At 35.2% G+C, this 288,358-nt stretch overlaps 1 protein-coding gene across 1 annotated transcript; it reads left to right on the plus strand.

Moving 5' to 3' along the window:
- The first annotated feature begins 194,411 nt into the window (after positions 1–194,411).
- Positions 194,412–195,861, plus strand: POU3F4 (POU class 3 homeobox 4). Its single transcript, XM_045847485.1, has one exon. The coding sequence runs from the start codon at positions 194,422–194,424 to the stop codon at positions 195,505–195,507; it is 1,086 nt and encodes a 361-aa protein (XP_045703441.1). The 5' UTR covers positions 194,412–194,421; the 3' UTR covers positions 195,508–195,861.
- Positions 195,862–288,358: the final 92,497 nt, after the last annotated feature.

Consider the following 288,358-nt stretch of genomic DNA (forward strand, 5'->3'; position numbering starts at 1 on the left):
CAAAGCCTGTCTGTGAGCCTACAATTCTAACGAGGCAGTTTTCTCATACTGATCTCAAAATTCTATTTGGCATTCTCTTTCAGCTACATCTGAGAAACTTTAAGAGGAATGGGACTGATGAAAATCAGAAGCTATAACTAAAAATAATCTCACATGCTTTCTAGTGCTGGCAATTAAAAATTATACAACTGGAGTTTAGTTATGTACACAAACTAGTATTAGAATTCAGACAAAGTAACATTTACATCCACAGAAGTACCAGAATCATTTTCAGATTTACAAAGAGGCATAATAATGTGTAACCAGCTGTTTGAAAAATTTATAATGGAAAAGAATACAAAATCTTTATGAACATAATGTTAACATGTGACAAATTATACCAATTAAACAAGCAGCTCAAATTTGTAAGGGTAAATAACAAATATCCCCATATTTCTAAGCATTATCTCAGTGTCAACTTGGTTTCACCTAAAAGTTATGCTATTAGTGGAAAAATTTTAAATGTTATTCCTCTTCCAATACATCATCTTACTTACAGAGATGGAAGGAAAACAATTCAATTTCTCTATCACTTTTACCCATATTCATGAATCTGATATTAGTTTTATTGCAGTATTTAGGCTAAAGTAGGTGTTCTAAAGGATCAAATTAATTGAATTTTCTTGGACCCAGAATATTGCTGGATTGTACAGTAAACCTGTTTGTCAGAAAGCAATGTCTCTGGTTGAAACACTTTTTGAATCAACAATTAAGAAGTAAAGATCAGCTGCCAATAAAGACAGATTATTGCCTAATTATTTGATCATAGTTTGATTATTTTATTGTTGTTCAAGTACAATTGTGTACATATTCACCCCACCATGCTCCCCCCACCTCACCCATCCCCACCTCCCACCCTCAAAATGACCTTTTATATCAAATTAAAATTTCTCAGGGAATAGGACAAGGTCTTACTCATTTTCTCTAACCTCTCTAGCACCTACTTAAGTTTTGTGGACATGAGTACCATTTGGTGGATGATATCTGGAAAAAGCCTATCCCTGTCTCAGAGAAAACACTAACATATCACATGGCACACTTGATCTCCTATAACAATTTATAGAATTCCCAAATTTTACATTATGATAGATAGTATCCATGTTAATAATTGTTTATATGTTAGGACTAAAATATTTCATTTAAAATACAGTTCCATTTACATTTTTTGAATTTGTTATTCTCTTATTTTTGAGATTTTGGACCTACATTTGTAGGTTTTTTTTCTTTGTTAAACTGTCTTTGTTTTTGGTATCAGGAAAGTATTTCCTTCATAAACGAGGTACCAAGGCTTTTCTACCTGTCTGTTTTACATAAGAAACTGGGTAGAAATAGTGATTTTTTTCCTTTAACTGTTTGGTGGAAAGAGACATTAAAGCCATATGGGACTGAAAAACAGTTGGAAGTGTTAAACTATATATTCAATTTGTTAAAGTATTTTATTGATTATGCTATTACAGTTTTCCCAATTTCCCCGCTTTATAAAGCCCCTCTCCATCCTGGCCCCCCAACCCCCCAGCATTCCTCCCCTCAGTTCATGTCCATGGGTTGCACATATAAGTTCTTTGAATCCTCTGTTTCCCATACCATTTTTTACCTCTCCCCATCTATTTTTGTGCCTACTAATTATGCTTCTTCTTCCCTGTACCTTTGCCCCCATATTCCTCCCCTCCCCCTCCCCACTGAACTCCCTCTGTGTGATGTCCATTTCTCTGATTCTGTTCCTGTTCTAGTTGCTTGCTTAGTTTTTGTTTTTGTTGTTTTTCTTGTCTTTTAGGTTCATTTGTTGATAGTTGTGAGTTTGTTGTCATTTTACTGTTCATATTTTTGATCTTCTTTTTCTTAGGTAAGTCTGTTTAACATTTCATATAATAAGGGCTTGGTGATGATGAACTCCTTTAACTTGACCTTATCTGGGAAGCACTTGATCTGCCCTTCCATTCTAAATGAAAGCTTTGCTGGATAGAGTCATCTTGGATGTAGGTGCTTGCCTTTCATGACTTCAAATACTTCTTTCTGGTCCCTTCTTGCCTGCAAGGTTTCTTTTGAGAAATCAGCTCATAGCCTTATGGGCACTCCTTTGTAGGTAACTCTCTCCTTTCCTTTTGCTTCTTTTAGGATTCTCTTTTTATCTTTAACCTTGGATAACTTACTGATGATGTGACTTGGTGTGTTCTTCTTTGGATCCAACTTCTTTGGGACTCTCTGGGCTTCCTAGACTTCCTGGAAGTCTATTTCCTTCACCACATTGGGAAAATTTTCCATTATTTGTTCCAATAAGTTTTCAATTTCTTGCTGTTGTTCTTCTCCTTCTAGCACCCCTATATTTGGATATTGGAACATTTCAGGTTGTCCCAGATGTTTGTAAGATTCTGTTCACTTTTTTTGCATTTTGTTCTGGTTGGATGTTTATTTTTCCCTTTTGTTCCAAATCATTGGTTTGAGTCCTGGTGTCCTTCTTCTCACTGTTGGTTCCCAGAATATTTTGCTTGATTTCATTTTGGGTATCTTTCATTTGTTTTTTTTTTTTTTTTTCATTTTTCGACTAAGCTCAATCAGATCTGTGAGCATTTTGAGTACCAGAGCTTTAAATTCTCCATCAGATAGGTTGGCCATCTCCTCATCACTTAGTTGTCTTTCTGAAGTTTTGCTGTTTTTTCCTTTGGGCAATATTTCTTTGTCTCAGGGCACCAGATAAGTTACAACTGTAAGGCAGTGAAGCCTTAGGTATTCACCTGGGCAGGGCAACCCTCTTTGCTGTGCTGTGGTGCTGCCTGTGGGGGTGGGGCCAGAGAGGGAACAGTGTAGCTCACCTGCTGCCTCTAGCCCACTTTCTGATGTGTGTAACTGGGAGTTTCTCCCACCACAGGAGCCACCATAGCTCACAGCCGCCTCTGAGTCTATTTAGCCTTCAGTCAGTCCCACATGCACAGTCTGCTGCCTTACTGGTCTGGTTGTTCTGACTGACATTTTCTTTAATTACTTGGTTGTCAGAGTTCCATTCAGTTTGGTTTTCTCGTGCTTTTGGTTGTTTATTGATTTTAGATTGGTTGTTATCATCCTTTTGGTTGTGTGGAGAAGCAAAGGGTTTCTACCTTCACCTCCATCTTGGCCAGAACTCCAAAATGCAGTTCAATTTTTAAACCACTGACATGATGTGAAGCATAAGGAACTCACAAAAGGAAGTAATCTTTAAAATACTGAACTCTATTCAACACAATTAACCCCAAGTATAAAGTAAGTAAATTTAGAGCCCTAAGCTGGCAGAAATACTACTGTCTTGATATTAAAATTATTGATATTTAACTCTTATTATCTATATAGGAGTTAAAAATACTTCTAGCAAAATAAAAGGAATGATTATCATTTAAAATTTTGTATGTTTCATCAAGTAGCAGTACTTTTTTCTATCAGTGCAAATATAATTGGTTTCATTGATTGGTCAGGAAAAAGTAAAAATGTATAATCTGTCCAAACCAACTCCTTGTGCAGGGACATGTGAGGCTCTAATTTTTTTCTTAATATGTACTTATTACTCCATTAGGCAGTGTGTGAAATTACTGAAATATCAAGTTCAATTGTAGAGAGGCATAACCATGTTGAAAATGGCTGTTTCCTGCTATAGTTGTCTTACACAAAGGGTTTTTATAAAATAGAAAGTAAGGTTAGAAATGGTCAAGAAGAGAGCTCAGAAATAAACTCAAGTATCTATGGTCAATTAATATTTTACAAAGGGATAAGAAGTATAAAATGGAGTAAAAATAGCCTCTTCAACAAATGGTTTTGGGAGATCTGGACAGCTACAGGCAAAAAAATGAAACTTGACCACCAACTTACACCATACACAAAAATAAATTCAAGGTGGATAAAAGATTTAAATATAAGTCATGACATCATAAAAGTCCCAGAAGAAAACATCAGCAGGAAAATCTCAGATATTCCATGCAGCAATGTCTTCACAGATGTGCCTTAAAGCAAGGGACATAAAGGAAGGAATACGCAAATGGGACTTCATCAAATTAAAAAGCTTCTGCACAGCTAAGGAAAGCAGCATTAAAATGAAAAGAGAACCAACAAATATTTGACCTCCAAAATATATAAAGAAGGGACATGACTCCACTCCAGGAAGACACACACACACACACACACACACACACACACAATTAAAAAGTGAGCAAAAGACTTAAACAGACACTTCTCCAAGGAGGACATACAGAGGGCCCATGACATATGAAAAGATGCTCAGCATCACAAGCCATTAGGGAGATGCAAATTCAAACCACAATGAGACACCACTTCACAATGGTCAGAATGGCCATCGTAAACAAATCAACAAACAAGTGCTGGAGAGGTTGTGGAGAAAAGGGAACCCTAGTGCACTGTTGGTGGGATTGTAGACTGGTACAGCCACTGTAGAAAACAGTATGGAATTTCCTCAGAAAACTAAAAATGGATCTGCCTTTTGACCCAGCAGTTTTGCTGTTGGGATTATATCCTAAGAACCCTGAAACACCAATTCTAAAAAGCCTATGCACCCCAATGTTTATAGTAGAACAATTTACAATAGCCAAGTGCTAGAAGCAACCTCAGTGCCCATCAGTAAATGAATCAATAAAAAATCTATGGTACATTTACACAATGCAATTCTACACAGCAGGAAGAAAGAAGGAGCTCCTACCCTTCATGACAGCAAGGATGGAACTGGAGAGCATTTTGCTAAGTGAAAGAAGCCAGGCGGTGAAAGACAAATACCATATGATCTCACCTTTAACTGGAACCTAATCAACAAAACAAACAAGCATGTAAAATAGAACCAGAGACATTGAAATTAAGAACAATCTGAGAGTAACCAGAGGGGAGGTGGGACGGGATCATAGTGGGGAAGGGGAGGTGAGTTTTCAGGAACAACTATAAAGGACACATGGACAAAACCAAGGGGGGATGGAAGCAGGGGAAGGAGGTGGGGATGGTTGGGGTGGGGGGAATGGTGGGGGGTAAATACAGACAACTGTACTTGAACAATAAAATAATTTAAAAGAAAAAAGAAATGGTCAAGAAATTACTAATTTAAATAAATATGGAATCATCAGTTTTATTAAGGGTAGAGCAGAGCTTCAGATGAAAAACCCAGGATTCAGACAGTTTTCATGAAGAGGCTAAGTTTTGAAAATAGTGTATCATAATACTTACATATAAAGGTTTCCCTCTTACAAGGGTGAAAAAAACAAAAATCAAAAAGTTTTGTGTAGTTAAGGGTTATTAATAAGGAGTAACTAAAGTACATAATTTAAATTATAGGAAAGCTGGCTTGTCACAAGAAATGTAAGATTACTACTACACATAGGTAGCTAATCATTATGCCAATGATTAAACATACATTTAGCAGTAGTTGACTTTACTAGCCTGGTTCCAGATCTTGAAATAGGACTTCTGCTTCAAGTGCCATTGCTTTTCTCTGAAGTGATTTTCTGCCTGAGATAGCTTTAACTTGAGGTCCCCTATAGGCAGACATGTACAGTCAGGTGAAGGAAGTGCTAGTGTAGGAAGCTTCTTAAATGAGAAACATATCTATGAGTCAATACCTTTTAACTCTGAGGCACAGGAATTAGTTAACAATACATGGTATGGCCCCTTTCAGCAAGGCTGCAGGGGAGGAGACCTTGTGGAAATGACCCTTCTAACAAACCATCTTCAGGTCATGATGTTTGATGATTTTGTCTTTCAGGAGCACACTATGAAAATATTTCTCTACAGGCTCTAAGTTAACTTCAAGAGATTTATAAGTTCTTTGCAGTAAGCCAGAATTTCTCCTTCATAAGGCAGGTTTATTCATTTCTCAAAACATTACAGAGAGATTTGCTTATTTTAGTTGTCTATTTAATCATTCACTTAGAGAGATCAAAAACAATTATAGAAAGTTAAATGATTAGAAGCATAATTTATTTTTCAATATTAAGAAGGTTTAATTTACTTAAGCAATCAAAAACTTGATGATATAGAATACAAGAATAATTTTAAATAAACGTACATGTTTGTTATTTCCTTTATAATTTCCTATGAAAAGCACACCAATAGTACAGAAAAACTTGTCCTTTTTAATGGAGAGAGAGAGACCCTCATTTCATTTATGTATTTCTTAAATAAATTAATTTCTATCTTTATATAAATCAATTCCAAACTTGTTTATTTGACCATACATTAGATTATTTTTTTCAAGATTTCCCTTCTACAAACCTTCTACAAATTTCACAACCTCTCTAAAACTGTCATAAACCTTTCAGGGTTTTCTTTATTATTCAAAAAAATCTGGAACAAATGAGGCTTGATTTTAATCTATGCTAAATGACTATCATTTTCTTAAACAAAATGTATTTTTTTCATTCCTCATACCTTCTTTTACCAAGCACACATGTCATTTTCCATTTATAATCACTTTAAATCAACATATCATCCTAATCAGGCTTTTTTCACAAGTGGGTGGATCTCAGTCTGAGGTATCATTTGCCTTTTTAGCCTTGTAAAATAGCACACTAAGGCTTCCAAACTTATTACCCTGGTTTTTCATCTGGTGCTAGCCCCAAAGATAGTGAAGCAATGGAAAACATGTCCTTTTAAATTAAATTAACAACTTTAAACTAGTTTTTATCCACTGGAGATTAATCCTAGATTAAGTGCACTTGAAAATCAATTAGGTTGGATTCTATTATTTATCTAATTTATATAGGTACTAATTTGTTTTAAGTGAATACATTCCTTTAGAACCCAATTCCGAAATTAGAATTCAATCTTGGCAATACTGCCAGCAGTAGAAATACATACTTTATAATATATATACCTGGAGAGACATAAACATAAACACAGAGATTTCATAGCTTTCATTTTAAAATGGTACATTTTGTGTCTCAGGCACAAAAACACAAACTTAAAAGGGAAAAGAGACACAAATTATGTTTTAACAGAGTAAGTAAAGGTTTTAATCAGATGGCCAAAGATTGCATGCTATAAGAATTTCTTTAAAGCAATGAACTATAGAAACGATCCCTGAAAGTATAGACACCATAAAAGTCCTAGAGGAGAACATAAGCAGGAAAATCTCTGATATTCCATGCAGCAGTATTTTCACTAATATGTCCCCGAGAACAAGGGACATAAACGAAAGAATAAACAAATGAGACTTCATCAAAATAAAAGCTTCTGCATGGCTAGAGAAAACATCAGCAAAATGAAAAGAGAACCAACCATATGGGGAAATATATTTGCAAATGATACCTCAGAAGAGGGTTTGATCTCCAAAATATATAAAGAACTCACATAACTCCACTCCAGGAAAACAAACAACCCAATTAAAACATGGGCGAAGGACCTGAACAGACACTTCTCCCAGGAGGACATACAGAGGGTCCAGAGACATGTGAAAGGATGTTCAGCATCACTAGCCATCAGAGAGATGCAAATTCAAACCACAGTGAGATACCACTTCACATTGGTCAGAATGGCTATCATAAAGAAATCAACAAACAAGTGCTGGTGAGGCTGTGGAGAAAAGGGAACCCTAGTGAACTGTTGCTGGGAAGGTAGACTGGTGCAGTCACTGCAGAAAACAGTATGGAATTCCCTCAGAAAACTAAAAATGGAACTGCCTTTTGACCGAGCAATTCCACTGCTGGGAATATACGCTAAGAATCCTGAAACACCACTCAGAAAAAATATATATGCACCCCAATGTTCATAGCAGCATTATTTACAGTAGCCAAGTGCTGGAAGCAGCTTAAGTGCCCATCAGTAGATATGGTTAGTAACTGGCTGTGTTGGGCCTGAGGGTATGTGGGAGAGGCCATATAGCAAACCAAGGTTGCCTGTCACCAGTAGAAGGCCTGGGGCCACTCAGCTAAATGCGTTAGGCACCCTGAGGCCTGCTGTTGCTTGCCCACAGCCTTTAAGGCTCACCTTCTGAAAGATCCTTAGGCTTTTCATGAGCTAAGTGAGGCAGGGTCTCAGGAAGTCACCAGGGTTGAGTTAGTGGTGTTCACCAGGTTAGCGCAGACATAGATTTTGCTATTTTGAGGGAAGGATCAACACAAAAAAAGATGTCACCTGCCTGCCACCTGTGTAGGAAAAGGGCTCAACACAGGGACAATGGCCACTATACCTTTAGCCTTTGTCCTGAAGCCACATAATACAGTTTTTCCCTGTATGTCTCTGGCATTCCCTGAGCTGCAATCTCTCTGTCAGAAACAAGAATGATTGTGTAAATAGAGTGAGTCTATGCATGAGCCCTTTAAGAGGACACCTGGGTTTCCAGCAGCCCTGTGTTGCACCCAGACAGATGGATCCTCCTCTGATTTTCACAACGTCCTCTGTGGGTTGCTTCTCTTCCAGCACTGTTGCTTCCAGCTGGGAAAGTCGGTATGAGGCTCTGACCAGTTGCTCTCCATGGGGCGCTCTGCAGCTGAGATAGCTCTCCTAATTCTCAACTGCCACACATGGGTGTTAGACCAGGTCATTTCAGGTCTCCACCCTTCTTACCAGCCTTACTTTGACTTTTTCTTTTTTATACTTAGTTATAGGACATTGTTTCCCAGCTAGTCTTTACATGATTCTCCAAGTTGGTTGTTTTACAATTTAGTTATAATTTTGATTGATATGGTCACAAGAGGAGGTGAACAGTGTTTACCTACTCTATAATCTTGACCAGAACCCCCTGAAAATATAAGGAAATACCAAACAGAAATCACAGAGCTGAAGAATAGAATATCTGAGCTGAAAAATACAATGAAGTAGTTTAATAGCACGCTCGATGAAGTGGAAGAAAGGATCAGAAAAATCAGAGAAAAGACACTGGAATTCATCAAATTATAGGAGCAAAAATTAAAAAAATAAAAGTAAATATAGCTTGAGGAATTTATCTGGCTTCAAAAAGGTCAATAGTCACATGTCAGGGGTTCTATTAAGAAAAAAGAAAAAGAGAGAGTGCAGCCAAGAAAAAACTTATTTGAAGAAATAATAGATGAAAACTTCTCAATACCTGAGGAAGCGAACAGACATACAGATACAAAAATAGCAGAGATTTTTTAATAAGAATGCAGAAAGGATAAGATGATGATCCACTTTCACGACTTTCCACTATACATGACATGAAAGTCATGTACTGTACATGACTTTCATGTATTTAAATAAAAGCAGCAAGAGGAAACCAACTTGTTACATAAAAGACAATGACATAGAATTGTCAGAAGATATTTCCAAAGAAATACTGCAGGCCAGTAGGGAATGACAAGATATATTTAAAGTGCTGCAGGGGAAAAAACCCTGCAAACCAAGTATACTTTATCTAGAAGAGTTTTCTTTCAGAAATGGAGAGATGGTTTATCAGACAAGCAAAAGCTGAAGTGCAGCAGCATTAGACCAACATACAAGAAATATGGAAGGGGCTTTTAAAATTTAAATAAAATGATGTTAATAACTAACAAAAGAATATATGAAATTATAAATGCCTTTTTAACTTTATTTTTATTGTTTTCTTAAATTGTGATTTTTGTATTGTTGTTCACGTATGGTTGTCTCCAATTTCACCCCCATCCCCACCTCCCACCCTCAATTCTACCCCCCTTTGGCTTTGTCCATGGGTCCTTTAAACATGTTCCTTGACAACCCTTCCCTTCTTTCCCCCATTATTTCTCTCCTCCCACCTCCCCTCTGGTTACTGTCAGTTTGTTCTTAATTTTAATGTCTCTGGTTATATTTTGCTTGCTTGTTTGTTTTGTTGATTAGATTCCACTAATAGGTGAGATCCTATGGTATTTGTCTTTCACCGCCTGGCTTATTTCACTTAGCATAATGCTCTCCAGTTCCATCCATGCTGTCATGAGGGGTAGGAGTTCCTTCTTTCTTTCTGCTGCATAGTATTCCATTGTGTAAATGTAACCATAGTTTTTTTCTACTCATTTACTGATTATTTTTATTGTTGACACTATTACAGAGGTCCTCATTTTCCACCCTCATTGCTTTCCTCATTTATTTGTGAAGATATAGGAACCCCTATGTTCATTTCAGTATTATTCAAGGTGGCCAAGAATGGAGACAACTAAAGTGTCCACCAATAGATGACTGTATAGAGAAGATGTTGTACATATATACAATGGACTACTACTCAGCTATAAGGAAAGATAAAGTGCTGCCATTTGCGACAACATGGATGGATCTTGAGGATATCATGTTAAGGGAAGTTAAGTGAGACAGGAAAAGTTAAGAACCATATGACTTCAGTCACATGTGGGATATAAAATCAAAAGCAACAAGTTTACAGACAAGAAAAGCAATCAAACAATACTATTAGGCTTTTTCAGTATGTTCCCAGCTCTATGTTTTCTACCAATATATATCCTACTTCATTACACAAGTATAGTACTAAAATAAAGTAAAATATTTTCTGCAGAATTCTCTGATTATTTTTATATCTAAACCCAGTCTCTAAATTCCAATTATTTGCCTCATAAATAATTTGTCGAAGCGTTTATCCTGACTGTGGAATTGGAACCAAATATTAACCAAACTTTAATCAAGATTCTCTCCTTCACCCATGCCCCTGAACTTTCGTTCATTCTCAGCCTAATCCCAATATTCGACCCATCCATAGTGGTCCTTCCAGAGGACAGGTTGAACTCACGGTAGACTTTCTCTTATCGGTCTCATCATAACTCCTAGACCTGTTAATCCCATCACACAACTTCCACACACTCAGTTCTTTGGAGTCTTGCCTATTCCTCCCTATAAAAGTCTTTTTTTAAGCCTAACTTTGAGACGCTTTTCATTTTCATTGTCAGAGCATTCTCTCTACTGCAAAACATGGCTTATAGTATTCACTGACAACTTAGGCTTTGCCATCACCCTAAGTTTTGCTTTTCATAGTGCAAGATAATAAAAAATGAAAATATTATGGGTCTGTAAAGAAGTCAGGCTTTTATAATACTCAGCCTAAACTTCTGTTTCTCATGTGACTGTTGCACACCTGCCTCTATATGAGAAAGTATCTAACAATAATAGTTATGGTCAGTATTTTATAGATGCATTAATAACTGAAGAAGAAACACATTTCAATTTTACAGAAAAGTGTTTTGGAATTTCTTTGACATTAGAATATAAGAAAAATATATGAAATTGACCTCAAATTTCAAAAATTTTCCATTTTTAGATAGTCATCTCCTAGAAGGCAATATACACAGTATGTTTTTTAATATCTTGCTCACATTATAAAGCATCTGGCAAAATGACTGTATTTAGAAATTCTCAAGAAATTTTCAGCAGAAAAGCGTACATTTTTTTGGCACCATCTCTCACTTCTAGGACAGCAGCCATTCATACATCCAATTTCTTGCTTATATTTGTTTCTTTCATGTTCATGCCTCAAATCGGTGATGCCACATTCTTACATATATTTTAATGGTATCAGGCACATTAATTTTCTAGAAAGTTTCTAAATTGAACTAATTTGAGTTGAATTCCTGTTATATGTATTCTAGATGCCTGATCAATACTGGATCATATTGTCTAATCTGCTATAACTGTCGATTGAAATTTTGCTTTATATAAGTACATTTTCAAAACCATAACACACATTTTTATTATAGTACATGACTTTCATTATACTGTGGTTTGAAAAAATATCCCATCTGGATGTTTAATAAAGATTAATATCGTAGGACTCTTCTAATTTTAGCTTTAAGCTAGTTAAAATGATAGGATTTACAAATAGTTTCATAATCTTGCTTTTCCTAATCTTCCTTTTATAAATAATTCTTCAGGCCAAGAACTTCCAGACCCAATATGTTTAACAAAAAAATATTTAGGTTTTCAAGTATGAATCAAGATGTATCTTTTTCAAAATCATGATTTTTAATGTATTTGTGAAACATGAAAAATAATTCAATAAACATAACTAGACTAAGCATTTTTTTAAGATTGGGAATGCTATGCTACAACATCCTGAAACATGGCATGCAGTAAAACATTTCTTCATGGTATGTATGATATTAGGAAAAATTTAGTTGAATTTTGCTTCAGCTAATACCTGAGCAATCAATAGGAATAATCAGATACTGTGCAATCTATGAAGCCTGATTTCAGTAGTATTAATGATAATAACCTTAGGAACTTCACCTTTGGAATATATGTGCTGTACATTCTTTTGAAGCTTAAAGCAGAAAGACCTTTGCAAAAATTCCACAGTTACAAATTTAAACATTGTGTATTGATCATTTCATTAAGCCTAGGTATTTGAGGCCATGTCAGTTTTAGACTGTAGTATGTGATGATGAAGCAGGTTGACCTTCTGTGGCAAATTAACCTTTTTTTTGTCTCCAGGTGAAGCATCAAAACAAATCAAAAAATGCCTACAAATTGATAATGCTCACATTTTGACTACTTCACCTGAATAATAAAATATCCTAGCTTCCTAGAAAGAATATTAATGCAAGAACAACAAAGATATCTATGTAACAAGTAGGTTCAGATAAATACTTATTCTTTAATTAAAATTAAAATTATATAGTAATCTATTTTCCTTTTTAATATTTCTTTGTGTATTTAGTTTCAATATTCTGAGAAAACATGGACCACTCACTTTCATATGTAATTTTACTTAGGAAAGAACTAGAGATTAAATTATGTGAGTAGTGCCCAAACTTCTCAGGTCAGTGAAACAATCCAGGAAACATAAAAATGCAAATACCTAGGGCCCACCCCTAGATATTTTAATTTAAAACAATGTAGAGACAAACTAGAAAATCTTTGTTTTTCACATCCTACATGGGTGATTCTACTGATCAGTGAGTTCTGAGAAACAATGAGGTAGACCACATGTAAAGTGTATTTTAACTCACATATTCTGTTTGGATTATAAAATTTTAGATCACAAAAATTTTAAATCTGTATTAAGAATCACTCATGAATTCTATCATTAATTATTAGAATTTACTTTCTTCCTTTTTTCCTTTCACCAACTTTATTCAAAAATTGTAAATAAGTCAGTTGATTACCAATCAAGCACTCAATTTACCTTTTTGTTTTGTTAGTTGAATCCTAAATTTGTTCTAATATCTATTTAGTAAATATTGATTAGGAGATTTCTGGTAAATATGGCAGCATAGGTAAATGTGGTACTGGAATACTCCCACAACCACATCAAAATCACAACAAAACTACAGAACAACCATTATTCAGAACAACCTGAAATTCAGCTGAATGGAAATCCTACAACTAGGAATTTAAAGGAGCAGCTACATCAAAACTGGTAAGAGGGGCAGAGACAGAGAACAAGCTGGTCCCACTCATGTGTGGCAGATAAAAATTTGGAGGAATATGTCAGCTCTAGAGTTCCCTCCTGAGGAGCCAAGGGTCCCAGCCCAGGGTTCCAGTGCCAGGAGAGAAGTCCCCATAACTTTTGGCTATAAAACAAGTGGGGATTGTGACTGAGTGAAACAGAGGCTTCTGGAGTTCCAGCAGTTCCTCTTAAAGAGCTTATGCATGTACTTACTCACTCTCACTCCCTCTAAGCTGTAGCACTAGTGCAACAGCTTGGACAGAACCAGGGACATACAGGGAGGAACTGAATTATATAGCATCAGAGAAAGAGCTGGGGGGTGCAGATTTCTTCCAGTCAAAAGTACTGGCAGATGCTACTGATCCTTTGCTGAGCCATCCCCCACACAGAGCTAGCAGGCATTGCTATATCTGAGTCTCCATTAACCTGGCTCACACTGTTCAACTGCCCTGGTGGATTCCTTCAGTCCATACCCCACTCTACTTTCAGCTCACTCAAGTTGTTTCCAGTGGAATTTCCATATGAATGTCCTGTCTCACTTCATGCTTCAGACTTTCCTAAAATCTCTCAAACAAGCAGCATCTGGTCTCAGTGTGTTCCGTACTTCTTGCTAAGTGGCCCAGCATTTGTAGAAGCCAGCCTTGCCTCATAGCTTGGCCTCTCATCGGCACCTCCAAGCCCAACACAAGTAGCATCCATCTGAAAATCACTCTATAGCTCATGCCAAGTGGTCCCAGGAAGAACACAGGTGGTGGCTCACCTTTCACCTCCCAGGAGGCTCCAGAGTCAGTACACATGGTGGACAGCTTCAGACTAGACCAACTAACAACACTACCACCTCCTTGAGCAACACTCTCAAGGGGCAGACTCGGTGAGCACCAAGGCCCCATTGAAGAAAGCCCTGTTCCATAGGGTCAGATTTTGAACAGCAGCTCCTTCACTGTAGTCTCAGCCAGTCCTTGCAGCTGCTTGGCCTGGGAGTCAGTCCCTCCTAATGATAGCAGCAGCAATTAAAGCTCAACCACAACAGCAGTGCACATAGCCCACAAAGGGGTGCACCTGGAACACCCAGTTCAGGTGACTGGGGAGACTGTGTCATTGGTCCCTACAAGACACCTACTACACAAGGCCATTCTACAAAGTCCAGAAGACACAATGGCTTGGCCTAATACACAGAACAAACAAAACAGGGAAACAGCCAAAACACACAGACAAGGAACAAGTCCCAAATGAAAGAGCAGGAGAAATCTCCAGAAAAAGGACCAAATGAAATGGGAGTAAGAAAATTACCAGTTATAGCCCTGGTTGGTGTGGCTCAGTGGATCGAGTGCCAGCCTGTGAACCAAAGGATTGCTGGTTTGATTCCCAGTCAGGGCACATGCCTGTGTTGCAGGCCAGGTCCCCATTAGCAGGGGGGATAAGAGGTAACCACACATTGATGTTTCTCTCCCTCTCTTTCTCCCTCTATTTCCCTCTGTCTAAAAATAAATAAGTAAATAAAATCTTTTTTAAAAAGAAAATTACCAGAGATAGAATTAAAAACAATGGTTATAAAGATGCTCAAGGAACTTAGAACTACAGCATGAAAAATGACAAGAAACCATAACAAGAATCAGTAAGAATGATAGATGCAGTAACTGAAATGAAGAATAATTTACAGGGTCAACAGTAGAGTAGATGAAGCTGAGAATCAAAACAGTCATTTGGAATATAAGAAAACAAAAAAAACATCTCATCAGAACAGCTAGAGAAAAAGATTCCAAAAAAGATGAAGATGGTATAAGAAACCTCTGGGACAACTTCAAGTATGCCAATATTCTCATCATGGGTGTTCTGGAAGGAGAAAAGAGAGAGCAAGAAATTGGGAGTCTATTTGAAAAAATAATGACAGAAAATTTTTCTAACTGGTGAAGGAAGCAGACATACAAGCCCAGGAAGTGCAGAGAGTCCCAAACAAAATGAACCCAAGGAGGCCCACATCAAGACACATACAATTAAAATGCTAAAGGTTAAAGGCAAAGTGAGAATCTTAAAAGCAGTAAGAGAAAAGCAGTTACCTACAAGGAAACTCCCATAAGACTGTCAGCTGATTTTTCAACAGAAGGTTCGGAGGCAAGAAGTATTCAAAGTGATGAAAAGCAAGGACCTATGACCAAGGTTACTCTACCCAGCAAAGCTATAATTTAAAATAGAAGAAAATATAAAGAGCTTCACAGACAAAAAAAAAAGTTAAAATTCATCACTACTAAACCAGTACTACATAAAATGTTGTAGGGTCTTGTTTAAGAAGAAGAAAACAAGATTAAATTATGAACAATAAAATGGCAATAAATATATATTTATCAATAATTAAATCTAAAAACAAAATAAACAAGCAGAACAGAAACAGACTCATAGATACAGACATTTTGACAGTTGCAAGATGGGAGGGAGGATGCGGGTGGATGGAAAGGTGAAGGAATTAAGAATTACAAATTGGTTGTTACAGAATACTCATGGGGATGTAAAGAACAGCATAAGGAATAGAGTCAATAATATTGTCATAACTATGTATGATATCAGGTGGGTACAAGATTTATTGGGATGATCATTTAGTAAGTTATATGTCTAATTACTGAGTTGTACACCTGAGACTAATATAATATTGTATGTCAACTGTAATTGAAAATTTAAAAAATGATTAAAAATAAATATATACTGATTAGTCTAAATCAATCATATTACACTGATTCTAATCACCAGAAATTGGTTGATGTGATACTATATTAATCAGTTCTAGACAAATTAACCTGAGGGGAAATCTGCTGTAGGGTTTTTGGGAAAGGTTGCTTTACTCTTAAAAAAACAGGGAAGAAAGAATCTACATCATTTGGCTAGAATTATGACTACCATCTTGTGATTATGAGTTGGGCTAAGATAATGCACTATTCACACTACTGAGAACAGAGTGAAAAAATGAAAAGGCTGATGGCACCATTGAGTAACTGCATTAACCAACCCTGCAAGATAAGCCCTTTAGTTGTTTTTTTTTAAGATTTTATTTATTTATTGTTAGAGAGGGAAGGGAGGGAGATAGGGAGAGAGAGAGAAAGAGAGAGAGAGAGAGAGAGAGAGAGAGAGAGAGAGAAAGAGAGAGAGAGAGACATCAATGTGCGGTTGCTGGGGGCTGTGGCCTGCAACCCAGGAATGTACCCTGGCTGGGAATTGAACCTGGGACACTTTGGTTCCCAGCCCGCGCTCAATCCACTGAGCTATGCCAGCCAGGGCTAGTTGTTTTTGTTTAAGTGCATATTTTAGTTTTAGTAATCACAATTATTCTTAAGGACAGTATCTGTGAATCTTGGCAATCTTTTTATAATTATTTATGTGTCTCCAGTGGTTGGCAAAAGCTCTATTTTGTGAGTCAACAACTTGGTGTGTGTCCTTCTATTAATTTCCAATGATTGCCAAGGCAACTTACCGCATCCTTGGTACCACAACCTTGAGACAAGAAGTCCAAATAAACAGAAGAGTTGTGCTCACTCTGTGACTGTAATGAAGAATTCATTCCTTGCCTCTCTCCAAGGCTATGGTGCCTGCCAACAATGGTTGGTGTTTCTTGGCTTGTAGCTGTATCACTCTGTTTTCTGCCTCTGTGCTTACCTCATTGTCTTCTCTGTGAATCTGTGTCCTCTCCTCTGTATGTCTCTCATAAAGACTCATATAATTGGATATAATGGTTATCAGGACAATCCAGGATGACCTCCTTGCCTCAAGATCCTTGCTTTAATCTGAAAATAATTTTTTTCCAGACATGGTAACATTTACAGATGATAGGAATTATGATGTGAACACATGTTGGAAGAGGCTGCCATTTAGGCCACTAGAGCCCTGATGATAGCATTTGGTGTTCGAAGATTTGGATTCCTATTCTATTTTTACTCCTATTTAGTTGTGTGACTTTGGGTGATTCACTACTCCTTTCCAAATTTGGTCCTGAGTTCATCCATCTGTTCAACTGAAATAAATTTACTTGAGTATTTTCCAAATGTGCTCGTCTTCTAAATTCTTCTAATCTAATATTTTTATGGTACTTTATACCATAAGAAGTGTACACAGAGAAATGCCCAACAGAACCTTGTGCTATTTTATGAAATTCTAAAGTAAGTGTTTAGGTACAAAATACACATGGGATCTATGAAAGGATTGAATAAAACAGAGCAATGGACAAAATATTTTACAAAGGTTTGTACGTAGTAGTCAAGCAGGAAAGGACTACCATTTTTTCTATTGTTAAAATACATAACTTAAAATTTATCATCATAACAATTTATAAGTGTACAATTTAGTTGTGTAAAGTATATTCATATTGCAGTGAAACACATTACAAATCTTTTTCATCTTGCAAATAGGAAACTGAATACTCATTGTATAACTCCTCATTTTCTTCACCACATAGCTTCTGATAAGCACGATTCAACTTCCTTTTTCTATTAATGTCACTACTTCAGATATTTCATATAAGTAGATTCATACAGTACTTGATTTTTTTGTGACCAACCTATTTTCCTTTGTATCATGTCCTCACTGTTCATTGATGCCATATGACAGGTATGTAGATATCACTTTTTATTTATTCATTCATATATCATTGGTCATTTGGGGTTTTTCCAAATATTTACAGTTACAAAAATGGATGTATAAATATCTCTCCAATATTCAGCTTTCAATTCTTTAGGATATATATCCAGAAGTGAGATTGCTGGAGCATATGGTATTTCTTCTTTTAGTTTATTTATAAAACTTTCATACTGTTTTCCATAGTGGTTTAACCATTTTAAAATCCCACTAATGTTTATAAGAAGTATAACAATATGGTTTTGATATGCATTTCTCTAATAATTAGTGATGCTGAACAATTTTTATATGTATGTTAACTATTTCAAAATAATCTTTGGAAAATGTTCAAGTCATTTGCTCATTTTTAATCATTTTTGTAGTTGATATATTCTAAGTATGAACTCCTAATGAGATATATGATTTGGAAATATTGTTTCATTCCATAGTTTACTTTATTACCCTGTTTATTGTATTCTTTAATACACAAACATTTTTAAATTTGATGGAATCCCATGTGTTTATTTTTGCTTATTTTGCTGTTTTTGATGTCACACCCAATAAATCATTGCCAGACCCAATGGATTAAAGCTTTCCCCTTATGTTCAATTCTAAACATTTTATATTTTTATGGGTAACATTTAAGTCTTTAATCTATTTTGAGTTACTGTTTGCTTAAAATATGAGTTCTACTTCACTTTTTTTTGCATGAGGATATCCAGTTTTTACAAATATGCAGAAGGCTTTGTACTTTGCCCACATAGTGGTATTGGCATCCTTGTCAAAGACCATTTGACTGGGAATGCAAGGCCGTATTTCTGTTCTCTCTATTCTATTCCTCTGGTCTATTTGACTGTCTTTATGCCAGTAACTATCAGACTTGGTCATATTGAGCCTCCAGTAATTTGTCAATTGGAGTTTAGGTTTTCCTACCCTGTTACTGGTTCCTGTGGATATTTCTGCTCATGTAATTTGCAATTCTCAGTATTGACCTGTATGACTCTTCAATTTTGCAAGCAGTGGCTGGCCCTGTCACCTGTCCTCTCAGATAGACCTAAGAAGAATTGATGTTTCAATTTGTTTAGCTTTTTCATTATTGTTAGGATGGTATGTTAATTTCTAAGCTCCTACATGCTGGACTGGAAAAAAAAAACAGAATCTTATGGGTAAATTTTTCAAGTATTAAAATAGATTTTTTTAAAATTTAAGACTGATTCTATGCCTTTTATTAAATCTCTTCAATTCTAACTAACATAGTAAGCTATATTTCTAGGCAGAAATTAAACATAGTTTGTTTCATATTTTAGTAATTTATAAATTTTGGAGTCTATTTGAGGGAAATTTAATACATTGAGTAAATAATACTGTGACTAGTTTCCCTCTTATTTTAGATAATGCAAGGAAACAAGTGTGATATTTAGCTTTCTATAACTGTACTATTTAAAACATGAAAATTCATATACATTTTTATTTTTAATTAAAATTTTGTGGTGATGTTGGTTAATAAAATTATATAGGTAACATTGTAACATTTTAAGTGTGCAATTCTGTAATAACCACCCTTTAATATGGCATCTTACCCTTCTTATACATTTTTGAAATTGTTATTCTCTTTGAGATTTTGGACCTACATTTGTAGGGGTTTTTTTTCTTTGTTAAACTGTCTTTGTTTTTGGTACCAGGAAAGTATTTCCTTCATAAACGAGGTACCAAGGCTTTTCTATCTGTCTGTTTTACATAAGAAACTGGGTAGAAATAGTGATTTTTTTCTTTAACTGTTTGATGGAAAGAGACATTAAAGCCATATGGGACTGAAAAACAGTTGGAAGTGTTAAACTATATATTCAATTTTTTAAAGTATTTTTTATTGATTATGCTATTACAGTTTTCCCAATTTCCCCCCTTTATAAAGCCCCTCTCCATCCTGGCCCCCTAACCCCCCAGCATTCCTCCCCTCAGTTCATGTCCATGGGTTGCACATATAAGTTCTTTGAATCCTCTGTTTCCCATACCATTTTTTTACCTCTCCCCATCTATTTTATGCCTACTAATTATGCTTCTTCTTCCCTGTACCTTTGCCCCCATATTCCTCCCCTCCCCCTCCCCACTGAACTCCCTCTGTGTGATGTCCATTTCTCTGGTTCTGTTCCTGTTCTAGTTGCTTGCTTAGTTTTTGTTTTTGTTGTTTTTCTTGTCTTTTAGGTTCATTTGTTGATAGTTGTGAGTTTGTTGTCATTTTACTGTTCATATTTTTGATCTTCTTTTCCTTAGGTAAGTCTGTTTAACATTTCATATAATAAGGGCTTGGTGATGATGAACTCCTTTAACTTGACCTTATCTGGGAAGCACTTGATCTGCCCTTCCATTCTAAATGAAAGCTGGATAGCTTTGCTGGATAGAGTCATCTTGGATGTAGGTGCTTGCCTTTCATGACTTCAAATACTTCTTTCTGGTCCCTTCTTGCCTGTAAGGTTTCTTTTGAGAAATCAGCTGATAGCCTTATGGGCACTCCTTTGTAGGTAACTGTGTCCTTTCCTCTTACTGCTTTTAAGATTCTCTCTTTATCTTTAATCTTGGGTAACTTAATGATGGTGTACCTTGGTGTGTTCCTCTTTGGGTACAACTTCTTTGGGTCTCTTTTGGCTTCCTGGACTTCCAGAAGTTTATTTCCTTCACACGATTGGGGAAGTTTTCCTTCAATTTTTGTTCCAATAAGTTTTCAATTTCTTGCTGTTATTCTTCTCCTTCTAGCACCCCTATCATTTGGATATTGGAACATTTCAGGTTGTCCCAGATGTTTGTAAGATTCTGTTCACTTTTTTGCATTTTTGTTTCTTCATTTTGTTCTGGTTGGATGTTTATTTTTTCCTTTTGTTCTGAATCATTGATTTGAGGCCCGGATTTCTGCCTGTCACTATTGGTTCCCCGAATCGTTTGCTTTATTTCATTTTTGGGTATTTTTCATTTGTTTTTTTTTTTTTCATTTTTCGACCAAGCTCAATCAGATCTGTGAGGATTTTGGTTACCAGAGCTTTAAATTCTCCATCAGATATGTCGGCTATCTCCTCATTGCTTAGTTCTCTTTCTGAGGTTTTTCTCTGGTCTTTCATTTGGACGATATTTCTTCGTCTCAGGGCACCTGATAAATTACAACTGTAAGGAGGCAGGGGCCTTAAGTTTTCACCCAGGCAGGGCAACCCTCTTTGCTGTGCTGCAGTGCTGCCTGTGGGGGAGGGGCCAGAGAGGGAACAATGCATGTCACCTGCTCAGCTGTAGCCCACTTTCCAATGAACCCTCGTGTGAGACTGGGAGTTTCTTCCACCATGGCAACCCCCACCGTAGTCCACAGTCAGTTCTGAGTCTCAGGTTCATCTTCAGCCAGCCCCTCCTACCTGGTCTGCTGCCTTACAGGTCTGGTTGTTCTGATTGATTTTTCCTTTAATTCCTTGGTTGTCAGAGTTCCATTCAATTTGATTTTCTGGAGTGTCTGGTTTTTTATGAATTTTAGATTGGTTGTTATCCTCCTTTTGATTGTGCTAGGAAGCAAAGGGTTTCTACCTATGCCTCCATCTTGGCCAGAACTCCCTATATATTCAATTTTTAATAAATATAAGACCATTAAAATGATCTATTCTTTGGGTAATTTATATATTTCAAAGGATTGTTCTACTTCATCCAAGTGTATAATTTATGGGGGTAATGTTTGTCATAATATATTTTGTAATGCCTGCAAGATCTGAAGTGAGACCCAATTTTGTGTTTCCAATATTTCAATTTCTCTCTTATTTTTACTTCTACAGTATTTCAAGAAACCTATTGATTGTATTAATATTTACAAAGAACAAGCTTCTTAAGATATATACATGGTGACATCAAACGTGTGAAAGAGGGGGAAATGAAAGAATATATTTTTTGTAAGCCATCAAAGTTAAATTGCTCTCAGTATTGAAACAGGCTTTGCATTTATACATTGTTTTTTTTGTAAACATAATGGAAATGATGAAGAAAAATAATAGATAAAAAATAAAAAGAGAATCAAGGCGTGTCATTAAGAAAAGTTAACAATTTATAAGAAATAAAGGAAGCAAGAAATAACATATAAATAAAATCACAAAATAATCATAAAATAATAAGATCATAATAATTCATTACCTGTGAATAATTACTACATGTTAATAGACTTAATTCTTCAATCAAAATATACTGAGAGGCTGTAAAGAAAAGAAAACAAAAGACACAGGGCCAAACCATATTACTACTTACAAGAGATTCACTTCAGATTTAAGAACACATATTGGCTCAAAGTAAAAGGATGTCAAAATGTGATTCATGCAAGTGGAAACCAAAATAGAGCAGCAGTAACTGTACTCAGACAAAATGTATTTAAGTAAAAAATGTTAACAAGAGACACAGATGGCTATCGTATGATGATAAGCATGTCAATTCAGTAGTAAGATTTAACAATTGTAAATATTTACCCTGCATTGTAGCACCTAAATATTTTAAGCAAACACTAACATATATGAAAGAAGAAAAATATAATCTTAGTAGGGGACTTCAATACCCAATTTTCAAGAAAAAAGATAGAACATCCAGACCAAAAAATTCAACAAGGAAACACTGGAGTTAAAACAATTCAGATTAATAGACATAAATAATATATAGAGAACATCCTATCCAACAGCAGCAAAATGCACATTCTTTTTCAAGGACACATGGAACAATCTCCAGGATAAATTAAATAACAGGTCACAAATAAGTTTTAGAAAATTGGAGAAGAGGAAAATCATACCAGGTAACTTTCCTGACTCCTGTGGTGTGAAGCTAGAAATCAATACCAGGAGGAAAGCTGGAAATTTTTAAGAAGTGGAGATTAATAGGAAAGTTCCTGAACAACCAAGGGGTCAAAAAATCAAGAGATATCAAGAAATATTATGAAACAAATAAAACTAGAAGCACAACACATCAAAACTAATTGGATGCTACAAAAGCAGTTCTAAGTTTATAGTGATAAATGACTACATTAAGAAACAAGACAAATCTCATATAAACAATACTAGTATGTACCGCAACAAATGAGAAGAGCAATAAACAATGGCCACAGTTAGCAGAAAGGGGAAAATAACAAAGATCAGGGCAGAAGTAAATAAAATACAGTCTCTTAAAACAATGGAAAAGATAAAATAAGCTGAAGGTTGTTTTATAAATGTAAACAAAACAGGCAAAACTTTCTATACAAACTCAGAAAAACTCAGAGATTTAAAATAAATATAATCAGAAATGAGAGAGAAGACATTACAACTGATACCACCAAAATACAAAAGAACATAAGAAATTACTATGAACCATAATTAGGAACCAACAAATTAGGAAGCCAAGAAGAAATGGGTAAATTCCTATAAATATATAGATTGATGTCAATGAATTATAAAGAAATAAAAAGATCCAAACAACCACTAATATTGAGGAAGGAGATTGATTCAATAACCACAAAGAAGAGCCCAGTTCTGATGGTTTCAATGCTAAATTCTACCAAATATTTAACCCTGCAGAGGTCGTGACTGATCTGAGAGATACAAACTCTTTTCTTAAATATTGTTACATATATCAGGTGCATACATTCAAGGTCATGAGTAGCTTAGATGTTATGGCACACACCCGATCTATGTAACAATATTTTAAAAAAGAGTTTGTATCCCTCAGATCAGCCATGACCTCTGCTGGGTCAGCCAAAACTTCTCAAAATCTTATAAAAATGGAAGAGGAAGAACACTCCCACACTAATTTTATAAGACCAGCATAATCCTGATACCAAAGCCAGATAAGAATACTATAATAAAATGAAATTACAGATCACTATTCTTATTTTGTTAATTTTATTTTGATTAAATTTATTGAGGTGACATTGATTAATAAAATCACATAGGTTTTAAGTGTACATATCTATGATACATGATCTGTGTTTTGAACCGTGTGCATACCACCCAAAATCAAATCATTCTCCCATACCATATATTTGGTTCTTATTACCCTTTACTATCCCCAGTATCCCTTTCATCTGGTAACCACCATACTGTTGTGACTATGTGTTGGGAACCGCCCTGACTGGTATCAGAAGCTGTTCCCTGCCTAGGCTAAGGCTAAGGGAACACCCTTGGAACGGTAAGCCAGCAAGGAGACAAAAGCTTATCTTCCTGGCAGGAATGCTGCTTCTGCTGCTTTATTCATGACCGAACCCCAAAAAGCTTGGTCGGTTAGCCAAAGACGGGTAAGATTCCCCACGGGGGGAACGATCTAAGACAGGCACGATCACTTTGGGAGGCCCCCCAAAAGAAGGACTTGGGGGGCTGCAGCAAAAGGGGGTGATGGACCCTCGCTCCTCGGCTTTGACATAGCCTGAGTTCTCGTTGTCTGGGAGAAAACCTCCTTGTCTCCCAGTTGCCTTAGTTCCCGTGCTCCACCTAAGCCTGAAACAATGACAGGGTGGTGCAGCTCTGTACTGAGAAGTGCGGATTCCCCGGGGTGATCAGGCCTAAGAAAGAACATGTAAATTCCTGTGAAACCTTCTTTGTTTAGAATGCTCTCAGTTGAATGAGAAGGGTCTTAGGAGGAAGTTAGTTTGTTCCTCAGTCTTACAGCTATTTGACCCCGACTCAATAGACCGGCAGAGTTCTTTGTTTTCTATGGTTCCTTACTTCCCCCTAATGAGTACTGTGCTTTACCTGAATTATTATGCAGAATGAGCCCAATAAAAGCAGGTATGGACGGTAAATCAGCGTGCTCCCCACTAGGGGGGGTGGCCATTTCGTCCCTACTTCCCCACAGAAACTAGTCTGTCTCTGTGCATGTCGTTTTTTCTTGCGTGTTTATCGTCGAGCCATCCGCAGCATTCCGTGATCACTGCTGGCCGGTGACCCATGCGCAAAAACTATGTGTTTCAGCTTCATATCCCACATATGAGTGAAATATGGTTCTTAGATTTTCTGACTGACTTATTTTGCCTAACATGATATTTTCAACAACCATCCACATTGTTGCAAATGGCAGTATTTCATCTTGTCTTATGGGTGGGTAGTATTCCATTGTATATATTCATAGAGCAGTAATCATTATGTCTTCTTGGGCATAATTCTCACCAGGAGTACTATACATGTTTCATAATATTTTAATTAAAATGTATTTTAAATGCCTATTATATAGTTATTACTGTGATGTATGTTTAATAGATAAGAGAAAGGAACTGATATTTATGATAGTAATAACAAGGTTTTCCAGCATCTATTGTATATTTTCAAAATAATGTTTTAAGATGGTGATCATCCTTATTTTACCAATGAATAATAGTGATTTAGACATGTTATATATTTATTTGCTCAAAATCACAAAGCTAGGAAATGCATACATGTATCAAACTTGGATTTGTTAAACTCCAGAGTAACACTGTCCACCTATGATAATGAAAATGTTATCTATCTATGTCTAATATGGTAGCCACTTGCCACATGTGGCAAGTATATACTTAAAATGTGTCTAGTGCAAGTGAAGAATAAATTTTTATTTAATATTAATTTAAATTTTAATTGTCACCTCTGGCTAATAGCTACTCATTTGAGCAATGTAGATCTAGAATCTATATCCTTAACCACCAAGCTATGTCCTCTTTATTGATAATTTTTATGGACAAAGTTTTGAGGTAGATAGTCTACATTCTTTATGTCTTTTAATCCTAATGACAATACCATCAAGTAATTGCTAAGATTATCCACTTTTTTTTTTAATTTTGAGGAAATGAGGCACAAAGGTCACACAGCAAATAACTGGAGAGGTCAGAATGAAAAATTTGATCTGACTCAAAAACCATTTCATTTCTGCCATACCACACTGATGTAACCATTGTCCATCTGCTCAAAGAGCTTACACAGTAATTAAGAAAACAAAAGAAAAGAACTTACACTTGTGGAAGAATTAAAACACAATCAGTTCAGTATTAAACTAAGTACTGAATTGTGTGATACAGACTAATTATTTATGTAAAATACTGAGTAAGGTGGTCTAGACTAAGTAAAGATGTATTTCTAAAAGGACATATAACTCAATATTATTTGGATATACAGAAAGGAGGGAGCATTTCAGACTTGGTGAAAAAAAGCACAAGCAAAAAACCGGAAGTAAACTTTTACCTTCTTGGATAATTTTTATCAGAATGAAAACAAAAACCTGGCATGGTTGAAGTGAAGCTTTCATATTCAAGAAAAGAAGGTGAAGAGTTTGTACAAATTAAATCAAATGTAATTCTGGAGGGCCTTGAAAGCCATACTGAGGAGGACAGGTTTTGTCCCCATGGAGTAGAGTTAAGAATGAAAAAGTTTATTGTGGAATAACAGCTGGGGATAGAAAGAGTTTGTTAGGTTCACAGAGACTCTTTCTAATCACTATGTGTATAAAGATTAGTCCAGCATAAAAATAAATCATAACAACATATCCAAAGGAGTTAAGTTTCCAAAGTAATCAAAAGTTCTTTATCTAACAGTCTCCACAGCATTGGAGTCACAAGCAATTTGATAATAAAAATTATGTGTTTGAAACATTCTCTGTCCCAACAATCCATAGTAAACAAATGTTTGTTTTTCATGAGTAGAGATTGAAATTTCTGTAATAGGATGATGTATATCAAAAATAACACCTGAAAGAAAAATGTAGCCTCAAATCTAGAGAATGTATCCAGACTCAAGCAATTTAGTTTGAAGGGGAGTCCAAGGGGAAAGGTTAGAGGAATACTGTTACTGGTATTAGAAGACTTAAGGTAGGTGGAGAAAAAGCATCAATCAATGTGTGCTGTTTGGGAAGTTATTTAGGCACAGGTGGTCAAATGATTATAATGCATTATAGAGCAAACCCCAGAAAATTTGGTAACTTTTAGCATTATCTACAAAGTGAGAAGACAAAAATATTCTAGTATTTAAAAAAATGATTGAGACACTCCAAAATGGAAGTCTTTTTAAACTTTAAAATTTCTCTCAGTATAAATAAAAATAAGGCAAAGAGTAATTCTTGATTTGTTTCAGAGCAAACCGCACTTATTAGACTTGCTGTGTTGGGATATGAGTAACAGTTAAACAGTTATTTCTCTTACCTGAATTTTAATTAAGGAATAGAAAACTGAGCTGTGTGATATTCAGCAAATCCAGTCACAGACGTCTTCTGAAAGTGCATGATAAATTTGAGCAAGCTGGTGTAATGGAAGCATGGGACCGAGGGGAAATAGAAAGTGCTCAAAGGTAAATGAATGTATGCCCACGGGTTAGCACACCTTCCAGAAATAATTACAATCCAGAGAGTGGGGAGTGGTGGGTTCTAAAGGTCAGTGTAGACGAAAGGAGAAATGCAAAAAGTAATCAAGCATGTGGAAAGAGCATGCACAGGTTATAATACATCAAATTGAAAGACTAACTCCAATTATATCTTAATGAAGTTTAAGGGAGCACAAAGAGTGATTTTAAACACAAAAGCAAGAAACAACTTTCATCCCCTAGGATATACTTTTTAAACCTTTCATCCCTGGTAGTTATCAACTGCATGTATGGCCTCTAGAAATTAGTATGCTAAGATGAACCAACTTGATGGGAGTAACTATTCCTAGGGCTTGTTTCCAAAGAAAAGTATTGTTTAGAGTAGCAAAATTATAAGCAGTTTGTAAAGCTGTTCAAAAGTAACTCAGAGTAACTTTTGTGAATGAACTGTAGTGATCAAATCACATTCTGCTTTAAAAGGTTGTGACAAATACAGGTGAATTAAACAGAAAAAAAGTAATGAAAAGATGTTTCACAAGAAGATGATAGTAAATAATAGAGAACTTTTTAGGGCCTGAATATCCAAATCAAGGAATATAGGAAGAAGACTGATTCAGGGAACTAGGAGAAAAAAAAGCATTTGGTTCCTTTTACAATATTAAAAGAAAAACAGAAGGAAAATTTATGATCTTGCTTTAATCAAATATACAATGTTTTGGGAAATGCTGTGCCAACAAAAGAAATGAACATAATACCAAGTATACCAAAGTTGGGACTTCTTGGAAATGGCAGGTGACACTGTACTGTGCTTAGAGAAGAAACACACACTTCTGTCACATTCTGTGTAGGCCCTGCCAACAGGGTTTCCTTCTCTGGGCACAGAATAGGGGCCAAATGCTAAGCCCCCATATGTAAAGCCTCAAGACTGCATAAATTTTTCATATCTACTTTAACAGAGCTTGAATATGTAGAACCATGTTATTTGTTTCCAGGCACCACTGTGAGCTTCTCTGATTCTGTAATTAGTTTACAGTTGTCCCAGTGGGATTGCAGTAAACCTCAGTAATCTGGAACCTGGATCTATGATATTCAAAGATTGTAGTTTCCCAAAGACACATTATGCGTTACTTGTTTGTATTCCCCCATGCCCTGCCTAGTGTGAGAACATTTACTTCATCCTTTGGAGAAGTTATTACATACATTAAAATAATCCTTTTCAGGAACTAATTACCAGACTTCTTAGGATTGAGGTCAATTATACATCACAGCAAAGAGAATATTTGATTGTTGCTGTCTGACTATACATAACAGATGATGTGGGATGTTTTCTGATTCTCCCAAAACATTTTTATTTTTAGCCTAAATAAAGATCAAACTGCATAACATTTCCTTAGATAACTCTCACTCATTTGAGTCAGGAAGAGTTGGCTGCACTGTTCTCACCCATGAGGCTGTATATTGCCCCCAGACTTCATTCTGTGTGTTTAATCCCCCCCCACCCAGTGCTACTTCCAGCTATCCATTCTTTTCTTTAATTTTTCTTTCTTCTCTTCTCTTTTCTTCCCTTTCCTTTCCTTTCCTTTTTCCTTTTCTTTCCTCTTTTCTTTTGTTTTGTTTTTCCTTTTTTTATTGCTCAAGTACAGTTGTCTCCATTTTCCTCCCACCACTCCCCTCACTAATCTTTTAACTACTCACATTTCCTTAGGTTTTTGACTCACTGTCAGAAAGTCCAACTCTGCTCTCCCTGCAACACCCTCCTATGTAAATGCAGTAGAGTTTTCTGAAGCCATCCTTTTTCTTTTCCTTCCATTTGCCACCTGGATTTTGTTATATCTACTGATTCAGAAATCTACTGAATGCCTGTTCTGTACCATATTAAGTACCAGGCACACAATGACGTACATTAGGAGGATTGTATATGTTCCAATAGGGAGAGAAGAGCAATAAATAAGCAAGTAAGTAAATTAGGTTTCTGGGTACAATATATGCTATGAAGGAAATCAACGGGATAGTATGATATAAAGCCATGAGGGATAGTTTAATAGAGCCAGAAGAGTTTTCTAAAGGGGGGACGTTTTAGTTGTGACTTAGAGAGTTAGTTATAGGAAGCCATGTGAATTTCCTTTCCAAAATATACATACTTATTTGTCGCACTTCACCATTCTGAATAAATCTAGTTCCAAGATACTGTTATTTTGTTATTGGATGACCTGGATTGCAGATTATTCATGGACTATCATGCAACTGCTTGAAAGTAAAAATCTCAGCATAAAACTGTATCTGAGTGATTTCATCCTGACACTGCCAACATTCTTGTGTATCTTACTACTGATATGCTCTAAATTAATTGCTTCCCAGTACTACACATGATCCTAATTGGCTCCGAAAATGTTCACAAACTCAGTCTTCCTTTGCCTTGATTTCATAATCTTTAAAATAAGATTAGATTACATGTTTGATTAGGATTTATTCAGGATGAAATTCTTCCATTGAAATATTTCCTCATGAAATGACCTGTGAAGGTTTTGCTGTTGAGTTGTAAGAGTTATTTTATACATCCTGGATATTGATCACTTATCAATACATAATTTGCAAGTGGTTTCTCCCAATCAGTGGGTTACCATTTCACTCTGTTGATTGTCTCCTCAGATGCACAAAAGTTTAATTTTAATAAAGTCTAATTTACTTTTGGTTTGTTTCCTATACTTTTGGTGTCATATCCAGTAAATCATTTCCAAATCCAATGTTATAAAATTTCACCTGTGTTTTCTTCTAAGAGTTTTACTGCTTTAGCTTTTAAGTTTAGGTCTTTGATCTATTCTGAGTTCAATTTTTATATATGGTGAAATATAAGGGACAAACTTCATTTTTTTTGTGTGTTGAATATACAGCTTTCCCAGCACTATTTGTTGCCAAGATTGTTTTTTCACCATTCAATGGTTTTGGTCCTCTTGTTAAAAATCAATTGACTTTATATGTGAAGGTTTGTTTCTGGGCTTTTTACTCTATTTATGCATATTTGTGAATAGAGAACCCAGAAAGGATGTATGAAAAGATATGAAGACATTTATAAGAACCCTTAGCCTCAAGGAACTTACAATTTTATTGAAGAGTTAAGATATTTTAACTAAATGTTCAATTTAACATCAACAAAATGTTATAGAAAAATGGGAGTCATATTGGACTAAAGGAAGAAGTTTGACAATGATGATAAACTATATAAGATGGCCAGAATTAATTGGGCCTTTACAAGTACACAGAATTAACCCTGGCCTAGTAGCTTAGTTGGCTAGAGCATTGTCCTGGTGTGCTAAGGCTGTGAGTTCAATCCCTGGCCAGAGTACATATAAGAATCGACCACTGAATGCTTAAATAAGTGGAACAACAAATTGATTTTTCTGTCTCTCTTCCTCTTTCTCTCTAAAATCAATAAATAAAAACAAAGCAAAATACATAAAAGTAGACAAAGGTTGAGAAGAGGAAAGGGGCTGTTCATGAAAATAAATCAAAGAATCTTCTTGTTATGGGAAATAAGTAACTTGTCTCTGTAGTCAGCTATAATAATAGTATTTCTATTTCAGTCAAAGGATATAAAGGCTTAAAAAGTAGGTAATCTATATCCTTCCAATCTACTAACTGTCTCATTTTTTGGTAACCTAGGTATTTAGTTAAGGCCCCCATTAACAATTAATATCCTTTTACATAATAATCTTACAAGATGCTCACTTCCTACAGTGAAATTACTAAATTTTACAGTTTTCCCATGTAACCACTAGAGGGAGAAAACCTTTCCTTAAATCTTGATCTTTGGTTTATCTTTGGCAGAGTTGATTTAGTAGAGTTGTAAGGGAGAAATTGTGAAGTTTCAAGTGTTTGACATTGGAAAGTAACATGCATGGGTAATCCAAAGTTTCTTAATACCAATTTTAGAAAAAATTAGTCAAAGGACTTTTTTCCTGTTTACCTACAAATTTGAACATAGCCATTTTTAAAAATTTCAGTGTTGATATTATGACTTGCATAAAACCCTCTCATTATAATTATTCCTATAGTGTCTAATGATGGAATTATAATAGAAAGTAAACACAGTAGTGCTTACCAACATACAACCGTTGGGTGACTTCTAAAAGCTCACACATTTATTTTGGGAGAAATCAATTATGAAATATATTGTGTTAATTATCTGATACTATAATTTAGGTAGAACTAGCATATAATCAATGATAGCTTTAAACAGAAATGCCACAAACTTAAATAGCAAAATCATTTGGAGATGTTTAGCAATCTCTCCTTTTCTCGTTATTACTAGTTTAATAAGATATTTATTATCTATGCTGAACTCAGGAGAAAGCGAATAGCCATGTTTTCTTTGCCTTATAAAATCATTAAGAGTTGATGACATGGGTTAAAATACTTTCACTCAAATAAACTGGAACATTAGGCATATCTTATGAAAACGATAGCAAACAAACTAGTCAAGCTTCTAGATGATTTTCTTACCAAGTGGGAGCAGAAAACTAAAATAGCTTTAAATCATTTATCTTTAATAAAAACATAATTGGATATCAGAGATGGCAGTGAATGATTTAATTATATCAACACTCCACATTAGCATATATTTCTCTTTTAAGTGTTACCATGAGGGGGCTATCACTTAAAATAAAAAACACTAATGTGTGAAAATGCTAGTAAGTTTCATGTTAGTATATATTGAAAGTTCAGTCATAGTTCTACAGGAATTCTCCTTCTAGTCAGTTTGTATATTTGAAGAAAATGGCCAATGTGTAATATTCTTGCTTGTCTAAAGTGGGCAATATAAAGCCACAACTATTGGAGTGTCCAGTTTCAGCCATAAGAGTATTTTTCTGTACTTCTTGCCCACGCATTCATTGTCCCAGTGGCAATGAACCAGAAATAGAAGTTAATCACTGTCAAAGTCAGGTGTTATATTCACAAACATACAGGACACAAGGGTTTCAATATCCCCAACACAAGACTTGGTTAAAAAAAAAAAGAAGTATAGAAGTCTTTATTCCCCAGAACATGGCAAAAAATAAAAGCATAGTATTGGAAGTCGGGTCTAAAATTAGAGTTGATGACAAAGAAATAATTTTTATGACCAAAGGAGGGGCATTAAACCATCATTAATGAGACAAAGGAGCTCCCTTTCCCTGACAAGCCTCAATTTTATTTGCAGGAAAAGAGCATTTAAAGCACTGTGGCCTTGCCCACCTTTCTCACATTTCAGACCCACAATAGCAGCCTCCAAGTCTTGCCTTACTGGAACCAGCAACCACATAGAGTATTGGGTGTGTTCGGATAGCCATATATAGCCTGTGTCATTTATGTATATTTTGTTTGTGTCAATTTCTTGCAAACAGAGCATGGCCAGTTGCCGTTTGCCAAAATAACTGAGCACAATGTTTTCTCGGCCCATTACATGATGGGGGTGGCACAAAAACATCTTTTCCTTCCTCCTTTTTTTCCTGTTATTTACTGCTAATGTCAATACAGAAAAATAAAGAAATAAAGTGGAGTGTGGCTGTGCCCCATAAGGAAAGAAGTCAAATAAGATAAATCCCTGATTTTTTTCCAGATGTCACAACCACTGTTGCCACCTAAGATTGCTGCTGGCCATCGTAGAGAGAACTGAGGGGTCAAGTTGGAGGCACGTGTTCATACTTGGTCTTATTAGTTGGTTCACCTGAGACTGATCTGAAGGACTCCTACTGGGATAGAGCCAGGAAGACTAAAAAAGGCCAAATGTTATGTACAGAATATTTGTGTCCCCCTAAATTTCATATATCAAAGTCCTAAGTCCCCTTAGAGTGGTAATACAAGGTGAGATGAATAAAGTGTGCACTCTTACGAAAGGACCTCCAGAGAACTCTCTCAACTTTCCTGCAACAGGAGGACACAGCAAGTAGAGGACTGAATGGGAATCAGGACGACTGCACTCACCAGACACTATACCTGCTGGCATTTTGATATGGGACTTCTCAGCCTTGAGAAATGTGAGAAATGAATGCTTTTGATTAAGCCCCCCTGTCTATGGTGTTTTTAGTATAGCAGCTCAAAAAGATAAGACACAAACTAAAAGACACAGCAAAACTTTAGCTATTGGGACAGCAACAAGGACCACAGCTCCAGTGGCAGCTTCCAGCTTTGCAGGGGTTGGCAGAAGTAGGTTTACAGTTGTACAGAAAATAACACAAGAATAAACTCTGTGTTTTGTTTACTCACTAGTGCAAACATACTTTTGCCCCACCCTGCATATGTTGGGGTGAGTGATAAGTAGGATGGACCTTATCCTTAAAATTCATAAGCTGCCAAAAATAAAATAGGTGACTATTGTATTGCAGAACTAAATGTTTATTGTTCGAACTTAGTTCATTTCTCATTTTCTTTTTTTTTCTATTTGCATTGGTTAATAAAATTATATACATTTCAGTGCATTGTGTCTTCCCCACCCAAAGTCAAGTCTGTTCCATCACCATTTATACCCCCCTTCACCCTTTACTACCTCCCCCACTCTCTTTGCCTCTGGCACTCACCATACTGTTGTCTATGTCTATGAGTATGCTTTTTCTCGGGGGGCTTAACCCCTTCACCTTTTTCCACCCAGTCCCCCAACCCCATTCCCTCTGACAGCTGTCAGTCTGTTCTCCATATCTCTGTATCAATGAGTCTGTTTTAATTTTGTTAGTTTATTTTGTAGTTTAGATTCCACATAAAAGTGAAATCATATGGTATTTGTCTTTCTCTAACTGAATTATTTCACTGAGCATAATGCTCTCCAGTTCCATCCATGCTGTGTCACAGAAGGTAAGATTTCCTTCCTGTTTTTAAAGTATGGCTGAGCAGTATTCCATTGTGTAAATGTACCACAGCTTTTTTTATACACTTGTCTACTGATGGACGCTTAGGCTGCTTCCAAACCTTGGATATTGTAAATGATACTGCAATGAACACAAGGGTGCATATATTCTTTGGCATTGGTGTTTCAGATTTCTTCAGATATATTGCCAGAAGTGAAATAACTGGATCATAAGGCAGTTCTGTTTTCAAAATTCTGAGGAAACTCCATACTGTTTTCCACAGTGGCTTCACCAGTCTGCATTCCCAACAACAATGTACTAGGGTTCCCCTTTCTCCACATCCTCGCCAGCACTTGTTATTTGTGGATTTATTGAGGATGGCCATTCTGACGGGTGTGAGATGATATCTCAGTGTGGTTTTACTTTGCATCCCTCTGATGATTAGTGACATTGATCATCTTTTCATATGCCTATTGGCCATCTGTATGTCCTCTTTGGAGAAGTGTTTATTCAGGTCCTCTGCCCATTTTTTAAAATGGTTCATTTGTTTGTTTGGGGGTTGGGTTTTTTTTTTTGGTGTTGAGTTGTATAAGTTCTTTATAAACGTTGGATATAACCCCTTATCAGATATCTCATTGGTCACTATGTTCTGCCGTTCAGTGGGTTGTGTTTTCATTTTGCTGATGTTTTCCTTTGCTGTACAAAAACATTTCAGTTTGATGTAGTCCCGTTTGTTTATTTTTCTTTGCCTGAGGAGATATATCGGGAAAAAATATTGCTAAGAGTAATGTCAGAGACTGCACTGCCTATTTTTTCTCCTACCATTTTAATGGTTTTGAATCTTACACTTAACTGACTTCTCTATTTCAATGGGTGTTCCTATTGTTGCTGTAACAAATCACCACAATTTTAGTGAATTTAAAAAGCCACAAACTTATTATCTTATAGTTCTTGAGGTCAGGAGCCCCAAATAGGTCTCACATGTCCAAATCAGCAGGGCTATTCTTCCTGAAGACTTCAGGGGAAAATGCACATCCTTTTTTTTGCCAGTTTGTATAGGCTGCCAGTATTCTGTAGCTTATGGCCCCCTTCCTCTCTCTTCAAAGATAGCAGTGGACATTCACAGAAAGTCTTTTTACATAACATCACTCTGACGCTTTTCCTTCTGCCCCACTTTTAAGGATCTTGTGATTATAGTAGGCTCAAATGGATAATATCTGTATTTTAAGATCAATAAATAGTAACCTTAATTCCATCTGAAACCTCAGTTCCCCTTTGCCATGTAACATTTCATTTTTAAATGTTTTGGGAATTAGGACATGGACATCTTTGGAGGGTTATTATTCTGCCTATCACACTATGTCACCAGTCATTCTTTAGACATGTGTAGTTTATTTGAGGTCAAGTCAAATTCTTTCCTGAAAGTAGGTAGGTGTAGGCAGGTATATTTGCAACTTTACTTGTTGAATGTAACAATTGTATGTCAAATCTCCATTGATTGAGTGAAAATCAGTTGAGTACCTAGTATGTCAAACATAAAAAATATGACATGCTTCCTACTCTTGAGAAGCTTTTAACTCTACAGTTGATAGATTTTTCAGAGGTAGACATTTCTCAATCTTTTAGTTTTCTGATTCAATGCCTGCTACCCCAGCTGCTTTGTGTAGTGAATGATCTGTAAGCAAATATGTAAATATTTTTAGGGAACTGCATAATTAAAGGAGCTCTGTAGTGAATCTTCATGTAAAATAATTTTTTCATAATGTAATCATTCATGATGTATCAATGTTGTAACTTCATATTTTTACACAAAACTCCTAATTTTAAGAATGCCTGTCACATTCTACCCTTTATCCCAGTCAAAGAAGCTATAGATTATCTAGGCCAACAGCATCACCTACCTACCATCTTAGGAACCAGCTAGTCTCTTTTTCATTCCCTCCCTCTTTCTCCTTAAGGGGATTGTGCACATTCTACCTTTCTTCTTTTACTTTGTGTCCCCAGTTCAAATTTCAGTTAATTTTAGTTAGGTCATAGAATCTTATTTAATCCATATAGAACTTTATTTTCTTAGTCAAATATGTCCCTTTTATTACATAAGAATCCCCCTTGCTCGCAAGTCATATTTTATTTCATTTTCAAATAAAAAAGCCCAAATTCCCTACTGATGATTTATAAACTTATACTTAATATTTACCACCGGAGCATGTCACATATTCTTAAGGGATGTTCGAGAATGAACCATGCCATTATAGATAACCGGTATCATCAACCACAAATTGCCCAAAAGTGCCCAGAAGTCCTCATCTGAATTTTCCAAAAAAACCAATTTTACTTCAACCTCATATTTGTTACACCCAGAGGTTAGTACTTCTAAAAGTCAGGATCCTAGGTCATAGCATGGTAAGACTATGATGATAAAGGGTGCAAAACACCTCTGATATATACAGATTCTCCACATAAAACTGGGACAAGACTTTGCACTTTGGCATCCCAGCTGAGATTCTTCTTCAGTAACTCCTTATGACTATTCTGTAAGAAAAGGGGCTCACAGGTTTTCCCCTCCTATTAGCTGCTTAAGCTTGTACAACTCATATAACCTCTCTTAGCCCCAATGTTATCATCTGCCAAGTGCAGCTACCCTTCCCTTTGCTCATATTATATAGCTCCTTTACCTTGCCCCTCAGGAGGTCATGAGTTTTAAACAAGGAAAGATCTTCTATGAATGAAGAGCAGCTCATCCAGACCTTCAAACTTTCAGATTCAAGGTCTACCACCCAGGAGCAAAATCAGCAGAGAAATTCTCAACTCACTGTCATAATCATCACCATCATACCACCAATGCCTCACTTTTATCCATCATCTTAGATCAAGGGTCTCAAAGTCATTTTCACTAGGGGCCACATCAGCCTCACGGTTGTCTTCAAAGGGCCGAATGTAACTTTAGGACTGTATACATGGAACTACTCCTGAACAGTTAAGCAAGAGCTTGGCATTGCCACTGGGTAGAAATAAGGTGCAGGGCCAGATAAAACAAGGTGGAGAGCCAGATTCGGTCTGTGGGCCTTGTGTTTGCCACCTGTGTCTTAGACAGTTCCAGGCTTAAAGTGCCTCAATTAGGCTTAAGCAAAAACCATTTTCTTAAAACCATCATGCGTGCCTAGTATACTTGAAAGTCACAAACACATAAAGCACATTGAGCCACAGATATATTTTAGTAAATAAATTCACTTAGGTGAGAAATGTACTCTATTTTCATTTTTTTGGTGTCAACATAAGAAATGTCCAAATTTGTAAGAATTTGTATTTGAACCAAACAGATGACAACTGCCAAGAAGCAAAATCTCAATGGATTCAGAAAATGCTCCAGAAAATGGCAGTTTACACCTTATTTTATATGATCTCACTATTAGCAGGAACCTAATCAACACAACAAACAAGCAAGCAAAGTATAGCCAAAGACACTGAAATTGAGAACAGGCTGACAGTGATCAGAAGGGAGGGGGAAGGGGATAATGGGGGAAAAGGGTGAAGGGTTTATAGGAACAGCTAGAAAGGACACATGGACAATAACAAGAGGGGGTGGAAACAGGGGAGGGAGGCAGGGAGGGTGGGGGGGTGGGAAGGGGTGGGGGGAGAAGGCAGAAAACTACTTGAACAATAAAAAAAGAGGAATAAGGGAGCTAGTTACATGGAATCCATTGGTGCTAGATTAGGGAGGTGGGAGAAAACAAACTTTTGGGATTGGATAAAAAGTGAAATGGTAGCCACACACTTCTTTTACACAGGTGGGTACAGGATAGTTAGTAGTTACCAATTAACAGAATAACAATAACAATGAGGGGATTTTTGGTCTCCCTCTGGTGCTGTGCCTGTGCTTTGAGAGGTCTGGAAAAAGGAAATTTGACATAAAGTTAAGTTATCATAGATATAAAAAGATAACAGAGAGGATCAGTTAAGGTAAAGATTGACTTTTGTCAGGGAAGATTTTTGGTTAGGGCATGACTACCCACCATGACTTGCTTTTAGTTGGAAAGTGTTAATTTTAGATGATCCTTTGTGGTTACTTTTCATCTTTGAGTTTGCAAGGCCACCATGCAGGTCTCCCCTGAGCTTGTTGACTTAATATGTGGTCCCCTTTCTTCCACACTGGGTTCCATTGCTTTCACTTCTACATGAAGCCTCTTCACAGATTTATATCAACTTGCTGGTCCCAGAAGATGTTCAGATCAGCAACCTGCTCAGCTGATTTTTTTTTTGTTTTTTGTTTTTTGTTTTTTTTACTTTTAACTCACTCATCCTCAATTTAGATACTGACAAGCTCAGCCCAGTGCTGTGTGCTCTTTGACATACAACCAATACTGAAAATTCAGTCATGACTTTACCATCTCCTGACCCATATTAGTTTTTTCCTTTGAATTTGGTTCCAGTTTATCATAACATTGCTTACACGTAATCTAGTGCCCACTCAACCTTCCAGGGACAAGCCTTCAGAAAACCTGGAGTGTGGCTGTTAGTTTCCAGTGTAGGATCAACATGTTGTAATCTAATGTGCCTTTACAAGTAACAACACTCAAGATAAATAACACACTAATTCATCTATCTTATAGTGGTTCTTATTACTATTTTGGCTTCGATGAAATATTAATGTGCTAGTGAAATTATTGGCTTCTCTTCTTCCATTGTAAATATGCAATAATTTTACTTCTGTAGGCTGACCTGAGGCTTTAATTTCTCTTTTAACTGCTCTTAAAGACTATTAACCAAAAAACCAAACTTTTTATATAATTATAAATTGGCAATAAACTTGTATTGATTTTATTATAATTTCATAAATATAAAAATGTAGAAAATAATAATATCCCTCAGTTATAACCAAATGTTTGAGCAAGGCAACTATGCAGCATGATTTGAAGGATTGTTTAGTGAAGTCCCCTTAACCAGGTTATGGAATCTTATGTCAGCATTGTACCATTATAACTTTATTTCTTTGGGATTTGAGTATTTTTTCCATTACACAGGTCATCATACAAATGCAAATAAAGTAGAAAGTGCTAAGTGTTAGCAGATAAGATTAATCAGTGTGATAGGCAGAATTCTAATAATGACCCCCTGTGATACTCTCTCTTGTATATTTTCTCCCCTTTGGGTAGAACCTGCAAATATGATGTGACATCACCCTTGTGATTATGTCACATTATATGGCAATGCAAATCTATCTGGGTGGACCTAACCCAATCATATGAGCCTTTTAAGAGCGTAGAGTTTTCTTCAGCTAGTGGCAGAAGTGGAATTCCCATACTGGAAGCATGAGAAGAATTTAATGTTTTATTTCTGGCTTTGAAGATGGAATATGCCATGTGAAGACCTCAGACCTATAACCAGAAGAAACTGAATTAGACTAACAATGAGAATGAGTTTGGAAGCAGATTCATCAAGGAGCTCCCTGGTGAATGTCAAGCCAAAGCAACACCTTGATTTTGGCACTGTGAGATCCTGAGTAGAGGAGAATCTAACTGAGTCTTCTAGGACTTCTGACTTATAAAACTCTAAGATAGTAAATATGGGTGTTTAAGGTGCTAAATTTGTGATAGCTTGTTACTCAGCAATAGAAAATGAACGCAACTGACAATTGTAATACCTCACATGTTCATTGGTAATTACTCACTGAGAGAAAGTAATATGGAATTAGTTCAAATAGAGGGGATGTAGTCATGTACCATACACAAAGTTAATATCAGTCACAGTTTATCTTAGGACCAATCCTAAGTACTGCTCTATTAGTTACCTTAAATTACACCAGTTTCTAGTTCTAGTTTGGTAGTCGATTGTTTTCAGTCATTTTCAAATCTGTGTCTTAGGATACCAGGTATTTCTAATAACCAGGTAAATTGGCTTCAACAAAATTTTTACTTAAGCAGATCTCCCCAACAAACAATATAGGCTCATTATCAACTCAAGTTACTATTGCCCCCTCACATTTTGGCAGGTTTGATGTCATTTTTATACTAATCCATTATTGCTACAGAGAATAGTAGTAACATCTGTATGTTGACTTTCCTTGGTTACCATTTTAGTAATGATATTATTCAAACAAGTATTTCAGCCAAATATTTCCAAGTTTGAGCAAAGAAAGTCACTCAAAGTTTTCTGCAATATCTTATTTTGTTAATTTATTCTCATGCTTTCCAAGTATGCAATCAAGATACAATATTTACAGCATATGTTATTTTAAAGATTCATTCATTTATAAGGCACTTTATGTCCGTGACCCAATATATTGTGCAATCTGTTGTCACTGCACGTTTCTAGTTGCTCATCGAGGTCAACAACAGCAGGCTATTCAGCCTCTCTAGAGTACAATCTCAAAACCCTTGGAGCAAGGGCTTTTAACAACTCTATTTCCTCACTATGGAATTGACTTTCAACTTCTGTTTGTAGGGTCCCTCCTGTCTTGGCATTTAAAACTAAATGTTTGACATATTTGTTTGCTGCTGCAGCCAAAAACTTTCTTATTTTTAATGGCATTTTTTCTCTCCCCAAACCATGTGCTTTTATGTCAATGACAATTCAAAGTGCAATTATTGTTCCTTGATTTAATAACTCGGAAAAAAGCTACCCTCACCTCTAACAATAATTCCTGCCAGTTAGGGACTAGACTTTTTTTTTAAATCTCCAGTTGAAGTGTTTCACTTGCTAAGATTAAAAAGATGTATCTAAGATGCACTGAGCCAGCTGCCACCCACCTTCACCTTCCAGCTCCCATTCTGAAGCCTTATGATAATATGTTCTTCTCCTAAGGTCATCTTGTCAAGTAACATTTCACCAAGGAAATAAATAAACTGCAGTGTGTGCTTTTACTGGGCACTGTTGACTTCTGTAGACATGATTTAAAGGACATTATTATGGATATCATAGGAGTCTAATGTAAATGATGGCGAAAGTATAGGTCATCACATCTTAATAAATGTACCATGTATTTCCCAAGGCTAGATATGGCAGAAATTGGAATTCAAATTTTACTATTAAATCATACAGCCTAGAAAACACCATGATGCCTGGCATGCTTTTCCCAAGAAGTTTTGACAACGTTTTCTAGGTAACACATCAGATCTTACCAAAAAACACAGGACTTTTAATAAAAATATTACTGAAAACATAGTCTTTTATATTACTCAATAACCCATATATAATGATTTACACAAAAATTAACTTTTAAAGTTCAATTCTAGATAAAATTTTTCTCTCCCAGAAAGTAAGCCCATTTCTATTACCCAACTGGCACCACATATATTTGTTACAATATTATCGACTATATTCCCTATGTTTTACTTTACATTCTTATGACTATTTTTGTAACTACCAATCTGTACTTCTCAATCCCTTCATCTCTTTTCACCCAGTGCCCCAAGCCACCTCCCTGCTGGCAACCACCAGCTCACTCTATATCTATGAGTCTATTTATATTTTGTTAGTTTATCTTATTCATTACATTCCACATATAAGTGAAATCATATGGTATTTGTTTTTCTCTGACTGACTTATTTCACTTAGCATAATACCCTCTAGGTTCATCCATGCTGTTGCAAATGGTGACATTTCATTATTTTTTATAGCCGTGTAATATTTCATTGTATATATGTAACACTTTTTGTCCACTCATCTATTGATAGACACTTGGGCTGTCTCCATACCTTGGCTATTTTAAATAATGCTGCAACAAACAAAGGGGTACATATATTCTTTCAGATTAGTGTTTTGGGTTCATTTGGTTGCATACCTAGAAGTGGGATTTCTGGGTCAAAAACCAGTTCCATTTTTAATTTTTTGAGGAAACTCCATACCGTTTTCCACAGTGGCTGCACCAGTCTGCATTCCCACCAACAGTGAAAAAAGGCTCCCTATTCTCCACTTCATCACCAGTACTTGTTTTTTAATTTATTGATAATATCCATTCTGATAGGTATCAGGTGATATCTCATTGTAGATTTAGTTTTCATTTCTCTCATGATTATTGACCTTTAGCATTTTTTCTTATGTCTATTGGCCCTCTCTATGTTTTCTTTGGAGAAGTGTCTGTTCAGTATTAGCCCATTTTTTAAAATTGGATTGTTTGTTTTTTGGTATTGTGTTATATGAGTTCTTTATAATTTTGGATATCTTCTTTGTGTCAGATGAATCATTGGGAAATATGTTCTCCAATTCAGCAGGTTGTCTTTTCAATTTGTTGATGTATTTATTTTTGCTGCACAGAAACTTTGTAGTTTGATGTAGTCCCATTGTTTATTTTTTCTTTTGTGTCCTTTGCCCAAGGAGATATATCACAAAAGATATTACTGAGAAATGTCTAATTTTACCACTTATGTTTTTTAAAGTTTTTATGGTTTCAAGTCTTACATTTAAGTCTTTAATCCATTATGTGTTTATTCTTGTTATTGTCTAAGAAGTTGGCCTAGTTTCATTATTTTTGCATGTATCTGTATAATTTTTCCAATACCATTTATTGAATAAATTATCTTTATTTACCCATTGTATATTCTTGCCTTCATGTCAAATAGTAATTGGTCACATAAGTGTGGGTTTATTTCTGGGATCTCTATTCTGTTTCATTGATCTACATGTCTGTTTTTATGCCCATACCATGCTGTTTTATTTATTATGCCCTTGTAGTATAGTTTGATATTAGTTGGCATGATATGTCCAACTTTGTTCTTTTTTTCCCAAAATTGCTGAGAATACTAAAGATCTTTTGTGGTTCTATATAAATACTTGGATTATTTGTTCTAGTTCTTTGAAATATGACTTTGGTATTTTAAAAATATTTGTGTAATGGACAAATACAATGGGAGGGAGGAGGATTGAAAGTGAGAAGTGGGGGTGGATGGGGCAGGGAAGAGTAAAGGGAAAAATATGGGATCAACTGTAATTGAACAACAATAAAAATTTAAAAACAAATAAATAATAACAAAACTGTGCCAAAAAATAAAAGAATTATGTTGAATATATTGATTATTTGGGGTAGTATGGATATGTCTTTGCTTCCTTGTTTAATTTCTTCCTAGTTATTTGTATGCAATTATAAATGACATTGTTTTATTAGTTTCTGTTTCTGATAGTTTATTATTTTTGTATTTAGTACACTTCATTTAGTTCCTTTTTGGAGATTACTTTTGTTTTTTGATTTGGGGAATTTTTCCTTTTCTCCCCATTTTGACTGCGTCTCTGTCTTTGTTTCTATGTTTTAGGTAAATCTGGTATGTCTTCAAGTTTTGGCAAGGTGATCTTATTATTAGGTGTTCTATGGGACCCAGTGGCACAGTCCCTTTGATCACCTGAGCTGGGTGTTCCAGGAACGTACTTTGTGTGGGTAATGTGACTGTTGTTGTTCAGTCTCATTACTGTAGTACCATCCATGCACAGGGCCAATGATCAGGCTGGCTGACTGTGAAGCCTCAATCCTGTCCACTGTGTATGAGCTGCAGTGCGGGTGTTGCCACACAAAGTGGAATTTGCTTCAGCAGGGTCTAGTGCCTGCTAAAATGTCCCTTTGGATATTCAACTTGTGGAGCTAATTGGATCCCACTCTGATGTTGTTTGAAGATAACTATTGCATGTGTTGGTTCTGGGGTTTCTTGGGAGGGACTCTAAGCCTTCCTATCACAGAAACAAAAACATAGGCTCTGGAGTCAGTCTTTCCATGTGTCGATTCTGGTTTTAGTTATTACTAGTTCCAAAAATTTGGGCAAGTTACCAAAGATTTATGTTACTCTCTTTCCACATTGGTAAGATGAATATAATACCTTGTTCACAGGATTATAGAGAGAATCGATTGCATTAACAGATGTAAAAATCCTACAAGAATGTCTGGCACATAATAAGCACTGAATAAGCTTTAGTTAATATTGTTATTGTCTTATGTGGTGACATTTCCAACACCATGGCTGCACAGTTTCCAATCTCCTTGATTCATTGATTTATCCATACTCAATATCATTTCTCTTCACCTGTAGCAATACTTTATCATCCCCTGGTATTCTTCTCATGTATAAAATATTAAATTAAATGTCCAGCTCTCTGATCATAACTATTTAACTTCTCTGCTCCTGCATTCACTTCTTCCACTGTATTTTTTTAAAAATGTCATTGAAACTCTTATCATTGACTGTCCATAAAATTCATTATCCTTTCTTTCTTTGCAATAAAAGTTCAAGGCACATGGCTGACAAGCTACATTACATTCCCAGCCTCCGTTGAATTACGTGCATCTGTATAACAAGTTATCATCAATGCAGTGTGAGCAGAAATCATGTTTTCTACTTGCCTTTTTTATTTGCTCTTTTCCATTCTGCCAGATAGAGGCAAACAATGTTAGTCGTAGTCACGAGCTAGAAAAGTGAAGTGAAGAAGTTCTACCTTTCTTTCAAGAATACCGGCCTTGAATTATTTGTGAGCTAAAATTATAAACTTATACTCTGTTTAAGCTATTTTTCATGTAACTAATGAAAACTTTCAGTTCCTTACTATTAAGCATTTTTCCTCCCTAGGTAGTCAAAACCTTCATCACTGTAATGACTCACTAATCAATATACTCATCACTTACCTCTTTCTTTCCACCACACTTACCACTATAATAGATAATGTGATGCCCCTTTCATATTCATTCTTTGGGGTTGTTTCAGTCACTCAGCTGTTGGAATTATAAGTTATTGATACCTCATAGCTCTGTCCCTTATTAGGAATTAACCTTTGCTAAGGTTATGTCCCTTTCCAGAGGACAGTTTATATCAGTCTGTCTATTGCAGGAATATACAAGCTCAGTAACTTTGCTTCAATTTGAAACAATTTTGAATGGTCATCCAAGATCTGGAGATACCTAAGAGTGGCTAAGATCTCAGTTTTAACTAAATACATTGTGGATCATTTCATCCTTCCGCTCAATGCAGCCTTCCTTACTTCATATCAACAAACATACATTTTCATGCAGCTGTCATTTCAGAGTCTGTTCCAGGGAACTCAGTCTAAGAGACCTGGTATGTCAGAGATTACTAACTGCCTATCTCAACAGCTATTCATCTTTTCTCCCTCAAAACAGAACCCAGTATTTTAGCCAGACACCTCAGAACACAGAATAAAGATTACATTTTCCACATTCATTTGTAGCTAGGTGTGGTCATGTGACTTCATTCGAGTCAAAAAGTTGTAAGTGGAAATTTTATGAGAGGCTTCGGGGAAGGCTAATTAAAGGAGGCTGACTCAGCCAAGGGGATCTACATTTTGCCCTTTGTCCCTGCTTTCTTCCTGCTGTGGTAACATGGATCTAACAGATACACATAGCTGTCATCTGTGCTATGACATGGCCTTGATAATAGAAGATCTGTACTAGGAATTGGAGCGGATAGATGCAAAGGAACTGTATCTCCAGTAACTGAAGCCATGATATCAGCCCTGATTGCCTCCTCTTAGGCTGTTTTCACTTATTCTGTCTACCTCCATCAAAATATAAAGACACTAAACTCTCTCCTATTAAAAAAGTTTCCAAGGGCTTAAAAACAAAGAAAAGAAGAAAAGGAAAAATCAGCCTCATACAAAATTCTTGTTTCTGCCCTATCTCTTCCTTTCCCTTCACAGTTAAGTTCTTGGCACGGTTGTCTACATTCATTGACTCCCCTTCCTTACTTCCAATTGACTCAATGCATTCCATTGTAAAATCTCTTTTTCACCAAAAAAAGTCATTTACCGCCTGACTATATATACATATATTTTGCGCGCGCGCGCGCACACACACACACACACACACACACACACACACACACACACACAAATATAGTCTGTCTGGAAAAAGCCCAGCTATTGTTATTGTAATGAGAATGTTTTGTGCAACATCGATATAACCTGGCAGCCAAGGAGAGTAGAATGGAATGCGCATGCATGAACAATGACAACTTCCCTTTACTAGTCAGTGGGAGTGTGGTAGACACCTTGAGTGAGCATGTATACTATGTGGCTGTTGCATTCAAAATGAGAGAGTAGAGCAATGAAGCTGCATCAAATTTTGCTTAAGCTTAAACATTTCTCTGTGAAAACTATTTGGGTGATTCAGAAGGCCACAGCCATGCACAACTGGTGACTGGCAGCTTCATCACAACAACACGTCTGCTCATGCATCACATCTCCTGCAGATTTTTTTTGGTGAAACATCAAATCACCCAGATAATTCAGCTTCACTACAGCCTACATTTGGCATGCTATGACTTCTGGATTTTCCCAAAACTAAAATCACTTTTGAAAGGGAAGAGATTTCAGGCCATTGATGAGATTCAGGAAAATATGACAGGGCAGCTGATGGCAATTGGGAGAACTGCGTGAGGTCCCGAGGTGCCTGCTCAGAAAGGGACTAAGGTTTCACTGTCCTATCAACAATGTTTCTTCCCTCTTGTATCTTCTTTGATAAATGTTTCTTTTTTCATAGTACATGGCTGGATACCTTCTAGACAAACCTTGTATATGGGGGGGGCACCCCCAAAACAGGATTATCTTCTGGAGGATGGCTCCCTTGTAATACAGGTTTCTCGTGCTAGGTGAGTGTTCTAGGAAACTATCTGTATCAGTGTACAAGCTAGCATTGTTCTGAGACGTTGTGTTTGGCTTCAATGAATTTTTTAAAAAGACATTCAATGTGTTCGTCCATTTCATGATGGGTTATTTACCAGTACACCTGCCCACACTGCGCTGAATGTTCAGAAGTTTTTGACCAAAAATGACATGACTCCTGTGTCCCACCCTCCCTATTCACCCCATCTTGCCCCAAGTGGCTCTTTTTTTGTTTCCCCAGATGAACAAATTCTTTCTTAAAGGGAAGCTTTCTGCCGATGTGGAAGAGGTGAAATAAACAGCAGCAGAAGCACTAAAAGGCCTCAAACTTGGCAAGTTCAAAGTCTGTTTTGACCAGTGGATAAAATGTCTTGATAGGTATATTGTATCAAATGGAGAGTACTTGAAATATGACTGAAGTTTAAACATATAAGAATAAATACATAATTTTTTATAAATAAATTATGGATTTGGGGGTCTCCACTCATGTGTGTATATATAATTTCTGTGGATTATACTTTCTCATATTTAATTATTTACTCAGGTGTATTTTCAAACTTTCAACTATGCTCTCTTCCTTAACTCATTCAAACATAAATTTTCAGAACATTGAAAACCAATGATTTATCAGTAAATGAGTGGATAAAACAACTATGGGACATTTACATAATGGAATACTACTCAGCCACTAAAAGAAGAAAATTTTACCCTTTGTGATAGTATGGATGGACCTGGAGAACATCATGCTAAGTGAAATGAGCCAGTCAGAGAAAGACAAGTACCATGTGACTTCACTCATATGTGGAATCTAATGAAAAAATTTAACTAACAAGCAAAATAGAGACAGACTCATGGACAGAAAGCAGGATGACAGCCAGGCTGGGGGTTTAGGGGGTAGAGGGACAGAGCAAAAAGGAAAGAGGACTCATGGACATGGACAACAGTGTAGTGATTGCTGGGGGGAGGGGGGTAAAAAGGGGAATAAATGGTAATGGAAAAATACAATGAAAATTAAAATAAAAAAGAAAACCAATGACTTATCTTTTCATATATACCATCAATTGCTTAAAATTGTGGAACATTTTCTCCAGATATTTAAACCTGGCTATGAAAATGCTGCAATCTAGATAGGGCAAGAAAAGGGTGTCTCAGTGTTCATTACATAGGCTTTCATGTATTCTCTTTCTTAGCTACCAAATATTGTCACCAGCCTTTTATTGTGACCAGCAAGCAAGATTCCAGAGAATTTTTCATTTAATTTCTTTAAAGAAAATATCTAATGCCTTAAGGAATGAGATAGATAATGGCTTGCCTAACCAGCAGGAAGAAGAGATCTGGGTGTCTAAATGCTATTTTCACAAAGTTTCAACATACTCTTATACTCTAACTACATTAGTTTCACATTTTATTACACCTAGTGTCTCTCATTTCTGGGACTTTCTGGGATGTGGTTTCAGAAAAGGACATGGGAAAAATAAGTGTAGTCAGTCTTGAATAGAAGCCCATAGAAAGCAGATTTAGTTTCAAGTGCATTTTTGTCCTTCTATGCCACCTCAAAATTTATCTGAGCTGTTAATAAAGATCTTACAATGTATTACATTGAATGATAAGGAATAATGGTCTTATGGCTATGCATATTACCTCATGCCTAGAGTGGCCATTACCAAAAGTCAAAAGATAATAAGTGCTGGTGTGGGTACAGAAAAAAGGGAACACTTGTGAACTGTTGCATTGTTAGTTGATACAGCTTCTATGGAGAACATTGTGGAGACTTTCAAAAATTAAAAATACAACTACTCTATGACCCATCAATTTCAATTCTGAATATATATCCAAAGGAAAAACGGACTCAAAAAGATACCTGTACTTGAACCCCATGGTTATAGCAGCATTAATTATAATAGCAGATACCCAAAACAACCTAACAGGAGAATGGATAAGGACATTGTTATATGTATAATATATAATAATATAAATCTAAATAAGTTATAAATAATATAAATATATGTATAAATAATACATATAATGAAGTATTTAACCACAAAACATGAGGAAATTGTACCATTTGTGACAACACCAAGAGACCTTGAAAATATTCTGGTAAGTGAAATAAGTCAGACAGAAAAAGATAAATACTATGTGATCTCACTTACATATAGGATACAAACAACACAAAACAAAACAATACCAAAGTCATTGAAGAAGAGATTGGAGTTTTGGGATTAGGGAGGTGAAAATTGGAGGAAGGTGGTCAAAATGTATTAATATCTAGTTATAAGATAGATAAGTACTAAGGATGGAAAGTAAAACATGATGACTATAGTTAATATTTCTGTATGATTTACAAGAATGTTGTTATGAGAATAGAACCTAAGAGTTCTCAACACAGATGTTTTTATTATATCTATATGAGGTAATGGATATTAACTAAACCTCTTATAATCATTTCACAATATATGTAAATAAAACCATCGTGTTGCACACCTTAAAATTATACAGTTATATATGTAACTTATTTATCAGTAAGACTGAAAAAAAAACCACCTTACTCACTCTGTATTTTGATTAGCACAAATTCATGTATTTCATGACAGCAAGCATGATCCTTATTTACTAAATATTTGTGAAAAAGGAAAAAGAGAAGCAAGGAAATGGGGATCTTGGAAATTAGGAAGTGGATCCTGAAGACAAATTTCAACAACTACATGTTTTTCATCCATCAAGACATGTTTATTTTGTTTTGTTTTCTTTTTGGTTGTTGGTGTATTTGTTCCCCCTTAACTAATTTCCTCCTTCTTGCCTTGTATTTTTCCACTAAAGCAGGCAAAAGACCTTGTTGTCTAAGGCACTGGAACAAGAGTTTGTATCTCAGTTTCTCTATTATGCATAATTTATTGGTATTTAACAAATGTTAAATAATATCATCACACAAATTCAATGCTACTGAGATCAAATGTTCAGTAAATTAAATGAGCAAGTCATATGCTGTCTAAATGATTTTGATTGAATTGGAAACACAAACATACTGTAATAGAGCAAAGCATGCAAAGCATGCTTTTGACTTTAAGTACTCTCATTTTGGATTCATTTGGCTTTATTTTTGATAGTAAACATTTTCATGCTTCTATCTCTTTGGCAATAAGCTCATCATTTAAAAGGGGAAGAAAGGCATTGTCTATCCCCTTTTCAATTATCTTCTTAGAAGGGAGCTGAGCTAGCTCTAAGTTTCTTGTCTTAAGGTACAACATGGGGGTTAAGAGAGCTAGGTCAACAGGCTGCCTGTCTAGTTCAAGATCTGAATCTATCATTTATTAACTGTGTGACCTTGGGACTCCAATTGTTTATATTTCTTATGCTTCATTTCCTTACTTATGAAACAGAGATATAATGTCATTTATGTCTTAAATTTAAATATGACATCACATATGAAATAAATGCTTGATAGTTCATACTTCTAATGATTTATATGATATAATTAAGTATCAAAGGTAGCTGGCAAAGGTATTGGCAACATGAGGAATAGAACATTTCATATATGTTACCATCTGCTGGCCTTAAGGTGTACACAGTTAAGGCCAGCAGATGGTAATCACATTTTGGTATGTTGCTGTGTGGCTATACAATGGGAATTTCCTGGAAACTTTCCAAAAAGTAACTCTCCACACACTAGGCTATATATTTTACATATCCCTAAATAAACCAATGACTCCAAATGAAACTTTAGCATTTGTCCTCATATCTTTTCATTTGTAATCTATTGAATAAACATTGGCTAGAATCTACCATGTGTAAAACATTTTGTTAGGCTCTTGGCTCACAATAATTATTATTATACAGTTTATAAACACAAGTGGTTCATAGTCTTGTAGGAAGTAGAAAAAACAAACATTATGGTTGTAATAATATTGCAATATATACATGTATTAAAGGACATTTTGTTGTACACTTTAAATTTACACAATATTATATGTCAATTATATCTCAATAAAGTTGGAAAAACAATAATAATAACTACAATTTATTAAATGCTTATTGTGTGCATGGCTCAGATATTGTTACTTGTCCAGACAAAACCTTAAATCTAGTTGAACAATTAGGGGAAATAGTATATTTGCAATTTTAACATCAACTGTTTGACTTCAGAGATCATACACTTAAGTTCCACTGCTATGCTGTACCTATAATGACACAATTTCAATATAATGCAATTAATTTATAAATACTGCAAGAATTTTAACCTCAAGCCTCACTATTCCTATTCTTTCTGCTAGAAATAAACTTCTATGTTTTCACTACATTCTATGTTTCATACCCTCCAAGGGGTCTCCAACCTCTTGACATCTCTGGGCCAGCCTGGAGGAAGAGTTGTCTTGGGCCACACATTAAATACATTGTGACACATAATCACAAAACAATCTCATATGTTTTAAGTAAATTTATGATTTTGGGTTGGGCCACATTTACAGCCACTGTGGACGGGGTTGGACACCCCTGCACCTTCAGATGTCATTTTACCTTAAATATCATCTCAGAATGATCTACTTTCTTTATCCTATCTAAAATATTGCTACTTTCTTACTCTCTACTTCAACAAAATATTATTTATTTTAATAGATTTTAACATAATTCAAAATTATAAGCATATTTACATTTATTTTTATTTTTCTGACTATCACACAGGCTTCATGAGGTCTGGGACTTCTTATGATTCATATGCCTGGGACATAGTAGGTGCTTAAAACATATTGAATGAATAAGTGAATGAAATCATATTCAAATAACATTAGAACTAAAAATGGCCTGCCCTATTCTAAATATCTATATTACTTGAAACCAAGAGAAAAGGTATAATTATCACACCTATTACTACATCATGAGACAATTTCTAGGTTGTGTAATTTGTTCCTTGTAAAAAAATTTTGTGATCTTGCTAGAGCTCATTCCACTTAGGTATTCCTCATCACAGGAGGTACATACTTTTCAACCTTCAAAAAACCAATTTTATAACTGTTTACAGATGGTCAATGTTCAGTTCTTTTACAGTAAAGATTTATAAAGTAAGTACAGAAGCATGATATTTTAATATATTAAAATGACACTTGGTCTCAATTATATTAACTTAAAACAGTAATACAGTTTCATAACAGAATAAGTAAAAGCTTCAGCTCATGATTTTCCATTTGTCACATAAGAAAAAATGTTCAGAGCATATTCTTTCCAGATTATCTCTTTTCCACTTTAAATTCTGCCAATACGAGAATTTTTAACTTGCAGAATTCACATTTTAAGGCCCCTGATTTTTTTTTACAGATCCTTCCTTACATCTGTTTAAGCAGTCTATAATAGAGTCCAGACAGTTTCACTCTGGAATACCATTTCTTATTCCTTGATTTTCTAAAATACTCTAGCAACTCAAAATTTCTTTTAAAGATTATTGGAGAACAGAAACATCATCACACAAAACTGAAGAATTTCAGTATGTTTCTATTTCAACACAATTGACTAAGTAAATTTTTATTGTCACTCTTCCACAAACATCTATAGAATAATAGGAAGTAAAAAACATTACAAAGGAAATAATCCTATGAAATAGAGAAAATAAGATCACCAGCTAATGAGAGCATATTGACAAGCAAAGTAGAACAGAGGGTGTGAACAAGTGTGGAAATGGCATCCTATCTTTCCAGAGAGAAATCATAGGGGTTCTAGAAAGATGCAGAACTTGAGAGTGATATGGAGTTGATAACAGGACAGCACCACTACTTAGCACCCCTCCATACACATGCACACCAACACACACACATACACCCCTTTCTAAGGTGATCGGCAACTTTGTATTCTCTTGTGGACAAAATAACCCATGAGAATATTTTCTAATGAAATACACTACCTGTGTAGAACTAAGCCTTCCAGTGTGGGATATATACATGAATAAATATCTCATGTTTCCACTTGGGGAAGTCCCATACCCTCGCACCCTAAAAAAAGGAAAATTTGGAAATTGACATATCTTAGCCATATATCCATACATACAGATTCCACACTCAAAATTTCCTTTAAGTAAAGAGGTCAACCACAGACAAACTATTTTGTTAGTCTTCTTTAACCTGTCTGCAGTATACCAGGACAGGTTACGAATGGTGTTTGTTCCCTCTTAGTTGAACCTATTAGCTGTGGAAAAGTTACAGATGTTGCTGAAAAACATACTGTGATATAAAAAAAAAAGTATCCAAACCTACCTGGAACAGAGATTGCAGTAGACACATTCAGTAGAGCACCTAAACCTTGGAAGAAAAGCTAGGAAGAGGCATTCTTTGGAATACCTGGGAATTCCAATGCATTTGTATATACTGTGGGGTTCAGAAAGCCACACAGATGCTCAGGAAAAACACATGTGCAGAAATGTTCTACAACTTTAAGCTTTCACTACTGGTGAAAAGAACTCTTCACCTCTTACAGGCATAATTGCTAATGACCTGCCTACATGTTAAGGGAACACCCCAAGACTCGGTCAATGTAAAAAATATGATATATTTTTTTCTTTAAATCTTCTGGCATTCAAAGAAGTCTTAGTCAAAACACTAAGTGAACTCAAGGGAAGACTGCAACAGTTGAGGAAAAAAACCTTGAGGAACAGTGAGAAACCAATTTCCAGAGTTATGCCATTATAATATTTTAATGTTTTCAACAAATATATTTCCAAGTGTATGAAAAAACAAAATCTATATTCAAAGGGAAAATTAGTTGACAGAAACCATCCTTGAAGAAGCCCAAACATTGAACTTAATGAACAAAACCTTTAAATCAACTGTCATAAATATGTTCAAGAAGCTAAAAAAAAGACAGAGAATTCAGAAATCAAGAAAATAATATATGACAAATGGGATTATTAGTAAAGATATATAATTTATAAAAGTTGCCAAAAACCCCTCTAGAGGTGAAAAATACAGTAACTGAAATGAAAAAATAATTCACTAGAAAAATTCTACATCAGACTTGAATATGCAGAAGAAAGAATCAGGAGACATGAAGATAAGACAATTAAAATTGAGTCTGTGGAGCCCTGGCTGGTGCAGTTCAGTGGACTGAGCACCAACCTGAAAACCAAAGGGTTGGGTTGGATGCCCAGTCAGGGCACATGCCTGGGTTTGCAGGCCAGGCCGGCCCCCAGTAGGGGGCACAAGAGAGGCAACCACACATTGATGTTTCTTTCCTTCTCTTTCTCCTCGTCCCCTTTGTCTAAAAAATAAATAAATAAAATATTTTAAAAAATTTAGTCTGTGGAGCAGAAAGAAAAAAGAATGAATAAAAGTAAAGTAAATTTAACTGACTTGTATAAGTAGCATATGAGAGGAGTCTCAAAAGGAGAAGAGAAAGAGAAAAAGGCAGACATAATATTTGCAGAAATAATGACTGATTATTTTCCAAATTTGATGAAAGGTATGTACCTAAGCCTACATACCCAAAAACCCCAACAAAATCCAAGCAGATTAAATTTAGAAAGCTACAACACTGCAATACATTATAGTCAAATTGTTGAAAAACAAAAAGAGAACCTGTGCAGCATGAGAAATGAGATTCTTTACCTGCAAGGGGTACTCAATAGCATTAGTAACTAATGAAAAATCATCATGTCCAAAAGGTAGTGAGCTAGCACATTTCAAGAGAGAAATGAAAAAATTTAAAATCAAGAATTTATAATTTCTGTATTTGACAAACTATCCTTTTAAACATGAAGGGATAATTAATAATTTCCAGAAACAAAAGCTAAGGAAATTTGTTTCTAGAATACATTCACTGCAAAAAATTATAAATGGAATTCTTTCTGCTGAAATGAGAGGACACCGAACAGCAATTCAAAGCCATATAGATAATAAAAATCTCCAGTGAGGTAACTATATAGATAAATATAACAGCTATTATTATTATAAATTTGAGTTGTACCTTCTGTTTATTTTTATATGATACAAAAAGGAAAATGTAAAACAATAATTATAAGTCCATGTCAATGTGCACATGTTATATAAAGTTCCAATCTGTAACAATAACAATAACAATGAATAGGGTTAGGACAAAGATTAATAAGATTGCAGTGTCTACATACTTCCAAAACTAAATTGTTACTCTATACACTAAGTGGTTTTAAATTTTGGAAGTTATAAATTTCAAGGTAATGAATAAGAAAATAACTAAAAAATATAGAACAAAGGAAAAAAGAGGGAATTCATATTGTACATTATCAAAAAGATCAACCAAAATTTTAAAAATATAGTAATTAAAGAATTGGGAAAATACATATTAAACCAATGGGAAAAATAGTTAAATGACAGGAGTAAGCTTTTATCACCAATTTAAATGTAAATGGGTAAAATTTTTAAAATAAGAGACAGACAATGGAAGACTAGATAAAAAGGAGGCACAATATGACTGCATGTATATAGATCATCTACAAAAAACTAACTTTAGATGCAAAGAAACAAAGCAATGGAAAATAAAGTGATAGAAAAAGATATCCCAAGAAAATATTAACCAAAGGAGAGCTGGAACTGTTATATTATCATTAGTCATGTAGATATTAAGCAATAAAAGACTACAGGAGATTAAGAAGGACATTATCTATTGACTAAAGGTCAATCTACCAACACTATATAAGAGGTATAAATATGCATGTCCTTAACAACAGAGGTCCAAAATATATAAAGTAATAACTTTCAAAATTAAAAAGAAATATACAAATATAGAATAATAGATGGAGACTTTAATATCTCACTTTTAATAATGCAATAAACAATAAAACAGAGTAAAATATAAAGAAATAGAAGACTTGAGCAACTCTATAAAGCAGTGAAACCTAAAATATATATGAGGAATACCTCAGCTGAGAATACTCAATTGTCATACATTCTACTCAACAGCACGTAGACTATTGTCCAGAAGGAACCATTATGTTAGGTGACAAGTCTTAATCAATTTCGAAAGACAGAAATCATTAAAGTATCTTTTTTGAAAAGAATAGAATGTAACTAGAAATAAATAACAGAAAGACAACTGAAAGATTCACAAGTATATATAAAAAAACAACATAAACTTATATAAGGAGACAACAAAATAAGTCACAACGTAAATTGGAAACTACCTCAATACAAATAAAAATAAAACCACAACACACAGGCAGGGCCAATACAACAGTGTAGAAAGACCCTAAACTTACCTCTTCCCATGAACATAAGAAACACACACCTTTTTAGACAGCAATTCCTCCTGCAGGAGAACTGAGGGCTGATTTGAACAGCTGCTGCACAACAAACTATAGAGGCACCACGCAGAGAACAGTAGGAGAGACAGCAAAAGTGGAATCTCACCACCGATCTACAGTAGGGAGGGATAACGCTGACAAGGCCACATGCAAACTTGCCCAGACTACATGCTAAGAAAATTCATTTACTTAACCCTACAGCATCTGTCAAATGGGCAGACATTTGCTGGAAGTGGGGATGAGGGCCGGGTGGAGGTGGACAAAGTGGGGGATGGGAACATCTGTAATAGTATAAACAATAAGAATAAAGGAAAATATAATTTAAAAAGCACATATATACAAAATTCACCAATGTCAAGTTGCCATAAAATTTTTGAAAATATTTTTCTTAATCTCAATTTTTCCTTGCCATTGTTCAGTTCACAAACCAGCTCCAGTCCCCATACACTCCCATGAGTAGCACTGGCAAAGTGCATTTTAATATGCATAGGAATCATGTGGGTATTTTGTTAACATCCAGGTTCTAATAGTTCTGGAATCAGGTTTGAGATTTGGCATTTCTAGAAATTTACCAGGGTATGTCTACAATGCTGTTGGTCTGTAAAACAAAATTTCAGCCATTCAGCTGTAAGTAATTAGACGATATACTTCCAGTAGAAAAAGATTGTGTATATTCATTTTTATAATTCTAGTGCCCAACACAATAGCTACATAAGGAAAGTTTAGTTTGCTCTGGCTAGTGTGGCTCAGTGGATTGAGCACGGGCCTGTGAACCAAAGGGTCGCCAGGTCGATCCCCGGTCAGGGCATGTGTCTGGGTTGCAGGCCAGGTCCCCAGTAGAGGGCACGTGGGAGGCAACCACACATTGATGTTTCTCTCCCTCTCTTTCTGTCTTCCTTCCCTTCTCCCTAAAAATAAATAAAATATTTTTTAGAAAAGAATAGTTTAGTTTGTAGAAAATGATCCACTTTATGACCTTTCCACTTCCATGGATCCCTGAACTCTCTTTAAAATAAATATCCAATTTATTGTAAATGTATACTTTTATAAAATACATTTGAGATAAATTATTAGAAAAGTGAAATTAAAATGAAAAGATATATAAAATTCAACACATCTTTGGATGTTGCAGCAATGTCAGATTTCATGCATTTTGATTCTGTCCTGTATTCCAAATTCATGAAGGTGTATTAAGGAGAGCATTTCTTGAATCCACATGGTTTCGTGCAACACTGACTTTGTAACAGTGATGAGGGGATGGTGTTTTTCAAACAGGTAAAACGTTCTTTGTTTTCAATGCACTGTGATGCAACTACAGCTCTGAAGAGACATTGTCAAAATTTTATATTTTGCTGTTTTCTCCTTTCATTGAGGTGACTACATTGACTGGTTTAACTTGTGAAACTGGTTATGCATGCAAAATAGGATGAATATGGTAAGTTGTGGGAAACTAGGCAGCAAAGCTTCATGAAAGCTGTTCTGAGTATTGTCTTAATAATTTCAATAATGCATTACCTTTGAGGCATGGCATTTTACCAAGCTTGTGATTCATGTCACTGTCATCAAGCTTTTCTCTGTTTTATATTTACCTTCTTTGGGCAAATTGTGACATGGTGGTTTTTAGCAAAAGAGCTTTCAAAAAGCTTCCAAAAAGACTTATGAGTAATTTCCAGCTTCAGAGAATTCTGTCAAAGATCTGACTTGAAGTGTGCCACACAAATGAACCTGCTTTTAGAATTACAGCAAATGGTTCATAATAGAATATACAGATAATGTATTGTAGAATTGTATGCCTGAAACCTATATTATTTTGTTAACCGATGTCACCCCAATAAATTGAATACTTTAATTCAATTTATGTGAAAAACAGTCCTGGCTGGTATAGCTCAGTGGATTGAGTGCCAGCCTGTGAATCAAAGGGTCACTGGTTCAATTCCCAGTCAGGGCACATGCCTGGGTTGTGGGCCAAGTCCCCAGTAGGGCACACGTGATAGGCAACCACACACTGATGGTTCCCTTCCTCTCTCCCTTCCTTCCTCTCCTTCTAAAAATAAATTTTAAAAAATCTTTAAAAAATAAAAAAACATACTGATATAAATATTCATTAAAAATAACAATATGAGGTGGGGGAAGGGCTGAATAAAACACAATGTGTTTAACGAACCACTTAAGAATCCAGTAATGGTCTAAATGACAATGTTCAATGCCTGCCTACTTGCTGAAGGTGTCCTTCAAAAAGTTCCCATGTGTTCTTGATGTTATGGGACTCCTTACATTTGCTTTCTCCTTTGGAGCATTTCTATCATTGCTTACCAAGATATATATTCAGAAACTGAGAACAGCCCTAAAGGATCCTATATGTTAAGAAAAAAAATCCAGCTTCAGATTCCCTTAGAATACAGTACAAAATTTGCCAATTGGTGTATGAATCAATCAATAACACTTTTGATATTTGTGGGGTGTATGTTATTATTTTATAACTTGTGCATGTAAATTCATCACTCAAGAGTCCAATTCTTTCCTTTATCACTTTAATTTTGGTAAATGAGGACTACTTTAAGGAATGTTAGGTGTGGTAGTAAGACAGTTACAGAAATTATGAAAATGTGTGTAGTATGTCTTTTCAGATTATTTCAACTCTGCCTCCCCCATCACATGTAAGCTCTATGAGGGCAGGGATGTTGCCTGTTTTTGTTACTGCTGAAATTTTAGCATCTAGAATAGTGTCTGGCTTATTGAGGATGCTTAATAAGTATTTGTTCAAAGAATGTTCAATTATGGTTTCAAACATTATACTCAAAAGTATAAATATGATTAATTGATATCTATATCTAAACATAAAATCAGTTATCCCAGCCTTTAATATTGGTGAACTTAAGCAACATTAAAATAATTTAAAGAGAAGCTAATCAATTTATGCATTTAAAGATATGCTCACTTACATTCAATATATAACCTTTCTTACTAACCCTTAATATTATTGTGAGCAAAGGAGCATCACCAAAAGTAATCATTCACACATCTTTGTGTCTTTCCACAATGCTAGGTTTATTATGGGTGGCCCCACACAGCCACTGGAGCTGAAGTCCTATTGTGCTCTGAGCATGATTGTGACACAGCCAAACTCCAGCAATGAATGGTTGGAGCTCTCAGTTCTTACAGCCCACAGTGGCAAAGGTCCCACTCATATCAGTATCCAGATGGAGTCCTTGTCCCAGTATCTGGACTTGTGGTTTTGGGATTCTGGAACCTTCTCAAGGGCATTCCTCATTGAACCCCATTACCTACGTCTTGGGCATGTTGCCACTTGACATAACTGTTATGGCTGATAGTGACTCCATATTGGATTGTCAAAAGTGCCCAAAAAGTCCACTCTGTTTTTCACTTATACAACAACTCACTCACAGCTTAATTTAAGTCTGTTTTTAACCACAAATTATAATACTTCTTTCAATTCATTTTGAAGCTTATCTTAGAGTCAAATCTCTCTTATCTTTGGTTGTACATGGGTCTGAAACTTAACACAGGTCTCTTTGGGAAGAAGAGTATGCCACTACCAATAGTTTAAGGTTCCTTAAACGGAACCAATTATTTTTAGAACTCTCTATATCATAGCATCAAACTGAAGTAAACCCTCATATGACAAAGGGAAAACTAAGGGCACATATAAGTGCCCTTAAAATGCTCTAATCTCATCTCTATGCCTACTCTCAATCAGAAAGTCACTTTCCGTTCTTTTTTTTTTATTGTTGTTCAAGTAGAGTTGTCTCCGTTTTCCCTCATCACTCCTAAAGTAGAACACTCGGTGCTCCCTGCTCAAAGCAATCTTTATTTATAGCCATTTAATAGCGATTAGAAATATTCTGGAAGCCTATAACCTCTCCTGTTTGCCATTGACACATGTTGGTTTTGGAAAAGGATGTCCATTGCCATAGAACAACACACCATGAACAGAAATCTGAAATGATATCAATGGGCTTATTGCTCTCCTTCTTTCCTCACTGTGCTAGAGCCACAATAAGGTCTTTGCTGTCTCTTAGAACACTCCAGGAACATTTATGTCTTCCTTGTTACTTTTATTCATAGTATTTATCACCATCTGTCTTTCTATAGGTTTTACTTACTCATATATTGTCTGCAGCCTCCCTATATTTTTAATTTCACAAATACATCTATAGCTTATTATGTTTTGCATTTACAAACATTAACTCTTTTTTCTTGAGTCAAAATTACAAATTTGTTTTATTTTGATTGTATTTTCTTCCATTACCATTTAACCTCATTATACTCCTTCCCTGCAATCACTACACTGTCATTTGTGTCCATGAGTCTTTTTTCCTTTTGGCTTGATTCCTTCACCCTCTAACTTCTACCCCCTAGTAACTGTCAACCTGCTCTCCATCTATGAGTCTATCTCTATTTCACTTATTTATAATCTTTGTGGTAGCTATACACTATTCATATATCTATTTTGCAAATGAGGAAAATGACCAACAATAAATTACCTTGAACAAAGTCATACAAATATTAAGTGTGGAGTTGGAATTAAAATGTAGGTAATATGGCCATGGCCAGTGTGGTACAGTTGTTTGGAGCATCATCTCATGACCAAAAGGTTGAGGGTTTGATTCCCAGTCAGGGCACATATCTAGGCTGCAGTTTGATCCCTAGTCTGGGCACAAATGATAACTGGTCCAGATTCCTCATACAGGAAGCAACCAACTGATGTTTCTCTCTCACGTCAATGTTCTCCCTTCCGCTTCTCCCTTCCTTTCTTACTACTTCCTTTCTCTCTAAAACCAATAAAAAATGTCCTCAGGTGGGGATTTTAAACAAATATAGATAATATGGCCCAGAATCCATGCCTTTAAACAATATGCTATATTTAGAATATAGGATTTGTAAGGGCAGAGAATTTGAATATTTTTTTCAGTGGTCTACTCCCAGTGCCTAGAAGAATGACTGGTGCGTAGTAGGTTCTCAATAAATATTTGTTGAATTTATCAATGTATTACCTTGATGGTAAAGAAACAAGCAACAATTTCTTCATATTCTATTACAGTTTCTCCTGACAGTTTGGAAAGTTGGTATTTTCAGGTAATTCATGGAATTTTGTCCTCAGAGAGGTCTGTTGATATGGATTGACACATGAAAATTACTCAGTGAGTTGTATAGCAGCATATGTTGTTGAATGGTTGTCAAAATGTGTTATGAGATTCTTAGGAGGACTCTTAGTGTTGTGAAAAAGGATCTGAAAAGATTGATGAGACTTTAGGGCTCTGCTCCCCCCAAATCTTCTTCAAACAAATATCTTTGCTTGTATCTGTTTTCTTTTTTTAATCTTCAGATGTTCCTAAAAATTTTATTTGAACAAGAAACTGAAAATGTTTGGAAACTACAGTAACAGTGGAAAGAATTCTGCCTGAGTCCAGTCAGCTTACTACTTTGGTTCTGCCTTCTTCAAGGTGTTACTAAGAACATGAAATGAGATGATTGTAACAAGTGTCTTTTAGTATAATTGGGATTCATCGCTATTTTGAGCAGAATAGGTGGTTCCCTATCTATTAAATAACTGTTTGCCTACCTTGCCACTAAATAAAATAATTTTTCTGAACAACAATAAAATAATTTAAATTAAAAAATAATTTTCCCCATTTACCTGCTGCAGTGCCTATAATTTGTGCCCTTAAAGTCACTGCTTTTGACTAAGGGAGCATTTTGACATATTCTTGCTAAAATATCCTGAAAGTGAAATTAATCCACCACAACCAATTAATGCATTAGTATAAAATCATTTATCAGATGAACACATATCATTTAGCAAGAGAAAGTTCCTAAAGGAATGGGAAAGTGGAATGACAAATATGAGGGACAGAGAAATGAAGGACTTTGAGAAAGCGAAAACAATAATCCCTCCTATCATTTAATTCTTTACAGTCTTTGTGCCATTTTCACATTTTTCATCTATTTTGTCTTCACAGGATACAGAGGAAATATATATATATATATATATATATATATATATATATATATATATACACAATTTTACAGATAATGAGACTTCAGCTCAAGAAAATTAATCTGACCTGTACCAACCTGAAAATTTACATTGAAATGCCCTCTCTCTAATGCATAGATGACTCATTTAAATCATTTCTGCCAACCTGATTCAGTTTATATGTTTTCTCTAAAGAGCATTCTTTGATCCCTATAGACTTGATAAAATGCTTCCAGGATGTTGTGCTTCTTAAAACATAGCCAATGACATATTAGTGTGATTTTCTGCTCAATGAACTGTTTTCAACGGCTAGGTTTTAAGCAGTCTTGATGGAAGAAAACCTGTTTATCTTGCTCAGTATTTTCTCTGAGCCTAAATTAGGGCCTGGCAAATATATAGCAGTTATTCAACATATTCATTGAATAAATAAATGATTTACAAATGTTCAAAAGTATATTCTACTGAGTGGAATTTAGGTCTTGGCAGAGCTTGGTCACCATTCAAATCTAATAAGTCATACCTGGATAAAATTATTCAAATCCTAGAATTAGGCCAAAGATAATGCCATTTTCCTTGATTACAGGACACCTTTTATATTTTTTCTTAAAAAAGCCCTCAATCCATATATAGTCATTTATAATTAATACTTGTCAAAACTAAAACCAGGCAGATCGGTGTTGTATGGTAGCTTAAATTCAGAAATCATTATGCTCCTCTGGTTTTCTTGTACTGTTCATTTTCTGTAGGTACTTCCTTTTATTTCAATTTTTGCAAATGTGTGACATTAGTGGAAATCATTACATTAAGTTAATAGGCTTAGAAGCAGTCCAGAAAACTAAAAGACATCCCAAGTATGTTCTTAATTTTCTTTATTAAAACTCAATTTTTAAAAACTTTAATATAAATTTAAATCAACTCTATTACTATATTGATTAGTGGATTATTTAAATACTGGCCTCTGTGAGAGACATATTCTTGAGCTTAGCTTTTATTATTATTTTTATCATCAGTTTGTAACTGCTGTAAAACAGAATGCTTTTTATAAACACTTAGCTGGACACTACCATACTATGATTTTTAAAAACTGATTTTATTTGGTTAGCAGATTTTGTTGTCATCCCTGTAATTAATAGACTCTATACTGAATGTATCTCATAGTGATGAATTAATAGAGTTACTCGTTACGGTCTTATTATATTCCTCGTGACAAGTGCAGTTCAAGAAAATATCTCGGAAATTCAGTCCACAAATGATCTGCCATAATGACCATCTCAAGCAAGGGATTACCTTCATCCTGTTGATATTTTTTACCCAATTGATAAAATGAAAATACCACACTTACAGAGTGTTGTTAATACTCAAAGTGCCATTTGTGTGTTCGGTAGATTAACAAATATTTTAAACTAAAGTTTCAAAACAGAAGTCAATGTACAAATTCCTGAACTGCATTCTGAAGATTTCAGATTGTTAAAATCATATAAAATTAAAAGTTCAGGTGTTGTACTTAATAAATATTCACTCATGTTAAATAATGTTAAATGTAGAACATTTATTGCTATTGACAGCTCTAAAGATTGGAGAAGAAAGAGTATCGAAATATATTACTTTTTAATGAATGGTTACAAAGTAATCCATTGATAGTGAAGAAAAACCAAGCAATGTAAAATAAACCAAAATAGCAGTACATGCAATCTTTCTCACATTAACTTCCTGTAGCTAGTGAACACAATTTCTGGGGTATAAGATTTGATTTTCTGATTTGGCATTAAATATTTGCTTCTAATTATAGTCTTATGTGAGACAACAACAAAAACTAATTTGCATTATTAATGATGCAAGTAATGTGATGTTTAGTCTGCTCAGTTTGGTAATAAAGAGAAAAGCATGTTGGAGATTTACTTTACATTTTTTTCCTTTGGAAACCAAGTTAAAATGATAAAACTTATTTAATTAACTACTTCGAAATTATATGTTTCATCCAACTAAGATAAACAAGGGCGTGCTGTCTGAAATGGAACTAAAACTACAAAGTTTCCATTTTCATTCTAATAGTCTCCAGGGAGAAATCAAAGGATTTCTTTCTTTCGACAGTTTGGGTGAGATGATATTTTGAGATGGTGAGAGATGCCAAACTAGAAAAACAGTAAAAGAACTCCTCCAAAGAAATTTGTTTTTGTCCCCACAGTTGTTTGGCTTTTTATCTCCTTTATTCTCTTACTGATTTTCAAAAAAAAAAAAAAGAAAGAAAGAAAGGAAAGGAAGAGAAAGAAAAAAGAAAGAAAATAAAGAAAAGAAAAGAAAAACAAAAAAAAAGAAAAAAACATTAGAGGGGACTAGAAAAATGCCATTCTTCTCACAGAAAGCAGCAAACCAGTGTTTGTATCTATAGTAATCATTTACCAAGCCTTGCCTTCCACAAACTCTGTTTTTTACATATAGTTTTACTTGCTTGATGATAGACAGCCCAATGTGAACTAACATGAAAACCTAACTTAAATACACGTGAATGGGAAATCACTGGAGAACTCACTATTTTAATCTGATGTAATAAGTGTGCAGAATGGAATCCTACTATTTTGTTTTATATACTGCCCTATCCAAAATATTTGCACTCATCTTTGAGACTAGATTCTAGAAGATGACCAATCTCTTGACACAAACTAAAAAACAAATCAAGTATGTAGATATTGTATCTTAATCATGTATAAAATTAGATGATTCAAATCTCTCAATGTTGCATATTGTTAAAATGAAATATAAGAAGTATTTGCAGTTCTTTGGTCATTACCTAGAAGATGTTTTGAACTCAGCTTGGTCAGTGTGGGCTAATGCAAAATGTGTGGATTATAAATTCATACAGAATTTAGTTTATAATATGAAAACTTTACTAGATATAAGCTTTGCAAGAAATATTCAAAATCTCTCAATCTTGATAACCGTATCTACAAAATGAGAATATTGATAGTATTTGCTTCATAGAATTTTGAGAATCAAACAGAAAATTATACATAAAGCACATACCACAGTGACTGGAACAAATATGTGATCAGTAAGAAATAGCTATTATTATTGCCACATCTGAGTTTTAATTCTACAGACAGCAATATCTATTAACAAATAGTTTCCTGCCTTTTGAATTTTTTATTACAGCATTGGAAAGGTGGTTAACTTGTTCAATTTCTTTCCATTTTTATTTAAAAATGTTGTTGAAAGGAGGCTTTCATTGAAAAGTGTCCTATTTGATCACTATTCCTACCATGCCTTTATCTTCAAACTGTACCTTAGTTGCCTGTGAACTTAAAATTATGGAAAAACATATTTGAGGTGAAAAGAGGCAATGTAATTCAGACAGAAATGTCTCATATAAACCCAGACTATGAGTGGTAAGCTGATTTTTGATCTTGCTTCCTGAAATGTCAAGTTTAGGACAATATTCCATCCAGCCAATCTTTGGGACTGGGAATTTTATGCTTTCCCTTGAGGAAAAGAAAGCCTTTACATGGCAGGAAGGCAGAGGTGAGGGGTTAGTTTAAACATTAGCCAAAATCTGGAAAATAGAAGTGAAATAACAGAATAATGAAATCCTGAAAGAGGCTTGGGATTTTAAACCTTTGGAAAGCCTAACAATAAAAATTAGCAAATTGTATTCATTCACTGGTCCTGACTCTAGAAGAAAGGTTAATGAAACAGGTTCTCTTTATTTATTTTTATTAAGAATAGTTGGTATACAATATTATATTAATTAAACTAAATTCAGGTGTACAACATAGGGATTTGACATTTCTATCCATTACAACGTGATCATCCCACTAATTCTGGTAATCATCTGTCACTGTGCAAACTTATCACAATATTACTGAGTATGTTCCCCTTCACTTTTTCACCCGTTCCCCCATCCCATCCCTTCTGACAACCATGCCTTTGTGTCTGTTTCTGTGAACTTTGGGTTCTGCAATAATGTTATGCTTATACAAAAGTTGCAAAAGTGGTGCAAAGAATTGTACCCCTATATACCCCTATTCCAGATTTCCCTGAGTTAACATATTACATTAAGCACATTACAATTATCAAAAGCAGTAAATTAACATCGATACCATATACTAATCTACAAACCTTATTCACTTTTTTCTAAATGTCCTGCTCATTTCCTTTACCCATTTCAGGATAACGTACTAATTGTTATGTCTCTTTAGTCTCCTTGAATCTAGAATGGTTTCCAAGTATTTCTTTGTCTTTCATTATCATGCCACTTTTGAAGAATAAAAACAATAGAATCCCCTTCATTTTGCTTTACCTAATGTTTCCTAATGATAAAATTCAAGTTATTCATTTTTAGCAAAGGTATTACTGAAATGTTTGTTGCCTTCTTAGTACATCATATCAGAAGGTCCATGATATTGGCATAACTCACTATTTGGGAAGTTAGCCTTAATCATTGGTTTAAGGTGGTGGCCAGGCTTCTTATATGCAGAGTTAATATTTCCCCTTTATAATTGATAAGTATTTTATAGGTAGATCTTTTGAGGCTGTGTAAACTATTTCTTTTAACACATCTACCTACTATTTTTATGACCATTGTTAATTATCAACTGAAACGATTATTGTACTGTTTACCAATGGTAATTTACTATTTCTATAATCCCTTCTACATTTATTAATTTAAATTACATGTCCTTCATTAATGTATTTGGTTGTTTATTTGTATTACTATAGATTCATTTATTCATATATTATTCAGTAGGTTATAATCCATTATCATCATTTTTTTGTTAATTATTTTCTTTTGGTGCTTGGGAAGCTATTTAAATTGTATTCTGAAGACAGGTTATCATTTTAGTCATTATATTTTTAGAAAAAAGCTGTTTTTAAACAATATTTACATGCTACAACCTATTTTTATTTTGGCTATATTCAGGTGCCACAAGTAACCAGGGTTCATTTTAACTGAGATAGAGCCAGTTGTCAGTAAATTATTTTTCATTCCTTCACCTCAGCATTAAAAAAAAACAGTAGCAAAGCTTAGTGGACTTTTAATAATAGGGATATTTTGACTCTAAAAAAATATTTGATTCTTATCTGATAGAAAGAGGTGCTGGTAGTCAGTTGACAGATTTTTTTTTTCAGTAAATTGATGGGTATCAGAGCTATTTAAAAAGACTAAGGATATGTGTTCTTGGAGATTACTAAGGGAAACAAAGTTTATCCAGAAGTGCAAAAGCAGAGCAACAAAACTTATAAAGGAAGATTTGCTGTGTATCTCTAATTAAAGAAGAGATGGAGTTCTTGGCCTTCTTTGGCATATAAATGTTACATAACCTCAAAAAGACAGTATTGATGATATTCTACTGCTCAGCTCAGAAAATAGCTGTAATACTACAAATATAACAGCTATTGTTTCACATGCAAAACCAATGGGATAGAAGCTGTTGGATTCAGTAAAAAATGTATCATTGATGAGTTGTAAAAATGAGAAAAACTGAAGACTTCTTGACAGGTGAATAAGATTTATGTGTGGCAGATATAAACTGAATAGGTTTTAAGGATGACAGATATAAAAATTTTTAAATAGCTCCTTGCCTGATTCTTTCAGGTGGAATAAGCTTTTCTTATAAATCCTCATTATATGCACTTCAATATTTTCCACTCTCAATGCATATATTTTTATCTTATTCTTAAAACTATAGTTTAAGCCAAAGTTGAAAATATTAAAAAATACAAAAAGGAATATACATGAAACATCTTTCCTATCTTGTAGGAAAAATGAATCATATAATTCAAAGTGTTCTATTTTTTTTTAAGATTTTATTTATTTATTTTTAGAGAGGGAAGGGAGGGAGATAGAGAGAGAGAGAGAAACATCAATGTGCGGTTGCTGGGGGTTATGGCCTGCAACCCATGCCTGTACCCTGGCTGGGAATCGAACCTGGGACACTTTGGTTCCCAGCCCGCACTCAATCCACTGAGCTACGCCAGCCAGGGCTCAAAGTGTTCTATTTTTATTCCAAGATAGTATGGTTCTAATTCATGGTTTCTCAACCTAACTTATAAGTTATAACTCAACCTAAGTTATAACTTATAAAAACTAAGATAGTTTTTCATTAAGTTAATATATTCGCTTCAGTATTAAATTCAGAGTAATAACTTTTTCAAAATTATGGTAAAACATAGCAAATTTATTTTTTATTATTAAAATCCTTTTTACCAAAACAAATAATTCCTAATTGGTTGACAAAAACACATTCACATACACAGAATATTTGTAGAGTTTTCTTTTATAACAATTTTAATGATGATATAAACATCAACATCAATTGTTTAAATAAAAAGGTATTATACAATATTCTTCTTATATTACAATAGATGTTTCTTACAAGAAAGTCACTAATTAGTATCTATGTCAGTTAATTTCATGAAAACTAATATGTTTAATTAAATAATAATTTTTTAAGCAATACTGATATTTGCTAGGGTATAAAAACAGCATCACTAATCATCTTCTTAGAGGAAATAAGATTAATTTTTCTATTGAAACAAGTGCATCATTCCTGTGCAATGAGATCCTTATCTATATTTCATGGGAAATTTGTAATCATATTTATACCTGAGAGTGAGTGAGTTCTCACAAAGTAGACTAACCTGGTACAGCTTTGAATTATTAGAGGGCAATGTAATCCTCCCTAAACTTCAACTAGAACTTAAAACTTTAAATTCTCAATATTCTCAAGAAGTTTAACTTACTATAAGAAGTACTGTTTCCACTAACTGGTTTCATTTTCCATGCCAAGGAGAAATCTTACAGGAGCAGAAAGTGTACAGTTGCCAGGCCTCAAACCAATGGCAACTTGAAATTTAATTTGTTCTCATTCTAAAGTGATAATGACTAGGCCTATGTCAACTTTGCCCAAATAAAAGCATTTTCACCTCTGAGGGACCATAGCATATTAAACCACTGATCAGTTGTATTTAACACTTTCAATCTTCATGATGTACATATCTAAATGTAGTCACTCTCAACTATACCAAGCCCACCACAGATTTGCAGGCTTGTAAACAGCATCTGGAGCCCAGGGAAGAAAAGAGGGAGTTATTTGCATCTGACTCAGGCAACTCGAAATAAATGGATAGAAAAGGCAAGAGCAATGGCAAGTTGTATACTGTCAGCAATGATGAAAATAACAAAGGAACATGTGTAATCCATTATACACATTTTATACTATCCACCTCCCTTGTGAACCAGCATTTCTGTGGATTAGAGCAGCTGCCCACTATCCAATCAGGATGATTGAGGCATGGGTAAATTTAAACCATTTGCCCAAACATTTTTATGAAAACCTAGAAAGAGGGTTGTGCTTCATAGATGTGGGATCTCAGGACAATTCTGAGATGGGGAAAGAAGAGGTGGGGACTGAAATTACAGAATTCCTAACAGCTGATCAGTAAGAGTAGCAAGAACCCATAGTTATTAGATCTATATCTTCAGTCCTTAGCCCTTTGACTGTGCTCTGTTTCCTTGAAATTTTAAAAGCCTTTTAGGATATTAACATGAAGACCAGAACAGTTCAGTTTAGAACACATCAGAGGTTTCTGATACAGCCAGATCCAATACTTTCTCCCCTAAGACATTTCCACATCACTGTAATACAAATGCATACGTTTTTCTCTGAACTTCTTTGAAACATATTATTTTTTATCACTCATTGCAATACAGACAATTAATTATACTGCCTTATAGCAACTCACCTTTTTCTGGATTTTGGTTTATTTGTATTATTGTAGTTTTCCTCATGTTTCATTGTTTTTATAGCTCTAGATGATTAGTTCCTTGAGACTAGGAAGCTTCTGTTGCTTTCAACCATCTCGCTGAGGCTTACCGTATGCCTTTTACTTACAGAAATTTTTACTATAGGAGCGCTGACTAATTTGGGGATAATCAGGAATTAGGAAATATGGAATCGACTAAAAAGAAAAACTCCACTTGTAATTCAAAAGATATTGAACCAGACCAGGAAACTGAAAGTGCATAACATAAAAATATAGTATTTTGGGTCTCTAATTCATTTTTTTTCTTAAATATGTTCTTATTTCTAGTTATTGGTATTAATTACTACTACATCCAATTTTAATTTGAAAGTAAGTTTCCTTTGGCAATGACCTGGGGCAAGCTGAATACTCCATTAATTGATTCAAAACTCTCTTGTAATCATTTAAATATCTTCTTTTTTGTAAATCGTATCTATGCTATAAATATTTACTTTTTAATACAAATGAACATTTTTCTAAATACATTACTGGTGTATGAAAATGGGTTACATATTGGAGCAAAGGAGACACACTGTCACTGGTGTTAAGAGAATCTAGTCTAGAGGCATAATGTATACCCATATGGTCACAGACAACAGGTAGTTTAGGCTTGCTGTGAAGCATGCATGATTTAAATACTTTGAAAGTGCATAAAGTAGATCTTAGCATACAGTTAGCATTAAATTAATATTATTCATTATTATTTATTAGTAGTATTTGAATCCATCTAATAGGGATAGCAGATCAGAGAAAGGAATCTAATTGGCTGCCAGTGGCCAGCAACATCCTAACTGTTAATCTGGGGTTCGTGAAAAAGAACTTTAGACTTTCAGAAAGTGAATCAATGAGCATTTATTTCCAATTATAAAGGGACAGGGACACAAAAACAAGGGTTCACACATAGGATATAAAGACGAGAATCCAGGCAAGATTCTAGTTACAAAAAAAACAATATGCCCAAGACTGACACCAGATAAATAGCAAGGAAAATATGATCCATGGTGAAGTTTTAGTCCAACTTATCTTAGCTCCTGATTGCAATTATGGATTGGAGAAAGGGATGATTATCTGGGCCAAGGGGCTCCTTTTATTAAGAGCAGGGAGATTCAAGGGGCATAAATCAGTCCGAGAGCATATCTTATGGATTTCTCCCCAGTTTCCTTCTTCAGCATAACTAATCCCTGTGATCTACCATAGTCTAAACTGAAAATGCATAGCTGTCACATATTAGAGTTTGAGTTGAGAGAATTATGACTATCACTTAAGATTGCAAAGTGAACACCATGACAATTACTGGGAAATTCACTTTGAAGAGACTGAGAGAGCAGTCCAAGCAGTAGACCAGAAAACCAGCCAAGCTTAATAACTGTTAGAAGTCAGGCTGAAGCAGAAAAAGGAAGACAGTCCAACTAGGATCCCAAAAAGCAAGGCAAGTTTGAAAAATTTGAGGTGACTAGTTCATATAGGGAATGGAAAATATGAAACCATACCTGGGAGGTAATAATTTGGGCATGGAACTGTTAAAGTCAGATTTGTCAAATGGAACTCAAAATTGCCAGGTAAACAAAAACCATATCCAAAGACTGGTAAAAAAAAAAAAAATTATTGAACAAATGAGGACTGAACCCAGAAATTCAGTTTTGCTCCATGAAGAGCAGATACTAGTATAAAAGTGGAGATTTTGTCTCTGGCCTGGTGGTTCAGTTAGTTGGAGCATCATCCTGTACACCAAAACGTTGCAGGTTTGACTCCTGTTAAGGGCACATACCTAGGTTGTAGTTCAGTCCCTGGTCGGAGTGATGTTTCTCTCGTGCTCTCTTTTCCCCCCCTTCTTCTATCTCTTCAATAAGGATTTAAAAAAAAACAGTGAAGATCTACCCTGGCTGGTGGCTCAATGGATTGAGTACCAGTTTGCAGACTGAAAGGTCGTTGGTTCCATTCCCAGTCAGAGCACATGTCTGGGTTGTGGGCTGGGTCCCCAGTTGGCAGTGTGAGAGAGGCAACTGATCGATGTTTCTCTCCCTCTCTTTCTCCTTCCTTCCCTTCTTTCTAAAAAGAAATAAATAGCCTGGCTGGCATAGCTCAGTGGATTGAGCTCGGGCTGCGAACCAAAGTGTCGCAGGTTTGATTCCCAGTCAGGGTACATGCCCAGGTTGCAGGCCATGACCCACAGCAACCGCACATTGATGTTTCTCTCTCTCTTTCTCCCTCACTTTCTTCTCTGAAAATAAATAAATAAAATCCTAAAAAAACGAAGATCTTGAATCTGACAAATTAACTTATTGTTTTCCAAAGAGCACTAAGAATTTTTATAACTCTCTGAAGATGGAATCAGTCTTTTTTTTCTTTGAGGAGAGAAGAAATCTGATTTGAAAAAACAAATAAGAGAAAGAGAAATGGAACCAAGATTCCAAAGTTCTAATTTAATTTTTACTATAATGCTATGACCTTGTGCAAATCACTCAATTTCTGTGTCCCTGCTGTGAAATAAGAGTAACAATACCTGAGCATTCACTTCTTTGACAAGATAAAATTTAAAGTGAAAGGATCTAAGTATTTGATTTTTTAACAAATTCAGCAATAAATAAAATAAAATATCAGAATGCTGATAATTTTTCAAGTTACACTCATCTTTTTGATTATATAATTTTTTAAAAGATTTCATTTATTCACTTTTAACAGAGGTAAAGAGAAGGAGAGAAATATCAGTGTGTGGTTGCCTCTCAAGCGCCCCATATTGGGGACCTGGCCCACAACCCAGGCATGTGCCCTGACTGGGAATTGAACCAGCGACCCTTTGCTTCACAGGCCGGTGCTCAATTAACTGAGCCACACCAGCCAGGGCTCTGTTTTTCATACTACATGGCTAGATACCTTCTGTACAGATCTTGTATTTACATCATATACCTACTAATATAATTAACTGAAAAAGGCACATCACTGTGAAGCATTCCTGCCATTAACATATAACCTTGATCTAGTCATGAGAAAATATTACATAATCCCAAACTGAGAGATATTAGACAAAATATCTAATTAGCACTTTAACAATTGTTAAAGTTGTGAAAATAAGGAAAGAATGTGAAACCAGCACAGACTAAGGAGAAGCAAAACTAAATACATTATGGAAAGGATCCCAGAACAAAATAATAATAATAATATAAATGGAAAAACTGGAAATTTCTAATAAATTCTGTAATTTAATTAATGATATTGTACTAATGTTAATTGCTTAGATTTGATGATTGTACCATGGTTATGTATGTTATCATTAGGGAAAGCTGAGTAAAAGATATGCACCAACTCTCTATAATCCTAACATTATTTAAATTATATATATTTTTTTTAATATATGGGCTATGTTTTTTCAAAAAAAAGTTTTCCACATCAATAGAATTTTGTCGAAGTATTGAAGATGTGTTACATTATATTCCTAGAAATATTTTTAAAAGACTGCAAGCTACATTCTTTGAAAGTCAGAATAAGCTCCCCCTCTTTAATACAATCTTTTCAAAAGTATTATAAAAAGTTTTTTAAAAATTAGATGAAAGCCTGTTCAGTGCATTCAAAAACTCTGAACTGTTGTACAAATAAAGGGACTAGTAATATTTCTTTTCATTACATTTATTGGGATAACATTGGTTAATAAGATCATATAGGTTTCAAGCATACATTTCTATGGCACATGATCAGTATATTGAATTGTGTGCCCACCACCCAAGATCAAGTCATTTTCCATCACTGTAGATTTCATCCCATTTACCCTTTATGACCCTCCCACACCCTTCTCTCTGGCAACCACCATACTGTTGTCTCTGTCTATGAGTTTTGATTTTCCTTGTTTGTTCATTTGTTGTTTTCAGTTTTATATCCCACATATCAGTGAAACCATATGGTTCTGGACTTTTTCTGTCTGTCTTATTTTGCTTAGCATGATATTCTTAAGATCCATCTATGTTGTTGCAAATGGAAGTATTATTTCACTTATTTCCTCTCCGATGAGAAATGGAAAGATATATCCTAGCAACATTATGCTAAGCAACAAAATAAGCATAGGCTAATTTAAGCTCCTTTGTATGCTAAGTGTCATTTTTGTAGCTGGCTTATAGGACTGAAGGTAAATGTTACATGTCCTTAAGTTATCTCTGAAGGACTCATTGCTGTGGGCAATGAGGGATGTTCACATATGCTTCGTTAGTGATCCTTTACAGTATTTCTTTCTCATAAACCAACCTATCAGCATCAGCTATTAAATTACCCTAAAGACATACTAATTGGGCCTGAGCAATTCTCTAACATCTGTAAAGTCCTCCAGAAAAAATAACCACTTCAAATTCTCACAGAATTGTTGATTTGATTGCTGCTCACCAATCCTGCTGGTTCCACACATTTGAAGATGTGTGTGTAATGGGCACTGACTATATGCTTTTAATACATGGAGGTCAATGTTAAGATATTTTTTGCTCAAAAATTCTCTTCCACCCTGAATCTATTGTCTGAACTCAGCATCACTGGATGATTACTTATTGGCCTACTTATTAGTCATGACTATTTTATTTAGCTTAATGCTATCTGTGATATACTTATATGTAAATCTTTCATATATGTAAATATCTTTTAATTCACTAAAATAATATATAGCAAACTGTACTTTCTAGTTTTATAAATATATAAAGTTTGTATGAAACATAGAGATATTTTATATATAGATATAAATAAAATATATATCTCCCAAAGTATATACTTGAATATTTGATCTTCACAAAAACCTGGTATTATTATTTAGGTTTTATAGATAACAAAGCAAACATCATGGTGGTAAGATGAATTGCTTAAAGCCACATTGTGTGAAATTGAATTGGGACTAATGTTCAGATATTTGGATGACAAGCTTATCACACTGGAACAGAATATGAGAAAATGTGTCAGATCTCTTAACCCTGTGCCTTCCCAACTCAAAAAGGAAACTCTCTTGCAGCATTTCACCTAGAAAGGTAATTGCTCTTAGCCAATGGGAAATAGTTGCCAAATTTAATGCCCAGGACTACTATTTTCCTTCTCTCCTCACTACCAAACATATTCTTCACAAATCACAAGACAAAAGTAAAACAAAGACTGGGAAAAAAGCCCCTGATCATACTATTTTCCTTGTCCAAGGTAAAGATCAAAATGCCTTTTACCACAATGAATTTATTCAACTGAGTGGTCATTTCTATTTGTACTATAACTCAGGAAATAATGAGTTATATTCTGGAAATTGATTGAGAAAGCTAATTTGTGCCTAAATTTGCATTCAGTAAAAATTCATTCCAGAATTAAAACAGTGGTCTAATGAACAAAATTGTGTAGAAAAACCTCATTGGCCCCTTGCAGATAATTTATATAACAAAATATCATATTATCTTACTTTTTACACCATCCATATTGTTATTATTCATTTGTATATTTACTTCTCAAATAATATATTATTTAGTCATTAAATAGGCTTATATTTGAAAATGTCCACATACCCTAAAAAACAACAGTTTTTCAGGTAGCTTTGCTCCTGTCCCAATCAAATGTCCTTTGATTTTACTTTTAGACACACTCATAAATAGGGTAAGCAAATAATGTGTTAGGAATTTTATAAATTCTAATTTAGTTGAACTGAGGTGTGTCTTAAGTATTTTAAAACTCCTTAGCTGAATCAGCTGCATACTGATAACTGAGAACCACTGACCTAAATTAAGGCACACCTCCTCCATTAAGTCATTGTCAATTATTCTGGTTCATGTAACTCAATCTCCTCAGAATTAATATTTCCTTATAGATACCATTATACAATAGTGAACTATAATTTAAAATATTACTAATTTTGATCTATTCATCCTAGCTAGAATATAAGCTTACCATGAATGAGAACAGTCATTTACTTTTTTCCTCTCTCCAACATAGCACTTTAATAACTAAAACATGAAGTGCCTAGTGTGTGCTGGATGCTGTTATACGTACTTTTATTTATATATTATTTCATTTAATCCATGAGAATTGTTGTGCAATAAATATTATTATCTCCAACTAAGAAATGAGAATTCTGTGGTTTAAAGAGTTTACATAAGATCACCCAAAAATATACAGATAGACTCTTGGCTACAGAGAGTTCAAATTACATTTGATCTAAGGTTTGTCTGGCTCCAATGTCAATGCCTGCACTTTCTGCAATATTAGTAATTTTCACCTATTTCCTTAGTAATGGAGCCCCTTTTTTCCCCTCAGAAAATATCTGACATGGAAGACCAATGCATAAAACAGTCCTGCCCTAATTCAACACAGTTGGTAGGTGACTTAGACTCCATCCACTTTGTCCCATTTCCTCCCTTCCACTGAGTGCCTACAACTCACTCTCAAGTTGTTTCTGAAATTATATCTTGGAATACTGTCAGATTGTGAGAAGAACAATGGAAAAATAATAACATGTTGCTCTACATTACTGGGTACATAGCAGGAGCTAAAAACAAATGACTATATTCAGACTATCACTGCCCTATGGAGAAGTTTCAATGAATAGCAAGGAGAAAACTTTGCTCTTAACAAAATTAAAGTGAAAAGAGTTTTAAAAAGACAGACAAATAGGAGCAGAAGATATCAGGTTAAAATATAGGAGGTTGAAAAGGGGGAAAGAGGAAAAAGTGAGAGAGAGAAGAGACCTGAGCTTTTTTTTTTTTTTTGCTATATAGAGTCAATATCTAAGTAGAAAGAAGAGAAAGAAAGAAAGAAAGAAAGAAAGAAAGAAAGAAAGAAAGAAAGAAAGAAAGAAAGAAAGAAAGAAAGAAAGAAAGACATAAATAGTGGCCTAGTTCTATTAACCTCTGGGATTGAATCAGTCCTTCAGATGCTCTAAGGCTTAGAGTCTAAGCCATTCCAAGCACAAATTCTTGGCATAATCAGTTATGTCAACAAGACTTAGTCCTCACATGTTCTAAAATAATGTAGGAAAGTTTGGTCCAGGAGGTTCTTGTTTTATAAAAGGAAAAAAAAATTGGTAGAACTAGCAGCCATATATTTCTCTTCTGACAGCTACTAGGAAGTCTTGTCTGGACAGATGTACGTAGTTTTCCATTTGCTGTCTAAAATAGCCAACCCTTTTGGCCATGTGAAACAAATGCCAAGTCTAAGTTGCCATTTGAATACATCTTTGGTAATATTTAATAGGATGAACTGATCCAACTTAAACTTTTTCCTCTGCCAAAGAACTCAACAGGCTGAAGAAAATCCTGCAGAGTTCCAGACAGGATACAGTACACCAAGCTAGTGTCAACAGCAAAGAATACCACTTAAATTAGTCTTTTATGCCAAAAGATTTCGGTTTTACATGAACAGACTAGAACAGGGATACCTAATTCTGATTCAGGTGCTGTTTATTAGCTTATGAGGCATTAGGGAATTATACATTCTAATTTACTCTATTTATTTAAAATATATTTGATACTCTATTTTCCTAGACATATTATTTTAAAAAATATAAACATCAGGACATAAGACAAATTTCAGAGAACTAAAAAATGAAATAAATGTTTCTAGATTGAGTTCAAATTAAAGCCTTTACATATCAGATCTTTGGCAGTCATTGTCAGTGTTATAGACCCTACAATTTAGCATAATCAAAGATCTCTTTTTGGTTTGGACACTAAATGATAAATTCTACATGACCTAATGTAGGGCAATGAGTTTGTGTTTCTTCTATTTAAAAGTACAGTATTTAATTGAGTTTCCACAAAGTGCTAAGCACTGTTTTACAGCAGAAAATTAGATATAGCAGAAAATGAGATAGACAAGGTACCTGCTCACAAGAAACTTTCATTTTAAAATGGCAATATAGATAATGCATAAATAAACAATAAATTAAATAAATTTTAGATCACAAAAATGGCAAGAAGAAAATAAAACTAGCAGAGTTGATAGCTACTTTAGATAGTCAGGGGAGGCTACTACAAAGAAATGGTATTTGAACAACAAAAGAGCCAACCAAGCCAAGATCTTGATGAACAGCAGTGCAGATAGAGGGAACAGGAAGTGCAAATACCATAAGGCAAGAAAAGATTGATGTTTTTGAGGAAAAAATAAGAAGCCTATGTACTAAGAGTATTGTGAGTGAGGGAGAAAGTAGAATGAAATGAGAGTGGAGAGGTACGTAAAAGTAAGATCATGTAAGACCATGATATGCTGTTTATATTTTCTTATAAATGCAATGAACTTAAAGTACAGTTTTAAGCAGAGAAGGAAAACACCTTATTCACAATTTTAAAAGAACAGGTTGGATCCTCTGGGAAGAAGAGACTCTTTGGAAACAGGATAGAAGCAAGAATACCAGTTAGAAAGCTACTGCAGTCATCCTGAAAAGGATGGTGGTAGTCAAAGAGATGATGAGAAGTTTTAAAATTATAGCAGACTAACATAAACCAATATTATTTAAATCCATATCCTGGCAAAGTAATAGGATACATTTAAGTAAAAAGCTCAATCCAAATTACATCTCAATATTTATTTAATTAAGTAAAATTAATATTTATATCCTTTTTATTTGGAAAAGTATCAATTGAGATTCCTTAAAATAAAAAGTGTAGCTACATCATGGCTATTATATTGATAAAACAACAAAAGCCAAAAAATACAGGCAAAATAAAACAGGAATTAAAAATCATTTGCTGTAGTTGAACATACACACTTTTGTTTCAAACTTCCAATTAGCCAGGGCTAATTTATCAGACAGAATGCTATTTCTCAAGAGCTATATATTTTTCCCCCTAGTACTAAACTCTAAGGTAATGTTATCCTATGAATCTTTATACCTAAGGACATAAAACAAACCCTAATAGATATTGGTTTCACTCTTACTATTATTTAATGATATTGGTTTCATTCTTACTATTATTTTAATGTAATTATTTTTTACCTTTTTTTGTATATAAACACTATTGTTACTGAATAACAATGCTGACTATTTCTGATCTAATGTATCTTCACAGCATCTAATAAAAAGGAAATCTGATCAAATTAGTTTATGTAACTTAATTCTCAAATGATACCCTTCTTCATATAATGAAGTACTTATTTTTAACATTGGTAAAATAATGATAATAATAGGAATAGCTATTACATTTCCTAAGCACTTACTATGTTGTATGCACCTTCTATAGACTAATAGCTATTACTATTATCCACATTTTATAAATGACACATTAAAATTTAGAAATATTAAGTAAGTTAAGCACAAGGCCACAGCTAATAAATGACAGAGTTGGCACCCAAATTCAAGTTGGACATGGAAATCCATGACCTTAATAATTACTGCATTTAAGTGGAGAACATTTTTTAAGATTAGAAAGGGTTGGGCTTTATGATAGTAGTCAATGTAAAATGATAGTATCATGTATGGAATCAACATGTTCTCTACCTCATTGTGGGCATCTGAGTCAGATGGTCCTGTACTCCGCTTTGCTTTAACACCATGTTCCATCTTTTTTCAAAGATTACTAAATTTCCATGGGATAGTCCCAATTTCTGTCTTCTTTCTCAGTTTATTAATAGCATCCCCTTTCAATCTCAAAAGTATTCAGCATTGGTTGATAAATTACTTTGCCATCTAGCTTTGATTTATAGCAACACAAGTGGTTAGTGGAAATTAAAATATTTTCCCTGTTGTCAAAGGGGAAGATGCTGGTGATGTAGGTGGTAGCTGAGCTCACTTTCTCATGCACCCACTTGGGACACCTAGCCGATCTTTTAAAGAACAGAGTGAACATCCAACAGAATCCCAGCTGATATGAATTTTGGAAGCCAAAGAGTACAGAGGACACTTAAAAACAGGTGGTAAGGAGATGTTGTAGTCCATGGAAAGGTACCTGGGCCTTGTGTCTGAGACGACACTGCCGCAGGAGCATTGGAGGAGAGCCAGGTCAGTGACAGCAACCAAGTAGCTCTCTCCCCTCCCAGAAAGGGGAAGTCCCAGACCCATGCCCGGAGAGACCTGCACGCTTAAAGTCGCTGGGGGGATAAAAAAGCAGTAAGAGACACACGGCTGTAGGCATACCCCAGCTGGGACAGTAGCAAAGGAACTGGGGAGCCGGGTCACATCTGGAGCTGGGAGAAGAGAAGGGCCATGACTGGTTGTGACCCAGACTCAGGACTGGTCAGAGAGTTGGTCTGAGTGGAAAACCAGACACTTGTTAGGATTTTCTATGTACACTATCATGTCAAAGGATGTCCTACCTTTCGGGACAGCATGGATGGAACTGGAGAGCATTATGCTAAGTGAAGTAAGCCAGGTGGTGAGAGACAAATACCATATGATCTCACCTATAAGTGGAAACTAATCAACAAAATAAATAAGCAAGCAAAATATAACCAGAGACATTGAAATAAAGAAAAAACTGACAGTGACCAGAGGGGAGACAGTGGAGATAACAGGAGAAAGAAGGGGAAGGTCATCAAAGAACATGTATAAAGGACCCATGGACACAGCCAAAGGTGGTGAGGGTCAGTGGGGCTGGAAAGAGCAGTGGGGGGAAAATGGAGATAACTGTACTTGAACAACAATAAAAATAAATAAATACATACATACATACATACATACATACATACATACATAATACATTTTAAATAAAACACACAAAAACATACTTTCCCTGTTGGCATATTCCCCTTCTGAGGTAAGAGTGGCATGGCCAGAAGTCTTTGAAATAACTTTATCTCCTTTAACCTTTACTTTAAGAATATGTTTCTTAATTTTCTCAGAAGTGATAAGGCACAGAAAGAGCACATGGTGAGAGAGGGAGTAGTTGGTGAAGATACACCTTTCTGAAACAATTTTGCTGAAAAGGCTAGAGCTCCAATTGGATCTCTTGCCATTTACCTATCTGATCAATTTCTGCTTGTCTATATGTTTTGCCTGTACTTTCAAGTAAGAGTTTTTTTCCTATTAACAAATCCTATGTTGTAAATTCAAATACCAAATAGCAATTCTGCTTCTTGGCCCCTTGTGGTTCTTATCATCTTCCTATAGAATCACTTTAATTCACATCTGCACAATATACAAAGGCAATTGCTTAACAAAAGAATCATAATGAAAACATGCATTACTGGCCAGGATACTTTTTAGTAAATGGCATTCATTAGGTAGCAGCATGGTCCATGGAGAAGGAAGCAAGCAGCTGTGGAATGTGGGAGATCTGGGATCTAGTCCTGGCTCTACCCCAACCCTATAGCCCTTGGGCAAGACATATCCTTGCTATGAGCCTCGGTTTCTCCATCTGTAAAGTTAGGATTTTGTACATAATGATTTCTAAGCACCTTTCCACTTCAGACTTTCATTTTACTCACAGAAATTTATGGCATTTTCATTCTCCACGTGGAAACTGTGATTTCAAGAGCTTTGCAAATAAACTTGAAGAAATTCTAACAGAAGTAAAATTTGATTGTCTAATGGAGGAATGGGGAGTGGATGTAAGTAAAAGCATACAAACATGATTACTAGGAGCATATTTATACCCTTTAAAAGAACAAACTGTTTTTAAGCACCTTTGAAGCATTCATTTACATACAAATCCATTTACATACAAATTCTTGATGACAAATAATTCTCTATTCATTACATTAGCTCCCAGAGGCCCTGTACTTGGCAATACTTTGTTAGCTTGGTTTGAGTTGCCGTAGCTCCTTCACTGTAATAAAACTGCCTTTCAAATATTCTGTCACTTTTTAATTAAAGAGGTTTAATTAAAAAAATTATTCAGATCCCCAATTAGACTGAATTAGCAAGGTTTTGAGTTACCACATTTTTGTTCATTAAGCTCCGCCAAGGCTCTCGCCATGAAATAACCATCTCCAGCTGCGCCCTGGCCTCTTCCACAACTCAGTGAGTCTGAGAAGCACTGTTGCCCCCTGAGTGCCCACTTTGCCAGGGGCAGCCACATGGACCTAATTGGAAAGTGTCTGTTCCTGCCCTCTGCAAATATTTTCCTCTGATGGTATCTATTCATTCTTTTTCCCCATCCTGGCTGACATTATGGGAATCTACCCCAGGCTTTTCTTCTCTTGGGCATAGCACTTGTTTTGGGAAGAGCTAGAATAGACATGGTAAAACACTTCAGAAAACCACTGTATCCCCAAAAAGCGTCTGGAGAGTGGATAGGCCAGACTATCTCAAAATGTGGTACAAGAACTACCTGCATTAGTGTTACCTAACACATTTGTTAAAAATTTAGATACTTGGAAGTCATTTCTATGAGGATTGAGGCAGAATCTTTGAAGACAGTACTAAGAGATATATTTTTTACAAGTTCCTAAGATGATTATGACACACACTAAATTATGACAATTGCTGTCAGACACAGAATGGCTGACAATGAAATGAGGAAGATAGAGCAGTGGGAAAAGCTTTGGTATAACTAATGCTTGTATTCATTATGGAAAGGTAGTTTTCTTAGGACTCATAAAAACCACAACCCTGTAAGTAATAATTGCTTATACCAGATATTAATTATTGACTACTTATCATGCATCAGGTATTTTACTAAGTGCTTCATATGCCATTATCCCAAGGAAAAACAGATACCATTTATAGATCTCAGTTCATCTTTTATCAGTTTTAGTCCATTGAACACACTCAATAGTCTTATGAAGGAGGAACCACCATCATCATCATCTTCCAGATGAGAAAACAGAAGCTCAGAGAAGTTAAGTAACTTTCCTCAGTTTTGAGTACTCAGTAAAGTGGCAGACTCTGAAAGTGAGGGATTTTTCTCACTGCTCAATGACCTCCAGAAGGACAAGGGCAAGCCTCCTTTGACTAAAGTACCAATTCCCAACTAGACCTTGTACACAGAAGTGGTCTAGCTAGTGATAAACTGAAATTAAGCTAAGGCTGGTCTTGAGTGCAAATGAGTGTAGAGTGAGCCTCTATAGTGGAGGCCTCAAGAGGACCCAATGATTATAAGGCTTACCCTCACCACCCTCCAGTAGACTCAAGCACTTTGGTTTTCAGATTTTCTCTCCTGTTGATGTTGTGACCCCATGCAAATGTCTTTCATATTTCCTTAATACTTCTAGAAGCTAAGAAGCTTCAGTATGGATCTTGATAACCCAGAAGTCCCTATCTGGCAAAACAGGTGTTTTCTCCCCTTATTAATATTCTCTGTATCCATCCTATTGTCTTTTTTTCCAGTCTGGTCATGTGGACTAATGTGATAAACTAGTCTAATAAAAGATGTTACAACAAATAAAAAAGATATATGTTACCTTTTTCCTATATGTAAAAAATCTCTCAAACTTTTAATCCAAAGATTAACTAATGGTGAAAATTTCAGACAATGTTGTAGCCACTGACATGAGTAAGTTTAGTCCCAGATAAAAGGTTAGGGGCATTAGGTAGATGAATAAACTACACCATGAAACTATTAACACATGATTTCCTTCCAAAGTTGGACTGTTATCTGTCTACTAGATTCCAAATAGCATCAAAATGATTGTCTATGTTTCAGGATACTCATCATGTTAGAGTTTTCATGATTAGATGGAATAGTGTGCTTATAGGTTAACAGTCATTAAAGGGCCCAATTGTGTCAGCAACTCAGAAGTGATGCTTTTCTCCTTCTGAGTGTTAATTCACATGAGAGTTGACTCAAAGAAATCAGCCTTCTCAAAGTGTCACAGGCTAACATCATACAGAAAATTTCAAGAAGGTAGATTTATTCTGTAATATATCCTTTCCACAAATCAAAAATATGAAGAGAATGAAATTTGTGGTAAAAAAAAAGTCAATTGATCAAACATCAATTAAATAGAGACTAAATGCACTCATGAGGGACAACAGAAGTGCAATACAAAAAATCAGGAGCAAGCAAACAATTCGGCCCTGGTTATGACCTAAAAGGCATTACCTCCTTGTTTTATGTCTACAGCATCTAAAGGATGCATAGGTCCTGAATGTGAAGCCTGTAGTGTGAGGTAAAGGTAAGAACCTCGAGATCATTCCCCTTTCTCTCACACTTTGGCTTTCCCCCATCCAGTGTGAAGATCCCTTTTAAGGAACCCCCAATTTTAGGAGGTGAAATGTGCTGATGACTGAATGAACTTAGCATCTTATTCATCATTAAAAACAAATCTTTACACTTCTGGCCAAGACAGAGGCATAGGTAGATACACTGTGCAACCTCGCACAACCAAAAGAAGGGCAACAACTAATTTAAACAAAAAACCAACCAGAACTGCCAGAAAATCGAACTGTATGGAAATCCAACAATCAAGGAGTTAAAGAAGAAATATTCATCCAGACCGGTAGAAGGGGAAGAGATGGGCAGTCAGAGGGAGAAAACTCATGGCAAGGTGATGGCTGGAGAACCAGGGTGGGCAAGACAGTAGCTGGTGGACCAGGCAAGGTGAGGCTGGTGGAGTGGGTGGTCCTACATTTGCATGCAGATAAACCAGGAAGAACAACTGGAGAGCGAGGCAGACCAAGCAACACAGGGTTCCAGCATGGGGCAATAAAGCCTCAAAACCTCTGACTGGACAAACCTGCTAGAGTGGAGGTGGCAGGAGAAACTTTCAGCCTCACAGGAACGTTCATTGGAGAGACCCATAGGGTCCTAGAGCATCCACAAACCCATCCACCCAGGAATCAGAACCAGAAGGGCCTAATTTATTTGTGGGTAGTGGCAGAAGTGACTGAAAGCCAGCAGAGAGCTGAACAAGCAGCATAGTTCCCTCTTGGACCCCTCTTGTACATACAGTGCTATAATGCAGCACTGTGGGTTACCCTGCCCTGGCAAATACTTAAGGCTCTACTCCTTAACAGGTATGCTGAGACCAAAAACAGGCCCAAAAGAAAGAACAGATCAAAGCTCCAGAAAAAGTACAACTAAGCAATGAAGAGATAGGCAACCTCTCAGATGCACAATTCAAACCAGTGGTAATCAGGATCCTCACAGATTTTGTTAAGTATGGTCATAAAATAGAAGAAAAAGTGAAGGCTATGAAAAGTGAAATAAAGGAAAATGTATAGGGAACCAAAAGTGACAGGAAGGAAATCGGGACTCAAATCAAAGGGTTGGACCAGAAGGAAGAAATAAACTGTCAACCAGAACAGAATGAAGAAATAAGAATTCAAAAAAATTGGGGAGAAACTTAGGAACCTCTGGGATGACTTTAAATGTTTCAACATCTGATTCATAAGGGTGCCAGAAGAAGAACAACAGCAAGAAATTGAAAACTTATTTGAAAAAATAATGGAGAACTTCCCTAATCTAGCAAAGGAAATAGACTTCTAGGAAGTCCAGGAAGCTCAGAGTCCCAAAGAAGTTGGATCCAAGGAAGCACATACCAAGGCACATCATAATTGCATTACCCAATATTAAAAATAAGGAGAGAATCCTAAAAGCAGGAAGAGAAAAGGAGGAAGTTACCTACAAAGGAGTGCCCATAGGACTATCAGCTGATTTCTCGAAAGAAGCCTTACAGGCAAGAAGGGGCTGGAAAGTATTCAAAGTCATGACCGGCAGGGACCTACATCCAAGATGACTCTATTCAGCAAGGTATTATTTAGACTGGAAGGGCAGGTAAAATGCTTCCTGGATAAGATCAAGTTCAAGGAGTTCATCATCACCAAGCCCTTATTATATAAATAATGTTAAAGGGACTTATCTAAGAAAAAGAAGATAAAAATATAAACAATAAAATGACAACAAACTCAACTATCAACAACTGAACCTAAAAAAACAAAAACAAACTAAGCAAACAACTAGAACAGAAACAGAATCACAGAAAAACAACTAGAACAGAAACAGAATCACAGAAATGGAGATCACATGGGGGGTTATTAGTGGGGGAGTGGGAAGGGAAAAAGGGGGAATATGTACAGGGAATAAGAAGCATAAGTGGTAGGTAGAAAATAGACAGGGGGAGGTTAAGAATAGTATAGGAAATGTAGAAGCCAAAGAACTTATATATACGACCCATGGGCATGAACTAAAGGGTGGGGATGCAGATGGGAGGGGTGTGCAGGGCAGAGAGGAATAAAGGGGGGAAACAAAAACATCTTTCTATGACTCAAATGAAAATGGGTTTTAGTTCCTTTATCACTGTAGCCATTTAATCTGCTTTAATCTTTCTTAAATATTTTTTTAATTTTAATATTGTTTTATTTCAACTTCTTAAATAACTGGAGTCCAGCTAGCAATAAAACAAGTAGTAAGAACACCTGCTGCTCTCTAATTGGGGATAGTTGAATAGATTTGAAGAAAATAGGTCATAATCTTAATAGGGTTGAGGAAGTTCCCTTCTATTCCAGTTTATACAGAATGTTTATCAGGAATGAGTATCGACTTTTGTCAACTGCTTCTTCTGATTCTACTTAAACTGTTATGATGTTTGTATCATTTATTCTATTAATATTGGTGTTATTTTTTGGATTTTTGTATGTTAAGCCAACCTAGAATTACTAGGGCAACTCTCACTTGGTCATGCTATATAATCTTTCTTACATGTTTTTGATTTGGATAGCCATTATTTTTTTCAATTTTAATCTATATTTGTGGCAAATATCAGTCTGTAGTTTTCCTCTCCTGATATATTTGGCTTTCAAATAAGGGTGACATTGATCTCATAGAATGAGCTGGGAAGGATTTCATTCTTCTAACCTTGTATTTATGAAGATATATTTGATTACTAATTTAATTGCTTCATTAAACTTTTATTCATATTTCTGATTTCTTGTTGAGGGAGTCTTGGTAATCTGTGATTTTAGGGCACTTGTACAGTTTATCAGGGTTGCCAAATTTGTTAGCATAAAGTGTTTTAGAGTATATTATTATAATCATTTTAATTCCTGATGTATTAGTAGTAATGTCTCTTCTTTTATTCTTAATTCCCACAGTCTGTATATTTTTTCTCTTGCTTAGTTAATGTAAACTTATGTCAATTTTGCTATCCTTTCAAAGAACCCATTTTTTATTTCTTTTTATTAAATTCATGGAGATGGAATTGGTTAATAAGACTATATATATTTCAAGTATATATATCTATAATATATGATCTTCATATTACATTGTGTGCCCACCACCAAAAGTCACAACTTCTTCTGTCACCATATATTTGACTCCATTTACTATTTATTAATCCCAATCTCCCTTCACTCTAATAACCATCAGGCTGTTGTCTGTGTTTATGAGATTTTATTTGATTTTTTGTTTATATATTTGTTGACTTGTATTATATCTCACATATGAGGGGATCACATGATTTTTACCTTGTCCTGACTATTTCACTTAGCATGATATTCTCAAGGTTCATCCTTGTTGTCATAAATAGCAATATTTCATCTTTTCTTATGGCTGAGTAGTATTCATTGTATCCCATCTTCTTTATCCAATCATCTAGCCAAGGATAGTTTTGTTGTTTCCATGTCTTGGCCACCATAAATAAGGCAGTGAACATGGGAATGCTTGCACATAAATGTTTTCAAATTTTGGGGGGTAGGTATCCAGAAGAGAGGTTGCTGGGTCATATGGGGACTCTATTCTTAATTTTTTTAGGACCCACCATACTGTTCTCCATAGTGGCTGTACCAGTTTACATTCCCACCAGCAGTGAATTTTTATTGTTGACACTATTACAGATGTCCCCCTTTTTCTCCCTTTGCTAACCTCCACCTAGCCCTTGCTCCTCCTTCTCTCAGGTTTTGTTCCTCAAACTGGATAATATCAATTGACTTATCTTGAAGACTGGTGATTTTTTTTCTTAGCCAGGCTCTATTGTACATTTTTTATTATAATTATTTTACTTTTCAACTGAGGAATTTTTCTGTGGCTTTTTAAAAAATGTATTGGTATCTTTAATTTTTTTTCTATTTGATGTGATGTCATCCTTATACTTTGCTTCATTTTAATATGTATATTTTCCTTTACTTCTTTGATCATATTGTAATAGCTCATTTAAAGTCTGTGTCTAGTAAATCCAAAATCTGGGCTTCTTATGGGACAGTTTTTATTTATTTATTTCTGCCTATGCACCATATCTCCTGTTTCTCTCCATATCTCATTTCTTTTCTTGCAAACTGGATATTTTAAATATCATGTGGAAATATAATGTAGCAACTATAGAAATAAAAAATCCCTCAAGACTTTATGCAATTATTGTTGTTGTTGTTGCTGCTTGTTTGTTTAGTGGTTTTCCTTGGCAACTACTCTAAAGTCTATATTATTTTTTGTGTGTGACCAGTGAAGTGTGTTTGATTAACTTAGTGGTCAGATAATGATTGAACAGACACTTTCTTAAGTACTTTAAACCAATAACCATTCTGCATTTTGCCAAGAGTCTTTGTGTGTGTTGTGGCATGACTTCAATGCTTATGTAGTCCACAACTCTTCCATCACCTTCACCTCCTGTTTGCACAGATGCTCCATGTCAGCAAGAGGTGAAAAATCTGGGCCCTCTTCATTGTTTCCTGGGAATTCACATATCCCTACCCTATAGACTGCGTGGCAGAGTTTTCCAAACTCCCTGTAGATGTTTCATTTTACAGACATTTATTTAAATTTTTTGTCGGGTACTTGTTAAACCCAAGAGATATCATAGCTTCAGGCAGCTGCAATGTTAAATAATTGCTGCTTATTGCTTTTGAAAAACACCCTGAGGATACAGATTCTTTTTGCAGAATTAGCTCTGAATTATGTAAAAACAAAAACACTTTGATAATGGGTTTCTTTTCCCAAAGATCTGGGAGGCAGTTTGAATAGTGATAAGACCCTGGTGACAGAGCTTTTTCAAGCCCTGCAAACCTAGTTTCCTTATGACTAGTCCCTGGTGACTACAAGACCAATGGTTTTTACAAGTATCATACTATCAAGTCTGCTGGTTTTCAATGTCTGCTGGTGTTGCTGAGAAGAGGAGGGTATGGCAGGCAAATTTAAACCATTGCAAACCTTACTGTTCTTATGCACCTTTAACAGATTTTTTTTCTTGAACAAATACCCCTCAGATTTTGCTTCTTCACAAGAGTTTTGTAAAAAGTGATTTTCACTAACTGTGTTAGGTTTTTTTGGTGGTATGTATACACAAAAGTACTCATCCCACGATTCTAAAAGTTCAACTCTATGTAATTAAAATCTAACACATAACAATCCCTTTTTGCTAAAGATAAGATATAAAATATCACTCCTATTTACTAAATTAGACCTGTATTCCACTATTAATCACTATACATTGGGCATAAAAATATACATGTACTTCATTGAGCATATTAGAAATTAATTGTCAATGACATCACTCATAACTGCATGATCCCACAAAACTGTATTCTACAGAATTATGCTTTTCTACTTTATGGTTTAATCGATAGGAATACCCCAGTGAATTCACTTATTTCTCAATCAATAGTGATAGATACATATGTGCAAAGAAAGAAATAGGTATTCATACATATTTCATATTCATCAGTCTCTGCATGATATACTTACATATTGTCTTTGGGGTTATCCTTATTGTTGTTAATGCTGAATGTCCTTAACCCTTGGTCTCAAAAATTACCAAATAAAATATGAATCCTGCCACTTATTATTTTCTAAGTGTTTAGTGGGGAAGATTCTTTAATATTTATGTTTTTCTGACAGAAAAGACTTCCAAGGGCACATTGAACCTTTTCAAAATATGTTGGAAGATGGAGTAATTACATACACACTGAGTTGTTTTTCTAAATAAATGATGGGCTTTGTTCAGACACTTGAAGAGTTACTCATTAGTGATTGGGCTGATGTTACACAGCAGTGAGTGGAGGAAGCCAAAATACCCATTTAAACATGCAAAACTCTATAACAATATATAATTTTTTGAAGATGATGATGAGATTGAATGATTATCTTGCAGTTTACTGTTATGAGGAAGTGAATCTGCTCCTTTGTCACTGGACACCTCAACAAACTTTTGATAAAACATGGACTTTCTTTGAAAAGTTGAGGGATTATAGGAATCAAACTCTGATAGAATTTACTTATCTAGAGCACACCAGCCCTAAAGTGGGATGTATAGTTCAGGTTTATTTTTTGTTCTTACTTATTTATTATTATTTTTCACTTTTTTATTGCTGACACTATTACAGATGGGCCCCTTTCTTCCCCTTTGCCCCCTCCACTCAGCCCTTACTCCCCTTCCCTCTGGCCATCCTCACACTGTTGTCTGTGTCTATGGGTCATGCATATATGTTCTTCGTCTGATCCCTTCACCTAGTTCAGGTCTATTTTTACACTCAATAACTTACTTATGCACCTCTAATATTCACTACTTTTAAAAATTGTTGTTCATTTGTATATATCCATTTTTATCCATGAGTGTTTTTAAAAATGTATAAGTACCATATTTTTCTTTCACTCCAGAATATACCAAATGTCCACCACATAGGAGATGCTCAGTTATTAGTTCTTAAATGTAAACAAAATTGTTATTCATAAATATAAAAAGCTAAGCAAAGGCTAGACACCAGAATACTGAACAATAGAGGAAAAGAACTTATTGAATGCATACTGACCACCAGGCACTGTTGTAAGCACTTTGCATACAGTAATTCAGTTAATCATTTTAGAAGACAAACAGATAACTGGAGATAGATGATTTGCATCCGGCAGCACTGAGACAGAGTGGTTAAGTGTCTTGCTCCAAAACCCCACAGCAAGGAATGGATAAAGAAATAAACTGCAGGCATCAACAATAAGCACGGAAGTAGTTTATTTTCTTTTAAAAAAGTATAATTTTATGGTAATCTTTTTGACATATTGAACCCCCGTCCAATTATTCATCAAATAACCATTTTGGGGGCTTTGTGTATATTTTGAAGTTATGTTGTGGAGGCTGTAGAGGATCATAATCTAATAACCATTTGCGTGGTTCAGGTGATGTTATCCTAGAAAATAATTAATATTAAAGATAGTACATGTGATTATAAAAAAATCACCTAGTTTCCCTCTGCATTTGAGTAAAAACATCTCCCACACTGTATGGGAAAGGGCTAATGAAACAAACTCATTGGCTTTACTGAATAGTTGGGTAAATTCACCAATTCCTTTAAATTGTACATAGAGAAATTCTAAGTAGAATAAAAAGCATATAACCATTGTCACTTAAGGAAAGCTATTACTGTAATAGTGGCCAAACTACTCTCCCTGTTATCATCCTGTTCCTCTATCATCCATTCTTCCACTCTCCTCCAACCACTCCCTCCCTTGCTCATTGTGTTCCACCCATATTACCTTCTGGTTGTTCCCTCTGCATGCTACTTTCCTTCAACATCATTCCAAAAAAGAATATATACAGTTCTGTTGTTACAAATAATGGAAGTATTTGCGCAGATGTTAGTAAGAACATAATTTCTGGTCAGCTTTACCCCATTACTGAATAGAAGAGGACGCCACAAAATAAAACAGAAAGGCAAGGGCCAATAACTCAATAACTACAGTTAACTCAAACAATGCACGAGACTTCCTGAGTTTCTATTTGTGACTCTGCAAGTTGCTAGCTGTGTGATGTTCATAATTTTAATTAATTTTACTCTGTCCCAGTAGCTTCATCAGTAAAATAGATGTGTTTGTTTCATCATATTTTTCAAAGATTTTATTTATTTATTTTTAGAGAGAGGGGAAGGGAGGGAGAAAGAGAGGAAGAGAATCACCCTTGTTAGAGAGGAACATTGATCAGTTGCCTCCCACACACCCCCAACTGGGAACCTGGACCACAATCCTGGCATGTGTCCTGACTGGGAATCGAATCAGTGACCTTTCATTTTGTAGGATGATGACCAATCTACTGAGCTACCAGTCAGGGCTGCTTCATCATATTTTTGTGAGGATTAAAGGACTAAGAAAATATGATTAATTCAATGACTGGTTTATAGTAATTCATCAGTAAATACTAAGTACTTTTATTATTATCATTAGTATTATCAATTTAAATGATAAAATTCATTAATGTTTTATATGAGATTCATCTTATTATCTGGTACATACATATTACCTAACACAAATATTATTTTATTTAATCATAAAAACATCCCTATGAGTTAGGCACTTTTCTTTCCAGTTTCAGGTGAGAACACTGATATACAGAAACGTTAGTTTAGAAAGTTAGATCTCAAAGTATGGAAAACCAATTGAGGAAATGCTGTCTTAAAGCCACATCTATAATAATTATAAATTATAAATTTTTAGATGTATTAAAGTTGAAACACTCCTAATTGGCGTGGCATAATGGTTAACCACCCAAGTTCTAACGTCAGATTTCTTGATTCAAATTGTAATCTCATCCCTTATAAATGCTAGAATCTTAGACAAATTATTTAATCTCTTTTAGCCTCAGTCTCCTCATCTGTAAAAAGAGGACATAGCAGTGTCGGCTTTACAGCGTTTATTAAGATTGTAATTACAGATGCAATATGCCCAGAATAAACCCAGGCATACAGAAAGTGTCCTGGAAAGTTGGTTATTACTTATTATAAATAAATGAGAAATACAATTTTCCCATGTGGTATGATTTTCACAAGCAATTATCTTTCCAGACATATTTTATAGCTTAGAAACATGACATGCTGACATTGCACACAAAGCTGACACACTTAGCCCACCCAAAGTAAAACATGTGCTTTCAATTGTTTTCCATCAGTAGTAGCAATGGATTTGCAGAAAACATTTTCATTGCGTCATCTAGTCTTGTAAATAAACTCCCCGCTTGCCAGATCACCAGCCAGGATCCAGACAGCCTACATTGCCCTTCCAACAATTGACCTACTGAATAAAATATTTCTAGGTTATCCTAACAAGCCACATGTGCAAATAAAAGCATAATCAGTCAAATTTACTTAGCCCTTGTTTTCAGTTATTCCTTGAAATTAAGCTTCATTAAATTTCAGGATTCATTGATATTTTATCAGAAGTAAAATACCTGTTTTGCAGAGAGTATGGGAGAATATGTAATACACTGAAAATATATATATATAAATCAACTTTTCATAGGAATTTTATATAGCACATATATCTATAGTCAAAAGCCTCAACTTTTTTTTACATCTCTACATTTCCACTACTTTTATAGGAGAAAACCAGTTTTTAAAAGCATTATAAATGAATGATTGAATAAATAAATGAATGTATGAATGAGGGACTAAGACTTTTCTCCAAAAACACAAAACATTAGTCAATAAATTACTACATCTAAATAGTAACTGTTTATAGGGTCCATTTTTACGTTAGTTATTAAGAATGATCTTGAAGAGGAACACAAAACTATGTGGTTACTCTTACCACTGAATAAACATCATTTATTAATTTATTTTCTTTTGTTTTTTTACTAAGAATCATATATGCATAGAATAATTTTTAATAAAATGCAAGTAAATGAATTAGAAATCATTTATAATTCCTCTTTTTAAAAATTATTTTATTGTTGTTCAATTACAGTTGTCTGCATTTATTCCCCACCACTCCCCTCCACCCCAGCCCTCCCCACCTCTCTCCCTTGCTTCCACCCACCCCCCTTGTTATTGTCCATGTGTCTTTTATATTTGTTCCAGCAAACCCTTCCCCTTTTCCCCTGAAATTCCCTCCCCTCTCCCCTCTGGTCATTGTCAGCCTGTTCTCTATTTCAGTGTCTTTGGTTATAGTTTGCTTGTTTGTTTGTTTTGTTGATTAGGTTCCTGTTAAAGGTGAGATCATATGGTATTTGTCTTTCACCCCCTAGCTTATTTCGCTTAGCTTAATGCTTTCCAGTTCCATCCATCAGCATTGATGTTACAAAGCTGTTTACAAAGACTAGGAGCTCCTTCTTTCTTTCTACTGTATAGACTTCCATTGTGTAAATGTACCATAGTTTTTTGATCCAGTCACTTTATTGATGGGCACTTAAGTTGCTTCCAGCACTTGGCTATTGTAAATTATGCTGCTATGAATAGTGGGGTGCATAGGTTCTTTTGGATTGGTGTTTCAGGGTTCTTAGGATATAATCCTAGCAGTGGAATTGCTGGGTCAAAAGGCAGATCCATTTTTAGTTTTCTGAGGAAATTTTATCCTGTTTTCCACAGTACCTGCACCAGTCTGCACTCCCACCCATAGTGCACTAGGGTTCCTTTTTGTCTAATTCCTATCCAACACTTGCTGTTTGTTGCTTTGTTTATGATGGCCATTCTCACTGGTGTGAAGTGGGATCTCATTGTGGTTTTAATTTGCATCTGTCTGATGGCTAGTGATGCTGAGCACCTTTTCATATGTTGCTGGGCCTTCTGTATGTCCTCCTTGGAAAAGTGTCTGTTGAAGTCTTTTGCCCATTTTTAAATTGGGTTGTTTGTCTTCCTGGAGTGGAGTCATGTGAATTATTTATATATTTTGGAGATCAAACCCTTGTCCAAAGTATCATTGGAAAATATGTTTTCTTATATAGTTGCCTTTCTTTTCATTTTAATGCTGTTTTCTTTAGTCATGCAGAAGCTTTTTAATTTGCTGAGGACCCATTTCTTTATTCTTTATGTCCCTTGCTCTAGGGGACATATCAGTAAAAATAGTGCTGCGTGAAATGTCTGAGATTTTCCTATGTTTTCCTCTAGGACTTTCATGGTGCCACAGCTTATATTTAAGTCTTTTATCCACCTTGAATTTATTTTTGTGTTATTTCTACTTTTTCTAGGATATATATAACTTATGGTTTTTCTAGTATTTTCAGCTTCTTCAAATTTTAGACCGTTCTATGTTAGCCACAAATAATATTATATTCTATTAGATATTTTAGCAATATTTAATGCACAGCCTTCTTACTGAAAATCCATAGTTGCGGGAGTTTTCAAATGAACTTTCAAACTCCCATTTAAGCATGAAGGATTTGTCCCATAGGAAGATCCTGGAATAGAACTTGCCATAATACATACCTTCCTCATAGCTTACCACACATTTCTGTATTACTGCTATTGTTTAAAAAACAAGGCAATCTGCTGTTTATAATTTTACACTAATACAGGGTCTTTTACAAGCTCCATAACATTATAACAAAGAGAGGCGAGTAGAAGAAAGGAAGGCGGTAATTTCAATTGCACTTAATAAGGCTCATAAGTAAAAATAAGTACATTCATCAATTGGCAAAAAGGAACTCTCTATATTCAGAAGGAAAACTATATTCTGTGCTTTAAATATCAAAGAGAAAGTGTTCTGAGTTCAATTAATGTGTTTGAAAATAAATGCTTTTATTTAAAAATATTAATGATCAGAGGGGGCTGGGGAGGGGGATAATGAGGAAAGAAGGGGAAGGGTCAAGTCAAGGAACAGGTCTAAAGGACCTGTGGACAAAGCCAAAGGAGGGTAGGATTGAGGGTGGGAGGTGGGGGTGGGTAGGGTGGGGGAGAGTAATGGGGAAAAGTGGGGACAACTGTAATTGAACAATAATAAAAAAAATAACTAAAAACATTGGTTTATTGACAAATTGAAGTTAAATTAATTAAAACTAGGTAAAATTATATTTTACCTATTATTTTAATTGTTTTCATGTAGTTAAAATCTATTGCTGTTTTTGTTTGTTCTTTTCCTTTGGACAGCATAAAACAAGCTTTCTCTGCATTTGGTCAGGCCATGTACAAAAGGATTGTTTTAATGCCTCTGGCCCTCACACGTAGAGACAATTCATATGGATGTTATATATCATTTTCTCTGTTACGTGACTAAGAAGCCACTCTACAACTAACATATTTACTATACAAGTGGCTAAAAAATAAATTGACACTGAAAAATAACCATCTCAGCCAATGCTGAGCTAAAATCCTACAGCATAAAGAGAATAAACCATTATAGAAATATCAATAACAGTACAAAAAATGTGAACTGCTCATTAGGGATAATTTTCATTTGTTGAACTCTGGATTTTCAAATTTGAAAACAGAGAAAGCATCTGTGGACACATGCCACGAAAGTATTGACACATTTAAAGTATTCTCTTTTTAATTTTATTTTTTCAATCACAGTTTACACTCAATACTATTTTGTATTATTTTCAGGGGTAAAGCAGAGTGGTCAGACAATCACATAATTTCTGTAGTGTTCCCTTCAATGTTTCAATTACCCTCCTAGTACTGTACAGAGTTCTTAAAATTATTGACTATATTCCCTATGCTGCAACGTACATCTCTGTGACTGGTGACTACCAACTGTACTTGTTAATCCCTTTACCTTTTTACCCAGCCCCCAACCCCTCCCCTCTGGCAACCATCAATCTGATCTCCGTATCTATGAGTCTGCTTCTATTTTGTGTGTTCATTTATTTTGTTCTTTAGATTCCACATATAAGTGAAATAATATGGTATTTGCCTTTCTCTGACATATTTCTCCTAGCATCAATAGATGAGTGGGTTAAGAAAGTTGCGATACACATATACAATGGAAATATTACTCTGTCACAAAAAAAAAAAAGGAATCTTGCCATTTGCAACAACATGGATAGACCTAGAGGGTATTATGGTAAATGAAACTTCGGGCATCCTATTTTGCTTGTTTGTTTTTCTCAAGCATTCTTATACATCCAAATACCTCAAAAATATTTGATGCCAGTGATAATTCCCCTGTTAATTAGGCATTGTACATAGCAAAACAACCTGGCTGAGCCATGGGTTTGAATGTTCAGTTTGAACATTTAGGTTTATCTCCAGAAAGAACACAAACCAAGGATACAGAAGTATGGAGTACTTAGGCTTAGACTGATGTAGTGGATGTTCTAGTTTAATTGAAGTTTAATAGCTTTCAAAAATATATAAATTTGGCTTAGGCTCAAGTTAAGTTCCATGTATGTGTGTGTGTGGGGGGGGGTAAAATATTTTTATTCAGTCCATAACTCATTATCAGCACAGCTCACTTTGGCTACAACATCTGGGTTCAGAATAGTTCAGATCTTGCTGTTCCCAAAACAGACTGGCAGCTGCAGGTTTTCTGAATAAAGGATTTCAAAAATGTTTTAGTCCAACCATTTCCCTTCCCTCCACTGAGATAAGCCAGGCTCTAAATACATGTAAATTCTTCCATTCTCTGGCTCCAGAGAAAGGGCTGCATATCTGGATAAGCCAACTAGATCACTGTTTCCTGTAAGACACACAATATTCTTCAGAAACTGTAGAGTTTTATGTGATCTGTTATTAAGTCAGAATTTATAAGACTGGTTGAGAAGCTGCAAATGCCAGTGGCAGAAAATAGCAAGTAGATCCCCAGTAACATTGCTGTATAAAAGTTCTGTTACTGACTGAAGCACACTTGCCAGTTGGTAAGAGGAGGAAAGAAAATTACCATAGGTTGAGAACACACTATATTCCTCCAAATTTTACTATGTGTTCTCATGTAAACAATCTCATTTATACTCAAACCATCCCAATAGCATATGTATTATCACTCCCCCAATGTTAGATATGAATAAACTATTGGCCCATATAGGTTAAGTTTTTCAAGGCCACATGGGTTAATATGTGGCAGAGCCTAGATTTGAATTCTCTAAAACCCATATTCTTTTTGCTTCTAAAAAGACAGAAAGTAGAGGTAGATGGGTAAATTTTGTCCTCCCTACTGGATAGGTAACCTTTAGATCTAATTTTCCTGCTTCCTTTTATGGAGCTGCATCCTTCATTCTTTTAAATACGGCTCTCGCCAATTCTTTCTGTGCAGTTCTACATAGTTATCTCCTGTACTTCTCTGCTTCTACTTCAGTAAATCAAGCAATAACCATTAGCAAATACAGAAGGTAAGAAAAATGTAATATAGCTATTATTTAAGAATAGTACACATACAGTTGCCTATTTATGCATATAGAAAGATTCTTCTGGATATAAGCACAGAAGTTCTGAGAGAAATTATAAGTATTAATTTTGTTATTATCTGCATTGATGAAAGGAAATTACATTATGTACACAAAATATGAAATTCAATTGAAACAATACCAATAAGTATTTGTTACAAAGATAGGTGCCAGGTGCTGAGGTAGACCTTAATACTGGTATTCTCAAACTTTAGTATGCATAGGAAATCTTTTGGGAACTTTTTAAAAAATGCAGATTCCTAGCCACTCTCCCCTGAGAGATCCTAACTTAGTAGACCTAGAATGTGCTCAGGTATTTACAACTTTAACCATCACTCCAGGTGAATTTAATGTCGGTAGTCCTTTAACCACATTTTGAAAATAAATATTGTAAAGTAAATCACATACTTTGGGTGTGGGTGGTATGGCAGAGAATTGAAATCAGTTTTGAAGTTTACATTTCTTAACTTACTTAAGACAATGTTGTTAAATCATAATCAACTGTACTTGGCAAAGATGTTTCCAGAAATGTATCCGGTCATTAATGGGAGAACAGGAGAATAGCAACATAATATACAAGATTCAAAAGAGTAAAAGTGGGGATACAGGGAAACTTAATCAAATCAGCAAAAGACAAGAAAGGAAGAAAAAGAAAAACAAAGCTATGTGGAAAATATATGACAGAAATAATTTCAATATATCATTAATCGCAAAATTGTGAAAGCATTGAAAGTGCACATTAATTCTCAGGTTGTCGTTTTTAATCAAAATACAAACTATTTAGAAGAAGTCAAATTAAAACAATATTATACTACATTGCATACCAAAAAAAAATAAAATGATGGAAACAAATCTGCCAGGAAAACACTAACAATGCAGATTTCTCAGTATTGCCATTGTAAAATTTTGATAACTTTTGTTTAGAATTTACTTTTTTTAAATCCTCATTCAAGGATATGCTTAGAGAGGAAAGAAGAAGAAGAAGAAGAAGAAGAAGAAGAAGAAGAGAGAGAGAGAGAGAGAGAGAGAGATCAGTGTGAGAAACTTTCATCAGAGAGAGAAATATCAGTGTGAGAGAGAAACTTTCATCAGTCATTGATGTAAGAGAGCAACATCAATTGACTGCCTTCATACCCTCCCTGACCAGGAATCAGACCCACAACCTATGTGTATGTGCCTTGACCAAGTATAGAATCTACAACCTTTTGTTGTACAGGTCAATGCTCCAACCAACTGGCCACCTGGCCAGGGCCAGAATTTACTTTTTTAACAGGTGCTCCAAGTAACTCTAAATGCAATTGGTTCTGAAACCATATCAAGAAAAGCTTAATTAGAGCACTGTTGGACACAATGGTTTCTCTATTTCACAAATCTAAAAAGTAATTTATACCTGCATTCAGATTTACATTTTCACATCAATAGGTTTCAAATTATGGGAATTTTTTTTTTAGTCAAATAGTGATGCCATGCAGAAGGACCCATATCTAGGAAATGTGGTAATTTTTCAAATCCCATTATTGTACATTTGTTTCCTTTCTTTTCTTTTGCTGTAAAACAATCCCAATTGATACAGGCAGCCCAACTCTTAATGGGTGCAAGGTATCATCTATTCTCAGAAAATAGTTCAGGTAAAGCACAGTAAATACATTTTGAACTTTTTATTTTATTTTTATTTTAATGGTCTATTTTTATGGTTTTTTTCATTACTATTTATCCCCCTTATACCCTCTTTAACCTCCACCCACACCCTATCCCCCACAATCAACACACTGCTATTCATGTCCATGAGTCCTTGTTCTTTTTGGCTCAATCCCTCCACCCCCAACTGCCCTCCCCCAGAGCTTTCAGCCTGCTCTCCATCTATGAGTCTGTCTCTATTTTGCTTGTTAGTTTATTTTGTTCATTAGATTCCACATGAGTGGAATCATATGGTATTTGTCTTTCTTTGACTGGCTTATTTCACTTAGCATAATGTTCTCCAGGTCCATCCATGCTGTCACAAACAGTAAAATTTTTCTTCTTTCTTACAGCCAAGTAGTATTTCATTGTGTAAATTTTAATTCCATTGTATATATTTTAATGCCAAAGTTAATCTAAATAATCACCACAGGCCTCTCCCAAAATCAATCATAGATATTTTGAAGGGAAATTTACTTCCATCAGCTAATGGTATCTTGAATATTAACATGCAGTAAACATTATAGTTTGCAGGATCTGACAATCAAAGTATGGGTAACATTTATCTAATGTGGAGATTGATTGCTTTACCCCAACACCTGAAATAGGCCATTAAGAGACATACAATGCATTTCAAGAGCAGAGTTGAGTACTACCTTTTCAACCTCCTCTCTAACCATCGCTTTGTGAATCATATATGCCAATAAAATCATCTTACTATATGCCTTCTGAGTTTTCCCACTTCTAAATATGTTTGATTTTTTTAAAAGAAGCTGCTAAGAAAATGAAAAGAAAAGCCATAGACAGGGAGAAAATATTTTAAAAACATATATCATATATAGATCTTATACCTAGAATATATTAAGAGCCATTTTATTGCTCTTATTTTTGATCTTTTTAAAGAAGACCCTTTCATATTTCATGTAATAATGGTTTGGTGGTAATGAACTCCTTTAGCTTTTTCTTGTCTGGTATGCTCTTATCTGTCCTTCAATTGTATTTTTTTTTTCATTTTTTAAAAATTGTTGTTCAAGTACAGTTGTCCCCATTTTCCCCCACCCCTACCGACCCCAACCATCCCCACTTCCCACCCTTGATCCTACTCCCACCTTTGGTTTTGTCCTTCAATTTTAAATGACAGCTTTGTTGGGTAATGTTGGTTGTAAGTCCTTGCTTTTCATTACTTGAATATTTCTTGCCAATCTCTCTGGCCAGTAAAGTTCCTTTTGAGAAATCAGCTGATAGCCTTATGGGAACTCCCCTGTAATTAACTAACTGCGTTTAAGCTTCTGTCTTTATCTTTAACCTTTGGAATTTTAATTATGATGTGTCTTGGTGTGAGCCTCTTTGGGTTCATCTTATTTGGGACTCTCTGCTTTCTGGACTTGTATGTCTACTTCCTTCACCAAATTAGGGAAGTTTTCTGTCATTATTTTTTCAAAAAGGTTTTCAATCTTCTGCACTTTCTCTTCTCCTTGTGGCACCCCCATGATGTAAATGTTGGTATACTTGAAGGTGTCCCAGAGGCTCCTAACTCTATTGCCATTTTTTGGTTATTCTTTCTTCTTGTTCTAATTGGGTGTTTTTTGCTTCCTTATATTCTAAATTGCTGATCTGATTCCTGGCTTCATCCAGGAATGGATGATTCCCTGTAAATTGCTCTTCATTTCAGTTTGTGTCTCCTTTCATTTCTGACTGATTCTTTCTTTTGGTTTCTTTTTTATGTTGGTGAAATAACCAATGAGTTTCTTGAGCATCCTTATAAGCAGTGTTTTGAACTCTGCATATGAAAGATTGCTTGTCTCCATTTTGTTTAGTTCTTTTTCTGGAGATTTGTTCTGTTCCCTCATTTGGACCATGGTTCTTTGTCTCCTTGTTTTGGCAGCCTCCCTGTGTTTGTTTGTATGTATTAGGTAGAGCCTCTATGATTCTTTGTCTTGGTAGTATGGCTTAAGGTAGTAGGTGTCCAGTAGGGTCTGGTGGCACAGCCTCCCCTATCACCCAAGCTGGACACTCAAGGTTTGCTCCTCATGTGGGCTTAGTACACCCTCCTCTTATAGTTGAGCCTTTATTGCTGTTGGCACTTCAATGGGAGGGATTTACCCAGGCTGATCAATTGCAAGGACCGGCTGCGACCACTGACCGCTGACCACTGACTACCATAGAGGATCAGCTGTGCAGGGGCCCACTCCACAGAGCAAGACTTACTTCCACAGGGCCCTGGTTCCTGATGAGTCCACACCTTGAGTGTGTCACTTGTGGAGGTAGTTGAGTAGTGGTGCTCTGACATGGTCTGTAGCTGTCCCCTGAATGTGCAGGCTCTTTGGCCTCCCTAGGGGTGCCATCTTGAAAGGAAATATTCAATAAAAAATAATTTACAAACCTACTCCTCAGTCCTATGGAATATACATGGCATGTCCTGAAGACAAAATTGCCTAGGTACCCCAAAGTTGCAAAATAGGGAATGGGAAGAAGCTGTGCATACTTCAGGCAAAAATGTGTCTTAAATCAACTACTATAGTATATAAAGTCTGTGGTCTATTTAAGTGGTGGATCATCTGAAATTTTAAGGTGAAAGCAGGAAAAGCACCTAGACTTTCCTATAAGATTACACTGAGAAAAATACCCTTGTGCAAAACAAAATTCTGTCCTTGGTGAACCATAGGACTTACCCATGTGAAATTTCCACATCTTAACATGTCTGTCATTAACAAGAGATTCAGAAATGTTTTCTGTTGTTCTGCTGGCTTATAATGGGGTGGGGGAAAACAGGCTGGTGATAGAAATTTTATTTATGTCAGGACCATTTTAAGTTTAATTAAATTCAAAACAATTTAAAATGGTAAATTGGTTTTCTAACCAATTATTTTAAGAATATTATTCATCTCAATTAAGTATTTAATGATCAAAACAGTGATTTAATTTCTAAACTCTCTACTTTTTAAATATAGAATATTAGAATTTTATAAGAAGCTTTAGAAAGATCCAGAATACTATGCTTTATGCCTGAAACACATATACAATAATACTGAATATAAACTGCACTAGAAAATAAATTTTAAAATTTGAAAAATTTATAAAGGTCCAGAATATATAATCAAATGATTATTTCATTTCAAAGAATAGTGAAACAAGCAACAGTTCATTTTTCTTATTCCTGCCTTCATCTTTTTCTAGGTTTATTTTCATTAGCAATCTTACATTTTCTGAAAGGTAATACCCAAATGGGAGAAATTAAGATAGAACTGCCAGGGGATGTTTATTGTTAGATGTGGGATGCATTCATCAGATTGTGGTTCCCAGAGAGGGCAATCAAGATTGACTTCTGGTTGAGTGTTTGCTGACACCTTGCTACCTGGGATATCATATGCTCATTCTGACTAATGCCTCTAATCTTGTTACAACTTGATAGAAAATAAATGCAAATTTATGAGATAAGTGATCAGTGTCAAGAGTTCAGCCAGTGTAACTGTTCATAAATCATCCAAATCTATAACCCCTGCCTGTTCCAAGTCTGGGTATTTATCATAAACAAAAACACTAATTTGAAGAGATGTATGCAGTCCTATGGTCATTGCAGCATTATCTACAGTGGACAAGATATAAAAGCAACCTAACTGTCCATTGATAGATGAATGGATATGTGTGTGTGTGTGTGTGTGTGTGTGTATATAGCCAGATTATGTATGTACATGTTGTAATATTTTGTATTATATATATGGTTCCAGACTATCTATCTAATTTATTTATCTCTCTATATAATATAAACATATATACATACATATATATTTATAATATTTTGCCATTTGGGATAACATTTATGAACCCAGAGGGTATTATGCTGAGTGGAATGAGTTAGACAGAGAAATATGATATGATTTTATTTATATGTGGAATCTTAAAAAGCAAAAGAAATAAACAAAAACAAAATAGAAACAGAACCACAGACACAAAAAACAAACTGATGGGTATCAGAGGGTGGAATAGTTGGGAGATGGGTAAAATAGGTGGAGAGATTAAGAGGCACACACTTCCAATTATAAAATAAATAAGTCATGAGGATGTAATGCACAGCATAGGGTATACAGGCAATAACATTGCAATAACTGTGTATGGTGACAAGTGGTAATTACACTTATTATGGGGATCATTCTCTAATATCAATATCAAATACTGTATATCAGTATGGAATCACTATAATGCACACCTAAAACTAACAGGATATTGTACATCAATTATATGCCAATGGGGAAAAAACAGAATACAATTGGGTTTGAATTTGAACAAATTTATATTTTAATTTGGCAGAAAGTTAGAAAACCTTCAAAATGGACATTGCAAGTTGCCAAACTCTAATGGCCAGGCATTGCGGGAATACTTTTAGTATCTATCCTGGGTTTTGTACAGAGATAATAATGTCTTCTTCTTTCAATTACTACTCTACAGTTGATCAAATTCAAGGTGGTTTTATTTATTTATTGTTTCCAAAGTTACTAATACATAATGTAAAATGTATCAACTGAGCCATGAATATGATAAAAAATTGTAAAGGGAAAATCAATGTTCATTTAAAGGCAATTAAAACAAAAAAAGAAAACCTAACAGTGTTGGGGACCACTTTGTGTGGCATCAGAAATTGTAGCCCTGTGCAAGCAAGGCCTTGCCTGTAAGTCTTGACCAAAAAGCTGGGAATGCTGGTGGCAGGCATGACCCGATACTAACACTGAGGGTCCCATGGGAAATCAGGCCTGAATACATTGTATCCTTTCAAACTTGCTTTGCTTTGTATAGTCCTGTTGATATAAACCAATGTTTAAATTCAAAGCTTAAGGGAATGAACTCTTAATCTCATGAACCACATCTTAATGACCCTCTGGTGTCAGCATATCTAACAGACCCTGACTTGAGGCAGATCTCTGTGTTTCCTCAACTGTTATCTATAGATAATATCTGTTTTCTGTCACTATGGCCTTTAGACATTGATTGTTGAACTTTGCGTGCATACACTATACCCTTGTGCATACCGATCCCAATAAAAGCCATTTTGGAGAAGGGCTAGGGGCATTCTCCACTAGAGAGAATCACCACTCTCTTTCCTACTGGAACAACAGATTGTGTCTGGGATGATTCATTCTCTTCCATGGTAGCTGGGAGAGCCCCGAAGGACGAGGCATCCCACATAACAGTATCTTTCATTGTATGTTCACTTAACATACAACACTGTGTAGAACTATTGACATGAAAATACATTTTGAGGCAGGAGATTTCAGCAATCATGTATGAAATCTTATTTTATATACCGTTTTCAATAAATGGAGCTAGAGTTTTAGAAACTGAATTGTATCTATTTGAGGAAATATACAGATTTAAAAGGGTTGTAGAATTAATTTTTCCCTTCCACAATGGAAAAGTTAATTGATTTATAAAAAAATGACAGTGATGTGTCTACTTGAATTCTTCTTCACCCCTTCCCTCCAGGTAGCTCTGTTTTGGCTACTCCACATTTGGAGCTGAACCCATACCATGTGTTCTTGTATACAAAGAATGCCACCTTATTTACTCAATATCCCCAACCCACTCTCCCATCAGACTAATTGGAGGCCCCAAAATGAAGAACCAGTAGGGAAAATGAGTGATTTGGGGCCATCAGAGTGGAGGACTACATTATGTTAGAGCCAGAAAAGAAGACTAGTGTTGACAATGAATGAAAACAAGGATATCTATCCTTACTTCCAGGAGAAGAAACAAATTCAGTACTTCCATGTACAGTTTACAGAAACATTTTGGTCAATAACCCCCCCTGATTCTCACATACATGCATTGGCTACTGCTATGGTTTGAATGTTTGTGTCTCTTACCCAAATTAGTATATTGAAATATTTAGGGTGAAGCCCTCATAGATGGAATTACTTTTTGCAAAAGGGGCCCCACAGAGACCCCTCAACCTTTTCACTTTGTGAGGACACATCAACCTACCATTTACAAACCAGGAAAAAGGCCTTCACCAGAATGTGATCATTTTGGCACCATAATCTTGGACTTCCAGCATCTAGAATTGTGAGAAATACATTTTTGTTGTTTATAAGGCACTCAGCCTATAGTATTTTGTTATAGTAGCCCAAAATGACCAAGAAAACCAACCAAGTAAAGTTTTTGGAACCTTGTAGATTTATGAACAATCTGCATTCATTGTTATTTAGTACTTATAAGAACTTCTGATATGTTGGGTTTAATAATATCAGAACTGACATTTTATTAAGTGAGTTGACTCTAAGATGTAGTTAATTCCTGGAGAAACACTATAGGGCCTGCGTAAATAACACAACTGCCTCAAGAAAAAAATGTCCATGACCCCAAGAGTGATCCAACTCTATAAATTAGCATGAGTTACAAAAATGCCTAAAAGCATCTGACCTATACACAGATAAAAATATAATCTTAAAATTAAAAGTAGGTGCCTCTCTCGACAATACATAAATGTGTATTTCGATGAACTCAAAATAATTGCAGTTGTTATGCATGCATAGATGAAAAAAGTGGACACTAGCATCTCCTTAAAAAGCAAATGAGATGAAACTGGAAAGCATTGCCAGGCGGTGAAAGACAAATACCATGTGATCTCACCTGTAAATGGAATCTAATCAACAAAACAAACAAGCGATCAAAATATAACCAAAGACACTGAAATAGAGAACAGGCTGACAGTGACCAGAGGGAGAGGGGAGGGAATTTCAGGGGAATTTCAGGGGAAAAGGGGAAGGGTTTACAGGAACAAGTATAAAGGACACATGGATAAAAACTATGGGTGGGTGGAAATGGGAGGGAGGGGGGAGGGCTAGGGAGGAGGGTTGGGATGGGAGTAAGAGGCAGAAAACTGTACTTGAACAACAATTAAAAAAAAGATAGACCTGAAGCACAATAACAGAATTTTTTTAAAAAAGAAAGCAAATGAAACTGAATTTTGAGGCTTCACTGAATTTGAAAAAGTCACATTTCAGATAGTGGCCTTTTTAGTTTTGCATGTTTCTATCATTGTGCTGCTGGGTCACAGCTACATCCTACCATTCCAATCCTGCCATTTGTTTGGCACAGTTATTTACAGTGATTCTTTTTGTGATGTGAAGAAAGACTTAATATTTTCATTTTCAGCAATATATGTGAATATGCCTAGTAGCTGGGAAATGTATTATACTTCTAGACCAAGGTTTTTCAACAATATCACTATTGACATATGGGGTAATATAATTCATTATTGTGGGGAGTTGTCCTATATGTTGTAAATGTTTAGCATCATCAGTGGCCTCTACCCACTTGATATCAAATAAAATCTTGCTCTTCCAGTTGTCTTAACCAAAAACATATCTGGACATTGGTAAATGTCCCTGGAGGACAATATCATCCCCCAGTTGAGTACCATTGCTCTAGAAAAGAATTGATTGGTTACCTACTTGTTTTAAATGACTCCCTTCAACAAATTCACTGTCCATTCCAGTGGAATAATCACTTATCTTTAGTCCAGTACTGGTTCCTGTTTGGTAATGTTGGAGTACAGTTAAAGAATGGAAGTTTTGTCACTGTCTAGAGTGGATCTTAGCTGTTAATTTAACTTGGGTTTCAAATAAAGCCATTGACATTAATTTGAGTGTTTATTCTATGTTCCCAGATATGGAAACACATGCAAACACACAGAATCAATAAATATACAATTTATGTCTTTTATCTGAACCATATTCATTCATGACTACATATGTGTGATTCAAAAACAATTATTTAATATGCTAAAACATACACAATAAGACATTTTTATCTGATGCATTTTTCTCCTCTTGTGCTTTTCTCTGACAAATATTTCCCTAAGGTTCAACTGTGTCAGGGATGGAGAAGGGAGTCCGTCATGGAGAACTCATTCAGCTGCTCAGCCCAACAGCATAAATTTGATCTTGTAATTAGTATTCAACTCAGCATCTTGGACAGAAACCAGTGTTACAGCCAAGAGGTGGTTTAAATCACATAAATCATAGATCAATGACAGAACTCACAGAACTGGATAGATTACAAAAGTAAAGCTTTAGTTAAAAATAGATTAACTGTTTCCCTGCAGGAATTTTTTAATCCCTCCAAAATATATAAAACAAAAAAAATTAGATCTAATTTTTTGTAGCATATGCATATAATGTAAGTTGAAATATACTTTTCCACTCACAGCCACATTGATGTTTTAGAAATGTACATGTACTTTATACCTATGAAAATATTCTACATTTATAATGCTTTATTATTTAATGATATTAAAAGAGCCACAAAATATGTGTGTTATAGTGGCAACAGTGCAACAGTGATGTGAAAGCTGTTTTATCTTATTTTATAAGTATCAGATTTTAAACTTCAAACTCAAATCTAGAAAATGTTTCTATTTTTTAAGAAACACTGGATATCTTTTGGTCTAAATTCTGTAACTCAAAAGGCATTACAGATTTTGAAGTTATAGTAAATAAAACTGAAATGGTAAGTTCTATAAATTTTTGAGCTTAAGAAATTATCTCATTCTCAGATAATCATCTCATTAGCTCTTTTCACTATTCTCTTTTAGAATTCAGAATCATTCCCAACTGTGCAAAAATTATTACATTCCCAACTTGAAGAAATTTAAATATATATATGCTCAAATGTAGCATATTATAAAGTTCTCAGTAAAATTAACAACTTAATTTTAAGTGCCATAAAACATCTTTTTTTTTTGAAATTCCAACTCCGACTCCTTCTACTTTAAAGTAGGTATAGCTTTGATTCCTGACATCAAGGAACATACCCAGAATAAGAAAATAAAATTTTTCTAATATTACAATCCCAGACACTAAAAAAACAAAATCAAATAGGTAAAATTCAGAGTTCAGGCACACCCTCTAATCTTGTCATTTTTGACAATTTTTCTTGGAGTAGGTAAATTAACTTGCAGATTCAATTTGCTGGGAAATCATCAAATATAATGAAAGCAAAACCTAAACAATACAACTGCATTTTACAAATGTTAATCTAAAGGAAAGAAATTTAATTAACAATTTTCTGAGATGTACGAATTACAGCATTAGGACCAACATATTAAAAATGTGTTTTAAAATGATGACAACATGTAAGCAAAATTTTTCACTGTTTTGCCTCTCATGTTTTATATTTATGACATATTCTCATGCTACCTCTTATGAGGAAAATGCAAATAACTTCCAGATCATAATCACCTTACTAAATAAGAAGGTAAAAACCACCATCTTAAGCAATAAAGCTTTTTTATATGTATTTTAATAATATGAGTACTCAAGTGGAGAAATCAATTTTAAAGTGGTTACTAATTGTTACATAAAAACAAAATATCTATAAGACAAAATTGAAAGAAAGCATCATGCTGTCTACTGTTTCATGATTTATTATTTGCTACTTAGACAAGTTATATTTATTGACTTCCATATAAGTTTCTAGAAGAATCATGTAAATATCAGGGTATAACTTTGGTGTTTGGGTTGATTTATGTAAATCCATAATTAATATATGAAAATAGAATAACTATTTTAATATAAAACTTCATGGTACTTTTTAATTCAAATTCTCCAAGACTGTGGTTAACTTACTCCAAATTATATGTTTCTATTCTCTGTCTACTATAATCAAAACTTTAACATTTGTCAAAAAGTATATAATATGTAAATAGAGTTATAATATTAAAAACATTGATCACATTACTAGAGATCCAGTTAAAGAATATTAACTACCCACATGGTGCTTAGTCATGCTCCATGAAAGGGTTACAAATCACAAAACCTTCTTTTCATAGTTTTAGATAGAAATATTTCAAAGTCTTGATTATTTAGATATATTTGATGGATGATGTAAACAACAGACACTTTTAAATTCAAAAATAAAATTATTATTTTTAAAAAATGCAAGTAGAGTCTTCTGAGGAAAAAAATCAATGATAAAATAGAAACTGCTATTTCAAGTTGTGAACAGACATTTGAAATATTTCTTTTCAATCTATAGGAATGAATATTCTGGAGTGAGATAAGTTTACAGCACTTAAGTCTATCTTCTGTACAATTTATGAGAAGAAAAAGAATGCCACACTGCCTTTAGAATTCACCTGATGAAACATGTAAGACATTAAATGAATGAAGCTGAAAATGCAGCCATAAAGGTTTATCATTTTATCCAATGATTCAATTATGTCAGTTTTTAAGTCAAATTTTTCATCCAAAATGAAAATAGCTAATATATCATTGGGAAAATTTATTGAAGAGATTTAGACTCTCAAGTATGTATGCATTTTAATGAGTCTGGATAACAAATGTTTTATAAGGAACAAATAAAGGGAAAAAGAGTTTGGGAAACTCTACCAGATCTGTTGCACCTAATGGAATTTTTAAATACCACCTAATACAAAGCACACTCTATAGCTAGTCATAAGATTAAAAGCTTTTCAAGTTGCTATCTTGGGAAATTTCTTTCAAGGAAATTACTACAAAGCCTTGTTTTAGTAGGTTCCCCTACTGTGCTTCCCACTGTGTTTTTTTAATAAGGAAAGCTATCCATCCATAGAGGTGTATCCTGTTCTCCATGCTTCAGCGTCAAGCAGCAGGCAGATACTGTAGACACTCGGTGTTTGACTCTTTAATTTTCACTCCATAATGTTAATGCCTCCTTTTGCTGACTGATGCATGTATCTTAGTGGTTGTTTAATTATGAGTAGGCACAGATTCTCCCCACCCCATAAACTCCCCCATTTCTAATCACACTCAGAGAAAACAATACATAATCTAAGGTATCTTTATGTATATAAGATAATAGGTGTTTAGTATAATCATAACAAAAAAGTCAACATGTATGGTTCAAATTATTAAAAAACAGAAAGCATATTTAATAGCATACATCATTTTATTATTAATATATAAAAGTAAACACCAGAAGCTACTTTAAAATTCTAAATTCTTAATTGTCATTTTACATTTTCAAGCTATGCAAAATACAACTGTTAAACTAAAAAAATAATTTAAAATATTATGGAGGACTCAGAGTATTTTACTAACATTCACACACTCAGAATTAAATGAACAGAGGTGAAAAATATTTTTAACGTATGGAGGCCTCTTTATTTGTTACTTAAAATTTTAACACCAATTGTCTCTTTTGGGAAAAAAAAATAGACCTCTTTTATGAAACAAGTACCATAAAATGGTATTTTACTGAAAACAAGAAAAAATAAAGGTATACTCACCAAGAAGATCTAATGTATATTATACTTTCTAGGGAACCAAATATGGATTTGGGTATTTTCAGATTAGTTTAATCTCTCCTTAAAGGTACTTTGTATTATTGCATAACAGAAATTGTGTTATTGGTAAATCTTAAAATTCCTGCCTCCTGTAAAGCAGGGAAGAGTAATGGTGAACAAATAGGGATAACTGTAATTGAACAACAATAAAAAAAGAAAGAATAAAATTCCTGCCTCGTATAGAGTTGTGTGTTTTTTATAAAGGCCCAGATATAGCTATCAAGGCTAGAGCAAGAATTCTTGTGATCAATATTTCACTACCAATACTAGTTACATCAAGAAAATGTGTACTTATTCTCACTAAACAAATTATTTAGAATTGATGACATTGGTAATGTAAAAAGGCATATGAAAACTGTAAAATTCCCTACGAATTCACAAAATATTCATGCTATTTATATCAATTATATATAGAATACTACTACTTCTCCCCACACAACATACCCAGTCAAGGGAAAATAATATATTGATAATAAAAAGCAATATGTTTTATGTTTTTTATTTCTGATTTTCATAGCTAACAGTGACAAATACTTTGCTGAAAAAGAGCTTTTAAAATAAAGCTTCTTTAAAAAGAGCTTCTAACATTCAAAGATAGTCAATGAATTCTCATATTATAATGCTTCAAATATCAAATAAATAGCAAGGAATTTTAATAATGGTGATTGAATTTCACATGTAATTAAATCAAAATTGGTAGATAAAAATGAGATTGTACAAAGACTAGTGGTATAGTGCCACCAGTATTGGGTTGTGCTGCATCCATGACAACAGAATGGAAGGTTGCGTTTACTACTATTATCTTACATACTCACAGCTGAATGCTAATGCAGCTATACTGAGAAAAATCAAGTTTCAGATCTGAAGCCACTGAACTTACATACACTGTGCATGGAGTTACAAATACAGAAAAGAATAGAAAGATATATTACAGCATGGAGATCTCTCAAAAGGTCATTATTTTAAAGTGTACATAGATAGGCTAATTGTCAAACATTCAAAGAATATTTATTAATGCAAAAATAAATTTAGTAAAAAGAATATTTTGTTTCTATGATGTTTTTGAGAGCATAATCAGCAAACTAAGAGACTATTCAATTTTTCTCCACATTAAAATTAAAAATTGACTATTTCTTTCAAATAAGCATTGACTTAGTAGGGTATTGTCTAAGCTACCTTTAAAAAAGAGCCTGAGAAAAGGGGAATTAAATGCAATTATATATCTTTTACTGATTCGATTAAATAAAGCTTCACTACTTTTTAAAAAATAAAACAGGAATACAGTAATCAAATTTTATATTCCTCTTTCCCTTTGTTTTAAAGATGAGAATCTATTGCTATATATAAATAGGTGATGATAATGATGATGGTGATAAATGGTAGATGATAGATAGATAGATGATAGATAGATAGATAGATAGATAGATAGATAGATAGATGATAGTTTATGAATTCCCTGTCTGATGCAATCCCGTATTGAACCTGAAGTATCCAGGAGGCAGTAACTTAGTAAAGTCCATGACTAAATGTAGCTGTCTTATGATGGAGATTCTAATTACGTTACTGTTAACCTTGCCATCTTCTCAGAAACTAAGAGATTCCTAGAAATTCCTTTCCTATATGGCAGCTACTTTTTCTTCTCGAATAGAATGGTTTTTGTGCCTACACACAGACATTGTGAAATAGAAATTAAGGCTAATCCTATCATTATAAAGTAAAGAAGAGACTTGGAAATTAGTCAAGTAACTGGAATAATGTCTATTATCAAATTAGAAAACCAATACAGATAGACAGACAGAAATGCACACACATAGTATGAGGTAAAGTTTGAATTATACAATATAGAGGAGGGTTTCCAAGCAGCAATCTTATGAATAAGTGCAGAGAGTGACATGCTTACTTCCCAGTTTCCTTTCTACCCTGTACACCTTGACAGTGGTTATACTGACATCTTTAGTAATTGCTTTGGTCTATGGGATAATTTGAAATATGAATTATTGGTCTTGAGTTAAGTGTCAAATAAATCTGAAATTATCACATCTTCCTTTAACTTTGTTTTAAGAAGTCCTTAGTGTACAATTTAGGCAATTGTAAGAACAGCATAAGAAAAGAATTTATTACTCAGTCAAAAGTGAGCTATTTGTCTTGCTTCATCACTTATATTGATTAATTATAATGGATAACTACCAAGCTTTCTTCTTCATTACTATACTACCATGGGCAGATTGTTCTGCACATTTAGCCCATATCAACAGTAATTCATTTATTTTTCTCTAAATCATTAAATAAATGTTTATCAAGCATTTATTGTGTGTGTCAGTTACTAAGTCATAACCTACTAAACTTGCTAACAAAAAGTAGTGCAGTGTAGTATTGTGGACTCCAGTGCCAAACTGCCTGAGTTCAAAATTCATTTCTATCACTTAATAGAGCTGTGTGGCCTTGGGTAACTTATTTATCCTCTCTGTGTTTCTGTTTACTCAACTGTAAGATGTAGATAAAAATATTATATATCCATACGGTGTCATAAGGATTAAATTAGGTAATTGCAGTAAAGCACTTGGCCCAGGAATTATTGTATAAAAGACAGTAAAATGTATTTGTTAGAATAATTATACCTCATCCAGATGAATCACCAACAAACCATGTAAAGACTGGAACTACAGTCCCAAGATGACAAAGACCACAATCTTAACTAAAACTTTATTACAGGAGAGAAACTGGATTAAAAACTTAAAACTATGAGGTTCTCATATAAAAGCAACCCTAGCAATAGTAGATTCATATTGCTGAACATTTTAAACTATGAATCAAACTACTGTAGATGACTAAAAAATTCTACCTGGAGAAACAACAAGATGCCTAAATTACAATATTTGATTGTCAATATGACAATTTACTACCTGGAATGAATGCTTTGTTTATTATAACAAACCAGGTTTCAGTTTTCACAAAGCCATTAATTTTGTCTTTTTGTATGTGTTTTCCCCTCCCCTCCTTCCTATCTACCCCATTTGTATTTTCCTTTCCTAATTTGCTGTTTAAGACATTTCCTTTAAGGTCTTTTCCTCTCTCTAGCTTTGCTATTTTTAAAAATTCTCATCTAAAGATATGTTAATGAACTTAGAGAGAGAGTCAAGGAGGGAAGGGTAGGAGGGAGGGAGGAAGGGGGAGAGAGAGAGACAGACAGAGACAGAGACAGAGACAGAGACAGAGACAGAAATATTGGTTGTCTCCGGACCAGAGATGGAACCCATAGCCTAGGTATGTGCCCTGACTGGCAATCGAACCTGCAACCCTTTGGTATAGAGAATGATGTTCCAACCAACTAAGCCACCCGGCCAGGGCTAGGTTTGCCTATTACTTATAAACTCAATTTTAAATCCTTCTTTCCACTTCAATGTACCATTGTACTTAATTGGACAAAGATATATGTTCCTCTTATGATGGTATTAATAACTAATATTTATAGAACACTTACAATGTAGCAGAATCATCATGAGGCAATTTACAATTATCTTCTTTGTTTTTATATATGTATGGTATATGTTGTTATTGTCATACTCATTTTATAAGAAAAGGAAATTGAGACTCAGAGATGATAAGTGACTGAACCTTTAGTGTAGAGAATATATTTCATAATTAATTTTTATTTACTGCAGTAGAACTGCCTTTGCGGAGCCTTAAGAAATGCTAAAAAAGATCATATCTTTGCCATTGTCTTATTTCAATAATTTTTATATCCTTGTCTACATCCTGTGCTTATAGTGAACAAAATTATCATTAATATTGCCAAGATTAATATTTTTAGACTTTAATTTGTTCATGAGCTCTGAAACCATGTGTTAGGTTAAGGACAGGGTCATGAATAGAAAGAGCAACATATGAAATTATAAAGACACCTGAATTATTTAAGTAATTCAATCAATACTTGAAATATTTTATAAAGTCCCCTAATATAATTTCTCACACTTGAACTAGGACACATGTTTCTACAGATATGAGTGCAATTATGGGGGCAATGGTACAAAATATTTGAAATTAGAAATGTCCTGGGAAATCCAGAGCATACAATCACTGTATCTATACAACAAAATGAAGTAGGACTGAACTGAGCAGATGTTTTAGCATCATGTAGGCACACACTTAATTTGTGAAGATTTTATGCATGTTTGAGAAAATCTCTGTATAGCTGTATTTCAAAATTGTTTGGATATGTCTGTTTTAAAGTGTTTAAAATATTCAGAACAGCAAAAGGGCAGAGCCCTCTGTGAGAAGTAGAGTTCTGAGAGGAAGCCAGATTGGAAAATGTAGAATTTGGTTAAAGTGATCCCGTATGATGTGAATCGCTCATAAAGAGAAGAAAATCTTTCCCAAGGTTACTGGAAAAGAAAAGTCCCAAAATAGCTAACTCTCCACAGTTTAAGGAGATAGCTTACATTTTGGAGCAGGGCAAAGAATATCCATGTCCTGAATTCCAAGGCATAAAGCCACCCAAACTGATTCACCCTAGCTTAAATTCTCAAATATTTAACAGTTGGTTCTGACAGAAAAGTTCCTCCAAAGATTTATGCTTTCTAACTCAGGTTGAAGTTATCACCAAAGTTTGACATAGCTTCACTAATATGCAATCCTGCCAAATTACACAAATCTCCCTTTTTGAATGGCCATAGATTAGTAAACCTCCTCTTTCTCTTCACAAACAGGAACAAATCCCTCCCTCCCTTGACCCACCAATGTTATCTGAACCTCTTTCTAAACACTGTTTACTGTGCATTACAGTTAATTATATTATAGTCATTTTTTTACTAACTGTGGGTGCTTTAAGGTTAATAGTCATCTTTACATCCTGTTGTTGCCTAGCAAATGCTCAACAAATAATCTTTCAATCAATGGAAAGATGCTACAGATACAATGTGGCTTCATTTTAGCAAAGTCATTGATAGTTTTTCATAATATCTTTGGAAACCAGATGGAAATTATAAGCTATATGACAATATTATTAGGAGAGGTTGCACAAGGTTTTATGATTATACAAAGAATATGAGTTAATGAACCCATATCAACTTGGAAGACATTCCCTGTCATGGTCAACATTTAGGTATAAATAAAGATATTAATGACTTGCTGTTCAACTCAATAGATGAAACTAATCTAAGAGATAAAGCAGGATTTAAAAATCTAAAAAGTTAGAAAAACCAAATAGGATGGAAAATGGACAACAAAAAATATAAGTTCTCTACTAATGATTGATTTAAAGTCAATTGTGCAAGTACAGACTAAATTTAACTTTTGATACTATTGCTATAAAATAGAAGATCTCAAGATTAGGTACAAGATTAAAATGACCAACAATAGGAAGGAAGTCAAATAAGTCACTCAGCTGGTTTGGGAGTCAGTACCTTGCTTGGATTTAAGCAACTGAATTCAAATATGTCATCTATTATCTTTGAATTTTTTGGATATCTTACTCAAGATCTCTAGTTCTCAGTGTCTTTACCTATGAAAAAAAGATAATAAAAGCATCTACCTCATAGGTCTAGGATGAAGATGAAATTAGATAATTCATGCAAACTGCATAGGAGTTTCTGATGCATGTTAAAAACTCAAGATAATGATAGCCTATGGCAAATAAGTATTTCTGGGCAAAAGTTATCCTCTGCATCTGTACTTCTCAGAATAAATCCAAGAAATGGAAGCATCCCAAGGGCCCATCAGTAGATGAGTGGATAAAACAACTGGGAGACATTTACACAATGGAAGACTACTTGACAGTAAAAAAGGAAACCTTACCCTTTGCGACAGCATGGATGGACCTGGAGAACATTATGCTAAGCAAAATAAGGCAGCCAGAGGAACACAAATACCATATGATTTCACTCATCTGTGGAATCTAATGAACCAACTGGACTAACAAACAAAGTAGAGACAATCTCACAGATAGAGAGCAGGCTGACAGCTCTGGTGGGGCCTGGGGGATGGAGGGATTGAGCCAAAAAGGGGGAAAAAAAGAAAGAACTCATGGACACAGACAACAGTGTGGTAATTGCTGAGGGGACAGGGGATGTGTGAAGGTGGAAGAAGGTATAGGGGAGATAACTAATGATGGAAAATAAATAAATAAAGCAACAAACAATTAAGTGTTGGAGAGGTTGTGGAGAAAAGGGGACCCTAGTGCACTGTGGGTGGGACTGCAGACTGGTACAACCACTATGGAAAACAGTATGGAACTTCCTCAGCAAACTAAAAATGGATTTGCCTTTTGACCCAGCAATTCCACTGCTGGGACTCTATCCTAAGAACCCCAAAACACCAATACAAAAGAACCTTTGCACCCCAATGTTCATAGCAGCACAATTTACAATAGCCACATGCTGGAAGCAACCTCAGTGCCCATCAGCAAATGAGTGGATCCAAAAACTATGGTACATTTACACAGTGGAATTCTATGCAGCAGAAAGAAAGAAGGAGCTCCTGTCCTTTGCAACAGCTTGGATGGAGCTGGAAAGCATTATGCTAAGCGAAATAAGCCAGGCAGGGAAAGACAAATACCATATGATCTCACCTTTAACAGGAACCTAAACAACAAAACAAAGAAACAAGCAAAATATAGCCAAAGACACTGAAATAGAGGACAGGCTGACAGTGACCAGAGGGGAGAGAAGAAGGAATTTCAGGGGAGAATGGGAAGGGTTTACAGGAACAAATTTAAAGGACACATGGACAAAAACTAGGGGGAGGGTGGTAATAGGAGGGAAGTGGGGAGGGATGGGTCAGTGGGCTGGATTGGGAGTAAAAGGCAGAAAACTGTACTTGAACAATGATTAAAATAAAATTTAAAAAGAAAATAAATAAATAAAAATTTTAAAAGAAAGAAAATAAAATAGAAATGTTTCCAGTGTTTGTAAAATGAGTCCAAGAATGGCATGATGATAACAAATTATATTACTTTATATTAGAAAAATAAATTGTAAACAAATTTTGCACATATTGCTCTCTAACTCTCATGTTCCTTAAGACATATTTTAATTGCAATCTGTTCTGCAGGCTAAGTGTCACACTTATCCTTTCTTCTCTGGGAAAAAGAAATGGCAGATTTCCTTGTCCCTCACCTTACTCTAGTAACAAACTAATCAGTCACTGTGAGTCAAGAGGGATTTTCATTTTCCATTTTAAAGGTCTTCATCCCATGGAATTAACACTTTGGACTGTTGTCAAGGGGAAACCAATCTCCAAGAAAATAAAAGAGGGCCTAGAGGTTAGAGAAAAGGCTTTAGTTTTTGCTAAATGTCCCAAGGTGGCACAACATCTGACCTTCTGATGACCCCATTGAGAACAGATGGATTGTAAGTGAAGGCATTTTCTATCTATAGTGTAGCTACATTCATATTTCCAAATGAGCACCGTGAAGAAATACCATTATTGTTAATGTTCCTTTTCCAGATCTACATTTCAGATAATACCCATCCTTCCGCTTGATCAGCTCTACAAAGAGAAATTTGAATCAGGAAGCTGGGGAGCTCATTTTCCAGTTCAGAAATTCTTAAAAGAAATTAGCCCCTAGTTAGGTAAGTATTTTACTGTAAATTAATTTTAGATACTGTAAGAAGTGACCTCAGATGTTGCCCCATCTGTTTCTTTTGACAACAGCTTTGCTGTTTGAAGTTGTTCTTCAAATTTCACCAGCTCAAGGAGAAGAGTTTCTTCTGGAGAGTTCCCAAGAAAATCTCCACACCAACAAATATCGTCATTAGCTCTCCAGAAGGCATGAAAATTCATCAGGGCTTCCTCTTTCCAGCTGGGTAAAACTTGGGAGGTGCATATATTAAAACACTGCCAAGTCTTTAAAATTATAAATTTTTGTTAAGTTTCAAACACATTTGCAAATTACTTTCTGTACAATAAATGTTCATTGTCAGTCTTTTTAAAATCTGAAAAATCTTTAGGGGCATAAGTAGGTTTCTATTTGCTAATGTAGGAAAAATATAAGTGTAAAAATGCCGACTATTGGAAAATCACATAATGAGAAGTTAGTTATTCTGTCATTTATTCTGTGCCTGGTTAGCTCTTTTGGCTAAATCATGACATTAATAAGATCATAGCGACAAGTTTTATCTCCACGATGGCCAATTAGCATTACCTCTTTTCAATAACACAAATTGCAACCATCACCTTAGTGAACCAAAAGCACATGTCTGATTTTATGCCAGTGGAAATCAGGTGAGTGTGACTGGCTCCGTGCAAACCCAGGCCCACGATCAGGAAGTCTCTCAAAAGGTAAGCTCTCCAGATGAACTACATATACAGAGCCAGCATGAATAGTAAGTTAAACAATTAATATTTGTATAGCATTTTGCATATAAAGTATATTTACATACAGTAGGGTACTTGATTTTCACAACAGTTCAATGAGAGGGAAGGAATTACCTTCATTTTATAAAGAAAACATTTGCTATCCTTTTTTCAGCTATAATCAGCCCTTAAGTCCTACAAAGAAAAAGAGAATTTCACAACTTTAAACACTAACAGAAATAAGAAAAAACATTTTACAGCTTTGAAACTTTTTTAAATTTTATTTTAATCATTGTTCAAGTACATTTTTCTGTCCTTTAAGCTTTGAAACTTTTGACATGTGAGTGAAAACATATTTTTATAGAATTTGCAAAAAATAGAAGTTAAATGTAAAGCTGGCTCAAGCCATAGAATATGCATTTCCTTTAAAATCATCAAAAAATCTATTACTAAAGTGAATTTTCTATCCAGGTTCTCTGGACAGTTCTTCAGTTTCCCACTTTATTGTCTATATTGTCAGACAAAGGTTTCTGATCAGATAAGTCTTAAAAATTCTTTCTTCCCATTCTAACACAATAACCCTATGAAATAGGTATTATTTTATTGTTATAAATAAGAAACAAATTCAGAGATTATGTTACTTGTCCATTTTCTTTAGATACAATATTTATCTGCATTTAGGAGTTGCACAATTAAAGATCCATAACTAATGAAACCAGTCCTTAGAAAATACTAAATTATTGGCCATCAAATAAGACCTGCCAATCTGGTTTTGTTCCACTTTGAGTTACTCATAATTCTATAGAGCCAGTCTAAATTATAAGCAATTACCAAACATAAGAGGTACTCACAAATTTTTAACCCTTTTTTTCTTAGCCTCCCCTTCTATAAATGCTGTAGTTCTCATTCCAGGTATCCAAAGTAATGACTTTTCTCTTTATCTAAGGGTAATAGAGTGTTTATCTTCTCACCCCAAATTAAAGAAAAATAAGTTACAGAGCCATGTTAAGAGCAGAACTAACAGCTGGACAGTTTTTCTGAGGTTGTTTATTTTTGTTACTAAATTAATAGACTTCAATTAAGTTAACAAATAAATGCCCAGTACTTTTGGTGTCCTGATGTAAAAAAAAAAATCCCTTTCTGTCATAACACTCTTCTTTTAGCAGCATCTTCCTGGTGACATCCCAAAAAGATTTTATGTGGGGAAAATACAGATTCTAGAAATGTTAAAATTCACTGGTCATTTCTATTTTGTACATCTCACTAGCTTCATTTTCTGCCATGAGGAGGAATATTTAAAAGAGAATACAAACAGATTTATACAAAGAAAGAACCTCCGCAAAGTTTTAGCAGCAACACAACTTGTTTTCATTTCCATAATTTCACAGACCCAACAAAGTGTAGACTTCATCAGTTTTGCTTCACATGAAAGGTTTCCTGTTCAATACAATTCCTTGTTATCCATTCTGATTCAGTTTGCAAGGGCCCTCCAATACGTTCTCAGATGTATAGCATTGCAGATATCCATGTTAATAGAAGAAAGAAATCTTTAGAAGACCTTATTGGAAAATTAATATGATAACCATGGTGACCTAACACTTTAAGAGAGTAGAAAACTAGTTATTATTTTTCCCAATTCCATGTTAATAATTATGAATAAAGTGAAACTTAAGTTTGTTCTTCTTCTTTGGGGTGATACACTTGGTAGAAATCAGAAAAGAAAGAAATCTCTGCTTCACAACCACAAAGTCTCTAAATAACATTAATTGTATATTGTCAAATGAAAAGAAAAAATTCTGTCTTACTTCGAGGCAGTTGTCTGAAGCAGTAATAAAGTCACTAAAAGTTGATTACATCCTGTTAAACCAAAGTGATTGTTGAAAAAACTAAATATAGTTAACAGAATTTTTATTTTAAAGAAACAAGCTCATCAATCTTAAAACATGTTTTTCTTATTTAACCTTATTTTATCTCCAAGAGTAGAATTAAAAAAAAAACAGCAAAAAAAGGGAGTGAATTAATATTTAATCAGGTATTTTTGACCACTACAATATTACTTGAGAGTATACATAATGCTCTACTTAAAGGATTTCTAACAAGAAATTTAAAAAAATTCTTATGTTTTCAGCTGCCTCATAATAAAAGGCATTTCTGCTCATATCCTCACTTTCCAGTTAAGTGTATGTAGAAACATCGCTGTCTTTTTGCAGATTTTGGGGACCAAAATATTTGATTCTAATAATTCCTCATATTTTTCCTTTAGTGTCTCCTACAAATTCTAACTATATAAAATAATCTATTTCAATGTTGTCTTAAAATTCATTTCATTCCAAGCCAAAAAATAATTGGAATACCTCTACACCCCATAACTACATTAATATACCCTATTTTTCAAATTAAAAGCTTCTAGTTCAAATCACAAATAAAGGCAGAAAGCCAAAACATAAGAACAAAGTAAAACAGTCATCTAATTTTATAAAATTATATTTGTGGAGTTTAAGTTTCATTGCCGTATGAGCACACATGCCCATAAACACACACTCCAATGTGTGTTTGTGTATGTAACGATTAAAAATTTACCAAAAGTCATGAATGTCATTTCACTGTCACTTCCTTTGATTAACCTTCACCTGACCTCGCTCCCTAAGGCCATTTCAGATTCTTTTGTTTCTGCACTTGAATTCTTCAGTCAAGCAGGTGAGTTTATTAAAAATCGGCCATTAAAAAGAATTCCTCAAAACCCATTTTTGTGATCTTTTTACAGATGTTTGTCATAAAAATAAAATTATTTTCCATTAAATACAGAAACTCTTTGTGATTATTCAATTGGCACACCTTAATTCACTGAGGACAGACCTAAACTAGGCAGTTCTGCAATTTTAGCAATTTTTCCTATGTCAGTAAAATCAGCACAAATGATATATAAATATAAGGAGAGATCAGACACTGTTGTAATCACATGAAGTGCATGACTGCAACTGAGCTGTAAAAATGAATATAAGCATTCATAGAAGTTAATAGTATGTTATAAAATGAAAAGTGATAAACAAAGAAAAAGACTTGGTTTAAATTTTTTTTCCAAAATATTTCTGTCCTACATCATGGTCTTGGAAGCCAGTCTATTCTATTAGAACAGTTGCTTGAATGAATGGATCATTAGGTGATTTCTTATTATTTATTACAAAAATTAAAAGTGACTACTTAATTTTTCTTTAAGAATTCAGTTCTAAAATAATAAAATCAGCAGCAATTTGCCAATATTTCATAGAGGAAGCAAGGCTATATGGAAAGAGAAAGGACGGTCTTAAGCACCAAAAACAAAAAGGACCTTTTGAAAAGAATTAATATGGTAATCAACCACATTCCAGCGTTCTTCTCATACGGTTCTTATCCTTACCCCCTTTCATCCTTCAAAAACTACATGGGCAAAAGTATCATTCCAATTTATAGTTGCAAGAGAAAAAATAAATCTTTAAAATGGAGGAACTGAGTTCTTACCAGTAACCAGCAATCAATCACTCATCATCAGAACAACGAGAGGGTACAGCAGGTATAGCAGCACCTATGCAACATACTTGCCAAAAATCCTATTCAGCCTTTAGACCTAAGTTTAATTGTACAGGAAATACAGGGATGTGAGAAATGAATTAAGTACCACAAGAAAGGATGTAACTAAATTCAGAAGATCAAACATTCTGTATAACCACAGTCCCCATCTCTTTAACAGCTCAAGTTTATAAAGAAAAATAATGGAGTATCTGTTAGATTAGAAAAATTATGCATAATGTTTGATCAGATATGGATTTGAGTAAGCTATATAAGATATTTTGTGGACAATAGGAGGATTAGAATATGGGCTAGAAATGAAATTATATCAAGCAATTGTTTTTCACTAATAATTGCAAAAATGATACTTTTTATGACATACAAGTTAACTTTAATTTTCAGGGAATCATATGCAGAAAAGTATGAGTAAGATATCATGATATATCTATTATATCTGTAAAATAATTCCAAGAAATAGACGAAATAAATATGGCAAAATATTAAGACTTATTAAATCGTAGCAGTGAGTATATGGAGTTCATTAAATAATTCTTTCAGCTTTTTTGTACATTTAGAAGATTTTATAATAAAGAGTTAAAAATACATGCACACACCAAAAGACCTTAAAAAAAAAACAAACCAGCGAGTACTTCAGCCAACATTGAAATTCTAAAACAGAACGTTTCCTGTTTTCTCTTCTCTCCACTTGCATTCAATTCCCTCTTCCCTGCCCCCAATTCCAGGATCCTGAGCCTAACATTAACTGTTTCCCTGCTCCTGCAGCTGCTTTCTACTTGATCATTAAAACTAAAATTCTCAGGTTAGGGTCCTGGTATATGTGAATATTAGGGTCCTGATATAAAAATCGACTTCCTTTCAGAAATCTGGAGGGTATGTCTTGAACTAGAACTATTCTGAGAACTTTTTAGGCCTTAGGTACTCTTAGATTTGGAAGCCCTATCCCACATCATATGAGAAAATATTAAAATATATCTACGTGTACATTAAATATAATTTTTGATTTAAAAGTTTAAGCAATTTTATTATTATAATCGCATGTTTGGTAAGAAAAATATGTGGTGATTTAAACTTTATGAGATTTACATAGAATTTAAAAATTGAGTCACAGTTAACTAGTTGATAAGTTATGTTTCCTAGAAATTTAAAGGTGGTTAAATTTTGATATTAACATTGTCTTTGCATATTTTAAAGACATTGCATTTTTTCAGCTTCTGAGAATGTTTACAGGTTCTTGAAAAACTTGAATTTCCTGGCCTGGACATAAAAATACGAGACCATCAAATAGGACAGCTACTCCTGAAAAACAGCCCTGCCTGTCCCAGGTTTTACGTATTTTGACTGGGCAGTTATCTTTATTAATAGACGGTGTACATAAACAAATCATATTTAATTGAGTTAGAAATAAGAGTGTTTACTGTAAGGTTCTTAGAGGGGCAGAAATCCGAAAATTTGGGTATAATGATGTGTAAATACACGTGGGGGTGCAGGTGGCTCCACGACTATTGGCCATTTTCCAGTAAGAGGGTCCTGTGTTTTTATCAGAGTTCAAAACTTTGTGATCATCACTGCCCTGCCTCCACAAAGGGAGTCACTAATTCTAGTCTAACTAGCTCCTATTGAAGATGGGAAAACTCCACAACAGGAAAGGCCGTGCACAAAGGTCCCTAGCTGGTTAGGGTCTGGAGATTGAGTGTTGTATCTCTAGGTTCTCTAACCACTCCCTGAGGTGGGTCCTAAAGTCCAACCAAGGATATTGTCCCGTCACTGTATTTCTTTAGACCTAAGCATCTTAAGGAAGCTCTCTGACTCCCACATGGTTTAACATATTTATGTCTTACAGCCAAGCTGCTGGATGTTTCAACAGTTTGAAAGGAAAAGCCAGCCTCTTTACCTTTGCTAAACTGAATATAACCTATTGGTTTCTAGCATCAAAAGAGATCTCACTTGACTTTATTGTGCAAAATTCTTAGCAAAATTGAGGTGGAGTTTATTTTAGAATTCCTCTGATAGGCCCATAACCACCAAGGTGAAAGAAATCATGTATGGTGGTTTAATACAGGAGCCTGAAAGTCTGGCTTTTTTCTTTAATTCAGCTACTAAAATACAGAACGGAATCACAGGGCTCAGTAGTTATCTCAGGGTGGTCACTAAACCACTTTGTGACTCAGTTTCTTTCTCTGGAAAATAGCAATATTGGTTCTGAGCTCCCCTATGTATGGCCCTGTGGCCCATAAAATAACTATATGTGTAGGAATTTTCAATATTTTTAGGCAAATGATATCCCATCAGTGAAAAATCAACAAAAACATAGTACAGCCTAACACAATGTGTCCTGAAAAGCAGCATCTCTGCTATTTAATCTGTTATTTGACCTCTTAACCCAAAACTATTCTAGATAGTTTTCTTCTCCAGACCCACTTTTAACTTCATCTAATGGTCATGCCAAGGAAAAATGGAGGACTTGGATTAAAATAAATTCTATGAACAAATCTATACAACAAGTACTTGCTTTTTTTGCTCATTTTAGTGCATTTTTCTATAATTGAAAAGGTCTTTTACTTAGAATTAGAATAATAAAATAATGCATTAGATCTTAAAGTGTATCCTTCCTCAGGCTGCACTTATGTAAAAGGTTATATAGTACAACAGTTATTAATCCTTCTTCACTTTGACAATTGATTTGAATACAGCATCTGTTGTAGACTATAATACAAGATCACAGAAGTTCAAAACTAATGTATTGCTCTTTGTTCCACCCTGCAAAACGTGCACCTTATCAAAACTGTTACTGTCATATTGATATTGTGCTGAAAAAAAATGCAGATTAGCTATTAAAGGCTTCTCTTTTTAGCTACATTCATGAATTACTTTGTAAAATCTAAGAACTGTGGTGAAAGGGGAAAAAAATTCAGATGAGAAGTGTGTAACAGAGTGGAGAGGCAAGTAGGAAAAGAGGCCCCATAAAGGCTCCATTCCTAAATTCACTGGTGTAAATTTAAGAAATTTACATATTTAAATAAAACACTGATTGTAGTTAGTATGTGCAGATATTGAACTTGAAACTGGAAACTAGTAGTGGAGAAGACATCCGTTCCCATTTGGACCAGTTTCAAGTTTCCAGTTAAATAATACCTGCACGTATAGAACATACACCTCAGCAAAGTTCTGCTCAGATGCCAGTATTTTAACAGACTGGAATGGTTTGGCTCATGTTAGTGATGCAAACCTACTGAATTTAGAGGATAATAAATTTCCAGTTAAAGTACAAGCCACTCATTGATTTTAAAAAGAAAAATCTCTAACTCCCCTCTGTTCAGCGATTGTTTACAAAGAAGGATAAAATGTAGCTAGCTTTGTTTTTCAATTAGGTCTATTCAGAAAATTCATCAATCTTTTTCTCCCCTGCCCTTCTCCATTATCACCTCACCTCTGGAGGTCAGAAGGGTGCATAAGCCCACATGGGGTTAGATGAAAGAAGGGAGGAAAGAGGAAGTATTTGACTGCAAGCCTATTTGAGTAAAACTGCACAAAACCTGAAAATAGATGCTGAAATTGACAGTGGGTTTTTATGCTGCCCCCAGGCATTGATACCTTTAACTCGTATGCATATTTACATCTGTGTATTCTACTGTTAGGTGGCAAGCAGTTACCACAGCAACCTCCAATTCACTTGGCAGCTTGGCTATTGCAATAACGTCAGGAGAGTTTTGTCCATAGGGAAAGAAATAGATGTAAATAGCGGTAAAAACAGTGTATTGTATATACCAGTAACACCTTTTACTGGAGAGCATTCACCTTATAGCATCTTTGTTCATGCCATCTTAATGGTAGAACTGAGAATGTATCCCAGGTCTTTCAATGCTGTATCTCTTCCCATTTGCCACTCCATTTCCACCGGAGTTTGTAAGATTTTGAGTTCTTTAATATTGGTTAAAATTTTCCCAATTGTCTTTACACATTTGAGTAGAAGGCTTATATGTACGTATGTATAATCTATTCTTCATTTGGGCTTTTCACTTTTACTTTACTATTATGGAAATTCTTGCTTTAAATATTATGTGAATCAGAAATGATGCATTTAGCTTTACTGTTTACACAGATAGGAAGGATGAAAGAATTAGGTTGTTAGAAGAATAATCCCATATAATTCTTTTCAGTGGAGCATATTTCATTTAATACTATGTAGACTTCAAGTCACCTTAAGAACCAAAGGCTTTCAGTGTACAAGATATCTAATAGTAGACTGCAGTTAGTTCCAAGGATGTATTTCATCCCATTCGTGCAAAAATACAAGTGCAACGGCAAGTAAAAATTTCTCATTTTCTGAGAATTTTGTTTTATGTTTCTGTTATACTGCTTTTATTTTTGTGTGTGGTGAAGGTTTGTGCTTTTATTATATAAAACATAATCTTTCAACAATATTTGCATGTCCAATCTGGAGTGCTACAATCTATGTATCTCATTATTGACTTACTTTAGAAATTAAATTTCCAAGATACATCAGTTAATATCAAAGTTCAAATAATAGGAGAGGTGATTCCAATTTCCAAGTAACTTTTGGAAAAATATTTTAATCCTTATTATTAAATATATTTCTAATACATATTGAAATATATATGGATAAAAGTATATTTTATCTGGGATATAATCTGGAATTCTCCAGGGGGAAAAAGGAAGGGTAAGAATGGTAAACTGTTTGTAATTACTGAACTGAGTATTAAGCAAATGAAATTTCATTGTTATTATTCTTTCTACTTTCAGATATATTTGAAACTTTTCAAAATCAATGTAAAAGCAAACTCTTCCAAGATTTGGCCGCAGTACAATTCAATAAATATAATTTAATCTTCCTTAAGTGAAGAAATAGCCAGATAACTACATGCCCTGCATCTTACATGTTAGCACATTTAATTTTCACAGCAACCATTATATGAAAAGGTTACCCAATTTTACAGACAAGAAACTGAAAGCTGAGAATTGTTGGGAGTTCTGTATGACTACAAAACCCTCTGGATTCTGGACATTTCCATTTTAATGTATCTGCCTCACATCATTTGACACTAGAAACACTAGTAAATATGGGAGGGTAACCTAGATATGTTCTAAGCTCTGGAATGTGTTTGTATTTCATTTGTGTGTTACTAATTCCCTAATAAGCATTTGTTTTGAGCTGTTTGTTATTTGTAATCATCACCTTTCAGTCTCTGAAATGGAGGGAATAACATGAAAATTCAGGCTACAGTGTTGAAAGTTACAATATAGTACACTATTTGAGATATCCTTACGCTATAAGGATGCTATAGCTTAAAGTTAGCTATAGCTCGAAATCCTACATATTTATTTACTAAATGTGGAAACCCTAAGTTAGTAAAATATTCTATTTGAGTAATAGTGAATTGAGGTTTTAATAAATATGGACAAGACATATGTAAAACACTGTATCCTTTACAATGGAGCAGAACTCTCAAGTCTGAAATATTGCTGGAAAGCATGACTTTCTCTCAAGAATAGGTTTAAAATACTAAGTAGAGTCTGATTCAAGATTTTCATAATGAATAAGTATTGCTTTTATAATAAGTGTCATTTTAATTTTAAAATAAATGGATTTTCAGTTTAAAATATTTAACTAAATACTTCAACATAAATACAATGATTTTATTGTTTTATTTGTTTTTGGAGTAATAATTATTTCTTTCAACACCAAAGGGCCACAGACCTTTTCCATAACCCAAACAAATTAATTATATTATCTCTATTCAAAAACCTTATTGATTTGGTTAATTTATATTTGTTTCTGAAATCTCTGCAATGTTTTATTAAAATAATTTATGACTAAAAAAAATTAGAGAAGACACGCATCCATTATAACTACACACATGCACGATCTCACAGAGACACACACAAAAGTCTTTCATTTTAAAATAAAAGTAGAGATCCCTCCAAACACTCAAACCTATGGGAGTTTAAAGTAAATCAATTAAAGAAAGCTTAAATTATTAAATTAAACCTTAATTTCTTGGGAGCAATTTTTTCTTTCTGCTATGAAATATTTAAGTGTGTTTATGGAGGGGACGGTTTTCAAGAACTCCTACAAAGGACACAAGGACAAAACCAAGGGGGAGGGTGGAAGCAAGGGAGGGAGGTGGGTCTGGCTGGGCTGGGGGGGGAATGCAAATTCTAATTGAACAACAATAAAGTAATTAAAAAAGGAAATATTTAAGTTTGTTTAATTGTGGAATGGAAAAGAGAAGGAGACCAACGATAATCACCAAGTAACCAAAAACAACCAGACAATTCATTTGATTTAATGAACTTGTCAATTTAGTTGAGTTTAATCTATTATTTTCCATGTGGTTTGCTTACAAATATTGCACACCTCTAGAACTTTGTAGGCAAACACAAAGCCAACTGATACAAACACATGAGTTTTTTTTCACTCAGTCCAGAAAAATGATCAAAGCTCTTGCTTATATCTAGACAAGATTTGTATCTTCTAGTGCTTTCTGGCACCTTCTGACATTCTGTTTTGTTCCAAATTTGGACTCAGTCTGGGTAAAGCTGATATGGATGGTTGTCCTCATAGCATTCCATCCGTTATTCATGCTGTGATTATGCATTCATCCTTTTATTGGTCTATACAAAGTGTGGAAGCCATCAAGAAAAACAAACCCTCCCAAGTGAAGAAGAAAAAAGAACTCAAAAATTGTTTCAAAAATTTTTCTTCACAAACATAAATCTTAGAAGATTAAAGGAGTGACTAAATCAAATAAGAGCAAAGCCACTGATTAAAACAGCTAAAGTGATGTTTGTGGAGATATATGGCTGATTTGCTGCCTTTTGGTAAATATGCTTCTCATTTAACAAAATCATGTTTGTGTTTCCACTTAATTTATAATAAAATCTTTGAAAAGCATTAATAGTCCTTATAAACAATGAAGGACTTTTACTTTACCAAACACTTGACTTCCACTAATTGCTTATATTTCATTTTACATTAAAAGAGACTTAATTTGTTTATTTTCATATGACACATTATTAGACTGCCTGATTGTATGCTCATATCCCATTCTACATGAGTCATTTATCTTCATTTTTCTTTTACTCTGAAACCTTACACCAGAACACTTGTTTCTCCCATATACCTGATCATCTTGGCTCGTGCCACCTGTCCAAATTGATGTCTTTATGGCTCCAGCTCAAATCATACTTACTTTATGAAGTCCTCTGCAACTTCACCAACTCACACAAATTATCCCCTTTTCTAGGCTGCCAAATGTGGTTCTCAGAGAGTGGCTCAAATAAGTTTGTAATTTTCTGTAACTTTTCCATGTAGTTTATGACATCAAAATGATTTCTGTTAAGGTACTAGTCTTAATCTGCCTGTTTGTTACTGTGTGGACCTATTCACAGATGCAAAAACAGTTGGGGTTAAATTCTCTGGCACCTTAGCAAAAATCAAAGCAATGTCACCAAATTGCTAGTAGTTACTGTATTCTTCATTTCCATAACCATGCAAGTAAAAAAAAAAAAACAAAAAACACAAAAAGCCAGTCTCACATAAAATAACCTTGATAAAATAATAGACTATTAATTTAATTTAATTTGAATTCTTAAATACACAATTTTGCAATAATTTTGTGATAAAACATCAAATACAGATAAAGCAAGTTTGCTGTATCCTAAACTATGATGGTTGTCTCCAAGAAAAGCAATTGTCTGGTTGTTCAAGGTACAATCTGCTACTTATTTTTTTAATGAAACACATTTTCACTTGAAGTAATGACTAATAGATAAACTATAGTTATTTAGATTTGGATATTTAGCAGACATTGTGTCAAAAATTAAGAAAGCAAGACAGTCATTTAAATGAAAAAAAAACTGACATTATTTGTTGCCATTAATAAAATTTGATCTTTCAAGCAAAATTAATAGTTTTAAAAATTTGCATTTGCCACCATGATCTTGGCAAGCTCCCAATAATTAAAATTGTTATTATGATAAGGGTGTTGGAGGTAAGGATTATGATTTTTAATGTTATATAATAAAATGCCTCAGCATTTAGAGATTTTTTTAACTCACTGAACAAACATTTTTCAAATGTAAAATACATTAACATGGTTTTGTATTTCACCTTATTACCAAACTTATTACCATTTATCAAGTTTTGGCATAGTAGCAAAAAAGCGTTTCCATAATTATGTGAAAAAAGTTATTAAAAACTCTTTTCAAATTATGTTTCTGTGAAATGCTGGATTGTCTTTTTATATTTGGACTAAAAGAAGATATCACAAAAGACTAAATGCAGAAGGAGATATCAGATTTCAGGTGTATTATGTGTATTATGGTCAAACCAGAGTGATGAGATAGACCCTCAACCCAAAATTTCATTAGAATGTTGCCACACACACACAACAAAATGGTATGCAAAGGTTTATTACACCCATAATAAGACTTTCTGAGGACAGCAGGGAAGTCTCCCAAGCAGGTCCAAAAATGGCTTGAAAAACAAACAAACAAACAAATAAAAACATGAATGGGCTTAGATTTGACTTTGTTTAGGGGATGGCTGTACCAGGACTTGCATGCTTTCAACTTCATACTGGTGTCAAGGGAGTAATGTGTATGTGTTCTCATCAGCTGGCCCAGATGTGGGACAAGAATGAAGGAGAGACAACAGGGACTCGAAAATTTGCAACAGTTAAACCTTAAAAATGGAATCAAACACTATATTAAAACATTTTCTATTAGATAAAGCATTCAAAAAAGTTGCACATGCTGGAAAACAAAGCCACCAGTAATTTCAATTTGGTTTGGAAAAATGTAATGTTATTCTTTGAATCTGTTATTTATGGTAATATACATGTATATTTGTTTTATTTTATCTTTAAAAGTATTTTGTATAAATATTTAAGTTTAATAGAGAGAAAAGGTTATTATATAATAAAAAGTATCAATTCATTAATAGGATATAACTATTGTAAATAGTTATGTATCCAATATTGGAGCACCTAAATATATGAAGAAAGTATTAACATATCTGAAGGGAAAATGGACAGCAATACAATAATAGCAGGGTACTTCAATACCCCACTTTCAACAATGGATAGATCATTCAGTCAGAAAATCAATATGGAGACATTGGACTTGAAGCACACACTAGACTAAATTGAACTAATAGACATTCCATTCACTAGCAGCAGAAAACACATTCTATTCAAGGGCATTTGGAAAATTCTCTAGGATACATCAAATCATAGGCAAAAAAAATAACTCCTTAAGAAAGTTAAAAAGATTGAAATAATATTAAACATCTTTTCTAACTGCTATTGTATAAAACTAGAAAGTAATTAAAAGAAGAAAACCAGAATATTCATGAATATATACAGATGAAATAAAATGCATTTGAACAATTAGGGGGTCAAACAAAATAATCAAAAGTGAAATTTAAAAAATTTTGAGACAAATGAAAATGGAAACAAAACATATCAAAACTTAAGAAATGCAACAAAAGCATTTCTAAGAAGTTTTTAGCAATAAACGCCTACATTAAGAAAAAAAGAAATATCTTAAATACCTGTCAAGAAACTATAAGAAAAACAAACTAAATGAAAAATTAGGAAAAGGAAAGAAATAACAATGAATAGACATAAATAAAATAGAGACTGAAAAACTAAAAATAAGATTAAGGAAATATGGAGCTACGGTTTTGAAAAGATATACAAAATACACAAATATATAGAAAATCTCATACACTCCACCAAAAAACTACTCAACCTAATAAGTGAATTTGGCAAAACAGTGGGATACAAAGTCAATAATCAGAAATTGAAGGCATTTTTGTACACCAACAATGAAATATCAGAAACAGAAATCAAGAAAAAAATCCCATTTGATATAGCAACAAGAAAAATAGTGTGCCTAGGAATAGCTCTAACCAAGGAGGTAAAAGACCTGTTCTCAGAAAACTACACAACACTGAGGAAAGAAATTAAGGAAAACACAAATAAATGCAAGCCTATACTGTGTTCATGAATTGGAAGAACTAACATCATTAAAATGTCCATACTACCCAAAGCAATATATAGATTCAATACAATCCCTATAAAAATACCAATGACATATTTTACAGATATAGAACAAACATTTCAAAAATTTATATGGAACCATAAATGACCCTGAATAGCTGCAGCAATTTTGAGAATGAAGAATAAAGTAGGAGGGACCACCATACCTGACACCAAACTATATTACAAAGCCACTGTAATCAATTACAAAGCCACTGCAAATAGTATATCTGATAAGAGATTAATATTCAAAATATGTTAAGAACTCATACAACTCAAAAATAAAAAAGTGAATAATCCAATTAAAGTGGGCAAAAGACGTGAATAGATATTTTTATTAAAAAAGCAAATAATCCAACAACAAAACAAACAACCAAGCAAAATACAACCAGAAACATTGAAATAAAGAACAAACTGACAGTGACCAGAGGGGAGGGGGAGGGGGATAATGGCAGAAAACAGGGTAAGGGCTATCAAGGAACTGTATAAAGGACACATGGACAGGGCCAAAGGGGATGGTTTCGAGGGTGGGAGGTGGGGGGAAATGGAGACAACTGTACTTGAACAACAATAAAAAAATGGCAAAGGATATGAATAGATATTTTTCCGAAGAAAATTTAACAGTGACCAACAGGTGCTCAGCATCACTAATCAGAAGGGGAATGCAAATCAAATCCAAAATGATATATAACTTCACACATGTAAGAATGTCTATTATCAAAACAAGAAATAACAAATGTTCAGGATTTGGAGAAAAAGGAACATTTGTGAACTGTTTGTAGGAATGTAAACTGGTTGAGCCAATACGGAAAAGAGTATGGAGGTTCCTGAAGAATTTAAAAATAGAACTACCAGATGATTCAGTGATCTTCTTTTTAAGTATATATCTGAATATAGAAATCACTACCTTATAGAGATATCTGTAGTCCCATATGTATATTATTCACAATAGCCATGGTATGGAAACAACTGGAGTGTTCATCAATGAATATATATATATTCATTTAATATATCATCATCAATGAATATATAACATACACATATATGGATTATATATATATGTATACAGATTATAATTATATATAATGAATTATTATCCATCCTTAAAAATAAAGAAATGTTGCCATTTCTGGCATTGTGAATGAAACTGAAAGGCATTATGCTAAGTGAAATGAGCCAAACAAAGAAGGCAAACTCTGTATGGAATCAGTATTTCATATAATTAAAAAATGCTTAAACTCTTAAAAACAAGAAGTAGGGAAGTAGTTTCTAGAAGCTAGGAGTGAGGGAAAGAGACAGTTTGGAAAAAGTGTACAAATTTTCAGCTACAGCATAAAGTTCTGACAATCTAATGTACCACATGGTTAACTATTGTTGATTACAATGTATTGTATAATAAAAGGTTGCTAAGTGACTAGAACTTAAAGGTTCTCACAAAAAGGTAAATATGTGATATAATGAATGTGTTAACTAACTAAATTGGAGGAGAATCCCATTGCAATGCATACATACAGCATATCATCATGCTGTACATTTTAAATATCTTAGTTTCATCAGTTATACTTCAGTAAAGCTTAGGAAAATATAAAATATACAAAAAATATCTGAAGTAACCAAATCATACATTAAAGAACCAGAAATACACTTATTTATATCAGTTTTTAAATTTTTTGAGTTTTAATTTCCTTTTTTCAGTTTCTTTTTAAGTATATTTTATTGATTATGATATTACAGTTTTCCACCTTTATCCATCCCCCTCTGCCCTGCACTCCCAACTGTCCAGCATTCCCCCTCACCCTTAGTTCATGTCCATAGGTTGTACATACAAACTCCTTGAGTTCTCTATTTCCTATACCATTTTTGACCTCTCCCCATCTATTTTTATGCCTACCAATTATGTTTCTTCTTCCCTGTACCTGCCCCCCCATTCTTCCCTTCCCCCTCCCCACTGAAATCCCTCCGTCTGATCTTCATTTCTGTGATTCTGTTCCTGTTCTAGTTGTTTGCTTAGTGTGATTTTGTTTTGTTTTAGGTGTGGTTGTTAATGATTGTGAGTTTGCTGTCATTTTACTGTTCATATTTTTGATCTTTTTCTTAGATAAGTCCCTTTAGCATTTCATATAATAAGGGTTTGGTGATGATGAACTCCTTTAACTTGACCTTATCTGGGAAGCACTTGATCTGCCCTTCTATTCTAAATGAAAGCTTTGCTGGATAGAGTCATCTTGCATGGAGGTCCTTGCCTTTCATGACTTCAAATACTTCTTTCCAGCCCCTTCTTGCCTGCAAGATTTCTTTTGAGAAATCAGCTGATAGCCTTATGGGCACTCCTTTGTAGGTAACTGTCTCCTTTCCTCTTGCTGCTTTCAGGATTTTCTCTTTATCTTTCATCTTGGGTAACTTAATGATGATGTGCGTTGGTGTGTTCCTCTTTGGGTCCAACTTCTTTGGGATTCTCTAGGCTTCTTGGACTTCCTGGAAGTCTATTTCCTTCACCAGATTAGGGAAGTTTTCCTTCATTATTTGTTCCAATAAGTTTTCAGTTTCTTGCTGTTGTTCTTCTCTTTCTAGCACCCCTATAATTTGGATATTGGAACATTTCAGGTTGTCCCAGAGGTTTGTAAGTCTCTCTTCACTTTTCTGAATTCTTGTTTCTTCATTCTGTTCTGGTTGGATGTTTATTTCTTTCCTTTTGTTCCAAATCATTGATTTGAGTCCTCATTTTCTTCCTGTCACTATTAGTTCCCTGAATATTTTGTTTTATTTCATTTTTGGGTATCTTTCATTTGTTCTCTCATTTTTTGACCAAGCTCAATGAGTTTTGTGAGCATTTTGATTAACAGAGCTTTAAATTCTCCATCAGATAGATTGGCTATCTCCTCATTGCTTAGTTCTCTTTCTGAAGTTTTGCTCTGTTCTTTCATTTGGGTGATATTTCTTTGTCTCAAGGCACCTGTTAAGCTGTAAGGTGGCAGGGCCTTAGGTATTCACCAAGGCAGGGCAACTTTCCTTGCTGCACTTTGGTGCCACCTTTGGGGGAGGGGTCAGAGAGGGAACAATGCAGCTTGCCTGCTCAACTCGAGCCCACTTTCCAAAGAACCCTCCTGTGAGAGTGGGAGTTTCTCCCACTGCAGCAACCCCACTGTAGTCCACAGTCAGATCTGAATCCCAGTTTCCCACTGAGCCAGCCCCACCCTTCTGGTCCACCACCTCACTGTGGGTTCTCTCTGTCCACAGTCTTACTGGTCTGTTTCAGCTGGTTGACTATTTCTTAAAATCTTTGGTTATTGGAGGTCTATGCAGTTTGATTTTCTGGTACTTGTGGTTGTTTATTGATTTTAGAGTGGTTGTTGTTCTCCTTTTGATTGTGCAAGGAAGGGTTTCTATCTATGCCTCCATCTTGGCCAGATCTCTGAATTTTATTTTCTAATATAGTAAATATTAATAGAAAAAACTCACAAAATACTAAAAGTTTTTTACAGTACTTAATACAATGAATAATATATTTAAAAGTATAAATAGTTCTTGAGACTAAAGCATTAGAAAGCCACAGTCCTAGAATTTCAAGGTTGCTATACTTCCTACAAAAGTATAGTATTTTTCATTAGCAACACAGTTTGCCAAATAACATGCATGTCTTAATATATTTTTTCCCACTTTCCTGGAATGGTCTTTTAACTCCTCCCATCTCTACCTTTTATAATTCAGCTAGATTTAAATTATTTACTTCAATTACTCTTAATATCCAGCAATTTCACTGCTATAAATATATCCTCATAATAAACTTAATCATTTACAGATAAATGTACAATAAAATTCACTGCTGTAATGATTGTATTAACAAAAAACTAGTAAAAAACTAAACGTCTATCAACAAAAGACTAGTGAAATAATATATGGCACATTCAAATAATTTGAAGGCATATATGTAATATAGATGTATATACATTGACATAGATAATATTAAGAGGGTAGATCACATTAAAGAATAGTGTATACAATAATATTCTAAATCTTCATAAATAAAATCATATTGGGAAAAATAATACCATAATCAAAGTTAAAAGGAAAGTGAAAAACTGTTTCAGGTGTTCAGGTATACCTGAACTCAATACAAAATAATATTGAAAGTAAACTGTAATTGAAAAAAATTTTAAAGTGTATAGGTACTAAAGAAATAAATAATTCTCTGTATGGCATAGAGAAAGCTGTTAAAATTTGACAAAAGATAAATATTTTCAATGTGCATAGAGTTCTCAAAAGTGGAGTCAGTATGGTACAGTAGGTAGAGCCTGAATAAAAGGGAACCCTTATGCATTGTTGATGGGAATGAAATTGTTGTAATCACTATGAAAAACTATGGAGAACCCTCAAAAAGTTAAAAATGAAACTGCTTTATGATTCAGTGGTTCCACTTCTGGGAGTATATCTGAAGAAGTCTGTAACAGTAATTTAAAAAACTGTATGCACCCCTATGTTCATTGCACTGCTTTTTATAATAGCCAAGTTATGGAAGCAACCCATGCCTATCAAAGGTTGAGTGGATAAAGAAGTGTGGTACATATATGCAATGGAATAGTAGTCAGCTGTAAGAAGGAATAAAATCTTACCATTTGTGACAGCATGGATGGACCTAGAGGGTATTATGCTCAGTAAAATAAGTCATTCAGAGAAAGACAAATGCCATATCATTTCACTCAAGTGTGGAATGTAAAAAACAGAATAATCAAACAAACAGAACTGAAACAGAGTCATAGAGAACAGACTGATGGCTGCCAGAAGGGAGGTAGGTTGGGAGACTAAGTGAAAGAGGTGAAGGGATTAAGAAGTACAAATTGACAGTTACAAAATAGTCACAGGAATATAAAGTACAGCATAGGAAATATAGTTAATAATATTGCAATAACTATGTACGTTGCCAAGTGGGTACTGGAAATATTGAGGGAAACACTTTGTAGAGTATGAGTATATGATTGTCTAACCACTATACTGTATACCTGAAATCTATACAAAATAATATTATAGGTCATTGAAGAATAAAGCCATTTTTAAAATGTACTGATGTCTGAAAAAAACCTCAGGAAGTAATTTTGTGAATATTGAAAAAGTTATTCTAAAGTTTATATGGACACAGAAAGTCTAAAATAGTCAACATCATATTGAAGAAGACCAAAAAGTTGGAGAATTGATACTTCCTGGCTTTATGATTTATTATAATTCAACAGTAATTTGTGAAACAATAGACGGTTCAACAGAAAAGAAGAGAGAGCCTAGAAATAGGCACACATAGATATAATCAACTTTAACAAGAGAGCAAAGACAATACAATAGAGCATAAAAGTAGTCTTTTCAAGCAATGATATTAGAACAATTGAACATCCACATGCAAAAAAATGAGTCTAGACATAGACCTTACACTTCACAAAATTAACTTAAAATGAGTCACAGATATAAATATAAAATGCAAAACTATAAATTTCCTAGAGGATAACATAAGAGAAAATCTAGGTAACATTGGCTTTGCAATGATTTTTTGTATATGACTCCACAGGTATGATACATAAATTAAAAAAATTGATAAGCTGGACTTCATTAAAATGAATAATTTCTGTGTTGTGAAAGACATTGTCAAGAGAATGATAAGACAAGACACAAACAAAAAATATATTTTCAAAAGATACATCTGGAAAAACAAGTGTTATGAAAAATGTATAAAGAATTCTTAAAACTGAACAATAAGAAAGGAAACATCCCAATTGAAAAGTGAATCAAAGACTTTAACAGATCTTTGAAAATGCCAAATAAGCATATGGAAAGATGCTCAATATCATTTCATCAGGGAAATGCACAATGATTAGAAAGGTCAAATTTAGTCCTGGCCAGATGGCTCAATTTGTTGGAGCATCATCCCATACACTGAAAGGTTGCAGGTTCAATTCCCAGTCAGGACACTTACCTAGGTTGCTGGTTTGATCCTCAGTCAGGACATGTATGTAAGGCAACCAACTGATGTTTCTCTACTCTCTCTCTCTCCCATCAATAAAAATATCCTCGGTTGAGGATTTAAGAAAAGAAAAAAAAAAGGTCAAATGTAACACTAAATGCTGTTGAAGATGTGGAACAAGAGGAACTCTCATTTATTTACGGTGGGAATGTAAAATGGTGCAACTAATTTAAAAGACATTTTGGCAGTTTCTTATATAACTAAACATACTCATTCCATATGATATAGCAATTGTGTTCCTTGTATTTACTCAGAGGTCTTGAAAACTTTTATTGACACAAAAATATGCATGGATCTTGATAGCAGCTTTATTCATAATTAAAACTTGGAAGCAACCAAGATGTGTTTTCATAGGTGAATGGGTCAACTGTGGCACATTCAGACAATGGATAGTATTTAGTGCTAAAAAATTAAAAAAGGATCTATCACAATGTGTAAAGACATGGAGAACCTGTAAATGCATACTACTAAGTGAAAATAGCCAATGTGGAAAGCCTGCATATTGTATGGTGCCAACTGTATAGCTTTCTAGAAAAGGCAAAGCTAAAGGTATGGAGACAGTAAAAAGAGATGTGATCACCTGGGGTCAGAGCAGAGAAAGTATCAACAGAGTACAGAGGATTTTCAGGGCAGTGAAACTACTCTGCATGATACTATATCAGTAATTACATGTCATTATATGTTTTTCAAAAACCATAGAATGTAGAAAACCAAGAGTGAATGCTAAACTCTATGCTATGGATGATAATGATATGTCCATGTGGGTTTATCAGTATAACACATGTACCACATTATTACTGAGAGATGCTGATAATCCAAGAGGCTACTCATGTGTGGGGGTAAGAGGGCCTGTGGAAATTTTCTGTACCTTCTGCTCAATTCTGCTGTGAAACTAAATGGCTCTAAAAAGAAAGTCTATTTTCCATTCCATGGACATAATAAAAAGTAAAGGAAACATAGGCTCCAAATAATATGTACAGTATGACCCTTTTTATGAGACATAATACATATCCTGTGTAGAGTGAATATAAAAAGCTGTATATCCAAATAATAGTAGCAGTTTTCTTTGAATATGTATAAATATTTAAGCCTTTTTAATTTTCTAAATTTGTAACTTTATACAAGTTATTAAAAAGTTAAAGCTATTTCTATTTTGGAAATGATCAGTAAGTATAGATATTTAGGGCTTTTAGTGATATATTTTTGTTTTCAAGCAGTATATGTTTGTATTAATGAAGTAAAGATCAAAGATGTTTTACATTTACAAAAAAAAGGCTCGACTGTGTTCTTATAGTTTTGCGAAGCTGTAAAACAATACCTAACTGTTTCTACTGTTGATATGGCCTCATCTTCATAAATTTAGATGATATTTTTCAATATAAATATGTAGCTGAAATCCATAAAACCAAATATGATCTCTCCAAAATAAAAAGAACATTTGTGTTATTTCCCATCCTTCCTGAAGATTAATGTATACAGTGTTAAGTACTTAGTATTATTAGTTGTCCACTATAAAGAAAGTCTCAACAGATAAAATATTTTATAAAGATATTACATATGCAAAACTTTAAATGGAAACAATGTCAAAAATACTGATATTCTTTATGTAGAGGAGTATATAAGACCATTTTTTCTTATTACCTGACACTTCTCAGAGAAACTTCTAATGTAAACCGTCTTTTCAAGGAAATAGTATACACATATAGGAAGGATTTACTGCAAGAGGGAGTAGATACTATTTGCTTTAAAAGGCAGCAGATAGTCATAGAAATTTCTTCATAAAGTATAAGCCAACACTAAGTCACAGGTTAACTCTATTATTTTTATCCCCACATTATTGTGATTATTCATAGAGGTCTGGTCCACATAGTATGTCCTCATTTACTAACATGTGCTCCCTCTGCTGGATTCCTGGCCATATAACAAGAGAGAATACTGGGTACACAATTTTATTATTCTTGGGTCATTATAGCTGTGTTGTGTGAAATATAAAGTTATTAATAATGTTAAATTTAGCAAATGTAAATAAATATCCTATCTTTGTGACAGTCATTTTTTCTTGGCTTGGCCCATCTACTGTTATTCAGGGATCATGAAATGTGCATTTATTAGTGCAGGGTGCCTTTTGAGCAGGACATTTGTAATAATGATGTTTTTTTACTACAGATCCACCATCATCTTTGCTTGAGGTTGCTACCTTATTTTTCTGTTTACTTATGACTTAAATTTGTGTTTGGTGATCTACTTCACATTTACTTGTTGGTTTTCACATTCTTCTATCGCTGGGTAACTACAGTCTTGGTTACCCTGGCACAATCACAGATTATATATTGTCCTTGTGAAAGTATTAGATAAAAAGTGATCACCCTAGATGCCTTACTCATCACCTGCTTGTCACTACCTTACCTGGCTATCAGAGTCGTATGTCTGCTGTTTTGAAAAAGTATAAACTGCTGAATCACATCTATCCTACTCAAACTCCCTTATCTTCTCTTAGAGTAAAACTAATCTATGACCAAAATGGTGGATGATCTAAAAGATTTGGTGACTATGATATAAAGCAAAAACTATTGTTGACTTTATAAAACTGCTACTTTAATAGGGTAACTCATAATGGCAAAAAGTGCACACCTTGCCTGCTCACAAATTCTCAGATCTCTCTGGGAATGATACACTTTGATTAACCAAGAGCTATTCCTAGGCCTTTGTACTTTGACGCAGTTCTTCTCCCTTGTGTGCAGTTAAAAGGATTGCTTTATTCCTGATTACTTTTCTGCACTATTATGACTATGGAAACTAAGGGTACTAATAAATAAATGAGAATATCCATGAATAAAATAAAAATGACTGCACTGAAAACAAATGCACATCCCACTTCTGAATTCTCTATTTCTGATAGACTAAATCAGTTCATAAAAATTAATTAAAAATGTACAAACAGATGCCTCTTTTAAAATTATTTCAATTCTAGTCCTTACAACTGACACATTATGCATTCGGTTTGCTCCGGGGTGCTCAAGTTGCATCAGAAAAAGGATTCGTTTTTTAATTAATGCCAATAACAATAACAATGGTATATACTAGTAAATAGGAAACCAAAAGCTCCAAAGAGTACATGTAGACTACTGAAAAACCATCTTGGACTTTATCTAAAGTGAGATAGAATTTCAGGCTGTATTTTAAAGCAAATTAAAATGTCTAAATTGAATGAGAAAATATTGCCAAGACATAACTTGCAAGTAGAAAATAGAGATAATTATGTGGTTTTTATCAACAGTTTAAAACTAAGTAAAATTCAATAAACTCACTTTATAGATATCTACATAGAAAAATCATTAGTGTTTAGAATATATTATATGCATGAAACATTTATCTACTCTATAATTGAAATATATTCTTTTCATATAATTATTCAACTCCCAAAATATTTACAAGTAGTCCTTATGATATTTAATAAACTAGCTTCCTTCTTCTCTTAGTCATAAGGCAGATTTAAAAATAAAGATAATTTATACATCTGAGGAAAAAAACAATTGAAAGAATGGGGGGAATGAAGTTTTCTGAAGCTGGAACTTTTTTCTGTGAGCAAACAGAAATTTGAACAGCCACAGAAATATGAATAATTGAAGCAACAGTATCTCCTATAACTTATGCCTGACAGAGTGAAGCTACAAGTTAGTTCTGGGCAACAGAACAATACTCTGTGTTTTAATGCTACTGAAAGCTGAATCAGAGAGACTAAAAGACAGCCCTGGCTGGCGTAGCTCAGTGGATTGAGCGCAGGCCGTGAACCAAAGTGTCGCAGGTTCGATTCCCAGTCAGGGCACATGCCTGGGTTGCAGGCTACGGCCCCCAACAACTGCACATGGATGTTTCTCTCTCTCTCTCTTCCTCCCTCCCTTCCCTCTCTAAAAATAAGTAAATAAAATCTTAAAAAAAAGAAAGACTAAAAGACAAATTTATTAGAAGGAAGGAAGTAAATTATCTTAAGATACCAGTTGTCCCTGGTCATGTAATATTAAAGAGCAAAGTCAACAATAAAGTAAATAGGAGCTAAATGAAATAAAATGGGCATATTTTGAAGGAAAAAAGAAGAGAAAGGCAGGAGGAGATAGAGGAAATGAACATGGGAGTTAGATTCTAAATAATCTATCATGAGGATTCAACGTTACACAATAAAGTGAAGCACAAAACATGTTTATCAAAGGGCTCTAAGCAAGAAGAATAAGGATAACTCTGACAAATTTTCTTAGATATTAATGTTTTCTAATGCTTGCTGCTAATGTTTTTCTGATCTCTTCCATTGTGATTATTCTAAATGATGATGTTTAAATCATTTTCAGATGGATTTCATGTCCATTAAAATATTATGAATAAAAATATAAAAGAAATGAATATATACATAAAACTAAAATGGTAATTTGGTCATTTTAGATATCTCAATGCTTTAAAGCAGGGGTCAATAATATTTCAGAAGTGGGGTGCCTAATTGCTGACCTCTGGTGTTTTTTATATGAATTGCAGGGACACAATGTGAAGAAGTAGAAAAAGATACCTGCATTAGAATACTGCCCCTTCTCCATGGTTTTGTCCACACAATTATAAATTAATTGCATAAAAATTTAAAAATATTCCCTTTTAAGTAGAAAACCTGACCATATCAAATATTGTATCTTAATCACTAATTAAAAAATCATTTACTAAGTCCCTATTATGAGCTAGAAATGGCACTACTGATAGAATCAGAGGCAAAACGGACATTTCCTCTGCCCTAATTTTTCTTGAGGACATAGAGAGAACTCCTTTCAAACAGCCCTAAGGTGCCCATAGTTTAGATGCAGGATGAAATTTAATTTTATTTTTCCTTTTTATTCATTTTTTGAGATCATGAATTTAATTTAATGTAATAAAGAATATTTCCCTAAGGCAATCTATGCAGAAATAAATTTTTATCCTTCATCTTAGGCCTATGTAATTTTTCAAAAACAATATAATTAAACACATCAGAAAAATGTAAGAAGCATTAGAAACAAATGTACAAACACATCTACAATCATTCTTATAGGAGAATCATCTGTCATAGCTTATAAAACATAGATTACAAAAATACATCATACTATAAAAAACTTGCAGTATCTGTCAATGACAGGAAAGTATAAGAGATATGAAATATAAAATACAACAAAGTATCACCTCATACTTGCCACAATAGCTACCATCAGTAAATCAACAAACAACAAGTATTGGCAACAGGATGTGGAAAAGGGGAACCCTCATGCACTTTTGGTGGGAATGCAGACTGGTGCATCCACTGTGGAAAACAGTATGGAATTTCCTTAGAAAACTAAAACCAGAACTGCCTTTTGACCCAGTGATTTCACTTCTGGGAATGTATCTGAAAAACCCTGAAACAGCAATGCTAAAGAACCTATGTACCCCCATGTTCATAGCAGCACAATTTACAATAGCCTAGTACTGGAAACAGCCTAAGTGCTGATCAGTAGATGAGCGGATCAAAAAACTGTGGTATGTTTACACAATGTAATACTACACAGCAGAAATAAAGAAGCAGCTCCTACCCTTCGTGACAGCATGAATGGAACTGGAGAGCATTATGCTAAGTGAAATAAGCCAGGCGGTGAAAGACAAATACCATATAATCTTACTCATTTGTGGAATCTAGTGAATAAAATAAACTGATGAACAAAATAAAACCAGAGGCATGGATACATGGAACATATTGACAGATCTTGGGGTGGGGGGGGGAGGGACTGGAATAGATTAGCCAAAGGACATATATGCATCTATGCATGGTCCATAGACAGAGACAACCATATGGGGAAAGCCAGTGGAGGGACAGCAGGGGCTTGATGGAGGGGGAAAAGAGGGGGATGTGGGACATCTGTAATAGTGTCAACAATAAAAATAAGAAGAAACTATAAAAGGTTATCTAGCATATTAGAAAAAGTTGAAAATGTAAAATCTGGAAATGAGTATTACCATTTTGAAATAAAACAATTTAGTAGGTGAATTTAAAAGCAATAGATCATATTGAAGAGCAAATAAGTAACCTACAAAATTACTCAAAGGAAATTGTACAAGAAGCCAAGTAAATAAATAAAAACATGGATTCACAGAAGAAAAGAAAAGAGATATGAAAGATAAAATGAGAAAATACAAGGGAGGTCCCCAAAACACTGAATTTATTAATAAACTTACTGTGTATTTATTCTTACATGTTTAAACTTCAGTCACCCTCAAAGGACTCTCTACTTGATGCAATACACCTATTGAGACTTTTTTCCACTGCTCAAAACAGTTTTTGAACTTGTTGATTTTGAGGCCTTTTAGTGCTATTGCCATTTTTTTTTTGTTTCACCTCTTCCACATCGGCAAAACCTTTCCATTTTGAGGACTTTTTTCATCCAGGGAAACAGAAAAAGTCACTTGGGACAATACCAGGTGAATAGGGAGAATGGGGCACAGGGGTCATACTGTCTTTTGGTTGAAAACTGGTGAACACTCAGTGCAGTGTGGGCAGGTGCATTTGTAAGTCACATCATGAAATGGGCAAACATGTGGCGTGTTCAAAGAAAATTCATTGAAGCTGAACACAGCTTCTCAGAACAATGCCAGCTGGTCCACTGATACAAATGGGTTCCTAGAACATTCACCTAGCATGGGAAGCCTGTACAACAAGGGGCTCACCCTCCAAAAGATAATTCCAGCTTTTGGGGGGTCCCCCTCATATAATCAGAGTTCTTGAAGGAAAGTACAGAAAAGGGCAGAGTCTATGTGTGAAGACAATCAATGAGAAATATCCAAGCACAATAAAAGAGATTAAAGAATTTCAATGAATCTCCAGCAAATTGTTTCTCAAATATTTCCCATCTAAAGATGCAATAGAAGGACAAAACAAACAAACAAACAAACAAACAAACAAACAAACAAACAAATGACAAAGAGAAAAATTTAAGCCCACCTCCAAAAATAAGATATCATCTTAAAGGTATCAAAGTTAAATGTATTAGTGACTCTCAACATCAAAAATGGAAATCAGAAAATAATGTAATAATATACAATTCACTGAAAGAAAATCATGCCACTCTGAAAAATCTATGCCCAGAGAAACAATCAATTTAAAAGTTATTTTCTTTTTCTGAGTTCCAAAGAATAAATTTATTTTAGTAAAACTATGACCAACAGCACTTCCTGATATTTTTCCAGCTTTCTTTTTTTTTATTAAACTTGTTGGGGCAACAGTGGTTAATAGGATCATATAGGTTTCAAGTGTACATTTCTATGATACACGATCTGTATATTGCATTTTGTGCACTTCCTAAACTCAAACCATCATCTGTCACTGCATATTTGACCTCCTTTAACCTTTACTACCCATCTACCCCTTCCCTCTAGTAACCACCATAATGTTGTCTGTGTTTGTGAATTTCAGTTTTATATCCCACATATGGTCCTTAGCTTTTTATGACTGAATTATTTTGCTTAGCATAATATTCTCAAGGTCCATTCATGTCGCAAATAGTAGTATTTCATATTTTCTAATGGCTATTATTCCACATATTATATGTACCACATCTTCTTTATCCAACCTTCTATTGAAGGAAATTTTGGTTGTCTCCATGTCTTGGCCACCATAGGTAATTCTGCAATGAACACAGAGGTTTATACACCTTTGCAAATAAATATTTTCAAGTTTTTAGGGTAGATACCCAGAAGGGGATAACTCTATTCTTAATTTTTAGGAACCTCAATAGTGTTTTTAACAGTGCCTACACCAGTTTATATTCCCACCAGCAGTGAATGAGGGTTCCTTTTTCTCTACCACCTCTCCAACACTTGTTATTACTTGCCTTGTCGATAATAGCCATTTTAATGGGTATGAGGTGGTAACTCATTGTAATTTTGATTTGCATTTTCATAATATCTAGTGAATTTGAACATATTTTCATATCCTCTTTTCAGGTCCTCTGCCCATTTTTAATGGATTTTTTTTGTGTATTGTTTAGTGTTGACTTTATGAGTCCTTTATGTATTTTAGATATTAAACTCTTGTTGGAGCTGTTTGCAAATATCATTTCCCATTCAATTAGTTGCTTTTTTCTTTTATTGTCAGTTTCTTTTATTGTGTGAAAGCTTTTGAGCTTGATATAGTCCCATTCATTTATTTTTGCCTTTACCTCCCATGCCTTTGGAGACAAATTCATAAACTGCTCTCTACTACAAATGTCCATTAGTAACTATGTTTTCTTCTATGTAAGTTATTGTTTCAGATCTTATATTTAGGTCTTTGATCCATTTTGAATTATTTTTTTTACATGGGGACAAACTGTAATCTAGTTTCATTCTTTTGCATGTAACTTTCCAATTTTTCCAGCACCATGTATTAAAGAGGCTTTTCTTGTGTGTTTTTGGCTTCTTTGTAAAAAATTATTTGCATATATACATGTGGGTTTATTTCTGGGCTTTCAATTTTTTTCATTGGTCTGCATGTCTGTGTTTCTACCAATGCCATGCTGTTGTGAATATCATAGTTCTGTAATGTAATTAAAAGCCAAGTAGTATGATATGTCTGGCTTCATTCTTTTTTCTTAGGATTGCTGTGGAAAATAGACAGGAGGTGGTTAAGAATAGTATAGGAAATACAGAATCCAAAGAACTTATATGTACAACCCATGGACATGAACCAAGGTGGAGGGGGATGTGGGTGGGAGGGGATGTGCAGGGTGGAGGGGAATAAAGGGGGGAAAAGGAACAACTGTAATAGCATAATCAATAAAATATATTAAAAATAAATGGTTTGGGGAAAATTGAACAGATACATGCCAAAAAAAACAAAACCTCAAACAAACCCAAAAATGAAAACTAGAACACCAATGTACACCATACACAAAAGTAAACTCAAGATGGATAAAAGACTTAAATGTAAGTCACAAAATGATAAAAATCCTTGAAGAAAACATAGGTGGTAAAATCTCAAACATGTCTTGGAGTAATTTGTTGCTAATGTGTCTGTTACAATATTTGAAATAAAAAAACAAATGGAGCTACATCAAACTAAAAAGCTTCTACACAGCAAAAGAAATCATCAACAAAATGAAAAGATAACCCACTGAATGAGAGAACATATTTGCTAATGATGCATATGATAAGGAGTTAATCTCCAAAATACATAAAGGACTTACAGAACTCAACACAATGAAGACAAACAATCCAGGTAAAAAATGGGTAAAGGACCTGAATAGACACTTCTCCAAAGAGGACATACAGATGACCAAAAGATGCTCAAAAGATGAAAAAATGCTCAATGTCACTAATCATCAGAAAGATGCAAATTAAAACCACAAGATAGATATCAACTCACAGCTGCCAGAATGGCCATCATTAATAAATCAACAAGCAATTCTTAAATAAATAAATCAATGAATAAGTGCTGGCAAGTATATGGAGAAAAAGGAACCCTAGTGCACTGTTGATGGGAATGCAGACTGGTGTAGCCCCTGTGGAAAGCAGTATGTAGTGTCCTCAAAAATTATAAATGGAATTGCATTTTGATGCAATTCCCAGTGATTCCACTTTCTGGGAATATATCCTAAGAATCCTGAAACACCCATTCGAAAAACTATATGCATACCTGTATCATAGCAGCAATACTTACAGTAGCTAAGATCTGGAAAGAGCCCAGATGCCTATCAGTAGATGAGTGGCCCAAAAATCTGTGGCACATTTACACAATAGAATGCTACATAGCCATAAAAATAAAGAAACCTTAACTTTCTTTTTTGCATTTTATTTTATTATTTCATTTTATTGTACTTTACCATTACCATTTATCCCCCCATACCCTCTTGCACCTTCACCCACTGCCTCTACCCCCTTGCAATCACCACATTGTTGTCTGTGTCCATGAGGGAAATCTTACCCTTGGCAACAACACAGATGGTCCTGGAGGTTATTATGCTAAGTGAAATAAGCCAAAGAGAGAAATATAAATATTGTATGATCGCACTGATATGTGGAATCTGAAGAACAAAATAAACTGACAAACAAAATAGAAACAGAGGCATGAACACATGAAAGAGACTGACAGCTGTCAGAGGGGAGGGAGAAAAGAGGATTGGGTGAAAGAAGGTGAAGGGATTAGCCAGAGACCATATATGCATGACCTGTGGACACCCACAACAATGTGGTGATGTGGGGAGAATGAGGATCTCTGCAATAGTGTCAACGATAAAAAAAAAAAGTAAAAAATAGCCCTGACTGGTTGTGGCTCAGTGGACTGAGTACAGGCCTGTGAACCAAAGAGCCACAGGTTCCATTCCCAGTCAGGGCACAGGCCTGGGTTGTGGGCCAGGTCCCCAGTAGGGGACGTGAGATAGGCAACCTCACATTGATGTTTCTCTCCCTTTCTTTCCCTCCCTTTCTCTCTCTCTAAAAAGAAATAAAATCTTAAAAAAAATAACTGGATTAGACCACTAGTGCCCTCCAAATCAGGAAGATTATTGTTCACTTCCTTTGTACCTCCACATGTAATACAAAGTAATATGGAACTAGATATTTAATGAAAAGTATTATTTTTATAAATGACACAAAACTACATGAGTGCTCAAATTTAAATATTACTGATCACATAATGGTGGTACCCAAACATGAGACTAGTATTCAAGGTGTAGTCTGATGGTCATGGAGCAACACAAAGTTTTATTACCTCCATTAGACAAAACACCTTGACTACAGGTGAAAGCCACATAGTATTTCCTTAATTAGTCAACATAATTATCAAAGCAGTCAACTTTCTCAAATAACTTAATTTGGTAATTATTTATTGACTAGGACAGTTGTTTAACTAAATCCACAGACTACCAATTGTAACATACATAACACAGTAGCAGCTTTCTCCATGGTTTCATTCCTTTCACATGGTGAATACTTCATCTTCATCCACTTTAGAAAGTTAGCTATGAAAAAGAATGACCCTTTCCTTTCAAATTTAACTTTTGTTCAAAGTATTATTCATTTACTTTACTTCTGGGCCTGCTGCTGTTTTGTCTTTATCACTATGACTAGTTTGGTGTTGGAGGAAGTGTTGTTTCATTAAAGAGTAATTCTCTTTCTGAACTTTTCAGCAGAGTTTGAAATGAATAAGGAAAAGGAAAGAATTTTTCCATTTTTCCTCAACCTACTTTCTTTCTTCTACTATTCTAACTTATTTGCAGAAGTTAGAATAGTAGAAGAAAGAAACCTTTTTTGTGTGTTTTGTGTGTTTTGTATGTTTTGTTTTGCTTTGATTTTGATAGCAAAAATCATACCAAATTTTTGTTCCGATTCATTGCATGTACTACTTTTAGGAGAGTGGGTTTTGAGAGTATATATTACAGCATTAAAAAATAAAGGACAGGAAAACAACATTTTAATCAATTAATGCAAATATTATAATTATTTTATGATTCTGAACTTAATTTCTCTCATAAAGCCTGATATGAGAATTTAAAATTCCAAACATTAATTTATTCATTAATTAATTCAATATTATTCACTGTTTTTAATTTAATAACATAAGAGATTTTAAGGTGAAGAGATGATTTGGAGAAGGCAAAAAAAAAAGTTCCTGTTAGGGTACAAATATTTCAGGAGTAATTTTAGAGGGAATTTATCATACTATTCAATTGCCAAATTATTGCTGTCAGAAAGAGGGCATGACAATGAAAGTCTTAAATATCTTGGTTTGAATCTCCATTTTCACACTTTCTTGGCTCTTGGTTAGTACATCTTCAATATAGGGATAATGATAGTACTGGCTCTTACTATCTCACAGAGTTTGTGAGTATCAAAGGAGGTAAGGGATGCATTTTCTGACCACACTCCAAGTAACATAAGATTCCCAGATAATAGTCTTGTAAGAAGCACCTCATATGTGTTTTTGTGGTAAAAACTTTCATTTAAATTAGTAATTTGTTATTGTTTTTAATGTCTGTTATTCTTCTTGAAACTAAGAACTTCAAAGTAGGAAAAGCCTACTGTCTTGTATACCTGTGTATATATGAGAAAGAGCACAATGAATGATACAAAGTAAACAATGTATAGATATTTGATGAATGAATGAAAACACTTTGTAAATTTTATAGCAATTTACTGATTTTGCTATTACTATGCTATATTAAAAGTGATGAAGAAAACATAATCTTACCACAAAAAAGAACACATGAAAAATTTTTGAGGTAATGGATTTATTTAGTACTTTCCTTGTGGTGATGATATCACAGGTATCCTAAATCATCAAAATGTATCCATTAAAAGTGTGTACATTTTGTATATCAATTATATTTCAATAAAGTTTAAAAACAACAAAACAGCAATCATACTAAAATCAGATTTCACAATGTAAATGGTGTCATAATGTTAAATTTTTAATATTAAAAATATCAAAACAAATCAGTGAATTCAAGTGAATTTAACTATTAATCAGCATTCTTATAAATACCACTGTTTTCTGCATCAAAGATTACTTTTTTATCATGAAAATATGAGCTATTCTCAAATGTATTGTGTGCTACATTGTTCTTGGATTTTATCTAACTACAAAGAGCAGCGCCATTCCAAGCACTGAATCACTGAACTATCATAAAAATTTATTTTTCTTTCCTGCATCCTCACTTTTTTCTGTTTGTGGCTTCTCATACTGGAGCTTCATTAGGCAATAATATAAAGGGCAGAGTGACCAAACTTGAAAGATTAATTCCTCCTACTTCTGAGACGTGATTTTACAAAAGCTATGTTTATCAGCCATCATACACTGTCTGCACTCTCTCTCAGCCTACCCCCTGTGACCCTTTAACATGCACGCACAAAATCACCTTACTCTCATAAGGACCAGAAGGTGCTCAACAATCAAAATTGTTTAAAAAACACTATGTCTGCTTAAAATTTGTTGAGTTTCACTACTTTAGAGTATATTTTCATAATGTGCACCATTAACTTTGTGCCATAATGTAAAACATTTCTCATTTTTATGAAGAGTTATTGTTTCTTCAATTTATTAGGAGATGGTTAGCTGTTTTAATTTGCACAGAGTGAACAGAGCATCCAAAGTTTAATCTGAATAGAGGGTCATGATGACCTCTAGTAACTAGTTTGGTGGTTTAAAAATGTACTCATTTTTATTCTTTATAGGGAAATGCATATAGTCATAAATCATATTCAACTAGGGAATGTGTGAGGAATTTCTTTATGATATAAGGACAGAAAATGTAACCTTATTTAAAATTAAATCAGATAGAATTAGTAGTCATGTTATTAGAGACAGGATAAATGTCAAGAATTCATTACTTTGTTTCAAACTTAGTTTATCATAAATCTGCCCTATGACACATAATAACTTGTACTGTTTTGCAGGTTATTTGATAGCAAGTTCAACAGTGTAGGTGAGTGACAACATGAACTGCATGGTAATGACTCCCCAGGGAAATCAGCCTTTAGGACACAGACTTAGGTATATATGGGCTTTTATTCAAATTGAATAAAAACATATGCAAAAGTTTATTTTTGCTCTCATAAGACCATCAGCTAATATACAGAAAGTCAATTAAAACAGATTAGTAGGCTTGAAAAAATAACATAACTGAAAAACTAAACTAAAAATATTTAGCATTTTGTGTGCTGAAATGCTTGAGTTGATAGTAAAAAATTTTATATGGTTTTGGTCTGTTACAGAACTATGTATTAAAAAGAATGGTAGTCCAATTTGATTTTTTATGAAAAGGTAGAATTAATTAGAAAGCACATCATCTAATCATTTTAATTGTTCTATATGCAATAAACATGTCAAAGTATGAATATGAACAGCATTAGTTTAATGGTTTTTAGAATGCAGGACATATATCAATAGAAACATACTATTTTCTGCATAAGTCATTAATAGACATTAATATGATAGTAATATTTTTATCCTAGAAAATGAATTAAGCTCAAAATTTGAAATTTAGTAGTTACCTGGTTTTTCTCCAGTATATGGAAAATGTCTATATTTTGGAAATGTGCAGTGATAAATTTCCACTTAAACATACATATCATGCTTCTAAAATTCTAGACACAGCCCTTTCAACTCCTTATCTAGGGAGATGCTAGCAAACTGCCACCCATCTTAACATAGTGATATAAAAACTCCCACAACATGAGCCTTCCTCCTGAGTTGTCACTGTGCATTGGAAGTTTGGGTTAGTGAATTTAGTTTCTCTTTTCACTAAGATTTTCAGGTTTACAACTTTACTATTTCTGCTTGTCACAAGACATACATGTTTTTCCTTGAAAAGTTTATGTGTGAAAAGATAATGCACTTTTTGAGAAGTTTGCAATTATTCTGTGAAAGAAATAGCCAAAATTTATTCTAAATAAAAACTTGAGATGTTTGAAATGATCCTACATGGCTCATGCTATTAGATACACGTTATGGTTGTCAAACGCTCTAATTTCCTTCTAGAACTACATTGATGTGTCCCTTTGTATGCATTGAAAGTCTGACTCAGAACACATCTCTGGTCACTGAAATAAAAATTAAGCTTTACTTTCAAATGTTCTTCTCTTGTTTTAAATATTATCAACACATTCTAAATTTCATCCTTACTTTATAGTATGTCTTCAGGATGAAGAAACAGAAAGTTTCTGGTAGATTTTATAAAACAGAAAAAAACATGGGACTGAAAGAGACTGTAAAGGTCATTACTAACCAAAGAATTGCATTCTCATACACATATTGTCAAGTTACACATTTCCAATGACCAATTGATTATGCTCTTTTCCTTCACATGGCAGCTTATCCATTAAAAGAACAGAAAGAAAAATTTGTGCAAGTACCATATAATACACGTAGTATAAATGCAGTACAAACATGAACCTTAGAAAAAACAATACTCATTTAATCGCTTGTGTGAGAAAATCTGTGTTAGAATAAAAGTGCAATAATACTACCACTTAGTCTTTTCTATCCTTACTTAGTATTAACAAACCATTATTTTAAATGTACTTAAATCACATTAACATTTGAACGAAAAACTGTGTAATAAACATATATGTACACTACCATGTAATCGGCAAACAGTGACAGTTTTTCTTCCTCCTTTCCAATATGGATGCCTTTTATTTCTTTTTCTCATCTGATTGCCGTGGCTAGGACTTCCAATACTATGTTGAATAGAAGTGGTGAAAGCAGACATCTTTATCTTCTTCCTGATCTTACAGGGAATGCTTTTAGTTTTTGCCCATTGAGTATGATGTTGGCTGTAGGTCTCTCATATTTGGCCTTCATTATGTTGAGGAATGCCCCCTCTACTCCCACTTTGCTGAGTGTTTTTATCACAAATGAATTCTGTACCTTATCAAATGCTTTTTCTGCATCTATTGATATGATAATTTTTATTTTTCACTTTGTTTATGTGGTATATTATGTTTATTGATTTTTAATATTATACCATACTTGCATCCCTGGGATGAATCCCACTTGATCGTGGTGTATGGTCTTTTTAATATATTGCTGGATGCAGTTTGCCAATATTTTCTTGAGGATTTTAGCATCTATGTTCATCAGTGATATTGGCCTGAAGTTTTTTTTTCTTTGTTGTATTTTTATCTTTTGGGGGGATTAGGATGATGCTGGCCACCATAAACAAATCAACAAACAACAAGTGCTGGCGAGGTTGTGGAGAAAAGGGAACCTTCCTGCACTTTTGGTGGAAATTCAGGCTGGTACAGCCACTGTGGAAAACAGTATGGAATTTCCTCAGAAAACTAAAAATGGAACTGCCTTTTGACCTGGCAATTCCACTGCTGGGTTTATACCCTAAGAATCCTGAAACACCAATCCAAAAGAACCTCTGCACTCCAATGTTCATAGCAGCACAATTTACAATAGCCACGTGCTGGAAGCAACCTAAGTGCCCATCAGTAAATGAGTGGATCAAAAAACTGTGGTATGTTTACACAATGGAATACTACACAGCAGAAAGAAAGAAGAAGCTTCTACCCTTCACAACAGCATGAATGGAACTGGAGAGCATTATGCTAAGTGAAACAAGTCAGGCAGTGAAAAACAAATAGCATATGATCTCACCTATAAGTGGAACCTCATCAACAAAACAAACAAGCAAGCAAAATACAACCAGAGACATTGAAATAAGAATAAACTGACAGTAACAGGGTGGCAGGGGGAGAGGGATAATGGGGCAAAAAGGAGGAAGTGTCATCAAGGAACATGTATAAAGGACCCATGGGGAAAGCCAAAGGGGATAGGATCATGGGCTAGAGGCAGGGAGGGATGGGGCGGGGGAGGAGTGGAGGGGGCAAATAGAGACAACTGTACTTGAACAATAATAAAAAATAAAAATAAAGAAATAAATCATATAAAATAGTGCTCTTTAGTACCTAATACTAAGCTACTACTAAGTGATTTATGAATCATTACTTGCATACATCAAATTTTTCCCTTAAAACTTTCCAGTAATGGTAAACAGATAGTTATTAATTCTCAATTATAATAGAATATTGAGAAAATGTTCTCAAAGATCTAAATATGAATAATAAATGTTATCCAATAACCATAATGTACTCTTGTTAACTAAAGTTATTATTTCACTGAAATGATTGGTTTGAAATGTACCTTGGTAGCATATGTAAATGATGTACTATGAAAATATTCATATATTAGCATGTATAAATCCTAACAAGCATAAAGCTTCTGAAAGCTAATTTAACAAAGCTATTCACAGATAAACACAGGAAGTCTATTCTTGGTTTTTCCTCTGTGTGGTCTTTTAGAACTATCGTTATCGGTTTCCTGTTTATTATTGTGCTTAGTTTAAAAGGAATTTGCTAAAGAATCCCTGGACTCCAATTTTTATGCCTTCTGCAGGATAAATTAATTTCTGTTGAAATCCAAGGTACCTCAAATGCCATCTATCAAATGTAGGATTAATGAAGAGCCTGTATATGTATTTTTTGTGTAGCTTTCTGGGGATGGAGGAACAAAGAGGAATACCTTGAAGAAGTAAAAGAAAAATTACAATATAATAAAGTCAATAGGTTTTTTTTTAGGCAATGAAATTTAAAATACAATAAAATATCATAGAAAATTAACATGGAACAATAGATGTCAATATTTTTGTACCTATTCACACTGTTCTGCATATCAAAATCAAATGCTTGTTTAATTATCCACTTTCCCCCATTTTTAGTAGACTAAAAAAAAGTATATTATTTTTAAGACAATTGTTTATCTTCCTACAAAAAATTAATTATTTATTTTTAAACTTACAAAGAGACAAAGTTTTCAATTGCTTTGTTTATTGTTGCTATTCAGACATTTTTTACAATTAGAAATGTTAGGGCTTAAAAAGTCCTTGAATAGATTTAAACCTAAGTTGAAGTTAGGCTTCTACAAAATTACCCAGACAGTTCAAATTTAAACTCTTAATTATGTTAACACGGTTATGGATTTAGTGGGATGGAGGTGGGATGTATATGGAGGGGTGTTTGGGATCCTCATATACTATATCCACATAAATTATATGAGCTGTTTGAATTTATCAGATAATTGTCTCTCCCTCTTTCTTTTTACTGACCTTGAGAGGAAAATAAAGTTACACTAAAAACTCACCTGACCAGTCCATCAGTAACACATTGTTTAAACTCAGTTAAAACAGTAGTCAGTTATCTGTACCTTTAACTCACCATTAATAAAGGCATAATAATGACCATCTTATTTGCCTTATGAAAATGTTGTGAGAATAAAATCAGATAATATAGTTTAAGGTGAAAACCACATTGAATTAAATAAACATTTTTTTATTATTTCTTGAATCCTAGAAGCTGGAGCATTGCATTAATTTCTCATATTTTGAAATATGAAAGCATAATACAGGGAAGCACAAAAGTAGGTTGAGAGTTGTTTGTTGAAAAACAATATAATAATAAATAATAATACAAGAATAACCTCTGGATTTTGTGTATTCACAATTGTAAACCTACTTTTGCCCCACCTTGTATATTAGACAGGCAATAAGAACACTCTGCTCGGCAGTTTTTTGTGTCTAGCTTTGTGTGCATAGGAACCAGCTTGGAATTTTGTTCACATGAAGTTTCTGGAACAGTAGATTTTCAGTGCACCTGAAATATTCCATTTTGCTTTTCTAAAAAGGTCTAAAGAAATGAGATGTTGACCACTTTGACATTCTCCTTTACGGGGGTCCTATTTTCCTTATTAGCCAAATAGAGATAATAATCCAAACCCAGTGTCCTCCAAAGCTTGTTGGAAAGATAAATATATACAATTTTTAATTCATTTTATATGAATATAAGTTAAAGGCTACCTTTCAGGTAAGAATCCTTATTGATAATTCATGGAGATTAGCTGAGTGGGTACAGTGAGTTTAGCACTATGCTATATGGCATTTGAGCAAGTGGTGTTATGTACAATAGTCAAGATCTGGAAACAGCTCAAGTGTCCATAGATAAGTGGATAAAAAAGCTGTGGTACATTTACATAGTGGAATACTATGCAGCTATAAAAAGGAGGAACTCACCTTTTCTAACAGCATGGATGGAACTGGAGATTATGATGTTAAGTGAAACAAACCAGTCAGAGAAAGACAAATACCATATGATTTCACTTTTGTGTGAAATATAATGAAAAAATAAACTGAGAAACAAAATAAAAAGAGTCATAGATACATGGAACAGACTGACAGCTGTCATAGGGGAGGGAGGAGAGGAGGGTTGAATGAAAGAAGGTGAAGAGATTAGCCAAAGAACATATATACATGACCAATAGACACAGACAAGAGTGTGGTGATGGCCAGAGGATAGGATGGTGAAGGCTGTGTGGAGGTGGGCAAAGTGAGAAAATGGAAATATCTGTAAAGTGTAAACAATAAAGATAAAGTTTGAGGAAGATCCTTGGTCCAAATAAAATTCAGTGTTAATTTGTATAACTCCATTTTTTTTTTCAGTAAAAGCAGTATATTCTTATTATTTTTTACTTTGTCATGGTGGTAAATGTTTGCTGTGTTTGCTGTTGAATGACTCCTCTGCTTAGTTAATAATAGTTTTCAAATACTGTAAAAATAATTCCTTAATTTTTGGTACTACTCATAGTGTTACAGCTACAAGCACATTACACTTGTCAACTTAATCTGCACTGTTACCATTTTCTCCACCATATTCTTACATTTAATCTAAGAGTTTCAAAAATTTTTAATGTGGAGACACAGTGTAAATATTTTGGGTTTTGCAAGTTGTGTAGTCTCTGTTGCAATATGTAATAGTCTATGTTCCAGTAAAACTTTATTTACAAAAACAGGTGGCAAGCTAGATTTTGCCCATTGTCTACTATGTTAAAAAAATCAACAACACGATAAACCAAATCCTTATTGTAGCACTTTCCAATTTCCATGGTTCAAATACTCCCACTATGTTCACTTTCAAGCTACCAACATAATGTCACTGAAGGCAGAATTGGGAAGCAAGGTAGAATGGTTAAAATTACAATATACTTGTATAGTATTATGATTATGTAGGTGTAATAAATGTAAATAACCTCACAAGTACAAATAATAGTAAAATGTATTAAAATGATTAAGAAATATGTACTTGTTTCCCTTGTTTATATTATAATTTATTTAAATGTAAATTTATGTAACTTAATAGTGGATGATATAACATCCAGCTAACAAAATTCAGAAAGATGTAACTCTTGGCTTTTAAGAGCCAATAACACAATTTCCTGACAAGAATAAGTTTAATTGTGTATTTTCACATCTTAGCCACTTCTTTTTGATACCGGACAGATGAAGCCTTGGAGTGAGAAAACAAACTGTATGTGCCTGTTTCTACACTACTATTTGTGCTTCTCTGAATTATAGAAAATAGAAATATTCTTCAGAATGTAAAATGGCAAAAATATAGGAACATAGATAAGGCAGGAAATAAGTGAAAAGTAGCAAAGATGAAAGTCCTACATACTAAATTTTCTATCCCACCACTCACATAAGGACAACAAAATTTACTGATAACAGGTGTATTCATGTGTATACAAATGAACCATGCAAAAATTTATACCCCCAAAATAAATAACCTCAAAAATAAGGGTATTTTTGCATTGAAGGGGAAAATGCTATACATAAAAAATAACTAAATAATGTTGGCCCAAACCCAAGTAGGTCATATTGAAGTGAAAGAAAGTGTAGAGGGAAGAAATAACATTATTATTCTTAGGGCAGAGGCAGTCAAACCTTCCACCACATGGTATAAAGGTAAAAATCTTAAATTGTTAAGGGCTTTGCTAGAAATTTCTTTTGTATTCATATGTGGCACTCCCACAGGACTCAACCACATAAGACTGATATGGATGGATGAAATTATAAGAGGAATGATTCTCACCAAATCAGCCTTATTTGTAAATAATTAAATTCCTTGTGGTTTTTTTGTTTGTTTGTTTGTTTTGTTTGTTTTTACAATTCAACTTGGAAAAGAGGAAAAACTCATGACTTTGTGTCTGGTATATAGTTTGTGGCTGAATATTTTCAAATTGTATTATTCAGCAAAGCAAGGAAACTTCCACACTTGATGACTTCTTTCTGCATCAAGCATCTTTGACACAAATGAAACCCTGAAAACTAGAAAAATAATTATGAACATATATGTTCAGGCAACTGTAATGGTATTGACATAGAATGTAAAATAGTCCTCCCCCCAAAAAACAGTAGCTAAATGGATATCAAAGAAAGTAATATGTAAAACATATAACATATATAATGTATAAATTGTGTTATTTTGTTTATGGAAATCATAAACTACATCATATGTTACAATGGATTTCCTCAATGTCTTTCAGTTACATTCTCTACTTTATGAGAAACAAATAAGCTTAAAGAATGAGTCTGTGCACTCTAGTCATGCTGTAGGACACTTCTAAGAAATACAAAAAAGGTGTGGGCCATAAAGCTACTGTATGTTTTTGCGTAATTGTTTTTTAAAAGCCCATTCCAAAGCAAAGAAAAAGATCACAAATAACTGAGAGCCTTTTAAAGTTTATGAGTAATACTTGCAAAGGCAACCAGGAATCAATTGTCAAATTATTAGATAAAATATTAATCAAGGTTTAATTTGCCTTGTGAGAAACCCCATCAGATAATCTATTTTGCTGAGAATTAGGGTATCCAGACCTGCATACTAAATAATCAAATAATGAATCATTTTCATTATTTCATTCAATCCAAAGTAGGCAGTCTCTTTATCACAAGGGTATGTATTCAGATCCACCTCATTTGTGGTTGGAACAACCTCCTAATGACTTACTTGCCTCTGTTTTTTATTTTGATTCTCCTTTTCATTTTATTCACTGATATCAGAATTATGTTTCTGAGATGCCAATTTGCTTGTGGTACTCTCCTACTGAAAACCTTTCAGTGACTCTTTATTGCTCACAGGTCAATGTTCAAGTTCCTTATCTAAATATAGGCCAAAACTACTCATTTACACAATGGAATACTACACAGTAGAAAGAAAGAAGGAACTCCTACTCTTCGTGACAGCATGGATGGAACTGGAGAGCATTATGTAAGTGAAATAAGCCAGGCAGTGAAAGACAAATACCATATGATTTCACTTATATGTGAAATCTAATGAACACAATAAATGAATGTACAAAATAGAAACAGAGACATAGATACATGGAACAGACTGACAGCTGCCAGACTAGGAGAGGATGTCTGGAAAAAAGATGGGGAAGGGGTTAATCAAGGAGTTATAGAGATTGATGGAGCGAGGGGAGGAGTATCAGCTTGGTGGAAGGTGGTCAAAGGAGAAAAAGCGAGGAGAACTGTAATAGCATACAATTAAAAAATTTAAATATTTAAAAATAAGTATGACGTTGGCATAAAAACAGTCACATAAATCAATGCAACAGAATAGAGGGCCCAGAAATAAGTCTCTACTTATCTGGTCAATTAATCTACAACAAAGGGGGCAAGGATATACAATAGGGTAAACACAGTCTTTTCAATAAGTGGTATTGGAAAACTGGACATATACCTGCCAGAAAAATAAAAATAGACCACTTTCTTACATTCATATACAAAAATAAACGCAAAATGAATCAAAGACTTAAACATTAGACCTGAGACCATAAAACTCTTAGAAGAAAACACAAGCAGTAAGCATTTTGATATCATTCTTAGCAATATCTTTTTGCATATATCTCCTTGAAACAAAAGAAAAAATAAAAAAGGTAACTACGTCAAACTAAAAAGATTTTGCACAAAAAAGAAAACCATCAAAAGAAACAAAAGGATAATTTACTGAATGGAAGAATATATTTTCAAACGATACATCCAATAAATGGTTAATATCCAAAATGTAAATAGAAATCATATAACTTAACACCCCCCAAAAATGAATCATCCAATTAAAAATGGGCAGAGGACTGAATAGACATTTCTCCCAAGAGGACAAACAGATGGCCTAAAGATATATGAAAAGATGTTCAACATTACTAATTACCTGGTAAATGCAAATTAAAACCACAATGAGATATCAACTCACACCTGTCAGAATGGCTATCATCAATAAATCAACAAATAAAAAGTTTGGAAAGAATGTGGAGAATAGGAAACTCTTGTACACTGTTGGTGGGATTGTAAATTAATGCAGACAATATGGAAAACATGGAGATTACTCAATAAATTACAACTAGAGCTGCAATATGATCCAGCATTTCCACTTCTGGGTATTTATTTGAAAAAAAAACACCAAAAGTACTAATTTAAAAAGATGTATGTGCTTCTATGTTCATTGCAGCATTACTAATAATAGCCAAGATATGGAAGCAACCTAGATATTCATCAATAGATGATATCAAAAGAAGATGTGAAGGACTCTGGCCAAGACGGACGCATAGGTAGACACATGGTGCCTCCTCCCACAACAAAAGAAGGACAACAACACATTTAAAATAAAAAAAAAAAACAACCAGAACTGACAGATAATCGAACTGTATGGAAGTCCGACAGCCAAGGCGTTAAAGGGGCTAATTCACTCAGACCCATATGAGGCAGTGGCTGGAGGACCTAGATGGGCAAGGCAGCAAAGCAGCTGGAGGACTGGCTAGTTCCACATTTGCATGAAGATAAACTTGGAGGAACAACTGGGGAGCCAGACAGACCACACAACTCAGGCTTCCAGTGCAAGGAAATAAAGCCTCAAAACCTCTGACTGAAAAAACCTGTGAGGGTTGAGGCTGTGGGAGAAACTCCCAGCCTCATACGAGAGTTCGTTGGAGAGATCCACGAGTTCCTAGAACATACACAAAACCACCTACCTGGGAATCAGCACAAGGGCCCAATTTCCTAGTGGGTAGCGGCAGAAGTGACTGAAAGCCTGAAGAGAGCCAAGCAAGCTGCATTGTTCCCTCTCGGATCCCTTCCCCACATACAATGCCCTGATGCGGTGATGTGGGTTGCCCCACCCTGGTAAACAGCTAAGGCTCCGCCCCTTACTATGTAACAGGTGTGCTGAGACCAAAAAAAAAAAAAAAAAAGGCCCAAATGAAAGAACAGATTGAAACTCCAGAAAAAATACAACGAAACAACCAAGAGATAGCTAACCTCTCAGATGCAGAGTTCAGAACACTGGTAATCAGGAAGCTCACAGAATTGGTTGAGTATGGTCGCAAACACAGGAAAAAGTGAAAGCCATGAAAAGTGAAATAAAGAAAAATGTACAGGGAACCAACAATGATGGGAAGGAAACTGGTACTCACATCAACTGTTTGGACCAGAAGGAAGAAAGAAACATTTGGCCAGTACAGATCGAAGAAACAAGAATTCAAAAAAAAAAAAAAAAAACAAATGAGGAGAGGCTTAGGAACCTTCAGGACAACTTTAAATGTTCCAATATTTAAATCATAGGGGTGCCAGAAGAAGGAGAACAACAGCAAGAAATTGAAAACTTAACTAAAAAATAATGAAGGATAACTTCCCCAATCTGGCAAAGGGAATAGACTTCCAGGAAGTCCAGGAAGCTCAGAGAATTTCAGAGAATTTGTACCCAAGGAAGCACACACCAAGACACATCATAATTACATTCCCCAAGATGAAAGATAAGGGGAGAATCTTATAAGCAGCAAGAGAAAAGGAGACAGTTACCTACAAAGGAGTTCCCATAAGACCATCAGCTGATTTCTTGAAAGAAATCTTGCAGGCAAGAAGGGGCTGGAAAGAAGTACTGAAAATCATGAAAGGCAAGGACCTACACCCAAGATGACTCTATCCAGTAAAGCTATCATTTAGAATGGAAGGGCAAATCAAGCGCTTCCCAAATAAGGTCAAGTTAAAGGAGTTCACCATCATCAAGCCCTTATTATATGAAATTTTAAAGGGGACTTATCTAAGAAAAAGAAGATGATCAAAAATATGAACAGTAAAATAACAACAAACTCACAACTATTAATGACTAAACCTAAAAGAAAAAAAAAACTAGAACAGGAACAGAATCACATAAATGGAGGGTTATCAGTGGGAGAGAGTGGGAGGGGGAGAGAGGAGGAAAAGGTACAAGGAATAAGTAGCATAAATGGTAGGTAGGAATTAGATGGGGGGTGGTTAAGAATAGTATGGGAAATGTAAAAGCCAAAGAACTTATATGTACAACCCATGGACATGAACTAAAGGGGGGGAATGTGGATTGGAGGGGTTGTGCAGGGCAGAGGGGAATAAATGGGGGAAAATGGGAGAACTGTAATAGCATAATCAATGAAATATATTTAAAAAGAAGATGCGATATATAAATATGCAATAGTATATTACTTATCAATAAAAAAGAAAAAAATCTTGCCATTTGTGACAACATAGATGGACCCACAGGGTATTATGCTAAGTGAAATAATTCAGAAGGTAAAAGACAGATACCCTATGATCTCATTCATATGTAGAATCTGAAAAAAAAATGAATAAATAATATAGAAAAATCTTCACAGTTATAAAGAGCAAGCTGGTGGCTGCCATAGGGGAGGGGTCAGGGAATGCAAATAAAAGTAAAAATAAAACCTATCATGAGTAAAGGAAGGAAGATGTGCATATATCTTTTTGATTTAGTGTTCTGGTGTTCTTAAAAAAACACCCAAAATTAAGATAGCTTGGTAATATGGTATTTCTACTTCTAATTTTTTGAGAAATCTCCACACTGTTTTATATAGTGGCTACACCAGCTCACAACCCCACCAACATTGGAAGAGGGATCTTTGTTTTATACATCCTCCTCACTTGTTATTTGTTTTCTTTTTGATAATAGTAATTCTGAGAGTTGAGAGGTGATATATCACCATGGTTTTGATTTGCATTTCTCTGATAATTAGTTGTTGAACATCTTTTTTTTTTTATCCTCACTGAGGACACTTTTTTCACTGCCTGTAGAGAGTGAGGAAGAGAGTAAGAAGAAACATTGATGTGAGAGATAAACATTGTTTGGTTGCTTCCAGACATGCCCAGACCAAGGATCCTAAGTGCCTGGACCAGAAATCAAACCTGCAACCCAGGTGTGTGCCCCAACTGGGAATCCATCTCACAACCTTTCAGTTGCAGGATGATGCTCCAGCCAACTGAGCCACACTGGCCAGGGCTAGTTGAACATCTTTTCATGTGCTTTATGGTCACATGTAATATCTTCTCTGGAAAAATGCCTCTTCATATTCTCTACCTATTTATTTATCCTCACCTGAGGACATCTTCTTCATTGCTTTTAGAGAAAGATGAAGGGAGAGAGGAGGAGAGCAAGAGAAACATTGATATGAGAGAAAAGCACAGATCAGCTACCTCCTGTATGCGCCTGGACTGGTATTCACATGCACCCAAACCACAGAGTGAACCCGCAACCCTTTGGTTACAGGACAATGTTCCAATCACTAGGCCAGACAGACCAGGACTCCTCATTTTTTAATTGTTTCTTTTTATGTTGTTGAGTTGTTTATATATATATTAGACATTAATTTTCATCAGATATATAATTTGCAAGTATCTATTTTTTAAAGATTTAATTACTTTATTTTTAGAGAGGGGAAGGGAGGGAGAAAAAGAGAGAAACCTCATGTGTGGTTACCTCTCGTGTGCCCTGTACTGGGGACCTGACCCACATCCCAGGCATGTGCCCTGACTGGGAATGGAACTGGCGACCCTTTGGTTCACAGGCCAGGACTCAATCCACTGAGCCACACCAGCCAGGGTGAAAATATCTATTGCTATTTGGTAGTTTGCATTTTTGTTTTGTTGATGGTTTCTTTTATTGCGTAGAAGATTTTTAGTTTCATATACTCCCATTCATTTATTTTTCCTTTTGCTTCCCTTGCCTTTGGAGTCATATAAAAAATACAGTGTTAAGAACAATGATAAGGGACTTTCAACCTGTTTTTTCTTTGAATTTTATAGTGTCATGTGTTACATTCAAGGCTTTAACCCATTTTGAATTATGTATACTGTACATTGTAAGATACTGGTGATTTAGTTCCATTCTTTCCCATGTGACAGTCCAGTTTTCCCAACACCATTTATTGAAAGACTGTCCTGTTTTCATTGTATGATTTTAACCCCTTTGTCATAAATTGGTGATCTATATATGTGCACATTTACTTCAGCACTCTCTAGTTTGTTCCATTAATTTGTCTTTATTTTTATGCCAACACCTTAATATTTTGATCACCATAGCTTCATAGTATTATTTAAAATCAGGAAGCATGATACACCACATTTGTTCCATCTCAATATAATTTTGGCTATTAGTAGCTTTTTGTATTTCCATGCAAATTTTAAATTATTTCTTCTTCCCTGACTAGTTTGGTACAATTGGTTTGGTGCCATCCTGCAACGTGAAAGATCACCAGTTAGATTTCCTGTCAGGGTACATGCTTGGACTTCAGCTTTGGTCCCTAGTCAGTGCACATGTTAGAGGCAAACAATTGATGTTTTTCTCTCACATTGATGTTTCTCTCCCTCTTTTTCGCCCTCCCTTCCCCTCTCCGTGGAAAAATATATATATATATATATATATATTTATTTTTATCCTATGAAAAATGCTCATGGCATTTGAGGCAGATTAGCTTTCAGTCTGAAGATTATATTGGATGCCATGGAAATTTTGATAATATTAACATTTCCAATTATGAAAATAAATATCTTTTTGTATATTTGTGTCTTCTATTTCTTATTAATATTGTATCATTTATAGCATGTGGGGTTTTTATATCTTTGGGAAAATTTATTCCTAGCTACTTTATTATTATTGACACAATTTAAGTGGATTATTTTCTTAATTTCTCTTATAATTTGTTAGTAGTGTATAGAAATGGCAATTTTCTGTGTAATGATTTTGTATCCTGTGACTTGACTTCATTAATTTCTTAGTTGTGATAGTTTTGGGATGGAGTTTAGGGTTTTCTGTATGATATTTCATAAAAATAGTAGCAGTTTTACTTTTTTTTTTACAATTCAGATTTTTATTTCTTTTTCTTGTCTAATTGCTATGTATAAGACTTCCAATCCTATGCTTAATAAAAGTAGTGAGAGCGAGAATTCTTGTTTTGTTCTTAATCTCAGAGAAAAAGCTTTTAACATTTTACCATAGAATATGATGTTAGCAGTGAATCTGTCATATATGACCTTTATTATGTTGAGTTATGTTCCCTCTGTACCTTATTTACTCATAATTTTTATCATAAGAAAATGCTAGATTTTGTAAAATGTTTTTTCAGCATCTATTGAGATGATCTTATGAATTTTATTCTTAATTTTGTTAATGTGTATTATGCTGTTTCATTTGGGAATATTAGACCATTCTTGCAACTCTGGAAAAAATCCCACTTGATCATGGTGCAATATCCTTTTAATGCATGGTTGAAATCAGTTTGCTAATATTTTGTTGAGAACTTTTATATGTATGTTTATTAGGGATATTGGTCTGTAATATATGTGTGTGTGTGTGTGTGTGTGTGCTATCCTAGTCTGGTTTTGGTATCAGTAATGTTGACTGCATAAAATCAGTTTGGAAGCTTTTCCTACTTTTCAATTTTGAGGAAAATTTTGAGAATAATAAATACTAAATCTTCTTTGAATGTTTTATAGAATTCATCAGTAAAGCCATCTGTTCCTGGACCTTTTGTCTACTGGGAGGTTTTTTTTTTATTGTTGCTACAATCTCCTTAGCAGAAATCAGTCTCTTTGGATTTTCTATTTCTTTATGTTTGTCTTGGAAGATTGCATGTTCCTTAGTATTTATCCATTTCTTCTGAGATGACCAATTTCTTGGTGTATAATTAATTGTTCGTAGTAGTTTCATAATTTTTTGTATTTATGTGATATGAATCATAACTTGTATTTTATCTCTGATATTACTTATTTGAGCCCTCTGTTTTTCTTGGTGAGTATAGATACATGTTTGTCAATTTCATCTATCTTTTTGAGGAAGCAGCTATTAGTTTTTAAATATTTTCTATTGTTTTTAGTTTCTATTTTATTTAGTTCCAGTCTCTGATTTTTATGTCCTTCTATTGACAAAATTTAAGCATTGATTTTTCTTCTTTTTATAGTTCCTTTAGGTATTACATTAGATTGTTCATTTGAGATTTTTCTTATTTCTTGAGGTTGACCTGTATCACTATGAACATTTCTCTTATAACTGCTTTTGCTGAACTCCATAGGTTTTAGAATATTGTATTTCCCTTTCATATCTTTGTTGACCCATGTTTTTAATCTCCACATGTTTGTGAGTTTTCCACTTTTCTTTTTGATTGATTTTCAGTTTCATACAATTGTTATCTGAGAAGATATTTGATATGACTTCAATTTTGTTAAATTTATTACCCTTTTTGTGGCCTAACATTATCTATCCTGGAAAATGCTCTATGTGCACTTCAGAAGAATGTGTATCCTGCAGTTTTTGACTAAATTTATATGTAATTTCCATTTTGTCTAATATGTCTTTTACGTCTGATGCGTCCTTATCTGAATAATGTATCCATTAAAATAATTGGGTTCTTAAAGTCCCCTATTCATATTTGTATTGCTGTCAATTTCTTCCTTTAGTTCTGTTAATGTTTGCTTTATATATTTGTGGTATTACGTTAGGTGCACATAGATTTATAAATGTTATATCCTGTTGAATTGACACCTTTATCATTATGTAGTTCCATATTTGTCTTTTATTATAGTCTGCTTTAAAAGCCTATCTGGTGTGATATAAGTATAGGGCCTTCGGCTTTCTTTTTCAGTCTCTGTGTATGCATGCATGTATCTAAAGTGAGTCTCTTGTAAGCAGAATACATATAAGCCTTCTTTAAATCAATTCAGCCACTCTATAGTTTTATTTAAATTTTTATTTATTGATTTTAGAGAGAGGCAGAAGGGAGAAGGAGAAGGTGAGGGAGAGAGAAATAGAGAGAGATCAAGAGAGATAAATTTGTTGTCTCCTATTTATGCATTTATTGGTTGGTTCCGACTGGGAACCAAACCCACAACCTTGGCATATTGGGATGATGTTCTAACTAACTGAGCTACCTGACCAAGACTAACAGTCCTTAGTTTTCATTGGAGAATTTACTCTATTTACATTTAAAGTAATTTTAGATAGTTTTGTACATATTGTCTTTGTGGTAATTGGTTTTCTTTTTCTGGCTGTTTTATAGTTCCCATAAGTTTCTTCTTTCTTAGTTTTTCCTTCTGGTTTCAGTAGTTTCTTTAGTGTTAGATTACATTCTCATTACAGTGGAACCTTGGTTCTTGAATTTAATTCATTCTGAAAGCTGTGTCAAGAAGCAATTTGTTCAAACAGGGAATATCCTTTGTCACCTGAGAGATGTATGGCTGACCATAGAGGTATCAGCATGAAAACGGGTTTTCATTTCCCTGTGAACAACTTGTCTGAGAATTGAATTGTTCAAGATGGGAGATTTTCAAGAATCAAGATTTGACTGTATTTTTTATATCTACTGTAGGTTTTTGCTTTGTGGTTACCATAAGACTTACATATATCAGCCAATATTTATCTTGGTCTATTTTAAACTGATAGCAAATTAGGATTGAACATATTCTAGAGCTCTACATTTTTACTCTCCTCTTCACATTTTATGTTTTTGATGTCACATTTTCTATCTTTTCATTTTTTATCTCTTAATTGTTTTAGTTATAATTATTTTACCACCTTTGTCTTTTAACTCTCATATTAGCTTTAAAATTGTTCAGCCCACTGCTTTTACTACATACTTATCTCAACCGGTGAGATTTTTATGTTTTCTTGTCACTTATTAGTACCCTTTCTTTTCAGCTTAAAAAGTCCCCTTTTGCCATCAAGGAACATGTATAAAGGACACATGGACAAAGTCCAAGGGGGTAGGTTTGAGGGTGGGAGGTGGAGATGGGTGTGGTGGGGGGCATGGTGAAGTGAAAATGGAGACAACTGTACTTAAACAATTAAAAATAAAAAAATCAAAAACGTCCCTTTTTCTTTTAGATCCATGTAATTGGGATGAACTCCCTTAGTTTTTTTTTTTTTTCTTGTCTAGAAAACTCTATCTCCCAATCCATTCTGATTGATAATCTTGCTGGTAGAGTATCCTTGGTTAAAAATTTTAGCTTTTAGCACTTTGACTATGTCATGCCATTCCTTTCTGACCTGCAACATTTTTTAGTGAAAAATCTACTTATAGGCCTAGGGGGTTTCTGTGTGTGTATATAATATGTTGTTTTGCTCTTGCTTCTTTTAAGACTTTCTCTTTAATTTTAACATTTGACATTTTGATTATAACGTGTCGATATGAATCACTTTGAGTTCACATTATTTGAAATTCTCTGTTCTCCCTGGATCTGGATGTCTGTTTCCTTCCACAAGTCAAAGAACTTTTCAGCCATTATTTCTTCAAATAAGTCTCTGTCTCCTTCTCACTCTCTTTTCCCTTTGGGACAATTGTAATGTAAATTCACTTCTGCTTAATGTTATTTCACAGATGTTATAAGCTGTCTTTACTTTTTAAATTCTACTTTTTTTAATTTGTTGATCTATTTGCCCTGTCTCCCAGATCATTGATCATTCTTTCTGCTTCATCCAATCTACTGTTGAATCCCTCCAATCTATTTTTCATTTTGTTATTCCATAGCTCTGTGACCTCTTTTTTATACTTTCTTATATTTTCTATCTCTTAATTGAAGTTCCTATGTGTTCATCCAATCTTCTGAGATCAGTGTGCACATTTATGACTATTATTTTGAGCTTTTTAAGAGGTAGATTACTTATCCGTATTTTATTAGGGTTTCCCCCTAAAGTTTCATCTTCTTTTTCTTTTCCTTTGGAACAAATCCTTATGTTTCTGTTTCTTGCTTGACTCTGTGTTTGTTTCTGTATACTGTGTGAAACAGCTGTGTCTTCTAGTCTTAAGGGAGTCTTCACAAGAAAACTAGGCTTATGTTTTAGTCTATTGTCTGCACAATACCTTGTGGGTGGTAGCTTACCAAAATCTCTGTCCTGGATTGTTTCAGTCTTATTGAACACAAATCCCCTGTCCACCAGAACCAGACATTGAACAGGCATCCTCTGTGTGGAATGTGTGCAACCTCCAGTTCTGGAAGGGCAGGGCTGTGAGGGAGGAGCATCAGGCTAGACAGAGTCCACCTGCCAGGCATAGCAGGGCAGGGGTCATGGTGGGGGAAAGCCTGGGTAGAAAGAGTCTGTCAATTGGGTCTGGTGAGATGTAGGTCGGTGTGGGGAATTTTCATGATGGGTGCCACCATGGAGGAGTGCTAGGCTGGGGCATGCAGGTTGGGCAAGACAGGACTGCAGGGAAACACCAGCATCTGGCTAGCAAAGTACAAGGAGAATACGAAAATGATAACCTGACATTACCTCCATCTATGGGGATAGTTTAGACAATTCCCTTCCCTTCTTGCACATGCCCTAAGATTGGTCAATCAGTATCCTCCACATATAGGCCAAGCACTTTTCAAACTGCTTTCACTGTGCTATGACTCAGGGTAAGTGAGTTTGTGCACTAGCCTTTTAAGAGAAGATCCTCAGTTTTCTACAGGCTTTGGTTCTCCTGGACCTAAGCCCCACTGGTTTTCAAAGCCAGATATTATGGAAGCTCATATTCCAGGTACAGGCCCAAAGGCCTGGGATACTTGATGTTGTATTCAAACTCTTTATTTCTCATGAAGAAGGTTCATGTTTGTGATATCCCTCTTAATTGCTGCCATGCTGCGGGTGTGGATACTGACAAGACAGCATATCTGTCCACCTACCCATCTCAATGTGGCTTATTCTTTTTGTCTTTAGTTGTTCAATAATTGTTCTGCTTATCTTCCAGTATTTTTCAGAGGGAGTTGTTTTATACATACTTGCAATTTTGGTGTGTCATTGGGAGGAAGTAAGCTGAGAAGCTTCCTATGCTGTCACACCAAACAGTTTCCAAATGTCCATTTTTTTTAACTATGGTCTATTGAGTTTTTTAGGGAGGGAGAGAGAGAGAGAGAGAAACATCAATGTGCGGTTGCTGGGGGTCCTGGCCTGCAACCCAGGCATGTACCCTGACTGGGAATCGAACCTGCGACACTTTGGTTCGCAGCCTGTGCTCAATCCACTGAGCTATGCCAGCCCGGGGTCCAAATGTCCATTTAACACTCAGAAACCCACAATATCAGACTAAAGAAAAAGAATAAGATGATTATTTGAATACATGGAAAAACTTTATTTGGTAATATTGGAATTCCCTTAATGATTAAAAAACTTTAGTAAACTAAGAATAAAAAGAAACTTTGTTTATGGGATTGGAAAAAAAAAACATCTGCAAAATCACACTTTTTCATGACATGCTGAAAGCATTTGATTTGATATAGGGAGAAGGGCAATGAAACCTTGAAAGCAGGTCCTAGCTAACATACTAAGTTCAGAAAATGGTTAAGTTAACAAAAATATTTTAATAATGTGAATTTGTTAAAAACATATCAGAAGACTAAAAATCCAGTTGGGAACACTGAGGTAACAAGACCATAACTTCAGGAACAGAAACCAACCTTAGGGCTGGAGAGACAAAGGAAAGAGTTTAGGGTCATCAGAACCTAGAAGATTGCTGTCTTCTAAGAGCTGGTATTCAGTTCTCTATGAGATGTGCTGCATAGCTAGTGATGGTATTCAGGAGCTCAAAGAGGGGCCTAATGCAGTTAAGATTCACACATTTGATGAAATGTTATAGCTAATATTAGCAACTTTCCTCAATACTTCTGAGGAAGCACAATGAGGCTGGTTCTTGGATTAGGCAAACTACAGAATGCTACAGCCAACTGTTATTGAAACCAAATGTCATTTCTACAGTTAAGGGGGCTATTGGTGGAATGATGTTCACAAGAATAAGGAACAGAGAGGAAAAGAAAATGTCTTCTGACCTTCTCTAACCTTAAATATTTTTCCTCTAATGTCTGCTATTGAAAACATCTAATGTGGAAACAGCTTTCAAAGAGAAATGCACTGTGCTTTAGCTCTCAGCACCATAGAGCAGAGTATAAAAGAATATATTTAGAACAGAGAGACAATGGCTTAATAATTCACATAAAAGTGAAATATATAAAGACTATGTTTTATATCTGTTTTACTACAGTAACAACTCTAATACTTCAGCAACACTTATTTCTTGCTTACATTACTCAAGGATTGTGAGTTGGCTGAAGTTATACTCAGCTCTGCTTTACTTCACCTGTCTTCATATTCTTTGTCCCAGTTTAAGCACTAACCCCTATCTGGGATATAATCTCTTCAGACAAAGATCACATGAATGAAAGAAAACCTAAGCCAATCTACAAAGTGTCATTTAAAGCTTCAGTTCAAACATTGAAAAAGTATATTAATTCACATGACAATGGTGAAAGAGTGTCATATGTCCAATTCCCAAGTCAGTGGTGTGTGAAGTATAGCCCTACCATGGGTCTTAATGGATGGAAAGGGATACATAAACAACTCACAAGTCAATGGTCTAGGCTGTATAATTCTATTTCACAGAGATAGTGAAGAGCTGGGGAAAATAATCCAGTATTCTACAGATTTGAAGGAATAAATAATACAATATTTCCACATTAAATGTTTGTACTCCTAGAAAATTCAACAGTATCTAAATGTAAAATTTAAAATTCATTAAAGTATCTAGCAACATCAATAGAAATAAAACAAAGTGAAAAAATAAATTATATTTCTATGTAATAGTAACAAATGTTTATAATTTTTTTTCAAAAGAATGCCCTACATAAAAGTTCAACAAATAATAAGAAAAATTTCTATGGAAAAAAATATAAAACTTTAAGGAAAGAAATTAAAGACCTAAAAATATATAGCTATACCATGCTTATGGATTGAAAGACCCCTCTATGGTAGAAAAACATATATAAATGCAATGGTATCTCAATCAATGATAGTGGGATTTTTGTGAAAATTGACAAAATTATTCTAAAATTTATATGGAAACACAAAAGTCTAAGAATAGGCAAGACATCCTTTATGAAGGACAAATTGGAACAAGATAGTTAGTTAATAAGATTGGTAAAGTATAGTAATAAAAAATAATGATATTTGGACAAAGATACCAATGAGGCAGAATTGAAAACCTTAAAATAGAACAGTGCTTATATACACTATTGATGTATACAATTTTAGTAATCTTTTCAATAAATAATGGTGTGAAAACCAAGTATCCACATAGGAAAAACAGAAATTGGAGCTCAGCCTCAAAATAATCCCACATAGATTACAGGCCTAAATTTAAAACACAAAGGATGATAATATAAAAGAATGTCTTTATGCCCTCAGGATAAGATAATATGTCATAACACATAAAAAGCACTAATCATAAGAGGAAAGATGAGTAATTTTGACTTCTAAAATTATGAACTTATATTTACTAAAAGAAACATTAAAAAAGTAAAAAGGGAAGGCGTTGAATGGTAGACAATCATTGAAAAAACATCACCATCAAAGAGATCCTTTGCAGAACACAAAATTATTCCAAAGCCATAAGAAAGCAATTCAATAAATATGTGCAAATGTCTTAAAATCTTTACAAAAGAAGAAATCTACTTAGCCAACAAATATATTAAAATTCATTTAAGCTTTTTAACAGTTACATAGATGCAAATTAAAATCAGTAAATACCCCTACATACATATCAGATTGTCTAAAATTTAAATCTGAAAAACATCAAATGTTGTCAATAACATAGAATCATGAGAAATATTACCCTAAACATGGTATGGAGTAGGAGTTGATAATTTGTACAATCATTTTGGAATAATCTAGTAAAATTGGAGATATCTCACAACTCCAGTTCTATATGCCTAATGGATACATAAGAATTCCCATAACATCATTGCACATAGCCAAAACTACAAACAACACAAATGTTCAACAACAATACAAAGAGATAAGTGCATTTTAGTATATTCACCTGAAGGAATACTATACAGGGATATTGATGAATATTCTATAAGTGGTACAAGAGAGTGGATGAATCTCACCAGTATTCTGTTGAGCAAAAGCTACTAGACACAAAATATCACATACAGTGTGATTCCCTTTATATAATGTTCAAAAGTATTCAAAATGAAACTATGTGATTTAAGAATTACACAAGGAGTTGTTTTACAATTATTTTAAATGTGTATTTTTATTTATAGTATGCAAGTTATAATTCACAATAAGATGTAATTTAAGTTCTCTGGTTAGTCTAAATAGATTTTACAAACTCTTTAGTAAAAAAATTAGGCTTTAATCTGGACTGTAAAATCCCAGGCATATTTCTTAACTTTCCTGAGCCTCCATTTTTCCATCTGTAAACTGAGAATAGTTATATCTATTCACTCCAAAGTGACAAATGTTATCTTGGATATGAAAGTGCACTGTAGACTGTAAAGCACAATGTAGGTCAGCTGCAATGGCTTATTCTCTATTTCTGAGCCTACATCAGGTTAGAGAAAAAGGGGGGAAGATAATGAGGTCCAGGCTACTACAAGCAGGTAAATCCACAGCATATTTTAACCATGAAAACAAACAAACAAACAAACAAAAACCCTAAAAAATCAGGTAAGATCTGAAAAACTAGAGCTTGAAACAATTTAGAGGAAAGGACAAAGGCACTGACACATGAGAGCAGAGAAAAGAAGTGAGAACTCTTTGTGATAACCCAGGTCCCTTAAGAAACATGTCAGTTATGTTTGGTACCATCTAATGAAAGAATAAGAATATTTAGTATAGGTTGTTACATCTAAAAAGAATATTTTTTAAAGTTTTTTTTGACATTTAGAGGTAAAACTCTTTGGCAAATACACTTATATGGAAAAAGCTATACAAATAACTACCTTTTACTTAATATTTTACCATATTCTGGGCACAGACTCATCTATGCTAGAAACTATTCTAATATTACTCTATTTAATTCTTAAGATAACCCTGAAACTAGGTAAATTTCTTATCTCCATTTTACCAAGGAGGAAATTGGGGCTTAGAGAGTTTCAATGGTTTTCCCATACATCTAAGTAGGGGCAGAGTTGAGGTTTGAACACACATATGATTTATGCCAAATCGTAGGTTGTTTCTACTATTATAAATGCTCTCTTTTGTTACTTAATGATGGTAGAGAAATATGATAGAACAAGTAGTTTTGAGGGCCAGTCACAAAGCCAGGTACTTTCGTATGTTAATTTATTTAACTCAATACAGTTATATGACGTGAGATGCTTTTTATTAATCATCTTAAAGTCTTCACATCTTAAACAATTGATTCTGTTGTTACTTTTAGATATGTCATTATCATTTTAAATATGCCACACAGGGCATTTTTTTCAGGCAATCCCAGTTCATTATCTCTATAGATATGTCAATCAGAATTTACATATTTGTATACATTTCCAGTTTTTGATAAAATAATTAAAAATTCTACTGGATGAAATTTTAAAGTGTTTTCAAACATACATTTGGGATTGTTGAAGAATATAACTATTTCACAATTTGAACTTAATATCCTAAATACTGCTGCTTTAGAACAGTGGTTATGAGAAAATGATTTTTTAATGAAAACTGAATTTGCCACTTTAAAAAGATACCCAAAACAAAAATATTTAGAGTTCATTTTCAACAATTTATAATAGGTTGATTAATACATCTTAATCTGAGAATAATTTCACCTAAAAATTTTTAGAGAATCAGCGCATCAAAGGTCATAAGTTACTGTATTTTGCCATGTATAATGCGTTCACATATACAATGTGCACCCACATTTTGGGGCCAAACTTTCAGGAAAAAAATCTTTTAATATTTTAATTCAATTATTTATGTATTTATATTTAGAAACAAAACCAATTATGATATTCCAGGATATTGTTTCGCATACAAATATCATTATTGCTTTCTAGAGTCACACTTGTAATGTAATGCATAAGCATAAATAGAAGAATTAAAAACATTTACATAGATATGGAATTAGTGCTACTCATGTATAACGCACTTCCTTATTTTCCCCTAAAAATTTTGGGCAAAAAAGTGCACATTATGCATGGCACAACATAGTGTCAGGTCTACTCTCACTCTTCCCTCCCCTATTTCTCTTCATGCTTCACATATTAACATTGCAGTAGTGCAACTAGAGCAGACACTGATTCTTGTGTATTTACTCTTCAATGCCAGTTATGTAATAATTTTGCCCCAAAACATTGTTGCTGATTAGCAATATAAAATTATAATTATATATTTAAACATATTATTGATTTACTGTATTTTGCCATGTATAATGGACACCCACATTTTTGCCCCAAACTTTCAGGAAAAAAATCTTTTGTTTTAATTTTTTAATTTGATTTTATTGATTTATATTTAAAAACAAAACCTATAATTGTATTCCAGCATATTGTTTTGCATATGGATATTATTATTGCTTTCTAGAGTTACAATTTTAATGCATAAGCATAAATCAAAGAATTAAAAACATTTATATAGATATAGAATTAGTACTACCCGTGTATAATATGCATCCTTATTTTTCCTTCAAAAATTTGGGCAAAAAAGTGTGCATTATACACAGCCAAATATGATAAGTAAGAGGCAACCAACAAGAAGATAACTGAATTTTAACCAGAAAGAAAAGATAAATTTTAAAAACTATAGACTAATTATCTTAATATTGATGCCCCCAAAATTCTCAAATAAATTATTTAAAAAATTTGTAAGAACCTTACCATTTATCCCCCCATACACTCCTCCACCACCCTGCCTACCCTGCAAATCACCACACTGTTGTCAGTGTCCATGTGTTTTTTCCTCCTTTTTGAAAATTTGTTGCTGAATCCCTCCATATACCCACCCAGCCCCTCAACCCCCACCCCTGACAGCTGTCAGCCTGCTCTTTATCTATGAGCCTGTCTCTACTATTCTTGTTAGGATAATTTTGTTAACCAGTGTCACCCCAATACATTCAATAAAAAGAAAGATTGAGATTAAAAAAAGTTTGTGAGAATTTAAAAATATTCAAGGATGAACATTGGTGTTCATCATGGATTAACAAAAACTAGTCACATTGAACCAATATTATTTCTTTTTCTGATAAGATTACTAAGTGGGACCACTACACAAGGTAGCCTTTTAACAAATCATTAAAAATTTATGTTAGCGGAGTTGATTATGTGATTAAGGTTTCTTTTGACTTTAAGATCCCATGCGTTTTACCTGATATACGTGAGCTAAATTTTTTTATTGGGGTAACAGATTCGTAATTTCATATATAAGTTTTGTAAAAGGGTGCTGTTCGTTGGATCTTTGTAAACCTGAACAGAAGTCTCAAGTGGTAAAACTTTGGTTTTGTCTTTGACCATACATACACTTTTGAACATTTTTTTCAGTGTAGACTAAGATATACAAGGATCTTTGAAGTACATGACACTATCCTAAGAAGGATAGCTAATATTTGCAATAACAAAAACACAATGTGGGTGTAACTGTGTGTCCATAGACTGGGACTAAGAACAAAAAAATGAGAAAACATTTTACAAATGAATTTCGGTTCAAATATAAATTATACTATACACAGTAGGTGTAGAGTGGACAAAAAAAGAATTCTTATGTATATTATGGTACATGCTTAAGATAAATTACTATGACAGCTCTAAAATATATTTAGGATTTATAATAAAAGGGAATTCATATAATATAAAGTTAAAAATAAGCAGATAAAATTACTCATAATGTATTATCACAATTATGTTACAGATATTTAAGAGGAAAAAAAAATAAGAGAAAAGTCACCAAAATGTTAAATGGGAGAGGTGGGATAGTTATTTCCTTCATAGCAGTTTTATGAATCTTACACATATAATAAAAAACTGAATGCAGTCCTGGCTGGTGTGGCTCAGTAGATTGAGTGCTGGCCTGTGAAGCAAAGGGTCATCAGTTCGATTCCCAGTCAGGGCATATGCCTGGGTTGTAGGCCAGGTCCCCAGTAGGGAGCATGTGAGAGGCAACCACACATCGATGTTTCTCTCCCTTTCTTTCTACCTCCCTTCCCCTTTCTCTAGAAGTAAATCAATAAAATCTTTTTAAAAAGCTATAAAATTAAAATTAAAAATTAAAAAACTGAATGCAGTCTTAGGTTAAATTAGCAAAATTGTAGTTTATTATTCAAAAAGAACAACAGTTCTACTTCTCACATCTCACCTACTTTAACTCACTGTATATTGAGTAACTACAGCAGTGAGTAAAGTTTATGGAATCCAGAATAGCAAGTGCTATGGACTGACTTGTGCACCACCTCCAATCTTTTGTTGAAGATCAATACCCCAACGTGACTGTATCTGGAGATATGGCCATTAGGAGGTAGTTAGGTTAAATGGGATCACAAGGGTGGGATGCTAATCCTGTAGGATTTATGAGAAAAAGATTTCTCTGCTGATTCTGCTAATCTCTTCCTCTTCTCTCTCTCTCTCTCCCTCTTCTCTCTCTCTCTCTCCCTCTTCTCTCTCTCTCTCTCCCTCTCTCTGTCTCTCTCTTTCTCTCTCTCTCTCTCTCCCTGCCCCCCTTGGTCATTCCAAGAAGGGGAGGGAGAGATTCCCTTCCTCTCTTTCATTCTGTTTTGTGAGGACATGGCATGAAGGCCATCTGCAAGTCAGGAAGAAAGCCCTCCCCAGAGCTCAACTATGCTGGCATCATGATCTTGGACTTGGGGAAGGGAGTATAAGGAGAGTAAAAGGTAATATAAAAAAAATGGGGTGGGGGGTAAAAGGTAGAAAACTGTACTTGAACAACAATTAAAATAAAATAAAAAATATAAAAATGCAATAAATTTTAAATTTTAAAAATTCTGTTGTTTAAGTCATCTAGTCTATGCTATTTTGTTATGGTAGCCCAACCACACTAATATAGAAAGTGACCTTCAGTGATGAATGGGTGGAGTAATTAATTATTAAGAATGGGGAGGAAAAAAGAAACAAGGTGGGACAGATAAATTGTTTGCAGACATTTAAAGAGATGTCATGTGGGAACAAAATACTCTTCCCAAACTAGAAGGTTGGAACACCTGGGTTCAATATAAGATATATTTATAACAAAGTTGTGCTAAGATAAAATGAGTTGCTTTTGGAAGAGAACTCCTTACCAGTAGACATATCCCAGTAAAGACTAGAGGACCATTGTTCAGGAATGTTATACAGAATATTTCTGCATTAATTTACATAACTTTTGAAGTCCCATCTAACTCCAACTTTCTGTCTCAAAGTTTCATCCTAACATTTGACACTGCTAAAAGCCGTCATAATTTTAATTCCCATACAATATATTTATTATCTTAAAAATGTCTAAATATGGTATCTGTGTTTTCATTTCATTCACTAAAAGTGAAGAATGGAGCAAGGCCTGATACAGAGCCTTACCCCACAGTCCTAGAACATTCTGATTTACTGGTCATTAACAATTTCTATAATACAGCTGTTCTTTAGGTGATGATTTTTGCTGGTTCTCTATACTTGTCTGTACCTGTGATATTTGCTTAAAATCTATTTTGACGTTAATATTTGCTTAGAAAAATTAACATTCTCACTTCAGCTGATCCACTTATTTGACTAAAACCTAATTTCTGCCAATATGAGTAGTGACAATGAAAACAATGATAAAATAATAATTTTAAAATGTATAAATCTTTGAGAAATACACTTATTTTTACACAAAAAGAAAAACAATTAAAACACTGCATATTGTTCGTAATACCAAGCCTTAACTACCATTTATAACTCTATTTGTATGAGATAGTATTTCTCAATTTAAACTCAGGACAACTGGAAAACATCTCTTTCCACTTCAGTATTAGAAGCAGGCTCTTAGTCTTGGCAGAAATACCAACACCTGTGCCCCAATCCTACTCTTATCATGTTTTCTCCAGAAGGGGGTTCTGGATAAATTCCAGGGAAAAGAAACATGTTACAGGGACTATGGTTCCATAGGAGGTTCCACATGCCAAAGATAAAAGTTGAAATGTTTGGGAAATCCCCACAGGGCTCTTTTATTAAAGGGATAAATTTGCAGCAGTGATAACTAGATTCTAGAAGAAATGCCAGAATACAAAGAAAACTATAGGATTTGGGGTGAAGAAGAGGACAACTATAATGGCAAGTGAGTGGTAGCAGGGGCACTAGTGATGTACTAGTGTCTGAGTAGGCCAGCAGGGGCCATGCTTATCTATAGTTATTTTTTTAAAAAACAGCCCTGACTGGTGTGGCTCAGTGGATTGAGTGCTGGCCTGTGAACCAAAGGGTCACTGGTTCAGTTCCCAGTCAGAGCACATGCCTGGGTTGCAGCTGGGGTCATGCGAGAGGCAACCAACCAATTGATGTTTCTCTCCCTTTCTTTCTCCTTCCCTTCACCTCTCTCTAAAAATAAATAAATAAATAAATAAATAAATAAATAAATAAATAAATAAATAAATATATGTATATGTATATATATATATATATATATGTACCACATTTACACAATGGAATACCATGCAGCAGAAAGAAAGAAGGAGCTCCTATCCTTCCTAACAGCATGGATGGAACTGAAGAGCATTATGCTAAGTAAAATAAGTCAGGTGGTAAAAGAGAAATATATGATCTTACCTATAAGTGGAACCTAATCAACAAAACAAAAAAGCAAGCAAAATAGAACCAGAGACATTGAAATAAAGAACAAATTGACAGTAACCAGAGGGGCAGGAGGAGGGGGATAACAAGGGAAAGCAGAGGAAGGGTCAAGTCAAGGAATGTGTATAAAGGACCCATGGACAAAGCCAAAGTGGGGTAGGATTGAATGTGGAAGCTGGAGGTAGGGAAGGCAAGGGAGAGTAATGGAGGGGGAATGGGGGCAACTAATTGAACAACAATAAAACAATTTAAAAATAAAAAGAAATAAATAAATAAAATTTTAAAACATATTGGGAAAGGCAGGCAATGTGGAATTGATATAATTAAGATGAACTATAGAAATGTCACAATAAAATAATGGAACAAATATATTTTAAAATCACTAACACTCAATGAGCATTACTATAAGTCAGGCACTATGATGAATGTTTTATATGCATTATGTTATTTAATTCTAATAACAAATCCATGAAGTATAATAGGTTCTAATGCTAACTTCATTGTTCTAAAGGGAAGTCAAGTCTCAGAAACTATATGTGATTTACAATCTTTTATTAAGTGGCAGGACTGAGATAGAAACCTGGATCTGCCTAACCCTCACCTTAACTCAATGAAGCTCTATGCTATTTGTCAAGGTTTCCACACTTAAGCCCAAAGGTCTGTTACAAGTAGCATACTAATTTCATTTACACATTACAATATTTACTGGTAAGAAAGGAGCATCTCTAGATTTCTATTTATCATTTAAAAATTATTATTGTATTTATAGTTTTGTTGGCTATTCCTGCTTTCAGATGCACCTACTACTAGTGTCATTGATCATGAGAATGTATTTTCCAAGGATAAAGTCTAGTTTAATTCACAAGTTCTGCACTTGCTCTCAGTGAGAACTAAAGAATATTTGGCTATGTCCCATGACCATATTTTGTGATTTAGGGGAAACCACAGCTAGTCAATGTGTTGAATATTTAAAAGTGTATTTCAACTCTCAATACTGTCTATAAATTACTTCACTTCTATGCCCCTCAACCTCTGACAAAGCATTTTACTGTAAACAAATTTTGGGGCCACTGTGTGATTATTCCCACTTGGAAAATATGCTGTTTCCCTTCCATGAAACTAGAACAGAAGGTCTGAGAGAAAGGAAATTATTAAGCATTCTACTGAGTTTTTTTTTCCCCCAACAAAAACTAAGATAGAGGTCAATGAATAAGTATGTGCAGACTGGAACTTGAATCCTCTAGGGTGACTATAGGCTAATTAATAATTAATGCCAGAGCCATGGTGTTTGAAATGCAGATGTGATAACTGGAGGCCTGGCAGTGCTGTTCAGAGGAAGCAGATTTAGATGCTATAGGGAATAGGCACTCCCTTGCCGGCTGGCTCAGAGAGCTAGCCTGGGTGCAAAGCAGGGCCTATGGTTTAGATTATATTCCCCTCAGCTGTTAATTACCTGAACCTACTTTGAAGTTCTACTCTTTTTATCCTCTGCATGAAAAGAGATTGGTTCAGCCAAGGGACTTAGAGAAATGATCAAATACATGGGGTGGAGGGAAGGGGGTGGGAATAGAATTTCATATATAAGAAGATAACGAAGAAAAACACATAGTAGAACATACAAGAACACATATTATTAGAAAGTGTCAAAATGTGGCTCATTTTTTCAAACACATCGTGTTTCTCAGTTCTAATAAAGGTGATTTTAAGTTAATATATAAACTTTCCCCGAGTGTATATAACACAACTTCCATGTGTATTACTGTATAAAGTGGTGCCTTGACTAGAAACAGGTGTTTTGTAATGTTATATTTAATTTAATAGAATCATTTAAACTTCTTCACATTGAAGCTACTTACTGATTAGGGCAGTATTAATGAAATCAGCCACAAACTGCTTCTATATAACATGTTTATGCTCAAATCACTCATTCTCAGAACAAAATAGAAAGTCCCATTGTTCAATGTTGGAGACTATAGGATATTAGAAAATTGTGGAAAGAGAATGCATTTGAAAGAGATCTAAAAATAAATGCTGGTAGGTTATAATTGAATAAAAAAGCAGCCTGACTTGTTTTCAGGACATGCTTGTGAATGTACACAAGTTAAAGAAGCTTGGCCATTAACTATTTAGCAAGTGGATTATGACGTGTCTGCATTAAATGTTAAACTGTGGTTTATTCATTTGTTTGTTTGTTTTTTCCATTTTAAGTGATAGTTTTACTCCAGCTACTCCAGCAAAGCAATTTGCTGAGATACGTGCTACTCACACATGAAGAAGATCCTCTCTTTTGCTGCAAAAGCATGCCATTCATAAAATAGTTGATTTTAAACTGTGAGAATATCTATGAATCTTTTTGACAGGAAAATGGCAATAAAAGTACCACCAAAAATGTGTACATACGATGAAACTGACACCTGTGGATACAGTGTCATCTGGCTAAGGTAACAGCAAATGCACGCTACTAAATGAGTGAATGATGATCATCGGCTCAGACACAACACATAGACCTCCATTCAGTGATCTAGTTTTGCAGTTCTATTTTATTTACTTTTTATTTCTATTTAAAGGGTGAGTACTTTTTGGATAGAGTCCGTACACTTCTAAGCAGGATGAATAACTAGAAGCCTTCTTATTAAAATGTATTGTTCAAAATGCAAATTTCCAAAAATGCAGAGTTTGCATTGTTGTACAATTTCAATTTCGTTAAGCAAGAAAATCTTTATCTAACTGAAGTTCTTCTATTAAAGGCAAACACATTGAGAATTTTTATAAATTATGTGTAATGCAGCTTTCCCAGTTATAGTTTTCATTCTAAGAACATAAACACAGGGATAGGCAAAAGTAGGTTTGCAGTTGTTCATATGGGAAAAAACAAATAAATACAATAATAAATAAATGATAATACAAGAATAAACTCTGTATTTTGCATACTCACAATTATAAAATGTTTGCCCACCCCTGTATATTGACACTAATATTATATAAAATTAACAACAAAAACCAAATCTACTGCCATGCAATTTTGATTGTTACTTATACCGGCATAAGGCAGGAGGGTCAAATCACAGAAAGTAGAGTCTACTTTTATATTGACTTTATCCCCAACTGGCAATCTCTGCAGCATTATATTGTTTGAATCCAAAGTGTTACTGAATATGTAGCAATTTTTTCCAGGCTTTAAACATAAACTTTGTATGTTGAGTTTCCTGCTACTAAGAAAGAAAGAGAGAAAGGAAGAAATGGGAGGCAGGAAGGCAGGAAGGCAGGAAGGGAGGGAGGGAGGGAGGGAAGAAGGAGGGAAGGAAGGAAGGAAGGAAGGAAAGAAGGGAGGGAGGAAGGAGGGAAGGAAGGAAGGAAAAGAAAAGAGAAGTGCTTGAAAGTTTTAAGCAGCAAACCAGAGGCAAAATTTTTTAAAAACTCAGTCACTTAGATCAGTATCATAGCTCTTTTCCTCTATGGACTTTCATGATTATACACATGCTGTGGGTAATGCTTAATTTTAAAACACACAGAACAAAACACATTTCCCATGCTGGAACTCCAGTTATCTTTCAAAGATGAAGTCCAAACTTTTGAATTATTGTTCCTCAAGACCAAATGAAACTATATTTGAGACTAATCATGTTCAGGCTTCATGTAGGTTCTTTTATTTTAATTTTGTTATATTAACAATATGCTAACAACTTGATTTATTTATATATTTTTAATTTATATTTTAATACTTCCATCACTTGGTCAAGCCAATTTAAGGGGAAAGATATTTGAAAACATTACTTTCAGCTAAATTTCAGTGGGAACAAGTTTTAGCTTAGAGATATAGGAACAACAGAGACACAAAGTAAAATAGCCCAATCATGCCATCACAGCATTAGGTTAAACTTTCCACTTTATTTCAGCCTGTATGTTTACATCCCCACTTTTCTCACCTCCACATGACTTGTCTCTTAGACTAACAATTGCATATCTTGTAAAGACGTGTTCAATTTCTTAAGGCACATTTTCAAAAGTTTTAATATGATCTAAGTGCATGATCTTGCATTAGTTTGAAGATTTTAATATATTTGAAAATAATTTAAAAAAGAATTCTTCCCATAATAACCAATATATAAGCATAGAAACTTGAAGCCATAGTTTGTAGGCCTTTTATACTAATTTGGAACAATTGATGTATTCTTCTCTATGTTCAACTATGTTTTAAATGCTTTTTTTCACTCCTGATATATGCTTTCCACAGTTCATTTTCTATCGTGGTTCATATTGTAAAACTGCTTGTGACTAGAAACTCCTACACATGTACACAGTGTTCTGACTCTCTCCACTGCAACCTAAAATGTGGTTAGATTATCTAATTTGTTTTGTGTCCTTTTTACCTGCAGCTACAAGGAGACTGAAATTAAGTTCTCAGTACTTTATTAGGAAAAAGCATTGGAAAAGTAAATAGATCTTAACAGAAAATTTTTTTTGCCTCCATTCTGAGTGACGTATGTTGCATAAGTTATGCACTGCAAAGCGGAGGAAGACTTCTTTACCCTGCAAAAGGAAAAGTAAAACATTGAAAAAGAATTTTAATGAAATCATAACATTAAAATAGTGTTATATTAAATCCTGCTAATTTTCTAGGTGAAGTCTGTGAAGTGAATTTGAAGAAACATTAAAAGGGAATTGAATTTGCATTCCTTATGCTACAGGCACATGTTTACATGACCTTTAAAACAGAATTAAAGCTGTATCATCAGCAGCTGTAGGCAATTCACATTACTAAGGCAATCAAATCAGAATGCTAGACTAACTATAAAACATAAAATAAACTGATATAGAATCATCTCAATTCACTAGATTTACTTGCAATCTTCTTACACTCTACTAGCCATTTCAAAGCAGTTTGCAAATCCACTAAGTCAGAAATACTCCAGCAATCTGAAAACAGTGTCCAGCTATAAATAATTATGCAAGCTAGGAATACTTTAATATATCCTTCTCAACAAACCTCCATCATTCATCAGAACTAGCTTAGTTAATGATCATTATTTACTTTCAACAATTAACTCCAAATGTAAGCATCATCCCATAAAGATATGTTGTACAAGGCAGAGAGGATTCTATTTCCAAAGAAGTATTTGGAAGAGTTTATAAAGAATGCTTAAATGCTAGTAAAAGTTAACTGTACTTTTTTTACTCTAAAGTTTATTGTCTTATTCCCTGACATCCTGCATACCTTTCAATAACTATATTTTGGTTTCCTTTAATCGCATGTACAGGTATGACACCTTTTAAAATATGGTAGGATAGATTATAAAATAGTTTTAAGTCCAGTTGCCTAAGATGAGACTTTATCTAAAGAAATAAAAAAAGGAAAGTAAATATATCTATAGTGTAAGTCATCTTACAAAAAGCATTTTTAAAAACCTTGGTCTCTTTTGATTTCCTGTAGTAAAATCTCAGGAAAAACAACACATATTCTATCTTTCCTTTAATTTGTGTTGTGACTTATTTTCTTCTTTTTTGGAAAACTGCAGGTTCTTCAATAATATTGAAAACAGAGAATATGTTTGAAAATGTAGTTCTGTTACTTTGAGAGGTAAAGAAAAGGGGGAAGATTGAAATGCTTCTCTTCATCATTAATGTGGGTGTTTGTATGGGACAAATCTCAGTCTTTTACAAAGCTGTCAACTAAATGTTCAAAGACCACTAAACTTCCACAGCTATAAGACTTAGTTTCTTTAGAGCTCAGACCCATATGTAGAGTTCAGATCCTTTTTGAAGGCAATTTACACACAAATTGATTTGTTTTCCAATATGCATAGTTTCACCATGTAAGCACTCCTCTCTCTCTCTCTCTCTCTCTCTCTCTCTCTCTCTCTCTCTCTCTCACACACACACACACACACACACACACAAACGTGTTCAGGATCCATTTGTTTAAGGAGGGGTCATATCTAATGTTCACAACAAGCATTAAGCACCTGGGAAAATACTGTATTTAAAGATAAAGATGAGAGTAGATGTGATTGAATTATAGATGAACTAAAAAAAAGTAACCCCAATCTCTCTCAGAAAGTAGGAAGTAGTAAAAAGAGGGTAGGGTGAGGGAAAGGAGAGAGCTTCATTCTTACTATCATCTGAGTCAGTAAAACGTAATACTTAGGATGTACAAAAGAAATTTGAATGTTGGTATTTAGATTATCCTGAGTTTCCTGAGAAACCTAAGGTTTCTCTTGCCCTTGTTAATTGGTAGAAACAGGAAATTTGTTATTTTTAAGGAGGATTGGCAGGTTTAAATCCTGCTACCCTCAATGTGATCTGAGTTAACATGTTAGGGTCTGGACAAAATATTTTAGGATGACTATCACCCCCCAACACACACAAAAAGAGTCACGGGGGTGGTACTCATCTAAGTACACCCAAAAGAATGGTATCACTGAGGCAGAACTGTGGTAACATACAACATTTGACAGAAGAGACTGGGCCTTGCCTCCTGAGAAAGGGTTATTTTGAGTACCTTATCTTTGTGCCTGTCTACAGAGGGGGACATTGGAAATTAGGAATGGTCAAGGGGCCCACCTGGCAAGGAGCAGAGGCTGCCCAGGGACAAGAATGCTAGGCTACCCTTACCAGGCCTGGAGGATTCTAAGAAACTCACCTCTACCAGGTTCCCCCCAGTTCCACACAGCTGAAACAGCTGCCTTGGTGTCAGCTCTTCTATATTGTCCCTCACTGCCTCCATTTCCAACCATGGAATCAGACCTGCCTCCATCCTACACACCCTGCTGTAAATAAAGGGTGACAACTTGGGAAGGGCAGGCCAATGAGGGCCAGGAAGCTAGCAAAATAAAGCCCCTCTCACTGGCTGCCTGAGTGTCAGAATAGGACACATTTGGCCCAAAGAATTGTCATACACTGAGTTATCTTAAGAGAGGATCTCTCAGTTTAACACCCTCATGCTTGTCCTAGTCCAACAGTCTGTTTACCAGGCTAAGATCTGCTCCAGCCATTGGGCTTCATCCCAGCATTTTAGCTAGGCAAGCTCAAAGGTAGCAGTTTCTATTGTTATCCAGATACCTCCCCCTATTACCACTGAAGTGGTGCGTGGAACTTGAGTCAGCTCCTGAATTTTCTCTGGCTGTGACTCTGCAGGTTGGAGCTATCAGACAGCCTAGCTTGGATTCATGGCCTGGGTACCAGACCCACTAAGGGAAAGACCTGGTGAGGGGCTGGGTTCTTTTGCTGGCTACCTAAGCACTTGTAACTTAAAAAGAGATTTCAAAAAGTTATCAGCTATACAACACACACACACACACACACACACACACACACACACACACAATTGCATGGATCTCCTGGCAGAGGAAAACCCAAACCAAATCAAGGAGATCTTTTCTCCAAACAGGAGAGTCAAATTGTCTCAATGGAAAATGGGAAAAAATGCAAAAGATGTCCTAAAGATAGCTGCAGGACATTTTAAGAGCATAGGGGAAACCAACACCCCACCTCAGTAATCACAACAAAGGAAACATGAATATTCTTGTAGAAAATGGATTTTCAAATGTCCTTGCAAAGTGGGTTTTTGCCCCAAACATACACACATACTCACATACTCTCTCTCTCCAGATATATATAGACATGGAATATATATATATATATATAAAATCAGTTTTCTCAGAATTGTCAGCCCTCTTCCCTACCTAATCCCACAAAAATAATAGAAATTTCTTAGTAATGATAGCAGGTTAAATCTGATCACCTGTTCGTTTTCAAATGTGGTATAGGTTCTTTACCAATGTGGGGTCCAGAAATAGTAACGTGAGCTCCCAACAGTCAGCAGATTACTTACTTAAAATATTTTCCTAGAAGGAGCCTATATTTTGGTGTGTAATCACATTTTCCATAGTTCCATCACCACACGGGGATGCAGAATGCTAGCTATTTCAATAAATAGTATTTACTAAGGAAGTAGGGGAGCGGGTGTAGGGAAAACACGATCTCAGTTATAAATAAAGTCAGAGCATTCTTACAACATTGCACATTAAACCTTAATCTGTGCATGAAAAAGGAAGAAAATTGCAATTTTGGGCATCTCTATTAATTATTAAAGTGACATAAAAACCATCTAATGTTCAACTCAGTGACTTATCAATGCTTCAAATACCGATTTGCAGAGTTTAAAGTAATAGGTCATCTGTATATGCTCTGTGATTGATCACGTAGCTGGAATGAATTTTTTCACCTTTAAATACTCCTCCCATTTCTTAAGAAAAAAGTCAAGATACAAATAAAAACCACCACCACAATTCAAATTTGAAAACATTCTGCTACTCCATTTAAAAAAAAAATTCCACATGGAGTCTGTATTATATAAAACCATTAACTGGATTCTTCAAAACTAGGCTCTGTCTGCAATGCAAAACAAGTAACTGGCAAATGCCCACAATAATTCCTAGACACCCCCAAATACTGGTACTGGGAAAATGATAGCCACGCAGAGTACTGCACAATAGCTTGTCTCCATAGAGCTCTTTCCCTGGGACCCTTTAAGAGAGGGGTTCATCCCCTGACAATGGCAATGGCAAGAGAAGAAGTGACCTCAGAAGAGAAACTGGGACTGGATCAACACGACCTTGCCAACACAGCGGTGGGAGCCAGCATCCTTTCCCTGGTCAGTGAGGGTCTCTATTGTCCCTGTCTATGCTCTAACCATCCTGTCAGCGGCCCCAGCCACACAATGCCTAAGCACTTCCCCACTGACATTCGATTTTGCTAGCGAATGACTAGTGTTCTTGAAGACTGTGGTATTTGCATTAAATTTTCTGATGAATATTTTATTTTTTAAAATTGCTGTGTATCTGCTGTGGAATTCTCTGTATACTACCACTCCTTCCCCTCCCTCTACCTCTCCCCTTTCGCCTAAAGATTTTTTTTCCCCACGTTAGAGGAAAGCCAACAGAGATCTAAAAAAAATACAGTAACTGAGCTTGAATTCATATTGACAAATGTATGCTAATGCTGGCTAATTTTTAAAATGCTTTCCTCTCCAAATATTATGAACCCTTTACCTCCCCTGACACAGTTTTCCAAGAATGAAAAGACAAACAATAACGACAACAACAATGACAACTAGAAGAGTGGGCTGGCGCTCCGAAGGGCAGCTGTGTCTCACACCAAGAAAGTCTCATGAGCTCAATGTACAAACACCAGGAAAAAGGGTTCTTTCTGTGCTTCTTTCAGAAGCTATTCAATTGTTTCCCTTCCCTTATTAGCTCCCCAGTTATAAAAAGAAAATGTGTACTTGTCGCTACCAAGCCCAATCTAACTCGTCCTGTTTCCAGAGTAAACTTGTATTGAAGGTGAAGTTTTCCACCTCAAGGTCATGCTTATGAGTCTGGAGCTTCATGGTATATTATATACATTCAAATCTGGCCTTTTGGACTTCTTTCTTGACCCTGCTCTCCAACCCTCCCCAAGCCCAACCCCAGACTGCCTCCCCCTCCTCCAATTTGTACGGATAATGAGAATGCTTCCTAATCTATACTCATATGTGCAATCTACAAGAGGCATCATCCCCATGGCTGGGGTGCTTTCTGAAAGAGCCTGGTACAAGGCTGCCCAGCTGCATCCATGCTCTCCTGCTTCCACAGGAGCACAACCTGAACCACATTAATATGCTTAGTTTCTTTTGTGAGTTCTTCCTTGCTTGGAAAGGGGTGTGTGTGTCCTGGGAAGACTCTTAAGAGTTATTATATTTTTTTAAATCTTGTGAGAGAGGAGAGCCATTGTGAACCTCTAGGTTACAAATAGCTGAACATACAAGTAAATCCAGCCAATCTGACTTGCCTTTTGAAATTAACTGAATTGCCTTCTTCGGAATCAAGCAATGTGATGCATAAGGTAAGGTGGCTGATTGGAGTACGAAAGCAACATAAGGAGACATGAACTTAGTGTCTTGTACTACTAACCTGACAAGGTAATGGAAACCTGTGTTTCCTTGCTAGAGCTGGGTGTGCGGACTTGCTAAAATTACATTTTGTCTACTTCTAAATCAGGCTCCTCTCCAGGACAACTTTTAGCTGCCCTAGCCTAGTAGGGTTAGGTAGCTATTATTATATTTAAACCATATCTCTAGAGGGGGTGGGGTAAATCAGATCTGGGGTCCCAGCAGTGGACTTCAAGATCAAGGCGAGGACAACACCAAGCTGTGTATATAGCCCAGCTATGAGAGAGCAGGTTTACCAGTGGTAACTTTGAATTTAAGGCAAAATTCAGTCTATGAAAATAAGTTACCAACTATTTGCAACAGTAGCTTCACATGGATTTATTTTTCTCCCATGTCCAGATGGGGTCGTCTATTGAATGAGGCTCTTTTATTTTGCATGGGGCAGGGGATTTGTGACCATGGTCCCCCCTTTTATTCCTCTCTCTATGGAAACCCAGATCATGGGGAGAAATATGCAAAGCTAAATAAAGAGAAGCCACAGAAAGGAGCGCTTGAGAGCGGCATCTGTTACACTTGGGAAGTTAGACTGACAGGAGAGGGCGAAGGAAACCTCTCCAGTAGATTAGTTAGAACAGCAAGAAGATTTGACTATATGCAGATATTTTCTTCAGAAACAAAACACCTTACTTGCATGAGAAGATTCTATCACAGCTGTTCCAGGATGTCCTTGCATGTGAATTTAATAAGGGATATCTATATTCATGGGAAATATTTTTTAAGCAAATCGGAGAGTGAGAGAGAGACACAGAGAAAGAGAGAAATCAGAGGGAGGGGAGAAGGGAGGGAAAAACAAAGAAAGGAAAGGAAGGGAAAACAAGTACTTTGGGTTTTGCTCCTGACAGAAGGCATTCTTACATTAAAAGACAGCAAAACGAGGATGTCAAAAACCTGTCGCTGGGTATAGATGCCTCCTATTCGATGCCCCCCTCTGCCGCCCCCTGCAAGCCTGGGAACAAATGGTCTGAACCTTTTTTTCGTGTCTGGCGAAACCAGTTGCCCAGAGCAGAGGCCAAGGGCAAGAGGAAGGTTGATTGTAAGGACTCAGGCAAATCAGTCTTGGAAAAAGACCCCCTTCTTCTTCATGCAAAAGCCTTATCAATTGATAATTGCCTTAACCCCCTGAATGGTCAGACTAAGATTAGCAACTCTTTCACCCAAACGCAGCTGCAAGGTGGGGGTGGGGAACCCACCGCCGCTGCCGCCAACAACAACATGGCAATGATCATGATCTTTTTGCTAGTATGGTTTCATCAATGTGCTTCCTTCTGACCTCTAAAGTGATCCACAGACTGGCAAGTGAACCCTCGATCAGGCAGCCTAACAGAGCACCTGAAAAGTTTTATTTTTCGTTTGATTTTAACAAGTTCTTTTTTTCTTCAGGAAGCAAGAGTCCAAACACAAATGAGGCTGCATTCTTGCAAAGGAAGATACACACAGTTGGCAGTAAACAAACGACGTTCCTAAGCAGAAAAAGAAGAGGAGAGGAGAGGAGAGGAGAGGAGGGAGGAGGGAGAGAGGGAGGGAGGGAGAGAGAGAGAGAGAGAGAGAGAGAGAGAGAGAGAGAGAGAGAGAGAGAGAGATTGATTCTAGGTTAAAAGCAGATAAACCTTTACAATAGGGCACCGGCAAATGAAACCACAATTTCAGTGAGGGAGGAAGAGGGGGGAACATGGTAAACGATCCTAGCTGCCAATAATTACTAAGTGTTTATCTTTTTTTTTAAAGAAAGAGAAAAAGAAAGAAATATATCTCAAACAGATGCTCAGTTTTCCTCCCTAATAGACACAATTTACATTTACCAACATAAGCTTCTATTGCTCTGTGCTCTCACAAGTAATTACTTATTTCACAGGAAATAGATGCTCTTTAGCTATATAAAGGAATGGCAGAATAAGCTCACCTTGTTTTTATTTTTCTCATTTTCCTGCATTTTCTTCAGATCTGTCTTCTTAGAGAAACTAATGCCTTAATGACTTTCTGGTAGCTGCAAGCCTTCTTTTATTTCTGCTAAATATATGAAAATGTATGCAAATTTAAATCAAGCTTAACCTAGGAGCTCTTGCAATATATTTAATGGAATTTCAAACCAATAAGGGAACTCTAATGCTGTCTTCTGTGAGTGCAAATATAATTACGCAGCTAGGTTACCTCCAAAATTATGCAATGAAAGGTCATTTTTTAACTTCAGAGATCGCATTGTGTATCCAGTGTTTCCTTATCCTAGCTAGAGCAAATCTTTGTATTTCACCGTACTCTGCTTACAAGCAAAACCTTTGCGTGGGGCTTTTTAGCAGACAGACTTATCCTCCCCAAACTTCTAAGAGCTTAGGTGGAGTACGAGTATTTCTCCCTTTCCTCTAATCAAAAATTAAAACACTCCTGTTCTCTCAAGCTGAAAACTAACTCAAGCTTGATGGGGATGGTGGGGGTAGTGGTACTTAATGCCAAACAGTCCTCTTCTCTTTTCTCTTCTCTTCTCTTCTCTTCTCTTCTCTTCTCTTCTCTTCTCTTCTCTTCTCTTCTCTTCTCTTCTCTTCTCTTCTCTTCTCTTCTCTTCTCTTCTCCTCTCTCTGGCATAGTAAATGATTTGCATTTACTTCAACTTGTCTGCGATGATGGTGGGGGAAAAAGATATTTGTTAAAAACAATTTCCCCAAAGGACAGCATCAGGCACAGTGGTCAGAACATTGCCCTGCATACCTATTGGGACTAAGTCGGCTGAGAATCTGCAGTGAGTGTGAGGAAGGGCTGCCAGCTTCAGCAAGCACTGCCTCTGACAGAAGTTGTGAGACCCGCTGATGGGAGCTGACATAGAGCCATAATAAAAACCAAGTCTTCCAATTAATTAACTATTTTGGGAGGCAAACTTCAAAATCAGTGAATGTTGACAGTATCATATTTGATTTTACTTTCCCAGAATCTTCCAGTTCTTCATGCCTTAAAGCATTTTTTTTTCACCAGAAGAAACTGAGTATGTCTTAGATGCTTTCTGACCTTGGTATCGAGTTTCTTATAAATGTAAAATGAAATATATAAGCCAAAATAACTCTTATTGGAACCATGGACTTCAGTCTATAGATTCTGGTTCCTATAGAAGATGTTCCTTTCTCTAAAGTTTGTAGCAAGGTTTTGTTTTGCATTCCTCTGTACACAACTAACTAGTAGGTGCAATGAATGTGAGAAAAATCCCATATCCACTAAGATATAGATGACATTTAAATTGGTTATATTGTTTTCTTTATGTTTTTTCGTTCTTTATTTGGGTTAACCTAAATAATCTAAAATAAGTTCTAAAGCCATTTTGCCACCTCACCCCCATCAGCATCCAAATACATACACAAACACACGATTCTCCCTCCGATTCTTCCCTCCCCACCCCCCACTACCAACACAGGCAAAGTAAATGATGGTGGTAGTGGTGGTGGTGGTGGTGGTGGTGGTGATGGTGATGGTATAACCAAATAAACTGCTGCCGCCACTCAGCGCGAAGCAGCCAATGGAGCAGAAACATTTGATTCACTTCCTGCTTGGGTCTCCCTGAAACTCTCAGAGCTTCGCCAGCTTAATTTGGAAAACTAGCCCAGCCTCCCGTACCACCATTGGCTGAACCTACGGCAGGCCAGGCTGGGACGTTCTATGATTGGCCGAGGTGAGTGCCTGTAACTCGCTCTGGCTGCTCTGGCTCCCCAGCACGATAGATGTCAAAGGCTGAAGCTGCTCCCTTTGCCACATTATAACTAGTAGGGGATCCTCACCGACCATGGCCACAGCTGCGTCGAATCCCTACAGCATTCTCAGTTCCAGCTCTCTGGTCCATGCGGACACTGCGGGCATGCAGCAGGGAAGTCCTTTTCGAAACCCTCAGAAACTTCTCCAAAGTGATTACTTGCAGGGAGTTCCTAGCAATGGGCATCCCCTTGGGCATCACTGGGTGACCAGTCTGACCGACGGAGGCCCGTGGTCCTCCACACTGGCCACCAGCCCCTTGGACCAGCAGGACGTGAAACCCGGGCGTGAAGACCTACAGCTCGGCGCGATCATCCATCACCGTTCGCCTCACGTCGCCCACCACTCTCCGCACACTAACCACCCCAATGCCTGGGGGACGAGCCCGGCTCCAAACCCGTCCATCACGTCGAGCAGCCAACCCCTTAACGTGTACTCGCAGCCAGGCTTCACCGTCAGTGGCATGCTGGAGCATGGGGGGCTCACCCCACCACCGGCCTCCGCTTCGGCACAGAGCTTACACCCAGTGCTTCGGGAGCCCCCAGACCACAGCGACCTAGCCTCGCACCACTGCCAGGACCACTCGGATGAAGAGACACCAACCTCGGATGAGTTAGAACAGTTCGCTAAACAGTTCAAACAAAGAAGAATCAAGTTGGGTTTCACGCAGGCCGATGTGGGGCTGGCGCTAGGCACACTATACGGCAACGTGTTTTCGCAGACCACCATCTGCAGGTTCGAGGCCTTGCAACTGAGCTTCAAAAACATGTGCAAGCTGAAGCCGCTGCTGAACAAGTGGCTGGAGGAGGCTGATTCGTCCACAGGGAGTCCGACCAGCATTGACAAGATCGCCGCACAGGGCCGCAAGCGCAAGAAGCGAACCTCCATCGAGGTGAGTGTCAAGGGTGTACTGGAGACGCATTTCCTCAAGTGTCCCAAGCCTGCCGCGCAGGAGATTTCCTCGCTGGCAGACAGCCTCCAGTTGGAGAAAGAAGTGGTGCGTGTCTGGTTCTGTAATCGAAGACAGAAAGAAAAAAGAATGACTCCACCAGGGGAACAGCAGCCACATGAGGTTTATTCTCACACCGTGAAAACAGACACGACCTGCCATGATCTCTGATTGCAGGAAGGGAGCAAGTGACCCGCCGCACTGGGAGCAGTGCGGATCTCTCTTTCTCTCGCATTCCCTTCCTTTCACTCCAGCTTTATTATTGTTATCTTTCTAGATCTCCCTCTCTCCCTCTCTCTCTCTCTCTCTCTCTCTCTCTCTCTCTCTCTCTCCCTCTCTCTCTCTCTCTCCCCCCTTTTCTTTCTCCTCCCCCTTTTAACAGGGGATTCTAACTTATATTAAGAAAGGAAACACACACGCATTCAAGGCTTCTTAACACTGATACATGGTTTCATGAAGCAGTCCAAGCGGGAACTTCATATCCCTTGCCGCCTGAGGAACAGTTCTCTCCAACCTTTTCTGTTGATCAATATATATTGTTTACTTTGAGTAAGAATTGTTCGGTTACTCCTCTCTAGGAAGAGCAAGGAGTGGGGTAACTTGGGGTTGGGGGAGGGATGGGGGAGGGAGGTGGGAAGACAGATGTGTGCCTCTGAATAACCTTTCAGCGCCTTGGTTATAGCAGCTGTATTTCAGGTGAAATCTGTTTTACAATAGACTAGTTTTGCATTTCTAAAAACTTCTATAGCATTTCTAAATGTCTGCGGTGTTTTACTACAAGCTGTACACAATATTTGTGAGATGATTTGTATCTAATCGACCACTCCACATTATTATTGCTATTATTATTATTCCTTCATTGAGCTGATGGTTTTTTAATTGCTTAGAAAAGGGAGGGGAGGCTGGAAGGAGAAGGGTGAGAAATGTGCCTATCATTCACTCACCCCCCCGTCCCAGATCTGTAAGGAGACGAGAAGATACAATGGAAAGAGTTGTTGGTGATGATATTGACGAGATTTTATATATGTATATAAATTTATATATATATAATCTCACCAATATATATAATTGTTGTTTTGTTTTGTTTTGTTTTGTTTTCCCCTGTGAGCGGAGTGCCTAGAATGGGCAGAATAGGCAAGCTGATTGGTTTTGCAAAGTAGTGCGAAGTGGAGAGGCGATTTGGAAAGAATCTGCCCTCCCTGCCAGAATTGCGGAGCCCCTGCGGGGTTTCTACAGCGCAAATCTGGGTGCCAGACAAGGATTCCGCAGCAGCGCTCGGGTGATAGCTGTCGGCTTGAGGAGCTGAGAAGGCTTCTGAACCTACTGAGGTCCGGAATGCCTGCACTCGGAGCTCCCGGAGGACCCGGTGCCTCTGCAGGCCAACCGGCAGCGCTACCCGACCTCGGCCCTCCCAGGCGAAGGACTTTGCCTTTACATGCTATTGATTTCGCTGGAGAGGATGCCCCGGAGACGCTGGCGACAGACTGGGTCAGCACCTCACAGGTCGGTTCACCTCCAGTTCAACGCCTGCTCCTTGAATGAGAGAACTTCGGGGAGGGGTGGTGAGGGCGCTCCTCTGCTCTGTGCAGAACAACAGTGAAATGATTGGCAAAGGTCACAGGGATTTTGGTCTAGCTCCGTAGCACACCCTTTCTCCTGTATATACCGCTGTCGCTGACTCGGCTCACACGGGGAGCCATCTCCACACTTCGGAAAAGCACAGCTGGCGGAAAGTCCACGGCGACGATTGGGCTAGTTAGTGAGCGCCCCGGCGTATGGATTTCTGTTTTTTATCTCTTTTGTGTATGTGTGCGTGTGCGCGTGTGTGCAAACGTGTGTGTGTGTGAGTAGATAGTTGTTTGTATCGTATTACTATTTACAAAAAACAAAAACTACAAAAAAATCGCGCTAGGCTATGTAGAGATTCAAAAAACATGCAGTTGCTGTGGCTTTATGACTAGCTCTCAAGTCCACAGGCCAGGTCCAGAGAGACACCTCATTCCCAAGGAGCATGCATGTACTGGCTGGCCAAGCACCCAGTACCCAGCCGCTGCTTGCCAGACCTGCCTGGGAGCTTGTATGCCAGGGCTGGCCACGTAGCTTGGGCCTCCAGGCTCAGCTGTGGTAGACAAAGCTTCAAACTACCTACCTACGGACCAGATAGCCTAGGGCCCCTTGTTGAGGATGCACTAGTAAGGGCTGCCAGGACTCTGGTCCACCACACTGTGTGCCCCCCAGCCGCAGGTCCAAGAGCATGAGTTAATTCAAATCCCAGACCCTTTTTTCTTTTTTTGTCAAGTCTCTGAATTCTGTTGGTAGTTGGATTTTAGTTCTGGGATGTTTTTTCCACATTGAGTTCATGTGTTAAAACTGTTAGGCTTGTTTTTGTTTGTTTCAATATTTTTCTTTGCAGTTAAGCGCTATGGTTCAAACCTGAGTTAACCCAAATATTTCTGCCGACTTTATAATTGTACAGTTTTGTATATTAAACGTTTTTGAAGTTATTAATTTAAAGAAAGATCATTTAGTTTATTCATTCAGTAACTGATGTATAATAAACGCTATTTTCATTAAGAGTTGCTTTTTCAACTATTTTATTCAAATTGCCTATTGCAGTTGCCAGCAATTATTTATTTTCAATAAATTCTGCATTGTGCTAAAAAGGAGACTCTTTGAAAGATGAGTTGGGTGTCAAAAAGAAAACAATTCGCTGTAATGTTTGATGTGAACAGTTTTAGTCAAGGGGTTTATATTGACACAATATTTTATTGTTGTAAAAGATTAAAAACGTTTAAATAAAACATTTTTCAAAAAAAACCTGTTTTTTTTTCCCTCCTGGCTGTATTGTGTGGTAGTGTGTGGAATGAAGCGTTTAAACAGAGACACATTCCCATTAAACAGTGCCTCTGCTTTGCTTCAGGTTAGAAATCATTAGTCATTATTTTGATTCTTGATTCTTTCCCTCTGACTCTTGGCCTTTCGTACAGTTGTGTACATACATAGCAGGGCCCGTTATCATGCCCAAGCCCAGGGCCATAGTCAGGCAAAACACACCCTGAATGTTGGGAAACAAGGCAGCTTAAGAAAGGCTGACAGGGCAGGATGTTCATTTCAGGAGGTGCTATCTTTTCAAGTTCTCAGAAAGCAGTGTATCTCTCTCTAGTCCGAAAGATAAACACTTCTCTGAAACGCTGCCTCCTGAAATAGGACCCATACCTTCTCTGCGTCATTCACCTCACCCACTTCTCTTCTTTTTCTTTCCCATTCCTGCTGAGTGCCCTTTTGGTGAGCTCCTGTCCTGAAAGAAGATGACTATATGTAAGAAGTGCTGCCCTTTTCCTTGGGTCCAGAAACTGGGATAAATTGTCCACTTTGTATTGCCCTCTAAGGCTAAATTCTGTTCATTCCTCTATGAATCAGGGGGGAAGAAAATAGGATTACACAGAGACATTAGAAGGAAAAGTTTGTTTTACTACTTTTCATCCCATTTTTACATACCATTTCACCTCTGTTATTTTATCACAAGACCCTCTATAAAATAAGGGAGAATTATCTGTAGCGATGGCCGAGGAGTAATTTACTAAATCAGAACCAGTTATGTTTTAAGTCTTTGTATGTACAAGCATGCTTTATCCAACTTTTTGTTGTAGATGCATATCAAGCAATAGACAAGACATTTAACTATAATCTCCCCAAAATAAATATCCTCCACAATTCATACTCTGAAGTGGTTTTTTGTTGTACAAAGCAAAATTATTTAATAATTTAATAGGTGATGATTATCACATGTAATGTCTTACATTTTTTCAGATTGCCTAATCGTTTACAGCTGCACAGTGTACTATACACTTGTGAGTGTTGTATAGAAAATATGCTACATGTTGTGTGTATACTCATGGGCATATTTCTCTTAATAAATAATACTGATTCTATAGAGATGTGTCTACAAACACAAAATCTATAGTCTTAAACCTGTTGGTTCTCTTTTGGTTCTTACCAACTAACCTCTTTCTCTTTCAATATCGTATAAAAATTTTTGAAAAATAATTTTTTAATTACAGTTTACATTCAGTGTTATTTTGCATGAGTTTCATGCGTACAGCATAGTGGTTAGATAATCATATACTTTACAGTTTGTTCCCCCCGTTATTTTCAATACCCATCTGACACCATACATAATTATTACAGTATTATTGACTATACGTCCTATGTTGTACTTAACATCCCCATGACTGTTCTGTAACTACCAATCTGTACTTCTCACTCCCTTCAGGTTTTTCACCCAGTCCCCTGACCTCCCTTCTGGCAAGTATCAGTTTGTTTTCTGTCTCTATAATTCTGCCTTGAATTGATTAAAAAACTTATAGTTACTTGTTCTTACTAAAGTACACAGAACCCAACTACCAATGCATTCAGAACTCTTTAATGGAGCCACAAGCAGATATGTTACAAGATACTTATATAAATATAAATAGACATTTATCACCATCAGTATTTTTACTATTCATTACTGATACACATATTTGATACATATTTATGAGACTTGTTTCCTTTATTGTCTCTTTTATTTCTTTTAAAAATATAACTAAAGCTTAGTTAGCTTTTATGATGACCTTCTTACCAACCTCATTATATCATTAACATCACATTTTCATTAAAATTCAAGGGAGGTTGGTGCCTCTGCCTGGGGTTTTCTTTGTTTTGAGGTTGCCACCACCCCATTCCCAACCAAGGCCTTTGTAGGAGAAGCAGCTTTGGCCTCGGTTTCTCTCAAGCCCGTGCAGTACTGTTTTTTTCTCACATAATAATTTGTGACTTAAAAACAACAATAATGCTTTACTTTATTTACAGGGTAAAAAAAGAAAAAGCCTCATCTTCATCACCTCATCAGAGCAGTAGAAGATATTGGGGGGTGGGAAGAGTGTGAAAAAAGTAAGCATTTAGGTGCTACAAATAGGTAAATGAAGTCATATATATGAATCATGTATGCAATTGTCTATGGACAGACATAGGTTGATTGTCTATATGGCAGTGACTTTCTGAATATAACAAAATGTAAATGGATTATTAAACTCTAGCATGTATCTTTCCATCAAGAAAAGAAAAGAAATATTATGCCTAGATGTCAGTTTCTTATCCTTAAAAGGAAAAGAGTAGAGAAACCATTGTCTGCATTAGTACATGAACTGTGCTTGTCTTTAATAAAATAAAACACTGTTCCTTTGGAAGTATTTAGGATTTGCATATTTCCCTTAATCCCAAGTCAGGATGTTGTTGTTGTTGTTGCATTAGTTGCCTGTAGGCTACAAGTAGGCTTACCATAAATATCTTTCTTATTTAAATTATATTTTTAGTAAGAAGGGAAGAGAAGGGATAAAATGGAGAAGTAAAAAAGTGATTAGAGTTTAAGATGTAGTTTTCCAAAGAAAAGAATGTATTTTTCCACCTGTTGAATCTTTAAAGACACATATAGAACCTTAGAGATGAGAAATTACATGTACAATTCGATATTTAAAAATCCAAACATGTGACCCTTTCAAAAAAATCTTGAAGAGAAAGTAACAATGAAAAACAATACCATGTGACTTGATATCATTTATACTTATCCATTCTCTAAAATAAAAAGATAGACTATACTTTATACTTTCCCTAGATAGTACTTTTAAAAATAGCAATCCTCTACCTAACTCATTTACATATGTTAATTTTAAAGCATTAAGAAAAGTGAATATGAACTATATTTGAAATCAAGTAAGGTGTTTTTCTTTTTTATAAGAAAATAAATGTATCTTTTTTAAAGAGCACTGTTGATAGAACATTTTTAAAATTAAAGAATTATTTAAAAGAATACTATCTTAAACACAAATTCCAGTTAACTTCTGTGACATCTAAAAGGGTGGGGGTTAGAGTAACATATACACTATAGACCTCTACTATTGTTTTTGTAAACAGATTTTACAAAATTAAACTCTTGTGCCCTGTGTTGAAGAAAATGCATTAGATCACTATGCTTTCTTTCACAAACATGAGTATAGAGCTTAGACCTATCTACATGTGCTCTAACTCACTAGCTAAAAAACTAGGGTCTCTTTACATCACTATTGTTATCAAGGAGGATTTAATACAAGATGGGTTCATACTGGATGACTTCTAAGGGGGCTTGTTTTTTTTTTCTTTGTTATTGAATGTGTTGGGGTGAAATTGGTTAATAAATTATACAGGTTTTAGGTGCATAATTCCATAACACATCATATATATATTGTATTGTGATCAGCACACCTAGTCAAGTCTCCTTCCATCACCATTTATCCCCCCCTTTACCCTTTTCTACTTCCCTCCACCCAAAGGGGAGTCATTTAATAAACTATCAAAGGGGCATTGTGTAAGGTAGCTTCACTCTCTAAGGGAGGGAATCATGGGATAGTTTGCTTTGGGGTGAAACTCTACAGTATTTCATATATGTGTATATACAAATCCCCACCACTGCAAATGTGCTCCCTCTCTTCCTTCCCCCTCCCTTTATTCCTGCACTTGCACACAGACAGGGTGATTTAACAGAAAGCAGACTGTCCTCAAAGAAAGAAAATAAATCTACTCATTGGCCAATTCATTAGGTATATTTTTTCATCTCTCCAGCTACTTACACTGTGCCCACAATAATCTGGCATAGCCGATTGAAAAGAGACAAAAAATCAGTCTATCAAACTCTTGTTTTATCTATATAATGTCAAAAAAAAACCCCTGGTTTGAGTTATCTTCCCCCACACTCTGACACACATTGAATTGACTGCTTGCATTGTCATGTATCAGCATTGATTCTTTTATTTTTTAAGATTTTATTTATTTTATTTTTAGACAGAAGGGAAGGGAGGGAGAAAGAGAGGGACAGAAACATCAATGTGTGGTTGCCTCTCACGTGCACCTACTGAGGTCCTGGCCCACAACCCAGGTATGTGCCCTCAGTGGGAATTGAACAGGTGACCCTTTGGTTCACAGGCCAGTGTTCAATACACTGAGCCACACCAGCCAGGGCAGCATTAATTCTTGAGGAAGGGTCATATAAACATTTTTTAAATATTTTATTTATTTATTTTTACAGAGAGGGGAAGAGAAGGAGAAAGAGGGAGAGAAACATCAACGTGTGGTTGCCTCTCATGCGCCCCCTACTGAGAACCTGGCGCACAACCCAGGCATGTGCCCTGACTGAGAAACAGGCTATCCTTTGGTTTGCAGGCTGGTCCTCAATCTGCTGAGCCACACCAGCAAGGGCCATATAAACATTTTTAATATTGATTTTTCTTGTCTTTCCAGTTATTTATTCACATACTGGGGAATCTCATTATAATATAGATAATTATCTCCCAGATTTGACCAGACCAGAGTCCAGCCTTTGCTCTGTCCCCTCCTTTTCACAGATGTGGAAAAGTCTGCTATAAAAGTGAGCTTGTAAATTGGGGTTTGTATCCCCCCACCAAAAAAATATCAAAAAGAGTTTTCTTCCACAGAATTTATATCTTGTAAAAGATTTTCCTTTACCTAATATTTACAATCTAAGAACAGAAAACCACACACATACGTATACCACCTGCTAAGATAAAAGACCAAAAATAGAGGGCTATGGATGAGGGTAGTAGTTTACTGGACCTCAAATGACACATAATTTCACACTGTAGTAACAAAGCTCTATGGGTGAACTTAATATACCGGGAAAATTTTATTTTCTTCATGTTTTACTATTCACAGTCTACCTGTGGAGGTGTTGGTGGTATTAGTGTTTAATTAACATCAGTTTGTTTTAATTGCCACAGAAGCACATGCATACACATGTAGAAAAGATCATAATCAAAGAAAGTGGTGTGTCTTAAACCCATGGTTGCCTAGAAAAAGTCAGATTTGTGAGATTTGTTGACATAAGCAAGGACTGTGTTTGTCCAGAGCACTGTACAATTAGAATAGCCACTGTTAAGGGATAGAGATTGACTTGCTCAACAACAAAGAACAATTTTCTAGAAATGAATTCCTTTCATCATTGGAAGCAGAGCATATGCTTAACCTATGTTTAACCTATAATTCTGAATTTTGAGCCACTTGGTTGAGAGTGGTTGAAATTATAAACATATTTTCCATATTCACTTTAATTTTCATGTTATATCCTATGAGAGAGAACCCGAACTTCTTCAAATTTTACATTAAAAGTGAAACTACTTTTAATTAATTTTTAATTAAAGATGGAACTGCCTTATGACCCAGCAATTCCACTTCTGGAAAAATATTGAAAAATCCTGAAACACTAATGCAAAAGAATATATGCACCCCTATGTTCATTGTAGCATTATATACAATAGGCTAGTTATGGAAACAATGCATGTGCCCATCAGTAGCTGAGTGGATAAAAAAGCTGTAGTACATTTGCACAATGGAATACTTCTTGGCTGTAAAAAAAGAAGAAACTCTTACCTTTCGCAACAGCATGGATGGACCTGGAGAGCATTATGCTAAGTGAAATAAGCCAGGCAGAGAAAGGCAAGTACCATATGATTTTACGTACATGTGGAATCTAATGAACAGAATGAACTATCTAGCAAAAGAGAGACAGAATCATAGATAGCAGGCTGACAGCTGCTGAGGGGTGGAGTTAGGGGGCTGGGAATGGGAGGTGGAGCAATTGAGCAAAAATAAAGAAAAAGAGAAACAAACTCATAGACATAGACAACAGCGAGGTGATTGCTGGGAGGAGGTGGGGTGGGAGGAGGTGGAGGAAGGCCTAGGGGGGATAAATGGTGATAAAGACTTGACTTGGGTGGTGAACACACAATACTATGTACAAATGATGTGTTGTAGAACTGTGCACCTGAAGCCTGTATAATTTTGTTAACCAGTGTCACCCCAATAAGTTCAATAAAAGGAAAAGAAAGTTGAAGCTACAATATTATTTCAAAGTAGCTCTTTCATCCACCTTGAGTTCTCCCTCTATCACTGTCCATCAACAAGTGGACAGGGTTAGCTCTAAAGGTGCTCCCCACTGGCCTTCATAGCGCAGGTTTAAGAAAGTTGGTATGGAAGGGATTGTAGAAAAAAAGGCCTGCTACCTACCCTGAGGGCTTCAGTCTCTCATCTACAATGGAAGTTCATGTCTACAGCTTAGTGCTCTGATTCTGCATGTCCTGATGTAATATCTCCCGTAGAATTAGGAAGCTAACTAGCTTTGTTTTCAATAGATTGAAAATATGTCTACAAGTGGAAATTTCAAAATTGCTGATCAGAAATAATTTTATTTTCCAGAGCTTTCTCTTCTACTGCATTTGTACTTTGTATTGTGTTTCTGCATGTTTTAGAGAATTCACAAATAAAAGAATTTCAAGTAAAAGGAATAATAATCATTTAAACTTATGCTCCTCATGTTCCTTTCCTCTGTAAAAATCTCTAAGCACTTTAGAAATGATGTATGCACTATACTCTGCAACAACCAATATGCAAATCACAACAAAATGACTACTTCGGGTCACATAAAATGACCACACTCAGTCCAGGCAAAAACTCATTAATATCAATAGGAGTCCTGTGCACAATTGAAGGGCAGCATATGCAATGGGTCGCATTCATTGCTGTGTGAGAGTATAAAAGTACAAGGGCTCACATTGCGAGGAAATAAAGTCTTACATTTTAAACTCATGTCATATAGGAGGAATAAAGACAAATAGAACTCACACATATTCATTAATTGTTGGTCAAAATAATTTTTGAGCATTTTTGAGAAAAACAAACTATTTGGTAAATGAAAAACCACTTATACTCCAAAGTAATTGTGTACTTAATATGTGTAACATTTTAAATGAAAATCATTACAAACATCATATAAAAAGCTTAAAAGGATAAGTACTCAATTTTAAAATCACAGTCTCTCAGTCACTTCTAATTATACACAGACATAAAAAACTAGAACACACTGGACTAATTGTTTTAAAAGTAATCATTGAAACAGTTCTTAAGCTAATATTCACCATGTGAGTAACTCCTCCCTCCCCACTAACATATCCACATTTCGGTCTGTATTTTGTGAAAATGACCAAGCTGTTCAGATGAGAGGGGGTGGATTTGGTATGTTTCAAATGTATTAAGGTAAAGGAGACTTTCAGGACAAAAACCCTTAATACTTTAGTAAAGTGCGATTTATGCTCTGACTCACTTTTAACCCTTTGACAATGAGATGGGTGATACAAATAGCAACTCCTCTTTAGCAAAAGCAATGCAAACTATACTATCATTACCTTCTGCTATTATGCAGTTTTTAAATTTTTCTGAAAAATACATTAAATAGTATCCGACCTGCAATGAAGCAGAGTATTTACTGGACACTATTTATTGCTCTAAACTCTTTGTGCCTTCTCTGACCCTACTGCATGCCTCTGGCTGTCAGAATTGTGCAGCACCTGCTCAAAGCTCAGTGTCAAATTAAAAAGTGACAAGAATGAAGAAGCATAATAATAGCTTAAAGCTATTCTCCACCTTTCCACATACACACATATGAATTTCCAGCAAGTAGTTTTTAGCTGAAAAATATGTCCAGATTATATAAATTGGTAGAATAAAAATAGCAACAACATTCAATTTAACAAACATATTTATTAAGTGCATACTATTTGGAAGACATTGTTGGAGTGGGATGTAAAGAATGTGGAATAAGATATAAACTTTGCTTTTAGGAGCTAACAAAGTCTAGTGAAAATACAAATAAGAGGAATGTACACAACTAATTGTTAATTAAATGAGAACTGGAGAGTACTGGAAATATGTACTATTACCAATTTGAGTGCCACTACTCTATATTTTTATTATTAATTTTTAACACACTTTCATACTAAAAACAGCATTTATTTGTGTTAAGTTCATAATATTGTTCATCTTTGTTGATCTCCACATATATGCAGTTGTTAGTCAACTTATATGTATACACACTAAAATTATATATAGCATGATGCATGAATTTCTAAAATTGAATTTAGCCTTGAAAAACTTGAATTATTTTTGTAGGAAAATTTCTAAAAAGTGATAAAGTATGGAAGAATAAACACACTGCAAGCTTCTCAAACTTGCTTCCTGCCTATGTTTTCCACACTTTGAAAACTTGGGATAAAGATGACCAATGGAAAATATTTTCCTCCCCTATTTTCATCTCTTTCCCCGATAGAGAACTACTCCATTCCACAGCGCTGCAGATACTAAGTTGTGTTTGAATTTAGGAGGAATAAAAGCCTCATCAGCAGATGTTGGAAATCATACTGCAGAACAACTAGATTCTGTGAAAATGTTCCACTCTCACTATGGAATTCATTGTATGAAATTTATGACATGGTAAAAACAGTAGGCAAAAATTCCTGTTGGAAAACTTAAGGATATTGTGATTTAAATTTTAAAAAAGGAAAACAAGAAAAACACTAGTCTGGCAAGCACTTTTTGTAATCAAATTTTTCCCAGATAAAAGTCAACCTCATTGAGATATTTTTTGTGCTTTTCTGTTGACTAGCAATGGATTAAATCATATATACGAATTCAGAAACCTGTGGGGAAATGACATTGATGATTAAAGTGTAACCGCTTAGTTTACTTGTTGGGATGCTTTTTCCATATTGAAGACAACTAAAACTCTAACAAGAAGTCATTAAGTATACAACACATTTTGTCTTTTTTATCTTTTCTTTATGTGTTTTTCCACTTTCCAACTGCATTCAACAAAGTGAGCCTTGTAGCATTATTTCAAAATTTCAATTATTTGAGGGGAAATATAGTCAGTGTGAAATATATTCCCTAACACTTGTACAAGAAATAATCAGATGAATAAGAAAACCAGTCTAAAGGGGCCTGTATCTGCACTCTTAACTAAGCATAAGTAATAGGACTCAGGGGCATGCTTATCTTACAGGAATGGGCTACAAACACTGTGGACAATTCATGACTGCGCTGTCTTCTCAGCTAAGCTTTCTAAGACAGACTGCTACTGCTATTAGCCATACTCTTTAGGGAACAGAGATAAACTTTGGGTAGAGTCACATAAGTGCAATAACAAGCAGTGGACCAATGGGACCCTAATTGACTGAGCAAGTGCATTTGAGTTTGTCAAAATCCAATCCAGATGTATCTGTCAATGTCTTGGTTGTGATATTATATTATAGTTTTATAAGATGTTGCCATTGGGTGAAACCTGGTAAAGGATACACAGACCTTTCTTTATTAGCCCCTACAACTTCCTGTACATCTTTAATTATCTCCATAAAACTTTTATTTAAGAAACCATGGCACAAATTTAACAATTAAAAAATAACTAGTACAAATATTTTTCATGACATTCAGTAATTTTCAAGACTGTAAACATTGATCATTCATTTTTCTGGGGTTTTCTTTTTGAAGGGGAAGGAGATGGTATTGGGGAGCAGTATCTCAATAAAACCAGCCTAGCTCTGAGTTCTTCTTGACCTAGAAATATGCTTCTGTTGTGGGGTGAAAATGGAGACAACTGCACTTGAACAATAAAAATAAATATATTAAAATAAAAGAAATAAACTGCTGTCAACTGGTACTTACACAGCTCACAAACACACTCTGACTCTGGAAACCCCAGTGATTTACCGGAAATGCTTTCTGGTTGGTTTCTAGCTTGTTGTTATGAATTGAGCTGGCTGTTTACAAAACCGATCTTAGCTCCAACACCGGGAAAGACAACACAATTAACTGGGTACCCAAGTAATAATTCCTCAAAAACTAGGTATGCACCTCCTGGGGAGATATAGTTTTAATGACTGAAGAATCATTCACTAATTCAACAAACATTATTGAGCACCTGTCACATCTGAGAATTTTATAATCAGTACAGCTTTGGGGTATATATATTTATACTCTGAATTTTGACTTGCTTTTTTTTAATATTTTTTAATTGTATTCTTTTTTTTAAAGATTTTATTTTTTTATTTTTAGGGAGGGACGGGAGGTAGATAGAGAGAGAGAGAGAAACATCAATGTGCGGTTGCTGGGGTTTATGGCCTGCAACCCAGGAACGTATCCTGGCTGGGAATCGAACCTGGGACACTTTGGTTCCCAGCCCACACTCAATCCACTGAGCTACACCAGCCAGGGCTTAATTATATTCTTCCTATTACCATTATCTCCCCTTTATATCCTCTTTCATCTCCACCCACATCCTCCCCACCAGCAATCACCACGCTGTTGTCCATGTGTATGATTTCCTTATTTTTACTTCTTTTTTGCTCAATCCCTCTTAAATTCCAGGTCTGCAGCTAAACTATGTGTAGGACATTGAGCAAATCCTTTGAATTCTGGGTTTAATTTTATCATTTGTAAAATTAGAATAATAATAATTGTATCTAACAAGTAAGGTTGTTGTAAAAATTAAAAATATAATCCATGCCAAATACTTAACTTAGTGCCTGACATATGGTAAGTACTCATTTGATATTGGCTCTTATTGCTCTGCTCATTTTTCCTCTGTATCTATGTTCTATAGTTATAAGGAACAGTTGAAATATAGTTGAAATTTATCTAAATAAAATGGAAAAGAAATACTTTTTTAGTATTTACTACTGTAGTGCTTCACAGCATCCACACCCCCCACCCACTGCAATACATGTGAGAGTTGACATTTATATCAGCAACATGCTTGATGGCTTTACCCAAGGTTACATGGAATTCCCTGGACATTAATTGTAATGAAGAAGCTTCAGAGTTATATCATGAAGACAACCTGGAATCTGTTCTCATTTAATTTTTAAAAAGACAAATAATCCACATACTTTGCTCCAACAACTATCATTAGTAACACATCCTTTGTGACACACTTCACAACACATTAAACACAATCATGTGCTGTTACACCAACTTTCAAAACTGCTTGCACACAGGGATGTCCAGGGATTTCCTAACCTAAAGCATGGGCTATATCACTTTTGCATTCACCATCACTTAAAAATTTACATTATCCTATTTGCATACACATTTATAACTTAAATCCAAGAAACTTTCCCTGAAATGGTGAAACCTTATATATTCTAGGTTGGCGATTTTCAACCAATGTGCCACAAGAATTTTTAAAACATGCAATACCTGACTATTCAGGGGCACTAACCTCTTTTCCCTTAGATTGTCAAATAAAAAAATGACAACATCCAACACAACAATGGCCATCAGGTGTGAATGCCCTGTCTTGAACCATAAATATATAGGTCATATAAAAGAGTTGTATCTTACTGGTCATGCCAAATAATATGTTTGCATCTCATTGGTTAATTCTTGGTACCAGAAATCCTTATTACATTATACAAGTATAAGTACCTGATTTTTAAAAAAAATTATGCTGGATAAAAAAGGATAGGCAATTACTACTATTACTTTTTTATAAATCAATCAAAATTATACCTATGTTATTGTCAGATCAGCAAAAATGTATATCCTTTGTTTGTCACAGAATTTTAGTAATTAAGTTTATGTGTGCCATGAGATGAAAAAGGTTCAAAATCACTGTTCTAGGTGAAAGAATAATTTTGACCTTTACATGATTTCTGCAGTTTGATTCATTGCCCATTCTATTCTTTCTGTTTACAGTCTTGGTAAACTGTAGGAATAAATCATTATGGGTGGCCTATCAAAATGCAGAATATTGAAAAGGTTAAAGTCTGTGTTTATGAGTCTATTAAATCTTTATAGTCTTTCACAGACTGCACTGGACATTAAAACCATTGTGCCTCCTTCTGGTAATAAACATTGCAACAAGAAAGAAGTGGGCAAAACAATTCCATTCTTAAGAAAAAAATGGTAACAGCACTACCAAAAAACATAATATGTATTAATTTGTTCCTATGACAATAATTGCAAGAAAAATGGAACATAATACAAACTTAAGCACTGATCATGATGGAGACAAGAATCATTAAGAAAATAAGAGACACAAAGAATATATTCCTTAGAGTAACAGCTTACATTTGATGCTTTGGAGAAAAGTAAGGAACTTGGCAACTCCCACAAATACATAACCATGAATCAAGACTTTTTTCTAGCCTTTCTAGTCAAGGACTGGTCACCAATGTGATTTTTATTTGTTGGGTAACTAATATAGCTTCATGGTGTTATTATTTACATTTGCTTTATATTTGAAACATATTGTTATTTGCCTATATAATATCTTGAAGCATCTAAGGCTTCATAGGATAATTATGGTATATAAAAATGTTGTTTTTGTCTGATCATTAGATCAGATATTAGTACTAATTACAAGTCAAGAAAAATCTTCTATATCTTATCATCACCCAAATTAACTGTATTTAGAATTTCTACTTTAAGGAAAACTAAAATATCTTGGTGTAAATCAAACAAATTGCTAGATGTCAACTGTAGTTATAGTGACCTTAGTTAAAATATAGTAATTCATCTCTTTTGTTTTGAAAGTGAATTTAGTCAAATTTCTCAATTGTACTACAAATCCTAGCAAAATGGAATAGAACACTCCTCTTATAAGTAAGTTTTCTTGTACCAAAGACAAATAAAGGGACATTTTAGGTTCTCTGAAACTGTGATTTATATTATACAGAGCTAATGAAAAATATCCATTAGTTTGACAATATCCACATTTAAAATATATAATTTGAGAATACTAGTGGAAAATGAATTACTGATCAACTAACACAATAATATCTAGTGATTAATACATAATTTAATTTGAAAGATAGAATTCTAAACTGCCTTGAGATTATATAAATTATCTTTTTATGTTCCCAGAATTTTTTTTTGAGAAAGCAGACACTCAAGTAAATAGAATAGTAAATAAGAAAAATAAATTTTCCTTTTCAAGGAAAGAAAATAAATGAATTTAGAACTATCATAATGACTTAATTTTAACACACAGTGGTTTTCTAGAGTCCTTGTGAGCCTAGATGCTTCATGCTGATAGAATAACATTTAGTATAGTGAATGAGTGAATAACAAAATTTTTATAAAAGCCTCTAGGTTCCCCTGAAAAACATTTTGACTAGCATAAAATTTATCTTAGGCACTTATCTCTGGGTTTGTTGCACAGTTACACTTGGCTGCCCAAGCCCTGTATCCCCCTACCAAGGCCTATCATCTAATGTTTCCTGATTTCTCCTCCCTACTCCGTTGGAAGACTATTCCCTTATGTAATGTACTCACCATCTTTGGACTACATACCTTCTTAGTATTTGCCCATTTTAAAAGATTACTTATATCTTTCTGTCCCTGCCCAGGAAACCCACCTGCCTTTCAATTAAGCATATTCACAGAAAAGAGCTCTGGCTGGTGAGACTCAGTGGACTGAGTTCTGGCCTGCAAACGAAAGGGTCACCAGTTCAATTCCCAGTCAGGGCACATGCTTGGGTTGTGGGCCAGGTCCCCAGCAGGGGGTGCATGAGAGGCAACTGTGCACTGATGTTTCTCTCCCTGTCTTTCTCCCTCCCTTTCCCTCTCTCTAAAAATAAATAAAATCTTTAAAAAATATTTACAGAAAAGATTCTCATTTTCCTATTTTAATATCAGATGTTTATCAGAGGGTTATGGCTTTATGTAAACAACAATAACAGTACTACTTATGTAGTACTTACTTGCACTACTATTCTAAGTACTTTACATATATTAAGTCATTTAATTCTCATAATCATCCTAAAATGTAAGTATTATTCTTTTCATCCACATTTTACAGAAGAGGAAACTTAGGTCACAGACTATGGATATTGCCTAAGGTCATGTAGCTAATGTTAGTTACTTTCAAACTTGGACATCAAGCTCTGGAATCTGAGCTCTTAAGCACTGTATTATACTGCCTCCCTACAGTAAGTGTATCTAACACAATTTAATTTGCATCCTCAACTGTCCCTGTTGATTTTTTTCTTTCTGTTGTGGTGTTTTCTTCATTTATGTATATTTTATGCATGTCTGTGTGTCCCATAATAATGTATGTTTATTTTCCAGGATTAAGACATGATGTAATGAATTACAAATTAGAAAGTTCCTGTGTCTGAGACCCATAAGAGTAAAAGCATATCTATAAGTTGGGGATTTCCCAAAGTCAATTTGTGTTATATCTTTAACTTAAGAAATTCAAAGCTTCCTTTTGAATTTCTCCATTTGGAAACTATAATATTACAACATTTAATCACTTTTGATATCTATAATAATGATTAAGTAAATATCATATAATTTTCTTTTCTTTTTTTTAAGATTTTATTTATTTATTTTGAGAGAGAGAAAGAGAGAGAGAGAGAGAGAGAGAGAGAGAGAGAGAGAAATATCAATGTGCGGTTGCTGGGGGTCATAGCCTGCAACCTAGGCATGTGCCCTGACTGGGAATTGAACCTGCGATGCCTGGTTTGCAGCCTGTGCTCAATCCACTGAGCTACGCCAGCTAGTGCTAATTTTATTTTCTTATACAATTATTTTCATCTTATGATCAGATGCTGAAACAACAGTTTCAGTTATCTGTTTTAGATTAAATAGTCACTATTTGATCCTGAAGTCAGGGACTGTACCTTACTTCCCCAAAATTTAAAGCAGAGCTTAGCCCTAGCTGGTGTAGCTCAGTGGATTGAGAGCCAGACTGCGAAGCAAATGATCGCTGGTTCAATTTCCAGTCAGGACAGATGCTTGGGTTGTGGGCCAGAGTCCCCAGTGGGGGACATGTGAAAGGCAACTACACATTGATGTTTAACTCCTTCTCTTCCCCTCTCTCTAAAAATAAATAAATAAAAAATTTAAAAAATAAAGCAAGGCTGAGTCATAACATGTATACATAGTAGATATACATAACTTATATTTAATAAGTACATTAAATACATGAATAAAAGCAAATAGTAATGATTACTTGCCCAATAGAAGACACTGTGCTTCATGGTTTAACTACATTATGTTGAATCCTTTAACAACCCAAATATAAAAGATAGGTATCATTATCATGATTTTTAAAATTGGAAAATTGAGGTTCAGAGTTTTTATTTCATTTTTGCAAATTACTTATTGATGGAAGCATCATTCAAACCTATGTTGTATTCCAAAATTATGTGCTTCTCACGACATCATTTTGCAAGGATGAGTGAATGGGTAGATAGTCAATTTTCTTTCATTTTGGATAAACAAAAATTGTAATCAAGGTTCTTATCTCAGTTCTGAGTTAAAAAATATTTCTTAGCACCAAAAAAAGAAAGATAAAAGGAGGCTAAAAGGAGATCATTAAAGTGGAATATAAAACAAGTGAAAAGAATAAGTAGGTTTATTTTATTTTTTTAGATTTTATTTATTTATTTTTAGAGAGGGAAGGGAGGGAGATAGAGAGAGAGAGCAATGTGCGGTTGCCAGGGGTTATGGCCTGCAACCCAGGCATGTACCCTGGCTGGGAATTGAACCTGGGACACTTTGGTTCCCAGCCCGCGCTCAGTCCACTGAGCTACGCCAGCCAGGGTAGGTTTATATTCTTATACCATGTTATCTATAACTCTATTAATGCTGTATTATAATAGGTTATTTAATTGTCCATCTTTTCAACCACACTGAGTTCCCCTAGGCCAGGGAAAGTGTCTTTTATTCATTATAAATTTGCCTATTGCAGGATCTGGTGCACAATAAATGGTCAGAAATGTAGAAAATGACTGTTAGGATTATATCCTAAGAACCCTGAAACACCAATCCAAAAGAACCTGTGCACCCCAATGTTCATAGCAGCACCATTTACAATAGCCAAGTGCTGGAAGCAACCTAGATGCCCATCAGTAAATGACTGGATCAAAAAACTATGGTCCATTTACACAATGGAACACTATGCAGGAGAGAGAAAGAAGGAGCTTCTACCCTTTGCCACAGCATGGATGGAACTGGAGAGCATTATGCTAAGTGAAATAAGCCAGGCAGTGAAAGACAAATACCATATGATCTCACCTTTAACAGGAACCTAATCAACAAAATGAACAAGCACGCAAAATATAACCAAAGACACCAAAATAGAGAACAGGCTGACAGTGACCAGAGGGGAGAGGGGAGGGAATTATAGGGGAAAAGGGTGAAGGATTTGCAGGAACATGTATAAAGGACACATGGACAATAACTAGGTGGGGGTGGAAACAGGGGAGGGAGGTGGGAGTGCTGGGATGGTGGGGAGGTGGGGGGAAAGGCAGAAAATTGTACTTGGACAACAATAAAAAATGTTTAAAAAAAGAAATGTGGAAAATGAGAAGATGAAGTTAGGAATAAAAAAGGAGAGAAAGCAGTACAAAAACCAGCTTTGGAGCAAAGAGCTGAAATGGGGACAGATATGTAGCTGACAGGCTCACAAACTTAAATGCCTTCAAGCTAATGAAATAATTTAAAGGAGTGATTAAAGTCTAACGCAGGCTGAGTTTTAAACTTTAAGAAGTAGCACAGACTGAGATGAACTGGGGAACTCATGCTACTTCTGAAGGCATTACCTAAAAAAGAAAACTGAAACTGGATATTAGTTAAACAAACTTTGTGTAAAAGCTGGATTTGCCTAAAAGGAGAAGTATAAGACTCTGGTCCCCAGTGACTTAAGTATAACTAGAAATGGATGGGACAATATCAGTTATCCATCCTTTGAACAGATGTCTTAAATCTTTTCTATTCGACAAATGTTTTTTGAGAGTTTGGTATGTGTAGATAACTGGCCTAGGCCCTAGAGACAAAATGGCAATCTTCCTTCACATTCTTTTGAAGGAGTTACACAAGCAATACAAACAGATCTAGCCTCACTCAGTTTATAGTCTAGGAGACACAGAAGTCTTGCTATAGTACTATTCCAAAGTTGGTCTTTAACATCTTGCTTTCTCTGTCTCTCTGTTCCCCACTTTAAACCATTATTCTCTACATCATCTTCCAGTCTCATACTCACCTCTGCCTATCTCAAATCCCTTTTTGGGCCTTCCTTCCTCAGAAGTGCTTCAATTTACTTTTCAGTTTACTCAAGGAACCTATGCATGAATTTAAGCAGTGTATTAACATTAAACTAATAATGGGTATTTGAAGCTGCTGATTTAGGACACTGCAGTTTATTCTATCTCATTTTAAACACCTTTTGTAAAGAGATAATCTATGATATACTGTCTTTAATTATTGGCTTTGTTTCAAGTATATTTCATGTCTCAGCAAAACTCCGTGTTTCTTGTTTAGTTTTAGTTTTGTTTCTGGACCACTTAGAGTCTGTTTAATCTTGGAGTCTTTTCATAGCACATAGAACAGTGATTAATTCAAAAAAGTTATAAATAAATACCTACATATATAAAAATGTTGATATCTGATCTCTGGGAGACTAATGCTTCCTTTATTAAATGATAAACACACAGTATGTATAAGCTACCCTAAGACTAAACATGTTAAAGGGTTCTTCCTGTTTTGGGATATGCATTTTCACTTGCATTTCAAGTGCATTTCATAGTTGGCTCCTTGTGTGCATAATCTAACATAATTGGCCACTTGCCCTTTTTTTTTATGAGATTCAGTGGCAAAGTGCAGGTGTATTTTTGGGACCCATAACTAGTTGCAGCTGAAAAAGAAATGCAAAAAAATTTAGAAGCCTAATTGTGATTCCTTGATAATTTGTCTCTTAATGTTCTAACTCTAGCAGCCATCAAATCCGTAATATTTTCCCTTTCACTCCATTGTCAGGTTTTTTTGAAGTTTGAAAAAGATAATTTGTTCTAATATAAAATTGGAGCATGTAAGTGAAAATAGAAACAATGAAAAAATATATTGAAACCAATTTCTGCAGAAACTCTATCAAGGGGCATTGGAAAGATTGAAAGTAGACTTGAATAAAATCTCCATTTTATACACCATTTTTCTCTTCTTCAGAAAATTCTTATTTGAGTGAATTCACATTCTGTACAGGATTAGGACAACTTGTGCAAAATGAATTCAGGACCCAGTAGCAGATCTTCTAAGTCAACCTAAAGTTTCACATGATAGAGGCTTATCAAAAGGAAAATATAATTTAGATATTTATTTTTTGCTATTGAGTTATGGAGTTCCTTGTATATTTTGGATATTAACAATTCATCAAACATGTGGTTTGCAAATATCTTCTCCTGTTCTGTAGGTTGCCTTTTTTACTTTGTTCATTGCTTTCTTTCCTGTATAGAATTTTGTAGTATGTGTAGTCCCACTAGTCTATTTTTACTTTTGTTGCCTGTGTTTTGGGGGGTCTTATTCAAGAAAACATTGCCGAGATCAATATCAAGAAACTTTATCCCTGTTTTCTCTTAGAATATTTACAGTTTCAGGTATTATGTTTAAATCTTTAACCCATTTTGAGTTGATTTTAGTATACAATGTAAGATGAATGTTCAATTTTATTCTTTTGCATGTGTATATACAGTTTTCCCAACACAATTTATTGAAGACATTCCCTTCTCTGATCTGTATTATTTCTTCCCTTGTCAAAGATAGGTTCTGCATAATTGTATGGATTTATTTCTGATCTCCTTGTTTTGTCCCATTGGTCAATGTCTTTTTTATGACAGTACCATAGCTGTGTAATATATTTTGAAATCACGAGTGTAATGCCTTCAGCTTTGTTCAAGACTGCTTTGGCTAGTTGGGGTCTCTTGCAGTTCCATATAAAATTTAGGATTATATTTTTCTATTTCTCCAAAAAATCTCATTGAAATTTTGAAAGAGCTTTCTCTAAATCTCTAGATTACTTTGGATAATATTAATATTTCAACAATATTATTTATTCCAACCCATGAACACTGTATGCCTCTTCATTTATTTGTTTTTTGTTCAATTTCATTCACCAGCTTTTATACAAGTATTTCACTTACTAGGTTAAGTCTATTCTTCAGTATTTTTAAAAACAAGCAAATAACTAAATAAATATTTTTCTAAATATTTCACAGCTCTATGAAAATGCACTCAACTTTACTAATCATCAAGGAAATGTAAATCAAAGCCACAATTAGATATATCCTCACACTTATTAGGATAGTTATTATCAAAAAAAAAGAAAGAAAAAGAAAACAAGTATTAGCAAGGATGTGGAGAATAGAGACTCCTTGTACAGTGTTGATGGGGATGAAAATTGGTATAGCCATTAACAATATAGAGGTTCCTCAAAAAATTAAAAATAAAACTACCATATAATCTAGTACTTTTGGATTTATACCTAAAAAAATATGAAATGAGTATCTCAAAGAGACATCTACCTACCTGTGTTGATTGCAGAATTGTTTACAATAGCAAGGATATGGAAATAGCCTAAATATCCATCAAATGATGAATGGATAAAGGTCATGTGGTATATAAACACAAAGGAATATTATATACATTAAGAAGAAGGAAATACTGCCATCTGTGACAACACAGATACTCATCTTCAAACTCATCATGATGTATACATTAAATATGTACAGTTTTTGTATGTCAAGCATACTTCTCTAAAAAAGGAAAGATAAAATTAAATTCTGTCATACATTAAGAGTGACTTCTGTAAAAGAAAAAATATTCAATAAAATGAAGAAATCTACTGCCCCGTGTCATTCTTAGATTTTGAGCAACTGTGGCTCTGCTCAGTAGTCAACCAGAGGGGGTCTTGTTTGGCTATTGTTTTAATAATACTATGTAGTAAACCACCCCCAAACCACAGTGAAGTACAACTCAAGCTTTTATAATTCTCACTCATGGGTCTTTGACTCATTTGCCAAGCTGACTTAAACTCTGTGTTGACTGGACTCAGACACACCATGGACTGGATTTAAATCTGTTCCTCATTTTCCTCGTTTTCCTTCTTGAACCAGTATGGCATACATTTATTATGACAGATCACAGGAGGGCAGGCCAAATAATGCCCATGTATTTTACACATCTACTGGCATCATTTCCAATAACCTTTTATTGGCCAAAACAAGTCACAAGGTCAGATATACTACACCCATATTGGGAAGATACTACAAATGTACCTGTCAAATGTGTGCATGTATAGTTCTATTAACAAGGAATTGAAAAAATAGGACCAATAATCCAATCTATTAAAGTTGGTACATCAACACTGACTCTTCCTAATTATAGTGTCTCTAGTAGTTTCAGAAAGCAATCATACAAAGGATTGCTGAAAGATCTGGAAAGTTTTAGCTTGCAGAAGATAAAACATATTAGGGATGATAGAAAAGGAATTCTTGTTTCGGGGAAATGTTTGGACAAAGTGTCTTCTAGCTCTAGGAGAATTTGTAATTAATTTAGACATTTCTTTGCATGGGGTATTGTTTAGCAGACTGGGGAGAAGTAGGGTAGAGTAGTTGGGGCAGAGACTTTATTCATAAGGTGGGACTTCCATAAATTGTATAGCTTGCTTTTGGTAGTCTTATTTTTAAAAGAGAAGGACATCTCATTATTCATGTTGTTATGTATGAAGCCTGTCCAGAAAAAGTCCAGCCATTTACATGACATCGATGTAACCTGACAACAAAGGAGAGTGGATTGGTATGTGCTTGCATGAACAATGACTTCACTGTATTTACTAGTCAGTGGGAGCAGCAGGCGCCATTGAGTGACCATGTGTACTGTGTGGCCATTGGATTCAAAATGATGGAGTAAGTACAGCAATGAATCTGCACCTAACTTTGTGTTGAGGTTGAATGGTCCTCTGTGGAAACTATTCCAATGATTCAGAAGGCCACAGCTATGGGCACCTGATGATTGGCAGCTTCATCATGACAATGTGCCTGCTCATGCATCAAATCTCTGCAGTGTTTTGGTGAAACTCAAATCACCCAGGTGACTCAGCCCCCCTGCAGCCCAGATTTGGCACCCTGTGACTTCTGGCTTTTCCCAAAACTAAAATCACCTTTGAAAGGAAAGAGATTTCAGACCATCAATGACATTCAGCAAAATACAACAGGGCAGCTGATGGTGATTGGGAGAGCTGTGTGAGGTCCCAAGGTACCTACTGTGAAGGAGGCTGAGGTGTCGTTGTCCTATGTACACTGTTTCTTGTATCTTGTTTGTTCTTCGATAAGTGTCTCCATTTTTCATATTACATAGCTGGACAATTTGATCTCAGGGTTTAATGGCTTGTTTCAAGTGGAGAATAACATAAGCTGTCTTCTGACACATTTTGGAAACATTCTATTTCCCCTTTAACCAGAAAATTACATGTATAATCTTAGCAGATCATCCCCTCTCATCTTGTCATTTGCGAAATTGGAGGGGGAGGTTGAACTATGTAATCTCAAAGGAAAGGGACAAGTATGTTAGCAGTTATTGAGTAACTTATATATGCCTTACACTGTGTTTTATGTTTTCACAGGCTCTTGAAGCTCTGGAAGTCTTTGTTTTTTTATGATTTTACACTGAAAGTTACCACCTGTATGTAACGGTACTAAATAGCAGGACAATTTTGTGAACAAATGTTGCCATCTAATGGTATTTTCATAAAACTGTTCATAAAATTCACATCTGTGACCTTTCTCATAACATTCCATTCTTCACTTTCTTCCCCAAAAGGTAATAGCCACTGATTTATTCAGCCATAAAACACAACATAGTAATGGATGATCTGAAATCCTTTAAAAGAGCTTCAGTTTCAATCACTCTCAAGAGATGACCCAGTGGTCAGAGAGCTGAATTACAACCTACTTACTGAGGTTTCAACAGACTTCAATATTAATGATAATAGCTGTAATTTATTGAGCATCTATTTCATGCCAGAAACTACGCTAAATGCTTTAGATGTATAATTTTATTTAATCAATGATCTCTTCTGTGTGCATTCATAGTCATGACCACTTGGGCTGTAAGAATAAACACAGACAATTATTAAAATCCTGCATGCCAAACCTGCAATTAAAGTTCAACATAATTTAAATATTTTCCCTTGAGGCTCAAATACTTTTCAAAATTGAACATACTCCACAGAGTGCCTTTATTATAATTTCTTTATGAAATGAAATTTTATTACCTTGAACTGTATATTCCAATACTGAGGAAAGCATTGGAAATATTTTCTGGTAAAAATTATTAGTATGCCTTTAGATTTAAGATATATAAAGTTCAAATTTGAGGTCAATAGTATTTTTTGGACACAAGCTCTGTGATAACATTTATTAATTATTCTATAGAGCTGTTCTCATAAGGTTAGTCCACATTTATTCAGAACAACAACACTTACTGAGTACTTATTAAGTACCAGGCAATATCCAAAACATATTTTACATAAATTGCATACATTTACATAGTACATCAACTCATTTATTCTTTATAACAATCTTATAAATATTTATTATTATCTTCTTCATTGTTCTTATAGATAAGAAAGTGAAAACAGAGATGTTAATAAACTTGATCAAAGGTGCACATTAAAAAAAGGATAGGATGTGAAAGAGGCAATTGGTTCTAGAATATGCTTTTAAAATCACTATGCTATAATGCTTCTGGACAGTTAGATAATGGGGCCTAATATACCTGGTTTAATCAGTTCTCTCTTTGATTTCTATGAGATACTCCAAGACCCTTAATATAAAGTACTCTTTTGGCTCAAATTATCTTGAGCTGGGCTTCTAATACTTGGAATCAAAAAATCCCTGCCTATATACCATCCCACTACAGAATTCTGATTCTATGAATCCATTTGCAATTTTTACCTTCCTCAGTGGGATATTCACTATATTATAGATAATACAGCTATCCAAATTCTACCATGTGAATAAATCCAGATCAATAATCAGTGATTACAGAAAGATTTTCTGACCACCTTACTCAAAAACAAACTCTTCTCTGATCTCCTAAAGAATTCTCTCTTTTATTTTATAACCTATGATTCTTACTCCATACTTTTTTTGGTTACTATCACATTATTAGTTAAAATTTTGGTTTAGTTTCTTGTGCATGTCTTAATGCAACTATTAGAATGCAAATGAGTATATAACTAGGGTTTTTATTATTAATAATAATTACTTTATTCTTTAAAAGCATGGCAAATGGTAGGATTTTAATAAAAGTTACTGAATAAATGAATACATTAATGAATTAATGGATAAATAAGTCTCAGAGTTAGCCAGTAGCATACTTCTTATATTTCTATGTTATTAATGATAGTGATAACTAGCTCTGTTAGAAAGCTCTGATGGAACTGGAGAACATTATGCTAAGTGAAATAAGCCAGTCAGAGAAAGACAAATACCATATGATCTCACTCATATGTGGAATCTAATGAACAGAATAAACTGAAGAACAAAATAGAAACAGAGACATGAGCACATGGAAGAGACTGACAGCTGCCAGTGGGGATGGGGGCAGGGAGCTGGATGAAAGATGGTGAAGGGGTTAACCAAAGAACATTTATGCATGACCCATGGACACAGACAATGATATGGTGATTGACGGATTGAGGTGGGGGTGGACCTAGGTGGAGGTGGGCAAAGGGAAAAGAATGGGGACAACTGTAACAGCATAACCAATAAACATAAAAATAAATAAATAAACAAAACCTGAATTGTTTATTTGTGGAATTCTTTTCTTTAATTTTTTTCTTTTCTTTTTTTAATTTTAATTGCTGTTCAGGTACAGTTTTCTGCCTTTTACTCCCATCCCAGACCACCCCCCCACCCACTCCACCTCCCTCCCATTTCCACCCCCCCCTCCCCTTATTGTCCATGTGTTCTTTATACTTGTTCTGGCAAACCCATCCCCTTTTCCCCTGAAATTCCCTCCCCTCTCTATATTTTCAGGCCATGGTTGACCATGGCTAGCTAAAACCATGAAAAGTGAAATTACAGATAAGAGGGGACTATTTGTTACTTAAGTGTTATGGATTTGTAATAAGAAGAAGTATTTCAAACTATGGGTCTCATGGTTTGGAATAGGGCAGAGAATAGTAGAATCTGTATTTTTGCTTTTCTAAAAATCTGGCACTTAAATTCTGCACTTCAATGTATGTAAACCTAGAGAAAATACAAACAAAAAAAAAGAACTTTGAAAAATGTGATCATGTATTCAACTCTGTTTAAACAGATAGCATCATAAATCATTTGAATGAAGTTTGGGGATGTTCCATTAATTTTTCCTCCACATTCAAATGATTCCAAGATGGCTAAGACAATATCTACAGCTATGGCTGTCAAATCAGTGTGGAAAATTCTACCCAAATGGTATAGCTCATCAAGAAGTTTGTTAACATATTATCTGGACAAGGTGAACATAGGAGACAGAGTTTGTTTGATGACTACTTTTCCAGAGCAAGAGTGAAAAATCTATCAATAGTCTTCTATTTGCAAGTGAAACCTAACTCAGCTATTGAGTCTGCTTGGTTCTATAAAAACATAAGTAGTTGATAGTGTTTACATGACAGGCTAACAGTAGGTTAGTGTAGAAACTTGAATTCCAAGTAACTGGCATGGAAAATGAATTCAACTCATTAAAAGGTCTGTGAAACAGAGCCCTTTGAAAATCATCTTGACAATCATTTAATAAGTATTGGACACTTCCAGACATCTTCACTAGACTATTTCACATTTCACTTTCCTCTTGGTATTTTTTGCAGCCAGTCTTTCCTTCCTGTTAACAGTCATTGCTGTGATCAGGAAATGCTTTACAGGAGAACCAGCAGCAGACACTCAAATGTGTGTATGCACAAACACAAGGTATATTTTTCTTTTGAAAATTATGGCAATTTCCCAGCCAAATTTTCAGAACAAGGCATAGCCAGAAAGGCTATGTAGCAAAGAGAAGATTGTTTTTTGTACAGCAGCTCTGTAGATGGGGATCCAACCACAGGCTGTCAGTGTTCAACATCATTAGCATGGATATCATCTGTATGGATATCTGTGGCCTGACACTACACTTTACATCTGACCAGATATCTCTTAGTTTAGTTTGATGAGACAAAAACATTCACAGAATGTCAGAGCTTGAAAAGTCTTATGGGACTATTGAATTTTCCAGAGGGCCCTGAAAGGTACCAAAGTCACATTCAAATCCAAATCTCTAAGTCTGACACAACCTAAAATTCTCACTGAGGACTTGATTTTTGAAAAGTTAGGCTAGTGGAAAAATCAGGAAAGGAAAGGGAGAAAACAGTAGATTTGAGTAGGCATATTCATCAGTTCAGCACCCTAGCAACTTGGGGGCACCCCACCCAAAGTGAAGTGGAAAATTGAAGCAATTAGGTAAGTCATTCAGTTCAAAACACACTCATTTGAAATAGTCAGATAATTAAAGCAATAATTTTTGCCTTGAGTTATCTTGATAGTTGTATCAATTATCCACTCCACAGTGTGTGTAGACTCAGACAGAGTGATCATAATTATAACTGCTTGACCTTAATCTGATCTCTTCCCTTCTAAAATAGTTACTAGTGTTGTCAGACATGGACAAAAACCAAGGCTGGTCTGCTGGACTCGTCTGGAAATGGGTTCTTGCAAAGTCACAGGAAAAGCCTTTCAGGGACTCACACATAGGAAGATTTAAGGAATAGTGGCAAGATTTAGTGGAAGGCCATGGAGAACACAGATGCCCCTGAAGAAGGTGCTACACTGCCTCATCCATGACCAGGTGGCTTAGCTCCGTTTTGCTGTTAAAGAAGCCCCCCACCCTCTGGGACTGCAAGCTTGTGCTTGTCCTCACCACACCAGGAGGAAGGCGTAGACCCAGAGTTGCCAAGCCATCAGCCTGCCATCTGAAGCTATAACAGTCTAGCACAGTCTCCATTCCCATCCAGCCCACATCTGGTGCCTCACCTAGACCTGTGCAGCTGTTACAGAGACAGCTATACAAAAGAATCTTATGTTTTTGTTAGGCTTTTATTATATTTCCTTGGACTTGGGTGAGATCAGGCTTTCTTTCAAACTATCTAATATCTTCCTAATTCTTCACAGGCTTGTGCTGGACCCTCCTCCTCTCCAAACTCTTTCTCTGATCTTTCTGGATTTCATGTCCTTATTCTATCTAATCCTATTCCCAGATATTCCCAGGCTAGAGTCCTCCCCTTTATGGTCACCATTTTGGTTCCTATTGCACATGCCTCAAAGTTCTCCTTCATCATATAGCTCGTATTGTGCATGTCTCAGTAGAAGAACCTCCTCCCATGCCATTCTGGCTTCTAATGTGCATGTGCCCACCAAAGAAAATTCCCCCTTACTGCTTAATGGTTCCTCCAGGTAATCTATGGGAAGGGGCCAGTTGTGTCCTGGGGAGACTAGATAGCTGGACTTTCCTGCTTATTTCAGGACTAGCATCCATTTGGCAAAGAATGTAGCTGTCCGTCCACTGGGGTGTCCATGAAGCTGCTCCTGCTTAGGTAATCTAGCTTAATCAGATGTCTGGCTCCCTTCTCTTTCATTAATATCTAACTACCTACCTACTATAACACCAGTAAATGTGAACCTAAAGGCAACTTGGAGGCAATGTGGGGAAGAGATTGCAACTGCCCTTTACGTATCTCCAGAAAGAATGGAAATGGTGAAATAGAATGTGTGAATTGTGCGTGTGTATAAAAAATCACTTTGAATTAAGAAATTTCACTTCTCAAAATCAGTCACCAGAAATTGGGCATTACCTAAGTACAAGAGATCAAGGGAACTTTTCCTATTCTTTAACTGAAGGAATTAAATTTACTTACATATATGATAGATAGACATATTTTTCTGTTATGAAAAACCAAGGTGAATAGATTTTTAAAACAGGTTAAACTTACATCACTTTTACACATTACACAAAATACTTTATGGCCCATTTTCAGACAAGAGCTCAGTTGCAGATAGGCAGATCAGGTATGTCTAAATAGTAAACCTCTTCTCCATACAAAGATGTGACTATTTAACAAATGGATGGATGGAATTTACCATGCACAATCCAGTCTTTGTGAGTTTTTACTGTTTTTCCATTAAGTTTGAAAATTTTAAAGAAACAAATAAAAAGTTCAATAAAGTTTGCTTGTTTCTAACTTTGGGGAAAAGAGCACAATCAAGAAATAGCTGAATATTTGTATATAAACCTTGTGCTGCTATGGAGGGAAAAGGGTTTGTACATATTTATTATTTGATATCTAATTTTTCAAACAAGCAAGCAAAATAGAACCAGAGGCATTGAAATAAAGAACAAGCTGACAGTTACCAGAGAGGGAGGGGGAAGAGGGATAATAGGGTAAAGGCTACCAAGGAACATGTATAAAGGATACATGGGCAAAGCCAAAAGGGATAGGATCAAGGGTGGGATGTGGGGATCGGTGGGGCGGGGGTGCATGGTGGGGGGAAATGGAGACAACTGTACTTGAGCAACAATAAAAACATTAAAAATAAATAAATAAAAAGATTTAAAAATGAACTTTTATTATTTTTCCCACTGCTATTAAGAAATGTTGTCAATGTAAAATAGTAGTTGAGTGCATGGTTCTAGTGCCAGGCTGGCTGAGTTCAAATTTTAACTGACACTTACTAGCTATATGAATTTGGCTAAGTGTTTTCCCCCAACATACTGAGAATCTCCTGACCTCCAGTTTCCAACCCAGACCCCCTGAAGAGGGGAGGGGCTTAGGGAGCCCTCCCTTGTCAGGCACCACCAATAGAGTCATTGTACCCATCCCCCCAAGAAGAAACCTGAAGACATTTCAGAAACATTGTGGTATAGCATACTTTGACTTAAAGGAATTTATATAGGGAAAACAAACCAATATGTACAGTGACACTTATTTTGTTTTCTTCCAGAGCTAATAAGTTTACCTAATTGATGTTTTCCCATATGTCAGAGGGCCTGTCATTGAAAAGAGGCATATAATGGTAACTAAGGGTTCAGACGGGCCATGAAGCCATATTTCTGAGTTAAAATTCCTGCTCTGTCACTTAATTTCTATGCAACCTTGGGCAAATTATGTTGTCCTAAAATTACTTTACATAAACATCTGGCAACACAGGAACTTGGAGGAAGCAGAGATCAATGAAGGCTAATGTGCTTAGGAAAGGCTTCTTGGAAAAGGTGAGACTAAAGGATAATCACTGTTTGAAGGTGTAGTTCTTTTGGGCAAAATTGATCAAAATACATGAAGTTTTCGTTTCATTCTTTTCTTTCAGTTCCACTAATGGAGACACTGCCAAAATCACCATGGCAGCTCCTTTTTGCTGATTTGCAAAGAGACACTCTTCTGAAACTAGGAGATCATATTTCCATATCAAAATGATTGAAAAGCAGACATATGGAAAGACTTTAGGACACCTTTTAATATTTAAGTGAATGTAGTTATTCCTCAGAGCAAAAGATCTGGTGAGAGATTGGCAGTTGCAACCATCGTACTCAAAACTGCATCAAGAAAAAGGATGCATTACATATGCCTCTGAAATCCAAGCCATCTGATTGAAAAAGGAGAAATAAATAACAGAGAGAGCAACATTGTTTCCCTCCCTTGGTATTTTAAAATCATTACAATGGAAAAAAAAGTAACACAAAAAGAAGGGAAAAAAGGAAGTGGGGAAATAGGTATCCCCCCCAAAAATTTAGACTGCGTGTTCAAAATGGAAAACCATAGTCCATAGATCTCTGAATCCTTCTTCTCCAAAAATAGTTGCAAAAGGCCTTTCTCCCACACTGGAACTCTGTATGCTTTCAGCATTAAGTTTCATTCCCTGCCTGTCCTTAATGATATTGTAGATTGTGTGTTATATGAAAAAATAATTAAAGAAAGAAAAATAGAAGAAATGATTAGGAATGGCAGTCTCATGAAAAAATAGCACATCATGTTTGAGAGGAACACTCAATGTAAAGCCAGTTTCTATTTTTACCTATTTTTTGTCATTGTCATATGTTGATGTCTCATAGAAGTGCCTCCAGGAAAAAGAAAAGACAGTCAGAGAAAGTTAAGAACAATATGATTTACCTCAGGAGTGGGATATAAAACTGAGAAAAACAAATGAACAAAGAAGACTAATGAACAAAAACTCATAGACATGAACAACAGTATGGTGGTTATCCGAATGAAGGGGGTGGGCAATAGTAAACGGTAAAAGGGTCAAATACATGGTAACAGAAGATGTGACTTTGGGTGGTGGGCACACAATACAATGTACAAATCTTTTATCATAGAAATGTACACTTGAAGCCTATATAATCTTATTAACCAGTGTCACCCCAATGAGTTTAATAAAAATAAATAAAAATTTAAAAAACCTACATAAAGATTAATAAACATGTACTAAATGTAGGGGGGGAAAGGAACACATTTAGTTAACTGTGCCTGTTCCTACTTTCTATTTCTATGTTTATTATTTGATCTCAAGCATTTCATTGTTTATGATTAGTATTTATTTCATAATTTCAAATGGAAAGGATTGTCAAGAGGTTGGTATGGGTGGGCTTCAGTATTAAATAATTTTGCCAATTTGTTTTGCTCTTCTTGCTGCTCTGTTATTTTCCCAGTTATTTCATCTGTCCTGCAGCTACACTCAGTGTGGGGGAATCACAGCTGATCACAAATCAGTAGATCAACATTTCAAAAAATAGAAATCCATGGCTTAATTGTGACTGCATATTCTCTGTCTAGAAGAGCAATGAGATGATATTTTGAATATTTTCCTATGGTGCACTTCAGTCTCAAACATAAGGTGGGCTGGTAATATACTTAAAAGGGAGCTACCATTTAGTATTCCTCTTTCCAATGTCCTATTTTATACCAAAAACATTTTTTAATACTCACCTGAGGGTATGTTTATTGATTTTTAGAAGGAGAGGAAGGTGGGGGAGAGAGAGAGAAACATTGATGTGAGAGAGAAACAATTATCAGTTGCCTCCTGTATGCACCTTAACTAGAGTTAGAACATGTGACCTAAGTATGTGCCCTAACTTGGACTCAAACCAGGCAACCTTTTGGTGTATGGGATGATGCTCTAACCAACTGAGCCACCTGGCCAGGGCTATACTGAAAACTTTTTAGTCATATTTTTTCTCATAATGTAATTATGAGACTTCTCATTTAAAATATTGCATGAGAATGACACATTATAGCAATACATTAAAGAAAACAATTCAGAATCATTGATGCTAATCTTTGTCCACATTTGTAATTGAGATGCTCAGTTATAAAGGAACCAGGAAAATGCCCTATCTTATAAATTAGTAGGATGGGTCCCAGATTAAGGAACAATTCCTTCAAGGCAAATTTAAAAGTGAAGCATGTGAAATGAAAATTTTTAGGATTTTGCAATAATGTTGCTATTAAAAGGAGTTCTTGATTTCCAGAACTATTTGGTTATTTCTCTGAAAGAAACACAGAAAACTGAAGTACTTTAAAATGTTACATAGTAATACAAGCATATGTTTATCATTATGAATTTTAAAGATTTAAAGGAAAGGGTCTGACGGCTTTGGAAAGTCATATTATATTTGTATCTCTTTGCAGGGGGCAAGAGTGATGTTAATATTGGTTTCAGATTTGTGTCCTTATACCCATTACTCCTCTTTCCACCACACTGTTTTTCTGCATATAAGGAAAGGAAAGCTGGTGAGACATAATTTACATATAGACATTACTTTATTTTTTTAATTAATGTTTGATCATTTAGCTACTTTATCTTTCCTGACAGATTCATTTCTGGTCCCTCTGAGTTGCAAAGCCACGGAAAATTTCTTGAGTGACAAGTTGGGAGTGACACTTTCTTTTCAACTACTTTTTTCTTATTGTTGTTCGAGTACAGTTGTTTGCATTTCCCCCCACCACACTACCCTGCTCCACCCTTCCCCACCTCCCACCCTTGAACCTACCCCTTTGGCTTTGCCCATGGGTCCTTTATACATGTTCCTTGATGGACCTCCCCCTATTATCCCCTCTCCTCCCCTCTAGTCACTGTCCATTTGTTTTTTACTTCCATGTCTATGGTTGTATTTTCTTTGCTTTTTGTTTTATTGTTTAGGTTCCTGTTAAAGGTGACATCATATGGTATTTGTCTTTCATTGACTGGCTTATTTCACTTAGCATAATGCTCTCCAGTTCCATCCATGCTGTCATGAAGGGTAGGAGCTCCTTTCTTTACACTGTGTAGAATTCCATTCTGTAAATGTACCACAATTTTTTGAGCCACTCATTTACTTCCAGCACTTGGCTATTGTAAATTGTGCTGCTATGAACATTGGGGTGCACAGGTTCTTCTGAACTGGTGTTTCAGGATCCTTAGGGTATAATCCTAGCAGTGGAATTGCCAGGTCAAAAGGCAGTTCCATTTTGAATTTTCTGAGGAAATCCCATACTGTTTTCCACAGTGGCTGCACCAGTCTGCAATCCCACCAATAATGCACTAGGGTTCCCTTTTCTCCACAACCTCTCCAACACTTGTTGTTTGTTGCTTTTGTTATGATGGCTATTCTGAGTGGTGTGAAGTGGTATCTCATTGTGGTTTTAATTTGTATCTCTCTGATGGCTAGTGATGCTGAGCATCTTTTTGGATATGTCTGGGCCCACTGTATGTCCTCCTTGGAGAGTGTCTGCTCAAGTCCTTTGCCCATTTTTTAATTGGGTTGTTTGTTTTCTTGGAGTGGAGTCATAAGAGTTGTTTATATACTTTGGAGATGAGACCCTTGTCTGAGGTATCATTGGCAGATATGTTTTCCCATATGGTTGATTCTCTTTTCATTTTAATGCTGTTTTCTTTAGCTGTGCAGAAGCTTTTTATTTTGATGAGACTCCATTTGTCTAAGAAATAAAGTAGAAGGGATCACAACACCTGACATAAAACTATATTACAAGGCCACTATAATCAAAACAGTATGGTACTGGCATAAGAACAGACACATGGACCAATGGAACAGAATAGAGAGCCCAGAAATAAATCCAAGTCTTTATGGTCAATTGATATTCAACAAAGGGTACAGAAGCATAGAATGGAGTTGTATGGGCTGTTCATATATATTGGCTATCAACCTCTTGCCAGAGCTGGTTGCAAATATCTTCTCCCATTTGGTTAGTTGTCTTTTTATTTGATGATGGTTTCCACGTGTTTTTGTAATGTTCTTTAATTAGTGCAGCAATTATATCTGGGTAGCAGTAAGTCCTAGAAGGAACACTAAGAGGGCACCTACAGGTTTCCTTTCCCAAAGGCCTTTGCTAAAATTGCAACAATGAATACCTACTTCACTTTCTATGACATTTTCTCACCTCAGTTTTCCTCAGATTTTATTCTGGCTGTCAATTATATCCTGACCAACACCAATTTACCGCTATACCTCTCTCCCTCACATACAACTCAGCTGTACTTCAGAATTTTTTTCCCTTTTTCCCCAAACTCCCACCTCCCAAACCTCTTTTGCTCCCTGTAAAATGATTTTCCAGATGAATAGAAATTTGATTAATAAATGTGTGTTTTTTCCAGTTCTACAAAGCCCTTAGGAAAAATATCAGTGAAAAAGTAATAAAAATATTTAAAATTTGCAATTTTCTCATTTTAAAGAGTAGCTGATAGGACAGAATTGGGATGGTGGCCAAGATGGAGGCATAGGCAGAAATGCTTCGCTTCCTCACACAACCAAAAGAAGGATAACAACCAATTTAAAAATAAATAACAACCAGAAGTGCTAGAAAATCATTTGCATGAAAGTCCAACAACCAAGGAGTTAAAGAAACATTCATCCAGACTGGTAGGAGGGCCGGAGGTGGGAACCCTGGGACTGAGAGGATGCACAGTAAGGCAAGGCAGCAGACCACCTAGGCAATTCCACACTCACTTGAAGATCAGCCAGGAGAAACAATTGGGGAGCAAGGCAGACTGAGAAACTTAGGATTTCAGCATGGGAGACTAAAGACTAAAAACTGCTGGATGTGAAAAATCTATGGGGGTTGCAGGGGTAGGAGAAACTTCCAGCCTCACAAGATATTTCTTTGGAGAGACCCACAGGGTCCTAAAACATCTACAAACCCACCCACGTGGGAATTAGCACCTGAAAGGGCACAATCCATTTGTGGGAAGTCAGGCAAGTGATGCAAAGTGTGGTAAGAGCAAAGTAAGCGAACATTGTTCCCTCTCTGACACCTCCCCCACAGACAGCACCACAGAGCAGAGACATAGGTTGCCCCACACTGGCAAATACCTAAGGCTCTGCCCCTTACTATGTAACAGGTGTGTCTAAACAAAGAAATCTGGCCCAAGTGAAAGAATAGATCAAACCTCCAGAAAAAGAACTAAGCAATGAGATAGACAACTGTTCTGATGTAGAATTCAAACCACTGCTAATCAGGATGCTCACAGAATTGATTGAGCTCAGTCATGTAATTAAGAAATGAAGGCTACACAATGTGTAATAAAGCAAAATGTACAGGGAACCCACAGTGAAAGAAAGGAAACCAGGACTCAAATCAACAATTTGGAGCAAAAGGAAAAAATAAGCATCCAACCGAATAGAACAAAGAAATAAGAATGGAAAAAAATGAGGAGAGGCTTAGGAACCTCCAGGCCAAATTTAAGTGCCCCAACATCTGAATCATGGGAGTGCCAGAAGGAGAAGAGGAAGGGCAAGGTATTGAAAACTTATTTGAACAAATAAGGGAATGAAGGGAAATAATGAAGGGAAGCTTCCCCAATCTGGCAAAGGAAAGAGACTTCCAGGAAGTCCAGGAAGCCCAAGGAGTCCCAAAGAAGTTGGACCCAAGGAAGCACACAGCAAAGCACATTATAAATACTTACCCAAGATTAAAGAGAAGGAAAGAATCTTAAAAGCAGCAAGGGAAAAGGAGAGAGTTACCTGCAAAGGAGTTCCCACAGGACCATCAGCTGATTTCTCAAAAGAAATCTTGCAGGCAAGAAGGGGCTGGAAAGAAATATTTGAAGTCATTAAAGGCAAGGACCTACATCCAAGATGACTCTATCCAGCAAAGCTATCATTTAGAATGGAAGGGCAGGCCAAGTGCTTCCCAAATAAGGTCAAGTTAAAGGAGTTCATCATCACCAAGCCCTTAGTATATGAAATATCAAAGGGACTTATCTAAGAAAAAGAAGATCAAGCCCCAGCTGGCGTGATTCAGTAGATTGAGTGACAGCCTGTGAACCAAAGGGCCGCTGCTCTGATTCCCAGTTGGGGCACATGTGTGGGTTGTGGGCCAGGTCCCAGTAGGGGGCACACAAGAGGTAACCACATGTTGATGTTTCTCTCCCTCTCTTTCTCCCTCCCTTCCCCTCTGTTTAAAACTAAATAAATAAAATCTTTAAAAAATAAATAGAAGATCAAAAACTATAAACAGTAAAACAATAAGAAACTCACAACTATCAACAACTGAACCTAAAAAACAAAAACAAAGACTAAACAAACAACTAGAACAGGAACAGAATCACAGAAATGGAGATCACATGGAGGGTTATCAGTGTGGAGGGGGAGGGGAGAATGTGTGGAAAAGGTACAGAGAATAAGAAGCATAATAGAGCAGCACAAAATAGACAGGGGGAGGTTAACAATAGTATAAGAAATGGAGAAGCCAAAGAACTTACATGTATGACCCATGGATAAGAACTAAGTGGGGGAGGAAACACTGGAGGGTAGAGTGTGGTGGTACAGGGAGAGGAAGATAAGGAGAAGAAATAATTGGGACAACTGCAATAGCATAATCAATAAAATATACTTAAATATAAATATATATATATATATAATTTAAAAAAGAGTAACTGATGGACCCAAATGAATTATGCATCACTAATCTTCAATTTTCTACACATATACACATACATACTCACAAAGACAAATCGGCTTCTTGTATTTTATGCCTAGTACACAATACAGTACTTCTATCAACTTCATATATGAGAGGTTCAGGGCATAGTATAATGGTAAACTATTTTTGTTAGGATGCTTTCCTTAGGTCACACATTCATCTTTTTCTTGTAGTGCTGCATAGCAGAACTATGTAATGTTATTTACTACCATGAGGAAATACTGTAACCTTATACTGATGATGATGATGATGATGATAATAATAATAATATTTAGCTTTTGAATCTGGTTAAGAAAAACTGGCTTCATTCTCCATACCATTTTATTGAGGATTATCTTAGAGTTAGGCTTACTTATTCATAGTGACATAATTCAATTAACTTGTACTTGCTTTGAGTCTTCCTGACCTCCCACATATTGTGGGACCACCAGCATTCTGTACTTTTGATGCATCACAAAGGCTATATACAAAAGGGGTGGCAATAAATAGTAAATGTGCATATTGTTGTGCATATTTCCACTACTCACAAACATGCTCCATTGTTAGTAGACTTTAGTTAGAAAATACCATTCTAACATTAAATTAAGAATTCCAGGACACTGGCGGATGAGTTTTAAATCAACCATAGGGCTCTTCTGTGCTTGAGGCCCTATGCAATTCCACAGGTTGCACATCCATGATGCCAGCCTGTGTGTGTATAAATACACCCATGAGAAACAGCTTTTCCTTAGAAGCCATCAATCAGGATTAGAAATATTTGGGGCTTTATTATTGAGAATCCCAACTTCTATGCTGGAAAAAGGACACAAAGGTATAAAAAGACAGTCACTCAAGGGAGCATGCCTGTGCTTTCCCTTCCACCTTTTCTTCCCCACCCCAGGCACGTTACTTTTGCCATTCTCTCTCTTAAGCTACAAGGGCCCTTCTTTTGCTTCTGCCTCTGTAACTTGTTTTCTGAGCCTACATAACCAAGCTGGCTCACTTCTACTATTTCCGTAACTTTCTCAACAAACTTTATCTTACAATTTGAAATACACACACGTACACACACAGTCAAATTACATTAGTTTCCAAATAATATTATTTAATCCTAATTACCTCCAAAAACCCCATCTCCAGATATCATCACATTGGGGACAGGGTTTTAACAAATGAATTTTGCAGGGACACAAACTTTCAGTCCATAACATTCCACTCCTGCCCCCCCCAAATTTACATGCTTTTCACATGTAAAAAAAAACATTAATTCTATCTCATCAGTATTAACTTATTCCAGCATCAACTCGAAAGTCTGGAGCCCAAAGTTTCATTGAAGTATTATCTAAACCAGATATGTGTGAAAGTTAGAGGCATGATTCATCCTGAGGTAAAATTCCTTTTTAGCTATGACTGTTAAACCTGACAAGTTAAGACATAGGTTAGACATTTCCATACCCAAAGGGAACATTTGAAATGAAGAAAGGGATGATGGGTCCTAAGAAAGTTGAAAACCTAGCCAGGCAAATTTCATTAGATCTTAAGGTCCAAGAGTAATCTTTGATTTGATGCTCTGCCCTCCATGCCCATTGGGAAAATAGTGTCACCTCCATGTTTCTGTAGGGAGACTACATTCCTTCTGCCCTCTGCATGGACCTCACCCAAGTGGCTATCTACCAAGAAGGCCCCACTCCTGGGGCATGGGGTTATGTCTTCCTGGCCCACTGAAACCAGACAGGTGACCCCACTTTCTGAAACCAAGGAGGAAACAATCTTCTCCCTGTGTCTGTGGAGGGAGTGGCAACAATGAGGCTTATAAAAATGCAATATATGGGGTGGCTTAAATAACAGAAATTTATTTTATCATAGTTTTGGAGGCTGGAAAGTCCAAGATCAAATGTTGGCTGATTTAATTGTAAGTGAGGAAAGGTCTACTTCTCACTGTGTCCTCACTTGGTAGTGGTGGGGAGAGATGATAGATAGATGATAGATAGATAGTTAGATAGATAGATAGATAGGTAGAATAGAAAACTTCTTTCGTGTTTGTTGTTATGAGACCACTAATCCCATCAGGAGAGTCCCATCTTAATGACCTCATAGAAACCAAATTACTATCCAAAGGTCTCATTTTCAAATACCATTGTACTGGGGAATAGGACATCAACACCCAAACTCTTTTTATGAGGCCAGCATCACTCTAATCCCAAAACCAGATAAAGACACAACAAAGAAAGAAAACTTCAGGCCAATATTTCTGATGACATAGATGCTAAAATCCTCAACAAAATATTGGCAAACTGCATCCAGCAAAACACTAAAAATATTATATGTCATGACCAAGTGGGATTCATCCCAGGGACCCAAGGATAGTATAATATTCAGAAATCAATAAATGTAATACATCATATAAACAAAAGCAAAGACAAAAATCACATGATCATATCAATAGATGTGGAAAAAGCATTTGATAAGGCACAGCTCCTGTTTATGCTAAAAAACACTCAGCAAAGTGGGCATAGAGGGAACATTCCTCAACATAATAAAGGCCATATATGCAAGACCTACAGCCAACATCATACTCAATAGGCTAAAACTAAAAACTTTCTCACTAAGATCAAGAATTAGACAAGGTTGTCCACTTTCACCACTTTATTCAACATAGGATTGGAAGTCCTAGTCACAGCAATCAGAAAGGAAAATGAAATAAAAGACATCCAAATTGGAAAAGAGAAAACAAAACTGTCATTGTTTGCAGATGACATGGCAGTGTACAGAAAATCCTATAGACTTCACCAAAAAATTGCTTGACCTAAAAAGTGAATTTGGAAAAACAGCAGGATACAAAGTCAACATTCAGAAATCAAAGGCATTTTTGTATACCAAAATTGAAATATCAGAAGTAGAAATTAGGAAAAAAATCCCATTTGATATAGCAACAAGAAAAATAAAATACCTAGGAATAAACCTAACAAAGGAGGTACAAGACCTGTACTCAGAAAACTACACAACACTGAGGAAAGAAATTAGGAAGGCACAAATAAGTGGAAACATCTACCATGTTCATGGATCAGAAGAATTAACATAATCAAAATGGCCATACTACCCAATGAAATTTATAGATTCAATGCAATCAATATTAAAGTACCAATGGCATACTTCACAGATATAGAATAAGCACTTCAAAAATTTATATGAAACCATAAATGACCCCAAATAGCTGCAGCAATTTTGAGAAAGAAGAGCAAAGTAGGAAGGATCACAATACCTTATATAAAACTGTATTATGAGGCGACTGTAATCAAAACAGCCTGGTACTGCCATAAGAACAGACACATGGACCAATGGAACAGAATGGAGAGCCCAGAAATAAACCCAAATTTTTATGGTCAATTGATATTCGACAAAGGGGGCACTAACATAAAATGGAGCAAAAATAGCCTCTTCAACAAATGGTTTTGGGAGAACTGGACAGCTATGTGCAAAAAAATGAAATGTGAGCACCAAGTTACACCATATACAAAAATAAATTCAAGATGGATAAAAGATTTAAATATAAAATGTGATACCATTAAAGTCCTAAAGGAGAACATAGGCAGGAAAATCTCAGATATTCCAAGGAGCAATATTTTCACTGAAATGTCCCCTAGAGAAAGGGACATAAAGGAAAGAATAAACAAAGGGGGTCTCATCAAAATAAAAAGCTTCTGCACAGCTAAAGAAAACAGCATTAAAATGAAAAGAGAATCAACCATATGGGAAAACATATTTGCCAATGATACCTCAGACAAGGGTTTCATCTCCAAAGTATATAAACAACTCTTATGACTCCACTCCAGGAAGACAAACAACCCAATTTAGAAATGGGCAAAAGACTTGAGCCGACACTCTCCAAGGAGGACATACAGTGGGCCCAGACACATCCAAAAAGATGCTCAGCATCACTAGCCATCAGGGGTGCAAATTAAAACCACAATGAGATACCACTTCACACCAGACAGAATGGCCATCATAAACAAAGCAACAAACAACAAGTGCTGGAGAGGCTGTGGAGAAAAGGGAACCCTAGTGCACTGTTGGTGGAAGTGCAGACTGGTGTAGCCACTGTGGAAAACAGTATGGGATTTCCTCAGAAAATTCAAAATGGAACTGCCTTTTGACCCAGCAATTCCACTGCTAGGATTATATCCAAAGAACCCTGAAATACCAATTCAAAAGAACCTGTGCACTCCAATGTTTATAGCAGCACAATTTACAATAGCCAAGTGCTGGAAGCAACCTAAGTGCCCATCAGTCAATGACTGGATCAAAAAACTGTGGTCCATTTACACAATGGAATTCTACACAGCAGAAAGAAAGAAGGAGCTCCTACCCTTTGCAACAGCATGGATGGAGCTGGAAAGCATTATGCTGAGTGAAATAAGTCAGGCGGTAAAAGACAAATACCATGTGATATCACCTTTAACAGGAACATAATTACCAAAATGAACAAATAAGCAAAATATAACCAAGGACATTGAAATTGAGAGTAGACTGACAGTGACCAGAGGGGAGAGGGGAGGGGATAATGGAGGAAAAGGGTGAAGGTTTACAGGAGCCATTATAGAGGACACATGGACAATAACAAGGGTGGGTTCAAACAGGGGAGGGAGTTGGGAAGGGGTGGGATGGTGAGGAGGGATGGGGGAAAAGGCAGAAAACTGTACTTGAACAACACACAAAAAAAACATGAATTGGCGGTGCAAGATATGAATATAGACATACCACTACAGACATTGACAGTGTCCAAATGGAAGAGTGTCTACATTTGAATACAATAGTAGAGAGTTGAGCACTGCAGATTTTTGACAATCAGAGCAACATGTTTGGACTTATATTTATGAAGATAAATCTCATTCCAGTGGGACTAATAGATTGTAAGGAAAGGAAAAGGGAGATATTGTGATCGTCTAGGGAAGGGACAATGAGGACTTAAACTAAAGGTAATGGCAGTGGAAATGGAAAGCAACAGGTCAATATAAGAAAATCTAGCCCTGGTTGGTGTGGTTCAGGGGATTGAGTGCTGGCCTGCAAACCAAAAGGTTGCCAGTTCGATTTTCAGTCACGGCACATACCTGGGTTGTGGGCCAGGTCCCCAGTTAGAGGCTTGTGAAAAGCAACCAATAGATGCATCTGTCACACATTGATATTTCTCTCCCTTTCCTTTTCCCTCCATTCCCCTCTCTAAAAGTAAATAAATAAAATCTTTTCAAAAAAGAAAATCTGGGACTTCCTATATCCAAGATGACTCTATCCAGCAAAGCTTTCATTTAGAATCGAAGGGCAGATCAAGTGCTTCTCAGATAAGGCCAAGTTAAAGGAGTTCATCATCACCAAGCCCTTATTATATGAAATGTTAAAGGGACTTATCTAAGAAAAAGAAGATGATCAAAACTATGAACAGTAAAATGACAAACACAACTATCAACAGAACCTGAAACAAAAACAAACTAAGCAAACAACTAGAGCAGGAACAGAACCACAGAAGTGGAGATCACATGGAGGGTTAGCAACAGGGGAGTGGGAGGAGGAGAAGGGGGAAAAGATACAGGAAATAGGTAGCATAGATGGTAGGTAGAAAATAGGGGGAAAGCAAGAATAGTATGGGAAATGTAGAAGCTAAAGAACTTATAAGTATGACACATGGACATGAACTAAAGAAGGGAATGTGGGTGTGAGAGGTATGCAGGGTGGAGGGGAGTGAAGGGGGGAAATGGGACAACTGTAATAGCATAGTCAATAAACTATATTTTAAAAAATTATAATAGAAAAAAAAGAAAATCTGGAGAAAGTATTTATGGGACTAATTGACTGATGCAATGAATGAGACAAGTGAGAGAAGAAAAGATGTAAAATATGTATTTGAGGTTAGTTTTTTAGGCAACAGAGTTGTAACAGAGCTCTGTCACAACTAGGTTATATTTGGGTTAATTTGGGTTAACAGAAAACCCAAATTATCTCAATTCCTGTTATTGAAAATCTTTCCTAAACCTACGAGTTAGTCTCTTTTCTAAATTTATTGAGTAGTGTAATGAATATAATTAAATGTTTATTTGTAATTAAAGATTTACAAGCCCTTAGGAGTATTATTTTGAAAACTTAATTCTCATTGTACAAGACTATTGATATGTGTGTGTGTATACACACACACACACACACACACACACACACACATCTATACAGGAAGGTTGAATATACTTTGAATGTGTACTGACCGTCAGATACCCTGGGAGTTAGGGTATCATGTTTCTCTACTTATTATTATTGATGTGCTTAGAGCTATTCTCCTGTCTCCAAAACTTAGTGTAGCAAAAATTCGCATTTATTTTGATTTCTGGTCATTATTATTTTGCATCTTATATTTTCAATTTTATTATTTTAATTTTGTAAAAGATTATATCACACTAATGGTAGAATTATATTATTTCCTTTACAGTGGAATATTATTAAAATGTTTGCTGTATGTTAAGAGCAATTTTACGTAGCCTAATTATAAATATGTTTACAATATAATATTCATCTCATTTCATTTATAAAGCCAAATGCAAATGTTTTCATTTAGCAGAATTTCAATATGTAGAAATTTTAACACATATTCAGTCATATGATTGATGCTACAAATAAGATTTTTACAAATTTCTTAAGACTAATGATAACAATTGGGTATAGTGCCAATTTAAAAATTTGTAGTAGAATATATATAACTTATGCCCTGGCTGGTGTGGCTCAATGGATTGAGTGCCGGCCTGCAAACCAAATGGTTGCCGGTTCAATTCCTAGTCAGGGCACATGCCTGGGTTGTAGGCCAGGTCCCCAGTGGTGGCCATGTGAGAGGCAACCACACATGGATGTTTCTCTCCCTCTCTTTCTCCTTCCCTTCTCTTCTCTCTAAAAATAAATAAATAAAATCTTTTTAAAAGAATATATATAACTTAAAATTTGATATTTTAAATATTTTAAAGTATACAATTCTGTGGCACTGATTATATTCACAATACTGTACAACTATTACCACTATATATATCCAAAACTTTTTTTTATCACTCCAAACAGACACTCTGCATCATTTAACAATAAATCCTTATTTTTCCTTTCTTGTTGACTTTGGTAACTGCTAACCTACATTCTGCCCTTATGAACCTGTGTATTATAGATAATACATGTAAGTGGGATCATTCAATGTTCATCTTTTTATTCTTAGAAAGAATATGCAATATGAATAAAGAGTTATTCATCTATTCAAGGTTCATTCATATTGTTGGATTGTCAGAACTTTATTCCCTTTTATATCTGAATAATAGTGCATTGGATGTATACATATTTTGTTTATCCAATATACATATATACCATTACATATATATATATATACACACACATAATCACATATACATACAAATATATGCATAAATATATAATTTTAATTATAAAAATTCTAAGGGTTAATATTTTGTGAATATAAACCAGATAGCATTCTTTTCTAAGTGATCAAGGAAATAGCTCATATTTTCCTTGTTAATTGTTTCTGTTGCACTTAAAATATTTAAAACCTGTTTTTATATTTAATTTTTTATTCTCCCAAGAAGAACAAAAATGTTCTATCCTCTGTGGTGCTGGGAACATTTTCTGTAACCTGTGGAAATGGTTGCTATAGGGTATTATTGAATCTTAGCAAGACTTTTTAAAAGGGGTAAGATATATATGAATTAGAATAGGTTATCATGCTACCTAAGGTAAAAATACAGGGACTATCAATTCTTATGCTTTAGTTTATATGTTGACTACCACCTGAGGTCAGAAATACATTTTCTACCTTTGTATAGGGTTTCACAGTTAGATTCATTCTGGTGGGGTGAGGTATGATTTTTTAGGGAGGCATCCAGTTTTAGCTACCTTTGGACAAGAAGCCCAACTTGGTGTCTCATTGGTAAGATCTGTTCTATTTCAATCTAATTAAATTTTGCAAGGTGGTATTTTCAAGGGTATAGAGCATAAAACAGACAACCAGATTACCATACTTTACTAGTAAGTCATTGTCTTTGCAGCACATAATTATGAAAAGAATGCATAAGAGTGTTTGGTTAATATTAAAATGTCTGTATGACTAGTTGGTGTCATTTTTTTCACAAGTTCCTTAATAAAAACACCATACATAAACTGTCACAGTATAAAAATGTCAAAATGTGCTTAAAATAAGTCACTTAAAGCATTTTTAGTTGTGAATTTCATCAAACATACTGAAATTTAAGACTTCAAGGTTATTTTAATTTACAGTATGGCCCCCTAAGCTATGCCAAGATAAATGTGGAAATCTCAGAGTATATACACCTTATTTACAATGCACATTTTGAAAAAAAGCTTTTGAATAAAATTTGTAAAGATAACATTCTGTTGTTCAGCGACTATTTTGCCTTACTTGAACACTTAATATCTTCAAACTTCATCCCCATTTACTTTTCATCATTGTTATGGAAAGAACTTTAAACTGAGAACCAAATCAGTCAGGTTTTTGCCTCAATATTTCTGCCAATAAATTTATGCAATTAATTAACCCAAGTGATTATTAATTCTTGGTTTGTATAATAAAACAACTGGTTAAATCTTACAAGAGTGATTCAGCCCTTTATTTCAAGTTTTATTTGCCTTAAGGGTGGGAATACATTACCAGATAGATGTCCTACTACCAATGTGAATTTGGAATTCATCAGCATATACTAGCTTTCAAATTATACTTTATGTCACAATTATCTGCTATACCTGTTTAATTTGGAGATTTTTGGGCCCAACCCCAGAGATTCTGATGTTGTAAAGTGTGGGTTTGGGCCAGGAAACTCTATTATAAACAAACATACTAGGTAATTCTAGACTTCAAAAATCTCTGCAGATGTATTCTAAAAATAATACCCTGTGCTCTGGATTGCATTACTTAATATAAACTAAGTTCAACAATGTCAATAGCTGTTAATTTCCTAAGTGTTATGGCCAAAGGTAGTTAATCAATAATAACCAACTATACATCCTGATTTTAATAAAATGTCTTAAACGTAAACTTCTTCATGGCCTATAATAGGGCAATTGAAAGCAAAAATGCCTGGCATGCTCACTTCTACCTACAAAGACATTACCAATTTAATGATAAGGCTTCTAAATTATTAAGTCACATGTCTCCATGATGGTCCTTATAGCTGATTTCTAGACTTTCAAATCAAGCTCATAGTGGACTCCTCATTGTGCCTGATACTGCTAAAGTAGAATTTTGATAATATCAAAAGAAAATAGCCCAAATTTGAAGGAAAACTTTCCAATGTATTCTGACAAGAGCATACATTTACTATAAGATCAAATTGTATATTAATTTGATTGCTCTAGCACCTTGAGCAAAACTTTATAGCGTTTACTGATCATTGACAAGTTTGTCATGGTGTTTTGTTGTGCATTTATAAAAGGGATCTTCCTACATCTCCTGCTGATGAATATTTAACCTTTAGTAAGTTTCTTCTAAGCCATTATGCATTTTTTCTTTTTTTCTTTGTTGATCAAGTACAGTTGTCTCCATTCTCCTTCTACCACTTACTCCCCCACTTCCCACTCTCAATCCTACCCACCTTGTGCTTTGAGAATACATAATGCATTTTTTAAACACCAGTTTACCTCTTAGATTACTTCTCTCACCACTAGTGAGAAATCTGGAAGCTGCCAGCATTATACTTTATTGTGAGCATGACTTGCTGTTTCCTCTGATTGATACAAGGTAGGACAAGGTTACCTACCCTGTCCTTCTTGGCTTTTCATTCCATCTAAAATAGTCACTGGAAATTCTAATAGAAAATAACTCATTGCTATTTGCATACTATGTCATTAACCACCAGACAAGAAGGCTGGACATGACTTATTATGACACAATTTTGCAATGACTACCAACACCTTTGATGTTTTGAATACCATTGTTTAAACTTGTTTTGAGGAATAAGGTAGCTGTCTCTGATATCTTTATTTCTTGGAGACAGCTGATCAGACTCTTTCTATACTGTATGATCCACATTAAGTCATTATCTATGCAGTTCACCCCATTAATTCTGCTACTTATATCAGCAAAGTTTTGGTGCTTGGTCCTGTAGTGGTGACAAGCATTCCTAGAAGCTAATCTGACAGATAATGACTCCATTAAGTGTTGAATACTAATTGGTTTACATCAGAGGCCTGAAATTAATTGATGTAAATAAATTAGCACCTGAGCACATATCACTTCAGCTTTGAGTTTTCAAAACACCAATGATTTCTAAAGTTTGCATCTTCAGTAAAATATAATGCATAGAAAATTTGTAATTACAATGTAGCAATGAGTTAAATATCAAACAATAGGAAGACAGCTTTTTAAATGTTCATTTGTAAGCAAGGTGGCATATATTTATGAATTATATTAATAATAATTACATATATAAGTTGGATTTCAACTAGCACAAAGAGCATATTTTTACCATGATTATTCCTTAAATTAAAAATTAACACCACTATTTATTACACCTTAAAAAGTCAAAGAATGTGACTCATAGAACTAAAATGAATTCTAATTTGGCAAAATTTTATTTTATTTCAAAATAAAGTTCAGTTGTACTTTATTTTCACTGTAGGCTTGACATATCAATCTGAAAAGCAATATGAGCCAATAGGTTTATAGCAGGAAACTTAGACAATAGAGAAAAGTTTAAGAATAATTTAAAATTTACCACAGCACTACTTCACACTATTAAAAATTTCTGTATATTTCCACCCTATTATTAATATGCTGTGTAGTTACAGTCATATTGAATATTAACTATAAGTCCTGATTTTTTTCTTATATGTGTATTTCTTCATTTTACTACAGCCTATTCATAAGAATTATTTTAATGAGAGAGAAAGAAAGAGGGCGAGGGAGATGGAGAGATTATGTATAATCTCCATTCACATATATCCAAAATCATTTCTTCACTCACTGGGTGTTTGAATTTTTTCTAATATGTTTCTACTTTAAATGATACTGTAAAGACTATCTATACCCTTGTTATATAGCATATGCTTATGATATATTTCCAGATGTAAAGTTACTGTTCAAAGAATGTGCTCTTGCTACATATTGCCAAACTGTTATTCAGAAAGATTATTTTTTAAGATTTTATTTATTTATTTTTAGAGAGGGAAGGGAGGGAGAAAGAGAGAGAGAGAGAAACATCAATGTGCGGTTGCTGGGGGCTGTGGCCTGCAACCCAGGCATGTGCCCTGACTGGGAATCGAACCTGCGATACTTTGGTTTGCAGCCTGCACTCAATCCACTGAGCTACACCAGCCAGGGCTCAGAAAGATTATTAAGGACGTTCATACAGAGGTGGTAGAACAAAATTAGACAACAACATCTCCTTCTCAATATCCAACAAAATAAAAACAGAAATAGAGAAAATAAAATAAATAATATAATTTTATATATTTATTTTTTACATCTTCATATTATGAATTTCAAAGCTGATGACAGTAGAAGAAACTGGGTACTATCCCATCTGTGGTTCCTTTAAAAAAATTAAAGTGAAATTCATATAACATACAATTAACTATTTTAAAGTGAACAAGTTAGTAATAATCACAATGTTGTGCAATTGCTATCTCTTTTTAGTATCAAACTTCGTTATGCCAGAAGACCACGTGGTACCCAATAAGTAATCACGCTCCATTCTTTCATACCTCATTTCCTTGCAACCATGAAGCTGTTTTCTGCCTGTATGGATTTTGCTATTCTGAATATTTCATATAAAAAATCATACAATATGTGACATTTTGCATCTGGCTTATTTCACTTAGCATAAAGTTTCTGAGGTTCATCCAAGTTTTAACATGTATCAGTACCTCATTTTTTTCTGAAGGCTGAATAATATTTCATTGCATGTATATACCACCATTTGTTTAACCACTCTCTCATTGATGGATATTTGGGTTGTTTCCACCTTTGGGCTATAATGAATAATGTTGCTATAAACATTCATGTGCAACTTTCTGTGTGAACATATGTTTTCATTTTTCTTGGGTATATATCTAGGAAGTAGAATTACTGGGTCATATGACAATTCCATTTAACTTTTTGAGAATAGCTAAACTGTCTTTCAAAGAACGTTTATCACTTTACAATGCCACCATCAAGGTATGAAGTCCTATTTCTCCATAACCTTGCTTGCTAATTTCTGTTTCTCCCCACTGTAGCCATTCTAGTGTGTGTGAGGTAGTATCTCATTATAATATTGATTTGCATTTTCTTAATGATCAATGATGAGCATCTTTCTGTGTGCTTCTTGGACATTTTTATATCTTGTTTGTAGAAATGGTTATTCAAGTCCTTTACCAACTTACAATTCAGTTGTCTTCTTTATGCTGAGTTGTAAGAGTTCTTTATCTATTCCACATACTAAACCTGGTCAGATATATTATTTGCAAATATTTCCACAATTCTGTAGGTTACTTTTGTTTATATTCTTAGTAATGTGTTCTGATGCACAAAAGTTTTTAATTTTGATGAAATACAAGTTATCCATTTTTTCTTTTGTTGTTTGTGCTATCAATGTCAAATATAAAAATCCATTGCCAAATACAAAATCATGATGGCTTACCCCTATATTTTCCAATACTTTTATAGTTAACTTTTATAGTAGATCATTGTTCCTTTATGAGTTAGTCTTTGTATCGAATGAGGTAGGGGGGCTCAACTTCTTTTTCCTATGTGTAGTTATCCAGTTGTCTAATAGGTTTTGTTGAAGAGACTATTCTTTCCACATTGAATTGTCTTGGAATTATTGTCAAAAATCAATTGCCCATAGATGTTAGGGTTGATTTGTAGACTCTCAATTCTATTCCATTGGTCCATATACCTATATTTATGCTGGCAATATACTGCTTGGATTCCTGTAATTTTTTTCTACTATTATAAATGGAATCATTTTCTTAATTTTCTTTTTCAGATTATTCATTGATGTTATAGAAATATAACTGATTTTTGTATGTTGATTTTGTACCCTGAAATTTCATTGAATTTATTCATTTACTCTTATAGTATTCTTGTGGATTTTGGTGGTTTCTTATATACAGAATCATGACATCTGAAAATACTTAGATGTCTTCTTTTCCAATTTTTCTTTTTCTTTTTCTAATTCATTTGGCAAGGACTTTCAGTATAATGTTGAATAGCAGAATAAAAGTGAACATCTTTTCCTTGTTCTTTTTTGTTGTTTATTGTTGTTATTGTTGTTCAAGTACAGTTGTTTCCATTTTCTCCCCACCATACTCCCCTACCCTCCTTTGGCTTTGTCCATGGGTACTTTATTCCTTAGCATGGTGAACAGCATTTATGATAAACCCACAGCTAACATCACACTCAATGGTGAAAAATTAAAAGCTTTGCCACCGAGATCAAGAACAAGGAAAATAACCTTTTCCACCATCAGTTTTGAATGGTGTAATTTTACATTTTGTTAGTGACTTTTCAAACTATTTTTGTAAAGATTATAATGTTTCTCTTATATGGTTATTCAAGTCTCTGTTCCATGATTCCTACCATCAGCCTGTGACCCTGCAGAAATTTCCTTGGGTGCCTACATCAAATGAAAAGAGAAAGCATAAAATATGTTTGATTTCTTTGAATTCTTTCAACAGATGCTACCTGGCAAATCATTTCAGTATGAGGAAAATGACATAATGGCCACTTGTGTTTGTCCTTAATGATCCACCAGTCATATCAAAACACAAAGCTACAAGTTTTGTAGTTATTATTCATTTATGTATATTAAACTTATTATGGTATCATTTGCTCCTGCCATCATATAGGTTTCAGATGTACATTTCTATGATACATGATCTGTATTATCACATTGTGTGCCCCGCACCCAATGGCAAATCATCTTCCATCACCATGTAATTGACCCTGTTTACCCTTTACTACCCGCCCTCTCCCTTCCCTCTGGTAACTGCCATGCTGTTATCTGTGTCCATGAGTTTCAGTTCTGTATCCTAAACATGAGTGAAATCATATGGTTTTGAGCATTTTCTGACTGACTGACTTGCTTAGCATAATATTCTCTAGATCCATCCATTTTGTCATAAATGGCAACATTTCATCTTTTCTTATGGCCGAGTAGTATTCCATTGTATAGATGTACCACATCTTCTTTATCCACACTTCTAGCGAAGGATACATTTTTTTTTGTCTCCATGTTTTGGACACTGTGAATAATGCTACAATGAACATAGGGGTGCATATATCCTTGCAAATAGATGTTTCCAAGTTTTTTGGTAGATATCCAAAAGATGGATTTCTGGGTCATACAGTAATCCTATTCTTACTTTTTTGAGGACCTCCACAATATTTTTCATAGTGGCTGTACCAATTTACATTCCGACCAGCAGTGAATGAGGGTTCCTTTTACTCCACAGTCTCTCCAATGCTTATTATTACCTGACTTGGGGAAAATGGCCATTCTAATAGCTGTGAGGCAGTATGTCATTGTACTTTTGATTTGCGTTTCCCTAATAGCTACTGAAGTTGAACATATTTTCATATATCTGTTGGCTAGTTGTATGTCTTCTTTGGAGAGGTGTTTGTTCATGTCCTCTGCCCATTTTGAATGGGATTTTTGTTTGTTCGATACTGAGTTATGTGAGTTTTTAATATGTTTTGGATGTTAACCCCTTGTTGGAGCTGCTGTTTATAAACAACATTTCCCATTCAGTTGGTTGCCTTTTTTTGGTTGTCATTTTTTTGTGTTATGCAGAAGTTTTTTAGTTTTATATAGTCTCATTCATTTAATCTTGTCATAATATTCTTGTTTGGGGGTAAAATTCATAAAATTTTGTCCACTACCAATATTTGTAAGTATAGTATCTATGTTTTCTTATAGTCACTATTTCAGATTTTATATTTAGGTCTTTGATCCATTTTGAATTGATTTTGTTCAAGGGGAAAAGTTATAATCCGGCTTTGTTCTTTTGCACGTTGCTTTCTAATTCTCCTAGGACCATTTATTGAAGAGGCTTTCTTTTCTCCAGTGTGTGTTTTTGACTCCTTTGTCAAAATTATTTGCCCATATACTTGTGGTTATATTTCTGAGCTCTCAATTCTGTTCTATTTGTCTGTGTGTCTGTTCTTCTGCCAATGTCATGCTGTTTTGACTATCATAGCACTGTAATATAATTTAAAGGCAGGTAGTGTGATACCTCTGACTCTGTTTCTTTTTCTCAGGATTGTTTTGGCTATTCAGGGTCTTTTGTGATTCCATCCAAATCTGGTGATTTTTATTCTATTTCCTTAAAAATGACATTGGAATTTTGATGGCAATTGCATAAAATTTGTATATTGCTGGGCAATATGGCTATTTTAACTATGTTGATTCTTTTAATACATTAGCCTGGAATATTCTTCCATTTTGTTGTTGTTTTTTTTTAATCTCCTTTAATAATGCTTTGTAGTTTTTCAGTATATAGGTGCTTTATATCTTTTGTTTAGTTTATTCATAGGTATTTAAGTCTTTTAGTTGCAATTGCAAAAAGATTTTTTTTCATTTCTTTTTATGAAGATTCATTATTAGTATACAGGAAAGCAGTGGATTTTTGTACATTGATTTTCTATCCTGCAACTTTACTGTATTTGTTTACTGTTTCTAATAGTTTTATGTAGAGTATTTAGGGTTTTCTATATGTAGAATTATGTTATCTGCTAAAAGTGACACTTCTACTTTCTTCCCACTTTGGGTGCCTTTTGTTTCTTTCTCTCACCTGATAGCTTTGGCTAGGACTTCTAGACCTGTGTTGAATAAGTGTGGTAAGAGTGGGCATCTTTATCTTGTTCCTGAGTTTAGAAAAAAAGCATTCCATTTTCACCATTGAATACATTAGCTGAAAGTTTGTCATATATGGCCTTTATTATGTTGAGGTACTTTCCTTCTATACTTATGAGTGTTTTAATAATAAATGGATATATCTTATCAAATATTTCTTTCTGAATATATTGATAAGATCATATTATTTTTATCCTTTGCTTTGCTAATGCGGTACTGTACATTAATCAATTTGAATATGTTGAACCCTTTGCATATGTTTTGTTGCATAAAGTCCTTTTGCCTACCCTGCTACCAGAAGGCTACAACAGGAATGAAGTTTATCATTCCCATGTCTGCTAGTTATGAAGATGAGGAATGGTAGCTGCTATGAAAAATGCCAAAATTCAGAACAATTTACCAGCCTCTCTATTAATCCCACACTTTTTAAAAAAAGATTTTTAGAAGATTTTATTTATTTATTTTAGACAGAGGGGAAAAGAAGGAGAAAGAGAGGGAAAGAAACATCAACGTGTGGTTGCCTCTCATGCATCCCCTACTAGGGATGTGGCCAGCAACCCAGACATGTGTCCTGACTGGGAATCAAACCAGTGATCCTTTGGTTCTCAGGCTGGCACTCAATCCACTGAACCACACCAGCCAGGGCTCATCTAGCACTCTTATGAATACTGCAAGTGTTTGAATGGATTCTAAAGTCTGATATAGTTTACTCTAACATTATTTTACCAAATAAATTATTTCAGTCAAGGTACTAAATCCAGGAGCTTTTAATCCACACTCTTCTGAGACATTATATTATTAGTTATTTTTTCTAAATTTATTTGGCTTTTGTTGAAATAGTAAATTAGTCTTGAAAGAACAACAATGATTATGCTCCCTCACTTATAATCTGACAGTTGCAGACATAGTCCAGAAGGTGCTCTTGACCCACACTTACTGTGTCTCCATGGGTATGTTTCGGTTCATCTCTTGGCCTCTCACATCTAGTCTCAGCCATTTACACTACTGCTGGCATTTTAGGTATAAGTGGTTAGTATACAAATCATTTAGCCTAGAGAACTTGTACTGTGGAAAGAGGGTGAACCTCATAATGTACAGAATGTTCCCAAACAATTTAAAGAGCAGGAAGCTGAGGAAAATGTAAAGGCACAAAATAAACAAAACTCCTGTAGCAAGAAGACTACAACTAACATCACAACTTTTTAGGACAGCAAAAGAAATATGACAATCTTTTAGAACTTATACTGTATTTTTTGGACTATAAGATGCACCCCCACCCAAATTTGGGAGGAATAATGGTTATTAATGCTGCTGTTGAGTTCTGTTTACATTTACATTGGTGAAATATTATGTTATTTATGTTATTAAATATTTTACCACATTTTTTGCTTCAAATTTTTTTTCCTATTTTCCTCTAAAACCTAGGTGTGTCTTACGGTCCAAAAACATGGTAATTTTCAGTATCTAATGCTTAATTTCAGAAATTATTCAGTGTGAAGACAAAAATACATAAGTTAACTAAATCTCAACACAGGACAGTTTAAAATGTCTCCAACATATCAGCAAAGACCAAGTTCTGGACAAGAAATTTCATACAACTTCAGAGAAACTCATACTAACTCTTCATTTTCAAGTCAAAAGTTACATAAATAATAGACAAAACTGAAAGACACCAGCCCTCAAAATATAGGAAGAAAAAGAAGGGAAGATTAAGGTATAAAAAAAAAGAAATGAATAATGTCAAAGAAAACATATCTACACCACCAGCAAATATAAGAGTTTCAAAAGTTGTTCTTATTAAGTATAAATGAGATAAAACAAAACCAAGTTACATCACAGTATTAAAAAGGTATAAACTGAAAATAAAAAAGAAATAGCATAAGATGCAAATGACTGATGAATAATCTATTTAGAAAGAATTCATAACTAACAGTGATCAGAGGGGAGGGGGATAATGGGGGAAAGAAGGGGAAGGGTTGTCAAGGAACATGTATAAAGGACCCATGGATGAAACCAAAGGGGGTGGTGGGTTTGAGGGTGGGAGGTGGGGATGGGTGGGGTGGGGGCCTGAGGTGGGGTGAAGATGGAGACAACTGTACTTGAACAACAATAAAAAAGATAGTGGAATGATGTATTCAAAATACTAAAAGAAAGAAATCACTGAACAATAACAATATATCTAACAAAGTTATACTTTAGATATATTGGAAAAATAAAGGCTTTCTCAGACAAACAAAAACTGAAGGAATTTACCACCACAAGAGTGACATTACAAGAAATGTTGAAAGAGCCTCTTCTACCTAAAACAAAAACACAAAAGTATACAGAACTTTAAGTGAAATGACAAACATATAGACAGAAGCAGGTAATTGCAATTCTATTTTCAGAATAAGTTGTTGAACGTGTAACATAAAAGTTAAAGAAGAAAATGTTAAAAATCACTCAATTGCAATTTGATAACAAATATACAACATAAAAAGGACTAATATATGACACAAAGATACAGTGGGAGGTCTATGGTAACTACTAGACACTTTATAAAAACCTAATGGTAGCCACAAAGCAAAAATTTAGCTGCTTCACAAAACATTTTTATAAACACAAATGGAGAAAGAATCAAAGAAAACAAAACTAAAATAGCTGGCAGAAACAAAAGAAAAGAAAAGAAGTAATGAAGATCCAGAGCAATCAGAAAACAAAAGATAAAATGACTGTGGTAAGTCCTCATATATCAGTAATCACCCTAAGTATAAATGCATTGTACTCACGAAAGGCACATAGTAGCAAGATGGATTAAAAAACAGGATCAAACTATATGTTGACTTTAGGAGACCAATCTCAGCTCCAAAGCTAAACACAGTAGAAATGTATAATTGAAACTATATGATATTATTAACTAATGTCACCCTAATAAATTTAATTAAAGAAGAAAGCTGGAAAACTACAAATATGTACAGAGTAGACAACATTCCACTGAACAACTATTGAGTCAAAGAAGAAATAAAAGAATAAAAAGCTACGTAAAAACAAATGAAAATAAATATACCACATACAAAAATTTTTGTGATGCAACAAAAGCAGTACAAAACAGAAAGTTGATAGCAATACAGGCCTATTCTACAAACAAGAAAAATATCAAATAAGCAATTAAACATTACACCTCAAGGAACTAGAGAAAAGAGTATATAAAGCCCAAAGTCAGTAGAAGGAAGGAAATAAAAGCAATCATAGTAGAAATAAATGAAATAAAGAATACAAATACAACAGATACATTAATGAGCTTGTTGTTTGAAAAGATAAACAAAATTGACAAATCTCTAGTTAGACTCAATAAGAAAAAAAAAAGAGAAGACTCTAGGCTATATACAACCACTTTGGACAACATAGAAGAAATGTGCAAATTCTTAGAAGTTTACAATCTTCCTACACTGAGTAATGAAGAACTGGACAACCTAAATAGATGAATCACTACTAAAGTAATTGAAACATAAATCAAACATCCCTTAAAATAAAAGTTCAGAACCGCATGGTTTCACTGAAGAATTTTACCAAACATTCAAACATTTAATACCTATCTCTATCATACTCCTGCAAACAATTAAAGAGGAGGAAGTGCTTCCTAAACCATTTTATGAGGCTTACATACCCTGATACTAAAACCAAGTAAGGACATCACAAAATAAAAATTATAGTCCAATGTCTCTGATGAACATAGATGCAAAAATCCAGAACAAAATACAAATGAATTGAATACAATACATGAAAAGTTTCATACACCATGGATGCAAGGATGGTTCAACATCTACAAATCAATGTGATACACAACATGAAAAAATAAAGGATAAAAATATGATTATCTCAATAGATTTGGAGAAAAATCATTTCCAAGAAACAACATTGATTAATGATTAAAACACTCAATAAAATGAGTATAGAAGGAAAGTACCTCAACATAATAATGCTATACTATAGGGGAACCCAAAAAACTGGAATGATCTTCTGGAGGGCAGGCCCCCTGTAGTAGAGACTTCCCCTACCAGGTGAGTGTTCTAGGAGCCCATCTGTACACTGGTACCAGCTGGCATTGTTGTGAGAGGCAGCATTCGGCTTCAGTGAATTTTTAAAGACTATTTCACTGCATTTACTCATTTCATGATGGATGATTTATGAGTGCACCTGCACACACCAGGCTGAATATTCAGCAGTTTTAAACCAAAAATGGCAAGATACCTCTGCCCTGTTCTCCCTGTTCACCCAACCTTGCCTGGAGTGACTTTTTTTCCCTTGATGAAAAAAGTCCTCAAAGGGGAATGTTTTCCTGATGTGGAAGAGATAAAACAAGAAACAGCCAAAGCACTAAAAGGAATCAAAACTGACAAGTTCAAAAGCTGTTTTAAGTAGTGCAAAAAATGTCTCAATAGGTATATACCATCAAATGGAGAGTACTTTGAAGGTGACTGAAGTTTAAACATGTAAGAATAAATACACAACTTTTATAAATAAATTCTGTTTTTTGGGACCCTTTGTATATGGCAAATGCTCAATATCATATTCTATGGTCAAAAACTGAAAGCTTTTTCTGTAAGATCAGGAACCAGAAAAGGATGCCTGTTCTTGATACTTATTCAACATAATACTGGAAGTCTAAGCCAGAACTATTGGGCAAGAAAATGAAATAAACAGCATCCAGACTTCTGGCCAAGATGGAGGCACATGTAGACACACTGTGCCTTCTTGCACAACCAAAACAAGGACAACAAAAATTTTGAAACAAAAAAACAATCAGTAGTGACAGAAAATTGAACTGTATGGAAGTCCGACAACCAAGGAGTTAAAATAGACACGTTCATCCAGAACAGTAGGAGGGGCGGAGTCGGGCAGCCAGGAGGAAAGGACTTACAGTCAAGCGGTGGCTGGTGGACCCAGTGAGGGAGTGGGTTGTGGAGAGCACCAGTGCACAAGGTGGCTGGTTGACTGGGCAGTCCCACATTCACGTGCAGATAAACCAGGTGAAACTGGGGAGCAAGATGGACCACACAACCCAAGGCCCCAGCAAGGGGAAATAAACTCTCAAAACACTGACTGCAAACACCTGTGGGGGTTGAGGTACTGGAAGAGACTCCCAGCCTCACAGGAGAGTTCATTGGAGAGACCCACAGGGTCCCAGAATGTACACAAGTCCACCCACATGGAAATCAGCATCAGAAGGGCCCAGTTTCCATGGGGGAAGTGGGAGAAGTAACTGAAAACTGGCAGAGAGCAGAGCGAGTGCCACTATTCCCTCTCAGACCCCTGCCACACATACAATATCACAACCCAGCAACTGAATTGCCCCCGCCCTGGTGAACACCTAAGGTTCTTCCCCTCACTATGTAACAGGCATGTCAAGGTTTAAAAAATGTCCCAAACAAAAGAACAGATCAAAGCTCCAGAAATAATACAAAGCGATAAAGAGATAGCCAACCTATCAGAGGCACAGTTCAAAGCACTGGTCATCAGGATGCTCACAGAATTGGTTGAATTTGGTCGCAAGTTAGGTGGAAAAATGAAGGCTACGTTAAGCAAAATGAAGGAAAATGTACAGGGAACCAATAGTGATGGGAAGGAAACTGACTCAAATCAATGGTGTGGACCAGAAGGAAGAAAGAAACAACCAAACAGAAAAGCATGAAGAAACAAGAATTCAAAGAAATGAGGAGAGGCTTAGGAACCTCCAGGACATCATTAAATGTTCCAACATCCGAATTATAGGGGTACCAGAAGGAGAAGAGGAAGAGCAACAAGTGGAAAAGTTACTTGAACAAATAATAAAGGAGAACTTTCCCAATCTAGCAAAGGAAATAGATTTCCAGGAAGTCTAGGAAGCTCAGAGAGTCTCAAAGAAGTTGGACCCAAGGAGGAACACACCAAGGCACATCATAATTACATTAGCTAAGATTAAAATGAAGGAGAGAATCCTAGAAGCAGCAAGAGATAAGGGGACAGTAACCTACAAAGGAGTTCCATCAGACTGTCAGCTGATTTCTCAAAAGAGACCTTACAGACAAGAAGGGGCTGGAAAGAAGTATTCCAAGTCATGAAAGGCAGGGACCTACATGCAAGATTGCTCTATCCAGCAAAGCTTTCATTTAGAATGGAAGGGCAGATAAAGTGCTTCTCAGATAAGGTCAAGTTAAAGGAGTTCATCACCACCAAGCCCTTACTATATGAAATGTTAAAGGGACTTATCTAAGAAAAAGAAGAAAAAAAAAACATGTACAGTAAAATGACAGCAAACTCACAATTATGAACAACCACACCTAAAACAAAAACAAAAATGAACTAAGCAAACAACTAGAACAGGAACAGAACCACAGAAATGGAGATCACATGGAGGGTTAGCAACAGGGGAGTGGGAGGAGGAGAGAGGGGAAAAAGGTACAGAGAATAAGTAGCATAGATGGTAGGTAGAAAATAGACAGGGGGAGGGTAAGAACAGTATGGGAAATGTAGAAGCTAAAGAACTTATAAGTATGACACATGGACATGAACTAAGGGGGGAATGTGGGTTGGAGTGGGTGTGCAGGGAAGAGGGGAGTAAAGGGGGTAAAATGGGACAACTGTAGTAGCATAATCAATAAACTATATTAAAAAGAAAAAAAGAATTAAAAAAACGCATCCAAATTGGAAAAACAGTAAAACTGTCAATATTTGCAGATAATATGATTTTATATGTAGAACACCCTGAAAGATTTCACCAGAAATTATTAGTAAAAATAAAAGAACACTGTGAAGTTTCAGGATACAAAATCAATATAAAAAATCTGTTGCATTTCTATGTATTGATAACAAAATATTAGAAAAAGAAGGATAAAAGCAGTTCCATTTACACATGCAATAAAAAGAATAAAATAAGTAGGAATACACTGATTAAAGGAGTTGAAGGACCTGCATATTGAAAACTGCAAGGCATTGTCAAAAGAAAGTGAAGGAGATACAAAGAAATAGAAAGGTAATTCATGTTCATGGTTCAGAAAAATTAACATGGTTAAATGGCATATAACCTAAGAGAGATACAAATTCAATTCAAAGCCTATGAAAATTCTAATGGTGTTTTCCACAGGAATAAAACAACAAATTCTCACATTTTTATGGAACCACAAAAGATCCTGAATTGAAAAAGCATTCTTGAAAAAAGAGAATAAAGACAGGTATCACATGTCCCAACTTCAAACTACTACAAAGCTATGGTAATCAATGCAGTATGGTATTGGCAGAAAAATAAACAGAGCAATGGAACAGAATTGATATTTCCAAAATCAATGCATACATAAATGGACGATAATTTTTTTTAAGATTTCATTTATTTATTTTTAGAAAGGGAGAAGGGAAGGAGAAAGAGAATTAGAGAAACATCAATGTGTGGTTGCCTCTCGCACCCTCCCTCACTGGGGACCTGGCCCACAACCGAGGCATGTGCCCTGACTGGGAATTGAACCAGTGACCCTTTGGTTTGCAGCTCACACTCAATCCACTGAGCCACACCAGCCAGGGTGGACAACTAATTTTTGACAAAGGAGCCAAGGCCATACCATAGAGAAAAAAAAGCATCTTCACTAAATGATGTTAGGAAAATTGGACAACCACATGCATGACCAATCATTAAACTAAACTACCATGTTACACTATATGCAAAATTTACCTTAAAATAAATTAAAGACTTGAGTGTAAGACCTGAAACAATAAAATACATGGAAGAAAATAAAGACTATAACTTTATGGACATTGGTCTCAGAGGTGTTTTTATTCACTTATCTCCAAAAGCAAGGAAGATAAAAGCAAAAGAAATAGGACTACATCAAACTAAAAATTTTCTTCACAGCAGTAGAAACCATCAAACCATCAACAAATAAGGTAACCAACTGAATGGGAGAAGCTATTAGCAAATGATACTTCTGATAAGGAGCTAATATTCAGACATAAAGAATGCATACAACTGAACACCAACAGCAAAAAGTCAGCAATCCCATTAAAAAAATGGGCAGAGGATTTGAATAAATATTTTTACAAGGAAAAGACGGATGGCCAAAATACGTATTAAAAGAAGTTAAATATCACTTGTTATTTGCAAAATACAAGTCAAAACCATAGTGAGATCGCCTCATACCCATTAGAAGGGCTACTATCAAAAACAAAAAATAACAAGTGTTGGAGAGGTTAGAAGAAAGGGAAACCTCGTATACCATTGTTGCAAAGGTAAATTGGCACAGCTATGATGGAAAATAGTATGAAGATTCCTCAAAAACTTACAAGTAGAAATACCATATAATCCAGCAATTCCTCTTATAGATATTTAGTCAAAAATTTGAAAGAAGACACCAGTTTGTAAAAATATATGTACTCTTCTGTTAATTGCTGGATTATTTACAATAGGCAAGACATGGAAATAATCTAATTTTCCATCAGCAGATAATTGGATAAATATGACATATGGTCATCTTTAGAGTGCTATATGGTACATGTATGTATGTTACAAACTAGTCAGGCATAAAAAAAGATGAAATATTACCATTTGTGACCACATGGCTGGATTTTGAGGATATTATGCTAAGTAAAATAAGTCAGATAGATAAAGACGAAAACCATTTGATTTCACTCTTGTAATACAAAACAAAAAGTAACAAAAGTACTAACAAAATACACAAAAAGAAACTCATAAATACAAACAAAAGAATGGTGGTTACCACAGGGGAAAGGAAGAGGGGGACAGGGCAAATTGGATAAAGGAGAAATATATGGTAATGCAAAGGAACTAGACCTTGGGTGGTGAAGACACTGTGGAGTATATAGATATTTAATTATAATGTTGCACACCAGAAATTTATATAATGTTTTAATTAAATAAATTTAATAAAAAATTCACCAACTTACATAGTAATAATTGGAGAATTTTATAATAAGGTTATTTTATAAAAGCTTCTACCTCAATAAATCTGATTTTAAATAAAGAAGACAATTCTGAGGGACCAGCATTCTCATTATACTGTTATGCTTGAGGAATACTTTGTAGTTTATAGAGTTCTTCACACATGCGATCTTATTTTACCTTAAACAGGCAGACTTTGAAAAGTGTGATATTAGAAAAATGTATGAAACATGTGCAGTCCTTTTGAATTTTTTCTATTTTTTGTCATCAGAGCCCCATGTTCCTAGAAGATAGTGAAGCTACAATTGCTTTCACTGTATCATTTAGTATCTCAGCAGGAAACAAATGGCACACTCAAGAAGATTTAATTTAAGAGACTTTAATAAAGGTACTTTTTGCAGAGGTGTTATCAGGATTAAAGAGTCAATAAAGAATGATGAAATATCTTGAGTCTAGCAACAGTGTTAAATCTTTACCACTTGTAAGTCTGAAGGAGCCTGAGAAAGCACTGTACTACTAGAATATGGCAGGAGCTAGAGCTGAAGGAGAGGAGGTGACTAACAGGAACCCTGGTCACACAGCTGTTGCAGAAAGAAGGAAAAATATACCATGACCTCCGTCATCTGTACTCCAATTTCTTGCCTCATATTGCAGAATCCAACAGAAAATCAGAAGGCAAGGGGTTCTTTGTTATACAGTCCATAGAGATCAGTGTTATAAGTAACAGAGCAGTTAGCAAAGATAAGGAGTAAATATTGTGGAAGTAGGAAGCAAATAGAGACTATACAACACACCCACCATTTTATGAAGAAGTTTGTCCTTATAAAAGTGTTATTACCTTAAATAGTCCAGCGGAGAGCTGACAAGTATACTTCAGTGATGTGACAGAAAAGACACCTCTGAAATTGTATATTAGTGTCTTCCTTTGGATTTTAACAAATTTCTTCATCTGTAAGAATCTTCTTTATTTTTTTTTCTTCTTCTATTTTTTTAAAGTAAAAATGAGTCTAGAAGTGGTAATACCACAACATGCTATTGCTTAAAGGAGGAAAATTAGACTACTGTCTGCCAAATCTAGGTTGTGGTGATGCCATCCAGGAATTGGAGAGTTGTCTTGAAAAAATAAAAAAATAAAGGAATGAATAACCCACTGCTGTCAAGGGCCAGAGCTAGTTGGTAATGATTGCTGGCCCATGTCCAGAAGAGTAGCCTGGTTAGAGCCTAGTCAATTTGATAATAAAGCAAAATGCTACACTTATGCTATTTACGACACACCTTCTCTTTCTGACATTTTGCAAGAACTCGTGAAACATTTGCATTCTGCTCAGAAGGTTTTGAAGGCTAGAGCATTGTATGAATCTTCCTGCTTGAAATATGAAACAAAACTTCTGTTCCTAACATTGATGACCTTTAGGTTTTGAAGCAGTAAGCCATTATTGTTGCTCTTCAATGCCTAACACTGACTTCAAAGCTATTTCCTTCTTTCTGACACCTCATAACTAACTACCCTGGGAAAAACAGTTTACCTCTTAGCCTAGGCCTTCAAGTTCTGTATAGTAAGAATATATTTAATATTAAGGTAGATGACAAACTAAAAGACAAAATTAAATGTACAAGTTTTTGCAACCTATCCTTTTAATCCCATATCTAGCCAAAAAATACTTTTTGTTTTGTATATATACTTCATGTTATAATAAATTAATTTTTATACCAATTAACAGGTTCCAGACTACATGTTATGTGCTTGGAAGACATTATCAAATTTATTACATATATATATATGTATATGAAAGTGCAGAGAGTTTAAGTAGCTATACACTGCTTACATTTCAAGTAAATGGCAGAAATAGAATTTTAACATATGTATAATTTCTTGAGAGATTAGTCATTCTTCTATACTGCCTTATTTTCTTACTTTTTCAATTTTTCCCAACTGTTCATCTATCTGAACTGAGCATTTCCCAATATCTGTCTGGAGAAGGTCTATCTATCTTCTAGTTCAGTTCATATTGAATGTTTTCTAGGAAGATATTACCCTGTCCTCTTATTTAAAATTAGTCTGCATTATCTGCATGTTTTTTACTTTTTAATATAGCTTCTCATATTCTACCTTATTTTTCACTTATTTTAAAAGTATATAGGACTTCCGGCCAAGATGGAGGTGTAGGTAGATACACTGAGCCTCCTCACACAACCAAAAGAAGGACAACAACAAATTGAAAATAAATACCAAACACAACTGCCAGAAAATCGAACTGTATGGAAGTCTGACAACCAAGAACTTAATTAATAAACATTCATCTAGACCAGTAGGAGGGGTGGAGACAGGCAGCCAGGCTGAGAGGACTTATGGCAAGGCAGCCACTGGTGGACTGAGCAAGACAGTGGCTGGCAGACCAGGCAGGGCAGCAACTGGCAGAATGGGCAGTCCTACATTTGCACGTGGGTAAACCAGAAGGAACAACTGGGGAGTGAGACAGACCATGCAACCCAGGGCTCCAGTGTGGGGAAATAAAGCCTCAAAACCTCTGACAGAAAACACCTGTGGGGGTTGAGGCAGTGGGAGAAATTCCCAGCCTCACAGAAGAATTTCCTTGGAGAGACCCACAGAGTCCTAGAACATACACAAAAATCACTTACCCAGGAATCAGCACCAGAAGGGCCCAGTTTGATTGTGGGTAGCAGAAGAAGTGACCAAAAGCTAGAAGAGAGCTGAATAATCATCATTCTCCCCTCTTGGACCCCTCTTCCACAGACAGCATCACAAGGCTGCAACATGAGTTGCCCCGCCCTGGTGAACACCTAAGGCTCCACCCCTTACTATGTAACAGGCATGCCAAGACAAAAAAAAATGGCCCAAATGAAATAACAGATCAAAGCTCCAGAAAAAATACAAGTAAGTGATGAAGAGATAGCCACCCTATAAGATGCATAGTTCAAAACACTGGTAATCAGGATGCTGACAGATTTGGTTGAGCTCAGACACAAAATGAAGGAAGAAATGAAGGCTCTACAAAATAAAGTAAAGGAAAATATACAGGGAACCAACAGTGATGGGAAGGAAACTGGGACTCAAATCAACAGTGTGGGCCAGAAGGAAGAAATACACATTCAACCAGAATAGAATGAAAAAAACAAGAATTAAAACAAATGAGGAGAGGCTTAGGAACCTTCAGGACAATGTTAAATGTTCCAATATCGGAATCATAGGAGTGCCAGAAGAAGATGAAGGACAAGAAATGGAAATTGTTTTTGAACAAATAATGAAGGAGAACTTCCCCAATCTGGCAAAGGAAATAGATGTCCAGGAAGTCCAGGAAGCTCACAGAGGCCCAAAGAAGTTGGACCCAAGGAAGCACACACCAACACACATCATAATTACTTGCCCAAGATTAAAGAGGAGAGAATCTTAAAAGCAGGAAGAGAAAAGGACACAGTTACCTACAAAGGAGTTCTAATAAAACTATGAGCTGATTTCTCAAAAGAAACCTTACAGGTAAGAAGGGGCTGGAAAGAAGTATTCCAAGTCATGAAAGGCAAGGACCTACATGCAAGATGACTCTACCCAGAAAAGCTATCATTTAAAATGGAAGAGCAGATCAAGTGCTTCCAAGATAAGGTCAAGTTCAAGGAGTTCATTATCACCAAGCCCTTATTATATGAAACATTAAAGGGAGTTATCTAAGAAAAAGATTATCAAAAATATGAACAGTAAAATGACAAGAAACTCATAACTCTTAAAAACTACACCTAAAAAAACAAACTAAGCAAATAACTAGAACAGGAACAGAATCACAGAAATGGAGATCACATGGAGGGTTATCAGCAGGGAGGGGGAGGCAGGAGAATGGGAGAATATGTACAGGGAATAAGAAGCATAAATGGTAGGTAGAAAATAGACAGGGGGGGGTTAAGAATAGTATAGGAAATGTAGAAGCCAAAGAACTTACCACCCATGAATATGAACCAAGGAGGGGGATGAATTCTGGTGGGAGGGGGGTGCAGGGTGGAGGGGATTAAACAGTGGAAAAATGGGACAACTGTAATAGCATAATCAATAAAATATATTTTTTAAAATATATCATTTCTTTCATTAAATATTAAGGCTTTCATCCACAGCATGTATTATAATCACATAGATTTGCAGATAGTAGACTCTAACTCAAATATTTTATTCATTCATTTAATAAACATACATTAATTGGATGTGTGTATGTGCAAGTATGTGAGTGTGCATTCTTACCCAGATAGAATTTAATCCAACATCATCAAAATGCCACAGAAAATTTCCCAGGACATTTTTTTATAGCTTAGTTTCCCCATGAATAATGAGACTTCACTCAAGAAAGGACAATGTATGTTGTAGAAGAATCAAATTTGGAGTCAGGGTTGGCCAAAAGTCTGTATGTTTTTCCGTAAAATAAAAGACACATTTTTTCAAAAGAACCTATGCACCCCAATGTTCATAGCAGCACAATTTACAATAGCTAGATGCTGGAAGCAACCAAGATGCCCATCAGTAAATGAATGGATCAAAAAACTGGGGTCCATTTACACAATGGAATTCTACACAGCAGAAAGAAAGGAGCTCCTACCCTTTGCAACAGCTTGGATGGAGCTGGAAAGCATTATGCTTAGCGAAACAAGCCAGGCAGTGAAAGACAAATACCACATGATCTCACCTTTAACAGGAACCTAAACAACAAAACAAAGAAACAAGCAAAATATAACCAAAGACACTGAAATAGAGGTCAGGCTGACAGTGCCCACAGAAGAGAGTAGAGGGAATTTCAGGGGACAGTGGGAAGGGTTCACAGGAACAAACTTAAAGGACACATGGTCATAAACTAAGGGGAGGGTGGTAATGGGAGGGAAGTGGGGAGGGGTGGGGGGTGGATTGGGAGTAAAAAGGAGAAAACTGTATTTGAACAATGATTAAAATAAATTAAAAAATAAATAAAAATAAAAAAGACACATTTTTCATTTTCACCTGTAACTTTATTGATTTGTGTATTTTGAGTATGTCAGCTATCTCCCACATGCTAGAACATTGCTTGTTCTCAATGGATGTCTGAATTTTCAACTGGTATATCTGACCATGGAATATCATCCAGAGAGAAATCTCCAGTGTGAAACTTCACAAACCACCTTTGACATGTTGGATTAGTCACAGCTCCTCCTCTATACACTGCACAAATCTTTTTTTTGCATTCCAGTTGCATTTTTACCTTCCTTGAAATAGTAAAGTATAATATGCCAAATATGTTGCTTATTTTCTTCCATCCTCAATATTAAAATGTCTACACAAAAATTCACCAATTCCAATGTTTTTCTTAATGCTTATTGATATGACAGCTGCCACAATCTAACAAAATTGTTTTGAATGAAGTTAAAGACAACTGAGTGCTACTAGAGCCATCTTATGGAGAAAACCAAATGAAAGTTTTGGCCAGCCCAATACATGCAAGTAGACCTGCTTGGCTTGATTTGGGGTTCCAAAATGTAGTAGTTATGTGGTCTTGAGAAGGTCACTTAATCTCTTTCACCTTGGTTTCCCCATCTATAAAGTGGAAACTAAATTATTTATATTGATATTAATATTTGAAGTTCAGGTCCACTTACCTAGGATGCCTTATCATTTCTCTTATTTAACATACATGTATGCATATATACTTTGGCTAATTCATTTATGAATAAATCATGTTTAGACAAATATCTTTTGGAAACTGTGACACTCCTTCCCCCCTTCACCTAAAACTTTTCTGTTATTCTGTGTGGTACCAATACCCAGAACAGTGCTTGATTATAAATAATATCCTTAATAAATATTTGTTGACTTAATTAAAAGACCTCCTATGAATATAGTATCTATGATTTCATTGATTTTATTTTGTCAGATCTCAGAATCATTAGCTACACTCTTCTTCCCAGTATTGTCTTCCTCTTGAACTTGAAAAGCTATTTAAATGTCTACCAGTGAAGCATTCATTTGGGCCCAGAAGGTTCTAGTTCTAATACTATATCTAAATACTGAAAGTCTCAATACACACTTAGCAATAAACATTCCCTAAAAATTAAAAGTTTGTTATTAAGATTAGTTGGATATAACAACAGAATGTAAGGCATTAACAAACACGCACAATTTACTGAGGAAAAATTAGACTAGCATAAAATTCCAGACACAGTAGCTCAATATCACCCTTGGGCTAGGTAACCAGACCTTTCTTTCACTTTTGATTCTCTTCCAGCACTTGCCTCTACAAGGCCAAGGCTATGTATTCCACTTGAAGACTTAAACTCCCTTTCTTTTATTTTCGTTCAATTACAGTTGTCCCCATTTCCCCCCATTACTCTCCCCTGCCCTACCCACCCCCACCTCCCACATTCCACCCTTCCCCTCTTTGTCTTTGTCCATGGGTCCTACATACATATGCCTTGAGGACCCTTCCCCTTCTTTCTCCCATTATCTCCCTCCCCTCTGGTTACAGTCACTTTGTTTTTTATTTCCATGTCTCCGGTTGTATTTTGCTCACTTGTTTGTTTTGTTGATTAGGTTCCACTTATAGGTGGGACCATATGCTATTTGTCCTTCACCGCCAGGCTTATTTCACTTAGCATAATGCTCTCCAGTTCCATTCATGCTGTAGCTAAGGATTGGAGTTCCTTTATTCTTTCTGCTGTGTAGGATTCTCTTGTGTAAATGTACCACAGTTTTTTAAGCCACTCACTTACTGATGGACACTTAGGTTGCTTCCAGGGCTTGGCTGTTGTAAACAACACTTCTATGAACATTGGGGCATATAGATTGTTCTGAATTAGTGTTTCAGGATTTTTATGGTATAATCCCAGCAGTGGAATTGCTGGGTCAAAAGCCAGTTCATTTTCAGTTTTCTGAGGAGATTTCATACTGTTTTCCACAGTGGCTACACCAGTCTGCATTCCCACCCACAGTGCACTAGGGTTCCCTTCTCTATACATCCTCTCTAATACTTGTTTGTTGATGTGTTTATGATGGCAATTCTGACTGGTGTGAGGAGGTATCTCATTGTGGTTTTAATTTGCATCTCTGATGTCTAGTGATGCTGAGCATCCTTTCATATGTCTCTGGGCCCTCTGTATGTCCTCCTTGGAGAAGTGTCTGTTCAGGTCCTTTGCCCATTTTTTAATTGGGTTGTTTGTCTTCCTGGAGTGGAGTCCTGTGAGTTCTTTATATATTTTGGACATCAAACCCTTGTCTGAGGTATCATTGGCAAGTATATTTTCCCATATAGTTGATTCCCTTTTCATTTTTTCTGATTTTTTTAGCCATACAGAAGCTTTTTATTTTGATGAAGACCAATTTATTTATTCTTTCCTTTATGTCCCTTGCTTGAGGGAACATATCAGTGAAAATATTGCTGCATGGAATATCTGAGATTTTCCTGTCTGTGTTCCTCTCTAGGACTTTTATGGTGTCATGACTTATATTTAAGGCTTTTATCCATTGTGAGTTCATTTTTATGTATGGTATAAATTAGTAGACGAGTTTCATTTTTTTTTGCATGTAGCTGTCCAGATCCCCAAACACCGCTTGTTGAAGAGGCTATTTTTACTCCATTTTATGCCTCTGCTCCCTTTGTTGAACATTAATTGACCATAGAGACTGGGGTTTATTTCTGGCCTCTCTATTCTGTTCCATTGATGTATGCATCTGTTCTTATGCAAGTACCAGACTGTTTTGATTATAGTGGCCTTGTGATATAGTTTGATATCAGGTATTGTGATCCATCCTACACTTTTTTAAACTATGGTTCAGGTACACAAATTTGTATAATTTCCTATTCAAATATTCCAGAATCTTCTGTCCAGAACCAAAGTGGCCTCTTGCTTATCGGCATCCTTCTAAGAACATACTGATCCACAGGTGTATTTTTCCTTTGCCTGGAGGTGCCCAAGAGTCAGCTGTTTTCTAATTGAAGGAGGTGGATGGAGCTTGAATATATGGACATGTGTGTACATACCCAAGAGGCCTTTGTGCTGCTGGACAGAACTAAAGTTGGGAACAGAAGAAAAGTAAAATGTGTGCCTAAAGATTCCTTCCTTTATATTCTTTTGATAAAAATAGAAAATGTTAAAGGAGGGGCTGTAAGAAGCCAGTGTAGTTTGGCTAACCAATCAGAAGAAAGAGAATGGACTTGGTTCAAATGCAAAATATTTTTCATCTTTCCATCTTCTTAGGATAACTAACTTGGTTCCCCTGGGCTCCCCCTTGCCTTCCTTTCTACTGTCCAGGGCTCCTAACAGATCTTTCTCAGATCTATCAAAAAATTATGCCTCCATTTTTCTCCATCTCTTTGAGCCAAATTTTATATTCCTTAGAATTCTGAATTTTGTTAAGCAGGAAAAAAGGATTTAAATCAGAAGAACTGTCAATACATTTGATCCCATAATCATAGTTAATTATAAACTTAAACAAGTGCCTTTACCTCTCTAAGTGATAACATACTATGGGCGAAGTAGTTTCACTATACAGTGTGATGTAAAAATGTGTTTATAGTTGTTCATATGGAAAATAATACAATTATCAATAAAGAATAATACAAGAATAATCTCTTTTTTGGTACTTGCAACTGTAAACCTACTTTTGCCTCAAACCATGTAATCATGTTTGACATCTATCAAATGGGGATAATACTAATATCTTCTTCACAAGCTTCTTATTAAATATAACAATAAAATAATAACATCAGAACTAATATTTATTGAACCATACACTATGCAAAACACCTTAAATTCATTATATGACATTTATTCCTGTAAAAATAAAAGTTAATACTGGTAGAATATCATTTTACTAATGAAGAAACTGAAGTAAACAAAGTAAATTTTATCCAAGTCAGTTACATAAGTAGTAGATCTCAAAATGAACTTTAGTTTTAATTCTACAGTTTAACATGATGATATATATGAAAATGTGTCAGTTATTATAATTTTTATAAATAGATAATTGCTAAGTGCTAATAACCACTTAGAGTTTAGTTATTTGATCCTTTTAGTGTGTGTATTTTAAAAGAGGACTATCCATAAAACAATGTTTTACTTTAGAGCAAGGAATCTTTAATGGTTGAATTTCAGACATTGGGATATGGAAGTAGCGGCCTTTTATTCACAGCATATAAAGCAGTGGTTCTCAACCTGAAGTGATTTTTCTCCCTAGGGGACATTTGGCAATGTCTGCATGCATTTTGGTTGGTATGGATCCTGGGGTGGTGCTATGGGCACCAAGTCAATAGGGACCAGAGGTACTGCTAGACATGCTGCAATGCACATGACAAGCCCTATAACAGTTATCCAATATAAGATCTTAGCAGTACTAAGGTTGAGAAACCATGTTGTAGGTGACCCTTGTTCCTAGAAGTAGTATCTGGAAATAATCCATTGAGATTTACCTCCCTATAATGTTGACTCATAGTTCACTCTTCTGTAGACATTTATCAATATTTATTTCTGCATTTAGGTTGCAAATTTATGAATGTTTCAACCATTAGCTTAGACTTAGGTAGATGCAGAAACCCAATTTACAGAGTGTTTTTTTCATTTATAAAGATCAGTAACACATTTGTCTTAGCACATACCTGAGAAGCCTCATCAGGACTCTTAGACTTTGTATAAAGTTGGCTTCAGGAACTGCAGAACAGCATGCAGCTCAGAGAATTGAGGGGCTTATGGTCTTGGTCTCATGACACATTACCTCAACCAAAGCTTCAACCATACATGAGTTATGAGACTGTTCAAGATAAAATATTTGGGATAAAATAAAATCCATCTGTCGCTTGGGTTTTCTCCATTAGACAATTTAAAAGTATTTCACTCATAGAACATTTCTAGCATGTATGATTTCAGTGAACTTTATAAAACCACTCTCTAATATCCTAAAAATATTCCTGATACCGTAGGTGCATAGTAATTATTGTCAACTTAGAAAAATGGGAAGCAAGGCAATTCTTAAGAAGCAAACTTTGCTTTTATCAATCAAGACTACAGCCAACAATTTTAGTCTTAGATTTCTCAGTCAAACCACTAATTGTTCTGTTATGTTCCTTTTTGGCTAAAATCATTGACCCCAGTAACTGGCTACTGACTTAGAAAAAATACATGTTAAAGTGATCAACACTAAAACTGGAAGCAGAAGTCATTTCATTCATAGTCTTGAGATTCTCAAAGGAGATAAACACTAAAGGCAACATTTTGAGGAGGACTGTGGAGGAGATCAGATAGAGGAATGCAAAAGCTCACCTTTATATTTCTTTCTTATTAAAATGCAATGGTGACAGACCACAAATCACCACCTTTTGGATTACACTAACTGCAACCCCTAATACATCACAATGCTGAATAATAAATGAGATCATTAACATTACTAAGCTTTCCAACAAGTTTAAAATATGTTATTACTTAAGTATCCAGGCAGCAGTGTGTTATATTTCAGTTTTGAGCAACAAGCCTTTCAGAAGAAGTGGAAGGGAGTGATGACAGTGTTTTCCCAGAATTCCATCAGGTTAGTATGATCATAGTTGAGGCCTGGGTACTTTAACATTAAATTTTAATACATTACTTTAAGAGTGCTTTTCTCTAAAACTTTGATAGAGCAAGGTAAATTTAACTAGCAGCCCAGAGTCATTTGAGAATACAAACAAATATATAAGCAATTGCACCTCAGGGAAGGAATCAACATTCCATAGTTAAGATTCCATTGCATTCAATAGTTAACACTTCATATTTCCCTTGCGTGGGACAAAACTTTGTAAACAGAATAAGTGTTCAACTTAAAAAAATCATTGCTTCCTATTCAAGGGACTAAATGTGTTAGGAAAATGAGTATGACCAATATATGTTCAAATTCACATTGCAACATAGGGCAAGTCCTATGCTACCCTTTCCTTCCTCAAGGCTAATGCTCAGGCTACAGACAAAAGAGAGAAGATGAATGATGAGTGTGACTAAAGTGGACCAGTGCTAAAGTATAACCAAAGGACTAATTCCCTCTGTAGGCACAGTTTACATGAGAAGAACAGTCCTAGAGTTTCAGGAAGATTCACATAATTTTTTCCTTATTTTTTCTTATGGCATATCTGGCTAAGAGGAAGATATTTACAAATCTGAACTAGTGGAAAGAACATGAGCTTTGGAGTGACATAGGCCTAAGTGTGTATCCTAGTTTTCCCATTTTTCTAATTGGTTGATATTAGGCAAGATCTTGAATTTCCTAACTTTTAATTAATTAATTTATTATTCATTTATTACTGAAAGTAAGTACATATAGTATTTTTCTGCAAAATACTTACTGATTTTTACCTGGCCAGATGGCTCAGCTGGTTAAGCATCATCCCATACACTAAAAGGTTTCAGGTTCAATCCTCAGTCAGGGCACATACCTAGGTTGCAGGTTTGGTCCCTGGTTAGGGTGCGTATGGGAGGCAACTGATGAATGTTTCTCACACTGGTGTTTCTCTCTCTCTTTCTTTCTCTCCCTGCTACCCCCGCTTGTCTCACTTAAAAATTCAATAAGCAAGTCTTTGGGTGAGGATTTTTTAAAAAATTACAGATTTTAAATGAACAATGTTAAATACACTTCTCAGTCATTCCCAAGTTTTCTAACCTTTAAATGAGAATATAATATCTGTTTCTCATAAAATATACAATACAAAAAGCACATGGCAGTTAGTGGGCCTTGAAAAGTATACCCTTTAAGAAGCAAGGTTTTATCCAATTTAGCATTTTTCCCTATCTTTTACAGATAAAGAAATTGATATTTAAAGTGGCAGTCATTTCTAGTGAGTATTATTTTGAACTTGACAATGACCTAGTGTTAACAAATAACTAACTTGGGGCAAAGAGAATATATACCATTCTTCAGGAATTACATATATGGACTACCCAGTCTACAGTAGTTCCTTCTTTGAAAAGGGGAGCCACAATATCAGCAGGCTCCACTCTCACACATGAAAGCCAAGGGAAAAAATCCTCATGCAACTTAACATATCAGAGGAAACAGATGATTAAGAACATGGAAACTAAAACCAAAATTTTGGGTTCAAATATCAGCTCTGTCCCTTACTAGCTGTGTGATTTAGGTCACAGCTCATATTACTTACCTTGTCTTGGTTTCGTTTCTTCATTTGTAAAATGGGGTGACAGAATCTACCTCATAGTGTCTTATAGCTGGATCATACCTGCTCAGAAAGAATTGGTTTTTAATTATAATGTACTTTTTAACTGGATATTAAATATAGGCATTATTAAAATTGAATTATATAAACCTAAAATTAAGTAAATTTTATTAAAGAAAGTGAATCAATACTGAAAACCTGTTGTTACTGGACCACTTCTATGTGGGGGGCTAGTCCTGCCCCAGTACGGTCCAGGAAATTTCATGTGTCGGGTACCCTCCAAGTTCTTGACTCAACCAGGAAAAAATTCAAGGATTATTCCAAGTGAGAAAAAAAAGTTTTACACAGGTAGGGAAACAGAAAGAGGACAGAGCACAGGTGCTGCTGTGAAATAAGTGAAAAGAATGCATCTGAGTGGATGCAGGCCAACTCACTAGTGAATTGCACACCTGGTCAGTTAGTTCTTGGGATTTTATGTTTCCAAGGAGGCAGTTGTCTGGAAGCTTTGTAGTGCCAAATTCTGACTCTGCCTTCTTGTTGAGAGGGGGTCTTTTTCCTAATATGGTCCTTTCGGAGGTGGCATGGAGTTCTTCAATCTCTGTTTTCCTTCTACTTGTGGTATCAATTTTATTGTAATGATGGTATAATGAGCTTTGGGGTCATTCTCTGGTCAGTTTTTCTTCCATCTTGGATTAGACTGGATCTAACTGGTGTTTGTTATCTACCTCCCTGGCTGTGGTGATTTAAAACACCTGTTCTTAGGCATCTTCAAATAGGAAGGATAGGTATTGTGATTGTTAGCTGGATGTTAATTGCTCACCCATTCTGGTCATTTGTTTAGCTATTTGTCTCAGTTTCCTCATTCCACTTGCCAAGGAGTTTTCCTTAGTTTCTTACTAACCTGACTCATGTAATTAGCTTAAGAACACCAGGAATAAACCTGATGTATAACAAAATCAGATTTCCTAATTCATTGCAATGAGAGACATTAGACACCAGAAGAATCATGGCACATCTCCCAAACAAAGGAGAAGATGGAGTTATAGAATTTTGGAGAAGAGTGGAGTTAGGTGGAATTTAAATGAAAAGGTTTTGATACACTCAAAACAAAGCAGGGCTGTATATACAAGAACCAACATCATGTATGGACTGCAAAGTGAACTCAGTGTCCTGTTTCCTTGGAACCGCTATGTTAAGATACATATGGATGTTGTGTCTAGAAACAATCTGAAACTCTGAACCTGAGCTGGAAATCAAGATTGCTTCCCTGAATCAAAGCGATTTAGATTTTACAGACAGGTGTGGGATATTTCATTCTTACCAATATAATTTAAAATAGTGAAGTTTCCAAAATATTTTAGGAAGCAGTGTTCTCTAGTAAGAATGCAATAACCACTCAAAGAGGGATAATATGACATCTTACAGTTGCAAATGAATGTGGGGAAAGTATTGTTTCTTGTTTACATTGCAGCTGGCTTTATCTCATCTTTTATTCCAACTTGATGATTGGCAGGGAAAATTTTCACAGTTCAAGTTAATTTCTATTTCCTACACTTTCTAATCATGTAATATATAGGGTCTGGCACAAATAACATTCCTTTTTTATTACATAAAATCTTTCATTACAAAATCATAAGCACGTAGTTCTGTAACATAACAATATCATACTCAAGCACACCAAATGACATTTTAGGTGAAATGTTCAAATTGCTGTTCATCTTGTGCAAGACATTCACGTACCCTACCAACCACACTCAATGGTGTTCCTTCTGCTGGACCCTGTATTTTTACTATTATCTATGTTCTTGAGGTTATTTACATGTATTTTTATCTACATGATGGAAACACTACATAATGATTTGCTACTGCACACCTTTTCCCAACTGCATTTAGCAAAATCATGCTGCAAGCTTGAAAATGACCATAGTAGAGTATTTATTGCTACATAAATCAGAGCACTACACATTAGGTTTTCTTTTTTTTTCTCCTCAGAGCTGGTTGTTAAAGATTTACCAGCACATCATTGTTCATAAGTTTACTGTGAGGACTGAATAATTTAATGCATGCAAAGTGCTTACAGCAGTACTTGAATCCATAAGAATCATTAAAAAATGTTAGATGTTGTTATTATTAGCATGAGAAGGTGGAGGAGAAGGAAGAATAGTAGTAGTATTAGTAACTATGAAACACACTTATAAGAATTTAACATTTTATGAAAAGGGAACCAACTGTAAGGGAAAATATACTTGCCAATGATACCTTCAAGAAGGGATTTATTTTGAAAATATATAGAGGACTTACATGACTCCCCTCCAGGAAGACAAGCAACCCTGTTAAAAAATGGACAAAGTACCTGAACAGACACTTTTCCAAGGAGAACAAACAGAGGATCCAGAGACACATGAAAAGATGCTCAGCATCACTAGCCATCAGAGAGATGCAAATTAAATCCACAATGAGATTCCACTTCACACCGGTCAGAATGGCCATCATAACCAAATCAACAAACAACAAGTGCTGGAGAGGATGTGGAGAAAAGGGAACCCTTGTACACTGTGGGTGGGAATGCAGACTGGGGCAGCCACTGTGGAAAACAGTATGGAGTTTCCTCAGAAATTTAAAAATGGAACTGCCTTTTGACCTGGCAGTTTCACTGCTGGGATTATACACTAAGAACCCTGAAACACCAATCCAAAAGATCCTATGCACCCCAATGTTCACAGCAGCACAATTTACAATAGCCAAGAGCTGGAAGCAACCTAAGTGCCCATCAGTCAGTGAATGGATCAAAAAACTGTGGTACATTTACACAATGGAATACTATGCAGCAGAAAGAAAGAGTTCCTACCCTTTGCAACAGCATGGATGGAACTGGAGAGCATTATGCTAAGTGAAGTAAGGCCAGGTGGTGAGGGACAAACACCATATGATCTCACCTGTAAGTGGAACCTAATCAACAAAACAAACAAGCAAGCAAAACAGAACCAGAAATACTGAAATAAAGAACAAACTGACAGTAACCAGAGGGGAACGGGGTGGAGGATAATGGTGGAAATAGGGGAAGGGTCATCAAGGAACATGTATGAAGGACCCATGGACAAAGGCAAAGGGAATAGGATTGAGTGTGGGAGGCAGGGATGGCTGGGGTGGTGGGGAGTGGTGGGGGGAAAATGGAGACAACTGTACTTGGACAACAATAAAAAAAGAATTTAACATTTTATAGTATGTCTACTAGGAAATGGTAAGATAGCACCCAAAATCTTTTGTCCCTTATGTACATGGCCTGCATAATCCCAGGGACTATGGTAACTATTGATCTAAGTAAGTTGCATTATATGGCTCACAGCTAATTTTATTTTTTATTACATTGATTGGAGTGACATTGAGTAATATAATTACATAGGTTTTAAGTGTACAATTCTATAGTACATCATCTGAATATTTCATTGTGTTTTTAGCACTGAAAGTCAGATCTCCTGTCACCATATATTTTACCCTCTTTACCCTTTACTACCCCAACACACTTCCCTCTGGTAACCACCATACTGTTGTCCATGTCTATGAGTTTTTGTTTTGTTCATCTTCTCTGGTCATTTGTTGTTTTAAGTTTTATATCCCACATATGAATGAAATCATGTGGTTCTTGATTTTTTCTGGTTGACTTATTTCATTCAGCATGATATTCTCAAGGTCCATTTATGGTGTTGCAAATGGAAGTATTTTATCTTTTTCTCATGGCTGAGCAGGATTCCATTGTATATATGCACCACACGTTCTTTATCCACTCCTCTATTGAAGGGCACTTCAGTTGTTTCCATGTCTTGGCCACTGTGAATAAGCCACAATGAATATAAGGGTACATATATATTTACAAAGAAATGTTTTCAATTTGGGGGGTAAATACTCAGATAAGGGGTTCCTAGGTAATACAGTAACTCCATTCTTAATTTTTTCAGAACTCACCAGACTGTCTTTCATAGTGGCTGCACCAGTTTACATTCCCACCAGCAGTGAGTCAGGGTTCCCTTTTGTCCACAACCTCTCCAACACATATTATTGCCTGTCTTGTTAATACCAATTCTAACAGGTGTGAGGTGGTACCTCATTATAGTTTTGATTTGCACTTCCTTAATAGCTAGTGAAGTTGAGCATCTTTTCATATATGTTAGCTAGTTGTATTTCTTCTTAGGATAAGTGTCTGTTCATATCCTCTGCCCATTTTTTAATTGGATAGTTTTTTATTGTTGCTATTTTTGTTGAATTGTATGAGTTCTTAAAATATTTTGGATATTAACTCCTTGTCAGTGGTTTTGTTGGAAATACCTTCTCCCATTCAAGTGATTGCCTTTTTCTTTTTATTTTTAGATTTTATTTATTTATTTTTAGAGAGAGAGAGGAATGGGAGGAGAAAGAAAGGGAGAGAAACATCAGTGTGTGCTTGCCTCTCATGTAACCCGCACTGGGGACCCAGCCCGCAACCCAGGCACGTGCCTGGACTGGGAATTGAACTGGCGACTCTGCAGCCTGTATGCCCACACTCAATCTACTCAGCCACACCAGCCAGGACTTTTATTTTTTTGCTGATGGTTTCTTTTGCTGTGCAGAAGCTTTTTAGTTGATATGATCACATGCATTTATTTTTTGGCACAGGTAATTTTAAGATAGGGAGATTAGGTGGGTAAGACCTTTTCACATGTGATCTTTAATTCTGAGTCTAGATGTCAGAGAGCAAGTAAGTGAGAAGTTTGAAGCATGACAAGGATTTTATGCATTGTTGCTGGCTTGAAGATTGAGGAGACTATGTGTCACAGAATGTGGGTGGTTTCTAGGAATTAAGAGCAGTCCCTGGCTGACAGCCAGCAAGGAAATAGGAATCTCAGTTCTACAACTGCAAGGAAATAAATTTTGTCAATAACTAGAATGAGCTTGGCAATTGATTTTCCCTTGAATCTCTCATACAGGAATTTAGTGTGCCCCACATCTGGATTTTAGCCTGTGCACAGAACTCAGTCAAGTCCACCCAGTATTCTGATCTCCATAATCCTGAAGTGATAAGTGAATGTTGTTCAAAGACACTAAATTTGTGGTGATTTGTTACACAGGATTTTTTTTTATAAAAGCACCTAGAGCCCTGGCTGGTGTGGCTCAATTGGCTGGAGCATTGTCCCATATCCGAAAGATTGTGGGTTCGATTCCCAGTCAGGGCACACACCTAGGTTGTGGGTATGATCCTCGATCTAGGTGTGTATAGGAGGCTACCAATTGATGTTTCTCTCTCTCCCTTCCTCTCTTTTTCCCTCTGTCTCTAAAATCAATGAAAAAGGAAATGTCCTTGGGTGAGGACACACACACACAAAAAGAAGACAAAAACATAAATATTAATTTAAAAAAACAGCTAAATACAATTCCTCAAGATTATTTCTTTTTTTGTTATGTGATCAGTTTTGCCAAAATGAAATATAATAAAATCCTTATAGTAAAATGGCCATGCACTGTTCTATAAGAGCATCAGGAAGAAAGGGGCTGGAAAAGCAAAATACATCATAAAAATACAGGCAACATTCTTGCATCCCTTCTCTCACTATCAATACCTTTAAATTTAGAGCACAATAAAGAATAAAAGAAAGTAACCTTATATATTTTCTCCACATAGACTAATAAATTCCCTTCTCTTAGAACCCGGCTCCCTGAACTGGAGTTAACTCTGCTGTAGGATAAAAGTCATCTTCTCCAAACTGGAACTACAATCTCTATGTCCTCAAACTCTACTGACTCAGACCGGTATCTCACTTCAAGGATCAACTTCAAAAAAGTAAAGAAAGAAAACTCCCAATGGGTAGAGTGGTATGTATTAGCCCATTAAGCCCTGTGTAGCATCAGAGCTTCATACAAGAGAACATGGTAGGGTAGGGAACAGTGCCCTTTAATCTAAATTTGAGTTTTGTGGATGAGCCATAAAGAAACTGTGTGGGATTTCACAATGGACATACAGTAAATCATCTCAACCTCAGTTATTGTGAGGATTAAATATAATAATTTATATATATTTTTAATTTTATTCATTTATTTTTAGAGAGGAAGGGAGGGAGAAAGAGAGGGAGAAGATACATCAATGTGTGGTTGCCTCTTGTGTGCCCCCTACTGGGGACCTGGCCTGCAACCCAGGCATATGCCCTGCCTGGGAATTGAACCAGCAGCAGTTTGGTTCACAGGCCAGCACTCAATCCACTGAGCCACACCAGCCAGGGCTAAATATAATAATTTATATATTAATAGATTGCTTGGCACATGGTAGGTGCTGATTTTTCTATTCATTCATATTTTATTAACAACAACTACTACTACTGCTGCTGCTTGTACTACTATTAATTATATATCACCCAAGGACACACCATGAGTTAGAACAAAAGCTGGGTCTAAAGTTCAGGTCTCCTTTTTCTAATGTTGCATATTATAAAATAGTATAACAACATCATTAATAACTACCAATTATTGAACATTTTATATGTGACACTGCTGTGCTAATACTTTGAATTTTTACCCTATGAAGAAGGAGTTGCTCTCTTTGGAGCTTAAAAAAAAGAAGTAAGGCTCAGAGTTTGAGGAGGTGTCTGGTGGTATGAAAATTTTCACTATTCTATACCACCACACTGATTCACTAACACATCTGTATAAATGAATTTTATTCTGCTTTCTCCTGGTGTAGTCAAAGAGGATCGTTATAAATAAGAACTAGAACAAGGAAGGCTGGAAGTTAAAGGTAAATCTTTTTTATCTATTTTCCCAAGCCTGATTATAGTTGTGATATATAAACTTTGTGCAGAATATTGAAAAGTAATCAATGATTATGTATCTATGACACCTGACAAATATTTATATCATTGCCATTTTAAGTACCTATAATTTTACAGTATATTAGTGTTATTATCAGTATTATTGGATATTTACAATGATTGATCCCTACTTATCCCATTCACTCTGCTAGGTATTTTATATTCTTCATGTTAAATAACCTTATGTGAAAAGTATTACTATTTCCATTTTTAAGGAAGGAAATTGAAAACAATTGATAACTTATCCCAGGTCACAAAGCCTCCAAGTGGCTTGAGGTCAGGTATGACTGGCTCAAAAGTTTAAATGCTTAAGCACTAAACTGCACTAATTCTTCTTAGACTATAAACTCAGTGTCCTCTGTAGCAACACTGGTTCAGGACCAAATGAGCACTAACTTTTCAAGTACATGGACGTTCATATAATCAGCAACATGCCATACCTGTACATCAGGTTCTCATTGGAGAGTACAACCTAGACCTAGTGTTGCTTAACACTTTCAAAATCTAAATGGAAAGAGCTTATATTTATGCAGAAGTCTCTGAATGGATACTTACTCCCACTTGGGTGCTTTACAATCTGTTGCTGACTATAACCGGAGAAATGTGATTATAGACTATGGATTACTTTATTTCAACATTGTATAGTTCTATAATCATTTTTGGGAAGATGATTAAACTTTAACATGATGAAATCAGTCCACAATTTGAAAATTTATTAAAAACAGGCATTAAGAAACATGTTGCTGTATTTACTCTGGAGGTGTTGCTGATATTGCTCACACATCTTCTTAAAGAGTTTATGAGAGGATAGTTCTCTGATCTTAGTAACAATAAATCTTAACAACTAGCTGAAATCTGTTCTTTATTTTTTAAAACATTTTATTTATTTTTAGAGAGAGGGGAAGGGAAGGAGAAAGAGAGGGAGGGAAACATCCATGTGTGGTTGCCTCTTGTGAGCCCCCTACTGGGGACTTGGCCCCCAACCCAGGCATGTGCCCTGACTGGGAATCGAACCTGCAACCCTTCGATGTGCAGGCTGGCACTCAACCCACTGAGCCACACCAGCCAGGGCTAAATCTATTGTTTAGAAAACTTGAATCATAAAGTGATAATGTTTTCCTGTTTGCATCGATAGCTTAAAAGTTCAGAATCAAATATGTAGTTCATGTTTAGCAAATGTGAATAAATTTTCAAGCAGCATTTTGTATGTTAACTGCATTCAGACATTGTTCATTAGGTCACTGCTATTTTCTAATTTTCAAAGCTATACATTTTCTAAGTTTTACAGATGTCATACATGTGTGTAGTGGTTATAATCATGGACTGTACAGTTAGATTGTCTGTGCTTGAATCTATTCCCTGTCCCTTTTTATGTGATCTTGGGCAAGGTATTTACTTATTCTGTACCTAAATTTCTGTATTTGTTGAGTACACATCATAATAGTACCTACCTTCTAGGATTGTTATAAATATGATATTGAGGTAATATATGTAAAATGCTTAGAACAGAGCCTGACACTCAGTAGCATTGCATTGGATAACTCCACAGGATATTATTTACCTAGAATGCATCTCCTAGAATCCATCTCCTGGATTTGGACAATGTACTGGCTCTGCTGAACCATAGTAAATGCCATGTACATGTTAGCCATTATTACTGTCACATATTCATAAAGTACAGTTATAGTGGACAAAAAGAAATGGTATTTAACCTATTTTCCTATCTCTGTGTTTCCACGAAGTAAGGTGGGTGAGTAAAAACCCCAGCTGTCAGGCAACTTTCTAACGCTTGTTTGCAAGGTTGTGTCTCTATCAGATCCAGCTGTAATCTTATTTTGTTACTTTATTGTCTACAAACACAGTGAGAAGGGAGCATCATTTGACTTCCAAATATTATATGGCAATATGATGTTAGGAAGGCTATTTAATCAGACTTGTTATTCTAACTTTAAACATCAAGTACGGCATTAAATAATTTTTAATTTGGCTTGTACCCACAAACTTTCTTAAGGGTTTGCTGTGATTTTCTCTTACTAGGGTTACTGGGTTAAACTTGACATTTTTGGGCTCTTTGGTTTAAGGTCTCATTTGGAGTGAAGAAGATATTAAAAAATTTAATGTCAAATAAGTATATACTTCCAATATACATACTCCACCACCATCGCCATCACCAATACTACCTTCTATAATTTGCTTAATCTACCAAATTGCCTGTCAATAACAATCTTGAAAGAGAAATGTGAGAAGGCAAAGAAAGGCTTACAGGGGTTTGAAAAACACATGAATGTCAAAATACTAAAATTAAAGTATAACATACAAGTTTTATTAATATAGTAGTCTCAGTTCAGATGAAAACAGACCAAAGAGAAGAGGATTTTCCTCTTGGAAGGCATAGAATAGATCTATTTGGTTACTGGTTTCAAAATAAGGCAGACAGTTTGGAAGGCAAGCACTGGTCAGAATGACCACTATCAGTAAATCAACAAACAACAAGTGCTGGTGAGGATGTGAAGAAAGAGGACCCTAGTGCACTGTTGGTGGGAATGTAGCCTGGGGCAGCCATTAATAAAAGGTTTGCATTAGGTAATATTTAAAATGTTTAGTAAATGTCCTGGTACATAATGAGTGCATAGTAGTATATTATCACTCATATGTTTTAAAATTCAGGTTTTGGTTGTTACTGATCAATCTCTTACCATTATTTTCTTTCTTTTTTTTTATTGCTGTTCAAGTACAGGTGTCTACATTTCCCCTCAGAACTCCCCCCACCCCAGCCATACCCACCTCCCTCCCCTGATCCCACCTCTCTTGGTTTTATCCATGTGTCCTTTATACATGTTCCTGAAAACCCTTCTCGTTTTTCCCCCCATTATCCCCTCCCCCCTCCCCTCTGCTTACTGTCAGCTTGTTCTTAGTTTCAATGTCTCTGATTTTATTTTGCTCGCTTGTTTGTTTTGTTGATTAGCATTATTTTCTTAGAAAAAACAATATACAGATCAAATTGTACAACTTCAGAATAGATTCTCAGCTATAGATTCTCATAAAAATCATTTTCACAGTTCCATGATTATAATTAAATTAGGTCAAAAAATTCCAATTATCAACAGTTTTAACCAAGAGTACATCCTAGCATACATTCTTTTTATTATTATTATTATTAAGATTTTATTTATTTATTTTTAGAGAGAGAAGGGAGAGAGAAGGGGAGAGAGAGAGAGAGAGGGTGAGGGAGAGAGAGAGACCCATCAATGTGTGGTTGCTGGGGGCCATGGCCTACAACTTAGGCATGTGCCCTGACTGGGAATCGAACCTGTGATGCCTGGTTCGCAGCCCGCGCTCAATCCACTGAGCTACGCCAGCCAGGGCACATTCTTTTTATTATTTACCTTAATAGCTTTATACAGACAAGTTGTATTGTCTGTATTACAGTTTTATAGATAATTAAAACTGTAGATCAATTACCACCACAAAGACCAACTTATCTTAAATGACTTTTTTGTCATTAGGTGTTTACCAACGTTTTTGTAATCAATCTTTAATAACTCCATTCAACATGTAAAAACATTTAACTACATGGAGATACATTTTAAAATTATCTAATTGAGGGTGGTAATGGGAGGGAAGTGGGGAGGGTTGGGTGGGTGGGCTGGAATGGGAGTAAAAGGGAGAAAACTGTACTTGAACAATGATTAAAATAAAATTTTAAAAAATTATCTAATTGCAGTTTCCTTGCAGAAATCTCCTCATTTTTTATAAAACACTCTTACTGGAATCTAATTAAAAATATTTTTTCAGTGTGCTGTCTAATGTTCTATATATGTACCTTTTAATTGGTCATATTGTATAATTTTAAATGATGTAATTTAATATGTTTTCTTTTAGCTGTGGATTCTTGGAGAGTGACCTCTGTCAAATTCAGTTTTGAAATGAATAAATTAGGTCACATTATGTCAGAGAAACAGCGAAGGCTTGCTAAATATATGTATTATTAGTATAGTTATAATAGAAATAGGCTAGGTATCTATTATATCTAACATTTTAAAATTAAGATATCCCTTAGTATTTACTATTATTAACTCATTTATCATTTCATACTACATGTTCTGCTTTTTAGTTTTCAGGATTTTTTCTTTTTTCAGTAATTCACTTACGTAAATGAGATTATAGCTCCAGAAACATTCGAAAGTAGAAACTTATGGTATAACTCTGGAATTATGAGATCTGACTGCACCCGACATTTTTAAATTTAGTAAATGCAGTTCTAACTCTCTGAGGAGACAGAGCTAGTAATACAGTCAATTCTAGCAGAAACAATGAACTTTTAATGACTAGCCATATACATGCTAGGCCAATGAGATATGATGACTGATGAATTGGGAAGAGTTCTAACCAATGCAGAATTTTTAGTATATAAGACAATCCCATGAACATGACAAGAGAAAACATACAAGTGGAGATTTTAGGCACTAGAAGAGGATCTATGTTTCTTCTTACTTTTTACTCTGAATAAAAATAAACTCTCAACTACTACCTCCATATTGATATTTCAAATGAACTTCTTTAGAAGTGCAAGTACCATCCCCATTGTACCAAACAGTTTTTAAGTATTTTTGTTAATTATGCTATTACAGTTTTCCTAATTTCCCCCCCTTTATCTCCCATTCACACTGCTCCCTCCAACCCTCCAGCGCCCCCCCCCCTCAGTTCATGTCCATGGGTTGTACATATAAGTACATTTGAGTCCTCTGTTTCCCATACCATTTTTTACCTCTCCCCATCTATTTTATGCCTACTAATTATGCTTCTTCTTCCTGTACCTTCCCCCCAATTCTTCCCTTCCCCCTCCTCACTGACCTCCCTCTGTGTTATGTCCATTTTTCTGATTCTGTTCCTATTCTAGTTGTTTGCTTAGTTTTTGTTTTTGTTTCTTTTAGGTTCATTTGTTGATAGCAAGCAAAAGTCCATTACTAGGGAGATGGTGAAATAATTTTGGTACATCCATGCTAAAGAATGTGGTAAAGAAGTGGAAAAGTCCATGTGTGGCATGGGGGATTTCTAAGATGCACTGTTAGGTAGAAAAAAATTGCAGGATAGTGAGTACAATATTATGTAAATTTTTTCATGTTTTTTAAAACAAAACTTTTTTGTGTGCATATTTAGGTTACTAAAATATAATAAATGTCTAGAAAATTATGAATGGAAGCTAATCATTTCAATTATTTCACTTAAAAAAGTTTTGTTTTTCCCTTTCTCCAAGATATTTTAATGCCATTTGGTTAGTAAAAATAACAAGTCTAAACTTATGAATGAGAATCTTCATGAAAAGAACATTTTGAATACTTCTTATTTGAAGGTTAGGGTAAGCATGCCCCCATTTTTTGTGAACACAAGCCAATGCTTTTAAAATTACACATTGGGAATAATCTCTAAGACACAGTTTCACAACATTTTGCATTCATTTAAGAGAGAAGTGTATTTTATTTGTCTCCTAGCCAACATTTTGAAGTCTCCCTCCTAGGCTTCTGTTCTTTTTTTAGGAGCCCCTTAGGACTGCTTTGATGCTCCTCAAATGAAAGATTCTACACTCTATAACACATGAGATTGTCAGAATTGGACTCTTTCCCAGAATGAAGGAGATTGCTGGAGGGAGAAGAATTTAACTAGAACTATATCCAATCCATCCTGAGCTGGTATTCCTATCATCAATATTTTTAAAAAAGTGCTGGCAAGGACAGTAAGCACAGTACTAAACCTGAATCACTGAAGCAAGCAGAATAACTTTCAACAATAAACATATCTTTTCTTTGTAGCAATGTTTCCTTCCTAGTGACACACTTGGCTCCAATAATTTGTGGGTGAATGTTCAGTGCTCCATGTTATAATTAGGAAACAAAATGATCCAGAGCTACAACTAAAAGACCAACTTTATTTAGTTAACCCACCAGCCCTATTAATAATAAATAATAATAATAATAATAATAATAAATATTTATACCCTCATGCAGTTTTGTTCTTAATTTCAGAGAAAACTCAGAGTAATGACCAACAATAGTAAAGAAAATTTATAGTATATTTTATATTGAATGTGATGTCTTTAATTCTAAATGAGGATATGTATAACCATAAATACTTCTAAAGCTGCTATAGGTCTTTCTTAAACCTAATGGAAAGTATTAAATGATACTAAAGTAAGGGAGGCAGTAGGAAGAGTCTAAATAGCAAAGGACTAGGCAGTGGCAAGCCTAATTTAGTCCTAAATGTGTTAATTCTTGGCTTTTTAACTTTGGGAAAGCAGTTTACTGTATCTGAGTTTGAGTTTACCAGTCTGTAAAATGAAGATACTAATATTTTCAGTGTCCCTAATATGGTTATGCTATGAGGATTAACACATGTAGAAGCAGTTTTCACAATGAGATCTCAGAGAGTAGGTTGTATGATACCCAAGGATCAGCCTCCAGTGCAAAAATGTCAGTCAACTCATTTTTCTCAGTATGACACCAGTAAAAACAGATTTTGTTAATGATTTAACAAAGTTGATTAGTTGCTTTTGGTGACTTGTAGTACAACCCCAGCAAGTTATATGAAGTGCCACTATTTACAATAAATGAATTTGCATTTAAGTTTCTGATCTCTAGTAGCAAGTGTCAGACTGCCCTCTGCAGTTTTCAGAGGAAGATCACATTTGTTTAGGATGAATCAGATGAAAATTCTAAACAGTTTATTTGCAAAATAAAATATAAATCAGGATAATTGGAAATTGGCTGTAATTCACATTTTCAGCTTTATTTCTCACCAAAGTTTCCCCCACACACTTGAAGCTGTTTGGTACCCTGAATGATCCCAGCACTTCGTGTTCTCTGTTCATTGTACTCCTGCCTGTATTTCTTTTCTCACTGACTGATCAGAACACTGCACACCATCTTTGCCTCCATCATCACATGGCACTCTCCCTGTCTGTGTGCGCATGTGTCAAAATTTTGCTCTTGTCATATAGACACCACTCATTGTATTAGGGCCCAATTTATCCAGTATGTCCTCATCTTAACTTGATTACATCTGCAAAGACCCTATTTCTAAATTAGGTCAAGATCACGGGTACCAGATGATAAATATATCTTTATGTGGAACATGACTCAATTCACAAGACTGGGTACTGGATTTTCTTCACTACTTAAATACATAGCTCCTAGAATTAAATCCTCTTGTATATCATCATTTTCTTTATATTTCCCAACTTTATTGAGACATAATTAACATATGACATTATGAAAGTTTAAGGTGTAAAATGTAACAATTTGTTATATGTGTATATTAAAAAATGATTACCACAGTATGGTTAATCGCCACAGCACCTTAATTGCACAACATAATTACCATTCTTCTTTTAAAGTATTTTTATTGATTATGCTATTACAGTTGTCCCAATTTTCCCCTTTTATCCCCCTCCACCCTGCACCCCCAACCCTCCAACATTCCCCCCTCAGTTCATGTCCATGGGTTGTACATATAAGGTCTTTGAGTTCTCTGTTTCTTATACCATTTTTTTATCTCTCCCCATCTATTTTATCTCTCCCCATTTTATACCATTGTATTTTTTGTTGTGATAATATTTAATGTCTACTCTCTTTGCAATTTTGGGGTATACAATACAGTATTGTTACTCTATTTGCTGTGTGATAACTTAGATCCCAGGAACTTCTTCATCTTATAATTGGAAGTTTGTAGCCTTTGACATCTCTACATTTCCTCCACCCTCAGGCCCTTAAAAACCTTCATTCTACTATCTGTTTCTATGAGTACAACTTTTTTACATTTCACATATAAGTGAGATTGTACATTTTTTTCTTTCTCCTTCTTACTTATTTCACATTAGCATAATGCTTTCAAGGTACATTTATGTTATCACAAATGGCATGATTTCTTTCTCTCTCATAGCTGAATTTTTCCATTATATATCCCTCCCCTCTGACAGGTGTCTGTCTGTTCCATGTGTCCATGTATCTATTTCTATTTTGATCCTCAGTTTATTTTGTTCCTTAGATTCCACATATGAATGAGATCATATGGTATGTGTCTTTCTCTGAGTGGCTCATTTCACTTAGCATAATATTCTCCAAGTCTATCCATGCTGTCACAAAAAGATGAGGTTTCTTCTTTTTATGGCCATGTAATATTCCATCGTGTAAATATACCAGTTTTTTACCCACTCATCTACTGATGGGCACTTGGGCTGCTTCCAAATTTTGGCTATTGTAAATAATGCTGCTATGAACATAAGGGTGTGTTTTTTCTCTTCAATTGGTGTTTTGGGATTCTTGGGATATATTCCCAGAAGTCAGATTGCTGGGTCAAAAGGCAGTTCCATGTTTAGTTTTCTGAGGAAATTCCATGCTGTTTTCCACAGTGGCTGCACCAGTCTGCAGTCCCACCCACAGTGCACTAGGGTTCCCTTTTCTCCACATCCTCATAAGCACTTGTTGTTTGTTGATTTATTGATGATAGTCCTTCTGGCAGGTGTGAGGCAAATATCAATTGTTTATCAACAAATGGTTTGCAAATATTTTTTTCCTATTTAGTAGCACTTCTTTATATTTTGATGATTGTTTCTTTTGCTAGACGAAAGGTTTTCAGTTTAATGTAGTCCCTCTTACTAATTTCTTTTGTTGGTTGCACATTTGGTGCATTTTTTCATATACCTGTTGGCCATTTGTATGTCGTCTTTGAAAACATTCATTCAGGTTCTTTGCCCATTTTTAATTAAGTTGCTATTTTACTACAAGATTGTATGAGGTCCTTAATTATTTTGGATATCATTGTCTTATTACAGGGGTGTCAGACTCACCTTTGCTGGGGTCCACATCAACCTCGCAGTTGCCTTCCAAGGGCCAAATGTAGTTTTAGGCCTGTATAAATGTAACTACACCTTAACTAGGGGCAAGGAGCTCGGTGCTGCCTCGGGGTAGAAACAAGGTGCTGGGCCAGATAAAGCAGGGTGGAGGGCGGGATTCGGGCCTTGTGTTTGCCACCTGTGTCTTATCAGACAATTGTTTACAAATATTTTTCCTATTTCACGTGTTGCCTTTCCATTTCATTGAGGGTTCCTTTACTGCACAGAAGTTAAGTGATTTAGTTTCACATATTATTTCTACTTTATTTGCTTGTTTGTGCTTTTGGTGTCATATCCAAAAAAAAACAAAAAACAAAAAAAAACCCAAAAAAACCTCAATGTCAAGAGAATATCAAGAAGCTTTTTCTTATGTTTTTCCTATTTTTACTAAAAATGTGCCTTTCATAGAGTTTGCTTTTACTGTATGGATGCACAACTGATTTTTGTCTGTTGATTTTGTATCCTGCAACTTCACTAAATTTTATTTCTAACAGTTGATTAATCGTAACAGTTTTGATGGTCAGAATAATGTTTCTAAAACGTTTTCATTGCTAATGCTATTCACATATTTGAAACTATTCAATATACCTATTGCCCACAGAATCACAACCAAACTACTTTACATAAAATTTGAATTAATCCATTTTTTTTGTTCTAAACATATTATCACCCCAGCATTATTGCATTTTGCATTCCCACATTAAATTTTAGTCAAATCAAATGTTTTATCTTATGGCTCCTGTTTAACAACTTTACTGGATTTACATTTGTTTTTAATATTCCCTTCTTCTAAAATCTTTTCCTCTTAGCTTCTTAAAATTCCACTTATTCTTCTGGATTTAATTTAAACAATCTTTCACAATTGCTACCAATGCATTTTTAGACCACTCTTAAATTATTATATTCTGCTTTCTGTTACACTTAATCATACATATTTTATGTATGCTCTGTCGCCTCTACTTGAAGGGTGAAATCATTTTATGTTTATTTGTACATTCCTCTATAGTGCCTAGTACATAAGACACCCTCAGCAAATGTCCATTTAATTGAATTTAAACTGAAAAAAATATTTTGTATCTTGCCAAAGTTTGCTTTTAATAAAAATTATAAAGAAATTCAGGACTACAACTTTTAAAAGTAACATTAATAATGATGTTAATAACATTTGTGGTTGCATATTAGAAGAACTAGAGTATATTTCACAGTTCAATGATGTATGTAATTCTAAAGCCATTACAAATCTATGCTGCAATAAGAAACAACATATAGAAAAACGTAGAGCTTTAAAGTTCTACATGTGACATTATGAACAAAAAGAGGGACTACCTTGATAAGCCTGAGAGGCTCAATAATGGAAGGTAATCACACAGGATTTTTTTTTTATCACAAAACAACTTCTAACTGAGCTCTCTATAATGGAAAGTCACATACTAAGGCCTATGTGACAGATTCATCTTTACATCAAATAAACCTTATTCATTGTTTTTGTGCATCTAAGATTACATACTTAAAAAGTTAGAACGATTTCTTCTCCAGGCCTCCAGAATTAAACACCCCTGATACTGCAGCAAAACAACCCCAATATTCCTCATTACTATATTTTACCCTCATAGCTCTGTAAATTATGTATGTTAAATAGTAACTACCATGCTCCCATGAATGTAATAAAAAAGCTATCCTTTGTTTTACTGTTTATCTAATCCTAGAGATTTCCCTACTTTACTTTCTACTACCTTCTTAATTTACCACCAACAATTTCATGTAACTTCCTCATGTTTTATCATATTATTATAATGTATAAAAACATGGCAAAACTGCTATTCATCAGGGCATCTTCTCAATCCTTTGAGTTTTTGCTTCTGGTACTGGACTTCAACACTTTGACTCAAATAATCCCTTTAAACAGTTAGGTTTGGAATTTCTTTTATCAACATCTATTTTGGTGACTCAGATATGACTCCAAAGAAGACCACCCAGGACTAACCTGTGGCCCCAGACATGGTGTTATGTACCACCAGAGGCCCTCTGTGGCCAACTGTCTTCCCACTTTGCACAAAGTGAACTCAGGAGAGTTCTGTTTTGAAATTCAAGACCTCCCTTACTTTGGTTGCAGACTCTGATTTTGAGTTTTTCTTTAAAAATCCTCAAGATGGCAGTAGAGGATAAAGGAAAGGAAGAAAGGGTGGCTTTTTGTTTTAGTCTTTCAATTAGGATTGCTTTCTCAAAGTCTAAACAAAGAAACAAATAATCTTTTGCTAATTAAACAAGAGCTAAAAACATTCAGCTTCAAAGACAAAGGGGCACCTACAACCTCCAACTTGCATTTTGGGTGTTCTTAAGAGACTAAGAGTCTTTGTGGAGGTGCATGGGGGAACTTTCAATCTATAAAGTGGCCCCATAGAAAATTTCATTACATTATAGCTAAGTAACTAACTCATCCAGGCAAGTACATAAAGACCTTTTATCCAGCACTCCAACTCCTCATGATAGTATTAAATTGCTGAACAGAAAAACAGAAACACATGAGATGGTTTGAATGACTTGGGAGGAAAAGACCTGAAGTGATGAAGCCACAAGCAGCATACTATGACCCACGATGTAATGTCCCTAACATCTTGTTCAGATTCCTCAGCTTCAGAAAGAAACTAAATTGCTGGGCTACAGAGTAGATGGTAGCTGTGCCCACTTGCTCCTGCTCCCAAGCTGCATT

Source organism: Phyllostomus hastatus, unplaced genomic scaffold (assembly GCF_019186645.2).
Source record: "Phyllostomus hastatus isolate PE091 unplaced genomic scaffold, TTU_PhHast_1.1 phas_contig_551, whole genome shotgun sequence".
NCBI classification, from domain to species: domain Eukaryota; kingdom Metazoa; phylum Chordata; class Mammalia; order Chiroptera; family Phyllostomidae; genus Phyllostomus; species Phyllostomus hastatus.

Excerpts from the sequence above, each read along its gene's own strand:
- POU3F4 (XM_045847485.1), top strand. The coding sequence starts at position 194,422 with ATGGCCACAGCTGCGTCGAATCCCTACAGCATTCTCAGTTCCAGCTCT.